At 45.2% G+C, this 288358-nt stretch overlaps 1 protein-coding gene across 1 annotated transcript; it reads right to left on the reverse strand.

The window, feature by feature from the left end:
- Positions 1–16096: 16096 nt before the first annotated feature.
- Positions 16097–222111, reverse strand: SLC22A18 (solute carrier family 22 member 18). Its single transcript, XM_030201121.1, has 8 exons — positions 222107–222111; positions 210204–210207; positions 207734–207849; positions 197164–197274; positions 146112–146212; positions 33699–33800; positions 17233–17353; positions 16097–16122 (listed from the first exon to the last, which is right to left on the reverse strand). Exons 3-8 carry the CDS (start codon positions 207834–207836, stop codon positions 16118–16120), a joined length of 543 nt encoding a protein of 180 aa, XP_030056981.1. The 5' UTR covers positions 207837–207849; positions 210204–210207; positions 222107–222111; the 3' UTR covers positions 16097–16117.
- Positions 222112–288358: the final 66247 nt, after the last annotated feature.

The following is a 288358-nucleotide window of genomic DNA, read 5'->3' on the forward strand; positions in this document are numbered from 1 at the left end:
GCCAGGTGCTAATGTTGCCTTATTGCTACCCATTTTGTAGGTGGTAAGGACTCATGTACTAATCACTTGTTAATCAGTTAGCCCATGGCAGAGTGGCTGCACTGATTAGCACAGACACACCCCCAGTCACGCCCCTTAGACAAAAAAGTAAAATTAAATCTTTAGTGCTTGGGTAGTGTGCACACAATGAGATGCTTCAGTATGCCCTGTGGTAAGCCCTTTTAAGCTGCAGTAAGCATGCGCTAGTACTTAACGTAGGTTGATAAAAGGACCCCTTAGAATTTATACTACTACTACTTATCATTTTTATAATGCTACTAGAAGTACACAGCCCTGTACACTAAACATGTAAGAGACGGTCTCTGTTTGACAAAGCTTATAAATTTAAAGATTTCCTGCCAATTTGGCCCTTAATTAGATTTTGAGCAGGCCTTTCTTTCTGAGCTATATGAAACATATATTTAATTAAAGTATTCATATAAAACATTTCCTGTTAAGATAAACATAGATGGCTGTAGGGTGGATTTATAGACCGGGCCAAAGCAGGAGAGATTTTATTGCATATTTTGAAAAGAGTGCATTCTCACTCCTGCAGCATTTTTAAATTATAAGTTTCCAGTGAAAACAATTGCAAGGAAAATCATAAAGTACTGTGGGAATTCAATCAGATGGTTTAAGTTCAGCCTTCAGTGCTTTTATACATGACTTTTGAAAAAGGATTTTTTTTCTCTTCTAGAAGTTAAAGCCTTGGCCCAAAGAATCACAATGTCAACAATGATGCAAACAGATGAACTTAGCTTTAATGCTGATATAGTTCATTTTGATAACAGAACTTAAGACTTCATATACAGTGGTGGAAATAAGTATTTGATCCCTTGCTGATTTTGTAAGTTTGCCCACTGACAAAGACATGAGCAGCCCATAATTGAAGGGTAGGTTATTGGTAACAGTGAGGGATAGCACATCACAAATTAAATCCGGAAAATCACATTGTGGAAAGTATATGAATTTATTTGCATTCTGCAGAGGGAAATAAGTATTTAATCCCTCTGGCAAACAAGACCTAATACTTGGTGGCAAAACCCTTGTTGGCAAGCACAGCGGTCAGACATCTTCTGTAGTTGATGATGAGGTTTGCACACATGTCAGGAGGAATTTTGGTCCACTCCTCTTTGCAGATCATCTCTAAATCATTAAGAGTTCTGGGCTGTCGCTTGGCAACTCGCAGCTTCAGCTCCCTCCATAAGTTTTCAATGGGATTAAGGTCTGGTGACTGGCTAGGCCACTCCATGACCCTAATGTGCTTCTTCCTGAGCCACTCCTTTGTTGCCTTGGCTGTATGTTTTGGGTCATTGTCGTGCTGGAAGACCCAGCCACGACCCATTTTTAAGGCCCTGGCGGAGGGAAGGAGGTTGTCACTCAGAATTGTACGGTACATGGCCCCATCCATTCTCCCATTGATGCGGTGAAGTAGTCCTGTGCCCTTAGCAGAGAAACACCCCCAAAACATAACATTTCCACCTCCATGCTTGACAGTGGGGACGGTGTTCTTTGGGTCATAGGCAGCATTTCTCTTCCTCCAAACACGGCGAGTTGAGTTCATGCCAAAGAGCTCAATTTTTGTCTCATCTGACCACAGCACCTTCTCCCAATCACTCTCGGCATCATCCAGGTGTTCACTGGCAAACTTCAGACGGGCCGTCACATGTGCCTTCCGGAGCAGGGGGACCTTGCGGGCACTGCAGGATTGCAATCCGTTATGTCGTAATGTGTTACCAATGGTTTTCGTGGTGACAGTGGTCCCAGCTGCCTTGAGATCATTGACAAGTTCCCCCCTTGTAGTTGTAGGCTGATTTCTAACCTTCCTCATGATCAAGGATACCCCACGAGGTGAGATTTTGCGTGGAGCCCCAGATCTTTGTCGATTGACAGTCATTTTGTACTTCTTCCATTTTCTTACTATGGCACCAACAGTTGTCTCCTTCTCGCCCAGCGTCTTACTGATGGTTTTGTAGCCCATTCCAGCCTTGTGCAGGTGTATGATCTTGTCCCTGACATCCTTAGACAGCTCCTTGCTCTTGGCCATTTTGTAGAGGTTAGAGTCTGACTGATTCACTGAGTCTGTGGACAGGTGTCTTTCATACAGGTGACCATTGCCGACTAGCTGTCTGTCATGCAGGTAACGAGTTGATTTGGAGCATCTACCTGGTCTGTAGGGGCCAGATCTCTTACTGGTTGGTGGGGGATCAAATACTTATTTCCCTCTGCAGAATGCAAATAAATTCATATACTTTCCACAATGTGATTTTCCGGATTTAATTTGTGATGTGCTATCTCTCACTGTTACCAATAACCTACCCTTCAATTATGGGCTGCTCATGTCTTTGTCAGTGGGCAAACTTACAAAATCAGCAAGGGATCAAATACTTATTTCCACCACTGTACATATGCATGCTCTGAATTTAGGTTCAGCGCTACCACTGTGTATTTTTGCCCCAAAGCATTCTGGATATTCATTACATTACAGCATGTCTTTTATTCCACTTTCAACTTCTCAGTTCTACACGAATTATACTTTAAAGAAACTGGACAATCACCAGGAACATACAGTAAAAGTAATAAAATAAGTATCATTTTTCAGCTTACTTGATAACCTGATATAACAATAGCTATAAACAATATAACACCACTACTTTGAAATATCATTCTCTAGCATTCAGGACATATTTCTTAAATAATTGTGTCTTAAGATTGCTTGTAAATTGCATATAGTCTGCTTCAGATAATATGAGGCCTAAAAACTATTTATCTAGTCTTGCTGCTTGAATTGAAAGAAGATTGTCAACAAGTCGGAGTCTCTTTTTGGAGTCTCTTTTTATTTTTCTAAGAGGGGTAAGCAAATAGTTTAGGATTGCTAATAGTTTTAGTGGACACCTGAAGTAGATAGTGATTTAATAGATATAATGGTGCATTGCCAAAGATAGTCTTAAAAGTTAAACAGAGAAATTTGAAAAGAACTCTAGCATATACTGGACTTCCAGTATATAATAAGATGATATGGAGGCATGTTTTCAAAGCACTTAGACTTACAAAGATATATAGAAACCTATGGAACTTTGTAAATCTACGTGCTTTGAAAATGATCCCCAAACTGTCACATTTCTTCAGATTAACCATAAAGCAGTATTTTGTATAATTTGAGGCGTTTTGAATATTTGCTTAGAGCAACCCAGAGCTACCTAAAAATAAGACTTAAGACTGAAGTATTTCTGATCAAAGTATTTTTGCACACGTTGGAGTTTTCACATAGTGAGAAAGGCCCTCTGATTTAGGGTATTAATCTGTGTTTGCAGTGTTATATAGAATCAAGAAAAACTCCCAGAATTCTAATGGTAGGGGAAAAAGTATAAGTTATCTGATTTATTATCACTTCATGTTCCTCTTTTGCTAGTGAGTTACTAATAAGCATAAATTTTGCTTTTTTGGCGTTAAGTTTCAATTTAAAACATAAGACTAGTCATACTGGGTCCATCTAACCCAGTTTCCTGTTTTCCAACCAGTGGTCACGACAGGTCACTAGTACCTGGCAGAAACCCAAGTTGTGGCAACACTCAATACTACAAATCCCAGGGCAAGTAGCTGCTTCCCATCTTTGCCTCAATAGCAGACTATGGACTTTTCCTCCAGGAATTTGTCCAAACCTTTTTTTAACTCAGATACGCTAACCGCTGTTACCACATCCTCTGGCAAAGAGTTCAACAGCTTAACTATTCGTTGAGTGAAAAATTATTTCCTCCTATTTTTTTTTAAAGTATTTCAATATGACTTCCTCGAGTGTCCCCTAGTCTTTGTACTTTTGGAATGAGTAAAAAACCAATTTACTTCTACACCACTCAGGATTTTGCAGACCTCAATCATATCTCCCCTTATCCGTCTCTTTTCCAAGCTGAAGAGCCCTAACCTCTTTAGCCTTTCCTCATATGAGAGGAGTTCCATCCCCTTTATCATTTTGGTCGCTCTTCTTTGAACCTTTTCTTATTCCGCTATATGTTTTTTGAGATACAGTGACCATAACTGAACGCAATATTCAAGATGCGGATGCACCATGCAGCAATACAAAGGCATTATAGTGTTTTTGGTCTTATTCACCATTCCTTTCCTAATAATTCCTAGCATCCTATTTGCTTTTTTGGCTGCTGCCGCTGCACACTGAGCAGAAGATTTCAGCATATTATCTACAACGACACCCAGATCTTTTTCTTCAGTGCTGACCCCCAAGGTGGACCCTAGCATCAGGTAACTATGATTCGGATTATTCTTTACAATGTGCATCACCTTGCATTTGTCCATATTAAATTTCATCTGCCCAGGATCCGATGCATGGCAGCACAACCCGAGGTTGTTGCCTCCTTCCCCAGGTCCTATCTCCAACCACTGACATAGCCTCAGTGACCCGGATAGCGCACCCGAACCCTGTCTACTCCTACCTCCAACCATGAACACAGCCCTCAGAATCACGGAGACTCACTGACCTGAGGCTACACTTCTAAACATCTAACTGTGAGTAAATCATCTACATTTTTTCAATAATTGAAACTTCCTACCTCTAACCATGAACACAGCTCTCAGAATCATGGAGACTCATTGCCCTGATGCAACACATCTAAACATCTAACTGTGAGTAAATCATCTACACTTATCCAACACCCTTAGACAAAAAAATAAACCGTCAAACTACTAGCAATCTACTCCTTAGCTCTGATCCACCTAACACTAACCACCCCACTTGCAGAAAGTAACATCATACTCATACTACATAATCATCACAGACTGATCAGATACACCACTTCTCATCAAACTGACAACAATCAAAACGAAGGAAGAACACCAACAGGCGGACAACCACAACAGAAGGGAACGAAAGGTCATAATAAACCCACACACATAAGGAAACAACAACTGACAAAAGTCCACACAACACCGAACACAGATAACCCATACCAAAAAATCCAAGTGGGTTACATTAACGCCAGATCCGTAGTAAACAAAACAACAATAATAACAGACTGGATCAAGTCAGAAAACCTTGATCTACTTACTCTTCATTAATGAAACCTGGATCCATGATCAAGAGGACCCTATAATCCTAAACCTAACCTCCACGATACAAAATCATTCACTGGACCAAAAAGGAAAAGAGAGGCGGAGGCATAGCACTCATCTATAGATCCCACTTTACTATCGAAACCACTGCCGAGTCTATAATAACCTAACTCAAAATTGCCTCAATTAGAATCCACCACAAAACCCTGCTTGATCACCTAAACTGTGCCCTGTTTTACAGACCACCATGCAACTGGAAAGAAAGTCAGTCAAACTTCATGGACTTCATTTCAAGCAATTGTGTAACCAGTTCCACCTAGAAGACCCAACCTCTACCAACACACGAGATTGCAAGGAATTCCTTAACTTATGGGATCTTAAGTGGCCACACTTGCAAGCAACTCATGTGAAAGGGCACACACTAGACTTCGTTTTACACAAACTGTCCACTGACAAGAACCTAACAATAACAGAAATTAAATGGACAGAAACACTATGGACCGACCACTACAAACTTAACCTATCCCTAAAATGGCGTAAAAAGGGTTCACACCGCATACATGAACACACAAGAGGCCAAATAGACTCGGAAACATTCTAGCTAACAGATATACAATAACGACTGGACAGCACAAACGGACTCCATATACTATCTCACAGAATGGGATAAAAGATGTAGAAGCATACTGGACGAAATAGCACCCGTACAAACAAGAACCTCACGCAGACATAACTCGATACCATGGTTCAACTAAGAACTGAAAAAAATAAAAACACAATCCAGGAAACTCGAACGCACATGGAAAAAAATAAAAGATGAACACACATTCAACGCATGGAAACAAATACAAAGAAAATACAAATACACAAAAAGACAGACTAAAAGATCATACTATAAAACTTAAATAGGGCCGGAATACAAAGACACTAAGAAATTATACCAACTCGTAAACAAACTACTAGACATCACCTCAGTCACCACAACCAATACAGACATCCCATCTGCAGACAATCTTGCTAAATACTTCAATGAAAAAATTGCTAACCTGCTTAAAACACCGATATCGAAAACTTCATCAACGGTCTGGACCCAACCCTGGCGAATACCCTACGGACCGAACCTGGTCAAACTTCGCTCTCCTCACCGCCGAAACAGTAACCCAGGTGATTAATAGGTTTTCAAACACTCGTTGTCAATTGGACATCTACCCCAGCTACCTAATAAAATCTGCCCCCCACCACTTCATAGCAGACATCCTTCTCATCCCACTTAAATTACCTGCTTCAACAAGGTCTCTTCCCCAAGGAAAATGGCAACATCCTACTCACCCCAATACTAAAAGACACCAAGAAAAAAACAAACGAAATCACTAATTACCGCCCAGTAGCATCTATCCCACTGGTAGTCAAATTGATGGAAAGCATAGTAACCAAACAACTTAATGATTACATAAACAAATTCACAATACTACATGAATCACAATCAGGATTTCACCCCCTACATAGCACTGAAACAGTACTAATTACTCTCCTAGCCAAATTCAAGCAGGAAATAGCAATAGGCAAAAGCATACTTCTCCAATTTGATATGTCTAGCGCGTTTGACATGGAAAAATACTACCAAGACTCCTAGATTACTTCAGGATTGGCGGAAACATACTTAAATGGATCAAGGGCTTCCTAACCACCAGAACATATCAAGTGAAATCAAGTTCAACTATATCATCACCGTGGAAAGCAGACTGCGGAGTACCTCAAGGATCACCACTATCACCGACCCTTTTCAACCTAATGATAACCCCACTAGCCAAGGCCTTATCCAACCAAGGCCTTAACCTTTTCATCTATGCAGACGATGTCACAAAAAACATTCCTTACAAACATGATCTGGCAGAAATCACCAGCGACTTATATTTGGAAAAACGCGATTTGACACTGCCAAACCCCTCCAAGAAAAACTACACTGGGTCCCAATCAAAGAACGTATTGCTTTCAAAATCTGCACCCTAACTCATAAAAGTGTCTACGGTGAAGCCCCGGGATACATGGCAGACCTCATAGACCTACCAACCAGAAACACAACAGGATCAACACGATCACACCTAAATCTCCACTACCCAAGCTGCAAAGGACTCAAATACAAATCAACTTATGCATCCAGTTTTTTCCTACATAAGCACACAACTATGGAACGCATTACCAACAGCCGTAAAAACAACGTATGACCACCTAAACTTCCGGAAATCACTAAAACCTAACCTGTTCAAAAAGGCATACCCTACCGACCCAACTTAAATGCCTGAACCCTACAACACAACGAAACCAATGCTCGTAATGGTCATAAAATAACTCTTCCTCTCTACGATTCCCTAACGCATCTGTCACACATGAACTTTATTCTATCACAAAATCGCTTTGTATTTGTTCATACCGGAATTGGTGAATGCCTTATGGTACTATGTAAGCCACACTGAGCCTACAAATAGGTGGGAAAATGTGGGATACAAATGTAACAAATAAATAAATTTGGACGCCCAGTCTTCCAATTTCCTAAGGACTTTCTGCAATATTTCACAGTCTGCATGTATTTTAACAACCTTGTATCATCTGCAAATCTGATCACCTCACTCGTCGTTCCGATTTCCATATCATTTATAAATATGTTAAATAGTACTGATCCCAGTACAGATCCTTGCAGCACTTCACTGTTCACCCTCCTTCATTGAGAGAAATGACCATTTAACCCTATATGATTGCATTCAGTGTTGCAGAGTATTTATCACAAAATTTTGCCCTGTTCCTCCTTCTGCCCTCGTCCTGCTCTCCGTGCCCCTTGCAACTTCCAAATACTAGAGCTGGTGAGGATCCCTCCATGCATGCTCAGTTTTCAAACATGCATGAAAATTGAGCATGTGCAGGGATGGGGGGGGGGGGGGGGGGGGAGGGGACTGCCATGGCAGCAGGCCATGGAAAGTGTCGTCAACGCCAGGCTGCAGGTGGAGGACCTGTTCAGCTGCCATACAACTATAAATATATTTATTTCAGAACCCTTTTACTAAGGTGCATTAAGCGCTTAACATGCACTTTATCATGTTGTAACTGCTAGTGCACATTTGTATTTTAGCAGTTAGTGTGTAGTAAACCACGCATTAACCCCTGGATTCTATATAGTTTGCTCAGATTTGAGCACACAGGGCAGATATACATGCAAATGAATTAGCTAACAAGCTGTTAATGATCAATTATTGGCATTAATTGGCCCTAATTTGGAGTTACATGTGCATCTGCCTATGTAATATTCTATAATACTACACCCCCCCCCAAAAAAAAATTATCTCTTACACAACCCAAAAGGGGGCATGGTCATGGGAGGCAAATGGGCGGGTCAATGGTATTTAAGAATTCCTGGGTTGCATGCCAGGATTTACACCAGGTTTCAGCAGGCATAAGTCCTTATGCCCAAGGATAGGCATGGGAATTGGTGCTAAGTGTTATTTTTATAAAGGGCGCTTGGCACAGAGCACCTTTTAGAATACAAGTTTATCACAATCTTTCTGGTGCCTAATTTTGGGTATCATTTACTGAAATCCACTCCTAAGTGCTTTTTGTGGGCAAAGAATGGGCATGGAAGCGTTATCCAGGTAGTGTGTTGCACTTACTGCTCACTAACTGGTTAATGAATAGATAACAAGGAACCAATTACTGTTTCCTAAATAGGAGACACTAACCCCTGGATTCTACATCCAAGCCAAAATCCAAGCATATTCTATAAAATTGGGCATAACTTATTTGGCTTAATAAGCCAATCAACATTTTTAACAGCACTTAACAAGCAATAATGAGCACTAATTAGCAATAATTAGAATTTACACACATAACTCACTAACACAGTGCCTAAATTGTAATGTGCAGAGCCAAAAGAGGGCATGGTTATAGGCAGGAAATGGGTGTTTCTTGGGCATTCCAAAATTTATGCACACTGTTATAGAATATGCCCCTCTATGCCTAAATCTATGTGCCGGTACTTACATCACCTTTCCCTTGGTGTAAATGGATGCGCTTAGTTCTAGGCACTGGGTTCATCCCAGCACCTAACTTTGATACAGTTGAAATTTGAGCCTGGAAACACAGTTTCCACAGAGCCATGTTTCCTACCAGAATATGCCCCTCTTTGCCTAAGCATATTCTATATACCGCTAAATCTAGGTACCACTTATAAAATAAGCTTAGGCAGAAATTCATTCCGTGCGGATTTTTCAGGCACCATATATAGAATCTAACCCTAACTGTTCCCGTGTTAACTGCTGGCAAGTACCATGTGCTAAAGGGAACATTAACGCAGGACCCAAATAGGAGTTCCCACTAACTATTACATTAAATTTGCAGCTGAGCTACTGTGAAGTAAAGGCCAAGTTAAGCCATGATAACTGTAAATTTGATCATGACTTAGTAAAAGGGCCCTTGAATTAGTGAAAAAAATATATAACTTTTACAATTGTTCTGGATAATATTAACCAAAGCAGATCCTGTCAAAAGCTTCTGGCATCAGAAGACATCCAAAAATAAAATTTACAAATTGACTCATTTGTGCAGCCCAAGACAGGCTCGAACTTCCTTTCCATTTTCTCAGGCTCAAGACCACAGTCTGTTTTTAGAAATGTTTTGTGTAAAAATAGGCTTCAGAGGAAGAGAAAATGAAGATGGTTTATTTTTAAACCTAGAAGCAAGGACATGAACAAAAGCTGTACTTGTCAGATTGAGTGTGTGTATGGGAGAAAGGCATTTGCTCCGTCACTGGCTGCTAGATACGCAGAAGCCTGCCCATCCAAAGTCTTGATATTGCTGCATAATGTAATCATAGCAGCATTCCTTGTATTTGAAACAAATGGGATGTTGGCGTCAGGGCTTGGTCTTTTTTGAAAGTCAAAATATTCTGTGTCTCAAAAATTGGAACAGCTCTTTTTTTGATAAGTAAATATAGTACAAGGATTATCATTTTATGAAACAAAAAATAATATTTTTCTTGGAGTCAGATGCTTCCATTTGCCTCACTGTGGAGGATTTTGCATAATTGCTAGACATTGACTAGTGCCCATGGTTTCTGGTAGGAAACATGGCTCTAATGTGCAACTGTGCTTCCAGGCTCAAATTTCAACCGTACCAAAGTTAGGTGCCGGGATGATCTTCACTAACCTGGTAAGGATGCTCTGTGCAGAGTGTTCTTTATAGAATACTAGCTTAGTGAGCATTTTGAGGCTGATATTTAGCCCATGAGAGGCAGGCCAGCTAAGCCCTGTGGTTGATGCTGAGCCATGGAGACTAGATGATCTTCACAGAAATCGAGACAGGGGATTTACCTTGGTATTATTTCTCAGCAGCTTCTGACAATGTGGATCATGATATCATGCTAGCACAACTGACAGAAATAGGTATCAATGGAACAGTACATACTTGGTTCAGATCCTATCTATCAGACAGGCAACAATCCATAATGTTTGGCAGCAACTCATCACCAGCATGGGCACTGACCTGTGGGGTACCACAAGGATCGATACTGTCACTTATTCTGTTCAATATCTACAGTACCTCAAGCCACTAGCTGAGCTGATTTGGTCAATGGACACTCAGTTCTACATCTACATGGATGATGTGCAGCTACTCATACCCACTGAACCTGACTTACCTAAAGCCCTGAATAAACTGATTACCTGTCTAACATCAATTCAAGAATGGGCTAAACACAACAAACTTTGCCTGAACCCAAGTAAAACAGCTTCTCTGGGTCCCATACATACCTGACATCAAAATCTCTTTTGGGAAGTACGAACTCCTCCTCTAATCACAAGTCAGGAACCTTGGAATACAGTTAGATTCAACATTTACTCTTCCCAAATCCAAGCAACCTTCAAGAGCTGCTTCTACTATTTGCGACAGCTGCGCTACCTCTCTCCTTACATTGAGAAGGTAAATCGTATCCAAGTTGTGCAGGCCATGATAACATCAAGACTGGATTACTGTTATGCACTCTACAATGGTATGACTACAAAGGGCCTGCAACAGCTCCAACTGATTCAGAATGCTGCAGCAAGACTCATAGAAGGTTGCAAGCAACCTGACCACATCACACCATTTTTGCAACAACTTCACTGGCTATCAGTACAATACAGGGCTAAATTTTAAAATCTATGTCTGATCTTCAAGGCCCTTAGAGGAAATGGCTCCAACTACCTGAAGAATAGGATGATCCTCTACACATCTCCAAGGACACTGAGGTCCTCCCAAGGAGTACTTCTCCAGAATAGCCCCCACATTCTGGAATGCACTCCCCGAAAGGTTCACTTAACACAAGACTATCTCTACTTCAGAAAGCAGGAGAAAAGTTGGCTCTTCAACCAGGCCTTTGTTATTCTCACAAACACACATACTTCAGCAGGACATATTTATCCACTCCTATCCTAGCTGAGATAATATTTAACCATCTCTCTGATCTCATGTAACCTTTCTTTAAATTAGTCACCTTATTTTCTAACTCCTCTTACTCTCTTACCTATCTATATGTTAACCATCTCTCTGACCTCATGTGCAACTTTCTTTAGTCACCTTACTTTCTTATACCCTACACTGTCAATTAAAATGTTATATTACGTATTGTGTTGGCATTGTAAGTTGTATACTACACCATATTTTGTATTGTTATTTGAATGTTTTTACTGCTGTAATTGTCTATTGTTCATGTTTGATTTATTCTTACTGTACACCACCTTGAGTGAATTCCTTCAAAAAGGCAGTAAATACATCCTAATAAAATAAATAAATAAATATATATTCAATGCCAGGGCCATTTCCAGTGACTGGCATTGAATATCCAGGTTTTTTTTTGGCTGCTATAAACTTAACCTGCTATTCAGCGCTGGCTGGTTAAGTTTATAGCAGCAAAAGACAGGCCTGCTATTTCAGCGACCCAATTTGGCCACTTAACTTGACTGGTGAAGTGCTGATTATTCGCAGATAGCTGGTTATATCACATGAAATAACCAGTTAGCTGCTATGAGCTGACTGCAAATATTCAGTGGGAGATAATCAGCTATCCCCCACTGAATATTAGCAGTTAGCCGAATAAATGCTATTTAACCCAGCCAAGAGCCATTCCTGGCCGGTTAAATAGCACTGAATATCGCCCAGTTCATGCCTAACTTTGGGCACCACAATTTACACCTGCCAAAAGCTGGTGTGAATGCTGGTGCCCAATATATGGTGGTTGGATACACAATTGGTAGTATTCACACCTAACTTCTGGGAACATCCCCTGATCTGCTCATGCTTCTCCCATGGCCTTTAGACAAGACAAAACTATAGCTCAGTACAGACCTGAGAACAGGGCTATTGGCTGTAATAAGGTAGTTCCAGTACAACTCGTACAATTCTATAAGAAGTAGAGTAAGAGGTGTCTGGATGTTTTGACAGCACATTCAGTTCTTTAGCACTATTGAGGATTAAAAACTGGTTAAAAGATAGAAAACAGAGAGTGGGTTAAATGGTCAGTATTCTCAATGGAGAAGGTTAGTTAGTGGGGTTCCCCAGGGGTCTGTTCTGGGACCGCTGCTTTTTAACTAGTGAGGTAATTAAATTTACTGACAACACAAAGTTCTTCAAAGTTGTTAAATCGCAAGAGGATTGTGAAAAAGTACAAGAGGACCGAGATTGGGAGACTGGGCTTCACAAGTGGACAGATTACTTAAGTAGTGCCATACTGGGACAGACCAAAGGTCCATCAAGCCCAGCATCCTGTTTCCAACAGTGGCCAATCCAGGTCACAAATACCTGGCAAGATCCTAAAAATCTTCAATGCATTTTATACTGCTTATCCCAGAAATAAGCAGTGGATTTTCCCCAAGTCATTTTAATAATGATCTATGGACTTTTCCTTTAGGAAGCCGTCCAAACCTTTTTTTAAACCCCGCTAAGCCACATTCTCTAGCAACGAATTCCAGATTTTATTTACACATTGCGTAAAGAAAAATGTTCTCTGATTCATTTTAAATTTAGTACTTTGTAGCTTCATTGCATGCCCCCTAGTCCTAGTCTACCCGTTCTATTCCACTCATTATTTTATAGACCTCTATCATCAGGCTTATTTTCGAAAGGGATCGCCGCTGATCTTCCGACACAAATCTGGAGATCGCCGGTGATCTCTCAATCCCGGCCAAATCGGTATTATCGAAAGCCGATTTTGGCCGGCCCCAATTGCTTTTTTGTTGCAGCGCCGACCAACCTTCAAGGGGGCATGTTGGTAGGGTAGCGAAGGCGGGGGGGGGGGGGGGGGGGTGGAGCGGGGCAGGGTTACGAGATGGCTGGCTTCACCTTATTATGAAAAAAAAACGCCAGCTCGAACGAGTATTTCGCTGGGCGGACTTGGTCCATGTATTTTTAGGACTAAGTCCTAAAAAAGAGCCCCAACTGACCAGATGACCACCAGAGGGAAGCGGGGATCACCTCCCCTTACTCCCCAAGTGGTCACCAACCCCCTCCCCTGTATGCCAGCCTCAAATGTCATCCCCAGCAGACAGCAGTATGCAGGTCCCCGGAGCAGTTTTTAGTGGGTGCACTGCACTTCAGGCAGGTGGACCCAGGCCCATCCCCCCCCCCCCACCTGTTACACTTGTGGTGGTTAATGTTGAGCCCTCCAAAACCCCCCAAAACCCACTGTACCCACATGTAGGTGCCCCCCTTCACCCCTTAGGGCTATGGTAATGGTATATACTTGTGGGCAGTGGGTTTTGGGGGGCTCAGCACACAAGGGAAGGGTGCTATACACCTGGATGCTAATTTTGTTTTTTTTTAAAGATTTTTTTAAGTGTCCCCTAGGGTGCCCGGTTGGTGTCCTGGCATGTCAGGGGGGCCAGTGCTGGCTCCTCCCACAGCCAAATGCCTTGCATTTCGCCGGGTTTGAGATGGCCGGGTCCGGTTTCCATGATGGCTGAAAATCGGACCCGGTCATCTCATCTAAACCCGGCGATCCTATTCTAAACCCGGCGCGTGATTTGGCCGGCGCCAAGCGTATTTCAAAAATACGCTTGGCTCCGCCCGCTTACGGCGCCGGCCCCTAAGATAGCCGGCCATCAATTTCGCTGGCGCAGTTTGATTATTCCCCTCCACATCTCCCCTTAGCCATCTTTTCTCCAAACTGAACAGCCCTAGATGCTTTAGCCCTTCCTCATAGGGAAGTCGTCCCATCCCCTTTATCATTTTTGTCACTCTTCTCTGTACCTTTTCTAATTACACTATCAGGCTTATTTTCGAAAGAGAAGGACACCCATCTTTTGACACAAATGGGAAGATGGGCGTCCTTCTCTCAGGGTTGTCCAAATCGGCATAATTGAAAGCCAATTTTGAGCGTCCTCAACTGCTTTCCATCGCGGAGACGATCAAAGTTCCCGGGGGCGTGTTGGAAGCGTAGTGAAGGCGGGACTGGGGCTTGCTTAACACATGGGTGTCCTCGGCCGATAACGGAAAAAAGAAGGGCATCCCTGACGAACACTTGGCCGACTTTACTTGGTCCATTTTTTCTTGTGACCAAGCCTCAAAAAGGTGCTCAAACTGACCTCCACTTACTCCCCCAGTGGTCACTAACCCCCTCCCACCCTAAAAAAAAAAAAACTTTAAAAATATTTTTTGCCAGCCTCTATGCCAGCCTCAAATGTCATACCCAGTTCCCTGACAGCAGTATGCAGGTCCCTGGAGCAGTTTTAGTGAGTACTACAGTGCACTTCAGGCAGGTGGACCCAAAACCCGCCAGAAACCCACTGTACCCACATGTAGGTGCCCCCCTTCACCCCTTAGGGCTATGGTAGTGTTGTACAGATGTGGGTAGTGGGTTTTTTTTTTTTTTTGGGGGGGGGGGGGGGGTAGGCTCAGCACACAAGGTAAGGAAGCTATGCACCTGGGAGCAATTTATGAAGTCCACTACAGTGCCCCCTAGGGTGCCTGGTTGGTGTCCTGGCATGTGAGGAGGACCAGTGCACTACGAATGCTGGCTCCTCCCATGACCAAATGGCTTGGATTTGGTCGTTTCTGAGATGGGCATCCTCGGTTTCCATTATTGATGAAAATCGGGGACGACCATCTCTAAGGACGACCATCATGTTGAGATTTGGGCGTCCACGACCATATTATCGAAATGAAAGATGGACGCCCATCTTGTTTCAATAATACGGGTTTCCCCGCCCCTTCGCGGGGACATCCTGCGAAGACGCTCTCAGGAAAACTTGGGCGCCCTGTTCGATTATGCCCCTCTATATCTTTTTTGAGATGCGTTGGCCAGAATTGAACACAATATTCAAGGTGCGGTCACATCATGGACCGATACAAAGGCATTATAAAGTCCTCACTTTTTTGTTTTCCATTCCTTTCCTAATAATACCTAACATTCTATTTGCTTTCTTAGCCACTGCAGCACACTGAGCAGAGGGTTTCAACGTACCATCAACAAAGATGCCTAGATCCCTTTCTTGGCTGGTGACTCCTAACGTGGAACCTTGCATGACGTAGCTATAATTCGGGTTCCTCTTTCCCACATGCATCACTTTGCACTTGCTCACATTAAACGTCATCTGCCATTTAGACGCACAGTCTCCCACTCTCGTAAGGTCCTCTTGTAATTTTTCACAATCCTCTAGTGATTCAACAACTTTGAATAACTTCGTGCCGTCAGCAAGTTTAATTACCTCACTAGTTACTCCCATCTCTAGATCATTTATAACTATGTTAAAAAGCAGCGGTCCCAGTACAGACCCCTGGGGAACCCCACTATCTACACTTCTCCATTGAGAATACTGACCATTTAACCCTACTCTCTGTTTTCTATCTTTTAACCAGTTTTTAATCCACAACAGGACACTACCTCCTATCCCATGACTCTCCAATTTCCTCTAGTCTTTCATGAGGTACTTTGTCAAATGTCTTTTGAAATCCAGATACACAATATCAACCGACTCACCTTTATCCACATGTTTGTTCATCCTGTCAAAGAAATGTAATAGATTGGTGAGGCAAGATTTCCCTTCACGAAATCCATGTTGGCTGTCTCATTAATCCATGCTTTTGAATATGCTCTGTAATTTTGTTCTTTATAATAGTCTCTACTATTTTGCCTGGCACCAACGTCAGGCTCACAGGTCTATAATTTCCCAGATCTCCTCTGGAACCTTTTAAAAAAATTGGTGTTACAATGGCCACCCTCCAATCTTCCGGTACCATTCTCAATTTTAAAGATAAATTACATATTACTAACAACAGTTCTGCAAGTTCATTTTTCAATTCTGTCTGGGATGAATACCATCCGGTCCAGGAGATTTGCTACTCTTCAATTTCTCAGATTGCCCCATTACATCCTCCAAGTTTCTAGAGACTTCATTCAGTTTCTCGAACTCGTCAGCTTTGAATACCATTTCTGGCACTGTTATCTCTCCCAAATCTTTCTCGGTGAAGACTGAAGCAAAGAATTAATTTAATCTCTCCACTGCGGCTTTGTCTTCCCTGATTGCCCCTTTTACCCTGTTGGTCATCTAGCAGTCCAACCAATTCTTTTGTCAGCTTCTTGCTTTTAATATAACTAAAAAAAATTTACTATGTTTTTTTGCCTCCAACACAATCTTTTTTTTCAAAGTCCTCTTTGCCTTCCTTATCGGCGCTTTGCATTTGACCCTTGCAGCTGCTCCTCCAAGTTTTTTTCCACCATTTTTCTCATTTTCTCAAAGTCTTCTTTTAGAAAGTTAAACACTAAAATTTTCAGGGTATAATTTAAAAAGGCTTCAAACATTGCAGAATTCAGCAATTAGATTACTGGGTAATAAACATAAATTTCATCATGTTACCCATTGTTATACATTACCATTGGTTGCCTATGAAATATAGAATCCATTTCAAGGTGTTAGTTTTGGTTCATAAGGCTTTTATGAAATGCAGCCACCATATTTAAATACTCTAATTCCCCAGGTAGGTGAAGGTTGTCTATGTCATTATACTTGTTAAACACCACCTTGGATAATTTTTTGTAAAGGCAGCTAATAAACCTTAACAAATAGGTAGACAAATGAGGCTGAACCAAGAAAAGCTATTCTAAAGTCTTACCTGTATCAGATGGAGGAACAGCCTTGGTTAGAATGCTGTCAGTGATGATCCCCAAGGTGCCAAGGGCAAATACCAATGGAGGAGCAATAATGCAGAAATGAAATATACTGGTCATCAGAGCCTGAACAAAATGATAAAGGCATGAATTTATAGCCCAGTGGTTTCATCTCATTGCTAAATTCCTACACACCCAATGGTACCGTTTCATAATATGGAAAAGGTGGATCTTTCAGTCTAGACCCCAAAAAGATCAGGATCTCCCTCTATACACCTTCAAGGTCACTAAGGTCACACCCTCTCCAAAGGAGATCACACGAAGCGATACCCACAAGTGAGCCTTCTCTGGAGTAGCCTCCACTCTCTGGAATGCACTCCCTGAAAGGCTCCGCTTAACACAAGACTATCTCTACTTCATGAAGCAGGTAAAAGCTTGGTTCTTCAACCAGGCCTTTAATGGAAGAAGTAAATGACACTGGCTGCACATACTAAATAGCATGACATGTGTATCCACTCCTACCCAAGCTAAAATAATGTTCAAGCACCTTTCTGACCTCATTTGCAACTTTCTTTAAACTAGTCCCTTATTTTCTTACTCCTGTTATCTATCTTTGTGTTCCATATTTGCTTTTACCCTATGCTGTCTATTAAAATGTTTTATTACATATTGTAATGTAATGTAAAGTAGCATACTATGCCATACTTTGTATTGTTGTTGAATATTTTTATTGCTCTAATTATCTACTGCTTAAGTTTGACTTATTCTTGATGTACAACGCCTTGAGTGAATTTCTTCAAAAAGGTGGTAAAAAAAATCCTAATAAGTAAGTAAAGGCCACATAAAGTATGCCACTGACTGGGTACGATCTGAATTTCTTCAGAATCAAAGGCTTGACATTTCCACCTGCAGAATGATAATCTGATGTTAGGATATATTGAGTATACAATAAGAATAAAAGTGAAGCAATAGATATGGGTGCAATAAAGCTTTACAAACGAGGCCTCTTTAAGGAAGCTGACAGTGCTTCGTGGTGGTGTATGGTTCAATTTTATTTGGATCTTGCACTTCATATCTACATGGTGTTCAGAAAAAGAGGACCCCCTTCCATAACTTCAAAATACTTTTTGATTTTTTAAACATTTAGGGGACCTTTTACTAAGTTGCGGTAAGCATGTGTTAAAATCCACTACTGCGGGGCATGATTGGGCATACCGCGGTAGATTTATGTTTGGCGTGCACAACCCATACACTAAAAAATAGATAATATTTTTAGCACTGGGGGTGTGTTTGGGGGTGGAGAGTAGGCGTGCCCAGTGCTAATTGGTTAGTGCAGCTGCATTGCTGTGCGCAAAATGATTAGTGCATGGTTAGCGCAGGAGCCCATATCGCCTAGTAAATAAGTGTTGGCAAGGGCTCATGCACTAATGGCCACATGCTAATTGAGAAAATTAGCATGTGGCCATTAATTGAGGATATGGGAAATGCAGCCATTTAGTAGCTGCACTAAAAGTGACTTCAGCACACAGAAAAGCCCCATATTAGTGATCTCGCAGGCCACTTTTCAGCACAGCTTAATAAAAAGGCCACTTAGTATGACCTTTGAAAATACATTAGTCCAACCTTTATTAGGAAACTCCCTTAGCAAACATTTTGCGCTGTATTTTATTTATTTATTAGGCTTTATTTACCACCCTTTTGAAGGAATTCACTCAAGGTGTACAGTAATAATAAATCAAACATAAGCAATAGAATTACAGCAGTAAAAATATTCTAACAATACAAAGTATAGCATAGTATACTACTTACAATGTCAACACAATACGTAATAAAACATTTTAATTGACAGTGTAGGGTATAAATGAAACATACAGATAGGTAAGAGAGTAAGAGGAATTAGAGATAAAGTCATTTCCACTTACATGCATAAGAAGAAAATCACTCTTGCTTGCCAATCTCTATTCCTGAAACCCTGCGTAACCGGTCCAGAACCCTCAAAGGAAGATGGCTACTGGAGAAAGGATTTCATTTTCTGAAGCAATTTTTTTCAGTCTATACTTTCAGTTATCCTACATGTTGAGAGGAGTAGAAGACCAGGGGATAGAGGGTTTGTGGTTGTGTTTAAAGGCAAACCTTACCTTGGTTTTGAAAGTATACTGACTAGAACAGACCTGAATCACTCAGACAGTGAGGATATTACCTGTTATGATTCTGTTAGAATTCTGCTAGTCAGACAGGGGAATGCTTGGAATCTCTCCTGATTGGTCTGTCAGGGGTTGAGCTGATGTCAGTCTGATCTACTTCAGCTTATCTTTCCATACAACCTCTGCTTTGGCGTTATTCCTATTCTGCTGAAGCCTTACCTGCGCTCTGTCTGAGCTATTAGCTCTGTGCTTTCATGGGGTTTGATTACTCCTTACCTTGCTTGCAGTTCTGTTCCTCTGTCTCTGTTTGCCGGCTGCTTCTAGCGTGTGTATAATTACCTCTCTACACTGCACCTGGGATTCTCTCTGTTTGACTGTGGTGCTGTTCCAGTTTGTTTGTTTTGGTTCCCCTTCCTTTGGAGTTACCCTTTGTTGCTGTTGTTTGTATTCAGATTTGTATGTCCTGCTCTTGTAGCAGGCTCGGGACCCCTTGTTTCTGCCTGTGGGGGTTGTTTGTTTGCTCTTTCCCTGTACTCTGATTAACCCGTTGTCTGCAGTGTTCCCTGCCTCTGGCAGCTGTGTGTTTGAGCTTGGTTTAACCCTTTGTCTGCAGAATTTCCCTGCTTCTGGCAGTTGTCTGCTTGGTGCAGTTTTCCCTTGTGACTGCTATAATTAATCCTTTCTTTGCTGTAATTATCTTCTGTTCCTTTCTGTGCTGGGGGTGTGTTAGGCACCGCACTCCGTTTTGCTGTCTTTTCCCTCTCCTGTCCACTGAAGGTCTTGTAGGAGTATTTCCCTGTGTGTCTCACCTTGCGGGCCTTGGCCTATATAATCCTATGACAGCAAAATGGAGGCTGTAAACTCTGACCCGCACATCTCTGTGTCAGCAAGAAACAGCTTTGCTGCTTGTGGAAAATTACAGCAGAAGCTCAACTCCAAGGACATGCTGTGGGCAAACCAGGCCCCCCTTATCTCCTGAGAGGCTGGTTCCAGCAAGGCGGGTGAGAAACAGAAAATGCATACCAAAATGTAACAACTTGAAGGTCAAGAACAATGGACTGTTCTTTCCATGCAGGGAGCCGAGAAAGATCCAGATTGGTTCCTGCAGCCACCGGACCAAGAGGTACTGGGAAGAGCGGGAACAAGAAAGGAGTTAGTCGGAAGCCTTGGAAGAAGGTGGAGGTGTAAAGAAGACCAGTGAGACCTAATAAGGTCCACCAACTGATGAACTGTGTATCTGGAGGAAAGTATTGTGGTTCAGCTGTACCTGCACTGAGTGACCTGTGCCCTCTTTGTCTGCTCTAGAGTTCTATTCCAGCTCTGACTAAGACTCGCTGCCATATCAGCTTGAGTCTGTGAGGTGTCCCGTGCATTCCCGGAAGACGACCCTGAGGTCAGCCTGGTGAGAAACACGGTGATTCATTTCCTACTAGTTGGGGGCTAGTTAGTGGTATTTACTTGAGCAGAAGGCTGGTGCCGTCATACTTGTGATCAGGAGAAGCTGCTAATAACTGTACTACCTCGTAACATAGTGTGACTGATCAGTGGTGTAATTTTATCTGGTAACCAGTAAGAATTAGTGTTTAGTAGTGTGACGTATGAGTGTAAGTTTTATCAGCCAGTAATTTTGTATTCAGCCAAAGCTTTGCAGAGTTCTATTTTGTATACCTTAGCTATATTTTCTTACCTGATATACCATAATAAATCTAATATATATATTCAGCTTGCTTTTCTAGTCGCATTCCTTTCTCTCGGAAGAACTGTATAGGCTCTAATCCAAGGTTCTCGCCCCCTAGACCGAGTGCTGAGCAGTCTGTGTGCAGATAGTTTTGTTTGGGAATCTTGGACGCAGATAATTTATTAGCTGTGATAACGATCCTACAGATATGGGGGCTCGTTCCTAAGGGATCTCTAAAAGTTGAGAAAAAAGTTTCCGGTTTGTTTTTCTTCTGTGAGAGAGATTTGCTTCTGTGCATATTTGTCTGTCTAATTTCACTGAACTCTGGTATTTCAAGCTGAAGTCATTCGCTGTGATTTTTTTTTCTCTTCCCTCTGTCTCACTGCAACTGTTCTCACAGACGTGCAGGAGGAGGGGGGGGGGGGGGGAGAAGCTGCGCTGAGTCAGATTTCTGAGTGAGAGAAGTCTGCCTGCTTGAAGCAGTGCAATAAATCTTGGCTGGATCAGGTTTCTGTGCGAAGTCTATCTGCTGAAGCTGAGCAGTAAATCTTAGAGTGTTTACGTTAGCTCACACAGCAGCTACCATGACAGCTCCTAAAGTTACGCTAAGTGAAGTTGAATTACAAGCTCTGGAAATTCTGGTTCCTTTGGTGAAAACTAAACCAAAACAAGACTTGACCATTACAGCATTATTTAATCTGTTCCATAAAGAGGACCAAAACAGTTCAGCAGTTTACTGGGCAGCAATTAATCGGGTCATAACAAATAAAGCCCGCCTCACTGTCCCAGAGCTAGCTGAATTAAGCTGCATCCTCCTGGCAATTAAAGAGTATGACTCACACCTCCGTCTATCCCTCCGTGCGAATTTAAAACAGTTGCAGGACTCGGTTGAGGGTCTGCAATGGGAGAAGGCTAAGTTAATTGCACAGGCAGCTGATAAGGATAAGCGAGGTGCCGAAGGCACCCAGGATCAGGCATGCGTCGAATGTGTTGTGCTCACAGAAAAATGCTCTGCTATTGAGATTGAAAAATTGAAATGGGAAGAACATGCCCTCTCCTTGTGTAAAGAACTTAAGCAGAAAGAGTCTTCTCTGTGCTCTCACGCTCAGCGGGTAGCTGATATGGGTCACGAGTTGGGCGTGAGGCAGGAAGAGATAGACTGGCTTCAGTTTCTTTACCAGGAAGAGACAGTAAACTCCCAGGAGTCTCTCGCTGCTCTGCGGCTAGAGTTGACGCAGGAAAGAGATAGCCTTAGCTCCGCCCAGTAGGAGAAGCACAAAGCTGGTCTAGAAGTGATTGATTTATGGGAGAAAAATAGGGAGCTCACACAGAGGCTACACCAAGCCCTGCAGGATAATGATGACTGTGTTAATGCCTTAGAATTGTACAAAGGAGAGTTGGATGCTATGAGTAAGGAGATAGATAGTCTGCACTATGAATCTACTGTAATGCCTACTGGGTTGTTAACAGTGATGATTCCCAGTTCCCCAGTCATGTGCTGGAACCGGCCAGACTGCCTGATCGGTACCCAAGATATGATCAGCAGCTGGACCCTCAGAGCTTCCAGTTAGGCTCCAGGGATCAGTCGAAGTCAGCCCCTCCCCGGTACAGTACCATAGTTCCTGAGACTTACGATGGCATGCAGGAGCCTAGACTCCGCCCAGTCCGGTCAAGGAACACTGTATCTCTTGGTGAGGCCCGCAGGGTGGAGACACCTATGCCCCGCCCAAGAGGGACACAGCTTAGTGCACTATCTGATGTAGACACCGGTACCATTACACACATGGTCCGCCCAGGAAGGGCACAGCTCTCTGCTCAATCCGATGCGGTCACCAGTAAGCGTGGGCCGGTGCCCCTCCCAAGGAGGTCACTGCCCCCGGCCATACTTGATGACATCAGCAGCACACCCGCATCCCTGTACTCTACCCCTACTGGTGAACAGCGGAATTCCACTCAGACTCCCAAAGTTACTCCTTTATCTAGAGATCAGCACAACCAAACAATGAGAACACTTCACTCTATGATTGTACCTTTTAAAGAGTCTTCAGGGGTAACCATACACGCTCACCTGGATAGCGTGCGTGACCTTTTTGACGAATTACAGGTTCATGCTGAATCAGATAAAAGAGCTCTACTGAAGTGGACGTTTGTGGCTGAGTGCCAAACATATTTAAAAGCTATTTTAGCCGAGCATAATGATCTATCCACAGTGGAACAGGCCCTGAAGAAGCGGTATGGACAGTTTGCGGATCCCACAGAGGCCAAGAGAGCAGCATATATTATGTGCCTTGGCCCAAATGAGAGTCCACATGAATGGGCCTATCGCCTGAAGGAGGTATTTTATGAAGGGGGCGGACCCAGAGACCAAAGACCTTGAATTTGGAGATTTTAGGACCCTTTTCGTGAAAGGCCTGCCCAACCACGTGAAAGTGTCTTTAGCAGGTTACCAGAAAGAACCTTTCACCGTTCTGTTGAAGCGGGCAGAGGAGGCTTTTGATATGTGTCGCACAACACCCGCGGAGGCGACACCCAGACCCGCATCAAAGAACCGCAGCCCGGGGGCCCAACCCAGTGTTTGTGCAGTTACCTCCACACTTTCTCTGGAAAACAAGGTGGCAAACCCAGTCCTGTGGCGGCAGTAACCAACCACACCAGCTGAGGGCACAGCGCCTCCTACTGCTCACGAGGATCAACCCCATTACCGGAGGAGGCGTCATAATCAGAGACAGTGGGCTCAGGAGAAGATCAGGAACTTGCAGGCACAGTTTGATCAAATGATAGCTAAGCATCGGAGTCCCGACCCTGAGGAGCAGATTAGGGCCCTAGAAGGCCAAATAAAAGCTCTGCGGGCTAAACAGCAGGGTTCAAATTCTGGAGCCTCGCAATATCCCTCATCTTCTCATAAGACAGGAAACCCTTACCCAGGGAACAAGGACCAGGTCCCCGGTCCAACCACTCAGACCGGGCCTAGTGTCAAGTCTGTTGAAATCTTGGAACACCCGGAGTCTGCAGAAGTAAAAACAGCATGACTAGGCTTGGCTCCGGCGTCACCTACCAACATGCCCACTGTTCATGTAGATGCTCTATCATCTGTCAGTGACGAGCCCTCGTTGCCCAATGCTGATGCCCAGCCCGCGGACCAGGAAAGGCCTCTGTTATGCGACTCAAGCCAGGAGACCAGGTACTTTTTGGGTAAACTGACTCCTAAAGGTTCCAGATATACCATGGATATATTACTTCAACAGACATTTTCTTGTCAGGGTCTACTGGATACGGCCTCAGAGGTGACTTTGATTACACAAGGCCTGTTTCAGAAATTTGCGGCATCTTTAGAGGAAGGTCATGATAGGCTGCGTGTCACCCCATGCAAATTCTCACTAGAGGCTTATGGCAAGCAGAACATTGGTACTGTGGGTCAGGTGTGGCTTTCCTTACAGCTCGGGGAAATGTACATCAAACACCCTGCTATAATTACTACCTGTCCTGGTGAAGAATTCTTAATTGGAATTGATCTGAGAAGATTGTGGGCTGATTTGGATTTGCGCCTTGAGGTAATCTGGGCCCAAGTTTCAGACCCCCTTCCATATGGAAAAGTAAGGCATATGAGCAGAGTCAGTGGTTCCAGTTCTGTGGGACTTAAGGATTCCCAAATTCGAATCCATTTACAGAATTCCGAAGACCCTCACACCTGGGAGCTTCAATTGTGTGGGGTGGGGTGGGGGAAACAACATGAAGAAGTAATTTGCGTCCAGACGGATCGGATAGCTGACATTGTTCTAAAGGATGACAACTTGGAGATTATTCTGAATGACTTGCCTACGGCAATTGACTCCCCAGAGGAAGCTACGGACCTACCTCAAGAGACCAAGACTTCCACTTCCAGTCCTGACCCACCACATCCGCGCTGGTTGACTGACATCCAACAGAAGGATGATGTGTACACCATTCTGGTCCAGATAGCTGATAGCCAAACATTTCAGTCCAGGTTGCTGGTGCCTAGTGACGTCTCCTTCATCAGTGACACCCTGTTTTACTGTCTCCGCAAGTCTATGCCACTTCCCTTCAGCAAGAGTTCCTCCACTTCGATAGAAATACCTGGACTAGGTGCCAGGCCGCTAGTGAGAAAGTGCAGTCTTCCTTTGACGGTGGGACAGAAGTCGTTCACAATAACACTGTGGAACTGAACTGGTATGTGGTCAAAGGCCTACAACAGCCCTTATGTCTGGGCTCCGATTGCCTTGTACGACTGGGAGTTTATGTGGACTTGGTGAATCTTGTCCTGTGGAGCAGACTGGATGGCAGCCCAGTGGAATCTGAGTCAACGCCTGTTAGTTTACAATCTGGATAGACCATACCCCAGGTCTGTGAAGTAGTCTGTGAAGAAGAGGTGATCATCCCGGCAAGAGTGAGGGACTTTTCCATCAAACTCCGCCTTGCACAGGGACAGCGCCTGTTGGATAAAATGGTGTTTTTCAACCCTCATTCCCATTTTCGTGACCTAGGATTGTCCACCGGTGTTATGCCATGTTTGGAGGAAACGGATGCTCCTTTTCACCTGTTGGTCACCAATTTGTAGTCAGAGGAAGTTGTGGTGTCCAAAGGAGACCCGTTTGGATTTTTGGTGGGAGCGTCTTTTCCGGATGTCGAGGTAAGTTTGCCTATTATTGGCAGGTTGCCCACCGTTTGGAACACCTGCCGGGGGGGGGGGGGGGGGGGGGGGGAGACAACTGACTGTCTGTATACCTCTCCCAGAGGCCTCATATCTCTGGAGTTCATGTGGCCATATGATGCAACGGATTCACAAGTGCAGTTGGAAGACGACTTCTTGATTTTGTCCAGACGGATGCCTTTACCCCAGAAGTCCAGACTGGTGAATTCTGTTGAAACTACATCTTTGGAGGAGGAGATAGAGGAGCAAGTGGAAATTCCATCCAACCAGCCTTGCTCAGAGTTTGATGCTATGGTGAAAGAGCAAGTTGAACAGGCTGATGCTTGTACTACTGACACAGAGAAGATGCAGTTGACTGAGTTGCTGTACAAATATAAGGAACTTTTTGCTGTAGACTCGTATGACTGTGGCCTTACAGACCTGCATGTCACCAGAGTGCCTACAGACCCAAATAGTAAGCCTGTCTTTGTGCGCCAGTACAAGATCCCATTAGCTTCCTATGAATCCGTGCAAGAGATTCTCAACACTTTGGAGGCCAGGGGCATCATTAGGCAATGCAACAGCACATACAACTCCCCTCTGTGGCCCATCCTGAAGAAGAACAACAGCTGGAGAATTGCACTGGACTACCGTCAGCTGAATAAGCGTGTGCCGTTGTCCAGGTGGCTGATGGCTCCGCTGGATCAGAGTCGTAAAGGGGTGAAATATTTCACCAGCTTAAACTTGGCATCAGGGTTTTGGACCGTACCTGTGCATCCTGATGATCAATATAAACTGGCTTTCACCTTTGGGAAGAAACAGTATACGTGGAACAGAAAGCCCTTTGGCTTTCTCAATTCACCTGCTGAATTCAATATCTTCCTCCATAAAGCACTTCCCGATGCTGAAGCTTGAGGAACTGTGGTCTACGTGGATGACATTCTGATCAAAATCCCCACCTTACAAGATCACGTGGCAGAGATTGAGCATGTTTTCAGTCAGCTGACAGATGCTGGAGCTAAACTCACTTTAGCCAAAGGACAATGGTGCAGGAAATCGCTGAATTACCTAGGGTATGAAATTTCAGCGGAGGGTCTGCGACCTCAGAAGAAGCAAGTTCAGGCCTTACAGCAGCTGAAACAACCCACCAATCTCACAGAACTTCGTTCCTTTCTGGGAATATGCAATTATTCCAGACAGTTCATAGCTGATTATGCGGAGATCACCCGACCCTTGGTCAAGCTATTGAAGAAAGATACACCCTGGGCGTGGGGTCCAGAGCAGGAATCTGTTATGCAGGAGCTGAAGGATCAGCTTAGCCACTTTCCATGCCTCGCGTACCCTGAGGAGGGTCGTGAGTTCTACGTCGACCTGGGATACTCCAATCACTCCATGAGTGCTGCCCTGTATCAGAAATATGACTCTGATAAGTGGGTTGTGGCCTATGCTAGCAAAGGCCTATCGGAAGTAGAAAAGAAGTATTCAGACTGTGAGAAATCCTTATTGACCACAGTGTGGGCTCTGCAACATTTCCGGAGTTACATCCAAGGGGAGAAGCTAATCGTGGAAACTTGTCATCAAATCATTAGTTTCCTGGGTAGCGACCGAATCAAATCTGGTCGGGTGTCCAACAGCAGGATAGTCTCCTCCTGGACACTGGCTCTCCAAGGATGGCCTTTAGAGGTAAGGTATGCTCAGAAACATCGTAATGTAGTAGCCCAAGGTATGGCTGAGCTGCATGACTGTGCAGGACATGATTCCCTTGCAGGTATTTCTGAAACAGATGTTCCCCCACAGGAGAGAGAACCCTATCTGCACCATCTGTATGATGAGAAGATCTGTGATACAATGCCCAAGGTCTATGTGGATGGTTGTGCTTACCGCCTGGACACAGACCATGAGTTGGTTGCAGGTGTGGGAGTGGTATGGAATCCATCCATTCCCGAAGAGACTTTGAAGCACAGCTTGGGTTCCCAGACAAACCAGTATGTTGAGATAGTTGCAGCCCTGGTGGCCGTACAGTCTGCAGTTCAGAGAGGAATTAGGGAACTAGTCATATGCACTGATTCAGATTATGTGAGACAGAACTTTGTCTCTCATCTGCCCATTTGGAAGCAGAACAACATGCTAAATTCTAAAGGAAAACCAGTACATCATGGAAATTTGATTCTGGCTCTGGATCAACTGGTACGAGACCATGACATGACCATCTATTGGAAGAAGGTCAAGGGTCATGCAAAAGTTGATAGTCCTGGGAACGATCTGGCAGACCTACTTGCGAAGGAAGGTGCGCTCACCGGAGAACTATGGCGGTTCTCAGAACCGGATGCATTGGCAGTTCAGGCTGTCACCAGATGGCAAACTAAACAGCTCTGTGAGACTCCCGTGTTACAGTGGAGCAGTGAAGTCCCATCCTTCGATCTTGTCACGGATCAGAAAATAGATCCAGTAGTTGGAAAATTTTATGAGTACATCCAGAACCCGCAAGAACATCCGTTGATGGAAGAGGAGTGTCAAACTGAAGAAATGAGGATACTCTATACATCCAAAGAGAAGTTTAAGATCCGACAGGACCTGCTTATTCGGACGAGTAAGCATGGCATTGAACAATGGGTCGTACCTCAAGCATTTCGTGGCCTCATGTTGCAACATGCTCATGATGAACCATGTGCAGGACATAGAGGTGAAGGCATCACCTATGAGACCTTGAAGCAAGTCGCGTATTGGCCCCACATGCGTCAGGATGTGCAGCTGTACACACGAGGTTGCCTGACCTGTTGTCGTTTCCAGCCTTCTTCACCATCCCATCGGGCACCCCTCAGGAAGAAGGGTATTGTTATGCCCTGGTCAGATATCCAGATTGATTGGGTTGTACCTGTGGTTCGATCCACCCAAGGCAACAAGTACATGCTTACTGTCACCTCCATGTTCACCAAGTGGGTGGAGTGCCTACCCGCACCCAATTGCACCGCTGAGACTACGGCTACCTTACTACTGAATCGTGTGTTCAGCTGGTGGGGTTTGCCAATGCGAGTGGATTCAGACCAAGGATCTCAGTTTACCGCAGAAGTGATCCAACACATGTGGAAGATGCTAGGAGTGAAGAGTAAACTACACATTGCCTACCGACCGCAGTCCTCAGGACAAGTGGAAAGAGCTAATCGCACCATCGTCACCATTCTGAAGAAGTATGTGTCATCTTCAGGTAAGGATTGGGACATGAAGTTACCATTGGTCCTCATGGCCATACGTACCACACCTCATCGGTCTACAGGAGTGTCACCTTTTGAGATGATGACAGGTAGGGAAATGATGTTATCAATTCATTTGCTTTACAGGACTAATGATGTGAACTTGTCCAGTGCTACTTCCACTCATGAGTACGTCACCCATTTGCGTCAGCATTTGCAAAGTGCCTTTGCCTTTGCCCAAAAGAACTTGGAAAGTAGTGCTAGAGGTAGAAAAGCCTACTATGATCAGGGGACTACCTCCAAAGAATACCAAATTGGCGACAAGGTATTCTATTTCAATTTTGGCAGAAACAAGGTTAAAGAGAAGAAATTTCTGCCCAGTTGGCATGGTCCTTTCCCTATAGTGGAAAAAGCTTCACCTGTGGCTTACCAAATTCGCCTCAGGAAAAATTCTCAAGGTGAAGATAACCTTAAATGGGTCTACATCAATCAGTTGAGACCATGTCATCCCAGTCATTTGGTTCCAGATACATGCATTGTTGAAATGACCCAAACTAACCATGAAGCACAATACCTTCGTTTTCTTTTGTTTTTCAGCTACAGAGAAAAAAACAAAACCTTGAAGATTCGGTGCAGTTGCCAAGCAGATTGATCCTGTTTCCGTTCCTGATGTCGTTCCTCAAGATGTTCCTGATGCCCTGCTTCCTAATCCATTGGTGGTTTTCAACATTCCTTCCCCTTGTTCCTCATGATTTCCATTGTTTAGTCATGACTGTTGGATTTTCTTTTCCCAAGAATTATTCTTTGTGTTGGGGGGGGGAATTTGTTTGGTTTTATTTTTATTTCAACCGATCCAGTGTTCCTGAAAGTGAAGTTTTGGATGTGTTTGTTTGTTTTTGGGACATTTCATTGACTTTCTTTTTGAACTGTGTCCAATGCTTATGTTTGAAGACTTTCTTCATCATCACCATTACGTGGACCATTATTGTTCCTGTATTGATGTCTTCTTGATGTGAGAAGTTGTCCATTTACACCTCATCATTCATCATGGTCCATCCTATTGACTTTGGTTTGGACATTATGTCGTTTTACAGTCTAAAGACTCTCATATTATTGACTTTGTTAGACTTTGTGGAGGTCAACCATGAGTAACTCTCCACTATGCAACATCTTAGTCATATTCTGTACTACTATTGCTAATGCTTTTGCCATGCATTTTATAGTATCATGATGATAATTTCATGTGTTAAGACATAGCTTCTAACACCCTAAGAGTGTTCTAGTATTAGTAGTTTGCTGTATTAGCATTTTGAAACTACGTTTGAACAATGCTTATGATTTATGAAGTATTTGCTTCTAGTTATCATTGACAGCGTGTTAGTATTGAGTTAATGACATTTACCGTTTTTATGTCTTCAGTCTTGACCATGAGTCTGACTTAACCAGTCTAGCTGTATTACTAGTTAGATTGGAGAAGGCTTTTACTCCTTTGTAGTAACTTCCATCTCCAAGGGGGGGAATATGTAGGAGTATTTCCCTGTGTCTCACCTTGTGGGCCTTGGCCTGTATAATCCTATGACAGCAAAATGGAGGCTGTAAACTCTGACCCGCACATCTCTGTGTCAGCAAGAAACAGCTTTGCTCCTTGTGGAAAATTACAGCAGAAGCTCAACTCCAAGGACATGCTGTGGGCAAACCAGGCCCCCCTTATCTCCTGAGAGGCTGGTTCCAGCAAGGCGGGTGAGAAACAGAAAATGCATACCAAAATGTAACAACTTGAAGGTCAAGAACAATGGACTGTTCTTTCCATGCAGGGAGCCGAGAAAGATCCAGATTGGTTCCTGCAGCCACCGGACCAAGAGGTACTGGGAAGAGCGGGAACAAGAAAGGAGTTAGTCGGAAGCCTTGGAAGAAGGTGGAGGTGTAAAGAAGACCAGTGAGACCTAATAAGGTCCACCAACTGATGAACTGTGTATCTGGAGGAAAGTATTGTGGTTCAGCTGTACCTGCACTGAGTGACCTGTGCCCTCTTTGTCTGCTCTAGAGTTCTATTCCAGCTCTGACTAAGACTCGCTGCCATATCAGCTTGAGTCTGTGAGGTGTCCCGTGCATTCCCGGAAGACGACCCTGAGGTCAGCCTGGTGAGAAACACGGTGATTCATTTCCTACTAGTTGGGGGCTAGTTAGTGGTATTTACTTGAGCAGAAGGCTGGTGCCGTCATACTTGTGATCAGGAGAAGCTGCTAATAACTGTACTACCTCGTAACATAGTGTGACTGATCAGTGGTGTAATTTCCTCTGGTAACCAGTAAGAATTAGTGTTTAGTAGTGTGACGTATGAGTGTAAGTTTTATCAGCCAGTAATTTTGTATTCAGCCAAAGCTTTGCAGAGTTCTATTTTGTATACCTTAGCTATATTTTCTTACCTGATATACCATAATAAATCTAATATATATATTCAGCTTGCTTTTCTAGTCGCATTCCTTTCTCTCGGAAGAACTGTATAGGCTCTAATCCAAGGTTCCCGCCCCCTAGACCGAGTGCTGAGCAGTCTGTGTGCAGATAGTTTTGTTTGGGAATCTTGGACGCAGATAATTTATTAGCTGTGATAACGATCCTACAGTCTCTGCTTACAATATCTTTATTTTGCAGTCCCTCATTTCCTTTGTGTGTCGTGGGGTACTTCCTTTTCTCCTTGATTGCCTAGGGCACTGCCTTGTGCTTCTTGTAGATATGCCTGTCAGTTCCTTTTCCTATGTTTTCCTGGTGCTCTAGTTCCCGTGGAGACCTCCTCGTATTTTCCTCTTTCTCCCCTCCCTACGTATGAGTCCTGCATGCTTGAATTCTGAGTAAATGGGTTCCCGATCGGTCGTGAGGCCCGCCTGAATGCCCTATCTTCCCTTTTCTGGAGGTGCAAGTTGGTTGCTACGTGTGTGTGCAGGACTTGGTAGCTGGGGTAGTGTGTAGCACTTGCTCAGTCCATCCCGGCCTTGGCCTAACACCTATTCTAGGCCTCGGCTTGGGCTCAAGGGCTCACAACCAGACTAACATTACCACTGGAAGGCTGTATTCTGTTTCAGTCTGCTGAATGGGGAGAAGCAATGTATAACAGTACTCAAGGAAGAAATCAACAGGCAAGAGCAAATCTCTCGGTCACCCAAATTCCATCACGCAAAGGCAGAATGAAGACAAGGCTGACTTCAGAGCTGCTACTCCAAAAGGTGGCATTTCCATCAAAAACTCCCCCTCCCAAAACAGGCTCAAAAACCAAACTTGTAATATTCTATAAAAGCAATGTTAAGATAATCAGGTAGCTGTCTCACGTCATCTGTTTGGGACGCGGTCTTACACGATTGTCTCTTGGAAGCAGGAAGGGGGCCGGAAGGATATAGGAAATTGTGGGAAGATGTGTGTGGGGGGGGGGGGGGGGAGGGGTGAGAAGGAGATGGAAAAAACCTGTAGACAGATGACAGTTAAAAAGAAGGAAACTAAGGACTAGTGGGTGACAGAAAGAGAGAATGAAGGTAAACTCAAATATGAGTGGATACAGAGGCAAAAAAGAAAAAAACGAAAATGAAAAGAAAGATTAGTATTAGACAGACATAGAGAAGAAAGGGCAGAAGAGGAGAGGGAAGAAATGGAAAGACAAAACTGCCACAAGAAATGTGAAAAGAGTGACAGGAACCAACATAACTAGAAAACTAAAATGCTCAGAAAACAAAGATAGAAAAGAAAAAAAGTTTAGTTTCAATTTTTAGGGATTGGAAAGTGTCAGCTTTGGGAAGTATGCATCTCTTTTCTTTTTGCATTTTGCAAAACACAATAGAAAATGCATTTCTGTTTCTCTTTTTCCAGTATTGTATTGCCTATTGTTACACTTTGTCCTAGGAGTTAAAGCTGTTAGTGGTGTTTGCTTAGGTTCTGTTTTTTTTACAGGGTTGTATATAACCCTGTCAGGTATATAAGTGACTTGTTCCTGAGAGTTTAGGTAAGTTGTAAGAGGAGAAGTCCTAGCTCCCTTGTTGGAGGAATGTAGAGCGTATGTTATAGGACTGAAAGAAAAAGGAAAGGGGATAAGGTTTGATCTACCACCTCTCTGTGGTTACAATTAAAGCGGTTTACATATTATATAACGACACTTATTTTGTACCTGGGGCTAAATTCTGTGCATGGTGCCGAAAAATCAGCACTGATTAAAAATTGGTGCACAGAGCTGGGTGTCATTTATAGAATTTTACTATGGCTAATTGCCATAGGAAATCTTTTCTGACCCTTGCACTCTTTGAATTCTTGTTGGCTGATACTGAGAGCTTGGGTGCAGCCTCATTAGTAGTTCTTAGACAGCCTGCATATGCATCACATTAATTGCTACAATGAACTTCTTTAAGACCAGCTTCCTTTTAAATTATTGACTTATTCAAAAAGGCTTTTTCTAATGCTGCACCTGTGGAAAGAAGTCTGCATTGAACAGGACCCTGGGTTGATATGGTATGCTGGCTGGTGAGAGGTAGTTAGGCATTGCTCTATTAACATTGCAATCTGTGCAGCAATAAAGTCACTCGGCTTATCTTTTCTGGTAGTACGAAGTCATAATGGCCATTATGAATTAAAGTCAGGTCTTTTGATCATAAAATGTGTAGCACACATTTTAAAACCCTCTGCTCATATTTCTTTTCTACAAAATCTACCGAAACACCCTTGGTAAGGGTGAAAAATTAACCTGACATAAAAGTAGCCTGTGTAAATGAGATACTTGGTCCTGTGTAAAATACAAGCTCACATACACTGTAAGAAAGGAACGTTGTCTTACCATAGCTATGCCTGTAGCACTGGCCATCATTACACTCCACAGCAGCAAAGTACCATCTGTATAATGGCTCGTTAACCACCTAGTCAGTACACCCTGGACAACCTGTAAAGCAATGTGTTCATTTACATGTCTTCAGATAATTTGCATTTATGATGTTCTTCATCAACATAGGATCCTTGTAAACTGCCCAATTAAACTCTTTTGAATATCGACCCCCAAGAGATATCGGCCCATAAATGATCTTATAGGAAATATTAACTCCATTTATTTTCTATTTACTCACTCACTCATAATAATAATAGTTTGCATTTGTATAGATTTCCTCTCTAGAATTTCCCTGTTCTATCTCCTCCCCAGTGGGGGAACTCCACTCACTGGAAGTTTTCTTTTCTTTCCTTCCTTCACCAGAGGAAGGCCTGTGAATCTTAAAAACATAAAAGTCAAAATGATTACAGTGACTGAGCCCTGCCACACAGGCATGATGATTCCAAGAGAAAAAAAACAAGTATTGAAGAAAAGCCTGCAGGCAGCTGGAGTCCCCACTTTAACAGAAAATATTAAATTCCTTTGGTTACCAAAATATTTTCCAAAAATGTCATGGGCATCATACAGGAAGCAGGTTTCTCACAAAGCAAAGGCTGTTTCAAGTTACATCAAAGATGCTGGTCCTGGGACTGTGATGGAAGGCAGGTCCTTGAGGCTGATGATACTCCTGACCCTGACATTTCTTGATTTTTCACCATTTTCTCAATCAACAAAGCTCTCAGAACTCTCTTATTTGTATTGTCTGTTTGTCTTCACAGAGCTCGGACTTTTTCTGGGCAGGCCAATTAAAAAAAAAATTTATCCAAGTAAATTTAGTTATCTTTAAAAATTGCCCATCCTTTCCCTGGGTAAAAGTACTCATGGGGATTAGTAACATAAGTGGTGGTAAGATTCAGCAGGCGGCACCATGGGCGTAGTTTGACTGTTTAATTTTGGGGGGCAAAGAGTGTGGTTTGGTACATTTGCATATCATTTGCATATATACATATAAATTATGGCTATTTAAAAAAACAACAAACACACACACGCACCAGACTAAAATGCTGAATATGAAGCCAGCATATCAAAAACAATAGGGCCAGACACTTTATGAAATAACACAAAACCCTACAAAAAGACACTCAAAACCTATACAGAAAACTTAACACACAACAGCTCTAACCCACCTATGAAAAGACAGTGCTATAAATATTACACTGGACCCTAGAGCACCAGTATACCTGCTACTGGAAAATGGAACAAGCTGGACTGTTACACATTCCTACACAAACACTTAAACACTACATACTAGCAGAACTCGTCACCTCAGTCACATATGCAGAACACAGATAGACCCTCATGTGATACAAAAAACATGCCCACAAAAACTGAAATATAGATCTCTTTAAGAAAGCCAGACTCTGTAAGCAGTGCAAATACTGGTAAAAGAGAAACAGAAATGTATTTTCTCCTGTACTCTGCAAATTACAACAATAGAAAAAAATGTACATTTCACAAAGCAGGCACATCTTAGTCCTTAAAAAGCATTAAATAAAAATAATGTTTTCTTTTCTACCTTTGTTGTCTGAGCATTCTATTTTTTATAGTTGGGCTGGTCCCACTCTCTTTTCCACTTTCCATGTGTCAGTCTTCTCCTAAATTCTTTTCCAGGTTGATTTTTCTATTTTTTTGCTCTTCTCTTGTCTTCTTCCTGTCCTTCTCTGCATCTGTCTGGCACTGACCTTTCATTTTACATCCCCCCCCCCCCCCCCCACTTTTCTTTCACTTTTAGTCCTTAGTATCCATTTACCACTTACCGCTTTGACCATCTCCCTCTCATTCCCTCTCCAGCACTCCTGTTTCCCCCTCTGTCTCTCCCTTACTCAGTCTCCTAAATTCCTCCCCCATCTTTCACCCACTTCATTAATCCCCCATTCCCATACTCTGTAGTACTCACCCTCTTTGCCCTCATCTATCCTCCACTGCATCTCATCACCCTATCAGTCCCAGCTCCATCCATGTCTCTCCTTGCTTCCCTTGCCTCCAAGGCCACTCTTCTGTCTGTTACCTTATACCCCATGCCCAATAGCTTCTCTTTCACCATCTTTTAAATCCCTTTCTACCCTAACTCAACCCCCTTCAGAGACTCATCCCCTTCTCCTATACCCCTCACCGGTACCCCAATCCCTTTTATTCTCTCTTCAGTCTTCCATGTCATTCACATTATGTCTCAACCTTTCCTTCTTCTCACATCCCTAATTTCACATCCTGCTTCTTCCCCTCTCCCACCTCCCAGTCCCATCCATTTCCTGCTCCTTCCCTCTGCTCACCACCCCTCCCAGTCCCATCCTTCTCCTTCTCTCTGTCCCACCTCTCCCAGTCCCATCCATGTTCTGCTTCTTTCCTCTGCTCACCACTCCTCCCAGTCCCATCCATCTTCTGCTCCTTCCCTTTGCCCCACCTCTCCCAATCTAACCTGAGAACAGGAGACAGGGTGAGCCTGTCTAGCGCACTCTAAGGGCTTAAGCCAACAGGCAAAGCTTGCCACCATTTTCTCTCACCCAAAACAATAGCAAATGCTATTGAAAACAATACCAAAAGATTATTAGAAATAAGGGACTGCCTATGCGTGGTTCATCTGTAAAAAGTCAAAAGCTGTTCCAGTTGGATAGGCAGTACCTTAAAAGATGGAGAACAAAAAATGTTTTCTTTTTTCACTTATTTGACAACTTTTGAATTTATTTGAAAGCAGAAATAAATATCCTATATAATAATTCTCACCACCAACATTCTAATGTGGGACTGCCTGTGTCCGTGGCTCCTGGAGTTGCTGAGCTAGGCTCCGTAGCCAGGATGACGTCACTAACAGCTGATTCCCAGATAGGGGGAGGAGTAGGGAAATACGCTCCTTTGGAGCAAGTGGCAGGGAGCGGTGAATCAAAAACTATAAGCGTGGCACCACAGAAACCACCCCCCCCCCTCGGTGCATCACACCGGCACATCAAACACCCCCCCCCCAAGCACTCCCCCCCCCATATCCAGCAAACCTCCCCTCCCCCCCTGGCACATCAAGCACCCCCTTCCACGTCACTGCCCCTGGAGTAAGACCCGGGAGGAACGCAGTGACGTGACAGGCGAGAGGAGGAGCGGCTGCAGAGATTGCGTTGTAAGACTCGGGCATTTGCGAATGATTTGGGCTGGGTTTAAAAACATTTATTGCTTCTTTTTGTAGCGGCCGCTGCTGCTCAACAGGAGAAGCAGCAGTGGCCGGACAGCGTTACTACTGGCATCTGCGGGAGGCGATGGGGTTTGATGCGCCGGAGAGGGCCTGTTGATGTGCTTTGGGTGGGGGAGGGGGTGTTTGATGTGCTTGGGGGGGAGCGGGTGTTTGATGTGCCGGGGGGGGGGGGGGAATTGGGTGATGCACCGGGGGGGAGGGGAGGGTTGCTGGACATGGGTAGTTGGAGGGGGGAGGGGAGGGTCGCTGGACATGGGTAGCTGTAGGGGGGGCAGGGGGAGAGGAAGGTCGCTGGACATGGATGGCTGGAGGCGGGCCAGGGGAGAGGGAGGTGGGGAGGGGGTCCTGAGACCAGAGGAGTGGGGAGGGGGCCCTGCGAGAGGGGGGTGGGGGCTCACACTCACTCACTGTCTCTCACATACACTCTCTCTGACACACTCCCTGTCTATCACACTCTATCTGTCACACACACACACAGTCTCACACACACAGACACTCTGTCTCTCACACACTCTCTCTCACACAAACACACACACACGCTGTCTCTGTCTCTCTCTCATTCTCTCTTCGAAACACACACTCCATCTCTCACACACACTCTCTCTCAAACATACACACTCCAAGGAAAACCTTGCTAGTGCCCGTTTCATTTGAGTCAGAAACGGGCCTTTTTTACTAGTCACGAAATAAAAGTGTTCAAAAAATTATTGTACCTGGTACAGCAGTTATAAACTGTTTCCTGGTGGGTTCATCGTAACTGTTGTTGTAATCTGCATTGGGAAGCCTGGTGTTATTAAGATGGAATAGACTGAAATTAAATGGAAGTAAAATTAAACTCTCCTTTCACTGAGGCACCCTGTCTCCTATTCAACCAACCTCCTTTGGTTCCATCTGTCTGTCTGTCTGTCTCTCTTTCCACCCTACCCCCTCCTGGTCACTCACAATTCAAACCTCTCCAGGCCACTTTCTTCTGCAGTCCACAGTGGCCTGGAGCTGAGGAACCGATTCCTGACCCTGCCTCTCCTTTGTTCACTCTCTGCCCCCCCCCCCCCCCCCAGTCCCCATGGCTGCCTGCAAAACAAAAATGAAACCGTGTGATTGCGACTACAGAGGCAGCAACCTAAAGGAACCCCAAACTTCCTGGCCCTGCCTTTCGCTCACTCTCACTCTCACCTGCACTGTCTCCTGCAAAATGTGAAAAATGAAACAGTGTGCAGAACCAAGGGAGATCCTGCATGCACAGCTGCCAGCTTCCCTCCTTCCTCCTTCTGAAACAGGATGTTACATCATGAGGGAGGAGGGAAGACTGCAGCCAACAATGTCATGTGCAAGACCTCCCTGGGCCCCATGCATGGTTTCATTTTTGACATTTTGCAGGGGACGGGGCAGGGGAGAGTGAGAGTAGGCGAGAGGCAGGGCCAGGAAGCTCGGGGTTCCTTTAGGCTGCTGCTGCTGCAGCCGCATTCACAGTCAGTCACGCCAGAAGTGCAGCTTGTTTGGGGGGGCAATGCCCCCCCTCACCCACCAAACTATGCCCATGGGCGGCACTCACCTATCTAGATATCAGAATTGAATATCTGGGCAGTCAGCAGCCTGCCAGGATTTACCCGGGTACTGCCAATATTCAGTGGTGGGACCTAGCTTTTTTGTTATCCTAAGTGAAGGAGAGTTATTTGGGTATGACCACTGAATATCGATGATGTCTCGGTAACTCTTGGCTCCACTCTGACTGCCCTCTGGACTACCTTAGCACTAACTGTACAGTGCTGTGGCAGTCTCCTGAATTTTCAGTTGTGCTACCCAGTTATCTCCTGCTGAATATCAGCCCAAATAATTTTAACTGGGCAAAATGTAGGTAGGATCAGGGATGGAGTTAGGTTGGGTAGCTGTGTATTTTTAGTGTATTCTTTTTCTAAGTAAATTGAACCCACATGAAAAACAGATGCTGAAATGGTACTTTTGCCTTAGGCTATTTTCAGAGGGAAAATTCGCTCACACTTTCCCTTTGAGAACTACTACAAAGTCCATGCACAAAAGTAGTGGGGGGCGGCTGCTATGCCCATGTAAAGGGCCATCAGCATGGGTGGGCAGTGGGAGCACCCGTACAATGATGATGTTGGCAGAGGAAGCAATGTCCTGCTAACCAACTGGAAGCTGTGCGGAGTTTTCTGCCGGCATTCTTGCCGGTGAGGGGTAGTGCTGAAACATCACTATTGGTTTTATTAGGAGTAAAGGAAGGAAGGAAGGAAAAAAAATCCCTTATTCAATTTGCAGCCCTGAAGGACTGTCAGTGGATACCACTACAATATGCTACAATATTATCCCATTTGGAAACACCAAAGCAACTAATCACTGTCAAGAAAACATGAATTAATAAAGTTTAGATTTCTCCATGCCTGAATTGAGCTTTGAGTCTTGGGCTTATGAATTCTGAATGCTCTGAACTGGTCTTTAGCTCTTTGTAATCTCTCTCTCTCTTTGAAGTACATACACTGAAGAAAGAACCAAAGGTGTAGAGGAATTTGTCACTGAAATAAACAGCCATCCATATTTGTGTACACATGCCAGGAGAAGACATGTGTACAGATAAGCCTTCTCTCTGCCTCAGGCAGACATGTATGACCAGAACAGAAAGTTCAAGAGCTTGTACATACTTCACTGGCACAGATGCAGAAAATCAGGAAAAAAAGATTAACCTGACAACATATTTCTGGGTATCGTGATCAAACTGAAGAATGTTATTGAACTAATTCTGTCCCTCCATTGATTTAGAGAGGATTATTTTACAATTTTTCGATCCTGAACATATCCTTGGGCTTATTGCTCGATCTTTGTGCATACATAGTAAAGATCTGCTTACTGGTTAAAGAGGATAGTGAATTAAGGGTCTAATGTCTTTTAATGCACGTCAAATGGCAAAAATAAGCATTATTTTACTGTAGCACAAGTTAATTTAAGGTACTACAGGCTACATAATAAAGAGATGAAAAGTATGCAAATGTATGTAAACACCTCATCTCTCAATATAAAACGCACTTCCAACGTTCTAATGAAGCCTCATACATAGTAACATACATAGTAGATGACGGCAGAAAAAGACCTGCACTGTCCACCCAGTCTGCCCAACAAGATAAATTCACGTGTCATTTTTTGTGTGTATACCTTATCTTGATTTGTACCTGTCTTTTTCAGGGCACAGACCGTACAAGTCTGCCCAGCACTATCCCCACCTTCCACCACCGGCTAAGCTTCTGGGGATCCCTTCCTTCTAAGGAGGATTCCTTTATGTTTATCCCACGCATGTTTGAATTCCGTTACCGTTTTCCTCTCCACCACCTCCCGCGGGAGGGCATTCCAAGCATCCACCACTCTCTCTGTGAAAAAATACTTCCTGACATTTTTCTTGAGTCTGCCCCCCTTCAATCTCATTTCATGTCCTCTCGTTCTACCACCTTCCCCTCTCCGGAAAAGGTTTGTTTTCAGATTAATACCTTTCAAATATTTGAACGTCTGTATCATATCACCCCTGTTTCTCCTTTCCTCCAGGATATACATGTTCAGGTCCGCAAGTCTCTCCTCATACGTCTTGTAACACAAATCCCATACCATTCTCGTAGCTTTTCTTTGCACCCCTTCCATTTTTTTCACATCCTTCACAAGATACCGCTTCCAAAACTGAACACAATACTCCAGGTGGGACCTCACCAACGTCTTATACAGGGGTATTAAAACCTCTTTTCTTCTGCTGGTCACACCTTTCTCTATACAGCCTAGCAATCTTCTAGCTACGGCCACCACCTTGTCACACTGTTTCGTCGCCTTCAGGTCCTCAGATACTATCACCCCAAGATCCCTCTCCCCATCCGTACCTATCAGACTCTCACCGCCTAACACATACGTCTCCCGTGGATTTCTACTCCCTAAGTGCATCACTTTGCATTTCTTCGCATTGAATTTTAATTGCCAAACGTTAGACCATTCTTCTAGCTTCCGCAGATCTTTTTTCATGCTTTCCACTCCCTCCGGGGTGTCCACTCTGTTGCAAATCGGTGTCATCCGCAAAAAGGCAAACTTTACCTTGTAAGCCTTCGGCAATATCACTCACAAATATATTGAATAGAATCGGCCCCAGCACCGATCCCTGAGGCACTCCACTACTCACCTTTCTCTACTCCGAGCGAACTCCATTTACCACCACCCTCTGGCGTCTGCCCATCAACCAGTTCCTAAGCCAGTTCACCACTTAGGGTCCTATCTTCAGCCCTTCTAGTTTATTCAAGAGCCTCCTGTGGGGAACCGTGTCAAAAGCTTTGCTGAAATCTAAGTAGATTATGTCCATAGCACGTCCTTGATTTAATTCTCACTTTCCCAACGTTCTAAAAGTGAAGTGGCTGAGCTCGCTTTTCCTCCATGAGTGTCTGCCCCGCCCACGCGTCAAACGTGATGACTTCGAGGGCAGAGCACTGACACTGAACGAATGGCATCACCAACCCGTTGCTACGCGACGAAACGTGACGACAGACGCACCAAGGACATATGAGAACAAACTACACAAATGAGGGGAGGACTACCAGCAGCTGACAAATAAGGGATTGCCGACCCGTTGCCACGCGACGAAACATGACGTAACAAGCATCGCAAAACAAACCAACCACAAACAACTGCATCGGAAGAGCAGCACAACCGATCACTTTCTGTGCAGCAGGGAGACAAGGAACATCAGTGAAGGGAGATTACTAGTCTGATGCCCGTGCTCCTGCTGCCTCCATAACAAACGCCCTCCCAGCAAACAACTAACTAGTGGTTAGGGTGGTGGACTTTGGTCCTGAGGAACTGAGTTCGATTCCCACTTCAGGCACAGGCAGCTCCTTGTGACTCTGGGCAAGTCACTTAACCCTCCATTGCCCCAGGTACAAATAAGTACCTGTATACAATATGTAAGCCGCATTGAGCCTGCCATGAGTGGGAAAGTGCGGGGTACAAATATAACAAAAAAAAAAAAGTGATGCAGAACGGGAAGCCTGTGTTGACTTTTTCCAAAACCTTTCCCATTGAGGTCACACAAGTTTAGCTTTTAGATTAGACTCCCAGACCTTTTATATCTGTGCAGTTTTGCTAGGCCGCTCCTAATTTAAAGTTTTGTATGGAAGTGAGGTATTAACATACAATGATACAGATGAAGAAAACATGCATGTGAGGTGCAAAGATCTAGATTATTTTTTTTAATGCATAGAATTTTATTATATTCACAGAAAACTTTGTACAGAAATATGCCAAATACAAAAGGAGATTAATCCAAGAAATTAAATAAAGGCTTTTAGTCCACTAATGACGAGTGAGCCCACAAAAACACAAAAGCTGTGTAACGAAGAAATTATTAAAATAAAATAATGGAGTAAGCACCACTTATATTGTACCTGGAGCAAATTTATGGTACATTACTTGAAGTTCTCTGATTTAAAAAATTTAAAAAAAAGCACATTTGAGAAGGCTCAAAGAAATAAGTAACATTATTCAACTTAAAAACACAGTTACAAGGGAAACTCAACTGAAATTTGGCCCCTAAGGACAAAACCTCTTGTTTCATGAGTAGGAATTTCTTCCATCTGTCCTGGATCGATTAAAATACATCAGGAAATATTTGTACTCTGTCACCAAGGAAAATAGCCTCACCAGCTCTAAGATAGCCTCAGTAGAACCTCTTTATCTTGCAGAAATACAAAACATACTAATAGTCATTTTATATAATACTTCTTCCTGAGATGTTTCAAGGAAGAAGTAGCCTTACATTTTCTACAGCCTAGAAGCTATTGGATGTCACCAACTTCTTTGAGGGACTTTATATCCTGTCCTTAGAGAACATCTGTTACAGGCATGCAACTTCATAGGGTTTTAATAGATATGATCTTCATTTTATTTATATACATACAAACATAAGGGATGTAGCCTGAAATTCTAACATCAGATTGGTTAAAGTCTAACAGGAAGTGACTGTTACCTCTAGAAATGTCACCCTCTAATTGAAAAAGAGAATTTGTCTTCTTTGTATGTTGGATTTCTTTTTTTTCTGTTTTTAATAAAATCCTCTTTATGGTTTGCTTGGTTGGACATGTGGGAGAGGAAGCAGTTCTCAAAATGTCAGCACTGGGGCAGGCCAGGGGTGCTGTATTTATGGTTGTACCTCACTTGTAAGGCTGTCCACTAAAGCACGGTAATCCATTTAATCTTAACCTGGATAAGCACATGTGGATTAGTGAACTGTCGCCAATTTAAAAAAAAAACAGTTCTGCTCTGATTTATAGTAGCATGTATATGGTCTCTTCTACAGCATTCAAGATATGAAATGTAACTTTGAAGATAGTGGATGTTGCCATGAATGGACCAAGGTTGTAATCATTTGGTCCTTACAGTATGACCTATGTTGGTGTTAGTGTGAACAGCCCTGTTTGTGCATCTTGGTGACTAAGCAAGAAATAAATTCAGTAAATACAACTTTAAAAAAAAAAAAGCAATTGACCTGTGAGGTTTGTTCTAAGTTTCAAAGTGAAAGTACATGTGCATTTTTGTGTTGAAAATTGCACCCGCTATTTTGAGGTACTTTTAATGCAGTGGACTTTACTACTTCTAATCAAAACCTGTCCCTTGGAACACCTTCTCTTATTGTGGTTAAAAGTACACCATTGTGGAACGATAAGCATACTTCTAGCTGCTTTGTGGATGTACAGCTTTTATATAAATGCATGGTTAAATGGTAGATTCCCCTTATTTGGGGCAATTTTGTAACATGGCACTTAAAACAGGCATCCATAGAGCGTGTGGTAGTAGCCCATTCTGTAAAAGACAGTAGACATTCACTTTCCTTTATAGAATATTATTGTGATTGATATATATACATCTGTAACATTTAAGTGCAATAGCTTATCCCATCCATAGAACTGAGTGGAGGAGTGGCCTAGTGGTTAGGGTGGTGGACTCTGGTCCTGGGGAACTGAGGAACTGAGTTCAATTCCCACTTCAGGCACAGGCAGCTCCTTGTAACTCTGGGCAAGTCACTTAACCCTCCATTGCCCCAGGTACAAATAAGTACCTGTATATAATATGTAAGCTGCATTGAGCCTGCCATGAGTGGGAAAGCGAGGGGTACAAATGTAATAAAAATAAAATGTGTGGCAGATACAGAATACTGTAAGTAACTTGGGTAAGTTTTGTGTGTGAGTGGGAGCCCTGCCTATGTCTCACTCTTGGTCTGCTCCTGCATACACCCTTTGCACTGTATAAGTTAAGCCAGTGGTGTAGGGGGTGGTGGGGGCGGTCCGCCCCAGGTGCACGCTGCTGGAGGGTGCAGAGAGCAGCCGCGCGCCTGTCGGCTCCGCTGGTTCCCTGCTCCCTCTGCCCCGGAACAGGTAACTTCCGTGGCAGGGGGAGCGGGGAGCCGGTGGAGCTGACGGGCGCATGGCTGCTCTCTGCACCATCCAGCAGCCAAGAATGGGGGGGGGCTTGATGCGGAGCAGGTGGGGGAAGAGAGGTTGGTAGTTGGGAGGCGAGGATAGTAGAGGGCAGACTTATACGGTCTGTGCCAGAGCCGGAGATGGGAGGCAGGAAATACTGCTGGGCAGACTTGTACGGTCTGTGCCCTGAAAAAGGCAGGTACAAATCAAGGTAAGGTATACACATATGAGTTTATCTTGTTGGGCAGACTGGATGGACCATGCAGGTCTTTTTCTGCCGTCATCTACTATGTTACTATGTTACTATGTTAACTGACAGAAGGCAGAGGAACGGAACACCAGAAGCAGACCCCTCCGAGCCACAACCCCGCCCCCCCCCCCCTTGCAAATGGAAACACACAATTTGCAAAAAAAAAAAAAAAAAAAAACATTTCTCCCGCCAACTACACGGTCCACATAGGCACCGCGATGTTATGCTAACACAAAACACATACAAAATTCAAAACAAGGTAAGGAGCTCAGGACAGGCGCAAAAAACAAAACAAAACACAATGGCGACACACACTCCCACCTCCGTGAAAGTAAAAAAGAATACCACCCGGTGGTGACACAGACTCCCACCTCCGTGAAAGAAAAAAGAATACCACCCTAGACGTACACATACTCTGTAAGGAAGTTCTCCCTCCCACCACATCAGCATACACACCACCAAGTAAATGACACACAGAACAGTCAATGCATTAACCTTCAAGTAAGCTGACCGGTGCAGGGAAATGGAAGGGGAGACTAACATGGATGGAAATGGCGGAAGGCTGATAAAAAAGAACAAATATTTATTTATTTATTTTATTGCATTTGTATCCCACATTTTCCCACCTCTTTGCGGGCTCAGTGTGGCTTACAATATATTGTGAATGATGGAAATACAATTTGTTACAGTACTGTTATGGTTACATAGTGAGGAGTTATGTGAAGACAAAGTCAAAATCAAAATATCATTTGGGAAAATAGAACAGTGGAATGTATCAATGGGGAAATGATAGGGCGATAGAATGTAATTTTGGAAGTAGAACAGTGGAATGTATCAATGGACAAAATATCATTTGTGGATAGAACAATGCAGTGTATCGATGGGGAAATGATAGGGCGATAGAACAATAGCAAGAGAGCATTAGGGTATAGCAATTTTATCTGAGGGTAGAGTTTTAAGTGTGGTGAAAGTACGGGGAAGAGAATTCAGAAGAGAGTGTATTGATGCATTTCTATTAGTGTGTATGGAATTCATGTGTTCTGATCCTTGCAATAGATTTTTTCGAAGAGATGAGTCTTCAGTAGTTTGCGGAAGTCGGTTAGTTCATAGGTCGTTTTCAGGTTGCGTGGTAGTGTATTCCAGAAGTGCGTGCTCTTATAAGGGAAAGTTGATGCATGCAGTACTTTGTATTTTATGTCTTTGCACTTCGGGAAGTGGAGATTGAGGAAAGTTCGGGATGATCTTTTAGCGTTTCTGGGTGGTAGGTCTATTAAGTCAGACATGTATGCAGGGGCTTCACCGTGAATGATTTTGTGAACCAAGGTGCACACTTTAAAGGTGATGCGTTCCTTGAGTGGGAGCCAGTGTAGTTTCTCACGTAAGGGTTTTGCACTTTCGTATTTTGGCTTTCCGAAGATGAGTCTGGCTGCTGTGTTCTGGGCAGTCTGAAGTTTCCTCAGTATTTGCTCTTTGCAGCCTGCGTATAGTGAATTGCAGTAGTCCAGGTGGCTGAGTACGAGTGATTGCACTAGGCTGCGGAAGACAGATCTTGGGAAGAATGGTCTTAGTCTTTTCAGTTTCCACATGGAGTAGAACATCTTTTTGGTTGTGTTGTTTGCATGAGTCTCAAGTGTTAGGTGGCGGTCAATAGTGACTCCAAGGATTTTTAAAGTTTCTGAGATTGGTAGATTTAGTTTAGGTGTGTTAATAGCGGTGAATTTATTCGTGTTGTATTGGGAGGTAAGTATGAGGCATTGAGTTTTTTCTGCATTCAGTTTCAATCGGAATGCATCTGCCCAGGTGTTCATGATGTGTAGACTTTGGTTGATTTCGTTGGAGATTTCATTAATGTCTTGTTTGAAAGGAATATATATTGTTACATCATCGGCATATATGTATGGGTTAAGGTTATGATTCGATAGAAGTTTTGCCAAGGGAATCATCATTAGGTTGAAAATGGTTGGTGAGAGGGGGGATCCCTGCGGTACTCCACATTCAGGTGTCCATGCAGCAGACGTAGTTGAGTTTGATGTGACCTGATATGAGCGCTGGGTTAGGAACCCCTTGAACCAGTTTAGGACATTGCCTCCGATGCCAAAATATTCAAATATGTGTAATAGGATTCTGTGATCAACCATATCAAAGGCACTTGACATGTCAAATTGTAAGAGGAGTATGTTGGAGCCGGTTGCAATCATTTGCTTAAATTTGGTCATTAGGGTAATTAGTACTGTTTCTGTGCTGTGGTTTGACCGGAATCCTGATTGGGCATCATACAGTATTGAGAACTTGTTGAGATAGTTTGTGAGTTGTTTGGTTACCATCCCTTCGGTTATTTTGGTTATTAGTGGTATGGATGCAACTGGTCTGTAGTTAGTTATTTCGCTTGCGTTTTTCTTTGTGTCTTTGGGTATTGGGGTGAGTAGAATTTTTCCTTTATCCTTTGGGAAAAGTCCGTTTTGTAGCATGAAGTTCACGTGGTTCGTTAGGTCTGTTATGAATTGTTGAGGAGCTGATTTCATGAGGTTGTTTGGGCAGATATCTAGTTTGCAGTGGGATTTGGCGAATCTTCTGAGCGTTTTGGAGAGAAGGTCCTCTGACAGTGATTCAAATTCGGTCCAGGTTCTGTCTGCTGGATATATTCCGTCTTCTGGGTCTAGACAGTTTAGGAGTGTGGCATATTCAGTGGGGCTGGTGGGTATTTTAAGTCGTAATTGTATAATTTTCTCCTTGAAGTATTTCGCGAGGTCGTCGACCCCTGGAGTATCTTTGCTGTTGTTTGTAACTGGTGTGGTGTCCAGCAGTTTATTTACAAGGTAGAAGAGTTTGTGTGTGTCTTTGTAGTTAGGTCCAATCATTGTTTTGTAGTGTAGTCTTTTGGTCTGTTTTATGGTATATTTGTATTTCCTCCAAAGTGATTTCCAGGCATTTAGTGTGTGTTCATCTTTCTTTTTGTTCCATGCGCGTTCTAGTTTTCTGACTTGTGTTTGGAGTTCTTTCAGCTCTTCGACTATTAAGCCTTACAAAACAACAGTGTAGCTGCCTGCAACGCTCTCTCACTCTTTCAAAAATACTCACACTCATGGAGATATGTTGGTGCTTGCCAGACTCTATCACTCTTACACTCACTGTCAGACATACTGTGTCAATGCCCCCCCCCCCCCCCACACACAATCAATGACTATGTCACAACACAAACACACACTCAAAACAGAACAATTACTATTGAATTCTTACAAAAATGCACTGTTGCTGCCTGCCACGCTCTCTCACTCTTTCAAACAAAAACCTTTACACTCAGTCACAGACATATGTTGGCACCTGCCAGACTCTCTAACTCTTTAAAAAAATACACAACTATACTCACTCTCAGACATACTGTGTCACTCCCCCCCCCCCCCACACTCATGCATGGTCATAGTTCCCCACCCCCGCCTGTGACTCTCACACCCATACACAATTACAAGAAACAATTACAATACAAATACAACTTTTTTTTTTTTGTTTATTTTTGTTACATTTGTACCCTGCGCTTTCCCACTCATGGCAGGCTCAATGCAGCTTATATGGGGCAATGGAGGGTTAAGTGACTTGCCCAGAGTCACAAGGAACTGCCTGTGCCTGAAGTGGGAATCGAACTCAGTTCCTCAGGACCAAAGTCCACCACCCTAACCACTAGGCCAATACAACTTAAAAAAAAAAAAAAACTCTTTGGCTTTTTTACAAACATTTATATCCTTTAATATCAAACAGAAAAAAAAACACATGCTAGCGCCCGTTTCATTTGTTTCGGAAACGGGCCTTTTTACTAGTTATTATATAAATCAAACAAACAGCTTATGTTGAACTTTGCATGCCACTAATATGTGGCCCAATGCTCCCAGGGAGTCCATCTTAAAAGGTTAGGCCCTGTAAAATGAGTGATCTGGGTTCCCCCCTACACATACACACAGCAAGGATCTTCCCCAAACATACCACCAACTCCCTCAGACACCTTCATGCCCCATAAGACATATTTGATAAGCGGTATTCAAGACCTGATCCCACCTTCCATGACAAAGACACCCCCCCCCCCCCCCACACACACACACACACAGAGTAGGGCTCTTCAACTCGGAGAAGAATGACTGAGAGGGGAAATGATAAAAGTTTATAAAATCATGAGTAGTAGGATGGAATAAATAGAGAACAGTTGTTCTACTTATGAAACACCACAAAAACAAGAGGACGCACCATGAAAGTAATGACCAACAAACTGTAAACACATTATAGAAAACGTTTTTCATACAGCGCAAAATTAAGCTGTGGAATCTGTTGAAGGAGGATGTAGTTAAGGTGACTAACATAGAGGGGTTCAAAAGATGTTTGAACAAGTTCTTGGAGGAAAAACCCATAAAAAATTATTAGCCAGGTAGACTTGGGAGAGCCTTTGTTCATCCCTAGAAATGAGCTATGGGAAACAGATCTACTTTTCACCATATGCTGTGTACTTAGGATCCAGACTGGTTACTACAAGGCTGTTAGGCTCAATGAGTTTTGCTCTGACTCAACATGGCTTTTTATATGGGCTCAACTTCCTTGAAGATCAATCAGTGCAATACTGCATTCAGTTTTATCAGGAAGAGAGGAACAAAGGCTGAAAGTGCAGAATACGGGAGCTCAGCTAGCTGAGAGCCTTAAAATACATTTCATTGTATTACAGGCATTGCTACCTATTGTGGCTCATGTCCTATATAAGAACATCTATGCAGTTTTCAGACGACCAGACACAGAATATTAAAAAAAAAAATCAATAATACCCTAAAAACCAAATAGATAATGAGGTCATTATAAAACTTCTATCTTTGTCTTCTTTCACTGAAAAAGATAAGACTCTTTCACTGGGTCTTTCCAATGTAACCCTTTATTGAAATCATTAAGTGACACTACAGTTTAAAAGAGTAATGAAGAAACGGTTCTTTCAGTTGTCTTGGAATAGAGTAGTTCTGTATTTAGCAGTTATTACTTATTGTTGCTTTCATTTTAATATTTTATGAGGTTTTTAATTTTATTTTGTTTAGAAAAACAAGACAGTCAGGACAGAGGGACAACACCAGCACAACACATGCCAAAGAAATGCAGTTGGCCACAAGAAGAAAAAATGAAGACAAGGTTTGTTATACACCTGACACGACCCATGTTTCAGCAAAGTACCAGCATCAGGGATCTAAAAAACACATAAATACACAAGTATATAAACACACTGTAAGCACACAAAAAACTATACACTGCTTTGAGCATATCTAAGGCAAAAGTATATTAATGTAAATAAATAAATTCATTGACACTATAAGAATTTTCTTATGCTGCTTACATCTACGAAGGTTACATGAAAAGTAATGCCTCTATCTCCACAACTTTTGTTTAAATGAAGATATTCTAATGAATAAAAATGAAAATAATGCTTGAAACTTGATATTTTATTACATGTATTTACTCTTCTTCATAGTTGTCACCATTCACTACATATTTCTGCCAATGATGGACAAGTTTTTGAAAGCCATCACAAAAGAACTGCACATCTTGGCTCTTCAACCAGCTGGTCACAGTCCTTTCCATTTCTTCATTTGAGACAAACAGATGCTCCCAAAGGAGCAAAAAGATGGAAATCACATGGTGCTACGTTTGGCCTGTAATGATGGATGGGGTAAGACTGTGAGACCCGTCTTTGCAATTGTCACTGTCAGGTTTCATGCTGTGTGTGTCATGTTGCAACAAAATTTCCTTCTTGTGCTTCCAAACTCTTCTTGATTGTTTGCTGCACGACTAATATTCCGCCAGTGTCGTTATGCTCATATCAGCCCTCTTCTCAAATCACTTCACTGGCTTCCTATCCGTTTCCGCATACAGTTCAAACTCCTCTTATTCACTTATAAGTGCATTCACTCTGCAGCTCCTCAGTATCTCTCCACTCTCATCTCTTCCTACATTCCTCCCGGGAACTCCGTTCGCTGGGTAAATCTCTCTTATTACTACTACTACTGTTGCAGGAATTGATGCATGAATTACCCCTATTGTTAGCAGAATCTGTGGTACTTCAGGAGTCAAACAGCACACACCAGAATGAGGGAGAAATCTTCTTTATTTGCCAGCAAACAAAGTAGGACATCAGTTCTAGCTCTCTTCTCTCTCTCTCAGCTCTCTGGATGTTATGGCTTCTGTCTCAGCTGCTTCTCTTCTTCTGCTGTCTGTCTTCCTTCAGCTCTCCTTCTTCTGTCTGTTCCCTCTGACGTAAGCTGCTTCTGCTCCCACCTATATACCGTTCTATCTCCCTCCTAGCCCCCCTTACTCTCCAGATGGTAAAGAATAGATTAATTACCTTGTCTCAACCAATCATCTCTATACATATGTTCAAAATATCAGTTACATAGGTTCCAGACATATCCTAAACTGACCTATGACCTGGGGCCTCTCACACTAGACATTGTGGCTCCCATCTCTTACATTTTCATTATGATTAATTTCTCAGCTATAGCTTAAACTGAGTTCATTTAGGGGCTAAGGGACATTCTCATATTCCTAGTCAACTTCATACTAACTGCTAACTGAACTCTGGCATTCATTAAGGGGTCAAGGGCCAGTCTTACTTAATAGCATACAGATATAGTCTGTTATTACTTTCAGGACCATTCCTATACTTAGCTAATCAATCAAGGAGAAGAGAGTTGACTTCTCTGACCTCTTTCACCTATTAGCTTCACACACTGAACTAGCTAGGACTGTGGCTAAGTCAAACCATATGCTGACCTTTTCACTGCAGTCCTACTCAGAACGTAAGGCAAAGAGTTGAACAGACATTAGATTTAAAAAGGTATTCTACATATTAACTACACAGAATAAACATATTCTAAAATAAGCATCCTTATAAGACATATTCTAAAATAACAGAAATCAGAATTCCTTATAACAAAATCTACATATCAAAAATATCTAGTATTATTTAAACAGCATTCAGCCTACTTTTAAACTACAGTATGTCTGGCTCATGCCTTGTTTATAATAGTATACATATGTGCTAGCATTAGCAATCCATCACTCACAAGGTGTCAAAGAAAGTTTCTGTCTCTGACCTTTCTAACCTTTAGCTTAGCCAAAGCTAGACTTTCTAAGTAATTAAATCCAGCTGGCATTCCTTCACTTGCAGGGTGAAAAAGTTGAATTCAAACACCAAGCTTTTAAACCCCAGATTTTTAAACAGAATTAACAATTAATATGATTTCTTATATATGTATAATTATGCCCATGCTGTCTCACTACTACTACTATTTAGCATTTCTATAGCGCTACAAAGCATACGCAGCGCTGCACCCTTCTCCTCCACCGCTAACTCCAGACTCCGTTCCTTTTATCTTGCTGCACCATATGCCTGGAATAGACTTCCTGAGCCAGTACGTCAAGCTCCATCTCTGGCCGTCTTCAAATCTAAGTGTAAATGGGGTATTTTTGGTGCGGAGCGTCGTGCACTGCTCTCATAATGGTTATTAAAATCCGACGATGGTGTCTGGAAGCGCGCATGTCACCTCACATATGTGGAAAGTTTTCGGAAATTCCATTAACTTTTAATGGGGTTTTTAGGTAAAAATAGTGTGAATGGTTCTTATTAATGGGTTTTTTAATATAAAACATGGATGGGATTCAGGAAAATGTGACCGGGATGATGGTATAATTTTTATTAAAGAGTAATGTAATTTACCTTGTATTTTGTATGGAAATCCATTTTCTCCATACACTTTAATGGGAAAATCTGATTTCAAAATGGAGTTTGTGAAAAGTTTACAAACTGTAAAAGTTGGTTCACCTGCCACAAGCTAGCGTCCTATTGGTGCTGCTAGGTCAGATGGCCAATCTGCAGTCCTGTTGCTAGGGGAGACAGAGCAGATGACAAGGGGAGAGGAACTGAAGAAGCCAGACCTGTGTGATAAGTGTCCTGGTCTGAGAGAGAGAAATTGACTGTAATTCAGTGAGAGAGTGTGAGAAAAAAAATTGTGTTGCATTGCAGGGCAGCTGATGACTGGAAGAGAGAAATGTCTCATTCCATAGGAAGATTGGTGAGTGCATGTGTATGGTGAATTCCAGACAGGACCCCTAAAAGAATAACCCAGTTTGGAGAACACTATTGTAAATAGCAGTGGCGTACCAAGGGGGGGCGGTCCACCCCGGGTGCACGCCGCTGGGGGGTGCCGCGGCGTGCGCCTGCTCCTCCCGAATTCACTAAAAGTAATTTGTTCGCTGCAGCTCCCTCTGCCCCGGAACAGGTTACTTCCTGTTCCGGGGCAGAGGGAGCTGCAGTGAACAAACAAAGTTTAGCGAACTCGGAGGAGCAGGCGCGCGCCCCCGGGGGGGGGGTGTCATCTAGCGGGGGGGGGGGGGGGGCACTGCACCCGGGGGGGGGGGGGGGCATCGGCGCTCTGTCCCGGGTGCCATCGACTCCAGGAACGCCACTGGTAAATAGTAATATTACACTTAGTGGAGGAAGAAATTATTTCCCTTTTAAGGAAATTTTGGGAGAGAGAGGGTGAAGAGAATAGCTGGTAGTTTCAGGCCTGAATTGGTTCTCAGCTGTACACAACCTATAGGGATTTGATATACCTGCTAAAGGTGTTTGCCTTTATCAGTGTCTCCTAAAGTTTTGGAGTAAAGGTTGTCTGAAGACACAGAGAAGGACAGACCTGTGTGAGAGTTGCTCTGCCAGTGTGTGTGTGAATATTTGGATGTGCACAGGGGAGAGAGCTTAAACTTAAAGGTTGTCTGACTATAGCAGAGGAACTGAAGACACAGAGAAGGACAGACCTGTGTGAAAGGTGCTGTGCCTGGGTGTGAGTGAGAATTGATTTATATGGGAGAGAAAACTTAAGTAAAGGGGTGCTTGATGAAAGCAGATGAACTAAAGACACAGGAGGAGACAGACCAGTGAAAAAGGAGCTCTGACTGTGTGCTAGAGAACCAGAGCTGCTGGTGAATTAGAGTGTGTGGGATTTTGTGGAGCAGAGGAGCTGAAGGTACAGGGGAGACAGACCTGTGAGAAAGGTGATCTGCCTGTGTATGTATAAGAAATTTAGTTTAAGCTCTCTCCCCTGTGCACATCCAAATATTCTCTATGGGTGAGGTTTATAAAGAGGGTGGTACAATAATATAATCATGGTGTAGGGTCCCACGCTAAACACTCACCACTTAGGGAAGGTACAAAGAAAGGTGGGGAAATTCTGTATTCTGTATATTATACAGTGTGCAATTCAAGATGTTACAAAATTATAATGATGACAATATTGCACACTAACTTTTGGATTTAAATAATTTATTGCACAAGATGGTTTTAAAATGCAATGAATGTTTCAGAATAATACACACACAATAACTTTCAACTCTTGTATAATTTCAGGAAAACATATGCTGTGAAGCGATCAATTTCTGTTCAAACCACAACTTAACACATCAGATAAGTACATTTATCAATTTTTCCTCTCTTTACCCAAACGTTCACCAGTTTTCATACACTTAAGCAAGGGAATTGATTCTTTGTGTTCAATTCTTTGTTTCAGAACCCAAATTTCTACTTAAAGTGACTCAGACGGTTTATGGACTACTCTCAGCAATCAGGTAAGTACCCATATTTATACATAGTCTCTTAAATTACTGAAAGAGATGGTGGCTGGAACACTTAGCTGCTCTGTAGACCTTTCTTGTATGATGGCAACTTTGGTCTTTCTTGGTAGTTGGTGCACGTGTTGCTCCTACGTTGATCCTCTTGCGTTGCCCAACAGCCCCTGTACCTGTACTCTAGTTAACTAAAAGAAATTGAAACCCTGTCTCCCTATCCTGAGGGAATTTGGTAAGGATTTTTGTTATTTTCAAAACTGTGGCCAACCTACCTAGATTAAATCAACAGATAATTAATGTTCCCTATTGCAGAACCTGCCTTGTTACTTTTCCCTGCCTAATGAGGAACACTCTTCTGTTTGTATAAACACCCCTTTATAGGCAATCACTTCTTTTAAACTTTTGAAACAAAATCATTCAGTAAGAGACTTCCACCTCACTGAAATTCGGTTTTTTATTTCTTACACCTCACTGATGTCAGGCTCACTTTCTCACTTTCTACACCTTTTACACCAATGCCCTATTAATCAGTGGTTCCGCCAAGGACAACAGTCTCGTTCAATCTCTTAATCAGCACAGATTCTCACTACAGTCAGGTGCACTGTGGTTACAACCCTGCTCCACAGCAGGCCAGTGGAAACACACCAGAGTTCATGCACACTCACTGCCACTTGCCACATTCACCAGTTATCAACAGGGTTCTACACAACCTGTTGCCTACTCCAAACTCAGGCAGACCCCTCAGTACATCCACCCATTAACACATATACACTCAAAGTGTCAGTCAAATGCACTGTGGCCACCACTTTGCTCTGTGACAGATCAGCAGAAACACAGCAGTTTTCCTGCACACTCACTGCCACTAGCCACCTTTACTTGTTACCAGCAGGTTATTATACAGCTTATAGTCTATTTCAACTCAGGCAAGTCTTTCCACTTTATGAACCAACACACACCCATTCAGCAAATTTATCAGGTATACTGTGATTTTCAGTCTGTCTATTCACACAAATTTCTTATACATACACAGGCAGATCACCTTTCTCACAGGTCTGTCTCCCCTATACCTTCAGCTCCTCTGCTCCACAAAATTCCACACACTCTAATTCACCAGCAGCTCTGGTTCTCTAGCACACAGTCAGAGCCCCTTTTTCACTGGTCTGTCTCCTCCTGTGTCTTTAGTTCATCTGCTTTCATCAAGCACCCCTTTACTTAAGTTTTCTCTCCCGTATAAATCAATTCTCACTCATACCCAGGCACAGCACCTTTCACACAGGTCTGTCCTTCTCTGTGTCTTCAGTTCCTCTGCTATAGTCAGACAACCTTTAGTTTAAGCTCTCTCCCCTGTGCACATCCAAATATTCTCACTCACACTCGCAGAGCAACTCTCACACAGGTCTGTCCTTCTCTGTGTCTTCAGTTCCTCTGATTATAGTCAGACAACCTTTACTCCAAAACTTTTGGAGATACTGATAAAGGCAAACACCTTTAGCAGGTATATCAAATCCCTATAGGTTGTGTACAGCTAAGAACCAATTCAGGCCTGAGACTACCAGCTATTCTCTTCACCCTCTCTCTCCCAAAATTTCCTTAAAAGGGAAATCATTTTTTCCTCCACTAAGTACAATATTACTATTTACAATAGTGTTCTCCAAACTGGGTTACTCTTTTAGGGGTCCTGTCTGGAATTCACCATACACATGCACTCACCAATCTTCCTATGGAATCAGACATTTCTCTCTTCCAGTCATCAGCTGCCCTGCAATGCAACATAATTTTTTTTCTCACACTCTCTCACTGAATTACAGTCAATTTCTCTCTCTCAGACCAGGACACTCATCACACAAGTCTGGCTCCTTCAGCTTCTTCAGTTCCTCTCCCCTTGTCATCTGCTCTGTCTCCCCTAGCAACAGGACTGCAGCTTGGCCATCTGACCAAGCAGCACCAATAGGACGCTAGCTTGTGGCAGGTGAACTAACTTTTACAGTTTGTAAACTTTTCACAAACTCCATTTTAAAATCAGATTTTCCCATTAAAGTGTATGGAGAAAATGGATTTCCATACAAAATACAAGGTAAATTACATTACTCTTTAATAAAAATTATACCATCATCCAGGTCACATTTTCCTGAATCCCATCCATGTTTTATATATAAAAAAACGAACCATTTCACACTATTTTTACCTAAAAACCCCATTAAAAGTTAATGGAATTTCCCAAAACTTTCCACATATGTGAGGCGACATGCGCGCTCCCAGACACCGTCGTCAGGATTTTTAATAAACGTTATGAGAGCAGCGCACGATGCTCCGCACCAAAAATACCCCATTTACATAAGCTAAAAGCCCACCTTTTTGATGCTGCTTTTAACTTCTAACCCTTATTCACTTGTTCAGAGCCCTTATTTTATCATACTCACTTTAATATTCCCTTATCTCTTGTTTGTCCTAATTAGATTGTAAGCTCTGTCAAGCAGGGACTGTCTCTTCATGTTCAAGTGTACAATGCTGCATACGTCTAGTAGCCCTTTATAAATAAGTAGTAGTAGTAAGATACTTTCAGAGTTTTTAGAGTTGCAATGTAATGTTCTGAGTGATCCTACAATTGTCCTCTACGGGTTTGTGAACTTTTCTCATGTATAATTCGTCTGTTGCTGTCATGGGTCGTCCACTTTATTTGTGATCACACAGGGCCGTGCCTAGGGTCTCTGGCGCCCCCCTGCAGACTATCAATTGGCGCCCCCCCCCCCGTGAAAATGATCACGCCCCCCCCCCCATGAAAATGATCGCTCACCACTTGCCACACTGAAAGGAATTGTCAGCAATATTCTTAGAAACAAATTGGTATACATTGCAAAATAAGATAGCAGATGTAAATTCTCAAAGTGGACATATTCCAAATGCTAAAATGAAAATAAAATGATTTTTTTTCTACCTTTGTTGTCTGGTGACTTTCTTTTTTCAATCATGCTGGTTCAGTATCTGATTCTGCTGCTATCTGTCCTCTTAACTCCATTTCCAGGGCTTCCTTTCCATTTATTTCTTTACTTTTCTCCTTTCTTCTTCACTTCTTGCTCTATATCCATTTCCAGCAATTTCTCCTCTCTCCCTGGGTCCTGCCCTCCCATCCATGTCCATTCTTGTCCCTCTCTGCCCTTCCCTCCTCCATCCATAGCCAGCAATCCTCCTCTCTCCCCTCCCCTCCATTTCCAGCAATTTGTCCTCTCCCTGGGCCCCCATGTCCATCCTTGTCCCTCTCTGCCCTTCCCTCCTCCATCCATAGCCAGCAATCCTCTCTCCCCTCCCCTTCCAGCAATTTGTCCTCTCCCTGGGCCCTGCCCTCCCATCGATGCCTCTCTGCCCTCCCATCCATGCCTCTCTGCCCTTCCCTCCGCGCCCTGGGGCCTTTAAATCTTTTACTTCCGGTCGCAGCAGCGTCAGTGAAAGCGGAGCGCTGCCGACGTCTCCCTTCCCTTTGCGCTCTTGGTTCCCTCAGTGTCCGCCTTCTTCTGACGTCAGAAGAAGGCGGGACACTGAGGGAACCAACGAGTGCAAGGGAAGGGAGACGTCGGCAGCAGTGGCGTAGCTAGGGTAGTTGACACCCGGGGCCGGTCATTTTTTTTAACACCCCCCCCCCCCCAAATCCAGTACTAGGCATACCGAGAATACAAAACACGACCTATAGAGCAATTTTACCATACCATAAGCAGTCGTTTCTATGAGTCACACAAGGAAAAGGAAAGCATCTTAAGCACTACAGTGAGCACTAGAACATCAATTCACCTATTGTAAAACGAAACCAGACAGAATAGTACAGATCGTCGATCCTGCACAGTCAATGCCAACTGAAAGCCATGTCTTTTTCACAAACACAGATACACCCTAATCCACTATAGAATAAGTAATCATAAACTTTCTATTTAGACAAAAATTAAACTGAACCCCCGATGCCAGACTCTGCATACAATGCAACGCCAAAGAAACAAAAAATGTCTCCTAGTACTGTGCAAAATATAAAGACAGCAGATGTAAATTTGAAAAAACTAACAAATACCAATCACCACTTTACAAATTAACAAATAGAAATAAAACAAATACAGAAAATAAAATAATACCATTTTATTGGACTAATACATTTAACTTCCAGAGGCCAAAATCTCCTTCCTCAGGTCAATACAGTATAGTGCTGTTACAGTATCCTATCCTGATCTGAGGAAGGGGGTTTTGTTCTCTGAAAGTTAAGTCAAAATGTATTAAAATTAGTCCAATAAAAAGATTACCTTATTTACATGTTCTATTTATAAACATTTATTAACACAGCTAAAATACTATATCCTAAAGCAAAATAATAAAAATATATATTTACAGTTTGTTGTCTTTGGTTTCTGCTTTCCTCATCTTCTTTTCACCGTCTTCCTTCCATCCAGCATCTGTCTTCGCTCTCTCTCTGCCATCCAGTGTCTGCCCTCTCTAATGTGCCTTCCATCCACATCTGCCCTCTATTTCTGCCCCTTCCATCCACCATCTGCCCCAGTCTGCCATCTCTCTCTCCCCCTTCCATCCACCATCTGCCCTCTCTCTCTCCTTTCCCTCCAGCATTTGCCCTCTATCTCTGCCCCTTCCATCCACTGTCTGCTCTTTCACTCCCTTCTATCCACTGTCTGCCCTTTCTCTCTGCGCCTTCGATTCACCATTTGCCCTCTCTCTTTCCCCCTCCCATCCATTCAGGGTCTGCCCTCCCTCTCACTCCCCATTCCATCCAGGATCTATCCCCCCTCTCTCAATGCCCCCTCTTTTCAGCTCCCAGTTCCCACCTGCGGCTGCCCCTAGTTCCAGATCCATTGATTCTCCCATCCACCCCTGCCCCAGGCATGACCCCATTCTCCCTCCTGCTCACTTTTCAGACCCCAGTTACAGATCCATGCCCCTTCTCCCATCTGTCTCCCACCCAGTCCCTTCTGCCCATCCAAGTCCCCCTCACCCCATCTGTCTCCCACCCAGTCCCTTCTGCCCATCCGAGTCCCCCTCACCCCATCTGTCTCCCACCCAGTCCCTTCTGCTATCCAAGTGCCCCCACCCTCACCCCATCTGTCTCCCACCCAGTCCCTTCTGCCCATCCGAGTCCCCCTCACCCCACCTGTCTCCCACCCAGTCCCTTCTGCTATCCAAGTGCCCCCACCCTCACCCCATTTGTCTCCCACCCAGTCCCTTCTGCTATCCATGTGCCCCCCCACCCTCACCCCATCTGTCTCCCACCCAGTCCCTTCTGCCCATCCGAGTCCCCCTCACCCCATCTGGCTCCCACCCAGTCCCTTCTGCTATCCAAGTGCCCCCCACCCTCACCCTGTCTCCCACCCAGTCCCTTCAGCCCATCCGAGTCCCCCTCACCTCATCTGTCTCCCACCCAGTCCCTTCTGCTATCCAAGTGCCCCCCACCCTCACCCCATCTGTCTCCCACCCAGTCCCTTCTGCCCATTCGAGTCCCCCTCACCCCATCTGTCTCCCACCCAGTCCCTTCTGCTATCCATGTGCCCCCCCACCCTCACCCCATCTGTCTCCCACCCAGTCCCTTCTGCCCATCCGAGTCCCCCTCACCCTATCTGGCTCCCACCCAGTCCCTTCTGCTATCCAAGTGCCCCCACCCTCACCCCATCTGTCTCCCACCCAGTCCCTTCTGCCCATCCGAGTCCCCCTCACCCCATCTGTCTCCCACCCAGTCCCTTCTGCCCATCCGAGTCCCCCTCACCCCATCTGTCTCCCACCCAGTCCCTTCTGCTATCCAAGTGCCCCCACCCTCACCCCATTTGTCTCCCACCCAGTCCCTTCTGCTATCCATGTGCCCCCCCACCCTCACCCCATCTGTCTCCCACCCAGTCCCTTCTGCCCATCCGAGTCCCCCTCACCCCATCTGGCTCCCACCCAGTCCCTTCTGCTATCCAAGTGCCCCCCACCCTCACCCTGTCTCCCACCCAGTCCCTTCTGCCCATCCGAGTCCCCCTCACCTGTCTCCCACCCAGTCCCTTCTGCTATCCAAGTGCCCCCCACCCTCACCCCATCTGTCTCCCACCCAGTCCCTTCTGCCCATCCGAGTCCCCCTCACCCCATCTGTCTCCCACCCAGTCCCTTCTGCTATCCATGTGCCCCCCCACCCTCACCCCATCTGTCTCCCACCCAGTCCCTTCTGCCCATCCGAGTCCCCCTCACCCCATCTGGCTCCCACCCAGTCCCTTCTGCTATCCAAGTGCCCCCCACCCTCACCCCATCTGTCTCCCACCCAGTCCCTTCTGCCCATCCTGAGTCCCCCTCACCCCATCTGTCTCCCACCCAGTCCCTTCTGCTATCCGAGTCCCCCCCACCTTCACCCCATCTGTCCCCCACCCTCACCCTGCCTCGTCTTCTCCCTGCCACCCGGTCTTTAAAAATAAATTGCCGACGCGATAGGGAGCGCAGCACCTCGTGTGCAAGTAAAAGAAACGGATCCGATCATCTCATTGGGCCTTCCTTCACTGTCCCGCCCTAGAGGAAATAGGAAGTTGCGTCAGAGGAGGGCGGGACAGTGAGGGAAGGCCCAATGAGATGATCGGATCCGCTTCTTTTACTTGCACACGAGGTGCTGCGCTTGCTATTCGCGTCGGCAATTTATTTTTAAAGGGCTGGTGCGGGGGAGGGGCTGCCAGGAAGAAGAGCAGCGGGAGCGGCGGCACCCCCCTTTCTGATGACACTCGGGGCGGACCGCCCCCACCGCCCCGCCCTTGCTGGTCGGCAGCGCTTTCACTGACGCTGCTGCGACCCAGGTAAAAGATTTAAAGGCCTTTGCGGTGCGGGGCGAGGGTAAGCACCGCGGCGGCGCCTTCCAGAGGTGGGCGCCCCCCTGCGGCGCTTACCTCGCTTACCGCATCGGCACGGCCCTGTGATCACACAAATCAGCCCTTCTCATTTACATTTTGTGGCCGTAGTACTCACATCAACACAGTCATCACCACAAACAACCTGTATGCGGCAGTGAATTTCAATTGGAGGGACTCCTTCAACAATCAGAAATTTTATCATGGTACATTGCTTAAATTGCATTGAGTGCTCACTGCATGCTTCCATTTCACAAGACTCTCAACACAAACACTTCTTGCCAACTGAGGTGAAGGAAGAGATTTCAAATAACAAGTGAACATGTGTAGCGTGTCAGTGTTTCCATCTGTTGATGAATTACGGAAGTGGAGGCCTTGCTTTTCATTTAACCCTCATAATATCCATTATGTGACCCTGTACAACCTTGCACAGAGCAGCTTGGTGCTATTCAAAGCATGGTAACACCAATAACAACAGGCACAGAAGAAAAGATCAGTAAATAAAAGAATAACAGGAGGTGATAAATTTTATTGAACTTTTGATGAATGGAGTGTAGATCTTCAAAAGCTAGTCAAAAATGTATTAAGTTATGAGGTAATTCAATAAAAAAGTATTATTTTACCATTTTTCGATCCTGAACATATCCTTGGGCTTATTGATCGATCTTTGTGCATGCATAGTAAAGATCTACTTACTGGTTAAAGAGGATAGTTACTAAAGTGAATTAAGGGTCTAATGTCTTTTAATGCATGTCAAATGGCAAAAATAAGCATTATTTTACTGTAGCACATGTTAATTTAAGGTACTGCAGGCTACATAATAAAGAGATGAAAAGTATGCAAATGTATGGAAACACCTCATTATGATATAAATCAAACAAACAGCTTATGTTGAACTTTGCATGCCATTAATACGTGGCCCAATGCTCTCAGGGAGTCCACTTACTGAACTTTATTTATAGCAGGGGTTGTCAACCAAATCTTCAGGACCCACCAAGCAGTGGCGTTCCTAGGGGGGCTGACACCCGGGGCGGATTGCTGATGCGCCCCGCCCCTCGGGTGCAGCGCCCTCCCCCCCGGCGAAAGGACACCCCTCCCGCGAAAGAGCCCCCCCCGGGTGCACGCCGCTGGGGGGGTGCCGTGCGTGCCTGTCCTTCGTTCGTTCCATGCTCCCTCTGCCCCGGAACAGGAAATAAATAACCTGTTCCGGGGCAGAGAGGGAGCATGGAACAAACGAAGGACAGGCGTGCGCGGCACCCCCCCAGCAGCATGCACCCGGGGCGGACCACCCTAGGAACACCACTGCCACTGCCACCAAGCCAGCCAGTTTGTTGGGAAATCTACAATGAATATTCATGAGATAAATTTGCATGGACTACCTCCTCTGTATGCAAATCTCTCATGCATATTCATTGTGGTTATCCTAAAACCCTGAATGGCTAGGTGTTTCCTTCGGACTAGTTTGAAAATCATCTATTACCAGGCATTCAGGTGAATTAGCACAGCAAACCACACTACTTCATACCACAAAACAAAACCTTACTTGTAAATCAACCAGGATGCATTACACCTAAAAAGAAGTACCTTCAAACAAATGAACTAGTCTCATACCCCGAGGTTCCTTATAGATCACCAAAATGTGGCACACAGGGCAGATGCACAGGCAAATTAATCATCTAACAAGGCGTTATTCAATAATTGGAATTAATTGGCATTGCCAATTTGGCAACAATTTGTGTTTGCATATGCATCTACCCTAGTCACTATCCTATATCAACAGCACCTAAATTTTCTAGTGTGCACTCAAAAGGGGGGGGGGGGGGGTATGGGTGAATTGTGTGTGTGTGTGTGGGGGGGGGGGGTTCCCAGAAGTTAGGTGCGATGTTATAGAATACAGTCATTTGCCCACAGAACTCCCCAAAATTAGGCACCAGCATTTACACCTGGTTTCAGCAGGTGCAAATACTGGCACCTAAAGCTGGACATGTGAGCGTCCTACATAGAATACCAGTTTAGTGTGGATCTTTCTGGCACCTGCTTACAAATCTGGACCATGACACTAAAGTCATTATTGACTTAGTTCCCTAGAATCTACAGAGTCATAACCTAATGAACTGGGCACAGCTCTTTTGAATATTGTGTTTTGTCTTTGTTGTGTTTTTGAATTTTGAATGTTATTCTTTAGCTGCTCAGATTTGTAGATGAGTGGGATATAAAAATTTTATAAATAAATACATAAAGCCAGAAGTCTATATTTAACACACTGTCCTGTTGTTTGAGGAGAGCGTGAGCTCTGATTTAGGGAAAGAGAACATGAAAATGAGAGATAGTCTGTCTATGAACATAAGATCATAAGCATTGCCATACTGGTACATACTGAAGGTCCTTCAAGTCCAGTATCCTGGCCAATCCAGGTCATAAGTACCTGGCAAGATCCCAGAACAGTAAAACAGATTTTATGAAGGATTAAAGATTTACAATTTCTCCAGCATGCTTTAGACATCTTTGACCTGTTCCTGATGAGTTACAGTACAATGAATTCTGTTTCTACATGTGAAAATTTATTTAGGACTAGATTCTATATATGGCGCCTAGGATCTAGGCGCATCTGATATAGGCATCTAGGCATATTCTATTAGATGTGCCTACATTTAGGCACAGTATATAGAATATGCCTTGGGCTACATAATTTAGGTGTGTCCATTTACGCCAGTGAAAAGCTGGTGTAAATGCATGTGCCTATGTTTACATGCGCTTGCCCAAATTTTATAACCACATGCGTAGATGTGATTGATAGGCCTGGCATACCCACACTCCTCTTATCACCATGCCCCCTTTTTGACTACATGCGTGAGAATTTATGCACACTGCTTTGTAGAATACGTCTAGCAAAGCATGTGTAAATTCAGCGCTGCGTACGCTTTGTAGCGCTATAGAAATGCTAAATAGTAGGAGTAGTAGTAAATTCCACTTAATCCAATTAGCGATGATAAGTGGTCATTATCGGCCACTTAGTATGACTAAGTGTCTCATTAAACAATTGAGTGCATGCGTAGATTAGGCACGAGCACAAATCTACGCATGCTCCTCAACATGCCATATATAGAATCTGGCAATTAAATGTCTACTGCCATTTACAGAATATCAAAAAGCGAATGAGGCTGGTATCGTATTAAGATATCAGTGCTCAACATACCAAAGGAGCCCTGCAGTAGTTACCATCCCTAGCATGTGCTATTTCTGGTGCTATGAAAATATGTTCTATTTATGTAACGCCAGAACAACTGGCGGTAATTGCTGCCCGGTTACCACCAAGTTAGCGTGGGAGCCCTTACTGTCACCTCAATGGGTGACAGCTGTCACGACTGTGGTAGCTTGGTCGTCGGCCTCACCACCCAGTATGGGTAGTGGTAGCCATATTAAGGTACCTACCCCACCACGTTTTTCTGGGGGCCCTACTGAGTGCAGAGGCTTCCTTAATCAATGTCAAATTGTTTTCTCTCTGCAGACGAGAGATTTTACTGATGATAGGACGAAGGTAACTTACATTTTGTCACTACTCTCTGGCACCGCGTTGGCTTGGGCATCCCCGTTGTGGGAACACGGGGATCCAATTTTGAATAACTTGCCTGAATTTTTGTCTGTGTTCAGATGGGCTTTTGGAGAACCTGGAGCAGCGTCCGAGGTGCTTAGGATATGACAGAGTGAATGCACCCAGAACATTTATGCCATCCAGTTTCGCACCTTGGCGACAGAGTTGCAATGGGACAGCCGTAGCCTGTCAGCCATCTTCTGGCGGGGTCTTGCCCCGCGCATCAAGGATGAGTTGGCCAGCAGGGATGGATGCTGGCCAATGAAGAGTTGGATGCCCTAATTGATCTGTGTGCCAAAGTGGACCATCGGTTTCGGGAGTGTGCTCATGAGAGACCATTTCCTCGGGCCTCTGGTCGCAAGAGTCCCTCCCTCAGACCACCTGCGAGTCCATCGCCCAGAAGGGAAATGGGAGAATCTATGCAGGTGGATTGGACAGTTGCACCTCCTCAGAAAAGGAGACGCTGGCGTCAGAAGAACCTCTGCCTGCGGTGTGGTGGCACTGGTCATTATTTAAAAGAGAGCCCAGTCCCCTGGAAACATGTATCCGTTCCAGTAAAGTTCCGGACATTGTGTGGCTTGGCTTCCACCACAGCATTTGTTGACTCTGGGTCTGCAGGGAATTTTATTGATGCCCAATTTGTTGCTGCCCACAAAATCCCCACTGGAGTCCTTGACCAGCCCATACCAATTACTTCCCTCTATGGTACTGTCCAAGGGGTGGTTAAAGAAGTAACGGAGGGGTTGTTAATGATCACAGGGGCTTCTCACCAAGAGAGCATCACCCTGCACATTTTATCCAAAGCCACCAATCCTGTAGTTCTAGGTCTGCCCTGGCTCCGCATCCATAATCCTCAGTTTGATTGGGGACAAGGCCAACTCATATCTTGGGGAACGGAGTGTAGAACCAGACATCTGGAACTGATGCAGCCTCTTCAATCACCACTAGGGCTGCCGGAGGAGTATGCGTCCTTTGTGGATGTCTTTTCTAAGAAGGAGAAGGAAGAAGACTGGAGAAATGCTGCACATGTTGGAGGGAATTCCTTTAGAAACTGTTCAAAAACTGTACAACAACATTACTTTTAAAGAGCCTGGGGCTTTGTTGGACATCCCTGCAGCTAAGGCTGGAAAAATAACGTCCTGTTCAGTAGAGGCCCAGCGCAAGAGTGGGCATAAATTGTGGAAGTCCACGAAGGAGCCCCCGAGCAATGCTACTAGGCAATATAAAGCCCTGGCGGACAGGAGGAGATGCTCAGTGCCAGAAGATCGTGTGTGGTTCTCTACACAGAATCTGAGGCTCAAAACTCTGTCTTCCTAATTTGCTCGTCAGTGCCCTATTCCACCTAGACCCATTAGTTTTACCTGCAGTTCTAGCTAGTGACCTGTGGGGTCACTGTAGAGTGGTGAAAGCTAAGCTGGTAATGTCATCAGTGCTGAGCCCTTCTTAAGCTGGCTGTTGTGTGCACTCAGTGTTCTGGCAATAATGGGAAAGGGAAGGGAAATGGGACTTGATATACCGCCTTTCTGAGGTTTTTGCAACTACATTGATTGAGCTTAGTTCTGGCTGAGGGTCTGCTGTTTCCTTGTCAGGCCATGGCTTGAAGCATTGTTGCAGCTTTCTCTTTCTTGCTCTGTTCCGGTGAAGCCTGCTTCCAAGCCTTGAAGTCCTGAGAGCTCTGTTCCAGTGAAGCCTGTTTCCTATCCTTGGAGTCCTGAGAGCTTCTTGCCCTTCAGCTAAGTCCCCAGTCATCCACAGTGAGTCCCTAGTTGCTGGCTGCAGTGAGTAGGCCCTGTGCTGTGTTTTGGACTGTGTGTGCTGGGACGAGAAGTATCCCTGGATGAAGTGGCTGTGCTCGGAGTGTGGAGGGATCCACGTGGGCTGTTCCTGTTCCTGTTTGCTGCGCTGTGCCTGTGTGTGTCTTTTGCCTTAGGAGCATTCAGCTCAGGCAGTTCAGAGACTGTTTGTTTCTACAAGAGACTATTTTGTATTCCTTTGCTTTGCTGATGCTCATCTCCTGCTTCTGAGAGAGCTTGCCGCTGAGATCCCGTGGTTTACATGAGAGTCCTGACAGAATGAACCTTTCCATATCATCAAGCTGATCAATCCATAGACTGGTGGGTTGTGTCCATCTACCAGCAGGTGGAGATAGAGAGCAAACTTTTGCCTCCCTATATGTGGTCATGTGCTGCCGGAAACTCCTCAGTATGTTCTCTATCTCAGCAGGTGGTGGTCACACACAGCAGCAGCTCTGGCTAGGCCTCCAAGCCTAATTTTTAGGTTTTGTTGAGTGCCTGGGGTTGAGGGCTCTTTTGAGCAAGTGCAAACCTGGTGGTGCCAGGTCCCTCCTTTTCTCCCCCCTCCCGCTGGCTCCGTTAAAAAAAAAAAAAAAAAAAAAAAATTTGAACGTCCTTAAAGACGTTTATTTAAGCGTCTATTGCAGCTACTCACTGGGACACCAGGTCGTTACAACTCGGAGCGGACAGCAGGTAATTTTTACCTTTTTATAGCGGGCAGGGGGTTCCCCGATTCTTCTCCTCGTGGCATATGGCGTCGGAGGGCGAGGGCGCAAAGGGTCGCTCCCCGGGTCGCTTGAGCGCTTCTAGAGGGGATGCGGGGGTCTTAAAGCCTGATTCGCCCTTGTTGGGTGACAGTTTCGTGACCGATGAATGTCCCGGTCCTTCCTCCGGCGTGGCGGTTTTTCCCGCCATAAATGCCCATCCCCCGCTCCTCGCCTCCGCCATCTTGGCCGGCCACGCGGCTCGGACGGCTTCTTCTTGGGCTGCCCTTGAGGTTGGAGACATTAATGCCATGAACGCCCTTAATTTGGGCGACGGCACAGAAGCGGCTAAAGTTAAGAGCCGTTCTTCCCGCGCGGCTCCTTCGCGGAGTTTCGCGCCAGACGCCATTTTGGATGCGCAGCATGTCTCTCCCCCGCTATTGCGAGCGCCGGTTGAGGGTGCGTCTAGGGCTGTTGCCCAGGCTGCGGAAGTGCACAGTCTGGGGGGGTTTCTCCCCCGAGTTTGTTTTGCTGCTGCATCAGGCCTTCCTCATGCACAACGCTGCCCCTGCTCCCTCGTCTGGTAAAGAGGTTGAGGTTCCCAGAGGTAAACGCCCTCGGGTTGATTCCCAGGCCTTGGAGGAATTTGTCTCCTCCGATGTAGATGAGGGCAGCGTGTCTGAGGTCTCCCAACGGTCCTTTGCGGATTCCTTGGAGGAGACGGATCCCCGCTCGGATGGAGCGGATGACCCCTCTGCAGCGCGGCTTTTTAGCCCAGAGGATTTGCCCAACCTGTTGTTACAGGCCATGGACACTTTGAAGATTTCCTCTCCGGAGGACGTCTCTCCCTCAGCCCCTGTTGGCTCTGCCATTATGCTGGGGACGAAGCGCCCGCCTAGAACCTTCCACGTGCATGATGCCATGCACACCTTAATTTCGGCTCAATGGGATGTCCCAGAAGCGAGCCTTAAAGTGGCTAGGGCTATGTCCCGCCTCTATCCTTTGGCTGTGAGTGAACGTGAGGCCTATCTGTGGCCTACCGTGGATTCTTTAATCACTGCGGTGACTAAGAAAACGGCGTTGCCGGTGGAAGGTGGCACGGCCCTAAAGGACGCCCAAGACAGAAGATTGGAGGCGGCCTTAAGGTCGTCCTTTGAGGCGGCTGCTTTAAGTTTGCAGGCCTCAGTTTGCGGCTCCTATGTGGCCAGGGCGTGCCTGACTATGGTGCAGCGGGCTTCTCCCTCGGATCATTCCTTGAGGGCTGATTGGCCGGCCCTGGAATCGGGCTTAGCCTATTTGGTAGACTTGCTGTATGATGTCTTGAGGGCCTCAGCGAAAGGCATGGCTCAGACAATCTTTGCGCGGCGGTGGCTTTGGCTGAAACATTGGTCTGCTGACCACGCCTCTAAATCCCGTCTGGCTAGGTTGCCTTTTAAAGGCAAGCTGCTCTTTGGGGTCGAGCTGGACAAAATCGTGACCGATCTCGGCACGTCTAAGGGCAAGAAATTACCAGAGGTCAGGGCTCGGGCTAGTACTCGTCCCGGTACCTCCAGAGGACGGTTGCAGGAAGCCCGTCGGTACCGCCCGGGCAAGTCGGGTTCCTCTGCCCCCTCTTCCTTCAAGAGGAATTTCTCCCCCAAGCAGCATTCCTTTCGCAGAGACCGCCGTCCCGGAGGTGCTCCCTCCGGTCCTCCCCCAGGGTCTCGTACCCAATGACGGGGTCTTGGTCCACGCCCCAGTGCAGATTGGAGGACGGCTGTCCTCGTTTCTGGGCGAGTGGACCACAATAACTTCAGACGCGTGGGTGCTGGAAGTCATCAGAGACGGCTACAAACTAGAGTTCTGCCGACCCTTAAAAGACGGGTTTGTACTCTCTCCCTGCAAGTCTCCGGTCAAAGCTGTGGCAGTGCAGCAGACCTTGGACAATCTGATCCGCCTGGGCGCGGTCGTTCCGGTGCCAGAAAGTCAGCTTGGCAAGGGACGTTACTCCATTTACTTTGTGGTACCAAAGAAAGGAGGTTCTGTCCGGCCTATCCTCGACCTCAAAGGGGTCAATCGGGCCTTGAAAGTGCGGCACTTTCGCATGGAGACTCTCCGCTCTGTTATAGCGGCAGTGAAGGCAGGAGAGTTCCTGGCATCCTTGGACATCAAGGAAGCGTACCTGCATATTCCCATCTGGCCTCCTCATCAACGCTTTCTGCGTTTTGCAGTCCTGGGACGACACTTCCAGTTCAGAGCCCTCCCTTTCGGGTTGGCTACTGCTCCGCGGACCTTTTCCAAAGTAATGGTGGTCATCGCGGCCTTCCTACGAAAGGAAGGGGTACAAGTCCATCCTTATCTGGACGACTGGTTGATCCGAGCCCCCTCTTATGCAGAGTGCGGCAAAGCTGTGGACCGGGTAGTTGCTCTTTTGAGCTCCCTGGGATGGATCATCAACTGGGAGAAGAGCCAGCTGCGCCCGACTCAGTCCCTGGAGTACCTGGGAGTTCGATTCGACACCCAAGTGGGCAGAGTGTTCCTGCCAGACAATCGGATTGTCAAACTTCAGGCTCAGGTGGACCAGTTCCTAGTAGCCTCTCCCCTTCAGGCTTGGGACTATGTGCAGCTGTTGGGCTCTATGACGGCCACGATGGAAGTTGTGCCCTGGGCCAGGGCTCATATGAGACCACTTCAACACTCTTTGCTGCAGCGCTGGACTCCGATGTCGGAGGATTATGCTGTGCGCCTTCCCTTGGACCCAGCAGTGCGCAAGGCGCTGAGCTGGTGGATGCAGACAGACAAGTTGTCTGCGGGAATGCCTCTGGTGACCCCAGAGTGGATTGTCGTCACGACGGACGCCTCGTTGTCGGGCTGGGGAGCCCACTGCTTCGGAAGGACAGCGCAGGGGCTCTGGTCTCCTGCAGAGGCAAAGTGGTCTATCAACCTCCTGGAACTCAGAGCCATTCGGTTGGCGCTTTTGGAGTTCATCCCGGTACTGGTGTTGAAGCCTGTACGGGTCCTGTCGGACAATGCCACGGCTGTGGCCTATGTCAACCGCCAGGGAGGTACCAAGAGCGCCCCTCTAGCCAAGGAGGCTATGAATCTTTGCCAGTGGGCGGAAGCGAACCTGGAGCAGCTTTCAGCGGCCCACATTGCTGGAGTCATGAATGTCAAGGCGGACTTTCTCAGTCGCCATACCTTGGAGCCCGGAGAGTGGCAGCTATCTGCTCAGGCGTTCTTGGACATCACGAAGCGCTGGGGCCAGCCGAGCCTAGATCTGATGGCGTCATCGGCCAATTGCCAAGTGCCGCGCTTTTTCAGCAGAGGACGGGACCCTCGATCCCTGGGAGTAGATGCTCTTCTCCAACAGTGGCCGACACAAGAGCTTCTCTATGTGTTCCCGCCCTGGCCCATGTTGGGCAGGGTGCTAGACCGGGTGGCAAAGCATCCCGGCAGGGTAATCCTGGTGGGTCCGGATTGGCCCAGGCGTCCCTGGTATGCGGACTTGATCAGGCTCTCAGTCGACGATCCTCTGCGTCTGCCAGTGGAGCAGGGCCTGTTACATCAGGGTCCCGTGGTGATGGAGGATCCCTCCCCCTTTGGTCTTACGGCCTGGCTATTGAGCGGCAGCGTCTGAGGAAGAAGGGCTTCTCAGACAAGGTCATCGCCACTATGCTGAGAGCGAGGAAGCGCTCTACTTCTACTGCTTACGCCAGGGTTTGGCGTATCTTTGCAGCGTGGTGTGAAGCAGGCTCACTTTCTCCCTTCACTGCTTCAATTTCTTCAGTGTTGGCGTTCCTGCAAGAAGGTCTGGAGAAAGGCCTGTCGCTCAGTTCCCTTAAAGTCCAGGTAGCGGCTCTGGCTTGCTTCAGGGGCCGCCTGAAGGGTGCTTCCCTGGCTTCGCAGCCAGATGTGGTGCGCTTTCTCAAGGGAGTTAATCACCTGCGCCCTCCTCTGCACTCAGTGGTGCCTGCGTGGAATCTCAACCTGGTACTAAGAGCATTGCAGAAGCCGCCTTTTGAACCCTTGTCGAGGGCATCTCTGAAAGACCTGACGTTGAAAGCAGTCTTTTTGGTGGCTATCACTTCAGCCAGAAGAGTTTCCGAGCTCCAGGCGCTCTCATGTCGAGAGCCTTTTCTGCAGTTCACTGAGGCAGGAGTGACTATTCGCACAGTGCCTTCCTTCCTGCCCAAGATTGTTTCTCGCTTCCATGTGAATCAGCAGCTCTGTCTCCCTTCCTTTCGTAGGGAGGACTACCCAGAGGAGTACTCTGCTCTTAAATATCTGGATGTGAGACGAGTCATCATCAGATACTTGGAAGTGACCAATGATTTCCGGAAATCGGATCATCTGTTTGTCCTGTTTGCAGGTCCTCGTAAGGGTCTGCAGGCTGCTAAGCCTACAGTGGCAAGATGGGTCAAGGAAGCCATTGCCGCGGCTTATGTGGCTGCGGGGAAGGTGCCGCCTATCCAGCTGAAGGCTCACTCCACGAGAGCTCAGGCGGCCTCGATGGCAGAGGCCGGATCCGTCTCCTTGGAAGAGATATGCAAGGCGGCAACTTGGGCTTCGGCTCATACATTCTCCAAGCATTACCGTTTGACGGTGGCTGCACGGGCGGAGGCCCGGTTTGGAGCTTCAGTGTTGAGGTCAGGGATTTCAATGTCCCGCCCTGGGTGAGTACTGCTTCGGTACATCCCACCAGTCTATGGATTGATCAGCTTGATGATATGGAAGGTAAAATTATGTATAATCATACCTGATAATTTTCTTTCCATTAATCATAGCTGATCAATCCATAGCCCCTCCCAGATATCTGTACTGTTTTTATTCTGGTTGCATTTCAGGTTCAAGTTTAGTCTTCAGTTACTTCAGAAAGACTTCGTGTTCAAGTTTTTTCACTTGGATTCTTCAAGAGTTAAGATGAGTTTGTGTTACAGTGAGCTGCTGCATTCCTCTCCCCTCCGTTTTACGGGGCTGGATTGAGACTTAAAATTCTGCCGGCACTCCCTCCCGCTTCGTGCGGCTGTAGGGCAGCTTTGTACCCCTCCCGCTTCGGCGGTGTTAGGGTCAGTCAGCTCCTCCCGCGGTTGCGGTTGCAGGATAAGCCAGATCCCCCTGCATCGGCGGGTGTGGTGTCCCTCCCCCGCTCCGCGGGGATGAGCTGGACGGATTCCCCTCCCCCACTTGTGTGGGGATGAGCTGGGTTAATTCCCCTCCCCCGTTTCGGCGGTGGTGAGCTGGGCAGAGTGTCCCTTCGTGGGTGTAATTCTCTAAGTGCTGAGTCCTGCGGATGGAGCTTTGATATCGACATACTGAGGAGTTTCCGGCAGCACATGACCACATATAGGGAGGCAAAAGTTTGCTCTCTATCTCCACCTGCTGGTAGATGGACACAACCCACCAGTCTATGGATTGATCAGCTATGATTAATGGAAAGAAAATTATCAGGTATGATTATACATAATTTTACCTTACTTGATTGTCAGCAGTCTCACCGCTTTCAGCTAAGTGCTATTGCTTTCCATTGCCCCTCCAGGGAGGGCCTTTGACTAGTCCCTCGTGCTTGCTTTTCTTGTACAGCTAGGCTGTCTTACTATTTGCCAATATTGTATGCTTAAGGTTTTGTTTTGCTTTAGCTAGTGTTAGGATGTGCAGCTAGGTTGCTTATTGTCCTTTCTTCTCTTACATTATTGCTGAGCCATTTGTTTGCCTTTTGGCCTATGCTCTTTTGCTGCCATTAAAGCTACCTTAGTTCACCTCCACTTGCAATCCAGTCCAGTTCTTTGGGATACTCTTGGGACTCTGTCTACCCAGAGGTGGTTGAGTGATCTTCATGCAGCCGCCTCTGGGCCAAGGGCTCACAAACGTCACAGCTTGTGTGGCACTTCTGCCTTGTTTCTGAGTTGTTTGCCTGTGTGCTAGGGTTAGCACTTCTGTCTTGGTTATTCCTGTTTGCCTGTGTGCTAGGGTTAGCACTTCTGTCTTGATTTTTGCTTGTTGTCTCTGTGCCTGGTTGGCACTTCTTGTTGGAATAATGTATTGTATTTTACATGCATTGCCTGTCACCAATTTTTTCTCTGTGATTACTCTGTGACCTCTGATGTGAATTACTTAGAGAGGTCACACAGCTATGCAACTTCCTGTGGGGGTCAGGCACAGCACATGGAGCTCATGATCTCTCCTAACCTGAGAGAATCTATGGTGGTGTGAGCATCCATTACCATCTAAGCACATGGAAAGAGCTGATAATACAAATGTATAGTATTATGTATATATAAGCCTGTCTGATTATAATCTAACTGCAAACTGTGAGTAAACAGATGTTTTGTTACTTCAACTTTAAAGTGACTCAGCAGTGAATTATTCTGGGGTGTATGAGAGAGATGAAGAAAAGAAATTAACATTTCTAAAGCTGAAGCTGTGTGTATAAAATCTGCTAATTATTTACTACAAATAATCCAACAAAAGGGTTATGGGCCCAGGGCCAGGAATTGAAAAAGAAGAGAAATATTACCAGGCAGTAAAAAAGCCACATTTTTCTCTTAAGTTTTAAAAGAAAGATTCAGTCTGTCTCTCTCTCCCCCCACACACCAAACAGCAGAAGGCTAAGAAAATGGCTGAGGGAGGAAATTCACCATTTTTCTACTCTCTCAAGGTGCCTAAATTAACTGAATTTAATTATCAGCAGTGGGAACTAAGATTCATATGTCTCCTTCAAGCAAAGAAATTAAATATATGCTTAGACCAAAACAGAACAGCTGAAAATATGGCTGAATGGGACAATGCAAACTATTATGTGAAGTGCATGTTTTTGGAAGCTCTCTCAGAGAAACAAGCCATATTAGTGGAGGGAAAAGATACACCAAAGGACATCTTATATAAACTGAGAACTATGTATGCAACTACATATGCAAAACAGCAACCAATTTGGTTGGCAGAGTTGAATGAAACCAAATTAAGGGATAAAAGTAAGTGTAATGATCACATTATGCATCTTATGTCTTCATTTCAAAAGTTAGAACTTTCTGGAATTCCCATGTGTGATGCATTGAAAAGAGCATTTCTTTTTACCTCACTATCAAAGAAGTTTGATGTTTTTAGGTCTGTAAATGAAGCCATTGAAGGGCAATCTTTTGAACAGGCAGCATCAAAACTGAGGCAGGAATGCATAATTAATGATTCTGAGGAGAAGTGTTCTCAAAGTCAGTCAGAGAGAAATGAAACAAATTTCTTGGCAAAGAACAGAGGAAGGCGGAGCTATGGGAAAACTCCACCCAAGGGCAAGCTGATTTGCTACTCATGTGGAAAGGAGGGACATGTATCTAAATGGTGTAAGGAAACACAAAACACTCCCTCTAGCTCACCTAAACCAATGGAACAAAAGAATTCTCCAACCAGGAAATGTATGAAAGACAATGATAAACATAAGAGCTTTCTAATGGTAGAAAAATCTTTGACTATGGTAAATAATAATTCAAATGAAAGTACTTGGATTTTGGATTCGGGGAGCACATGCCATTTAACCAATTGTAAGGATTTCTTTCAGGAAATGAGTCCAGAAGAAGGTATTCTTAAAACTGCAAACGCAGGGACTACTCAGATCCAAGCAAAAGGCATTGGATTCTTAAAATGCAAAGTGTCTAATGAAGTTAAAGAAATTCCTGTAAGTGATGTCTTGTATATTCCCCAAGCAGTTTGCAATATGCTTAGTGTATCTACATTAGATAAGAAGGGATTTGTGATTCATTTTGAAAACAGTAAGTGCACAATCTCTAAAAATGATGAAGTGTATGCTGAAGCTTTTATGCATAATGATATTTATAAACTGAGCATTTCAGGTGAAGCCTCACATCTGGCACAAGTAAGGAAGAATGATGGTAAATGTAGTCTGGAAATCTGGCATCGCCGCCTGGGACATCGTGATTTTAAGGTGATCCAGGATCTTTACAGTAGGCAACTAGCCACAGGCATTCAGATAAGTGCAAATACTGGTAAAATGGAGAAATGCATAGACTGTGTTACTCAAAAAGGTGTGAGACCCTCATTTCCTGCATACACAGGAAATAGGAGTAATAAAGTACTGGACTTAATACACAGTGACTTATGTGGACCGTTTAATATCCCATCATTGGGAAATAACAGATTTGTGCTAATATTCTTGGATGATTTCTCTAGATACTGTGTGGCCTATTTGCTGAAAGAAAAAAGTCAAGTCACAGACATGCTGAAGAAATACGTAGCCATGGTGAGCAATAAATTTGAAAGAAAACCAAAGGTTCTTCAGACCGACAATGGTGGTGAGTTCACTTCACAAAGCATGCGCACATTTCTAGAACAAGAAGGCATTCAGCATATCACAACAGTAGCTTATACACCAGAGCAAAATTCTGTTGCAGAGAGAAAATTTAGGTCACTTGTGGAAATGACCAGATGTATGCTGTCAGATAGCAATCTCCCTAAAAGACTATGGGGGGAAGCCATTCTCACAGCAGTGTACCTACAAAACAGAATGCCAACTAAAGGCGCTGAGCGCACACCACATGAGACATGGCATGGTAGGAAGCCAAACCTGACACACATAAGAACATTTGGAAGTACAGCATATGCTCATGTACCAAAGCAAAGAAGGCATAAGCTGGATTCCACAACAGAAAGGGGCATTTTAGTTGGCTATGCTCCAGGACACAAAGGATATAGAATTTTGAATCTGAAAACTGGCATTGTTGGCATAAGACATGTTACATATTTTGATGAAAACAAAAGGGTTGATAAAGGCTGGATTATCCCAGATGAGCCTTATCATCCAGAATATGAAACTAGAACCATAATAGACATGCCAGTGTATATAAATGCCATACCAAGGCAGATGTCTGAAAGCAACTCATCTGTATCTAACGAGGAACAGGCAGAGGAAGCAGACACAGAAAGGATCATCGCAGGAGACAGTACAGTTGGAGAAGGGGAATCAATTGGAGAAGGACTCTCAGATTTAGAGGATGCGGAAAGGTCAGACCAACCTGTTGTCAGACGCTCATCCAGGGAAAACAAAGGTGTTCCACCCCCAAGACTGTCTTACCTAACAAAGTCAGCAGAAGCTCAAGAGCCCTTAACATGGGATGAGATTGAGAAAATGCCAGCAGAAGAAGCTGCTGAATGGCATAAAGCAGCACAAGAAGAAATTGATGCATTGGATAAAAATAATACTTGGATTCTTACAAAATTACCTCCTGGCAAGAAAGCTATAGGATGCAAATGGGTATTCAAGTTAAAAAGGAATGCACAAGGAAAAGTGGAAAGGTATAAAGCCAGATTAGTCGCAAAGGGATATCTTCAAAAATATGGAGAAGATTTTGATGAAGTGTTTGCACCTGTAGTGAAACACACGACAATTAGAACACTTCTGAGCATTGCAGTCTCAAAAGGCATGCAAGTCAACCACATTGATGTGAAAACAGTGTTTCTTCATGGAGATATAACTGAAGACTTGTACATGGAACAGCCAACAGGTTTCATAAATACAAAACAAAGACAGCTAGTGTGTAAATTAAACAAAGGTCTTTATGGATTAAAGCAAAGTGCAAAATGTTGGAATGACAAATTGCATGAAATATTGACAAATTTAGGATTTAAGCAAGGTGAAGCAGATAAATGCTTGTACACTAGGTGCAGAAATGGACAATATGCATACATTTTAGCTTTTGTTGATGATCTGCTCATTGCAAGCGAAAGTGAGCAAGAGTACAAGGACATTGTAAAATATTTAAACCTGAATGTTGAGATAAAAGAACTTGGTAATGTGTCATACTATCTTGGTATAGAAATTGAGAAACAAAATGATGGTTCTTATCTTCTAAGCCAGAAGCAGAAAATAAATGAGCTTATTGAAAGTTTAGGTATGCAAGATGCCCAAGTTGTAAGCACTCCCATGATCACTGATTTTCTGAAGGATGAAACAGTAAGAGAACCTTTACCAGATAACATCCAATATAGATCAGCCATAGGTAAGCTTTTATATCTAACTACCACATACAGGGCTGATATAGTAAATGCAGTAGGAATTTTGAGCAGAAGGGTCAGCTCACCTACCAAATCAGATTGGACTGCAGTTAAAAGGATGGTAAGGTATTTAAAAGGTACCATTGATTGTAAATTAAAGATTTCAGCCAATAGTAATCCAAAACTAATATGTTACTGTGATTCAGATTGGGCAGGGGATCATTCTGATTATAAATCCACAAGTGGATATGTGTTTATGTATGGAAATGTACAAATTTCTTGGGCCAGTCATAAACAAAGTATTGTGAGTCTGTCTTCTACAGAAGCTGAATATGTGGCCGTATCAGAAGCATGCAGAGAACTGATGTGGATTGAAAAACTTTTGCTGGATTTTGGAATAGCTGAACAGAGACCAATCCAGATAATGGAAGATAATCAGAGCTGCATCCGACTATCACAGAATGACAAGGTTCAGTCACGCACCAAGCACATCGCAACGAAATACCACAACGTGCGAGAGTTGGCGAAAGAAGGGGTCATCAGTCTACACTATTGTCACACCAATGAGATGACAGCTGACATCATGACCAAACCGTTACCCAGAGAACGTTTTGAGAATCTGCGTATAAAGCTTGGACTTTGTGTGAATTAATAATTGCATGACAGTTATGCATGAGAAGGGGTTTGTTGGAATAATGTATTGTATTTTACATGCATTGCCTGTCACCAATTTTTTCTCTGTGATTACTCTGTGACCTCTGATGTGAATTACTTAGAGAGGTCACACAGCTATGCAACTTCCTGTGGGGGTCAGGCACAGCACATGGAGCTCATGATCTCTCCTAACCTGAGAGAATCTATGGTGGTGTGAGCATCCATTACCATCTAAGCACATGGAAAGAGCTGATAATACAAATGTATAGTATTATGTATATATAAGCCTGTCTGATTATAATCTAACTGCAAACTGTGAGTAAACAGATGTTTTGTTACTTCAACTTTAAAGTGACTCAGCAGTGAATTATTCTGGGGTGTATGAGAGAGATGAAGAAAAGAAATTAACATTTCTAAAGCTGAAGCTGTGTGTATAAAATCTGCTAATTATTTACTACAAATAATCCAACACTTCTGTCGTGTCCTTGCTTGTTTGCTGGTGTGCTGGTTTAGCTCTTCTGCCTTGTCTGCCTTGCCTTGTGTTCTGCCTAGTCTGCCTTTTCTAGTATTCTGCGTAGTCTGGCTTGCCTAGTGTTCTGCCTACTCTGCCTTGCCTTGTGTTCTGCTTCGTTTGTTCTGCCTTGAGTTCTGCCTAGGTCCTTGTTTATATGCTAGCCATTGTGTTTCTGTGGGCTCCAGTGCAGCTTTGCTGCTTGTGTGTGTTCAGCCTTCTTGTGTTTGCCTCTGCTTGTGTGTATGTGCCTTCTGCCTTTGTGCTTGGGTTCCAGTTCGGCCTTGTGGCCCATATGAGAGGGCTCTGGTGCAGTGGCGTACCAAGGGGGGGCGGTGGGGGCAGTCCGCCCCGGGTGCACGCCGCTGGGGGGGGTGCCGCGCGCCTGTCGGCTCTTTGTTTTCATACTCCCTCTGCCCCGGAACAGGTTACTTCCTGTTCCGAGGCAGAGGGAGCATGGAAACGAAGAGCCAACAGGCGCGCGGCACCACTCCCAGAGGCGTGCACCCGGGGGGGGAGGTTCTTTCGCCGGGGGATCGTGCTGCACCCGGGGGGTTATTTTGCCGGGGCGGGGTCGCGCTGTTCCGGCGGGGGGGGGGGGGGAGCTGCACCCGGGGGGCGGGGCGCATCAGCGATCCGCCCCGGGTGTCAGCGCCCCTAGGAACGCCACTGCTCTGGTGTGCACGGGTTCCAGTTCGGCCTTGCGGCCCATTCGACTGCCTTTCTTCTAGCTTTACTTAGCTCTGCTCCTGTGTACTCTGTTCTTGCCTAGCCAAGCTCAGTTCCTGTGTACTTTGTTCCTGCCTAGCCAAGTGCTGTTTCTTAGTATTGCCTGTGTGCTTACAGCACTTCTGGTCTGTTCCTGCCTGTGTGCTCATTGCACTTCTAGTCTGTTCCAGTCCAGTCCTGCCTGTTTAGTCCAGTCCTGGTTGGAAGGTTTGCCTGCTGCTGCTGTCGTTCGTTAGCAGCGGCCTAAGAGCTCACATTTTCCCTGAGTCCGTGACAGTTTGCCCCCGAGGTCGTGACAGCAGTAAGGGCTCCCCACCAAAATGGCTGTGTGGTAAGTGGTTCACTTACCACATGGCCATTTCTTTTTCCCCAAAATGGACAGCCTTTTACCCGCTGCGGTAAAAGGGGGCCTCAGCATGCGTCAAAAACACAAGCTGATGCTGACACAGGCCCCCTTTTACCGCAGCTTAGTAAAAGGAATCCTTATTGAAGTATAAACCTTTGAAGACAGGAGTCCATTTCATCTCATCATATGCAGCCAATGAAGCAGACTCTTCATCTTCCAAAACTTTTGCCTCAATAAATCATTTAGAGGATGACATTCAGCTACCACAATTTACACTTTTTTTTAGCCACCACTAGCATTATTCCTAGATCTTCAATGCTATCTCTTATGTGGTTAAGTGTGATATTCAGCACAACTGCATAAGTGATAGGACTGACTTTTATGTGCTTCCATTTAACGCTAAACTTAGTAAAGTGTAGAATATCAGCACTTAAGTGCATTAATGCCTATTCTACCCCTGGACCATCCACAAAGTAGTCAGCTTTGAGTTTAGCTGTCTCTGGTAATATTCATAGTAACATGGTAACATAGTAGATGACGGCAGATAAAGACCTGTATGGTCCATCCAGTCTGCCCAAGATATAGCATAAGGTATGATTTGATACATACGTATACTTGATTTGTCCTTGCCATTTTCAGGACTCAGAACATAGAAGACTGCCTTTTTCTCCAACTTCTGAAGTGGAATCTGTCCAGCCATGATTAGGGCACAAACCATAAAAGTCTACACGGCACTGGCCTTGCTGTCCAGCTATGATCAGAGCACAGGCTGTAGAAGTCTGCCTGGCACTGGCCTATCTGTCCAGCTATGATCAGGGCACAGGCTGTAGAAGTCTGCCCGGCACTGGTTTTGCTTCCCAATTACTGTGTTGCCACCTAATTACAGCAGTGGCACTAACTAGTTCAATGCTGCTGAATATCAGCAGATAGCCCCGAACAAGTGACTTAACCAGCCAGGAGCCATTTCTGGCCATTTAAATTGCTTTGACCCCTTTAGTCTATATTTAAATCTTTTTATTAGAAAATTGACAAGATATAACACAATTTAGTCAACAGATACAAAATATGTCCTATATATTATGCCATGCCCATCTGACGGTCAATTATCATGCATTTTTAGATGTCAATTCAGTTTCCTTTTCCTTTTTCTCCCCCCCTCTATTTACCTCCCCCCCCCCCAGCCTACTCCCCCTTTCCTTTCCCACCCGCCCGGGACCTTCTGAACGCAAGACTTTTCTGCCCTCCTCTCATCACCATCCCTATAAATTTAGCAGATGACTCCGCACTGCTGGCGTTAAAGTTTGCCAAAATGGGGCCTATCGTCGTTCAAATTGTTGTCCTCCTTTATTATCCAGCTGTGTTGTGTCAAATCTCTCCATTCGCATTAATGTTATCATCTGAGTTCTCCACTGTTGCAGAGTAGGGGCTTTCGATGACATCCATTCTAGCAGAATCACCTACCATGACTGCCCTGGTTGTAAATTCTGTAAATCCTTTAGGCCTGGGGGCTACTACCTTTATATGTCCAAATAAAAGTTTACAGTCCAAGGTCCAGGTTGTTCCCCACATGTGTGATACCTTTAACAACAGTTGTTTCCAAAATTGAGCGATGTGGGGACAAGTCCAAAACATGTGCTCCAGCGCCACTGTGTTGCATTTTGGGCATTCTCCCACTGGCGAAAGTCCCATGTGGAATGCCCGTCTAGGGGCCACATGCATTCTTACTGCAAACTTATATTGTAGTTCCCAACACCAAGCGTATCCCACCGACCTCTTCAATTTTAAAACATAGGCTTTGAAAATGTCTGCTGATAAAATTGTGCCCAATTCAGCTGTCCACTCTGTTGCCAGCCTTTCATAAGGTAACTCTGATGCAGTGTCCTGGGTGTGTCTATGGTAGAATGACAATGGAATCTTTTGCTGTGCTGACAAAGAATACGCTGCCGCAGGTTCCTCTTGTACATCTTCCAACAGATTTTGCCATGTCAAGCTAGCAGTATAGTGCTTCAGCTGATTATAATAGAAGAAATCCTTGTTGGGGATGGAATACTTGTTTTGTATATCTTCAAAGGGTAACAATCGTCCCTCTTCGGTCGGAATCTGATACACATACTTTATACCTTGTTGTTGCCATCGTTTAAATGCCGAGTACATGTCTCCTGGTAGGAAGGCCGGGTTTCTGCATATTGAAAGAAACAGGGTGGCCCTCGCTGAGAATTTGTGGAGTTTGTGGAGACTTTCTTAGCTGTGGGCATTATCATAGATTGGCCAAGTTCATGCGGCAATGGTCCCCCCTTTTCATGAATTAAACAGCTAAAATGTATCTTGCCCGTCAATGCTGTTTCGAGGGAGGTGGCCGAAAAGTCTTGCGTTTCCTTATACCAGTCTGTGATGTGTCTCATGCCACTCGCGACTGTCATTTGTCTGATACTTAACAGGCCAAGTCCCCCATACTCCACAGGCGTTTGCAGTGTTACCAGAGGGGTTCTTGGTTTCTTCCCTTTCCAGAGAAACTGCTGCAACTGCCTATTGAGTTGTTTTTCGTCTCTACCCCTTAAATATAGAGGGAGGACCTGAAAAACATATAACCAGCGCAGTATTATTGTCATATTATATAGGGCTATCCTACCCAGTAATGACAATGGATACCCCTGCCATGCTCTAAGTCTCTCTCTTGTGTCCCTTAACAGCTTTTTAACATTACTGTTATATAATTGCTTTAAGTTTTGCGTAATATACACTCCTAGATATTTCAATGGTTTCTCGTCCTGCAGCACTGGTATCTCCCCTCCCCCCCTTTAGGTGTTGTGCCATACACTGGAAGCGCTTGTGATTTCTGTTTATTTAATACAAATCCAGAGTGTGTCCCATATTGCTCTATCTCCCGCATCAACCCGGGTAGAGAGGTTTGGGTATTTCGGAGGAGCATTAATAGGTCATCAGCGAATGCAAGAGTTTTTACCATGTGGCCCTCCATTTCTACTCCCAGGATGTCCTCACTAGATCGCAATCTCCTTAGCAATGGTTCCAGTGACAAAATAAATAAGAGTGGGGAGAGAGGGCACCCTTGGCGTGTCCCCCTACCTATTGGGAATATGGGTGTCCTGACTCCATTAATTAGCAGCGCTGCTGCTGGGACCTTATATAGTAATTGGAGTGCTTCAATGTACCACCCTTTACATCCCATCATCTGGAGTACAGCAAATACATAGTCCCAATGCAGCTTATCAAAAGCCTTTTCTGCATCTAGGCTTATCGCTAGGGACTGTTGCTCATAACGTTGACACGCTGCCATACCTAGCAATAGCTGTCGGACATTTCTCACTGTTTGCCTTCCTTTGACGAAACCCACCTGTTCTGCACTAATTACCCTGGGCAGGATCTGAGCCAGACGATTCGCCATGATTTTGGATAGCAATTTTAAATCCACATTTATTAAGGATATCGGCCTGTATGAATCTGGCAACTCCTCTGTTCTGCTTGGTTTTTTCAGTAGGACAATCAGTGCTTCATTTTCATGTTCCGCAACCTTTCCTTTTTCCACTGCCTGTTCGTAATATGATATCAATGGGTCTATAAGCTTGGTATTTAGCAGTTTGTAAAACTCTCCCGACATCCCATCTGGGCCCGGGGCAGAATTCAATTTTAATGTCTTTATACATTCCTGTAGTTCCTTTCCTTGAATTGGACTATTCAGGGATTCTATCTCTTGTGCTGTTAATGGAGATAGATTAGCTTGCTGCAAGTATTGGTTTATGGCTACTACATCACCCTTAAGCGGGGCTGCATAAATCCCAGAGAAATGTTGTTGAAGGATTTCTGCTATCTTTTCATTTGTATGATGCAGTTTCCCTTGACTATATTTTAGCACTGTAATTACCTGCTTATCCCCCCATGTCTTCACCATCCCTGCCAACATTGGACCTACCCTATTTCCAAATCTCTGGAACCTATACTTATTATATAAAAGCCCCCTGGTGGCTCACTCGTGTAATAAGGCGTTAAGAGCCACTTGCACCGCCTGTAAATTTTCCTTGTTTGCTCCTGTCGGTGACTTTATAACTTTCCTCTTTGCCACCTGCAATTTATTTTCTAAGTCTATTATTGCCCCGGTAATTTTCTTGTTCCGAGTGTTGACATATGCAATCACCTCCCCTCTCATCACCGCTTTAGCGGTTGCCCAAAATAGCGTGGGGTTGTTCCTATATTGCCCATTAAACTGGTCATATTCCTCCCACTTTACCTTAAGGTATTTGACAAAATCCTGATTTTTATATAGATAGGCAGGGAATCTCCATCCCCTCCCCCTTGGGGGCCTTGGGGCCTCTAAATCCAGCCAGACCATGGCATGGTCCGAGATATCTGCCGTTCCTATATCTACTGAGAGCACACTTGGAAACAGGGAACGTGCCACCAGAGCATAATCTATCCGTGAGTATGTGCCATGAGCCCTTGATAGGTGGGTAAAATCTTTTTGCCCCGGTTGTAAGGCTCTCCAAGTATCAACCAGATCTAAACTGCGTATAAAAGATAGTAGTGTTCTGGCCCTTGGGCCCCCTCTGTGGGCTTTACTTGGGTTTGAGCAATCCTCCATAGGTTGTGCCACTAGGTTAAAGTCGCCCATGACCATCAGCTCTAGGGATCTATACGGCCTGCATAGTTGTACCAGGTCATAATAGAAATTTTTATCATATACATTTGGCCCATATAAGGCTAGCAGTAATATTTCTCTACCCTGTAGCCATAAATGTAACAATACAATTCTACCTTTTGAATCAGTCATTAAAAGTTCTGATTTAGATACCAGCCCTTTTCTTATAAGGACCGTTACACCTCCTTTACGTCCCACTGCTGGTGAGGCATGAACCTCTCCTACCCAGCTTCTTTTTAATTTTTGATTCTCTTCTTGGGACAAATGAGTTTCCTGAATGCACGCTATGTCTGTTTGCCTTCTACGTAGCACTGCCAGCACTTTAGTGTGTTTGATGGGGGATGTAATACCTCCCACATTCCAGGTGTTAAATCTAACTGACCTAGCCGCCATTGAAATTCTGAGTTGTTCTAGCACATAGGTGTCCCTCTAGGAAAGGGTCGAGCACCCAGCCTTGCTCTGACCCCTTTATATCCCCGTTTGCGCTCTGCTCTCGTGCCATCCGCTTGCTGCGTACATTAAGAATGAGATGCGGAAGACAGAATTGTGGTCCTTGCTCTATTCCTATCCCCAACCCTTCCACCCTTCTCCCTCCCTCCCTCCCTCTCTCCCTTCCTTTCCATACCTTTCCCTTCCCTCTAGTGACTCCCCTAATTCACCCCTAATCCCCACATCTCCCTTTTCATCCCCCTGCCAATTCAGAGGGATCATAGGTCACATTGATGGTCCTCCCCTGGTCCTCCCCCCAACCCCCCGTTTTCAATGCGCGTTTACACTCATGCATACATTTCCTTGCACTATTCCGCTTGATTAACAAGTTAACAGAATAACAAAATAACAAAACAATCATTATCTTTTTGCTCTAACATTAACCTCTAACATTTAGTATATCTTTTGTGGTGGTCTATTTGTAATATCATGTCTATTTGGCTCTCGACAGCCTTCCACTTACGTGGGCCCTGAGGCAGTTCTGACTTAACATTGAGCCCTTTATTAACACTGGTGTAAACCACTCACATACCTTCCTCTGTTTTGCGCTAGTAGCGCTTCCTTTTGTCCAGCATTTTATACTCTACCAAATTTTTTGTTCATCGCATCAGATTCCCAAATTCCTTTCTAGTCTTTTGTAGGTTCCATTTTCACTTTCATTGCTTTATGAATTTTTTTTTTTTTTGTTACATTTGTACCCCGCACTTTCCCACTCATGGCAGGCTCAATGCAGCTTACATGGGGCAATGGAGGGTTAAGTGACTTGCCCAGAGTCACAAGGAGCTGCCTGTGCCGGGAATCGAACTCAGTTCCTCAGTTCCCCAGGACCAAAGTCCACCACCCTAACCACTAGGCCACTCCTTCTGTTTCCTTGTATGTTGTAAAAACATGCCACTTTCCATTGTAGAATATCTTAAGTGTCGCTGGATACACCAACATGAACTTTTCCTTTTTGGCGAACAGCTCACGGCATATAGGGTTGAATTCACGGCGACGCTGCTGTAGTGCCCAGGAGTAGTCCTGAAATATCCGTACTGTATGGCCCTCGTAGCAGAGATGATCTTTTTGCTGTTGGGCTCCTCTCAGGATTTCCACCTTGTGAAGAAAATTATGAATTTTTGCAATAATCACTCTGGGGCGCGTCGCTCCTTCTTGTTTGCGGCCTAGCCTGTGGGCTCGTTCCAAACAGAGGTTCCCCATGCTATCTGATAGCGCCAGTTCCGTTTGGAGCCAGCGTTCTAATATCACTGGTAGATTTTGGTCTGGAACGGACTCTGGAAAGCCCACTAGTCTTATATTTGATCTTCTAGATCGATTTTCCAGCTCATCGATCAATTGCCCTTGTTCTTTTACTAGTTTTTGGAGGGCTTGTACCGATGTCGCCCTGGCCGTTTCCCGCTCTTCCGTCTCTGCCACGTGATTTTCTAGATCTCCTGTGCAGTGCACAGTGTCATCCAGTGTTCTCTCCATTACCGCCATTTGTTGCGATAACTGGGCGAACTGTGGGTCCGTCGCGTTTTTCACTGCGGTTGTTATTTGTTGCAGTTGCGATTCACTAAACAGTGGCGGCTCTGCCCCCGGGCTCCGCACCATCTTTGCATCCAGAGGCCCGCGTGATTTCACTTGATCCTTTTTTCCTGTCTTACTTGGCATGCCCATCTCCGTGCGAATAACAAAGGAATCCATATACTATCCGATTCTATATGCGCTGTTCCCTGTCCATTTATTCACCTTTCATGCGGTTTGGGTTGAAGGACCAGGAAGGGCCCAGGAGGAGAAGAAGCAACGTGCTGCCGCTCTCCTCTACTGCATCACGTGACCCCTTGACCCCTTTATTCTATAAGATGCTGCCAGACTCTGGGTCATTTTTAAATCACAACTTTTCGAGCGTACTATATTTTAAATAATTAGCAAAATATATAATCCACACCGACATCCTAAAGAGAACACTACTGACTGTGATTTTAACCCCACAATTCCCAGGAAAATCATTTTTAAAAGATTAGTTAGATGGGATTTCATTTTTATTATTATCTTTCCTTCCCCATGCTCATTCTTTTGAAAATTTATGTCCAATCCTTGTTTAAGTTTGCCTTTACAAAGTTCGTTTTGTCTGGCTCTTTTTTTTCACATGATGGTGTTCCTGTGCCAAGGTTTGCAGATAAGGAGGCTTTTAAAGCTGGGTCTTGGTCATTATTTGAGATTCATGTGGGTGGAAACACAAAGTCCACTTTATTCCTTGGAGACTGAGCCTTGGAAGCCTGTGTCATGTCATGCAGTATGTTTCCTGAAATGCGGCACTGTCTACTTCCTGGGCAATCTTCTAATTGCCCCTCCACGTGCAAAGTCTACAAGTAATTTTGAGCATTGGACTGCAGCAATTTTGAAAGCAAAAGCACAGACTTAAGACCAGAAGAGGAAGCCAGAGTTAAGACACAGGATTGTACTGCAAGGGGTGAGCTGCATGTATTCTGGGTGATTTCCATAGCAAGAAAAGTTCAAATAGTGCTTTTGAAAAATTCTTATATTGCTTTAACATTCTAAAATCAAGGTGAGTTCTGAAAATCTAAGGGCAAGTAAAAAAAAAACCACAAACCCCCAAACCTTTGTTTACAGTTGCTTTTCTATCATATCACATGCAGGAAATCAGTCACAATGCAATCATTGGAAAGATGCCTTCACTGCTTATCTTGTGAAGAAATGTCACCTCCTGAACAGCGCATTCCACTTGCAGCCAGAATAGTGGATAACTTGGACCCGGCCAAGAGGGAGAGGCCAGCAAATATTCAGAGAATGAATTAAACAAACCACCGGGACAACAAGCTCTTCTTATTTAAGGGCTAGCTCTAAATTGCGGTAAGAGTTTGCAGGTACCAGGTCTTAGTTGCGCAAATATCAGGCAATTCAATAAATGCTACTGAAAAAACTGATGAACAAACTGTTCAGAAGCAAACACGGGTGCTAGCAGCAGGTACCATGCATTAATCTGAATGTTAACACATGACCCTTTAGTTTTGAGTTTGTCATGCATTAAAATCCCACGTTATAGCACATTAAGATCAAAACATAACTTTTTTTGTAGAAGGGCCTTTTAGTGCACAAATTTGCATGCTTTGTCAAGCTGCTGTGTTGTAAAAGCACATTAATTCCTATGTTAGCTGCTTAGTGCACTGGAATAAATAAGACCCTTAATTTCTTATAATCTCCAGATTATGTCTGAGTGATGTCTCTTATTAGTAAAAGCAGTCTTCTATTTTTAGGTATTTATATTCTAAGAGCTCGATATTCTTTTTCAGAGACAAACAAGCTGTAGAACTAGAGAACATGAATGGAAGTTGTAAGGAGGTAAAGCTTAACAGTAACATGAGGAAATAATTTTTCTTGGAAAGAGTAGTGGATGCCTGGAATGTCCTCTTGGTGGAGGTAGTGGGGACAAAACCAGTGATGGAATTCCAAAGAGAGTGGGATAAACATAGAGGTGCCCTATATAGCAAGACTTAAATGACCTTCCCACTTGAAATAAGGCATAGGGGGCATAGGAGCCAACTTTTCAAAATTAATGGGGGTGCTAAGCCCAATGGAAATGACCCCTCCCTGGAGACATACAAGAAATTTTCTCAATGTTGGGGGTGCTCAAGCACCCACAGCACCCACAGAGTCGGCTCCAATGATAGGGGGATATAACCTGCAGAGTGGCAGGCACAATCCCAAAAAAGAGCATGGAGAAATGTAACTTGCACGGAGGGCAGAGAGCAGGGTTGTCCAACCTCAGTCCTCGAGGGCTGCAATCCAGTCTGGTTTTCAGGATTTCCTCAATGAATATGCATGAGATCTATTTGCATGCACTGCCTCCATGGTATGCAAATATATCTCATGTATATTTATTGGGGAAACCCTGAGAACCCGACCTGGTGAGGGCCGAGGTTGGACACTCCTGGCATAGAGGGATGTACCCTGCATGGAGTGGCACATATAACTCTAGCCACCTTACTGGGCAGACTAGATAGATCATGCTGGTCTTTATCTGCTGCCATTTACTATATATTACTATACTATACTATAAATATATTACAAACCCCTACCCACATGCAATACAGATAGGGACATATACACAGACAGGGGCAAGGGTTGGAGAGAATTTCATAGCCATGCTCCGCATTGTTTTTCCACTTCCTTTACGATAGTTATTTTTCCTGGCATTTATGTGATGTGAGAAACAACTAGTGTGGATGCTCTGTTAGTCCATCTTTTGCACTGAACTGATGAAGCTAGTCAAGGCATGCCTCATGAATTATTTTCACCCCCTGCTTGTGTATCTTGTGTACATGTGCAAGTGTATGCATTGGCTCTGTGTGTGTCTGTGACCAGGAGAGTACAGGAGAAAAGAAATGCAGTTTGAAAGAAGCAATTCCCTAGCCACTGTGTTTCCAATGTATTAGTGTTTCTATGCTGCAGCTGCTCTAACTGCCTCTCCCATAGGGAAATGATTTTGGATTTAGATCACACCTTTTTTCAGTTGTAGCTCAAGGCAAGTTACATTCAATTACATTAGGTATTTTCCTGTCCTCAGAGGGCTTACAATTCAGTATGGTTTAAGAAAGCCTCCTATCTACTTAAACCATGCTGAGCTGTCCAGCCAGGGGACAGCCCAAGGCAATCTGCCGTCCGAAAAACGGATGAGATGCCACCCGTGCCTGATTTAGCACCTCCCCCTTTTCCTCCTCAACCCTCTTCCCTGCATTTATCTTATTTTTTTCTTTTCCAAAATGCAGCAGTGGCAGCGATTCCCATAGGCTGCCCTGTCACGGTGCCACTGGCACTGGCCTCTTCACTCTACTGTGTCCCGCCACTGAGGAAACAGGAAGTTATGTCAAGAGGTGGGCCACAATAGGGAGAAGAGGTTGGTGCTGGCGGCAGGACAGCCTATGAGAATTGGCTGCCACTGCCACCTTTTGTAAATGAAAAAAATAAGGTAAACGTGTGGAAGAGGGTTGAGGAGGGAAGGGGATAATGCTGCTCCTGGAGAGTGTTGCCTGAAGCCCCCACCTCAGTTGACCTAATGGTAGGTCCGCCACTGTGTCCAGCTGCAATATTCAGGGGCACTGATGGGAGAGTTGGAATATATTGCACTAAACGAAAAATTGGATATAATAGGCATTACTGAGACCTGGTGGAAGGAGGATAACCAGTGGGACACTGTCATACCGGGGTACAAAGTATATCGTAGTGATAGGGTGGACCGGACTGGTGGAGGGGTAGCATTGTATATTAACGAGAGCCTTGACTCAGATAGATTACAAATTCAGCAGGACACAAATCACACCTTTGAATCATTGTGGGTTGAAATTCCATGTATAAAAGGGAAAAAAAACGGTGCTAGGAGTGTACTACCGTCCGCCTCGCCAGGATGAGCAGGTAGACACAGAAATGATAAAAGAAATCAGAGACGCGAACAAAATGGGCAATGTGATAATAATGGGTGACTTCAATTATCCAAATATAGACTGGGTAAATGTAACATCGGGACACGCTACAGAGATACAATTCCTTGATGAAATCAAGGACAGCTTTATGGAGCAACTGGTGCAGGAGCCGACGAGAGAAGGAAAAATTCTAGACTTGGTCCTTAGTGGAGCGCATGATCTGGTGAGGGACGTTATGGTACTGGGGCCGCTTGATAACAGTGACCATAATATGATCAGTTTTGATATCGACCTTGAAGTAACTGTACACAGAAAGTCAAATATGTTAGTGTTTAACTTTAAAAAAGGAGACTATGATAAAATGAGAAGAACGGTAAAAAAAAAACTTAGGGGGGCAACTGAGAGAGTAAAAACTGTACAACAGGCATGGACACTGTTCAAAAATACCATCCTGGAGGCCCAGGCCATACATATTCTGCGAATTAGAAAAGACAGCCGGCCTGGTTGAAAAGTGAGGTGAAGGAAGCTATTAGGGCTAAAAGAAACGCCTTCAGAAAATGGAAGAAGGAACCGTCTGAAAATAACAAGAAGCAGCATAAGGAGTGTCAAAGCAAATGCAAGGTGCAGATAAAGAAGGCCAAGAGGGATTACGAAAAAAAGATAGCATTAGAGGCAAAAAAACATAGTAAAAATTTTTTTCGGTATATTAAAAGCAGGAAGCCGGCAAAAGAATCGGTTGGCCCGCTGGATGACCGAGGGGTAAAAGGGGCGATCAAGGAAGACAAAGACGTAGCGGAGAGACTGAATGAATTCTTTGCTTCGGTCTTCACCAAGGAAGATTTGGGTGGGATACCGGTGTCGGAAATGGTATTTCAAGCGGACGAGTCGGAGAAACATACTGACTTCACGCTAAACCTGGAGGACGTAATGGGGCAGTTCGGCAAACTGAAGAGTAGCAAATCTCCTGGACTGGATGGTATTCATCCTAGAGTACTGATAGAACTGAAAAATGAGCTTGCGGAGCTACTGCTAGTGATATGCAACTTATCCTTAAAATCGAACGTGGTACCGGAAGATTGGAGGGTGGCCAATGTAACGCCCATTTTTAAAAAAGGCTCCAGGGGAGATCCGGGAAATTATAGACCGGTGAGTCTGACGTCGGTGCCGGGGAAAATGGTAGAGGCTATTATTAAAAACAAAATTACAGAGCACATCCGAGGACATGGATTACTGAGACCGAGTCAGCACGGCTTTTGTGTGGGGAAATCTTGCCTGACCAATTTACTTCAATTCTTTGAAGGAGTAAACAAACATGTGGACAAAGGGGAGCCGGTTGATATTGTGTATCTGGATTTTCAAAAGGCGTTTGACAAGGTACCTCATGAAAGGCTACAGAGGAAATTGGAGGGTCATGGGATAGGAGGAAATGTCCTATTGTGGATTAAAAACTGGTTGAAGGATAGGAAACAGAGAGTGGGGTTAAATGGGCAGTATTCACAATGGAGAAGGGTAGTTAGTGGGGTTCCTCAGGGGTCCGTGCTAGGACCGCTGCTTTTTAATATATTTATAAATGATTTAGAGATGGGAGTAACTAGCGAGGTAATTAAATTTGCTGATGACACAAAGTTATTCAAAGTTGTTAACTCGTGACAGGATTGTGAAAAATTACAAGAGGACCTTACGAGACTGGGAGACTGGGCGGCTAAATGGCAGATGACGTTTAATGTGAGCAAGTGCAAGGTGATGCATGTGGGAAAAAAGAACCCGAATTATAGCTACGTCATGCAAGGTTCCACGTTAGGAGTTACGGACCAAGAAAGGGATCTGGGTGTCGTCGTCGATAACACGCTGAAACCTTCTGCTCAGTGTGCTGCTGCGGCTAGGAAAGGGAATAGAATGTTGGGTATTATTAGGAAAGGTATGGAAAACAGGTGTGAGGATGTTATAATGCCGTGGTATCGCTCCATGGTGTGACCGCACCTTGAGTATTGTGTTCAATTCTGGTTGCCGCATCTCAAGAAAGATATAGTAGAATTGGAAAAGGTGCAGCGAAGGGCGACTAAAATGATAGCCGGGATGGGACGACTTCCCTATGAAGAAAGACTAAGGAGGCTAGGGCTATTCAGCTTGGAGAAGAGACGGCTGAGGGGAGACATGATAGAGGTATATAAAATAATGAGTGGAGTGGAACAGGTGGATGTGAAGCGTCTGTTCACGCTTTCCAAAAATATTAGGACTAGGGGGCATGCGATTAAACTACAGTGTAGTAAATTTAAAACAAATCGGAGAAAATTTTTCTTCACCCAACGTGTAATTAAACTCTGGAATTCATTGCCGGAAAATGTGGTGAAGGCGGTTAGCTTAGCAGAGTTTAAAAAGGGGTTGGACGGTTTCCTAAAGGACAAGTCCATAAACCGCTACTAAACGGGCTTGGAAAAAATCCAAAATCCCAGGAATTACATGTATAGAATGTTTGTACGTTTGGGAAGCTTGCCAGGTGCCCTTGGCCTGGATTGGCCGCTGTCGTGGACAAGATGCTGGGCTCGATGGACCCTTGGTCTTTTCCCAGTATGGCATTACTTATGTACTTATGTACCAGGCACTGACCAACACAGCACTGTCTGGGCAGTGCCAAGGCAGTACCAGAAGTTATATGGGTACCGGCAATATTCAGTGCCTAACTGGGCAAGGTGGATCATATAAATAAATAGCAGTCCTGGATAAAATGCTGACCACCCTTTGATTAATATTGACCTGTAAGTTTATACCTGAAGCAGTGGGCATTAATTAGCTGCCTCAGGTGACTAGGAGCCACAGTGGGATTTGAACCAAGCTTCCTTTTGTGTCAGCCTACTGCATAGGTTATGCCTCCAAGTTGGATTCACACAGCACTGGCTGTTGAACTGTGCATCTTCAATCAGGGTTCAGATACAACACTGTAACTATGCTTTCAGAGCAAAAGGGAAAGTTATTGGTCACATTGGACCATTTTTGGGAGGGGTGATGCTTTATTAAGGTAATATAATTTTTAAAAGGTCATTATTATTGCATATATAGGTACAAGAAATCGTTGCCTCTTAGATGATGTACTTAAAAGTAAGTAAAGAAATACAGTAGAGGAAGAAGTTCCACAGAAAAAAGAGCAGACCACGTAAAAAGTAAAATGATATTTATTTGTTGCATTTGTACCCCACATTTTCCCATCTATTTGTAGGCTCAATGTGGCTTACAAAGGCATTTGCCCAGTCGGTGGATAACAAATACAAAGTTGTATAGTAATCATATGAGGTATAAGTGGAGGGTCGAAATGGATGAAGATTGCGTTATGGCCTGTTCGATCATAGTCTTGCTGTGTTGGTAGGTGAAGAAGGTTATTTGGGGTCGTTGGGGTAGACCTTTTTGAAGAGGTAGGTTTTTAGTGATTTCCTGAAGTTCAAGTGGTCGTGGATTGTTTTCACAGCATTATTTCCAAGTCATTAAAACAGCAAACTATTTCCTTTAATCGCCCAATATGACCAAAGGCTGCGTCAGGGGCTAAACAAATAACCAGCAAGAAAGGGTGAAACATGGCCATGTTGGATGATTAAAGGAAATTGTTTGCTATTTTAATGACTTGGAACAAATATTTTACTTTTTACGTGGTCTGCTCTTTTTTCTATTGTTCTGGATCTGTTTGTTTTTTGAGAAAGAAGTTCCATACGGATGTAAATGGGTCTACTTTCTACTATGGAAATGTGTTTATAGCCTGTGCAAAGGTGTGGATCTGAAAAATCCACCACTGTCAAAGTCCTTGTGTGGATCAGGACACCAAGCACAAAAATTATTCAGGAAACACACACATACACGACAATCTCCTAAGCCTTCTGTTCATTCTAAAATAGGCTATCAATAGAAATAAAACATGGAAAAGAAAATAAGATGATACCTTTTTTATTGGACATAACTTAATACATTTCTTGATTAGCTTTCGAAGGTTGCAAGGGCAACCTTCGAAAGCTAATCAAGAAATGTATTAAGTTATGTCCAATAAAAAAGGTATCATCTTATTTTCTTTTCCATGTTTTATTTTGTTTGATTTCTATTGATAACCTTAAGAGTGGACTAACACGGCTACCACACTCCTCTACTTAAAATAGGCTAGAAATGTCCTGCCAGCTACTGCAATTCCTTTTCAAAGTTACTAGAGAGTCCTCTTACCCTTGGTCATGTGCAATTCTGTTATTGATCTAACATTATTAACTATGCTAAGACTCTTGCTAAAGGACTGATGGCTTCTAGGGACATATAAGTATAACCACTTTGGCTGAAACACAGAAAGGTGGTATATCAAATCTATGACCGTCTTTCTTAAAACTCGACAATTCTCTGACATTTCTTTCATATCTTTATTGGAAATCTTGGCCACAGCAAATGTCTTCTTTCATCTTCCAGGGCATCTTCTCTTTTTTTCCAAGAGATTCCTGTTGTACTAGAAGTGGTTTGATAATGACTAGTCATCCCAGGCCTTTTTTAAGTCTATCCCTGAGGGACATTTAAAGCCACTCAACATATCTTGTCAACGAAATAAAGCCTGCTGGCCAAGCTTTCCCTAATAAAACCTGTCCCTTTTGATCCTCAACTCTCATCACTGTCTCCACAGGGTTACCTCCTAAGGGTCTGGAGATATCATCACTGTTCCCTCACTCTAAACTAAGTGGGTGTCCTCCAACTGCATTGCTACCAGTAGGGGGTAATGCCTCAATATTGTGTTTTCAATTTCTAGGGACAGATTCCCTGGAGTTTTGCAGAATTTGCATGTCCCTCACTACTGAAAATGTGATAGTGAGACAGCACGTTCCACTGGCAGGGAACAGTAGATATGCATTCATATTTCCTGTGGTACGACTTTTCCCACATGTTGCACTGCTGATTTACAATTCTGAGTGCAGAAAAAGGTTATTAAATAAAAAGAAAAAGAAAACATGGACTAACAATACATTTTTGTCTAGCTTTTGGAAAGTAAAACTTCTTTCATTGGGTCAGGACAATAATTTGGTATAGTGTGCCACAATATAGGTGTCAATTAGGTATCTAACTTTAGGCACTCAAACGGAAGTTGGGCACCTAAACAGGGGTACATGGTAGTTAGGCTAATTACAACTGTACTTAGCTAATTAGACACTATTCTATGCTTTAGTGCGTAACTGGAAAGAGCCTTGGAGCTCGGAGGGAGCGGCCCGGGAGCTCGGAGGGAGGGGTGGCCGGCCCTGGAGCTAGGGTGGGGGTGGAGCTAGGATGGGGGTGGAGCTAGGTGGGCGGAGTTATGATGGGGGCAGGGCTAGGGTGGGGCCCCATCAAATTGGTCTGCATAAGGCCCCGCACTTGCTAAGACCGGCCCTGGATGTACTATCCTCTCGCACCGAGGATATATCTCCAATGGCTGACTGGGAGGAAAAGGTTAGAACAGCTGTCATACTTGGCGATTCAATCATTAGGAATGTAGATAGCTGGGTGGCTAGTGGACGGGAGGATCACCTGGTGACTTGCCTGCCTGGTGCGAAGGTGGCGGATCTCACGCAGCACCTGGACAGGATTTTTTGATAGTGCTGGGGAGGAGCTGGCTGTCTTGGTACATGCGGGTACCAATGACGTAGGAAAATGTGGGAGAGAGGTTCTGGAAGCCAAATTTAGGCTTTTAGGAAGAATGCTCAAATCCAGATCCTCTAGGGTGGCATTTTCTGAAATACTACCCGTTCCACGCGCAGGCCCCAAGAGGCAGGCAGAGCTCCGGAGTCTCAATGCATGGATGAGACCATGGTGCAGGGAGGAGGGTTTTAGAATTGTTAGGAACTGGGCAACATTCTGGGGTAGGGGGAGCCTATTCCGAAAGGATGGGTTCCATCTTAACCAGGGTGGGACCAGGCTGCTGGCGTCAGCATTCAAAAAAGAGATAGAGCAGCTTTAAAACTAGGTATGGGGGAAAGGCCGACAGTCACACAACAGCGCATGGTTCGGGATAAGGTATCTTGCAAGGATACCTCACAAACAGGCAGTGCTTTTTTTGTGCCGGTACGCAACGGTATGGCTTACCGGCACCTTTTTTCAGAGGTCCAGCAGCTCCCCCTGGTTCACGCAGTATTTACTAATGTCCCCTAGCCTATGTCCAGCGATTCTCCTCCCTCCCCTGCCCTCCCCTCTCCTGCGATTCTCCTCCCTCCCCTGCCCTCCCATGTCAAACTTCCACTCACTATAATGAAGTCGCAGCGGTGAACTGGTGGGCGGCGCTAGTAAAAGCAGCAAGCTTGACTCCATCGTCCTTCGCTTCCCTGCCTTCTCAGCATCCCGCCCACCCTCGCGGAAAGGAAATGACATCAGAGGAAGGTGGGACGCTGAGAGGGGGGATGGCAGGGGAGGGAGGAGAATCGCTGGCCATGGGAGAGGGGAGGGAGGAGAATCGCTGGCCATGGGAGAGGGGAGGGCAGGGGAGGGAGGAGAATCGCTGGACATGGGAGAAGGGAGGGAGGAGAATCGCTGGCCATGGGAGAGGGGAGGGAGGAGAATCGCTGGCCATGGGAGAGGGGAAGGCAGGGGAGGGAAGAGAATCGCTGGACATGGGTGGATGGCAGGGGGGATGGGGGGGGGGTCGCTGGACATGGGAGAGGGGAGGGCAGGGGAGGGAGGAGAATCGCGGGACATGGGTGGATGGCAGGGGGGATGGGGGGGTTGCTGGTCATGGGTGGATGGCAGGGGAGACAGGGGGGGTTGCTGGACATAGGTGGATGGCAGGGGGACAGGAGGTTGTCACATTCTCAACCTCTCACTTTCCACTGCAACTGTCCCCACTGCCTTTAAACATGCTGTGGTCACACCTCTCCTTAAGAAGCCTTCACTTGTCCCTCTAATTACTGACCCATCTCCCTCCTCCCTTTTCTCTCCAAATTACTTGAGCGTGCTGTTCACCACCGCTGCCTTGATTTTCTCTCCTCACATGCTATTCTTGACCCACTACAATCTGGTTTTCGCCCTCTCCACTCAACCGAAACTGCGCTTACTAAAGTCTCCAATGACCTATTACTGGCTAAATCCAGAGGTCTCTATTCCACCCTCATCCTTCTTGATCTTTCTGCTGCTTTTGACACTGTCGATCACAGCATACTCCTCGATATCCTGTCCTCACTTGGATTCCAGGGCTCTGTCCTTTCCTGGTTCTTTTCCTACCTCTCCCTCCGCACCTTCAGTGTTCACTCTGGTGGATCCTCTTCTACTTCTATCCCTCTGCCTGTCGGCATACCTCAGGGTTCTGTTCTTGGTTCCCCCCTCTTTTCTATCTACACTTCTTCCCTTGGTTCATTAATCTCATCCCATGGCTTTTCCTACCATCTCTATGCTGATGACTCCCAAATCTACCTTTCTACCCCTGATATCTCACCTTGCATCCAAACCAAAGTTTCAGCGTGCTTGTCTGACATTGCTGTCTGGATGTCTCAACGCCACCTGAAATTAAACATGACCTAAACCGAGCTTCTCATTTTTCCCCCAAAACCCACCTCCCCACTCCCCCCATTTTCTATTTCTGTTGATGGCTCTCTCATTCTCCCTGTCTCCTCAGCTCGAAACCTTGGGGTCATCTTTGACTCTTCTCTCTCCTTCTCTGCTCATATCCAGCAGATCGCCAAGACCTGTCGTTTCTTTCTTTACAACATCCGTAAAATCCGCCCCTTTCTTTCCGAGCACTCTACCAAAACCCTCGTCCACACGCTTGTCACCTCTCGTTTAGACTACTGCAATCTGCTTCTTGCTGGCCTCCCACTTAGTCACCTCTCCCCTCTCCAATCAGTTCAAAACTCTGCTGCCCGTCTCGTCTTCCGCCAGGGTCGCTTTACTCATACTACCCCTCTCCTCAAGTCGCTTCACTGGCTCCCTATCCGTTTTCGCATCCTGTTCAAACTTCTTCTACTAACCTATAAATGTACTCACTCTGCTGCTCCCCAGTATCTCTCCACACTCGTCCTTCCCTACACCCCTTCCCGTGCACTCCGCTCCATGGATAAATCTTCTTATCTGTTCCCTTCTCCACTTCTGCCAACTCCAGACTTCGCGCCTTCTGTCTCACTGCACCCTACGCCTGGAATAAACTTCCTGAGCCCTTACGTCTTGCCCCATCCTTGGCCACCTTTAAATCTAGACTGAAAGCCCACCTCTTTAACATTGCTTTTGACTCGTAACCACTTGTAACCACTCGCCTCCACCTACCCTCCTCTCCTCCTTCCTGTACACATTAATTGATTTGCTTACTTTATTTATTTTTTGTCTATTAGATTGTAAGCTCTTTGAGCAGGGACTGTCTTTCTTCTATGTTTGTGCAGCGCTGCATATGCCTGTAGCGCTATAGAAATGCTAAATAGTAGTAGTAGTAGGGTCGCTGGACATGGATGGATGGAGGGGAGGGCAGGGAAGAGGAGGGCTTCTAGACATGGGTGGATAGAAGAGAGGGAAGGGAGAGAGAAGAAATGCTGGACATGGATGGAGGCGAGGGAAGAGTGAGGAAGGAGATGAGATGAGGGAAAAGGAAGAGAGGAGAAAAACTGCACATGGATGTAGAAAATAGGCAGAAGCTGGATCCACTGGACAGTCAAGTCTGCGGAGGACCCAGCTTTTATTTACGGAGGTAGGGCAAGAAATGAAGAAGAAAGGTGGAAAGTAAAGAAATAAATGGAAAGGAAGCCCTGGAAACGGAGTTAAGAGGACAGAAAGCAGCAGAATCAGATACTGAGCCATCATGATCAGAAAAACAAAGTCACCAGACAACAAAGGTAGAAAAAAATCATTTTATTTTCATTTTAATGTCTGGAATATGTCCAATTTGAGAATTTACATCTGCTATCTTATTTTGCACTGGGTATACTGGAGCTGTAACAGCTTACAGAAATTATTTAGAGAGGTGTGGTAGCTGTGTTAGTCCACTCTTAAAGGTTATCAATAGAAATCAAACAAAATAAAACATGGAAAAGAAAATAAGATGATACCTTTTTTATTGGACATAACTTAATACATTTCTTGATTAGCTTTCGAAGGTTGCCCTTCTTCCTCAGATCGGAAATAAGCAAATGAGGTAGCAGATAGTATATATGAGAGAAACATCAAAGCATTACTTTGACTGTCTGACAGAGTGGGAGGGTGGGGGTATGCATGGGGACATCAAAGCATTTCATTGATATTCTAACAGAATGGGAGGGTAATAAACAGAGAAATACAGCTTATGTTTTATAATGAGTTAGAAAACCCAGATCCTTATTAAGTCCTGTTTGTTGGGTGTCAAAATATTCAATCATTCTTATTTCAAAGGTCTTACGTTCCTGTATTGTTTTAAAATTACCTTTCAGTATTCTTACTGTGAAATCACTGGTGCAGTGTTCTGGTCTAGTGAAGTGTTGGCCCACAGGGGTGGGGGCCTGACTGGCACCGGCTATTTTCATGTGATGTCTACCTCATTTGCTTATTTCCGATCTGAGGAAGAAGGGCAACCTTTGAAAGCTAATCAAGAAATGTATTAAGTTATGTCCAATAAAAAAAAAATTATTTATAATGAAAACAAATCACGTTATTTTTTTCGCCTATATTAGTATATTTTCAATGATGTCTGTTTATATGCGCTATGGCAGGTATAAGGGGTGTGGCTAATATGGGTGTGGCTATAATAGGGATGGAGTCATATGTGGTGACTCCTCCCACAATGAGTACCGGCACCTTTTTTCTACAAAAAAAAGCACTGCAAACGGGGAAGATAGGGTTTCTGGATGGTGAGGTTGCACAAGAGACCGTGGTAGGCCAGGTGCCCTTAAATACAACTAAAGATCAGAGAAAAGATGGCAAATCAATAGTGTCAAGCACTAAGCATCATGCAAATAGGAACAACAAACATACGCTGAAATGTCTATATGCAAATGCTAGGAGTCTAAGAAATAAGATGGGAGAGTTGGAATATATTGCACTAAATGAAAAATTGGACATAATAGGCATTACTGAGACCTGGTGGAAGGAGGATAACCAGTGGGACACTGTCATACCGGGGTACAAAGTATATCGTAGTGATAGGGTGGACCGGACTGGTGGAGGGGTAGCATTGTATATTAACGAGAGCCTTGACTCAGATAGATTACAAATTCAGCAGGACACAAATTACACCTTTGAATCATTGTGGGTTGAAATTCCATGTATAAAAGGGAAAAGGACGGTGATAGGAGTGTACTACCATCCGCCTCGCCAGGATGAGCAGGTAGACGCAGAAATGATAAAAGAAATCAGAGATGCAAACAAAATGGGCAATGTGATAATAATGGGTGACTTCAATTATCCAAATATAGACTGGGTAAATGTAACATCGGGACACACTAGAGAGGTACAATTCCTTGATAAAATCAAGGGCAGCTTTATGGAGCAGCTGGTGCAGGAGCCAATGAGAGATGGAAAATTTCTAGACTTGGTCCTTAGTGGAGCGCATGATCTAGTGAGGGACGTTATGGTACTGCGGCCGCTTGATAACTGTGATCATAATATGATCAGTTTTGATATCAACCTTGAAGTAACTATACATAGGAAGTCAAATACGTTAGCGTTTAACTTTCAAAAAGGAGACTATCCAGCTTATTTTCGAAAGTGATCGCCAGCCATCTTCCAACATAAATCGGAAGATGGCCAGCGATCTCGGAAAAGCGGTGAAATCGGTATAATCGAAAGCTGCTTTTTTGACAGCAGTGTCACTTTCCCGTCGCCTTGCCGGCGAAAGTTCAAAGGGGCGTGTCACCGGCGAAGCAAAGGAGGGACATGGGCGGGCATGGGCATGGCTACCAGATGGCTGGCTTTCGTGGATAATGGAAAAAAAAAACGTCGTTAAGCAGTATTTTGCCGGGTTTACTTGGACCTTTTATTTTCACAACCAAGCCTCAAAAAGGTGCCCCAACTGACCAGATGACCACTGGAGGGAATGGGGGATGACCTCCCCGTACTCCCCCAGTGGTCACCAAACCCCTCTCACACGAAAAAAAATAAAAATAAAGCACTTTTTTTGCCAGCCTGTATGCCAGTCTCAAATGTCATACCCAGGTCCCTGACAGCAGTATGCAAGTCCCTGGAGCAGTTTTTACTGGGGGCAGTGCACTTCAGGCAGGCAGACCCAGGTCCACCCCCACCTACCTGTTACACTTGTGGTGCTAAGTGTTGAGCCCTCCAAACCCCCCCAAAACCCACTGTACCCACATGTAAGTGCCCCCCTTCACCCATAAAGGCTATGGTAATGGAGTAGAGGTGTGGGGAGTGGGTTTGGGGAGGATTTGGGGGGCTCAGCACCCAAGGTAAGGGAGTTATGCACCTGGGAACTTTTTTTGTATTTTTTAAACATTTGTAGAAGTGCCCCCTAGGGTGCCCTGGCATGTGAGGGGGACCAGTGCACTAAAAATGCTGGCTCCTCCCACGACCAAATGCCTTGGATTTCGCCGGGTTTGAGATGGCCAGCATTTTTTTCTATTATCGCTGAAAAACAAAACCGGCGATCTCAAACCTGGCGAACTCTGGCATTTGGCCGGGCTAAACTGTATTATCGGAAAAAAAGATGGCCGGCCATTTTTTTTAATAATATGTTTCCGGCCAGCTGTTGTGCCGCCGCCAAAATAGATCGCTGGCCATCTATTTCGCCGGCGACGTTCGATTATGCCCCTCCACGATAGAATGAGAAGAAGGGTAAAAAAAAAACTTAGAGGGGCAACTGAGAGGGTAAAAACTGTACAACAGGCTTGGATGCTGTTCAAAAGTACCATCCTGGAGGCCCAGGCCAAACATAATCCGCAAATTAGAAAAGAAAGACGGAAGTCCAACAGACAGTCGGCGTGGTTGAAAAGTGAGGTGAAGGAAGCTATTAGGGCTAAAAGAAACACCTTCAGAAAATGGAAGAAGGAACCGTCTGAAAATAACAAGAAGCAGCATAAGGAGTGTCAAAGCAAATGCAAGGCGCAGATAAAGAAGGCCAAGAGGGATTACGAAAAAAAAGATAGCATTGGAGGCAAGAAAACATAGTAAAAATTTTTTTTCAGTATATCAAAAGCAGGAATCCGGCAAAAGAATCAGTTGGGCCACTGGATGACTGAGGGGTAAAAGGGGCGATCAAGGAAGACAAAGACGTAGCGGAGAGATTAAATGAATTCTTTGCTTCAGTCTTCACCGAGGAAGATTTGGGTGGGATACCGGTGTCGGTTATGGTATTTCAAGCGGACGAGTCGGAGAAACTTACTGAATTCACAGTAAACCTGGAGGACGTAATGGGGCAGTTCAGCAAACTGAAGAGTAGCAAATCTCCTGGACCGGATGGTATTCATCCTAGAGTACTGATAGAACTGAAAAATGAGCTTGCAGAGCTACTGTTAGTGATATGCAATTTATCCTTAAAATCGAGCGTGGTACCGGAAGATTGGAGGGTGGCCAATTTAACGCCAATTTTCAAAAAAGGTTCCAGGGGAGATCCGGGAAATTATAGACCGGTGAGTCTGACGTCGGTGCCAGGGAAAATGGTAGAGGCTATTATTAAAAACAAAATTACAGAGCACATCCAAGGACATGGATTACTGAGACCAAGTCAGCACAGCTTTAGTGTGGAGAAATCTTGTCTGACCAATTTACTTCAATTCTTTGAAGGCGTAAACAAACATGTGGACAAAGGGGAGCCGGTTGACACTGTGTATGTGGATTTTCAAAAGGCGTTTGACAAGATACCTCATGAAGGGCTACAGAGGAAATTGGAGGGTCATGGGATAGGAGGTAATGTGCTATTGTTGATTAAAAACTGGTTGAAGGATAGGAAACAGAGAGTGGTGTTAAATGGGCAGTATTCACAATGGAGAAGGGTAGTTAGTGGGGTTCCTCAGGGGTCTGTACTAGGACCGCTACTTTTTAATATATTTATAAACGATTTAGAGATGGGAGTAACCAGCGAGGTAATTACATTTGCTGATGACACAAAGTTATTCAAAGTCGTTAACTTGCGAGAGGATTGTGAAAAATTACAGAAAGACCTTACAAGACTGGGAGACTGGGCGGCTAAATGGCAGGTGAATTTTAATGTGAACAAGTGGAAGGTGATGCACGTGGGAAAAAAGAACCCGAATTATAGCTACGTCATGCAAGGTTCCACGTTAGGAGTTACGGACCAAGAAAGGGATCTGGGTGTCGTCGTTGATAATACACCGAAACCTTCTGCTCAGTGTGCTGCTGTGGCTAGGAAAGCGAATAGAATGTTGGGTATTATGGAGAACAGGTGTGAGGATGTTATAATGCCGTTGTATTGCTCCATGGTGCGACTGCACCTTGAGTATTGTGTTCAATTCTGGTCGCCGCATCTCAAGAAAGATATAGTAGAATTGGAAAAGGTGTAGTGAAGGGCGACGAAAATGATAGCGGGGATGGGATGAATTCCCTAGGAAGAAAGACTAAGGAGGCTAGGGCTTTTCAGCTTGGAGAAGAGACCGCTGAGGGGAGACATGATAGAGGTATATAAAATAATGAGTGGAGTGGAATAGGTAGATGTGAAGCATCTGTTCATACTTTCCAAAAATACTAGGACTAGGGGGCATGCGATGAAACTACAGTGTGGTAAATTTAAAACAAATAAGAGAAAAATTTTCTTCACCCAATGCGTAATTAAACTCTGGAATTTGTTGCCGGAGAACGTAGTGAAGGTGGTTAGCTTGGCAGAGTTTAAAAAGGGGTTGAATGGTTTCCTAAAGGACAAGTCCATAGACCGCTACTAAATGGACTTGGGAAAAATATACAATTTTGGGAATAACATGTATAAAATGTTTGTACGTTTGGGTAGCTTGCCAGGTGCCCTTGACCTGGATTGGCCGCTGTCGGGGACAGAATGCTGGGCTCGATGGACCTTTGGTCTTTTCCCAGTATGGCATTACTTATGTACTTATGTAATGATTAGTACATGCTAAACGCTAGCGACACCGGCATATCTAGTGTTTAGTGTGTGATAATCATTAGAGTGTGCCAAAAACACTACCGTGGCTTAGTAAAAGGCCCTATGAGTGAATAGTTGAAAATAAAGTCTGCTTCCTCCTATCCTTATGCCTCCAAGATTTTTACCTGCAGAATATGCAACTAAATCACAGTGGCTCCACCCTAAGACACCTCCCTGTATCACTCACTATTCAATTAAGAGGTTTTACACAAAGCAAATAGCCACAGGGCGATCTTATCGGTCCCTCCCCATTAGCTCTAACAGTCAACCTGTAGGATCTCAGGGCCCTAGTAAGGTTTGTTGATACAGGTGTGGCTTCTCTGACAAGATATGAAATAATTTAGGGCTTGCATTAACTCTGTCAGAGCCCCAGGACAAAAATGTCTTCATATTTCTTTCACTTACTCCTTGTCTCATTAGGAAGTCTGAATATTTTGTTTATTACGCAATAGTGTTTTAAGGTCACATATTGGTTGTGAAGATTTATATTAGCTGCAGGGGTATTTCATCAGTTGACTAGCTGACATTTAGAAGATAATTTTCAGCAGCTTTCAGGCTGGTGGGAGCTTTATACCTGAGAAAGCACCAATTTTCAAAGGAAAAATCCCTACAAAGGTTCTTTTTGAAAATCCCCTTACAATTCCATGATGCCGTGAGTATTGTTTCAAGCCACGTGCTTTGCAGATGCAAATTATGACAGTTAAATTGGTGAAAAACGAACATGGGAAACTCAGACCATGACAAAATTTAAATTGTTTTTGTTCTGGTCCAAGTTATTCTTGAGGCAGGAGGATAATACTGTGAAACACGATCGGAGGTCCTTCTTTAAATGAACCTTCCTTGGAACGCTTCAACACCAAACTGTGAATGCTGTATGTAAGACATTGCAAGTTAAGGTGCTCATTTTCAAAGCAGATAGACATCTTAAAATGCCTAAAAAAAACGTTCATCTGCTAAAAGCATCCAAATCATGATTTTGGAAAGTAAGAATTTGGACATTTCACACTGCAGTATATCCAGATAGCAAGGGAGTGTGTTTTGGGCTGGACTAGGGACTTCCAACAGAGATTTTTGAAGGGGAAGAAATATCCAAAAAGGACTTTTTTTTTTCTTTTTAATATAGATCTATTTCACTCACCTCCAAGTTTCAAAAAGGTGCTGTATTTGAGCAGCTGACCCCTGGAGGGATTATTAAAGCATGACCCCCTCCTTAATCCCTCAATGATTGTTATCCCCCTCCCTCTCCCCTGAAAGTGAAATTAAAAAGGAAAATCAGGCTTTATGTGAACTGCAGGTAATTATAGCCTTTCTGAACAAAGCAATCAATAGGTCAGAAAGATAGGCTAGAGGTTAGTGCAGGGGAGTGGGAACCAAGGAACCCAGGTTCAAGTCTTTCTTCAACTCTTTTTTTTTTTTTAATATAATTCTGAGCCTTCAGGAAACAGAAAAATTTATTTATTTATTTATTTTTATTTTTTATTTTTACTTTTTATTTATAGCATTTATACCCCGCTCTTTCCCGCTCGATAGCAGGTTCAGTGCGGCTTACAAGGTATGGTACAGAGTATCACAGAGATAAAACAAAGTATGGTACAACGTATCACAAAGGTAAACCAGTTATAGAGAGTAGGACAATAGGACGAGGCGTGGGGGAGAGGATTGGAGTATGGGTGGTGCTAGGATTAGGTTCGAGATTTAAGTTGGGTTGTTGGGGTAGGCTTGTTTAAAGAGGTAAGTTTTCAGCAGCTTTCGGAAAGGTAGATGTTCATTGGTTGTTCGGTTGTGCCGCGACCCCCTCGACCCCCCCTTCCCGACAAAAACACTCCCCCGCTGCCGTCGCGTACCTGTGCTGACGGGGGACCCCCAACCCCCAACAGCTGAAGTTCTGTTTTCGTCTGTGCCGGCGTGTTGCTTGCTGAATGATCATCTGTTCAAGTTTCTGTGCATGCGTCTGATGTCAGACGCACGCACAGAAACTTGAACAGGTGATCATTCATGAAGCAACGCCCCGGCACAGCCGAGAAGAGAACTTCGGCTGTCGGGGGTTGGGGTCCCCCGTCAGCACAGTTACGCGATGGCGGCGGGGGAGTGTTTTTGTCTGGAAGGGGGGTCAAGGGGGTCACGGCAGGGGGGTCCAGGGGTCCATAACACGGAGGGGGGGGTGTTGAAATCGGAGGGAGGGCGGAGTCTGGAACTCGGTAGGAGGGGCGTGAGGGGCACACGTCATGATGGTGCCTAGCAGACCACAGGAGCCACGGTCCCAGGCAGGACAGAACGTTGGAGGTGAGAATTATATATATAGAAGACTAGCAGACCATAGGAGCCACGGTCCCAGGCTCTCCCATTTCCCATCTTACTCCTCCCCATCCCTACTTTCTCTTTTATCTTTAATCTACTCCCCATTACCATATTTCTACCCTCTGTAATCACTATCTCTCATTCATTTCCTTGCCACCCCCTCCTCCCCCTCTTGGCCTCTCCCACAGAGTTCCACCATTCCCATCGTCTTCCTCCCTCCACCCTTCTAACCAGTATCTGATCCACTCCCCACCCCACCCTGGTAGCCTTATATTTTCCTGCCCCTTCTCTCTTCATTCCTGTCCTCTCCCCCATGGCCCAGCATTTTCCCCCTCTCCCTCCCTTTCATCCACCCCCATGTCTATCTCCCCCTCTCAGTCCCACTGTCCACCATCTCTCTCTCCCTCTCCCTTGTGTTCTGGTCCAACATCTCTCTCCCCTTCCCATGCAGCATCTCTCCGTTCCTCCCCTCTACCATCATGTCTAACATTTCTCCCTTCCCTCCACCCCTATGCCCACCATTTCTCCCTCCTCTCCACCCCTATGTTCAACATTTCTTCCCCTCTCACCACCTATCCCCTTTCTATGCAGCATGTCTCCCTCCCCTCCACCTCATATGCAGCCAAGACTTCTCCCTTCCTCACCCCTCCACCCCTTTGCTGCATCTCTCCCTTCTTCCCTGTGCAGCATCTCCCCCACCTACCATGCCTCATCTTTCCATCTTCCCTCCTCCCTGTGCAGCATCTTTCCTTCCACCTTCCCTCCCCACTGTGCAGCTGCTGTCCCCCGTCTTCCCTCCCCCGTGCAACATCTTTTCCCCATCATCCCTTCCCCTATGCAACATCTTTTCCCCATCATTACTTCCCCCGTGCAGCAACTTTCACCCTATCTTCCCTCACCCTCCTTGCAGGCCCGCCCAGCAGCGATTCCGGTCGCAGGCTTGGCTCGCAGTGATTCCCACAAGCTGCCTGCTGGCTGCCGCTCAACAATCTCCTTGCAGCTACTAAGTGCTAACCTGGAAGCCTTTTCTGCCCGGTTAATTCCTTTTAAATATTCACCCTAAAAGAATTTATCCAGTCTGCCCAGTTAGGTGTTTAGGAGTTGTAACTACCACTCTCTGTAGGCCACCCCTCCTTGCTTTTGACCTTATACTGGATTAGGTGGTATATCATGTCTGTACTAAACAATGAACAATAACACAGTCATTCCACTGTTATTTTGGGCTGAACCTCCACTCTATGCAGGTTACCCCACAGCTTTGTTTTCATCCCCTATTGGCAACAGGGTGATCTGCATAAAGTGGCAGTTCAGCCCTAAACAACAGTAAAATGTGGGGCTTCTCTGGCTGGAGGGGTAACCCGTCCTAGTATGTTTTTCAGAGGTTCTTCTCAAGATGGACACTTGATCACTTTGATCCAGTCTCTAAATTTAACACTATTTATCTATGCAGACAAAAATTTAGATCCTGTCCATTATCAATTCATTAACCTGTTCTGCCCCCATATTAATGGAGGCAGGTTGTTTATTGTTTATATGTATATTTAAGACACTAATATAGCTAAATTTGGTCCCTGTGCTTTGTAAGTAGGATTGGACTACAAAAGTGATGTAATTGTAGCTCTCTTGGGATAGGCACTTCCTGAGCACCTGTCTCTGTTCCCTGTGCCTTATGGGACTTTTCCTATTGAAAACTCATTTATTTTTTCAGGCTTTTGGTTCCTTTGATGTATAAATTATTTTAATACCATGTAAATTTTAATCTCCTGTATGTTTGAATTGCAGAGTTTTTTGTATAGTTTGTTGTGTAAAGAAATAATTTTTATTGCTTTGTTGTTTTATATTTTGTATGTGATTTGTTTCCCGCTTAGACTTTTAAAGATATAGTGGGTTATATAAATAAAGCTTTTTTAAAAATTATTATTATTGGCTGGCCCTTGTCCCTGTGTATGCTGGGCTGTAGCCCGCCCCTTCTCTCTCCATTTGGGGTTGAGAGTGTGTCTGCAGCATGGTTTTCTAAAAATTGTACATGTTGCATAATCCCCTTTCAAGCTACTGTAAAATAACCAAGTGCGGGGCAATAACACCCTTATTATCAAATTTATGTGCGCTATTTACTCTGATTATAGGGGTACTCCTGTGGGAGGATTGTGCCTGGGCATGTGCAGAAGGCACAATCCTCCCACAGAAGTTGTTTGACAGGTCTGGGCTGTCAAAAAAAGCCTGGACCCATCAAACATTCCAAGGGGCTGGAGGTCTGGTAGATCTCCAAACCCCTCCCCCAACAGAAGAGCCTGACATGACCCACTGTCCCCTGATAAAACAGTCTGACCTGCCCCCCACCCCAATAGATTACCTGCCCTCCCTCCACTAGAAGAGCCTGACAGAATAGAGGCTGGACCTCCAGCCCTCCCCTGGTGGTCTAGTGCCCCCTTCCTGTTAGTCTAGCACCCCCCCCCCAAACCCCCCATACTTCAATGATGGAGGAGGGAGTAGCACTTCCTCCTCCTTCCTGTGTTGCCTCCAAAATGATGGCGCCCTGCCCAGTGCATCCTGGGAGGTGATAAGCAGGGCAGGACTTCCCTACCATGTGCTACTCCCTCTTCCATCATTGAAGGTATGGGGAGTTCATGGGGTCACTAGATCACCTGGGAGGGGGTGCTAGACTGCCAGGGGAGGGCTGGGGGGAGGTGGGGGGTCCAGCTCTTCTGGTGGGGGGGTGGGGGTCAGTTCAGGCTCTTCTGGCAGCTGGGTGGTGGGGGTCATCTTCTGTTGGGGGTTGGTGGACTCTTCTGGTGGGGGGATGGGGGGGTCTGCTAGCATGCAGGTGCATGCTAGACAGGGCTCCCCATTCCTCTGTAAACAACCCTAATGCCAGCTCTGGTTTGGTGCACTGCCCACTGAGCATTTTGGAGGAATACAGATGTCCTTGTTTTGCATGGATTTGCATGCTATTACCATTCAGAGCCAGCAAGCTGGCTGGCTCTGATCCTGGGGCACAGGAAAATGCAGGCACTAATGGCCTCTAGTGCCCGCGTTTGCTTTTTGATCATCTACCCCCCCCCCCCCTCGAGTTCTGCAAGGCAGAGACTCTTGCCCAGCACATCTAACTACTACTACTACTACTGTACAGTTTGACAAAAAAGGACAGTCCCTGTAAGTTATTTCCTTTTGTTTGAATTTGCATTTAAGAAGATTTTGGTTCAAGAGTTCTGAGTCTTCACAGTAATGTTAATCTATACTCTGGTTAACTGCATGCTAATCTCCTGAATAGAGAGAGCCTATCAGGAAACAGAGCAGAACAAAACGCACAGGATTTGCTTGTATTTAAGGCAATCCTTGGTTGACATCTAACAGACTAAAATTAAACCCTAAGAAAACTTGAGCCTTGTTATTCGCTGAGAAGGATACTTGTAGGTATCTGGGTCCATTATGCTTGCTGATACCAAAATTTTGCTCAGTCCTTCTATGAAACTTCTTGGAGTAATTTTAGATCCTTGTCTGGATTTTCATCTTCATATTTTCACAGTGATCAGTAAATGCTTTTTCATATTAAGAATGATTTGATCAATTCAGAAACTTTTAGACTGGAAGGCCATTCATACCCTACTTCACGTACTAGTTTTGAGCAACCTAGGCTATTGTAATGCTCTGTTTCAAGGAATCTGCTTCTCACAGGTCTCCCACTAAGCCATCTCTCTGCCCTTCAATCTGTTCAAAATTCTGCTACACAATTTATATTCCACCAGTGTTGCTATGCTTTGGTCCCTGTGCTTTGTAAGTAGGATTGGACTACAAAAGTGATGTAATTGTAGCTCTCTTGGGATAGGCACTTCCTGAGCACCTGTCTCTGTTCCCTGTGCGTTATGGGACTTTTCCTATTGAAAACTCAAACACTTCATTGGCTCCCTGCATATAGTTCAAACTCCTCTTATTGACTTACTAGTGCATTCACTCTGCAGCTCCTCACTGTCTCTCCACTCTTATCTCTCCCTATACTCCTCCCTGGGAATTCCATTCATCTGGCAAATCTCTCTTATCTGTACCCTTCTCCTACACTGCCAACTCCAGACTCCATTCAATTTATCTTGCTGCACCATACACCTGGAATAGACTTCCTAAGTACATAAGTACATAAGTACATAAGTAATGCCATACTGGGAAAAGACCAAGGGTCCATCGAGCCCAGCATCTTGTCCACGACAGCGGCCAATCAAGGCCAAGGGCACCTGGCAAGCTTCCCAAACGTACAAACATTCTATACATGTTATTCCTGGGATTTTGGATTTTTCCAAGTCCGTTTAGTAGCGGTTTATGGACTTGTCCTTTAGGAAACCGTCCAACCCCTTTTAAAACTCTGCTAAGCTAACCGCCTTCACCACATTTTCTGGCAATGAATTCCAGAGTTTAATTACACGTTGGGTGAAGAAAAATTTTCTCCGATTTGTTTTAAATTTACTACACTGTAGTTTAATCGCATGCCCCCTAGTCCTAGTATTTTTGGAAAGCATGAACAGACGCTTCACATCCACCTGTTCCACTCCACTCATTATTTTATATACCTCTATCATGTCTCCCCTCAGTCGTCTCTTCTCCAAGCTGAATAGCCCTAGCCTCCTTAGTCTTTCTTCATAGGGAAGTCGTCCCATCCCCGCTATCATTTTAGTCGCCCTTCGCTGCACCTTTTCCAATTGTACTATATCTTTCTTGAGATGCGGCGACCAGAATTGAACACAATACTCAAAGTGCGGTCGCACCATGGAGCGATACAACGGCATTATAACATCCTCACACCTGTTTTCCATACCTTTCCTAATAATACCCAACATTCTATTCGCTTTCCTAGCCGCAGCAGCACACTGAGCAGAAGGTTTCAGCGTGTTATCGACAACGACACCCAGATCCCTTTCTTGGTCCGTAACTCCTAACGTGGAACCTTGCATGACGTAGCTATAATTCGGGTTCTTTTTTCCCACATGCATCACCTTGCACTTGCTCACATTAAACGTCATCTGCCATTTAGCCGCCCAGTCTCCCAGTCTCGTAAGGTCCTCTTGTAATGTTTCACAATCCTGTCGCGAGTTAATGACTTTGAATAACTTTGTGTCATCAGCAAATTTAATTACCTCGCTAGTTACTCCCATCTCTAAATCATTTATAAATATATTAAAAAGCAGCGGTCCTAGCACAGACCCCTGAGGAACCCCACTAAACTACCCTTCTCCATTGTGAATACTGCCCATTTAACCCCACTCTCTGTTTCCTATCCTTCAACCAGTTTTTAATCCACAATAGGACATTTCCTCCTATCCCATGACCCTCCAATTTCCTCTGTAACCTTGTCAAACGCCTTTTGAAAATCCAGATACACAATATCAACCGGCTCCCCTTTGTCCACATGTTTGTTTACTTCTTCAAAGAATTGAAGTAAATTGGTCAGTACATCGAGCTCTGTCTCTGGCTGTATTCAAATGTAGCCTAAAAGCCCACCTTTTGAGGCTGCTTTTAACTCCTTACCCCTATTCACTTGTTCGGTACCCATGCCTGTTTTATCATTCCCACCATAAGTAATTCCCTAATCCAGTGGTTCCCAAACCTTTTCAGTTCACGGCACCCTTCGTGTCTGAGCCATTTTTCACAGTACCCCCCCCCCCCCGCCACACCAGTCTCCGCCCCCCCAGTCACACAGGTGTCCGCCTCCCAGCCACATCGATCTCTGCCCCCCTGGCCACACAGGTCTCCCCCGGCCACACAGGTCTCCCCCTGCCATACAGGTCTCCATCTTTTTCTCTGCACAAATATAACAGTGCCTATAACCAGCCCCTCCAAATGACACACTGATTATGATTTATAACAAATTACTACTCTACGCTAATCAAGAAATGTATTAAGTTATGTCCAATAAAAAAGGTATCATCTTATTTTCTTTTCCATGTTTTATTTTGTTTGATTTCTGTTGATAACCTTTAAGAGTGGACTAACACGGCTACCACACCTCTCTACTCTACCTATGAAAATTATTCCTCTGTGTACATCTGTATGCTACACAAACTGGCATGTTTGAAAATACAAATGAGATTAAACAAAAATGCTAGCAGCAGTAAAGAACGACAAAGTGGATGCAGCAGCTCATAGGTTGGTTTGCTAGGTTTGCTTGCTTTGTTTTGAAAGGAAAGGGGAAACAGAGACTGACCTATTGGCTTCAACTTTTTGACTTCATTCTGTCTCCTGTTTTCATCCAACCTCCTTGGCAGCAAAAGCGAGTCCCGAAGGATGTCTGCTCTGTGTCCCCAGTGGCTGCGACAAAAAAAGAAAAAGCAAGTGCGGGGCTACAGCAGCCTTCAGGCATGTGCCGTTGGCTCTGCTGGTCCTCTGCCCCCGCTGACATCAACTTCCAGTTCCGGAGGCAGAGGACCTGCAGAACTGACAGCACATGCTTGAAGGCTGCTGCAGCCTCGCACTTGCTTTTTCTTTTTTTGTCGCAGCCACTGGGGACACAGAGCAGACATCCTTTGGGACTCGCTTTTGCTGCCAAGGAGGTTGGATGAAAACAGGAGACAGAATGAAGTCAAAAAGTTGAAGCCAATAGGTCAGTCTCTGTTTCCCCTTTCCTTTCAAAACAAAGCAAGCAAACCTAGCAAACCAACCTATGAGCTGCTGCATCCACTTTGTCGTTCTTTACTGCTGCTAGCATTTTTGTTTAATCTCATTTGTATTTTCAAACATGCCAGTTTGTGTAGCATACACAACATTTTGTTGTTGTTGTTTTGCCGCTGCTGCTGTCTGCAGTAGCAGTTCGGATGGTTGTGGGAGGGAGGTCGGGATTTGCCTTGGCACCCCAGAGAGTTCGCTGTGGTGCACCAGGGTGCCGCGGCATGGGAACTGCTGCCCTAATCCCTTATTTGTCCTGTTTGTCTGTTTTGATTAGATTGTAAGTTCTGGAACAGGAACGTCTCTGACTGTCTCTTACATGTTTAGTGTACAGCACTATAGCACTATAGAAATGTTAAGTAGTAGTAGTAGTAGATCTGCACTACCCACCTTAGGCTTCTTAAAATGTAGCTGCCAAATTAATCACCAGTGCTTATAAATTTGATCATGTTGTTCCTCTTTTAAAGGGCTATCAAATAAAGAGAGGGAAGCCAAAGCACACAACACAAAGCAGCAGAAAAAAGCACTAAGGGCATCCCGAATTTGGATAGCAAGTGAATCTTTATTATAAGACCCACACGGGTGGTGATTCAGCGTCAACGTCATGATTCACTTACTACAACACTATGCTCAATAAAAGTCCAAAAGATCTCTGTTCAGAATTGAAGACCATTTCTTTCAAACCTGCGTCAAAAGAGTGATCCTTAACAGTGTTGCTACAGTGGCTTACTGACAAACCAATCAGCCTCACAGGCTATATATATGCAGACAACATTCAAATTATGACACCTTTAGACCCTACCAACCCACAGGATATTCACTTTCTTAATGACAAACTTTCACAGATCACTTCCTGGTTAATAGATCATAAACTAAAATTAAATCTAGAAAAGTCCAAGGCTATTGTCACGTCCTCATACCTGGGGGCGCGTTGGGTGACACTGGTGAAGTGGTAAGGAGGCATGGGGTCCTTTGCTTATGGCAGCGTGCTCTGGCAGGGAGCATTGCAGCATAGCTTCCTTTCCCTTGTGTGCACATTTTTTTTGTTACATTTGTACCCCGCGCTTTCCCACTCATGGCAGGCTCAATGCGGCACATCTCTGTAGCGCTGGGAAGGGGCTCCGCCCCCTGCGTTTTTGATGGCGTCAGCCTGTTGGACAGTTTGTGACATTAGCTATGTGCTCCCTCTTCTGCCGGCTCTGCGATTTTCTTGGGACTTCAGCAACCACTTTTGGCTGCTTCTGCGGGTGCGCTTTCATTTGTTTGACTGCTTTGACTTTGCTGCATGCCTTGACCCTTGCTGACTTCTCACCACGCTGCCTGCCTTGACCTGAGCTGACTTCTGACCATGCCGTCTGCTGCCTGCCTTGACCTGAGTTGACTTCTGACCATGCTGCTTGCTGCCTGCCTTGACCTGAGCTGACTTCTGACCACGCTGCCTGTCTTGACCTAAGCTGACTACTGATCGCTACCTGCTGCCAGCCTTATTTCTTCCTAAACTGTGCCTGATTTCTGCCACCGACATTTCCTGGTTGTGGACTAGTCTCACTGGCTGCCTGAACTTGGGGGCTCAATCTCCGTGGAACGGCAGTTCATTGAGGTGAAGAACCCAGGGGTTTGTCGGCTGTCTTTGGTCCACTTGGACTAGGACTTAGGGCTCACTTTCTCCAGCTCCAGGGCTGATCAGTACAGACTGCCAAAGCCATGAGCTCCGCTGATAAACCTATTCTTTCAGACCTCGCCCAGATGCTACAACAAGAACAAAATCAGTTACAACACTAATTCTGCAAGATGTCTGTGCAAAGTTAACAGCTCTGTGCCTAGAGCTCAGCCTCCTGCACTTCCGTCAGCTGCTCCGATGCACATACCGGATCCTCCTCGCTTTGAACCAGTGTCAGATGCACTTTGAATTACAGCCTGGAAACTTTTCTTCTGATCGAACCAAGATCACTTATATTGTATCTCTCCTTTCAGGCCAAGCTTTGGCCTGGGCTTCTCCCCTTTGGGAAAAGCAGGACCCTATTCTCTCCAACCTATATGCCTTCCTGAAACATTTTCGGTTAGTGCTTGATGAACCAGGATGACCATCGTCCGCGGTCACTGACTTATTACACCTCCAGCAGGGTTCTCTTATGGCAGTGGCCTATGCCATTTGATTCTGGACACTGGCCACGGAGTTGAGGTGGAATCAGGAGGCCTTAGTGGCTGTTTTTTGGCAAGGCCTGGCAGGAAAATCAAAGATGAACTGGCTAGTCGAGAATTACCTACCACCTTAGATGAACTCATTACCATGTGTATCCGGATTGATGTCTGCCTTCAGGAAAGGAGACAAGAAAAGAGGTTGATTGCAGAACTCCACACCTCATGTCCCAGAGCCAATGGTCCACCTCTCTGGTTGGGCAATGGCTCCAGTGGCGAAAAAACAAATTATTTGTTTCCCTGCTTGTGTGGGCACTTGGTTACAAAGTGTCCTGCTTCACCACAATACAAACAGGCCTAGAGCTCTCCGGGGAAGTGACTTCAGGCCTTCTTCCATCTTCCTTGACTTCCCTTTTTGTTTTCCTGTGCTCTTGCAATGAGGAGCCTGTCAAATTACCATTCCTGCACTCATCGACTCAGGAGCTGTGGGGAACTTCCTCGATGGGAACCTAGTTCAACATTATTGGATTCCTACTGTTCCCCTAAAGATATCATCTATTCAGGGGGAACATTTACCAGATTGTGTAACCATCTCCTCAACACCTCTTTCACTGCAGATAGGCATACTACATCATGAGACAATCCAGTTCTATGTTCTGCCTAAATTTATCCATCCCATAGTTCTGGGTCTTCCCTGGTTACAACTTCATTCCCCGTGCATCGATTGGAAAAATAATGAAATTACAGCCTGGGGTTCCACATGTTTCCATTCATGCCTGACGCCTGTCCATCCCCTTAAGGATACCTTCCCTAATGATCAACGGCTATCGTCCGGTCTTCCCAGAATCTATGAAGATTTTACGTCTTCTGCAAGAAATAGGAAGAGAAACTTCCAACTCATTGTGTCTTTGATTGCAGTATAGATCTAATACTCGGGAAAATACCCCCCCCCCCCCCCCCCCAGAAACGTAGGCCATGATAGAATACATCAAAGAGAATTTACAAAGAGGCTTTATTTGGCCCTTTACATCTCCCGCTGGAGCTGGATTTTTCTTCGTTGGGAAAAAAGATGAGGGCATCCAACTATGTATTGACTATCGTGGCTTAAATGCCATCACTGTTAAGAGCTGGTATCCTCTACCACTCATCCCTGAACTCTTTGACCGATTGCAAGGAGCCATGGTCTTCACTAAGTTGGACTTACGGGGTGCATATAATCTGATCTGTATTAAAGAAGGGGATGAGTGGAAAATGGCGTTTAATACCCATAATGGCCAATACGAATATTTAGTTATGCCATTTGACTTATGCAATAGCCCAGCAGTATTCCAACATTTTGTTCATGAAATCTTTAGAGAGATGCTCTACACTTGTGTGTTTGTTTACCTAGATGATATTTTAATATTTTCCTCAACCTTTTCGGAACATTTCAATCATGTCCAACAAGTCTTCCAGCATCTTTGAGACAATGGTCTTTATGCCAAGTTGGAGACATGCGCATTTCAACAAGACTCTATTCCCTTTTTAGGTTATATCATCTCTGCTTCTGGATTACAGATGGATCCAACTAAACTCCAAGCTATTTGGAACTGGCCTCAGCCAGTTCGACTCCGAGAGCTTCAGTGCTTTCTTGGCCACTACTCTACGATTATCGCACTGCTTACAGCGCTCACTAAAAAGGGAGCCGATCCAAGAAACTGGTCAGTTGAAGAATGTCAGGCCTTCCAAAGGTTACGTGGAGTGGCATAATCGAACGTCGCCGGCCAAATAGATCACCGGCGATCTATGTTGGTGGCGGCGCTACAGCTGGCCGGAACCGTATTATCGAAAAAGATGGCCAGCCATCTTTTTTTTCGATAATACGGTTTAGCCCGGCCAAATGCCGTGGAGTTCGCCGGGTTTGAGATGGCCGGGTTTGTTTTTCAGCGATAATGGAAAGTTATGTCGGCCATCTCAAACCCCGGCCAAATTCAAAGCATTTGGCCGTGGGAGGAGCCAGCATTTTTAGTGCACTGGCCCCCCTGACATGCCAGGATACCAACCAGCCACCCTAGGGGTCACTGCAGTGGACTTCAGAAAAGCTCCCACCACGTGCATAGCTCCCTTACTTTGGGAGCTGAGCCCCCCAAACCCACTACCCACAAATGTACTGCACCCACTAAAATTGCTCCAGGGACCTGCTTACAGCCTCTAGGACTTATTGCTGCTGTATAACTTTGGCACACCAGTTCACACCTGAAGACTAATCTTTCTGAAAAAGTCCTTTTTTGAAATAACCACGTTTACTCACAGTTAACTGCAGATCAGAGGTTGTGCCCCACTGGCAAAGAGTCCCATGGTACTAAGATTAGCAGTAGGTCAGAGCTGGCACAATGGTGTACAATGCCCTCTTTCAGCACCACTCAAGGTAAGAACTACGTTCTCTAACGTGGGTAACACAGGAAAGGGAACTAAAACTGGCTTACAAAAATGGCCACTACTGCATGGACTACAACAGGAAACAAAACAGGGCACACTCTGACCCAGTTAGCAGGGGGGACAAGCACCATGGGAGTAGAACCCAGTACCCTACACCCACCACAATGCATTGCTAATGTGACTCTGCAAGGCACCTAACAGAAAAGGTGTCACACTCACCCGAGAGCCTCATCGCAACTAGGGAAAGGCTGTCGGAGGATACAACACATTCTGCTGTCATGGAGGTGGGTACGGCATTTGAGGCTGGCATACAGGCTGGAAAAAAGGTTTTTAGTTTTATGTTTTTAGTTTGGAAGGGGATTGGTGACCACTGGGGGAGTATGGGGAGGTCATCCCCCATTCCCTCCAGTGGTCATCTGGTTAGTTGGGGCACTTTTTTGAGGCTTGGTCGTGAAAATAAAAGGACCAAGTAAAGCCGGCGAAATACTGCTTAACGCCGCTTTTTTTTCCATTATCGGTGAAAGCCAGCCATCTGGTAGCCACGCCCATGCCCGCCCATGTCCCACCTTCGCTAATCTACCGACACGCCCCCTTGAATTTTCGCCGGCGAAGCGACGAGAAAGTGGCGATGCTGTCAAAAATGCCGTGTTCGATTATACCGATTTCGCCGCTTTTAAGAAATCACCGGCCATCTCCCGATTTGTGTCGGAAGATGGCCGGCGATCACTTTCGATTATAAGCTGGTGTAAAAAGATGTTCTACTTTACCTGTACTGTACTGCCTCCCATCCCCCCCTCTGTCTTTTCTGTACCTGGCTGCTAGTCACTGCTGGTAGCCATAGACAGGAATGCAGACATCCCTGGCTTCTGTTACTATGGCAGCCCAGTATCTGGAATACACATCTTTTCTTCAGTTACAAGATGGTAAGGTCAAATGTACCAATAGGGTGTTGGCAGGACACCTATGCTACCTTCGATTGGTGTAGGAGGGGGGAGAGGTGACAACATCACTTTTTCTATAAGAATACCTGCACACAAAGAAATCTTCAGAATTAGCCATATTTTGCAAGAGACTTTTCTCTGTCCTGATTCAGGGCATCATTGCTAATTGGCTATTCTCCAGGAAATATATTTTCCCTTCTTTATTTCTGCATTGCTTCTGGTAAGAACTATTTCTTTATAACAGAGAACTATCCTCTCCTTTCTTTATATTTTATCTCACCACTGATATATTTCCTGCTTGAACCCCTGATATATTTCCTGCTATTTCTCTCTCTCTCTCTCTCCATACTTTCAGATAACATGTGCTGATCTCTCCATGGTCTCAGATAACATGTGACCTATCTCTCTCTCCCTCTCTCTCTAAGAAAGCATGGTCTCAGGAAACACGCTGTGATCTCTCTCTCTCTCTCATTTTCTTTGTCCTCTTTACAACTGTTCCTTATCAAATTAGTCTGATTGCTTATTATTATTACCTAAACTATTGATATTAGATTCTGTACACGTGATATTTTTCCAACTGAGATTCTGTACATGTGATGATATTTTTCTAACTGAGATTCTGTACATGTGATATTTTCCCAAGACTTTCAAACTGATATCTGAAGCTGTGCTGGTAAGAATAAAAACCACTTCTCACTCTCTGATTCCTTTAAACTTATTCTATGATATTTTTCTTTATATTGGTACAAAGTGAATAGCATAAACGCAGCCAGTACAATTGGTAACCCCAACGTTTTTTGGGGCGCTATTTGCGCTTTCTCCCATCTGCTGGGTGAGCAGAGGGAAGATTATATATTTTTCTGTTTAAATTTTATATTTGATATCCTTTGTTTTAGAGTTGTTGAAAAGTTTTAATTTTGTTACATCCTAACTATCACAAGGTATGGATAGCTAGAGGTAATCTCCGGAGACGTCCAGAAGGAGAAGGGATCCCAGTCCATTTTGTCCCCTTATTGTCACAAAGATTTGTAAGTAAATAATTGCTATTCTGATAGAAAATATATTTTTATTTTATTTGAGCTCTTTATCACATTTCTGTTCTCACTGTTTTAATTTTCTATGTTCCTGACCATGCTTTCTTGTTCTGCTCTGAGTCCTTGCATTGCAGAAGCTACAATCCTTTATAATCAGAAAGAAAATAAAAAGGCATAGGATTGCTAAAGAGAATCCCTTCTATGTGGACACAGAAGGCTTTCTTTACATCCTTGTTTTTTTAAATTTTGATTTCAATTTAATTTTAGTTGTAGCCAGCATCTTTCTTTTAAAAACATTTCTTTCCTTCTGGAAGGGAATATCTCTGAGAGGAGCATAGATCAATTGTTTCCTTTGTGTTACACTGCATGGCTAGGCATAAATAATCATAGGTGTCTTTGTCATGTTTACTAACAATATTCCTCTGTAAATAGTTTTGCTTTCAGTGCTTAACTCTTTCTTTTGTGAGCATTCTAGCACTGCTGATAGGGATTGAATAGCCTTTTTGTCTACTGCCCCAAAAGCCATTAACTGCTGATCTGGCACTTTACTTTTTAAATGTCTTCTGGCTTAAATCTAATATTAGATACAAATTTTATTTCAATGCTTTCTTTTGTATACAATTCTTCAATGTTTTATTTTGTGTATATGATTTTTAAGATAACAATTTTGTTTTCATGATAAATTTGCTAAGAATTACAGTTTTATTTTTAGGATATTTAAAATATTAGGAATAATCTTTTGTTATATATGAAAATTTATCGTACTTTTCCCCTGCTTCTTTTGAGAAGCTATGAATGGAACATGTACATGTGCATCCTAATATGAAAAATGACATAGCTAGACCAGTGAAATAAACAAAATATTGTTTCTCTTTTAATTATTTTAATGCACTCCACCGAAATTTGATATCAACTGCAGAGATACCAAATCTACAAGGATCATTTAAACTTGTACATTTTTGTCTTATTTCTGGAATTGCTATCTCATATTAAGTTGTGCACATAAATTGATAAATTTATCATACATACTTTTACACTTTAAAGTTTCTGATGCAATTCTATTGTTCCCACGTTTACATTCTCTTCCTCCCTAATATGCCTAAGCAATCAACTGTACTTTGCAAGTGAGTTTCATCAACACAGATTTGCCACAATTCTGCTGAAACTTTTGTTTTGCTAATAATGCTAAGTAACATTTGTATCCTGATTTACTTAATCTGTTTAGTTCATCGCTCTTATGATAAATATATATATCTGTGTTACTGTACCTCAGTAGTTTGCCCCTAATTATCTTAAAATTACCTTCTCTTTCACCACATTATCTCAGAAACAAGAGGGATTTCTACATCATGATAATGCTAAACAGTTGTTTGTTTGTTTTGTTTTCTCCCATTTTCTATATTCTTTATGACCTTTGGTTACTATAAATGGAGAAACAGGGATATGTATATGACATGACATTCTTTTTGGTCAGACCAGTATGGCCATTGATTTTTATTATATCCTATATATACCTTGAACTGTGAAAAAGAATAAAATCTGAGAACACCCTTGAATTAATGCATTGTTACTAATGAACTGAATTATATGTACTTTTTATCCTGCTGAAAACCATGAAATGCTCTAAGTGCAAGTCTTCCAGATACAACATGATGATGCCTTCAATGTGAAAACCTGACTGCCTGTGTGAGCCTTCCAACAGTATACAGACTGCTATTCCACAATACCAGAACCTACACAGAACTATAAATTTCCCTGATGCCAAATCAACAAAATTTTAAGTGACTTTCAATACCCGGCTTTCTAATTGCTTATATTTTAAAACCACACATTATGGACTTTTCCAATGATTTTATTTTTCTTACTGAATTATCTCCTTACATCACAAGCTGTTTTATGTACTGTTGATGTTAATTGCTTATACCATGTTCACCACGCTATGGAAAACCTTGTTACTCTTACTACATGATAATTTTATACCTATTCTTCCTATTGTTGCTCCTTTCTAGTGCTCTCTTATCACTTTCTGTTTTTCTAATTTTCTTCCATTTCTTCAAGCTTTCTTTCTTGGACTCCTTGGTTTTCTAGCTTTTCACCTTATTCTCTTTTGCTGTCTACCCTGTTTTCTATCTCTATGTAAGAAATTGTTCTCTATACCTTTTAATAGCAACATTATAGTAACATAGTAGATGACGGCGGAAAAAGACTTGCACAGTCCATCCAGTCTGCCCAACAAGATAAATCATATGTGCTACTTTTTGTGTATACCCTACTTCGATTTGTACCTGTGCTCTTCAGGGCACAGACCATATAAGTCTTCCCAGCACTATCCCTGCCTCCCAACCACCGGCTCTGGCACAGACCGTATAAGTCTGCCCAGCACTATCCCCGCCTCCCAACCACCAGTCCCGCCTCCCACCACCGGCTCTGACACAGACCGTATAAGTCTGCCCAGCACTATCCCCGCCTCCCAACCACCAGTCCCGCCTCCCACCACCGGCTCTGGCACAGACCGTATAAGTCTGCCCAGCACTATCCCCGCCTCCCAACCACCAACCCCACCTCTCACCTCCTGCCACCCGATCTTGACTAAGCTCCTAAGGATCCATTCCTTCTGCACAGGATTCCTTTATGCTTATCCCACGCATGTTTGAATTCCGTTACCATTTTCATTTCCACCACCTCCCGCGGGAGGGCATTCCAAGCATCCACTACTCTCTCCATGAAAAAAGATGCTTTTGTCTCAGCACCTGTCCAGACCCGCCCAGACTCCTTACATCCATTCATCCTCGAGGTGGACGCTTCCTCAGTTGGAGCCGAGGCGTGTTCTCCCAGGCTGACTCTAAGGGCCGATTATATCCTTGTTTTTTTTTTTCCAAGAAATTCACTCCTAAAGTAAAGAATTATACAGTGGGAGACAAAGAACTTCTAGCGCTGAAACTAGCTTTAGAAGAATGAAGACATCTTCTAGAAGGGGCTGCCCATCCTTTCACTGTTATCTCTGATCACAAAAACCTTATCTATCTGCAGAAGGCCAGATGTCTGAACTCTCACCACGCCTGATGGTCCCTGTTCTTTGCTCGATTTGACTTTTGCCTCATCTGGCAGAGAAAAATATTAGGGCAGATGCTTTATCTAGATCTTTCAATCCAACTCAACTATAGGATGAACTACAGTACCTGATAGACCCAGCTAGGGTCGTGGGTCATTCGGATTAGGTGTATTTTTTTTTTTTTTGGGGGGGGGTGTTCTACCATATAAGGGAGTTTCTCCCTTATATGATATGGAAGCCCTGCACAGCACATCCCAGGATGCACTGGGCAGGGCAGTGCTGGATGAGGAAGGAGTGTGCTACCATCGGACAGGTACAGGGGGAGGGGGGAAGGCTCCGCTAGACCACCAGGAAGGATGGGGTTGGTGTGGCACCCACTTGGACAGCAGGGATTCTTTTTTGGGTGTGGGGGGGGGGGGGGTAAGGGGCTGGAGATCTACTGGACCTCCAACCCTTGTTGGAGCTTGGGGTCACATCTGTTGGGGGATGGGGGCTGCAAGCATGCAGATGCATTCTGGACAGGGATCCTCATTTCTCCCCAATGCTCGGTAAACCCTAGCACCATCTCCAAGCTGATGTAGGGTTTACAGCGGTAGCAGCACATTAATTTGGCATGCCCGGTATAAGAGGCTTGGGGAGGCTTTAAATTGTTGATTGCAGCAGCTGCAGTGAAAGCCCGTCTCTAGCCTTCCAGTTGTAGAAATTGGTGAAATTTGATTACCTTACTGCTGGGAGAGCAGGGGGGTTGTCTGGAGGTGTTCTGGGTTGCCAGGGAGATATTTAACTAGGATCATGAATTCCTGCACATGAGCAATTCACATCAAAGAGACTTGCACTGACCCCTGAAATTTTAAAAGTGCTAAAAATAAGTTTTTAAAGTATTTGCATTAAATCTAATTACAGAATTTAGGTGCTAGGAAGTGAGATTGGTATGCTATGTACTCAAATTTGCTCAAGCCATATGCAAATTAGTCCGTTTTTGGGAGGTTCTCATTTGCATATTTATGGGTAAAAATGGTTGGAAATGTTTACAGCTTTAATGTTAGGGCATGGCTCTGATCAAAAATGTGAAGTTTGATCCAAAAACGAAGGGTTTATCTAGTGGTTTTGACTAAAAATTCCCATTAGAGTGTATGTTAATCTGCATTCAAATAGAGCTCTCTGATTGGATGAGCAGCTCCTGTTAGAAAATCTGCCCGGTAATAGAGAGATTTGACTGAGACAGGATCTGCATGTTTGAGCTCCGTGTGTAAGAAAGGAAAGATAGAATTGTTGTTTGATCTTAGCTGAATGAAATTATAAAAGAGTGCCTGATTATGTGGTAAATGAGAAAATATGTGAAAAGAGATTGGTGGAAATTTACAAGTTTGAGGTTTCTCTATTGAGAAAAGGATCTGAATATTTCACTTGTAAGCCTTCTCTTCGTTCCCGTCAGTGTCCCGCCTTCTTCTGATGTCATTTTCTCTTTCCGCGAGGGTGGGACACTGACGGAAATGAAGGGAAGGCTTACAAGGCTAGAGACGGGCTTTCACTGCGGCTGCTGCGACGGAGGCAGGGGAGCGAGGAGAACTGTTGAGGGTGGGTATGGATGGCTGGAGGAGGGGCAGGGGAGCGAAGAGAATCGCTGGTTGGGTGTGGATGGCTGGAGGTGGGCAGGGGAGAGGAGAGAATCGTTGGGTGGGTGTGGATGGCTGGATGGGGGAAGGGGAGAGGAGAGAATTGCTGGGTGGGTGTGGATGGCTGGAGGGGGGCAGGGGAGAGGAGAGTTGCTGGACATGGATGGAGGAGAGGGAAGAGTGAGGAAGGAGATGAGATGAGGGAAAAGGAAGAGAGAAAAACTGCACATGAATGAAGAAAATAGGCAGAAGCTGGATCCACTGGACAGTCAAGTCTGTGGAGGACCCAGTTTTTACTTACGGATGTAGGACAAGAAATGAAGAAGAAAGGCAGAAAGTAAAGAAATAAATGGAAAGGAAGCCCTGGAAACGGAGTTAAGAGGACAGATAGCAGCAGAATCGGATACTGGGCCAGAAGGATCAGAAAAACAAAGTCACCAGACAACAAAGGTAGAAAAGATAATTTTAATTTCATTATAGTGTTTGGAATATGTCCACTTTGAGAATCAGGTGCTCAACATTAAAGGTTTATATTTATTTACTTATTTATGGCATTTAGCCCACATTAAACATGAATTAGGATGTTTTGTGGCTCTACATGAGAATTGTGATATTATGATCCCTTGTTTCATATTGTTGACGGTCTGCATTTTCCGTATGGGTGGTATATTAGGTTCTGCCCAGTGTAATATTTATGGTACCGTAAGGTTCTGAGTGTGTTTTTGCACAAAGTTGTGCATAGTGTTTTGCAGTTGAACGATTGTGGTTAGTATATGCTTTGAGCAACCACTTTATTCTTTGACATATGATACATATCTAATATCTAAATTTAATAAAAGGTATTAATTGTGACTTTTATTTTTATTTATTTTTTCTGTGTTATCAATTATGGATTTAAGCTCCACCCCTGACCCCACCCATAACCCCCCCCCCCCTTTAGCCTCCCCAAACAGTTGGGCCACTGACCGCCTTTGCTGCCCACTGAGTATTGGGGAGGAATAATAATGTCTCTGTTTAGCATTCATTTTCATGCTATTAGCATTCAGAGCCTGTGAGCGTGTTGTTATATGCACTTGCTGGCTCTGATCATGGGACGTAAGCAAACGCGGGCCACTAATGGCCTCTAGCGCCCGCATTTGTTTTTGATCATTTGGGTATGGGAGGGCACACCAAGGAAAGATGATTTCAGATTTTTCTATGGTGAAACTAGGAGTGCAGACATGCAGTGGGCTAAATCAAGGCTGTATGGAAAATCTGGACTCTGAATAGGAGATTTATGGCCATCTTGCCTTTCTCTCTCAAGGCATATCAATAGAAATCAAACAAAATAAAACATGGAAAAGAAAATAAGATGATACCTTTTTTATTGGACATAACTTAATACATTTCTTGATTAGCTTTCGAAGGTTGCCCTTCTTCGTCAGATCGGAAATAAGCAAATGTGCTAGCTGACAGTGTATATAAGTGATAACATTCAAGCATTACTATGACAGTCTGACAGGGTGGGAGGATGGGGGTGGGTAGGAAGTATGCATGGGGACATCAAAGCATATCATTGATATTCTAACAGGGTGGGTGTGGATAGGTGAGGGGAGGGTGATCAACAGAGACATACAGCTTTATGGTTTATAATGGGCTAGGAACCCCAGATCCTTGTTAAGTCCTTTCTGTTGGGTGTTAAAATATTCAATCATTCTGACTTCAAAGGTCTTACGTTCTTGTATGGTTTTAAAGTTACCTTTGAGGATTCTCACTGTGAAGTCACTGGTGCAGTGCCCTGGTCCTGTAAAATGTTGCCCAACAGGCGTGGGAACCCTGCTGGCACCAGTATTGTTTATATGATGTCTATGTAAATTGAATCTCTCAAGGCAGAACTGGATCTTTTTTCTTTGTTTCAAAAAACTCTTTTCTCTTCCTTCATCCCTGAGACATGGCTTTCTATCAGGGTGTTTCTTAAGAACCAGCTCTGTTCCTCCCCCCCCCCCCCCCCCCAAAAAAAATATGCCACTTCTAAAAAAGGGGGTCTAAAACAGCAAGAACCACCAGAGCTTTGTGCCCCTTTCAGACCCCACCCACCCTGAAGGGAAAGAGTTTGGGATCCCATGCAGTGCTTCCTTTGGCTCTTATTGTGTATTAATTGCTCTGGATTTCTCTGCTTTGTTTGCTGTTCAGCCTTTCTTTGTGCTCAGGTACACTATCAATGTTTTTCTTTGCCTGATGGGATCCGGATGTTTGACTGTTGTTTCTGAAACCTTCTTTGTGCTCCTGGCTCTTTTATCAGGGAGCCTTTGTATTTGTAATGTGAACAGAAGCAGTCTTTTCAAAGCAAATAGGGCACCTCTTGTCCTTTTTCCATTAATAAAGCATACACTCTCCCTCACTCCCCTCGGGGTATTTGCAGGATAATTTTGTCTGGTTACTAAAGATTGCATGCACCAGAAGTATAGGCTAAATTATTCATTTTTTTCAATTTCAGATTCTAGGCTTTATTGATTCCTCTGTGCCTGTTGTGCTAATATTTTGTGTCTATCCTTTCCTCTCACGTTTTTGGAATAAAAAGTGTGCCCCTCTAATTATGTTCATGCCTCACAATTGTCCTTCTCTGGGTTCACATTTCAGTGTTTTATCCTGCTCTTACACATAAATATCAAACTTTGATGCTCAGAAGCAAATGCAGGTGCTAGAGGCCATTAGTGCTAGACTAGCACTCGCATTTACCAGCGCACAATACTCAGAGGCCCTTACCGCCAGAAACTATGAGCTCACCCATCAGCAGTGCAAGTAGCATGCTAATGTAGTAAAAAGCTTGCAAATGGGTTCATTTTCTCAGTACACTTCACAAGAGTGCCCTTACTGCTGGAAACCCTATGCCAGCTCGAAGCTGTCATTAGGGTGTCTCCACAGGCTCTGTGACTTGGGTCTTCCTGTTCTTCAATCAAGCAGGGACCCGGGAAGAGGTACCGATATGAGTGCCATGCAACCAGTGGTGTACCAAGGGTGGGGGCGGTCCGCTCCAGGTGCACGCTGCTGGAGGGTGTAGAGAGCAGCTGTGCGCCTGTCGGCTCTGCTGGTTCCTTGCTCCCTCTGCCCCGGAACAGGTTACTTCCTGTTCCGGGGCAGAGGGAGCAGGGAGCCAGTGGAGCCGACAGGCGTGCGGCTGCTCTCTGCACCCTCCAGCAGCCAAGAATGCACCGAGAGGGGGGTGTCATTGCGTCGGGGGGGGGGGGGGTGTTGTGCTGCACCCTGGGGAGACGGACGCCGCTGCCCTGGGGGGGGGGGGGAGTGCGCAGCGGCGATCCGCCCCGGGTGGCAGCCGACCTAGGATCACCACTGCATGCAACATTTTGGAAAGAGGAGCCTGCTTGCCTCACCAGAGCCTGAGTACTTTTGCACGGCTGGACTTCTTATGGCTTGGGAAGAGGCAGCGACATGAGTGCTGTACAACATCTTTGGAAAGAGGAGCTCACTCACCTCACCAGCGCCTGAGCCAGTGGCGTAGGAAGGGGGGGCGGTGGGGCGGTCCGCCCCGGGTGCACGCGCTGGGGGGGGGGGGGTGTCGGCTCGCTGGTTCTCTGCTCTTTCTGCCCCGGAACATGTTACTTCCTGTTCCGGGGCAGAGAAAGCAGGGAAGCAGCAGAGCCGACGCAGCTCCCAGTGACGTGCACTGGGGGCGGATCGGCCCTCCCGCCTGCCCCCCGCTGCAAGGTAGGGTGCGTTTCGGGGGGGGGCGCTCCGGAGGGGGGGCGCCATGCCCTGCACCCGGGGGGGGGGGGTGCGCAGCGGCGACCCGCCCCGGGTGTCAGGCACCCTCGCTATGGCACTGGCCTGAACACTTCTGTACTTCTTCACGACTTCTACACTGCACATTCTTTAGCTGCTCCTTCTCTCCCTGCCCCTGCCTGATCTGTGGATCTTTCTCTTCTTGTGCGCATGCCCAGACACAATCCTTCCCTTTAACTTCCTAATGTTCAATGCTAACAGTGCACCTATATTTGCAGGGCCGGTCTTAGCAAGTGCGGGGCCCTGTGCAGACCAAGTTGGTGGGGCCGCATCTTAGCCCCGCCCCTAGCCTAGCACCCTACCTCCACCCCATTGATACGATTATTCAATTTTTAGAAAATGTTTTATTTATGAAATTTCAAATAAAGACAAATGAAGCTAAACTTGTACAGAAAAACTGATTGAAATAATGAGCACAATGCTATCATGAAACCTCCCCTCCCCAGAAATTATTCAGTTCAAGTCCACTACAATTAGTAGTTCCAATTCTCATAACAAAAGAGAATAAAGGAAAAATATTAAGAAAAGATCCAGTACTTTCAAATTCCCCTATTACTCTGTAACCCATCAAACCAGAGAGGCAACACAGAGATCCCCAACCCCAAGCAGCCAAAAAAGATGTAAGTGCATAGGTTCCCATTAAAGACAAAACCACAACACATTTACAGTACCAAATGTTTCCATAAATCAGTTATATTAGAGAGAGACTTTTCATTAAATTTAGATATGTATCATATGACAAAGAATAAAGTGGTTGCTCAAAGCATATACTAACCACAATCGCTCAACTGCAAAACACTATGCACAAATTTGTGCAAAAACACACTCAAAACCTTACTGTACCATAAATATTACACTGGGCAGACCCTAATACATCAATATACCACCCGTACGGAAAATGCAGACAGTCAACAATATGAAGCAAGGGATCATAATATCACAATTCTCATGTAGAGCCACAAAACACCCTTTTAGGTTGGATAGTGTTCACAATGAGTTCCTTTTATTAACGACCATATGTAGATCCTTCAAGAGGTAGTGTGTCATGATTTAGGCCTTACACCCTTTCTGATGTTTTGATGCCACCTCAGTAAGGCCAACACACAATCTCTCCACTGCAAAACACTATACACAAACTTGTACAAAAACACACTCATAACCTTACCAAACCATAACAGCACTAATTCCAAGGACAGGACGAGCTACAACCTTATGCGTGGAAAGGCAACTAATTCCTGGTTTTAAATTAACAGACCCAAAAGTTTATATAGAAACACCAGTTAATCACCATGCTTAGTGCAAATATACCTACAAAAAGATGGTAACCCCAGTGACAGAAGTGAGAGGGCATTGCTACTTCCTACCTACCAAGATGGGAAACGTTTGTCCAGACCCCATTTGGGCTGCTAGGGAATTAATGAAGGAACAGATGGGGGGGGGGGGGGGGGGGGGGATGGGGGGGGATGTGGGGTCCAGTTCAGCCATTAGATATATTTTTTTCTCCATGGACAGGGAGGACTTCTACAGCCACCCAGATGGTGATGTTATTGCATGACAGCATCATGTCAGATATATCTTCTAATGCTTAGGGAACTCCAAAGAGCTTTGTGAACCTGCGCAGGTGTTCTGTGCTGCTGCTAGTTACAGTAAACGTCAGTCTATTTAATCTGTGATAGCGTTCAGTTGGATTTACCTTCCTTTCATCAGTCAGTCAGAAATATATACAGTTTTAATCTTTGAGATGTTCTTCGGCTTGCCAAAATTCAGTTTAGTTTAGCTGACAGAGTTTTCATCCTGCCTGAGGTAAAACCAGAATTTAAACAATGACCTTCCTGTGACAGGAAAATGTTTGTGACAGATGCCTATGAATGGTATGTCTGTTGTATGGGAGAAAATCATCAGGTGCAGGACTGCTGTAAGTGCACAGAGATGTCGCCAAGAGCCAGGAAAATATGTCCTCCCAAGCAGGCTCCAGCAGTGCTGAGGAGGCAGAGCTTGGCACTAATGCTGCTTCATACTCTTTGCTGAAAAGGCACCAACAAGCCAATAAACAGAAATTGACAAGCTAAAAATGAATCATCTGCATGAGATTGTCAGCAGAACATGTCAAAGGGATTCTTTATCAGGAAGGAACGTGGCCAGTTATAAAAAGAGTGCATTGAGCTCATCTTCTCCTCTACTATCAACTCAGTTTCATGGCCAGGTCTCCACTGCAGTGGCGTAGCCACAGGTGGGCCTGGGTGGGCCGGGGCCCACCCAATTAGGGCTCAGGCCCACCCAACAGCAGCACACGTATTAGCGGTAGCAGGTGGGGATCCCAAGCTCCTTTAGCAGAAGACTTCCCCCTGATGGTAATGAAAACGCTATTCTCCAGGATACCAGCACCTGCGCCTGCTCAGTTTTCAGTGCGTGCCTGCTGCAGACTGCTAAGGTGGAAAGAAGCATTTTCCCACCAACTGAGATTTTTGTTTTGGTGGTGGGTGAAGGGGAGAACACTAGGTGCCCACCCACTTCTTGCCTAGGCCCACCCAAAATCTGTTGTCTGGCTACGCCCCTGCTCCACTGCAGCCTCATCTGATCATAATTGAGGTGTGGTGTGAATTCCTGAAGGAACACTATCCAGCTTATAATCGAAAGTGATCGCCAGCCATCTTTCGACATAAATCGTGAGATGGCCGACGATTTCTTAAAAGCGGCAAAATTGGTATAATCGAAAGCGGCATTTTTGACAGCATCGCCGCTTTCCCGTCGCTTCGCCGGCGAAAGTTCAAGGGGCGTGTCGGTAGATTAGTGAAGGCGGGACATGGGCGGGCATGGGCGTGGCTACCAGAGGGCCGGCTTTCGCCGATAATGAAAAAAAAAAGCGGCGTTAAGCAGTATTTCGCCGGCTTTACTTGGTCCTTTTATTTTCACGACCAAGCCTCAAAAAAGTGCCCCAACTGACCAGATGACCACTGGAGGGAATGGGGGATGACCTCCCCATACTCCCCCAGTGGTCACCAATCCTCTTCCAAACTAAAAAAATAAAACTAAAAACCTTTTTTCCAGCCTGTATGCCAGCCTCAAATGCCGTACCCACCTCCATGACAGCAGAATGTGTTGTATCCTCCGACAGCCTTTCCCTGGTTGCGATGAGGCTCTCGGGTGAGTGTGACACCTTTTCTGTTAGGTGGCTTGCAGAGTCACATTAGCAATGCATTGTGGTGGGTGTAGGGTACTGGGCTCTACTCCCATGGTGCTTGTCCCCACTGCTAACTGGGTCAGAGTGTGCCCTGTTTTGTTTCCTGTTGTAGTCCATGCAGTAGTGGCCATTTTTGTAAGCCAGTTTTAGTTCCCTTTCCTGTGTTACCCACGTTAGAGAACGTAGTTCTTACCTTGAATGGTGCTGAAAGAGGGCATTGTACACCATTGTGCCAGCTCTGACCTACTGCTAATCTTAGTACCATGGGACTGTTTGCCAGTGGGGCACAACCAGGGGTGTGCTGGTAAATTTTTAACAACAAGCTCTTTCTCCGGACGTAGCCAGCTCTGCAGTTGGAAGGGCCAGGGGTGGCCGGGGGGGGGGGGGGGGAGAAACACTTGCCTCTCTCTCCTCCCTCCCTTAATGTGGGCATACCTTTGCTGGCAGCCAATAAATGGACTGCCACCACTCCCAACGTCTTGCTCTGAGCAGCATGCTGGAACTTCTCTCACATGCTCGAGAAGTCTCAGCCTGCTGCCCAGAGCTGGAAACAAGGAGCAGGGAGCAGCAGTAGTCTATTTACTTGGCTTGCAGGGCTCAGCATCCCCACCAGCAAAGTAAAAGATAATTCAGCAGGGGGCCCAAGCCCACATTTTGGGAGCCAGTTGTTAAAGAAGCCATGGAGGGCCCTGCTTTAACAACCGGCTCCCAAAATTCTTAAAACTTAACAACCGGTTCTTGCGAGCCTGTGAGAGCCTGCTCCAGCACACCACTGGGCACCAGGGGCATAGCTACGGGTGGGCCTGGCTGGGCCCAGGCCCACCCAATTTCAGCCCAGGCCCGCCCAGCACCAGCGCCAGCACCCATTGCCGGCCACTGCTGCTTTCCCTGTTGAGCAGCAGGGCCGGCGCTACAAAAAGAAGAAGCGCTAACGGCGCTAAGGACGAGAAATGTTACAAAAAAAAGCGCGTGGCACCGGCAGGCACTGTCTCGTCTCGGCAGCCTTGAGGCATTGGCTGCTGGCTCGCAGGCTCCTCCCGTCTGCGGGAGGAGCCTGCGAGCCAGCAGCCAATGCCTCAGCAGCCAATGCCTCAAGGCTGCCGAGACAGTGCCTGCCGGTGCCGCGCTTTTTTTTTAAAAAACATTTCTCGTCCTACGGTCCTTAGCGCCGTTAGCACTTCTTCTTTTTGTAGTGCCGGCCCTGCTGCTCAACAGGAAAAGCAGCAGTGGCCGGCAATGGGAGCTGGCGCTGGCATGCAGGGCGGGCCTCGTCGAAGAAAAGAGGGTGGGGAGAAAAAGAGGGAAAACAGATGGAAGGATGGGGAGAAAGAGGGAAAACATGGAAGGATGGGGGAGAAAGAGGGAAACATGGAAGGATGGGGAGAATGAGGGAAAACATGGAAGGATGGGGAGAAAGAGGGAAAACAGATGGAAGGATGGCAGAGAATGAGGGAAAACATGGAAGGATGGGGAGAAAGAGGGAAAACATGGAAGGATGGGGAGAAAAGAGGGAAAACAGATGGAAGGATGGCAGAGAATGAGGGAAAACATGGAAGGATGGGGAGAAAGAGGGAAAACATGGAAGGATGGGGAGAAAAGAGGGAAAACAGATGGAAGGATGGCAGAGAATGAGGGAAAACATGGAAGGAGGGGGAGAAAGAGGGAAAACATGGAAGGATGGGGAGAAAAGAGGGAAAACAGATGGAAGGATGGCAGAGAATGAGGGAAAACATGGAAGGATGGGGAGAAAGAGGGAAAACATGGAAGGATGGGGAGAAAAGATAGAAAACAGATGGAAGGATGGGGAGAGAAAGAGGGAAAACGGATGGATGGGGAGAGAGACTCTGGATGGAAGGATGGGGAGAGAAAGGGGAGAGACTGGAAGGATGCAGAGAGAAAGGTGAGAGACTGGAAGGATGTGGAGAGAGAAGGGACACTGAACAGAAAAGGGTAGAGTGATACAGAGACACTGGTTAGAAAGAGGGAGAGAGACATTAGATGGAAGGATCAGGAGAGAGGATAGATGGATGGAAGGATGGGGAGAGAAAGAGGGAAGACGCTGGATGGAAGGGTAGGGAGAAAGAGGTGACACTGGACGGAAGGATGCAGAAAGAAAGAGGGGAGACTACTGGAAGGATGGGGAGAGAGAGGGGAGACTGGAAGGATGGGGAGAGAAAGAAGAGAGCTGCTGGATGGAAAAGGAGAGTAGTGAAAGACTGGAGAATAAGAGGAAGGGGCATGGGGAGAACAAGGGTGAGAAAAAGATGAAAAGCCATAAGTAGATGAAGGAAATTAAAGAATGGATAGTAAGAATGAATTAAATCAGGACAGAGAGAGAGGCAGAAAAATATTGAAGAAAGCAAAGAAAAAGGAGAGAAAAATGAGAAATGGCTAGGAAACCGTGGCAGAAGAGTTAAGCGAAAACGAAGGAAAGCAGAATCTAGAGACTGGGAGCGACACAATGAGAAAAAGTAAATGGCCATACAAGAAAGGTAAAGAAAATATTTTTATTTTTAATTTAGGATAAAGTAATATGGTACCTGTGTTAATGAAGTTTCAGAGACCAATACTTCCTTCCTTAGGTCAGGCGAGGATACCGTAACAGCATTATACTGACCTGAGGCAGGAGGTTTTGGCCTCTGAAAGCTCATTGAAAAGGGTGTTAGGCTATTAAATAAATTTTCTGAAATCTGATGCACTGAAAAGCAGCACTTTACCCTGTGTGACAAATTTAGCGTGACTAAATTTTGCTGGGGGAGGGGGGTAGAGAGAAAATTTTGTGCCCACCCACTTTGGGTTCAGGCCCATCCAAAATTGGCAGTCTGGCTACGCCACTGCTGGGCACAACCTCTGATCTGCAGTTAACTGTGAGTAAACGTGGTTATTTCAAGAAATGACTTTTTCAGAGAGATTAGTCTTCAGGTGTGAACTGGTGTGCCAAAGTTATACAGCAGGAATAAGTCCTAGAGGCTGTAAGCAGGTCCCTGGAGCAATTTTAGTGGGTGCAGTACATTTGTGGGTAGTGGGTTTGGGGGGCTCAGCTCCCAAAGTAAGGGAGCTATGCACGTGGTGGGAGCTTTTCTGAAGTCCACTGCAGTGACCCCTAGGGTGGCTGGTTGGTGTCCTGGCTTGTCAGGGGGGCCAGTGCACTAAAAATGCTGGCTCCTCCCACGGCCAAATGCTTTGAATTTGGCCGGGGTTTGAGATGGCCGACATAACTTTCCATTATCGCTGAGAAACAAACCCGGCCATCTCAAACCCGGCGAACTCCACGGCATTTGGCCAGGCTAAACCATATTATCGAAAAAAAAGATGGCCGGCCATCTTTTTCGATAATACGGTTCCGGCCAGCTGTAGCGCTGCCGCCAACATAGATCACCGGCGATCTATTTGGCCGACGACGTTCGATTATGCCCCTCTATGGCACAGATAAATCAAAACTATGCTTTCCAGCCCTTAAGTCTTCTACTCGCAAACAGAAACGTCCTCTCTTCCTCCTCAGTGCCATCTGGTGGGTTTTGGAGGGCTCACATTTACCACCACAAGTGTAACAGGTAGGGGGCATCGGGCATGGGCCTGGGTCCGCCTGCCTGAAGTGCACTGCACCCACTAAAACTGCTCAAGGGACCTGCATACTGCTGTGATGGACATTTGAGGCTGGCATAGAGGCTGGCACAAAATAGTTTTAAAGATGTTTTTTGAGGGTGGAGGGTTAGTGGCCACTGGGGGAGTAAGGGGAGGTGATCCCCAATTCTCTCTGGTGGTCATCTGGTCAGTTCGGGCACCTTTTTGTGCCTTGGTCTTAAGAAAATCAGGACCAGGTAAAGTCGTCCAAGTGCTCCTCAGGGACGCCCTTTTATTTCCATTATGGGTCGAGGACGCCCATGTGTTAGGCACGCCCAAGTCCTGCCTTCGCTACGCCTCCGACACGCCCCCGTGAACTTTGGTCATCCCAGCAATGGAAAGCAGTTGGGGACGCCCAAAATTGGCTTTCAATTATACCGATTTGGGCGACCCTGTGAGAAGGACGCCCATCTTCCGATTTGTGTCGAAAGATGGGCGTCCTTCTCTTTCAAAAATGAGCCTGTGTTCTTAAAAAAATAAATAACTCAAATGAGTACAAAATTATGTCTGAAAATCAGAAAAACTATGTTTTAAATAAGCAGGAACCAACTTTTCTTGGTCCTGCATGCCCCTATTTTGGAAGAAGTATTCAGAGCCCCAGTTAGAGTACTGTCAGTAGGGGTGTGAATAGAAACAATTTGTTGCTCATTTTTGGATATTTTGGCCATTCTTTCAGTTCGTTTCAGAAACTAATACATGTAAAATGTAATTAATATGTGGAAATCAACTTTACCTCCAATAATTTAAAGTCAATTTAGTGCACGTTCTTTCTGAAGATAACATTTTTCAAACTGAGTGCACATTCGTTTTGCCAGGTTAAGTGGCATTCTGGCTGGTCTGGAGGGGGTGAATGTCCCCCTCTGATGATGCAGTCCAGGCCCCAGACAATGTAGCAAGTGCTGAGGGAGCTGCTGGATTGACAGAAATAAATATGATGCATTGGCATTTCCTCTCCCCCCCCCATCTCCAGCCTCGTGCCCCAAGGAGGTGCACCAATCACAGTGGGGATAACCAACAAACTAGAGAAAGGGAAACACAGGCTGTGTTTTGGCACTACTGCCTGTATCAGGAGTCCATAAAAATTCTAAGAAAAGTAAAATTAAGGATTAAAAATTGAAAATTAAAAACCAGCATCACATCATGTGCTTGACAATCTGAGATTCATTTATTTTCATCTCAATAAAGGACACACTTTTGTGCCACAGGTTTCCCTTTCTTTATTTTGTTGGTCATCCCTACTTTGTTTGTTGCATCTTTGTGTATTGTGAGGCCCTTTAGTTCTTCTCTTTTGCTGTGCCCCAAGGAGGTGGCTATCTATCAGATCCTTCTGATAATCTTGGTCTCTGCCATCATCAGTTAACTTAGTTGCTTTAGTTATGGCCTCAGTGAGAAGATGTACTGTTTCTTACTTATTTCCTGGACAAGTTTTTATGTAAAACATCTATTCACCATAGGTCCTGGTTGTATTGGTGCCAGTTGGTGCTGAATACGTGCAATATTGAGCAAACTCCATTGTGTTCAGGGAAGGGCAATTCATATTGTTGTGGCAGGCCCCCCCAATCATTTTTAAATGTTGGCACCTATGAGGGCAATATAAAGATAAAGGTAAAGGTAGTTTATAGTTTACAGAAGCTATGGATTAAAACATCCCAAAATAAAAACCACCTAATCTAGTGGCATTAAAAAAGAAATCATAATTAAATATCTGATGGTTAATTGAAACATTTTACAAACAGCCTAGTATTTGTCAAAATCTTAAATCATCCTGCTCATTTCTCAATTATAAATGTAAGGAATTCCATAATAATGGAAATGCTTTACTAAGAAGCTTTTTTGTTTTGCATCAAAACAAGTTTAGTAAATATTGCAAATGGAAGTTCAAACTTATTTTGATTACATAGTAGATGACGGCAGCAAAAGACCTGCATGGTCCACCCAGTCTGCCCAACAAGATAAACTCACATGTGCCATTTTTTGTGTATACCTTACCTTGATTTGTACCTGTCTTTTTCAGGGCACAGACCGTATAAGTCTGCCCAGCACTATCCCCGCCTCCCAACCACCAGTCCCGCCTCCCACCACCAGTTCTGGCACAGACCGTATAAGTCTGCCTAGCACTATCCCCACCTCCCAACCACCAGCCCTGCCTCCCACCACCGGCTTTTCTTCTGCTGGTCACACCTCTCTCTATACAGCCTAGCAATCTTCTAGCTACGGTCACCGCCTTGTCACACTGTTTCGTCGCCTTCAGGTCCTCAGATACTATCACTCCAAGATCCCTCTCCCCGTCCGTACCTATCAGACTCTCACCGCCTAACACATACGTCTCCCATGGATTTCTACTCCCTAAGTGCATCACTTTGCATTTCTTCGCATTGAATTTTAATTGCCAAACGTTAGACCATTCTTCTAGCTTCCGCAGATCTTTTTTCATGCTTTCCACTCCCTCCGGGGTGTCCACTCTGTTGCAAATCGGTGTCATCCGCAAAAAGGCAAACTTTACCTTGTAAGCCTTCGGCAATATCACTCACAAATATATTGAATAGAATCGGCCCCAGCACCGATCCCTGAGGCACTCCACCACTCACCTTTCTCTCTTCCGAGCGAACTCCATTTACCACCACCCTCTGGCGTCTGCTCGTCAACCAGTTCCTAATCCAGTTCACCACTTCGGGTCCTATCTTCAGCCCGTCTAGTTTATTCAAGAGCCTCCTGTGGGGAACCGTGTCAAAAGCTTTGCTGAAATCTAAGTAGATTACGTCCATAGCACGTCCTTGATTTAATTCTCCGGTCACCCAGTCAAAGAATTCAATGAGATTCGTTTGGCACGATTTCCCTTTGGTAAAACCATGTTGTCTCGGATCTTGCAACTTATTTGCTTCCAGGAAATTCACTATCCTTTCCTTCAGCATCGCTTCCATTACTTTTCCAATAATTGAAGTGAGGCTTACCTGCCTGTAGTTTCCAGCTTCTTCCCTATCACCACTTTTGTGAAGAGAGACCACCTCCGCCATTCTCCAATCCCACGGAACCTCTCCCGTCTCCAAGGATTTATTAAAGAAATCTTTAAGAGGACCCGCCAGAACCTCTCTGAGCTCCCTCAATATCCTGGGGTGGATCCCATCCAGTCCCACTGCTTTGTCCACTTTTAGATTTTTAAGTTGTTCATACACACTCTCTTCCGTGAACGGTGCTATATCCACTCCATTCTCACATGTACTTTTGCCAGTCCATGTTCTCTTAATAAATCTAATATAACTCTCCTCATAGACATCAACTAGAGTGGACATAAAGGACTAAATTCAGTAAATGACACCCAAATTTGGGTGCCAAAAATGCGTGTTGAGTGCTATTCTATAATTAGTGTTCCGAGTTGGGATCCATGCCTATCTTTTAGGCAGTGCTTTTTTTGTAGAAAAAAAGGTGCCGGTACTCATTATGGGCGGGGTCACCACATATGGCTCCACCCCTATGATAGCCACACCCACATTAGCCACACCCCTTATACCAGCCATGGCGCATATAAACAGACATCATTGAAAATATAATAGTATAGGAGAAAAACAATAACTTGTGATTGTTTTTCATTATAAATAATTTCTGTAAGATGTTACAGCTCCAGTATACCCAGTGCAAAATAAGACAGCAGATGTAAATTCTTAAATTGGACAAATTCCAAACACTAAAATGAAAATAAAATGATTTTTTCTACCTTTGTTGTCTGGTGACTGTTTTCTTTCCATACTGGTCCAAGTTTCTGATTCTGCTTCTCTCTATCTGTTCTCTTAACTCTGCTTCCAGAGCTTCCTTTCCATTTATTTCTTTACTTTCCTCCTTTCTTCTTCCATGTCCAGCATTTTTCCTCTCTCCCCGGCAACCCCTCCATCCATCCATGCCCAGCAATTCTCCTCTATCTCTGCTATCCTCTCCATCCATTTCCAGCATTTCTCCTTCCTCTCCTGCCATCCCATCCATGTGCATCTCCTTCCTATCTTCCCTCCCCTCCATCCATGTCCAGCATGTCTCCTCTCCCCTCCCCTCCCATGTCCAGTGATTCTCCTCTCTCCCCGCCCTCCCATCCTATCCAAGTTCAGCAATTCTCTCTTCCCTGCCTTCCCCTCTCATCCATGTCCAGCAATTCTCCATTCTCTTCTCTCCCCTGCCCAGCAAATCTCCATTCTCCTCTCTCCCCTGCCCTCCCCTGCCATCCCATCCAATCCATGTCCAGAATGATTCTCCTCCCTCCCCTCCATGTCCAGCGATTCTCTTTTGCCCCCTATCCCTCCCCTCCCATGTCCAGTGACTCTCCCCAGCCTCCACCTGCCCCCGAGATCATTCAAACCCCAGCCCCATTTGCCCAGCCCCACTTGCCCACACACACCTCCAGCCCTACTTGCCCACACACCCCAGCCCCACTTGCCCACACACACACCTCCACTTGCCCACACACACACCCCCAGCCCTACTTGCCCACACCCCCCCCGCAGCCCCACTTGCCCACACACACACCCACAGCCCTACTTGCCCACACACACACCCAGCCCCACTTGCCCACACACCCAGCCCTACTTGCCCACACACACACCCCAGCACCACTTGCCCACACACACACACACACACACACACACACCCCAGCCCTACTTGCCCCCCCCCCCCCCACACACACACACACACACACGCACACACCCCAGCCCCACTTGCTCACACACACACACCCCAGCCCCACTTGCCCACCCTCCCCTGCCCCTGGCTGTGTTCCCTGCCTTGTAAAACTTTTATTTTTTACAGAAGACTAGAACTGGCAGACTGAAGACTGAAAGCAAACAGCAGGCAGGCTCACCTCCTGTTGCATCGCGTCGCTGCTTCGTTTCCCTCCCTGCCTGCATTCTCAGCACATCCCGCCCTCCTCTGATGTCATTTCCTTGAGGGCGGGACGATCTGAGAATGCAGGCAGGGAGGGAAACGAAGCAGCGACACGATGCAACAGGAGGTGAGCCTGCCTGCTGTTTGCTTTCAGTCTTCAGTCTGCTGGTTCGCGACTTCTGTAAAAAATAAAAGTTTTACAAGGCAGGGAACACAGCCAGGGGAGGGTGAGCAAGTGGGGCGGGGGTGTCTTCAGTCTGCCGGTTCATGACTTCGGTAGTTTTACAAGGCAGGGATCACGGCCGATGGAAACAGGGAGCGGGCAGGTGAACCCCCGGACCCAGAAAAAAGGTACTGGTACGCCGTACCGGCGCGTACCGGCACAAAAAAAGCACTGCTTTTAGGCATGAGGATTTTATGGCATAAATCCCCATACCTACATTAGGCACAAATCTCCAGAATTTGATAATAGAACATAAGAATAGCCATACTGGGTCAGACCTGGCTATCCATCTAGCCCAGAATCCTGCTTCCAACAGTGGCCAATCCAAATCACAAGTACCTGGCAGAATCCCAAAAGTGGAATCATTCCATGTAGAATATCAAACAGTAGCAACATTCCATAATGAATCTCAAATAGCAGCAATATTCCATGTAGAATATCAAATAGTAACAACATTCCATGAAGAATCTCAAATAGCAGCCTACCAATTCCAGGGCAAGAAGTCTCCCATGTCTGTCTCAATAGTAGACTATAGACTTTTCCTCCAGGAACTTGTCCAAACCTTTTTAAACCCAGATATGCTAACTGCTGTTACTACATCCTCCGGCAAAGAGTACCAGAACTTAACTATTTGGTGAATGAAAAATATTTCCTTCTATTTGTTTTATAAGTATTTCCATGTTACTGTAAGTGAATGTGGCTCTAGTGATCATCCCCAACCTGCCCATGACCCTCCCATGGCCATGCCTCCTTTTCAGTTGTGCGCTAAACGATTTACATGCACATCTTTATAGAATAAATATGATCCTAGCATCTGTATTCTGAGCAAACTAAAACCTATGTTTATCCTCATAAACTGAGTGATTTTATCCCATTGCATGCAAGGAGATGTAGATTCGACTTTTTTTAGTCAAATCAGGATTACATCTCCCTGCGTACAATCAACTATAAGCAGGACTGACTCAGCATATCTTCCTGGAGAGGAATCTGTCTAATAACCTAGAAATAACAACATGAATTGGAATACAAATAAAACACTTAAATTTGTTCTATCAATAACCAAAGATGTATATATTCTTTTAGATTTCCACCTTTTTTCGGACGACATCCATATGTTTTTCTTCACGATTTAGCTTTATTCATTTCTCTAGGTTTTCCAAAAAATATATAGCTGTAGCGCTTACCATCATCACCATTCATGTTTTTTGGCTTTTTTGTTTTTTGATTTGTGTACCTTTGTATTAAAATTGCTTGTTTGTTTCAGGCAAATTGATAATTCATGTTTTTATTATTCTTTCCCCGCCATCTTCTTTTTATTTGATAATTGAAATGTATTATATTTTTTTATTTTTTAGTTTTGCATCAGGAACATCAGGCATCAGGAACAGCCCTTGGTGGTCCTGTCTTTTCCCTTATTTTTTATTTTTCATCTTTTTTATATTTTCATACCACTATTATTATTTTAATTCATCCATTTCTTGTATTTTTTTGTTGCAATACTTTTCGTTTAGTCTTTCTTTTCCAGACAGCATCAACCGTCATTTTTTTACACAGTGGTGGTTTCGATTTCCCAGATTAATGCACTGTCATCCCCATTTTTCATTTCATTATTTTTTATTGTTTTCGCTTTTAGCGTCATCTTTTTAGTATTTTTTATTGGCATGACGCTTTTGTTTTCACCAGGTTTGTGTATTTCATACTTTCACCATTTACTGTTCCAGAATTACAAGTCCGTTCTTATAGCAGTCGTCATTTCCGGTCCAGCGCTGGTGCTTTGTTTTTCTTTGTTATTTATATTATTTTTTGCTCCACCACTATTATATATATTTTTTATAACACCCAATTCCTTTTCTTTGTGTTTTTGGTTCCTTTTCAATTATTTTCCTTAGCATTGTTGGCTTGTTTCTTTAGAGCACGTCACTTCCGGTTTAGTGCTTCTCTGTTCCGTGATCTTCGGCGGTTTTGCTTTTGACACCTTTTTTCGTTTATAGTGCAGCTTTTTTCAGGTACACAATTCTTTTAGCTGTATTACCAGCAGTATGTGCAGTGCTTCCGACGGATTTTTCCTCAACAGTCTTCTTAAAGGTTAGTATTGCAGTGCCATTTAATTTTTTCAACTTGCTGCATATTCTTTGATTCACTCCATTTCCCAGTGGATTGTGCACAAACAATCACACACAATTTTGTGTTTTTTAAAATTTATTCTCTTATTCCATTCATGCATCATTATGCTGCTATGCGGGCTGCTCTTTTTTATGCCCATAACTGCCCCTGCTTGATCACACCCTCATCCGTATTCGTGTTTTCTGGTTGCTTGCCTTTTGTTTTTCCATTTTTTTGCTACTTATTTTATTTTGTTTTTTCTGTTTTTATGGATATATTCATATTTGTTTATTCTCAACAGACTACCTATGTTTCTTTTGAAGAATCATCCCTTATGTTATCCAGTAATACTCTGCACAAGAGGTCAGTGCTCCTCACTATATCACACAGTTTTCACAACATTTCACCAAGCGTCAATTCACTTTCTCAATTTAAGCTTCATATTTTCTGTCAGATTGCTGTGAGATCTTCAAAGGACCTCCATCATTATTGCTCTGCAGCATTCTGCACGGCAGGTTTGTATCACCAATAAACACTACATCGAGGATTGTTTATCTACAGCCTTTTAAATTGTTTCATTCCACAGTCATCATTGCCCATCTAAATTTGCCATTTTTTATATTTCTATATCAGGTTATATACGTCAACATGTATCACATCACTGTGTATATGCATATGGCGTTCTATATATAATGCGTATATATACTATAGCACCAGATTATTTATCTATATTATCATGATTTTTGATTTATTTCTTGTCCTTTTTACAATTTGTATTCTCAAATGGTCATTGTCTACTGCTTATATGCATGTGCATTTTATATTTTTCTGCTTTTAATGTTTAAATTTACATGTGTAGACACAATTGTTTGTTTATAATTTTTATCCATACAAAATATGCACGAGCTTTTGCTTTCTCTAGCAAACTATATTATTGTATTACCATTTTATATATCCATACATTTTTTTTATATATTTTTTTGTCATAAGTTTATTATATGCGTCTTTTACTATTATGTTTAGACCATTTTATAGAATTGCCATACACATATTTTTAGTGTTTACAAGTTGATTAATTTATTGTTTTAAACCATTTGTGTGCATTATATCTGTTTTTTTGTCTTTTTATTATATATAAATGTATGTTTTTATAGACTCCTGATGCAGGCCTGATGGCCGAAACACGACGTTGTGTCGAGTCTTCAAAACTTTTAATACAATTCTTTTAGGCCCCCATGCTTACATTTTTGCTATTATCTGCAAAATTACTTTAGTTAGAATTTTGAAACTCAAGGTATTACTCAAGTATGTCATTGTTGATAATATCCAGTTGTTCATATAATTTTTTTTCATAGGCATTATGGTGTAACAATGCTTGTTTGGTGAAAACTACATCTGTACGAATTGGGGGCCTTTTAGGCCCCCGCTGTTTTTATCATGTTCTCAGAAGTGTTTGTGTCTCAAGTTACTTTATTTGTACTCAGTAATGCTGGTGGAGGGGCCAGGGTGTGGATAATAACATGTGAGGATGTCATGTGATTTTTGGAGGGAGTGATAAGGCCATGACATCACCTCAGGTCCTCTGAACACTGAGGACAGTATACACTGTGAGCTAATTGCTGAAGGACCTGTGATAAGATAAACTGTTGAGAGGAAATCTGTTTCATTTTCTAACATCTAGTCAGCAATGGCACAGTCTTCCTCCAAGTGTCTGACTGACCAAGAGATTGAAGCGACTATGTTTCAAAGCGATGATGAAAGTGAACTATCTTTGTCTGATGAAGAATATCTGCCACCAGCTAATCAAACATCCTCATCCAGTGATTCTTCTGATGATGAAGAAGTGAATCTAGTGGATCCTCAAGAAGTGATAAGTAGAACATCCAAAACGAATGTTTTTTGGGACAGTAATCCTACATTAGTCGGACGTACTCCAATACACAATATTGTGAGACAGGCTCAAGGAGCTGTGGGAAGTCCCAGTTACTTTACCCCTAAAAATGTATTCTGTACTTATTTTTCTGACAATATTGCAGAAGAGGTCCTATTATGTTCAAACCTAGAAGGAAGACGTATCGCTTCAGCAAAAAATAAGTCCTGGAAAAATATCTCAAAAGAGGAACTTTATGCATATATTGGACTTTTCCTGCTGGCAGGGAGTCAAAAATCGTATGATGTCCCAATACGAGAATTATTTCTGGACCCACTTTCTGATCCACACTATAAGGCGACAATGTCAGTGGGCAGATATGATGAAATTAGAAGGATCATTCGCTTTGATGATAAGCGAACTCGTGCAGCGAGGTTTGAAACAGACAAATTAGCCCCTATCAGTTATATCTGGAACATATTTATCAAAAATTGCACAAAACTTTACAATCCTAGTACTAATGTTACTGTAGATGAGCAACTTGTACCGTTCAGAGGACGCTGCAAATTCATACAATACATGCCCAGCAAGCCAGCCAAGTACGGTATAAAAATCTTCTGGATGTGTGATTCTGCAAATTATTATGGCATAAATGGCGTAATCTACTGTGGCAAAGAGGTTGGTGCACCAGTACAGAAGGATCTGGGGTCTGAAATAGTCAAAACTCTTGCTGTTCCAATATTCAATTCAGGTAGAAACATCACCAAGGACAATTATTTCACCAATGTTGAACTAGGCAATTTTCTGTTTGCAAAAGCTATTACACTTGTTGGTACTATAAAGCAAAACAGACGAGAAATTCCAGCAGCACTCAAACACAATCGTCAGCGAGCACTTTATGAGAGTGTCTTTGGATTCAATAACAAAGCGACTTTGGTATCTTACAAGGCAAAGAAGGAGAAATCTGTAATTTTACTCAGTACCATGCATCACGATTGCAGTGTTGACAGCAATAACCAAAAATTGAAACCAGAAATCATCCTGCATTACAATGCAACAAAAGGAGGTGTAGATAAAATGGATGAGATGGTGGGAGAATATTCGTGTAAGAGGCAAACAAAACGATGGCCTGTAGTACTATTTTCAAATATGCTTGATGTAGCAGCCCTAAATTCATTCATTATTTATACAGAAACTCATCCTGAATTTCATGCACAGAGGAAGGACAGGAGACGCTTATTCTTGAAGGACCTTTGTCATGAACTTGTAATACCTCACATGATAGAGCGAAGCGACTTGAAATGCTTGCCAAAGAAAACTAAAGAAGCAATGAAACGGTGTGGCGTACAGTTTCAGATTACTCCAGAGCCAGGAGAAAGAAAACGAAAGCGTTGTTTCATGTGTCCAAGAAACATAGAGAGGAAAACTGAGCGATATTGTTCCACTTGTAAGGAAACTGTTTGCAAAGAACACTCTTCTGAAAAAATAACATGTCAGAATTGTTTGGAAGACTAATATAATAGAAAAGAAAGTTAGAATAAAAATGTAGCTGCAGCTAGTTTGCTATAGATTTCTATGCATTTTTGTGTGTTTTCATGTCTTTGCGTGAAATTTGGGAAAAAAAAGATTTTTTGGTGTTTTCTGTGAAAAATTATAATTAAAATGTTGTCCACTATTCATATTTTATTGAGCAATTTTGAAATAAACTTGTGAAAGTTATTTAAGTGTGTTTTTCTACATTATGTGCATGGGGGCCTAAAAGGCCCCCATGACGTTAATATGTATATTTTTAACGTCATGCGTTCTAGGGTTAACGAACATCCTCCAGTTTCTGGCATCCTTGGTCGCTCTCCCACTCTTTGCATCTTTCTGTTTTTACCTTGGGGTGTTTGAGTTCTCCGCTTGCCGGCGGATCTCCTTCCAAGACTGAAAGCGGAACTCAAGCCAGGCAAAGTTCAGCATGATTTGAACAATGGGCTTTTTGTTTTTTTCCTCAGATCCACTGGAATATTGTCAGTGGAAGTACAAAAGAAATTTAACAAAACTGTTGCAGATCCAGAACCTGAAGAAACTCAAATTTAAATTTTTTGAAGATCCAAAGTGAATATTTCAAATACATTTGGATATCTGTCCAAATGGTTTGTTGAACCAACTTGAATCTTAAAATTGTTTTCAGATTTGTGGAATTGTTTAATGAATGTGATTTGAAGTCATTCACACATTTCTTTATTTTATGTTTATGTTAGGTTTATGTTTATGTTTATAATTCACAGACAATGGAACTGAATTTAACCAAGCCTACCAGTATTTCTTCCCTTTTCTTACCATTTGCAGGACACCACAATAAGACATTACATATCCGGCCTCTGCAGCTCCCAGGTCAAAGGAGTTGAAGGAAATAACAGCAAACATTACCATGAAGAATCCTAACAAGAGGAACAGAGATGAATAAACAGACTGTTCAATTAATCCCCAGTCCCCAGTGGACAACTACCAACAGTACATGCCTCCAACTCAAACAATCTAGACCATTTTACAGAAAAGCCTGTTAAATCCTATTATAGGGCTATAACTTTGTTTTCCTTGAGAACCAGAGCTGGTGCAAGGGCAATGGATGCCCTAGGTGAACCTTCAAATCCCCTCCCCCAATTAACTTTCAGGCTCCTAGTCTGCAGCCTCCATGACCATCACACAAATGCCCTGTAAAAATGTAGGTTAAATGCTGATGGCATTTTGAGTTTGTGTTTCTATTGTTTTGCTTAGATTGAAGTTGCTCTTGGTTTCCAAGAAGCTGCTGCCCTAGGTGACTTCCTGGTATTGCCTAATGTTGGGCCAGCCCTGTTGAAAACTGAAAGCTTCTTCACCAGATTTAAGCAGGTCTGACAACCCGATTCTTCCAGCAAGCATTTAGTACCTGTGCACTTCAGGCACTGCACTCATGTCTAGAAAATTCTGTATGCCAGGGTTCATAACATCCTAGGTACCAAGTTGCTATGGTGTCGAAAAATTGAATCCTGGCACTGGGATTTCATGTTAATGTAGCTGCTGAATAAAGTAGCTCTAGGTACACCTCCAGGTGTGGCTTTCATTAGGTTTAAGCTGAATGGTGCAGGAAATTTCAGTGGAAGTCTCACGAGATTTACGTCTGCAAAACTTGCAATAGAATTTATGCACCATGGGATAAATTCAAGATAGGGCACCTAACTGCTGTTTATAGAATATTAGTGTAAATGTTGATTTACATGTTTAACTTTAGGTGCAAGCACTTATTGCCATGCTACATGTGCCTAAGTGATGTCAGTTATGCCCATAAGTGCTAGTATACTATAACCTGCATGTGATAATCCTAGTCCCTGAACCACCCATTCCGCTCACATGTTGACACATCTGCAGAAGTTGCGCATAACAGATTTTGCATGCGTATCTTCTAGAATACCCACTAAGGGCAGTTGAGCATGTAACTGCTAATTGGCACAAATTAGCACTCATTTGTGGCCCATTATTGTTCTCTAACCCTAAGTAGCACTTGCTAATTTGCATAAATTTGTGTGCCCAACTTTATAAAATTTGGGGACATGTGCTTTAAATCTAATGAAAGGTGCAGGTGTACATAGAGCTCCTTCGGTGGCAGTGATATGACAGCAATGTGGTGTGAAAGAAATGGTAGGAGGAGTGGTGATGGATGGATTGGTGCCTCTCCTTTTCCCCTCACACCCTGTATAAAGATGTGGGATCGGCCCGTGATCCTATGAATGGGGAGAGAGTGAGTGATCATGAAAAGGCCAGCAATGGAGGTCCTGCCCTTCATCTACCACTTCTCTCTGCTGAATGGATGCTGAAAGGTTCTCAGGTGAACTCTGTGGCTCCATCTGCAGAGATCTTAGCATATCCAAGATGCTGGGGGTTTCCATGGGATGAGATGATGGTGTGAACTAGCTGCTCATAAGTTATAAAACAACAAAACCTTCCAGACTGGCCCTATTTTGTGATGATTTCATGCAGAATGCCTTTGTAAATTTGTTCTAGGAAAATTCTGGTAGCACACTCTGAAATAGTGTGGCTGGATGAAGACACAAAGTCACCAATGGGCTTAATTTCGAAAGTGATTGTCTTCCAACATAAATCGGGAGATGGCTGGCGAGCTCTCAAAAGCGGCGAAATCGGTATAATCGAAAGCTGCTTTTTTGACACCATCACCACTTTCCAAGCCGGCGAAAGTTCAAGGGGGCATGTCTGCGGCGTAGTGAAAGCGGGACATGGGCTGGCATGGGCGTGACTACCAGATGGCCGGCTTCAGCGCATAATGAAAAAAAAAGCGGCGTTAATCAGTATTTCGCCGGTTTTACTTGGTCCTTTTATTTTCACAACCAAGCCTCAAAAAGATGCCCCAACTCACCAGAAGACCACCGGAGGGAAAGGGATGACCTCCCCGTACTCCCCCAGTGGTCACCACCCCCTCCCACACTAAAAAAATAAAAATAAAAACCTTTTTTGCCAGCCTCAAATGTCATACCCAGCTCCCTGACAGCAGTATGCAGGTCCCTGGAACAGTTTTTGTTGGTTGCAGTGGACTTCAGGGAGGCGGACCCAGGCCCATCCCCTGTGCACTACCTATTACACTTGTGGTGGTAAGTGTTGAGCCCTCCAAACCCCCCCAAAACCCACTCTACCCACATGTAGGTGCCTCCCTTCACCCATAAGGGCTATGGTAGTGGTGTAGAGTTGTGGGGAATGGGTTTTGGGGGGGATTTGGGGGCCTCAGCACCTGGGAGGTATTTGTATATATTTTTTTTAATTTTTAGAAGTGCCCCCTAGGGTGCCTGGTTGGTCCTGGCATGTCAGGGGGACCAGTGCACTACAAATGCTGGCTCCTCCCATGAGCAAATGCCTTGGATTTAGCCGGGGTTGAGATGGCCACTTTTAGTTTCCATTATTGCTGAAAAACAAAACCGGCCATCTCAAACCCGGCGAACTCTGGTATTTGGCTGGGCCAAACCATATTATCGAAAGGAAAGATGGCCGGCTGTCTTTTTCGATAATACGGTTCGGCCAGCTGTTTGCGGTGCCGCCAAAATAGATTGCCGGCAATCTATTTTGCCAGCATCATCCGATTATTCCCCTCCAAGTTACTCAAATACATTGTTAGTGTTGCCAGCATGTGAAGTCTATAGTTGGGGACACAGGGAAATCTCACAGGCCTAAACTACAAATGAATTACTTTCTAGGAGATCCATTTCCTGCAGACTAGACCTGATCAATGTGTGCTATCATCAAATGACAGATTGAAATAATTTATTTTTCATTAATGCCCCATCTTCTCTATCGTAAAAACAGAATTATAAGCAGGAGGAAAAACACAGCCTTTGAATTTTTCCTACTTCCTGGCTTTCAGTGACTTGGTTTCCTTTCTTGCATGGTGTGTGATTAATCAAGTGACACCATGGTCCCTTTCCCAGGGCCAGGAGTATGGAATAGAACAGATATCTCTTTTGGTAAGTTCCTGGCCATATGTAACAGCTGCTCATATTTGATCCCTTGTCATGGAATCTATGCAGGACAGGCCAGTGTAAAGAGCCATTTTACCTGGAAGGGCAATTTGATCAAGTGCTACTAAGGCCAGGTCTGAAAATTATGTCAGATTGTTCTCTGATAGAGATGCCTGGGACATGGGGGGGGGGGGGGGGGGGGAGAGAAGGGAAGGGGTCTGGCTGAGGGACTACCTCAGAGGTGGTGAGAGATGACTCTTGAGGGTAAGGGATTGGGACTGCTGGGACATAGACTAGGTAAGGGAAAGAGAGAGAAAGACTAGTGGGAACATGGGTCATTATGAAATATGAAGCAAAAAGGCATTTGCCTCAGACGACGACAACCCCGGGCAGGAAATACATCTCATGTGAAACACACCCTAGTGCTTTCCCTCTTACTGCATTGCAGCAGCCAAGCAGGGGAGGCAATGGGCAGGGCACAATTTTGGTGCCCTCGCTTCCCTTGTGGCCTGTGCAGCTGAATACCCACATATAGCTTGCTATGGCCCTGCCTCAGACACAGCAGTTAGGGACACTGTTATGCTGCTGACAGCATGGGGGATGGCACTGTGCAGTGGTGCATTGCCTGGTTTACTTTTACTAAGCTGCAGTAAAAAGGGGCCTGCGCTAGCGTCAGTGTGTGTTTTTGATGCGTGCTGAGGCCGCCTTTTACCACAATGGGTAAAAGGCTGGCCATTTTTAGGGAAAAGAAATAGCCGTGCAGTAAGTGAACCACTTACCATATGGCCATTTCGGTGAGGAGCCCTTACTACCACCCATTGAGATGGCGGTAAGGGCTCCCGCACTAACTGGGCAGCGTGCAATTTTACCCAATTATTGCCAGTTAAGTTCCGGCACTACAAAAATCTTAAAAAATTCTGTAGCACCAGAAATGGCGTGCACTGGGGGTGGGAACTACCACTGGGCTCCTGAGGTAGTTCTGGATTGGCGCACACCAACCCTATATTAAAAGGGCCCTAAGCTTTTCCCCATTAACACAAAATGAGAAAAGACTTGATATGCAAAACTATGCCAGGGGAATGAGAGGCATTGTGGGAGGGGTCTAAGTGGCTGGTTCCTGGGTTTTCAGGCTGGCTTTTAAAAACAAAATGTGTCAAGGCCTGATATAAACTACACTAAACGACACAACTTAAAGCTTAGATTTCACTTATGTATCTATAGTTGCTGACTGGCTCCAGGTTTGCCCGGCAGGGTTGATCCAGTTCTGGATTTTCTCCACTGCATGCAGGAACTTGGGTAGTTATTTATCACTGATGAAGTAATATATAAGCACTTATAAGTAGACAAATAAATATTATATGCAGGCTTTCACTGGTGTCTTTGGGTTATTTTTTCCTCATTATTTACTTTTTCTACTCTATTGAGCATTTTCTTCGTCTGCATAGATTTTTAAAAAATCTTGTTTAGACCTTTTTATAAGGTGAGTTACATTCAGGTACTGTAGGGATTGCCCTGTCCCTGGAAGACTTACATTCTAAGGAGCCCTTTTAATTAAGGGTGTTAAGCCCTTAATGCAGAGTTATCACACGAGAACAGACTACTGCAAAACATTTTAAAGCATTCTGTGGTATTTAGCCTGTTAACACAGAGCAACCTGCATGTTACCTATTAAAAACAAATATTTTTGCAGGGGGTTTGTTATAGGCAGAGAGTGGGAGTTTCCTGCATTTTGCAACTAGGGCATTATGATTACTGTGTGCTAACGCAGAAACCCTAGCACCTCCTAAATAGGAGAAGTGCTCTCATGTTAACTGTATGCAGGTGCCATGCACTAATGACAACCTACATTAAAATATTTTTAAAAATTCCACCATAAGTGGAAATCTGGGCTTAGTGTGTGGGAAAGTCATGTGTTAAAGCACATTAAGCCCAGGTTTCACCTCATTTTAGAAACTAGGCTCCTAGTTTTGTACCTGAGGCAATGAAAGGCTAAATTTATTTGGATTTTGCTTACATCTTTTTTAGTAGTAGCTCAAGATGAGTTACATTCTGGTATTTCCCTGTCAGTCTCACAATCTAAGTTTGTACATGAGGCAATGGAGGGTTAAGTGACTTGTCCAAGATCACAGGAAGCAGCAGTGGGATTTGAACCTGGCATTTTCTGGATGTCAAGTCCAGTGCACTAACCACTAAATCACTCTTCCTCTCTGAAGTTGAAAGATCAGCAGTGGGATTGAAACCAGCTCCCCTAGTTGTTAGGCTACTGCTCTAACCATTAGGCTATGCTTCTATTTGAATGGCAGGCTTGATCGAGTTGCTTGATCCAATTATCCCCAAAGCATGCATAGACTTATTGCTTTAATTTTATAAATGCAAGATCCAAATCCAAACCACCATTAACCCCCACCTCCTTCCACCAGTCCAGACCTGATAAACACACATTCATGTGTGAGAGAGAAGACCTTTAACCAACAGGGACATGCATTTGGTTCTCTCCAAATTAATGCAAATTGAGGGTAATTTTATGACAGGGTACCTATTTCTAGGCGTTTATGGGACCATTTTATGAGGTCTTTATGAGTTTTTAGCTCGCGGTAGAAATCAGCTGGTGGTAAATGCTGAGACGCCCATTTCGGCATTTACCGCCAGCTGATTTCTAACATGGCTTAGTAAAAGACCCCCTTACTTACCTAATGTCTTCTGTGCTAAAAAAGCAGCTAACACGGTAAAAATCCCACATTAGCTGCTTGATGCTGGAGTGGGCCGGAGCTGGGCATGACATGGGTAGGCAGACATGGGTAGCTGTGACAGCTAGCACATAGGTTGGTACCATGCGCTAGCTGGTTGCGCAGCTGAACTTACTGTCACCTCAAGAGGAGATGATGTGAACCAGTAGTTCACTAGTACAGCTGCGTCTAGCTTAGGTGCTACAGCCATTTTGGATCCCGGCATAAGAACATAAGAGTAGCCATACAGGGTCAGACCAATGGTCCATCTAGCCCAGTATCCTGTTTTCCAAACAGTGGCCAAGCCAGGTCACAAGTACCTGGCAGAACCCAATTAGCAGCAACATTCCATGCTACCTATCCTGGGGCAAGCAGTTGCTTCCCCATGTCTGTCTCAATAGCAGACTATGGACTTTTCCTCCAGGAATTTGTCCAAACCTTTTTTAAACCCAGATACGCTAACCGCTGTTATCACAATGAGATCTAGAGCTTAACTATTTGTTGAGTGAAAAAATATTTCCTCCTATTTGTTTTAAAAGTATTTCCATGTAACTTCCTCGAGTGTCCCCTAGTCTTTATACTTTTGGAACGAGTAAAAAATCGATTTACTTCTACTCGTTCTACACAACTCAGGGTTTTGTAGACCTCAATCATATCTCCCCTCATCCTTCTCTTTTCCAAGCTGAAAAGCCCTAACCTCTTTAGTCTTTCCTCTTACGAGAGGAGTTCCATCCCCTTTATCATTTTGGTCGCTCTTTTTTGAACCTTTTCTAATTCCGATATATCTTTTTTGAGATACGGCTACCAGAACTGAACGTAATACTCAGGGTGTGGTCGCACCATGGAGCAATACACATATTGTTTTTTATCTTATTCACCATCGCTTTCCTAATAATTCCTAGCATCCTGTATGATTTTTTGGCCACTGTAGCACACTGAGCAGAAGATTTCAGCACATTATCTACAACGACACCTAGATCTTTTTCTTGAGTGCTGACCCCCAGGGTGGACCATAGCATCAGGTAACTATGATTCGGATTATTCTTTTAAACGTGCATCACTTTGCATTTGTCCACATTAAATTTCATCTGCCAGTCTGGCAGCCCCTGTGTTGCCTTGGTGGAGGGAGGCCTTCTAAATGGAGAGCATCACCCTGGTGAAGTGGGAAATAATCCTGTAGCCAGGACTAGCCCACCAGTGGATGCAATATCCTCTTGCACCGAGGAACCGTCTCCAGGAGCTTCTGCCCAGGAGGGAAGGGTTACGACAGCTGTTGTAGTTGGTGATTCAATTATTAGGCATGTAGGTAGCTGGGTGGATGGTGGACGTGAGGATTGCCTGGTGACTTGCCTGCCTGGTGTGAAGGTGGCGTACCTCACGCATTACCTAGATAGGATTTTAGATACTGGTGGGGAGGAGCTAGCTGTCTTGATACATATAGGTACCAATGACATAGGCAAATGTAGGAGGAAGGTTCTGGAAGCCAAATTTAGACTCCTAGGTGGCAAGCCGAAATCCAGATCCTCCAGGGTAGCATTTTCAGAAATGCTCCCCATTCCATGTTCAGGGCACCAGAGACAGGCAGAGCTCCGGAGTCTCAATGGATGAGACGATGGTTCATGGAGGAGGGTTTTATATTTGTTAGGAACTGGGCAACATTCTGGGAAAGGGGGAGCCTATTCCAAAAGGATTGGCTCCACCTTAACCAGGGTGGGACTAGGCTGCTAGCATCAGCATTTAAAAAGGAGATAGAGCAGCTTTTAAACTAGAAACTGGGGGAAGGCCGACAGTCATAGTAACATAGTAAATGACAGCTGATAAAGACCTGTACAGTCCATCCAGTCTGCCCAACAAGATAAACTCATTTTACATGGTATGTGATACTTTATATGTATACCCGAGTTTGATTTGTCCTTGCCATTCTCAGGGCACAGACCGTAGAAGTCTGCCCAGCACTCTTCTTGTACTAAAAGTTCTGAAGCTAATGTTGAAGCCCCTTAAAATTTACACTCAAGCCCATCTATATCTATTCAGTCACAATCAGGGCATAGACCGTAGAAGTCTGCCCAGCACCAGTTTTGCTTCCCAATTACCGGTGTCTCCACCCAATCTCCACTACGATTCTGTGGATCCATTCCTTCTAAACAGGAATCCTTTGTGTTTATCCCATGCATATATGAATTCCATTACCGTTTTCATCTCCACCACCTCCTGCGGGAAGGCATTCCATGTGTCCACCACCCTCTCTGTGAAAAAATACTTCCTGATATTACTCCTAAGCAGTGGCGTAGCTACGTGGGGCCTGAGGGGGCCGGGGCCCCTGCAGATTCACCCCAGGACCCCCCTCCCGGCGAACCCGCCCCCACCGCCGCCTACCTTTACTTTTGCTGGCGGGGGATCCCACTCCCCGCCAGCCGTCGTCTTCTCAGTCCTTCCTGCACTTCAATTTGTTTGCTGACGTCCTGCACGTAATTGTACGTGCAGGACGTCAGACTCAGAGAACAGTTCTGTTCTCAGTTCTGTTCTCTGAGTCTGACGTCCTGCACGTACAATTACGTGCAGGACGTCAGCAAACAAATTGAAGAGCAGGAAGCGACTGAGAAGAAGACGTCGGCTGGCGGGGAGTGGGATCCCCCGCCAGCAAAAGTAAAGGTAGGCTGCAGCGGCGGCGGGTTCGCGGCGGGAGGGGGGGCGGCAATGTCGGCGGTGGGGGGGCGGTGCCGGGGGGAGGGCTAAAATGTGCCCCCTCCCCCCGGGCTCTGGACCCCTCACCCACGGAAGGCTGGCTACGCCCCTGCTCCTGAGTCTGCCCCCCTTCAACCTCAATTCAGGTCCTCTAGTTCTACCACATTCCCATCTCCGGAAAAGGTTAATTTGCGGATTAATACCTTTCAAATATTTGAACGTCTGTATCATGTCACCCCTGTTTCTCCTTTCCTCCAAGGTATACGTGTTCAGGTTGGCAAGTCTCTCCTCACATGGTTTGCAACGCAAATCCCATACCATTTTTGTAGCTTTTCTTTGTACCGCTTCCAGTCTTTTTACATCTTTAGCAAGATATAGCCTCCAAAACTGAACACAATACTCCAAGTGGGGCCTCACCAACGACTTGTAGAGGGGCATCAACACCTCCTTTCTTCTGCTGGTTATACCCCTTTCTATGCAGCCTAGCATCCTCTGGTCATGGCTGTCGCCTTGTCACACTGTTTCTTCACCTTTAGATTCTCGGACACCAACACCCAAAGTCTCAGTCGAGTTTACTAATCTCTCCCCTCCTATCTGGTATCTCTCTTTTGGGTTTCTGCACCCCAAGTGCATCACTCTACACTTCTTGGCATTAAATTTTAACTATTTAAATACAGGGGATATACCAGAGCACTCCTATATAAATCACTTACTAAATGTGCTCCAGACCAACAATACTCATATCCAAATTCTGTTTATTGTAACAAAACACACATCAACATACTTACACACCCTTTCATGTTTGAACAAAGCTCAATCCTGCTTACATAATACTTGTAACAAATTGCTCACATTACACTATAAAACTTCATTAACAGGTGATAGTATTAGTGGTGGAGGGGCTTCCGTGTTTCAATGACTCAGAGGGCTATGCTGAAGGGTTACTCATATCAGACAGGCCTCTGAGGAGAAACCAGACAAAGAGTGTCCCAAACTAGGGAGAGTGGAAAGATGGTGACCTGAAGCTCGTACGCTCAACGGCCTAGCTGTCCTCTGAAGTTTTGTCTTTGTTTACTTGAAATTTCCTCTTTGCACCTGCAGTTACCTTAACTGAGAGGAAGGGGACAATGGGGGGTCAGCCGCCAATGGCCAGAGTTTTGTCCCCTGTGCAGCAAGTGTGGGACCGCTACGCAACGAGCTGCACACAGATGACTGGGTTGATGAGTCCATTGATTAGCGCTGGCAAAGGAGCGTCGATGCTCTTGGACCTGGAAACAACTTCATCGCTCTCAAATCATTTAACCACCATGTCCAAAGGAGTGGAGGAGTGAGTTAGGAGTGTATGCTGAAATGGAAGTCGTTTACAGCTGAACCCGTGTCGGCGGTGCCACTCCTAAAGCCATAAGAGCTATCAGCTTGGAGTTTTTGGCTCCCGTGGAGGTTACATTGAATATCATCTGGAAGGCACACCAGGACCTAACGGTGGTAGTAAATAATTTTGCTTCAGATATAATCTTATTAGTGAGCCACATGGATAATCTAATCGAATCCTTTGAGAATGAAAAATTGATACAGCAAATGAAGTTCTACAGGAATAGGAAACGGTTAAGATTTTGAAAATGAAATGATTCCTCTTAGTATATTAATTCAAAAGGAGTGAAGCCTGTGAAACTGGGATTACTTTAATCAGTGGGAATTGGATCAGAGATTCAAGTGCTTGTATTGTTAAATAATTTCTGGTTTTAAAAGGGGGAAAAATGAAATCAGGTGTATTGTTTCCACTAATATTGGACAATAAGTATGTTTCCAACAAAATTAATTGACTATACACCGTTTTGGGTTTGAGGAGGCCAACCAGATGATCAATGTGGAATAATGATTCAGATAAATAATAACTGGGGATAATCAGGTTAATAGCACGTTTTCTTGGTTTACTGTTGTTTAATTGATCTCCTTGTCTTGTTTCACTCTCCCTATTTATTTTGTGGTCTAAGAAAGAGAAAGATTGTATATAATTCATTTATCTAGTTGAGATTGTTTTCTTCTAATATTGTATTAATGTACAGTCATCTCTGTATTGCTGTTTGCAAGTGACCCTTGTAAAATGAAAAATTATAAATAAATGATTAAAAAAACAGGTGATAGTATTTAAGCTAAATTGTCCATTCATGTCATGCAAGTCATCATGTAACATTATAAAAATTTGTTTTTTCTTTGGTCAATATGCACGCATTTGATGTCAGTTGCATACAAATCAAAATTGCCTTTTGTAACACAGTTCCACACTTTCATACACCAAGAGGTGAGAGTTTATTGTGGCTATGGTATGTTTTGTTGGGCTTTTACAGAGTATATGGGAAGTAGTTCCTCCTGAAGAAGTACCACGAAATGCGGCCATTCATAGAGGAACTGAGGAACGTCTTGGAATATGTTTAAATTTGGATGCACTGAGTGATGCTCTTCTGCAATGTTTGAGCACTAATAGAACGGGAGCAAATTGTGCCATTTCATGGAAGAGTAAAAGTTTTCTACAATTGCTCTTAGTGTATGAAAGTGTGGAACTGTGTTACAAAAGGCAATTTTGATTTGCATGCAACTGACATCAAATGTGTGCATATTGACCAATGAAAAACACATTTTTTTCCTTCCGAGGACAGTTATGGTCAGACAATAGGAGGAACTGATATGTGGAGGGGCATTTTTGAAAGATACGTCCAAGTTGCGATTTAGGTCTTTACAAAACATCCAAATCCAGGGATGGGGAAAACCATATTTTCGAAAAAAGATGGATGTCCATCTTTCGTTTCGAAAATACCATCAGAGACATCCAAATCCTTAAATTTGGAAGTCCCTAGACATGGATGTTTCTGACTTTCAGCGATTTTCGAAACCAAAGACGTCCATGTCAAAAACGTCCAAATGCAAGCCATTTGGAGGTGGGAGGAGCCAGCATTTGTAGTGCACTGGTCCACCTGACATGCCAGGACACCAACTGGGCACCCTAGGGGGCACTGCAGTGGACTTCATAAAATGCTCCCAGGAACGTTGCTCCCTTACCTTGTGTGCTGAGCCCTCCAAAATCCACTACCCACAACTGTACACCACTACCCCTTACGGGTGAAAGGGGGCACCTATATTTGGGTACAGTGGGTTTGTGGTGGGTTTTGGAGAGCTCGGTGTTTCCTCCACAAATGTAACAGGTATAGCTCCCTGCTTCTCTTGTTTTTGTTTACTTTCCTCACATAAAGATCATTTGCCATATTTATAGCAGCCTTTAGTTTTGACCACTGATTTTCCACATCTCCTAAGCCTTCCCACGCCAACAGCTCCTTCTTCAGGAATTCCCCATTTTATCAAAATCAGTACGTCTGAAATCCAGTACTTTGAGTTTTGTGCGTCCGCACTTCGCCTTCGCCATATAGTTTGATGATCACCCACCTGTTTACTGGAAACACTTCCTCTATTCGTGAGCACTAGATCCAGCATCAACCCTTCCCTCATGGGTTCCGTCACCATTTCTTTGAGCAAGGCACTTTGACAGGCATCCACAATCTCCCTACTTCTTTCTGATTTTGCAGATGGGATGTTCCAATCCATGTCAGACAAATTGAAATCTCCCAACAGTAGCACCTCCCCTTTCATACCAATCTTTTGAATATCTTCTATCAGATCCTTGTCTAACTTCTCTGTTTTTGCTGAAGGTCTATAGATAACCCCCATGTGGATACAGGTTCCATCTTCTATTTCCAGGATGATCCATAAAGCTTCTTTCTTTCCCCAGGTTCCTCGCATTTCAGGCGCTCTGATATTGTGTCTCTCACATACAGCACTACTCCTCCACCTCTTCGGACCTCTCTATCCTTCCTAAAAAAGATTATAGTCCAGTATTGTCACATCCCATTCATGCGAATTGTTGAACCACGTCTCTGTAATAGCAACAATATCCAAGTTTTCTTCAAACATCGGGGCTTGCAAGTCTTGAACCTTTTTACTTAGACTACAAGCATTTGCACTCATTGCTTTACATGTGTTTAGTGAGTTTAGGTGGTTTTCTATATTTACATGACCTTTGCCTCTGCCATCATGTTTACTCTGGGGATGACTTTCTGAATTCCCTTGTTTCCTTTTGTCACCCCCACCACGCTCAAAAGCGCATGGTTCAGAATAAGGTATCTTTCAAAGATCTCACCAAAATAGGTTGCAAGAGAGACCATAATAGATCAGGTGTCCTTAAATAAAAATAAAAATCAGACAAAAGACTGCACGAGAATCCATAACTAACCACAACATACCACCACGACTCCTTGACTATGACTGTCTCCTGTCTGACTGTTTGATTATATTGACATGTGAACCTTGTTATTCTTAATATCTTTGTAACACCAATTGTATTTTGTACCCTGAAATGGCAATGCCATTACAGGTATTTGTAAGCCATGTTGAGCCTGCAAACAGGTGGGAAAATGTGGGATACAAGTGCAATAAATAATAATAATAATAACAATAATAATAATAATAAAAATAATAATAATAATACTGTCAAGTACTAAGCATCACGTAAATAGGAGCAACAAACATAGTTTCAAATGTCTATATGCGAATGCCAGAAGCCTAAGAAATAAGATGGTCAGAGTTAGAATATATTGCAGTAAATGAAAAATTAGATATAATAGGCATCTCTGAGACCTGGAGGATGGAGGATAACCAGTAGGACACTGTCATACTGGGGTACAAATTATATCGTAGTGATAGGGTGTATCGAATTGGTGGAGGGGTAGCACTGTATGTTAAGGAGGGCCTTGAATCAAACCGATTGAAAATTCTGCAGGAAACAAAACACATCTTGGAATCCCTATGGATTGAAATTCCATGTGTAAAGGGGAAAAGGATAGTGATAGGATTGTACTACCGTCCGCTTGGCCAGGATGAACAGACAGATGTAGAAACGTTATTGGAAATTAGGGAGGCTAACAAACTGGGCAACACGATAATAATGGGTGATTTCAATTACCCCGATATTGACTGGGTAAATGTAACCCAGGGCATGCTAGGAAGGTAAAATTCCTTGACGAAATCAAGGACTGCTTTATGGAGCAGCTGATACAGGAGCCACCAAGAGAAGGAAAAATTCTAGACCTAGTCCTTAGTGGAGCGCATGATCTGGTGCAAGAGGTAATGGTGATGAGGCCGCTTGGTAACAGTGATGATAATATGATCAGATTTGATATTAGCTTTTGAGTAAGTATACACAGGAAATCCAAAATGTTAGTGTTTAACTTTCAAAAAGGAGACTATGATAAAATGAGAAGAACAGTGAAAAGAAAAACTTAGAGGAGCAGCTGTGAGGGTCAAAAATTTATATCAGGTGTGGATCTGTTCAAAAATACCATCCTGGAAGCCCAGGCCAAATATATTCCATATATTAAAAAAGGAGGGAGGAAGACCAAATGACAGCTGGCAAGGTTAAAAAGTGAGGTGAAGGAAGCTTCAGAAAATGGAAGAAGAAATATTTGTTTCTTTTCCTAATATTTTCCAATTGCAAACCAATTTACTTTTCTGTACAAGTAGATTTTTGTTTGTGATTATATAGTAAATCTAATAAATAAAATTAAAAAAAAAAGGAAGAAGGAACCAACTGAAAATAATAAGAAGCAGCATAAGGAATGTCAAGTCAAATGCAAAGTGCTCATAAGGAAGGCAAAGAGGGACTTTGAAAAAAAGATTGTGTAGGAGGCAAAAACACATATTACAATTTTTTTAGGTATATTAAAATCAAGAAGCCGGCAAAAGAATTGGTTGGCCCGCTAGATGACCGAGGGGTAAAAGGGGCAATCAGGGAAGACAAAGCCATAGGAGAGAGATTAAATGAATTCTTTGCTTCAGTCTTTACTAAGGAAGATTTGAGAGAGATACCGATGCCAGAAATGATATTGAAGCCAACGAGTCGGAGAAACTGAATGAAATCTCTATAAACCTGGAGGATGTAATGGGACAATTTGACAAATTGAAGAGTAGCAAATCTCCTAGACCGGATAGTATTCATTCCAGAGTACTGATAGAATTGAAAAATGAACTTGCACAACTATTTTTAGTAATATGCAATTTATCTTTAAAATCGAGCATGGTACCTGAAGATTGGAGGGTGGTCAATGTAATGCCGATTTTTTAAAAAGGTTCCAGAAGAGATCTGGGAAATTATAGACCAGTGAGCCTGACGTCGGTGCCAGGCAAAATGGTAGAGATAAGTCTCCTACGAGATAGAGATTGGCAACCTCTGCCCTTTGTAAACAAGTTTCAAATATTGTACCTTGTACAGGTGTCCTAAACACTGGAGGTACCCTCGCACCCTTGCGTAATTCGGGAAATAATAGACTAAGGGAAAGACAAGATGCCTCATTAGTTTTGCTACCTTGAAGTAATTTTAGCATACATATAGTTCCATTATAATCATTCACAAAATTGAAAGGAAAGGGAACAGCCAAGGGCACGGGGCGAGAGGAGGAGCAGACATAACAATCAGATAAGTTCAAACTTTGAGTTGTAAACTGTATCCAATCCATCCACAAATTTGTGTCACCATAACCAGTTTCAAGAGCAAAAGTTTCCTTTAAGCTGGTTACGTTGAGAACCCTGATGGGGATTTTTGTTTCAGTGGTTTGGGGTACCAAGGGATTATTCAGGTTAGTATTGGATGGTGAAGGAGAGGTGACCATAATGCGAAAGCGGCCAATAGGATCCGTGTTATTTTTCGATAGGTTTGGTAAGTTCCTAACATTGGGACGTAAGGACCGAAAAGTCCTTACCAGTGGGGAATCTAGTTTGGATGGCAGTAAACAATCGCTGTTTAAAGTTAGAGAATTTATTACCATCCCATGTATCAACAGTAGCGGCTTGACTGATGCCAGCGGCTGCGAAAAGATCTACAACATTGGCTTGGGGAATGCGACCTAATAAAGCTTTAATATCACCTATGGCGAGTGTCATGCCCAGAGTTAATTCTTCAAATTTGCGTATCCACTTGTTACCCCCTTCAGAAAGATCACGTAGTTGTTGAGCTACACTATTTAATTCAACATTAGAATAAGGGGTATATTCAGTGTGTGGGACACCCGCAGATAATTTATTGAATAAGGGTAGGACTTTTAGCAACGAAGTGGGCTCTGAGATGGGAAAGTTTCAGGATTTACGTGAACTTAATAATGTGGTAAAACCAGTGGTGTACGAAGGGCATGTGCATGCTGCTGGAGGGGTACAGAGAGCAGCCGCGCACCTGTCAGCTCTGCTGCTTCCCTGCTCCCTCTGCCCCAGAACAGGTTACTTCCTGTTCCAGGGCAGAGGGAGCAGGGAGTCAGCGGAGCTGACAGCCGCGCGGCTGCTCCAAGCAGCTAAGAATGCACCCGGGGGGGGGGGGGGGGGGGGTCATTGCGCAGAGGGGGGTGTCGTGCTGCACCCTGGGGGGAAAGACGCCACTGCACCCGGGGGGGGGGGGAGGTGCACAGCGACGATCTGCCCCGGGTGGCAGCTGACCTAGGATCGTCACTGGGTAAAACAGACTGGGCGTCTAAATGACAGATGATGTTTAATATGAGCAAGTGCAAAGTGATGCATGTGAGAAAGAGGAAACTGAACTATAGCTACGTGATGCAAGGTTCTGTGTTAGGAGTCACCGACCAGGAAAAGGATCTAGGAGTCATCGTTTACGATATTTCGAAACCTTCTGCTCAGTGTGCTGCAGCTGCAAAGAAAGTCAATAGAATGTTAGGTATTATTAGGAAAGAAATGGGAAATAAAAATGAGTATGTTATAATACCTTTGCATCGCTCCATGGTGCGACCATACGTTGAATACTGTGTGCAATTCTGGTCACTGCATCTCAAAAAAGATATAGTGGAATTAGAAAGGGTACAGAGACGTGCAACAAAATGATAAAGGGGATGGGACAACTTCCCTATGAGGAAAGGTTGAAATGACGAGGGCTCTTCAGCTTGGAGAAAAGACGGCTGAGGAAAGATATGGTAGAGGTCTATAAAATGAGTGGAGTGGAACGGGTACACATGAATCACTTGTTTACTCTTTCTGGAAATGCTAGGCCTTGGGGGCACCCAATGAAGCTACAAAGTAGTAAATTTAAAACAAACTGGAGAAAATATTTCTTCACTTAATGTGTAATAAACTCTTGAATTCATTGCCAGAGAATGTGGTAAAAGCAGTTAGCTTAGAGGGGTTTAAAAAAGGTTTGGCTATTAGCCATTATGAAAATGGACTTGGGAAAAATCCACTGCTTATTTCTAGGATAAGCAGCATAAAATGTATTGTACTGTTTTGGGATCCTCTATTGACCTGGATTGGCCACTGTTGAAAACAGGATACTGGGCTTGCTGGACTTTTGGTCTGTCCCAGTATGGTAACACTTATGATGCCCAGTCTTCTAATTTCCTAAGGTCTTCCTGCAATATTTCACAGTCCACTCATGTTTTAACAACCTTGAATAGTTTTGTATCATCTGTAAATTTAATCATCTTGCTCATCGTTCCGATTTCCATATCATTTATAAATGTGTTAAATAGCACTGGTCTCAATACAGATCCCTGAGGCACTCCACTGTTCACCCTCCTCCATTGAGAGAAATGACCATTTAACCCTACCCTCTGTTTTTTATCCAATAACCAATTCCTAATCCACACCAGAACCTTGCCTCCTATCCCATGATTCTTTAATCTTCTCAGGATTCTCTCATGAGGAACTTTATCAAAAGCTTTCTGAAAATCTAGATACTCTACATCAACCGGCTCACCTTTATACACATGTTTATTCATGCCTTCAAAGAAATGAAGCAAATTGGTGAGGGAAGACTTCTGTTGGCTGAAGCCAACACCCACAGAGGGTGATCTCACCACAGGAGAAACCGAAAGTCAAATGTACAACAAGTGGATCCAAAACAAAAGGGGTCCTCGCACAAATGGTGTTTCCCAAACAAGGTCTTTATTAGAATAAATAAAATGACCCGACACGAATCGTGTTTCGGCTACAAGGGCTTGCCTCAGGGGTCTATAGACCTTTAGTGCAAACCAATGGTAAAACAAATAGCTCACGGTCAATTTGTCAAACAGGTGTCTTTGCTATTGTTTTGTTCTGACCAATATGGCGGCTAGCTCCGCCCATGGTCTTCAGGCCAGGCACTGGGCCAGATATGCTCTAATTTTCAGGTACTATGACCGATTTTAATGACAGCAGATCAGCAATTTCAAGTCTGAGTTCTTTGAGTACCCTTGGATGTATGCCATCTGGTCAAGGTGATTTACTATTCTTTAATTTGTCAAATTGGCTCAGTACATCTTCCAGGTTCACCGAGATTTCTTTCAGTTCCGCCGCATCATCACCCTTGAAAACCATTTCCAATACATGCAGATCTCTTATATCTTCTTCTGTAAAGACAGAAGCAAAGAATTCATTCAGTTTCTTTGTTATGGCCTTGTCCTCCCTGAGTGCCCCTTTTGCTCCTTCATGATCTAATAGTCCCATGGATTCCCTCGCTGGCTTTCTGCTTCTGGTGTACTTGAAAAAGTTGTTACTGTGAGTTTTAGCCTCTGCAGCAAGTTTCTCTTCATATTTTCTTTTAGCCTTCTTTATTAATGCTTTGCATCTGACTTATCAGTGCTTATGTTGCTTCTTATTTTCTTCATTTGGATCCTTTTTCCATTCTTTGGAGGAGAATCTTTTGACTGTAGTAGATTCTTTTACTTCACCTTTTACCTTATTCCCACCTTTGCAAATACGTGGAATGCATCTGGATTTGTCTTCCAAAATGGTATTTTTTTAGAATGATGTGGAGGGGCATTTTTGATATGACATCTAACTCCGACTTTAGATGTTTTGCAAAAAATGCCCAAAATCTGAATAAGAAAGAAGTTCATTTTCCAAAAAGAAAAACGTCTATCTTTTGTTTTAGAAAATACTGTTTCTAACAAGGTTTTGTGCTTTGGACGTTTTGTTTTTTTGGTCCATTTTCAAGACAAAAATGTCCAAGTGAAAAATGTAGAAAATCAAACCATTGGGATGTAGGAGGCAGGGCCGCTGAGAGACTGGGCCGGGTCCGGGGCAAGGCCACGCCTGGGGCCCCCCCGAGGTGGCCACCACCCAGTGGTGTGCTGGTAAATGTTTAACCTCTGCGCCCCCCCTGTCCATCTCTGTGCCCCCCCGTTCCACCTTTGCGCCCCTTGTCCACCTCTGCGCCCCCCCATCCACCTCTGCGCCTCTCGTCCACCTCTGCGCCCCCCCCCCAAATTGCAGAGCTGGCTATAGCCGGGGAGAGAGCCTGGGGGGGGGGCAATAATTCATGTTTAATGTGGGATAAAATGCCATAAATAAAAATAAACTCTTAATGTGAGCACCTGATTCTCAAAGTGGACATATTCCAAACACTATAATGAAAATAAAATGATTTTTTCTACCTTTGTTGTCTGGTGACTTTGTTTTTCTGATCATGCTGGCCCAGTATCCGATTCTGCTGCTATCTGTCCTCTTAACTCCATTTCCAGGGCTTCCTTTCCCTTTATTTCTTTCCTTTCCTCCTTTCTTCTACATTTCTGGTCCTCAGCTTCTGCCTATTTTCTTCATCCATGTGCAGTTTTTCTCCTCTCTTCCTTTTCCCTCTTCTCATCTCCTTCCTCACTCTTCCCTCCCCTCCATCCATGTCCAGCATTTCTTCTCTCTCCCTTCCCTCTCCTCCATCCATGTCCAGCAACCCTCCTCTCCCCCCTGCCCTCCATCCACCCATGTCCAGTGACCCTCCTCTCCCGCCCTGCACTCCATCCACCCATGTCCAGCAACCCTCCTCTCCCCCTGCCATCCACCCATGTCCAGCAACACTCCTCGCCCCTGCCCTCCATCCACCCATGTCCAGCCACCCTCCTCTCCCCTGCCCTGGCTCCATCCACCCATGTCCAGCAACCCTCCCTTCCCCTGCCCTCCATCCACCCACCCATGTCTAGCAACCCTCCTCTCCCCCTGCCATCCACCCATGTCCAGCAACCCTCCTCTCCCCTGCCCTGGCTCCATCCACCCATGTCCAGCAACCCTCCCTTCCCCTGCCCTCCATCCACCCACCCATGTCCAGCAACCCTCCTCTCCCCCTGCCCTGGCTCCATCCACCCATGTCCAGCAACCCTCCTCTCCCCTGCCCTCCATCCACCCATTTCCAGCAACTCTCCTCTCCCCTGTCCTCCATCCACCAATGTCCAGCAACCCTCCCTTCCCCTGCCCGCCATCCACACACCCATGTCCAGCAACCCTCCTCTCCCCCTGCCATCCCCCCATGTCCAGCAACCCTTGTCTCCCCCCTGCCATCCCCCCATGTCCAGCAACCCTCGTCTCCCCCCTGCCCTCCTCCCCTCCATCTGCCTTCTTCCAGCCCTCCTCGCTCCCCCGGTCATCCATCATCCGTCTGCCCTCTGCAGCTCTGCTCCCCGATGGCCTGCCTGTTTCCTCCCTGCGCCGCCGCCCTGCCTTTAAAAATTTTATTTTCTCTCGAGGCGCGCCGGCGTTGAAGCGAAGACAGCAGGCTCAGCTCGGTTCCAGCCTTCGTTCCGTTCCTTCGCATCATGGCTCCGCCCTCGCACAAACAGGAAATACGTCAGGCGAGGGCGGAGCCATGATGCGAAGGAACGGAACGAAGGCTGGCAGAGGGCAGACGGAAGATGGACGAGCGGGGGAGCAGAGGCGAGCCGGCTCGCACTGCCTAACAACCGGCTCGCAAGATGCCAATAAATGTAACAACCGGCTCTTGCGAGCCGGTGCGAGCCAGCTCCAGCACACCACTGCCGCCACCACTCCCTCCGAGGCCGCTGCCCTCCCTCCGTCCGCCACCAGGCCGGGCCCCCTGCATTGAAATCACAGCGCCTCTCATTTCCGTGTGAAAGCACTGCAGACAACAGCAGATCGCCTCTCTTTGGGCCTCCTTCCCTCCCTGTGTCCCGCCCTCGTCTGACGTAACTTCTGCGAGGGTGGGACACTGGGAGGGAAGGAGGCCCGAAGGGAGGCGATCTGCTGCTGCCTGCAGCGCTTTCACACGGAGGTGAGAGGCGCTGTGATTTCAATGTAGGGGGCCCGGCCCTGTGGCAGACGGTCGACGACGGAGCTGAGGGCAGGTGGGTGGAACTGCGGCACCAGGCCCCCATTGGAGGCCTGGGCCTGGGGAATTTTGTCCCCCCTACTCCCCCTTTCTGCAGCCCTGGTAGGAGGGGCCAGCATTTTTAGTAAACTAAACAGACATCCCAGGAGATAAATGGGGCACCCTAGTAGACTTCAAAAACATGCTCCCAGGTACACATCTCACCATTGCTCCTTTATCTTCTCTGCTGAGCCCCCCAAAACCCACTGCCCACAGCTGTATACAATAGCCCTTATGGGTGAAAGGGTGAAGAGGGTGATTATATGTGGCTACAGTGGGTTTTTGGTGAGTTTTGGAGGGCTCACAGTTTCCACCACAAATGTGACAGGTAGAGGAGATAGGGACCAGGGTCCCCCACTCCATGGTGCACTGCACTACACTGACCACTACACTACTCCAGGGACCTGCATGCTGCTCTAATAGGCCTGACTCTGAAGTTGTCATAGAGGTTGCTAAATCAGATTTGTATTCACATTTGTGGGGGGTGGTGGGGGGGGGGTCAGTGACCACTTGGGGGGCATTGGGGGGTCACCCCTGATTCCTTTCTGTGGTCATCTGGTCATTTAGGGCACCCTTTTGTGCTTTATTTGTTATAAAAACAGGTCTAGCTCAAAACATCTTAGTTTTAGTCCTGGATGGATTAAAAACTGGTTGAAGGATAGGAAATAGAGAGTGGGGTTAAATGGGCAGTATTTACAATGGAGAAGGGTAGTTAGTGGGGTTCCTCAGGGGTCTGTGCTAGGACCGCTGCTTTTTAATATATTTATAAATGATTTAGAGATGGGAGTAACTAGCGAGGTAATTAAATTTGCTGATGACACAAAGTTATTCAAAGTTGTTAACTTGCGAGAGGATTGTGAAAAATTACAGAAGGACCTTACGAAACTGGGAGACTGGGCGGCTAAATGGCAGATGACGTTTAATGTGAGCAAGTGCAAGGTGATGCATGTGGGAAAAAAGAACCCGAATTATAGCTACGTCATGCAAGGTTTCACGTTAGGAGTTACGGACCAAGAAAGGGATCTGGGTGTCATCGTTGATAATATACTGAAACCTTCTGCTCAGTGTGCTGCTGCGGCTCGGAAAGCGAATAGAATGTTGGGTATTATTAGGAAAGGTATGGAAAACAGGTGTGAGGATGTTATAATGCCGTTATATCGCTCCATGGTGCTACCACACCTTGAGTATTGTGTTCAATTCTGGTCGCCGCATCTCAAGAAAGATATAGTGGAATTGGAAAAGGTGCAGCGAAGGGCGGCTAAAATGATAGCGGGGATGGGACAACTTCCCTATGAAGAAAGACTAAGGAGGCTAGGGCTTTTCAGCTTGGAGAAGAGACGGCTGAGGGGAGACATGATAGAGGTATATAAAATAATGAGTGGAGTGGAACAGGTGGATATGAAGCGTCTGTTCACGCTTTCCAAAAATACTAGGACTAGGGGGCATGCGATGAAACTACAGTGTAGTAAATTTAAAACAAATCGGAGGAAATTTTTCTTCACCCAATGCGTAATTAAACTCTGGAATTCGTTGCCGGAGAACGTGGTGAAGGCAGTTAAGCTCGGCAGAGTTTAAAAAGGGGTTAGACGGTTTCCTAAAGAACAAGTCCTTAAACCTCTACTAAATGGACTTGGGAAAAATCCACAATTCCAGGAATAACATGTATAGAATGTTTGTATGTTTGGGAAGCTTGCCAGGTGCCCTTGGCCTGGATTGGCCACTGTCATGGACAGGATGCTGGGCTTGATGGACCCTTGGTATTTTCCCAGTGTGGCATTACTTATGTACTTATGTTTTGTTCCATTATGGCTGAAAAACGTCCAAGTGTTAGGAATGCCCAGATCCCGCCTTTAACACACCCCTGACATGCCCCCTTGTGATTTGAATGCACTTCTGATGGACTGCATAGAAAAACATCCAAAAAGTGGCATAAATCTGCATTTGGACGTTTTTCTCACAAAAACATCCACATTGGTATTTTCAAAACCAATTTTTAGATGCTTTTCTATGAAGTCCATCAGAAGTTTCTCTTTTGAAAATGAGCTCCTTAGTGTCCTAACCTTAGCAGTCGATCCTTTTAGCTTCTTTTTAACCATTTTCCTCATTTTATTATAGTTGTCCTTTCAAAAATTAAATGCAGCTACAGTAGATTTTCTTTGCGGTTTATCCCAGATAGTAGCTCAAACTTGATATTGTTATGATCAGTTTCCCAGGCATAGACCTCAGTAGCAGCAGAGGCGCTCAACTACTATCCGGCTACCACTGGACCACCATGGAGGGAATGTGGTCTAAGGGGATGGGGCTTGTTCTCAGGGAAGTGGAGCTTGGACAGGGGATCAGAAGGGAATTTTGAGTGTTGTGGGAGGGTGTTGGATGGAGGGACATTTAAAGATGATGTTGGGAAATTGATATTTTGGGATCATAGTGGGAGGGATCGGACATGTATGGAAGGGGTCAGACATGTTGGGGTCATCAGTCATGTTGGGGTGATGTGGGTGGGATCAGACATGGGATGATGTGTGGAGTAATGCTTGGGAGGGAGATGTGATGTGCAAGGGGGGGAGCAGTTACTGTGGCAATGACGCCTTTATAATTTTATTTTTCTGGGCTTGCACCAAGTTACATGCTGTGCCATTCAGTAAGTGTCTGCCCTGTGCAGTAAATGCTGGAAACATTCCCTGCATTCAAATATATTCCGCGTATTAGAAAAAGAGGAAAAAAGACCAAATGTCAGCCAGCGTAGCTAAATGGTAAGGTAAAGGAAGCTATTAGAGCCAAAAAACAATCCTTCAGAAAATGGAGAAGGGAACCGACTGAAGACAATAAGATAAAGCATAAGGAATGTCAAGCCAAATGCAAAAAGGAGATAAGGAGGGCTAAGAAGGACTTTGAAAAAAAGTTAGTGTTAGAAGCGAAAACACATAGCAAAATTTTTTTTTTAGGTATATTAAAAGCAGAAAGCCGGCTAAAGAATCAGTAGGGCCGCTGGACGACGGTGGTGATCAGGGAAGACAAAGCTGTAGTGGAGAAATTAAATGAATTCTTTGCTTCGGTCTTCACCGAGGAGGATTTGGGAGGGATACCGGTGCTGGAAAAGGTATTTGAAGCAGACAAGTCAGAAAGACTAAATGATTTCTCTGTAAACTTGGAGGATGTAACTTGGAGTTCTGCAAGCTAAAAAGTAGTAAATCACCGGGACCGGATGGTATTCATCCCAGATTATTAATAGAGCTTAAAAATGAACTTGTGGAGCTACTGTTAGTAACATGGAATTTATCCCTAAAATCAGGTGTGGTACCGGAAGATTGGAGGGTGGCCAATGTAATGCCGGTTTTTAAAAAGGGTTCCAGAGGAGATCCGGGAAATTATAGACTGGTGAGTCTGATGTTGGTGCCGGGAAAAATAGTGGAGGCTATTATTAAGAATAAAATTACAGAGCACATACAAAAGCATGGGCTACGTATTGCGACAAAGTCAGCACGGATTTAGTGACGGGAAGTCTTGCCTCACAAATCTACTGCATTTTTTCGAGGGGGTGAACAAACGTGTGGACAAAGGGGAGCCGGTTGATATTGTATATCTAGATTTTCAGAAGGCGTTTGACAAAGTGCCTCATGAAAGACTCCAAAGGAAACTGGAGAGTCATGGGATCGGAGGCAGTGTATTATTATGGATTAAGAACTGGTTAAAAGATAGGAAGCAGAGAGTAGGGTTGAATGGTCATTATTCTCGATGGAGAAGGGTAGTTAGTGCGGTCCCTTAGGGGTCTGTGCTGGGACCGCTGCTTTTTAACATATTTATAAATGACCTTGAGATGGGAGTAACTAGTGAGGTAATTAAATTCGCAGATGACACAAAGTTATCCAGGGTCATCTCGTCGCGGGAGGAGTGTGAAAGATTACAAGAGGACCTCGTGAGACTGGGGGATTGGGCGTCCAAATGGCAGATGAAGTTCAACGTTGACAAGTGCAAAGTGATGCACGTGGGAAGGAGGAACCTGAATTACGGCTATGTCATGCAAGGTTCCGCTTTAGGAGTTACGGACCGAGAAAGGGATCTGGGAGTCATTGTGGATAGGACGTTGAAATCTTCCGCTCAATGTGCTGCGGCGGCTAAGAAGGCGAACAGAATGTTGAGTATTATTAGAAAAGGGATGGAAAACAAGCATGAGGATGTTATAATGCTGTTATATCGCTCCATGGTGCGACCGCACCTGGAGTATTGTGTTCAGTTCTGGTTGCCTCATCTCAAAAAAGATATAAAGGAATTGGAGAAGGTGCAGAGAAGGGCGACGAAAATGATAAAAGGGATGGGACGACTACCTTATGAGGAGAGGTTAAGAAGGCTAGGACTCTTTAGCCTGGAGAAAAGGCGGCTCAGGGGTGATATGATAGAGGTGTACAAAATAATGAGTGGGGTAGAGCGGACAGATGTGAAGCGTTTGTTTACGCTTTCTAACAATAATAGAACCAGGGGACAAAAGATGAAATTAGAATGTGGTAGGTTTAAAACAAATTGGAGAAAGTTTTTCTTTACTCAGCGCGTGGTTAGACTCTGGAACTCATTACCGGAGAAGGTAGTGACGGCAGCTGGCCTTGCTGAGTTTAAAGGGGGTCTGGACAGATTCCTGAAGGAAAAGTCCATTGATCGTTGTTAAATTTTGGGGCTTTGCCAGGTTCTTGAGGCCTGGATTGGCCGCTGTCGGAGATGGAGTGCTGGGCTTGATGGACCTTTGGTCTTTTCCCAGCGTGGCAGTGCTTATGTACTTATGTACCAGAAAGACTTTTGCAGTTACCGCACCGTATCCTTTGCAGTTAAAATATGTTACGTACAAAAATTTATCCCACTTTAGCAAAGGAGCCCCTATTTGCCTTTATAAAATGCTAGCACAAATCCAGCAGATACAGCAGCTAGATCACAGGCCCTGCTCAGGAGCAGGCCTAAATGTTAGTGTGTACAGTATGCATGTATTCTACAAAGATAGCAAAACAGAAGAACAAATCCTCTCAAACCAACACAGATGAACAAACACAGCGAAGATGACAATGAAATCATATGAAGTCTGTAATGGTGCTGTCACAACTTTTATTCAAGGCATGATGACACAGGCCTGTGTTTTGGCCAATGAACCTGCATCAGGAGTCTTAAAAAGCATCAATACCATATAAGAACTGTGTGTTGACAAGCATAAAAAACATTATTAGCTACTACTGAGAAGGTGTGAGCAATATCTAAATAAATAAATAAATTACTGTACAAAAACTGTGGGTCAACAAGCATAAAAACATGTATGATGTATGAACAAACGTACACCCTTATGTTCCGACAGACAACTGAGGGGAGTGTGCCTTTAGCAAGTTCGCCATCAATGCTTGATACATAACTTGTATGGTGCAAAAGACATACAGTCTAACAACTCTAGTGGCATTAGGTATGTAACTCTTCTCTCTTACCTCCATGGTTCTCTTCTATGGGATTCTTCTAGCGGTGGATGTTATTTGATTAGTGTTTTGTAGATAGACAAAAATATAGCATTGTTTTTATATAGATATTGATGATATTGTGTATCGCTTCACTTCCTACAGTTTGATAACTACTCTATTAAAGGTTGTTGCATTTAGAATGCAATATGTATTCTCTAATCTTGTTGTCTTAGTGACATGTGTTAATTGTAATGAATAATAAGTTAATATTGGGACCATGTTTATTATATTTTACTACACATTTTTTACTACACCTTTTGATTATGCGGTCACTTCTTTTTAACAATAGGATGTGAGTGTACATTTTAACTTTTGAGTTCAAAACACATGCTATATAGATGATCTCGCATTATCAAACATGTTGACCATTTATTTGACCATTAATATAACTTAAGGTCTCATGCACTGAAACCAATGTTTTAAGTATTAGTTTTACATCTTCTCATATATGTATTTTATGTGAAAATGCTTTTATATATTCTTTTGTAAGTTTGGCACTTCTTCAGATTGTCTTTCTCCTGGCGCTGATTCAATATGGCTGCCGAGAGTTCAAGCAGTGACCTTGCAAGACTTCTGCAGAAGTCTCACGAGCCCACTGCTTGAACTCTTGGCAGCCATTTTGAATCGTGCTGGGAGAAAGACAGTCTGCAGACGCGCCGGGCAGAAAAGAGGGGGCTCTTTCCTGCCCCAAAGAGGTCACTAGACCACAAGGGCACCACACTAAGGTAGATGAGGGGAGGGGAGGATAGGATGCCCTCTTGCCCGTCCGCCCACCAGCCTGCCTGGTTGCCCGGCCATGTCCTCAAATAGAGGTAACCCTAGTTGACACACAGTTCTTATATGGTATTTATGTTTTTTCAGTCTCCTGATGCAGGCCCATTGGTCAAAACAAAAGGTCCGTGTCGAGTAATGCCTTGTTTTGAATAAAAGTTGTGACAGCACCATTACAGACTTTTTGTGATTTCGTCATCTTCGCTGTGTTTGTTCATTGGTATTCTACAAAATACATGCATAAAGCTTGACTCTGCCCACACTCCTCCCCTGTACCAACTTGCATCATGCATACTTTAGGACTGACCTAATTTCATAAGAGATCTTTTACATGTGTACTTTTAGACAAGAGAAAGGTTCATAAAATTACCTTCCACAAGTTGATTTACACCTATTATGGCGTGAGATGAACACAGAGGATCTCTAATTAGAAAATGGATGGTATAATGTTAAATGGCTTCATGAGTGTGGATGTGTCGAGTAACGCTTAGATCATGACTCCAGCTGTGATGAACTAGGGCTGGTGCCGGGCAAACTTGTACAATCTGTGTTCCATATATGACAACCCAGTTTAGGATGGGCTGGAAAGGGCTTTGACAGCAACTTCAGTGGCTGGAACCTGAGGACAGTGCTGGGCAGACTTTTATGGTCTGTGTCCCGCAAATAACAAGACAGATAGGCTGGAGTGGGCTTCAATAGTTGGAACATAAGGACAGTGCTGGGCAGACTTCTATGGTCTATGTGATAAGTAGTAGTACTACTACTACTATTTAACATTTCTAAAGCGCTACTAGGGTTACGCAGCGCTGTACAATTTAACATAGAAGGACAGTCCCTGCTCAAGAGCTTACAATCTAATGGACAAATGTACAGTCAGTCAAGTAGGGGCAGTCAAATTGGGGCAGTCTAGATTTCCTGAAAGGTATAAAGGTTAGGTGCCGAAAGCAACATTGAAGAGGTGGGCTTTGAGCAAGGACTTGAAGATGGGTAGGGAGGAGGCTTGGCGTAGAGGCTCAGGAAGTTTGTTCCATGCATAGGGTGAGGCGAGGCAGAATGGGCGGAGCCTGGAGTTGGCGGTGGTGGAGAAGGGTACTGAGAGGAGGGATTTGTCCTGTGAGCGGACAAATTAATATGCATGATTATACAACTTAGTTAACAGGCCATTTTATAGCAAGTTACTTCCTCTGGGATAGTGAGTATTAACGAAGTGTTAAACCAATTCTTCCTTTATTCTTTCCAAGGACTACTTGGTTCTCTTTGTTTGGGATCCATATAGAACTTTACGGTATTTGTGGAATGTAAGAGCACTTGTAATGTAATGAGTATTAGAATAATTTTACTGTATCTGTCACCTTCTTATCACTCTGACACATTGAATTCCTTTCCCTCTTCACACTGCTATTGTAATGCATTTTACTACTACTAATCATTTCTATAGCACTACTAGATGCATGCAGTGCTGTACACATTATACGCAGGTACTTTCTCGGTTCCTACAGGACACACAATCTAAGTTTTTGTACCTGGGGCAATGGAGGGTTAAGTCCAAGGTCACAAGGAGCTACAGTGGGAACTGAACCCAGGCTGTCAGGATCAAAGCCCACCGCACTAACCATTAGGCTACTCCTCCTCTAATTGTGATTCACTTGTATTTTCTGGCAGAATATTCTGTTTGGACCTGAAGAAGGGCTGTTAATCCCAAAAGCTGGTCAAGAAATGTCTTCAATAAAAAGCTGTTACCTTATAATATTATTTTTGCTCGTTTGTTGACCTTTAATTTCTGTGAATTAAAGTGGAATAGCATGGCATCTGCATGTTATTTATAAAAATGGCCTGCAAAGAATTTTGGCTTTTGGAAAATGTATTTCCTTTAAGCTTGGTAAGATCTTCCTTCTCTATCATAAGCTTCACACCATACATTGTACAGATAAGTAAAGGCAGCTGATCTTTAGATGTAGCCAACGAGCCGCACGCTGCTAGGGAAGGCTTTCCGCAAGTCCATGTAGTAGTAGTATGTCCCAGAAACGCCAAAAAGACCATGATCAAGTATTTTACATCATATTCATTACAGATTTAATCATGAATTGATAATGAATGTGACAGTTCAGACTGGATGGACCGTTCAGGTCTATATCTTACTATGTCACTTACTATGATACTAAGGGCCCCTTTTACCAAGCTGCGGACAAAGGGGGTCTTTGCTGGTGTCGACATTTGTTTTTGATGCATTTATGCAGTAGCCTGTTCTCACATGCTAACTGCACATTAAGAACCCCATTAGTAAAAGGGCCCCTTTTGGGCTCATGTTCGAAAGAGAAGGATGCCCATCTTTTGACATAAATCGGAAGATGGGCGTCCTTCTCACAGGGTTGTCCAAATCGGTATAATCGAAAGCTGATTTTGGACATCTCCAACTGCTTTCCATCGCAAGGATGGCCAAAGTTCAATGGGGCTTATTGGAGGCGTAGCCAAGGCGGGACTTGGGCGTGCCTAACACTAGGACGTCCTCTACCCATAATCGAAAGAAACAAGGATGTCCCTGACAAACACTTGGACGACTTTACCTGGTCGTGCTTTTCTTACGACCAAGGCACAAAAAGGTGCCCAAAATGACCAGATGACCACCGGAGAGAATCGGGGATGACCTCCCCTTAGTACATAAGTACATAAGTACATAAGTAGTGCCATACTGGGAAAGACCAAAGGTCCATCTAGCCCAGCATCCTGTCACCGACAGTGGCCAATCCAGGTCAAGGGCACCTGGCACGCTCCCCAAACGTAAAAACATTCCAGACAAGTTATACCTAAAAATGCGGAATTTTTCCAAGTCCATTTAATAGCGGTCTATGGACTTGTCCTTTAGGAATCTATCTAACCCCTTTTTAAACTCCGTCAAGCTAACCGCCCTTACCACGTTCTCCGGCAACGAATTCCAGAGTCTAATTACACGTTGGGTGAAGAAAAATTTTCTCCGATTCGTTTTAAATTTACCACACTGTAGCTTCAACTCATGCCCTCTAGTCCTAGTATTTTTGGATAGCGTGAACAGTCGCTTCACATCCACCCGATCCATTCCACTCATTATTTTATACACTTCTATCATATCTCCCCTCAGCCGTCTCTTCTCCAAGCTGAAAAGCCCTAGCCTTCTCAGCCTCTCTTCGTAGGAAAGTCGTCCCATCCCCACTATCATTTTCGTCGCCCTTCGCTGTACCTTTTCCAATTCTACTATATCTTTTTTGAGATACGGAGACCAGTACTGAACACAATACTCCAGGTGCGGTCGCACCATGGAGCGATACAACGGCATTATAACATCTGCACACCTGGACTCCATACCCTTCCTAATAACACCCAACATTCTATTCGCTTTCCTAGCCGCAGCAGCACACTGAGCAGAAGGTTTCAGCGTATCATCGACGACGACACCCAGATCCCTTTCTTGATCCGTAACTCCTAACGCGGAACCTTGCAAGACGTAGCTATAATTCGGGTTCCTCTTACCCACATGCATCACTTTGCACTTGTCAACATTGAACTTCATCTGCCACTTGCACGCCCATTCTCCCAGTCTCGCAAGGTCCTCCTGTAATCGTTCACATTCCTCCTGCGACTTGACGACCCTGAATAATTTTGTGTCATCGGCGAATTTAATTACCTCACTAGTTATTCCCATCTCTAGGTCATTTATAAATACATTAAAAAGCAACGGACCCAGCACAGACCCCTGCGGGACCCCACTAACTACCCTCCTCCACTGAGAATACTGGCCACGCAATCCTACTCTCTGTTCCTATCTTTCAACCAGTTCTTAATCCATAATAATACTCTACCTCCGATTCCATGACTCTGCAATTTCTTCAGGAGTCTTTCGTGCGGCACTTTGTCAAACGCCTTCTGAAAATCCAGATATACAATATCAACCGGCTCCCCATTGTCCACATGTTTGCTTACCCCCTCAAAAAAATGCATTAGATTGGTGAGGCAAGACTTCCCTTCACTAAATCCGTGCTGACTTTGTCTCATCAGTCCATGTTTTTGTATATGCTCTGCAATTTTATTCTTAATAATAGCCTCCACCATCTTTCCCGGCACCGACGTCAGACTCACCGGTCTATAATTTCCCGGATCTCCTCTGGAACCCTTCTTAAAAATCGGAGTAACATTGGCTACCCTCCAGTCTTCCGGTACTACACTCGATTTTAGGGACAGATTGCATATTTCTAACAGTAGCTCCGCAAGTTCATTTTTTAGTTCTATTAATACTCTGGGATGAATACCATCAGGTCCCGGTGATTTACTACTCTTCAGCTTGCTGAACTGACCCATTACATCCTCCAAGGTTACAGAGAATTTGTTTAGTTTCTCCGACTCCCCCGCTTCAAATATTCTTTCCGGCACCGGTGTCCCCCCCAAATCCTCCTCAGTGAAGACCGAAGCAAAGAATTCATTTAATTTCTCCGCTACGGCTTTGTCCTCCTTGATCGCCCCTTTAACACCATTTTCGTCCAGCGGCCCAACCGACTCTTTGGCCGGTTTCCTGCTTTTAATGTATCTAAAAAAATTTTTACTATGTATTTTTGCTTCCAACGCTAATTTCTTCTCAAAGTCCTTTTTTGCCCTCCTTATCTCCGCTTTGCATTTGGCTTGGCATTCCTTATGATCTATCCTGTTACTTTCAGTTGGTTCTCTTCTCCACTTTCTGAAGGATTGTTTTTTGGCTCTAATGATTTCCTTTATCTTACTGTTTAGCCACGCCGGCTGACGTTTAGTCATTTTTCCCTTTTTTCTAATACGTGGAATATATTTGTCCTGAACCTCCAGGATGGTGTTTTTAAACAGCATCCACGCCTGATGCAAGTTTTTTACTCTGCGAGCTGCTCCTTTCAGTCTTTTTTTCACCATTTTTCTCATTTTGTCGTAATCACCTTTTCTATAGTTAAACGCTAGCGTACTTGATTTCCTAGTTTCACTTCCTTCAATGCCAATATCAAAACCGATCATATTATGATCACTGTTATCAAGCGGCCCTCGTATCGTTACCCCCTGCACTAGATCATGAGCACCACTAAGGACTAAGTCTAGTATTTTTCCTTCTCTTGTCGGCTCCTGAACTAGCTGTTCCATGAAGCTGTCCTTGATTTCATCAAGAAATCTTATGTCCCTTGCGTGTACAGATGTTACATTAACCCAGTCTATATGCGGGTAATTGAAATCCCCCATTATTATTGTGTTGCCCAGTTTGTTTGCGTCCCTGATTTCCTTTAACATTTCCGCATCCGTCTGTTCGTCCTGGCCAGGTGGACGGTAGTACACTCCTATCACTATCCTTTTCCCCTTTGCACATGGAATTTCAATCCACAGTGATTCCAAGGAGTGTTTTGTTTCCTGCAGAATTTTCAATCTATTTGATTCAAGGCTCTCGTTAATATACAATGCTACCCCTCCACCAATCCGATTCACCCTATCACTACGATATAATTTGTACCCCGGTATGACAGTGTCCCACTGGTTATCCTCCTTCCACCAGGTCTCAGAGATGCCTATTATATCTAATTTTTCATTTAGTGCAATATATTCCAACTCCCCCATCTTATTTCTTAGGCTCCTGGCATTCGCATATAGACATTTCAAACTATGTTTGTTGTTCCTAAGTACATCATGCTTAGTACTTGACAGTATTAATTGGCAATCTTTTGTCTGATTTTTATTGTTATTTAAAGATACCCGATCTACTACAATCTCTTTTGCAACCTCACTATCAGGATACTCTATCTTCCCTGTTATGGTGATATCTTTGAAAGATACCTTATCCCGAACCATGCTCTTTTGAGCGACTGTCGGCCTTCCCCCCATTTCTAGTTTAAAAGCTGCTCTATCTCCTTCTTAAACGCCGATGCCAGCAGCCTGGTCCCACTCTGGTTAAGATGGAGCCCATCCTTTCGGAATAGGCTCCCCCTTCCCCAGAATGTTGCCCAGTTCCTAACAAATCTAAAGCCCTCCTCCCTGCACCATCGTCTCATCCACGCATTGAGACTCTGGAGCTCTGCCTGTCTCTTGGGCCCTGCGCGTGGCACAGGTAGCATTTCAGAGAATGCTACCCTGGAGGATCTGGATTTCAGCCTTCTACCTAAGAGCCTAAATTTTGCTTCCAGAACCTCTCTCCCACATTTTCCTTACTCCCCCAATGGTCACTAATCCCCTCCCACCCTCAAAAAACATCTTTAAAAATATTTTGTGCCAGCCTCAGATGTCATACTCAGCTCCATCACAGCAGTATGCAGGTCCCTTGAGCAGTTTTAGTGGGTGCAACACACCACACACCTTAAAAAAATTTAAATGGAGAAGTTAACAATGGTGAAATGGCAGCAAAATCACAATTTAAACTTTGGAAATGTCTTACTTACCGATGGAAAATTGCAAGCAGAAAAACCAATGGAAAATCAAGCTGGAGGCAGTACTCGCCAGTAGCCTGTGATCGAAAAAACAAACAGAGCAGCAACGCGATTCTTACACGCCATGGACACACGCCTATGAGGTCACATGCGCACATGTGCATATTAGCCACACCGATACCGTGTGCTTTGCGAATGAATCTGTGTGCATGCGTTTCCTACTCTGCTACCGGGGATTGCAGCAGATTAGCGAAACTTTCATGCATCCGACTTTTGAATACCGCACCGAACATTTCTGAGGTGTTTTTTAGTGCATTCTTCGTTTTTTCAAATTCGGTAAGTTTTCAACGTGACTTTTATGTTTTCGATTTTTTAACGTTTGGTTGATGCATCTTGCTCAGAGTGAGATTACACCCTAGGAGTCCAGAAAGAAGCTCTTTTTTGTACATTGCAAGTGTTTTGATAAGTATGAGCAGGCTGAGATCACATTCATAATATTTATTTTATTTTATTTATTTAAAAATTTCTAATCCACATCATTTACAATTCTGAGCAGAGTACAAAAAACATAGATAAGCAATTTTCTTCAAATACCAATAAAAACCAACATACAACTTAAAAGTCACATTCAGTAATGTAAAACAAACTCATAAAAGTGAAAATTCTATATCACAGTGTAATGTCATTAAAATAACAATTTATCATTCTCACTATCTTACTCAACCAGGTCTTTAAGGCCTTTTTAAAATTGATCAAGTTAAAGTTGATCAACTTTCTGAGAAGTTCTGAGAGAAGAGGACATTTCTCTGGTAAGTAAACGCTACTTTGCTTTGTGCTTTGGGAACTTAAAGATTGGGGTTTAAAGGAGGAATTGTAGGTTAGTGTTAGGCAAAATTAAAAAGCAAATTTCAACAGCTAACAGAAAACAGCTAATCTCCATAGTCTTTTCCACTTAGTTTTAAAAGCTTTGTACCACAGCATTAACAGATAGAATCTAACAGCCACTGCAGGATCTAATTTAGTATTAAGGGTAAATAAAAAGAGAGAGAGAGAGGGAAAAGCAAGCAGGGCCTAGTTTAGTATTAAGGGAGGAATAAAAAGAGAGAAAAGCAAGCATCATTAACTAGTTGCCATAGAGGGGCATAATGGAAAGATCGTCCAAGTACGAATTAGGACGTTCTTACGAAAACGCCCCAAAATAGACCTGTATAATGGAAAAATAGTGTGGGCGTTTTTCGATAATCGATTATCCCTGTAAGAAAACAATCAAATGACGAGCGCATAAGCGTGACTAAATTGGGCGCCCTAAGATGGTCGATTATTGCAGGTGCAAACGACCAAATCACGTGGTGTGTAAAATAATGTACAAAGGTGTATCGCAAGTACAGTACATGTTGTTCATGCCATCCGGGTACGGAAATATATGAGGAACGCATATATGTGTCAACTACAGACATATCATGCTGCTCCACCCATACTTTCATCATATGTGCCCATCTGAATGTCCGGATCTGCATGCACTGTACACCTACTGAACATGCAGTAAATGCATATTGTGTATATGTGAAAAGGGTCGGGTGGGGTGCGTCATACTCATCTATATAAGGCACGTTTCACACTCCTGCAGGCATGTGCACGTCAAAGACGTCTATGCTTACGAGGGCGTCCACGTGCTGATAGGGGCCATATATGGAATGGTCATCCATATATGGAGCTGTGCATGAAACGACGTCCCTCACGCAAGGTCGTCTATATAAGGCACTTCTTTTCCAACACGTGGAAAAATGGCACAACGGCGAGAGCCGAATTTTGGAGAGGAGGAGAGTTTGCTGCTCGTCAGGCTGTGCCTAAGGCACCGGCACACCCTCTTCATACAGCACCACCACCTGCCCCCCAGGCTGCAGGCCATGCGAGCCTGGTCCCGCATCCGGGAAAGGTTACAAAGGTAAGGTTATGGCCCAACCCCCCTCCCCTCCTGTACCTACACATATAACAGCTCCGTCATCAATGTTACCAGCAGTAACTGGAGTGTCCATGCAAGGATCATGAGTAATATAGGAACATGCACAATCACTAATAATTTGTATGTTATTTAAACGACCACCATTCCCACATCCCTACACGAATGTATTTCGTTAGGTTAGTATCGTGACTATGCTATTAGTGTTATGTGAAAATTTCGTTAGTTATGTGAAGGCCACATTTTCCAACCCCTCTTTGCAGCCAGTGGGTTACAACGCCTCCGAATAGTGGAAGCATGAGACCAATGAAACCTATACCATACTTTATAACATGGTCATGATAACACATATAAAGTAGTTTAACAAGCATACATTATAATGTATACAAACGGTACTGTCTGGCATCATCTGCATAGGAACCAACTCGGTGGCTGCTGTGGGTGCTTGACCACCCCACCCCCAATATCAAATATGTATGGAGGGAGGGGTCATCTCCACTGGGGGTTCCACCCCCCAAAATGGTAAAAAGGTGGCTCCTATGATTCACTACCAATGGAGGTGCCCCCCCCCAACACTGTAGACCCTCTCTCTCTGGTATGTGAATAGCAAATGAATGTGTGCAGAGGACAAAAAGGACCAACACCCCTGACCCCTGCTCTACAAACTTATATCTTACAGACGCTTTGGAGTCCACCGGGACCTCGAGTCCCTAAGGAGGCGGTTCCGCCGGGTGAGGCGGGAGAGGCCCGACCTCATCCGGGCGGTGCGAAGGCACCTCAGGGCTCGCCGTAAGTATTCAAAAACAGGACACCTGTACACATTACTACATACATTTCATGAATAAAGCAAATGTGTTGTACAATATCACTTCCCATGTGCCTAATAGCCACCTAGTAATACCATATCTGTCCCAGATCAAGGATGCAGGTTGCAGGGGTTCTCCCATGAGCGTGCTTGCAACGTCCGACCATCCCCCCGAGATGAATGAGATGATATGCCACACTTTACTATTCCCCTTATTGTGGTGGCTGATTACTGTGTCCTGGTACAGCTGCCTGAGGCCCTACTTTTACTGCATGTTATGGCCTAAATCACATAAAAGAATTGTGCTCAACACCCTTCCCACTGCCCCCCCCCCCCCAATAACTCCTACAACAACTGCCCATCAACCCCTCGTTGCATCTCACAATGCAAACATGCTGGTCAGCAATGAATTTGGTATGGCCACATGTCCTGTGTGGTGTGTGTCAGAGGAGGGTCCAGGGTTCTGTTTCATGTCATCTGATGCAGCTCATTCCCCATGGGCATAGGCTACGCCTTACCATACCCTGCCCCATCCCCTGCCTCATGCCACCCAGCTACTGCACTATGCAAGCCATGGTGTATGCACTGATCTCAATCACACTCCTTTTACATACACAGGGCTCCACCAGCAGGAAGCTGAGCGGCAGGATGAGGAGGGCCACCACCTCCAGGAGGAGGAGGAGGAGGAGGAGGAGCAGGAGGAGGAGGAGGAGGAGCAGGAGGAGCAGGAGAAGGGGCACATGGAGGAGGAGGAGGAGCAGCAGCCAGGCCAGGAGGCGGGCCACCAGGAAGAAGAGGAGGAGGAGGACTCGGAGGAGAGAGTCCTCATCATAGATGAGGATCTGGACATTCATGAGGATCCCTCCCCACCTGCAGCTCCGTATCAGGCCTCTCCCTCCCCACATGCAGCGCCATCGCCTGGCCCACCTCCATCCCCTGGGCCAGCTTCTGTGTCCCCTGGCCCACCTCCATCCCCTGGGCCAGCTTCTGTGTCCCCTGGCCCACCTCCATCCCCTGGGCCATCTTCCGTGTCCCCTGGCCCACCTCCAGCCTTTGGCCCGGCTACTGTAGTGCGCCTCCTGCAGCAGCTGGTAGATGGCCAGCACCAGCTTATAGTTGGCCAGCAACAGCTGCTGCAGGAGGTGACAGCCCTACGGCAGGGCAATGAGCAGCTCCAGGGCCCACTAAGGGTACTGCTGGGGCTGCTCATTGCCCTGCTACAGAGGGCCTTACTAAGAGGGCGTGGCCGCCCTTAATTTAAATAGGGGGGGCCTGTTGGGGGTGTGGGGAGTGGGTGGGGGAGGGAATTGTTGGGGTTGTGTGTGTGGGGGGAGGGAAATGTTGGGGTTGTGTGTGTGGGGGGAGGGAAATGTTGGGGGTTCTGTGGGGGGTGGGGGAGGGAATTGTTGGGGTTGTGTGTGTGGGGGGAGGGAAATGTTGGGGGTTCTGTGGGGGGTGGGGGAGGGAATTGTTGGGGTTGTGTGGGGAGTTGTGGGGGGGGAGGAGGGCATTGTTGGGGTTTATTTTGTAGGGGTGGGGGTGGGGGGAAATACATGTTTTGTTACAATATAACTATCAGTGTGTGTGTGTGTGTTTGTCTCCCTTGTGCATTACATATCACCAAATGGTGCTGTTGAGTTGAGAGGAAGGAGGCAGCAATATGCATAGCATTAAATGTGCTGTGTGAATGAGAAGGTGATGTATGTCTGAGAATGTTGGCCATACAGAACGCCACCTGTTCATTCCAACCTGCATGGCCATATGTGCAGGGGGGTTGGGCCGGGGAGGCTGGATGGATATTTGTGTTCATGAATAAAAATGGCCAGCCAGCATCTCTCTCTCCCTTCCTCCCTCCCCTCCACCATACTGACCCACAATACAGAGTGCCATCAATAAGAGATTAATAGTGTACCACGTGTGATCTGCTAGGTACACACTTCCACATAACTCCAGGTACCACATACAAAGTGTTTGCTGTCTGATGGACACATATCCTTACCCACAAGCCACATTGGTGGGGGGGGGGGGGGGGGGGGGCGGCCAAGAAGGACCTACAAACAGCTGGCTCATATTTTCACATTGAATACATCAGCTATGGTATATAATGCTGAGGAGCAAAAGGGAAACAATGGGAAACCCAATAGATGGATGGTTACTTCATCACAGTTGCAATGTAATACTTGTGTTAGGGAAGGGCACAAATAAAAATGGTGCTCATTATTTGCAGCTGTGATGACACTTTCTCCAGTAGTTGATCAAGGTGTGTTACATTCAAGTATTCTGGGTTTGTGTCAAACTTTGTCTCTGAAGTGACTTGCCTTAGGTGGGATTTGAACCAGCAACCTTATGATTATAAGGCTGGTGCTCTAACCACTAGGCCACAGCAGCCACCAGGTTTTAGCCACCACCAGTTACTTTGGGTTGGTACCTGTACACACACCCCTCTCCCTCACCACCACGTCATAGGCCTCAGTGGCACTACCTGTAGCCACCTCGATCATTTTGTCCAGGCTACCGATTAAAAACAATGTAATGTGCATGTTCCCTACCCTACTACCTATGGAGCAATTTAGGAAGGTGTTCCATAATGTGCTATACACATCCATTGCATTAATCATTCTCCCCTCCCCCGCCTATGGACCTTGAGAATGGGTGGCCACTTCATAAATGGGGACTGGGGTACACCACATAAACAAGGAAGATGGAAGCTACCGGGAACCAATACAGCACCTCCAACTGCTGGCCCACACCACTGAGGACCTGCCAACCCCACAGTACAGTGCACAGGAACCTGGTGAAAAGAGAGCTACCTAACATCTGACTCCAGACTACATACATACAGTGAATGCACACTCCTTGACTATGAGCACAAAGAGAAGAGGTGGCAGACAAACGAGAGCTTACCATGAACGTCTGTTTCAAGACTGTGTAGTGCGCCTTTTATCTTCGGGAACATTAGCTGCACATCTCCCTGATTGAAATGACCCTTACCGAGGGGTGCTTGATTTGGGGTGAGTGTAGCAAATTCGTGGCCCCCACACACTGCCTGCTACAACCAGGCAGAGAGAATGGGAGAAAGGAAGGGAGCATCAGGGGATGTGGAAGAGAGGAAACGGAAGGCGTGGTGGCTGAGGGCCAACAATAATCCCCCCCCCCCTAAATACACAGGTGTACCCAAGCATACATTGCTAAACACATACCTTCATATAAGTGAGGGTAAAACCCTGTAAATGATTATTACGAACAACCGGCAAGGTCTAAGTGCAGGGAATGGCAGGTAAAATGGCAATGAAGAAAGGGAAGGCAGGTGGAGACGCCCATACTTATCTACTCATAATCGAAACCATGTGTTCCTAATCGCTATCTGAGCTGGGCACGCTTAGGAATTATGTGTATAATTGAAAAACAAACGCCCATATCAGAATCGCCTATTCCCCCGTCTCAATGGGCGTTCTTGGCGCCTATATAAACGCCCACTCCGTATTTTCGAAAACCCCATTGGTACAATGCCACCACGCATGCCGCCGACCCGGAAGGGTAATTTTGTCGATGCAGAGGTGGAGCTCCTGGTGCATGAAATTGTACAGCGGCACCGGAGTCTGTTTGCTCCCACAGGGCAGAGGCTGGCAGCAACAGTAAAGCAGCGCGAATGGGAGGCAGTACGGGACAGCCTGAATGCTGTCTTCCATGCTGGAAGAGACGTGGAGGACTGCAAGAGGAAGTGGCGGAAGCTGAGGAGGGATGTTCGGAGGAAGGCGGGGGCCAATCCCCCAGGCAATGACACTGCCAACCTTACACCCATGGAGCTGATGGTGTACTCCCTCCTACCCCAGGAGGGCATCCACGGGATTGGCTCCCTGGACACCTCGGGCCAGGCTGAGGACTCAGGTAGGTGTTTCATTATGCAGTTGGGGTATCTGTTGTGCTGCAGTACACTTGTGTTATAGAAGTTGGGGTCAGGGGGAGGGAGGTGAGGAGTGGGGGGGCAGGAGGAGGGAGGTAGGTGGGGGGGGGAGTATCTCTGGCTGTCTTTATGTATATTAACAGGCCACCTTTATGATGCTGTTGTGACCTGGTAACCCCTACTCACTAGCTCTCTACCCTTACTCCCTATCCCTACCGTTGTCATTGGGTTTCCTCTTACTTGTCCTGTGTGCCCATATTTATAGAATTAATTGTAAGCTCTATTTGAGTAGTGGTAGTGGTCATGTGTGTTATAGGAGCAAGCAGACAGGGTGGGTGCTGTGTGTGTGTGTGAGCACCCCCAATATTGAGGAAAGATCATGTAGCTGTGCAGGGAGGAGTGTTGGTCACTGGGCTTAGCACCCCCAATACTACTTTCCAGTTGGCTCCTATGGGTGTGTGTAGGTTACTACTGTGGCAGAACTCTGGGGGCCGTCCTTCCCTACTACTCCCTCCTATTTTCCCATTACCAAACTGTGCCTAGTTCCTCCTGTGACCTCTGTGCTCTACTGAGTGTGGGCCACATGCATTCAACTGAAGGAGCCTGTAATGGGGGTCATAAAGCAGTTCTATGCAGTTTAGCAAGTCAGTAGTAACACAACACATGCTGCAATGTTGTTCATTTTAACAATTATACAACTAACAGCTTGAGCACAACGTTGTGAGTGGTGTCCTTCTCTTGGTTGCTCATCCACCACCTCTACCCAGCTGCCTGCGGGCCTCTCTCTTTCGTACCCGTGTCAATTCCATTCCTCCTCACCATCTCTTTGCTGGGTCATCAGGTTGGGGGACATACCAATGTATATGAATGCTGAAAGACAAAAGTGGGTTATTTGCACCAACACTATTCCTCACTCTTGTGCTATACAGGTGAAGACTCAGAGGAGGCTGGCCCTAGTGGCCTGCAAGGCCAACGCCCTACACCATCCGTCCAGCCTCAACCTCCACAGCCTGCAGCACCAGCAGTCCAGCCTCCACCACCTGCACCAGCTGTGCATCCTCCGCGTCCACCACCACCTGCACCAGCTGTCCAGCCTCTACCACCACCAGCTGTCCAGCCTCTGCCACCACCACCACCACCACCTGCACCAGCTGTCCAGCCTCTGCCACCACCACCACCACCACCTGCACCAGCTGTCCAGCCTCTGCCACCACCACCACCAGCTGCACAGCCTCTGCCACCACCACCACCACCACCACCACCTGCACCAGCAGAGGCTGCACCTCCAGCACCGGAGGACTTTGGTGAGGAGGAGGAGGGCCCAGCTCCCCGCCAGAGGCCATCCGGCCAAAGGAGGCAACTCCTGCGGCTGGCCACGGAACTACTCCGCCACAACGTGCGCTTGGAGGAGTACCGCCAGCAGAAACTGGAGCTGCAGCGCCAAGCACTGGAGGCACAGCAGCGAGCACACCAGGAACTCCTCCAGGCGCAACGTGAAGGCCACCAGGAGGTGCTCCAGCAACTGAGATGGCTGGAGCAGAGCATCCAACACCTGCGCCCTCAGGGCACCGTGCCTACTCCAGCCCCCGTGCTGCTGGAGCAGCCCCTGCCATCAACATCCTCCTCCTCCACTGACCACCAGCAACCACCAGCTAAGAGGTGGGCATTGCGATCCTCAGCCTCTGCACCCACTCCTGCAGCACCCGCCAAATCTGCTGCTCCCATTCTGGGTCCTGTGGCCAGACCACTAGAACCAAGAAGGTGGCCCGATTTCCACGGTGCAGCCGAAGCCGCAGGCTGCCGTGGGGATAGGGAAGAGGACACTGGGAGCAGCAGCTCAGAAGAGACTTCCCATGCAGCACCAGCTGCAAAGGAAGGGCGTGGGAGGGGTAGGAGGGGACGGGGGAAGGGAAGGGGAAAATGATGGGACATGCTGTAGGGTGAGGGTTGGTGGGAGGGGGGTGGGTGTGGGAGGGGGGTGGTGGGGTGGTGGTGGTGGGCTTGAACAAACACATATGCACTGTATGTAAAAAATAAATGTTCACTTACATTCACCTAAAACTTGTTTCAATGAGTCTTTGTCTTGCTCTTACGCCAAGCTGGTAGGCATTGAGCTCTGCTCTGTGGGCTGGGGGTGGAGGGGGCTCCTCTTCCAGCTCATCTGGGGCCTCTTCTGGTGGTGGCTGTGGCTCCTCTGGGAGAGGCTGTCCTCTGCGCTGGGCCAAATTGTGTAACATACAGCACGCCACAAAGATCTTGACCACCTTTTCTGGACTGTAGAGCAGCTCTCCTCCAGACCGGTCCAGACAGCGGAAGCGGTTTTTCAATAAACCAAAGGTGCGCTCAATGATCTCCCGGGTGCTGCGATGTTTCCTGTTGTAGGTTTCTTCTGGCCATGGTTGTGGGTGGATCAGGGGGGGTCATAAGCCATGTCCTCTGCGGGTAGCCTCGGTCACCTTTGCAGAAAAGCAGAATGAGATAGATGAGTGTGTATCGCTTGGAGCAGGTACAGGGCGGGCGGGGGGATTTGGATAGTGGGTTGTGGTGGAGGAAGCCAGGGCGGAGGGTTGCCCAGTGGAGGAGGTCTAGTATGGGTGGTACATGCATGTTGCACTTACCTAGTAGCCATCCACCAATGAACTCCCCTCGCTGGAACCTGCGGAAGATGCCCGAGTGCTGTAGGATGTAGGCATCGTGGCTGGAGCCGGGGTACCTGGCACACACGTCTAATATCTCCCCCTGGGCATCACATACAACTTGCATGTTCATAGAATGAAATGCCTTCCTATTTCTGTAGGTGGCTTCGTGTGCCCGGGGGGGTCTGAGGGCTACGTGTGTGCAGTCTATCACACCGATGACCGAGGGGAATCTAGCAACAGCATAGAAGGCGGCCATGTTGTTGTGCAGGGCCTGGGGGGTGGTGGGGAAAGTGATGTAGTGTGAGGTGTGAGTTATGAAGGCATCCAGGAACTGGGTGAGACAGTGTGAAATAGAAGCCTGGGTGAGGCCTGTGTTAGCAGCTAATACGGATTGAAAACTGCCAGTGGCCAGGACAGAGAGAGCGGAAGTGATTTTGAGGTGGGCAGGGATGGGGTTATTCCTACGTGTCTGGGGCTGAAGGAGGGGTGTCAGCTGCTCACACAGCTGACGAATAGTGGCCCTATCAAACCTGAACCTTGTTAGACACTGCTGGTCAGTGAGTTGTAGGAAGGTGGTGCGGGGCCTAAACACTCGGGGCCGTGAATACCTCCTGCGGTGGGTGGCCTCTTCGTGTAGCATGTATGCCACAAGTGCATTAAGTGCATCCATATACCCACCACCAGTGCAAGTATTAGGACTAGTAGTCAAACAGCAACACACACAGATCTGTCACTGCCAGCCACCACGCCCTCTGGCCACTCACTCGCCAAACAGTACAGGCACACAGAGACAAACGGAGGTCAGAGAATAGAGTATACACGTGGGAAGAGTGAATGGGGAGGGATAGAGGGATGGGAAGGGGGCGATGGAGCAAAGGAGTAGGAGTAAGGAACGGTGAAAGGGTATGACACAAAAAGAGGCAGGGCACACAGACGACCGTCACAGGTACTCAACACGCTCGGCTTTCTCTCTGCAACCACCACTTCAGCTCTTCCACCAACAATATCGCCACTCTCCAACTACACACAATCGCTAATGGGTCTAAAGACGCTTTCCCCCTTGCTCTGGTCGCTTTTATTTCGGGTCCATCATATTACGCCCATCTTCCCGCTCAACCAGAGCCATTTCGCTATTCGTTATACGTTGTACCCGTCCACGTCGTATCACCGCCCCTAACACGCCCCCGACACGCCTCTTATTTGGGCGTTTTTATGTCCACGTACGAGCGACACGGACGCACTGAAACATTGCTTTCGATTATATGGATTTACTCGTTTTTGTGAGATTAACGTCCATCTCCCGATTTAGGTCGGAACTTGGGCGTTTTTCTCGTTCGATTATAAGCAGGATAGTGTATAAACCCTTTCCCCACAGTTTTAAACTGAACTTTTCTCTAGAAATAGGCATTTTCCCCATAGTTTTAAAATGAAACCTTTTCTAGAGGTAGGAACTCCTTTGTTCTAAACGGCAGTTATTTTTCTTTTCCTTGGCTGCTGGAGAGTTAGCTCATCCAGTGACCTAGTTTTAAACTGAAACCTTTTCTAGAGGTAGGAATTCCTTTGTTCTAAATGGCAGTTATTTTTCTTTTCCTTGGCTGCTGAAGAGTTAGCTCATCCAGTGACCTAGTTTTAAACTGAAACCTTTTCTAGAGGTAGGAACTCCTTTGTTCTAAATGGCAGTTATTTTTCTTTTCCTTGGCTGCTGAAGAGTTAGCTCATCCAGTGACCTAGTTTTAAACTGAAACCTTTTCTAGAGGTAGGAACTCCTTTGTTCTAAACGGCAGTTATTTTTCTTTTCCTTGGCTGCTGGAGAGTTAGCTCATCCAGTGACCTCAATTAAGTGATAATTAAGGGTGGGGGAAGTAGAATACTTGCATAGGTTGCTGAATGAGCTTAAAAGAGCCTGTTCAAAAGAGGCCCCTTAGATTCAAAAGTATATAAAGAGGAAAGGTCCCACTGAACTTTCTTTCTGAGAAGTTCTGAGAGAAGAGGACATTTCTCTGGTAAGTGAACGCTACTTTGCTTTGTGCTTTGGGAACTTAAAGATTGGGGTTTAAAGGAGGAATTGTAGGTTAGTGTTAGGCAAAATTAAAAAGCAAATTTCAACAGCTAACAGCTAATCTCCATAGTCTTTTCCACTTAGTTTTAAAAGCTTTGTACCACAGCATTAACAGATAGAATCTAACAGCCACTGCAGGATCTAATTTAGTATTCCCCCCCCACCCCTAGGACAACTCCTCATTTATAGTCAGTTATTGTAATTAGGGTAACAAGCAAGGAGTGCTCTTATAGAGTTTTAAATACATTTCATCACCATCTAAGAAGGAAATACTAAATAAATCATACAATATACTATATAAAGTAAAAGACACTTTTATATTAGGCTAATATCCTTAATACTGTAGCAAGTTTTAAATTATTGAAAAACTCAAAAACACTAATATGGAGTCAGCAGTCCAGCAGCGAGAGGGGTGCTATCCAGTCTTTTGCATTGAGTGTCACATTTATGATTATCTCCCAGTTGGTGAGATGTCATATGTTTGCGCCCGATGCAAAGAGCTCCTAGCTCTTAGAGAACGTGTCCGTTCTCTTGAGGCTAGAGTAGCCGACTTGGTGGAGCTGAGGGAGACAGAGAGGTACATAGAGGAGACCTACAGGGATGTTGTAGAGAAGTCCCACCTCCAGTCTAGTAGCCCTTGTGCTACCTTGGAGGAGGCAGGTCTCCTAGAAGGAGAGCATCACCCTGGTGAAATAGGAAGTACTCCTGTAGCCAGGACCTGCCCACCAGGGGATGTACTATCCTCTCGCACCGAGGATATGTCTCCAAGTGCTGCCCGGGAGGGAAAGGTTAGGACAGCTGTTGTAGTTGGTGATTCGATCATTAGGCATATAGATAGCTGGGTGGCTGGTGGACGTGAGGATCGCCTGGTGCGAAGGTGGAGGACCTCTCGCGTCACCTAGATAGGATTTTAGATAGTGCTGGGGAGGAGTCCGCTGTCTTGGTACATGTGGGTACCAATGACCTAGGAAAATGTGGGAGAGAGGTTCTGGAAGCCAAATTTAGGCTCTTAGGTAGAAAGCTCAAATCCAGATCCTCTAGGGTAGCATTTTCTGAAATGCTACCTGTTCCACGTGCAGGGCCCAAGAGACAGGCAGAGCTCCAGAGTCTCAATGCGTGGATGAGACGATGGTGCAGGGAGGAGGGTTTTAGATTTGTTAGGAACTGGGCAACATTCTGGGGAAGGGGGAGCCTATTCCGAAAGGATGGGCTCCACCTTAACCAGGGTGGGACCAGGCTGCTGGCGTCAGCATTTAAAAAGGAGATAGAGCATCTTTTAAACTAGAAATGGGGGGAAGGCCGACAGTCGCTCTTTTGAGCGCATGGTTCGGGAAAAGATATCTTGCAAAGATACCTCACAAACAGGGAAGATAGGGTTTCTGGATAGTGAGGTTGCACAACAGACCGTGGTAGACCAGGTGCCCTTAAATACAACTAAAGATCAGACAAAAGATGTCAAATCAATAGTGTCAGGTACTAAGCATCATGCAAATAAGAACAACAAACATACTCTGAAATGTCTATATGCAAATGCTAGGAGTCTAAGAAATAAGATGGGAGAGTTGGAATATATTGCACTAAACAAAAAATTGGATATAATAGGCATTACTGAGACCTGGTGGAAGGAGGATAACCAGTGGGACAGTGTCATACCGGGGTACAAAGTATATCGTAGTGATAGGGTGGACCGGACTGGTGGAGGGGTAGCATTGTATATTAACGAGAGCCTTGACTCAGAAAGATTACAAATTCAGCAGGACACAAATCACACCTTTGAAACATTGTGGGTTGAAATTCCATGTATAAAAGGGAAAAAAAACGGTGATAGGAGTGTACTACCGTCCGCCTCGCCAGGATGAACAGGTAGACACAGAAATGATAAAAGAAATCAGAGATGCAAACAAAATGGGCAATGTGATAATAATGGGTGACTTCAATTATCCAAATATAGACTGGGTAAATGTAACATCGGGACACACTACAGAGATACAATTCCTTGATGAAATCAAGGACAGCTTTATGGAGCAACTGGTGCAGGAGCCGACGAGAGAAGGAAAAATTCTAGACTTGGTCCTTAGAGGAGCGCATGATCTGGTGAGGGACGTTATGGTACTGGGGCCACTTGATAACAGTGACCATAATATGATCAGTTTAGATATCGACCTTGAAGTAACTGTACACAGAAAGTCAAATACGTTAGCGTTTAACTTTAAAAAAGGAGACTATGATAAAATGAGAAGAACGGTAAAAAAAAAACTTAGGGGGGCAACTGAGAGAGTAAAAACTGTACAACAGGCGTAGACGCTGTTCAAAAATACCATCCTGGAGGCCCAGGCCATACATATTCTGCGAATTAGAAAAGAAAGACGGAACTCCAAAAGACAGCCGGCCTGGTTGAAAAGTGAGGTGAAGGAAGCTATTAGGGCTAAAAGAAACGCCTTCAGAAAATGGAAGAAGGAACCGTCTGAAAATAACAAGAAGCAGCATAAGGAGTGTCAAAGCAAATGCAAGGCGCAGATAAAGAAGGCCAAGAGGGATTACGAAAAAAAGATAGCATTAGAGGCAAAAGAACATAGTAAAACATTTTTTCGGTATATTAAAAGCAGGAAGCCAGCAAAAGAATCGGTTGGGCCGCTGGATGACCGAGGGGTAAAAGGGGCGATCAAGGAAGACAAAGACGTAGCGGAGAGACTGAATGAATTCTTTGCTTCGGTCTTCACCGAGGAAGATTTGGGGGGATACCGGTGTCGGAAATGGTATTTCAAGCGGATGAGTCGGAGAAACTTACTGACTTCACGGTAAACCTTAAGGACATAATGGGGCAGTTCGGCAAACTGAAGAGTAGCAAATCTCCTGGACCGGATGGTATTCATCCTAGAGTACTGATAGAACTGAAAAATGAGCTTGTGGAGCTACTGCTAGTGATATGCAACTTATCCTTAAAATCGAGCGTGGTACCGGAAGATTGGAGGGTGGCCAATGTAACGCCCATTTTTAAAAAAGGCTCCAGGGGAGATCCGGGAAATTATAGACCGGTGAGTCTGACGTCGGTGCCGGGGAAAATGGTAGAGGCTATTATTAAAAACAAAATTACAGAGCACATCCGAGGACATGGATTACTGAGACCGAGTCAGCACGGCTTTTGTGTGGGGAAATCTTGCCTGACCAATTTACTTCAATTCTTTGAAACAGTAAACAAACATGTGGACAAAGGGGAGCCGGTTGATATTGTGTATCTGGATTTTCAAAAGGCGTTTGACAAGGTACCTCATGAAAGGCTACAGAGGAAATTGGAGGGTCATGGGATAGGAGGAAATGTCCTATTGTGGATTAAAAACTGGTTGAAGGATAGGAAACAGAGAGTGGGGTTAAATGGGCAGTATTCACAATGGAGAAGGGTAGTTAGTGGGGTTCCTCAGGGGTCTGTGCTAGGACCGCTGCTTTTTAATATATTTATAAATGATTTAGAGATGGGAGTAACTAGCGAGGTAATTAAATTTGCTGATGACACAAAGTTATTCAAAGTCGTTAACTCGCGACAGGATTGTGAAAAATTACAAGAGGACCTTACGAGACTGGGAGACTGGGTGGCTAAATGGCAGATGACGTTTAATGTGAGCAAGTGCAAGGTGATGCATGTGGGAAAAAAGAACCTGAATTATAGCTACGTCATGCAAGGTTCCACGTTAGGAGTTACGGACCAAGAAAGGGATCTGGGTGTCGTCGTCGATAACACACTGAAACCTTCTGCTCAGTGTGCTGCTGCGGCTCGGAAAGCGAATAGAATGTTGGGTATTATTAGGAAAGGTATGGAAAACAGGTGTGAGGATGTTATAATGCCGTTGTATCGCTCCATGGTGCGACCGCACCTTGAGTATTGTGTTCAATTCTGGTCGCCGCATCTCAAGAAAGATATAGTACAATTGGAAAAGGTGCAGCGAAGGGCGACTAAAATGATAGCGGGGATGGGACGACTTCCCTATGAAGAAAGACTAAGGAGGCTAGGGCTATTCAGCTTGGAGAAGAGACGGCTGAGGGGAGACATGATAGAGGTATATAAAATAATGAGTGGAGTGGAACAGGTGGATGTGAAGCGTCTGTTCACGCTTTCCAAAAATACTAGGACTAGGGGGCATGTGATTAAATTACAGTGTAGTAAATTTAAAACAAATCGGAGAAAATTTTTCTTCACCCAACGTGTAATTAAACTCTGGAATTCATTGCCGGAAAATGTGGTGAAGGTGGTTAGCTTAGCAGAGTTTAAAAAGGGGTTGGACGGTTTCCTAAAGGACAAGTCCATAAACCGCTACTAAACGGACTTGGAAAAATCCAAAATCCCAGGAATAACATGTATAGAATGTTTGTACGTTTGGGAAGCTTGCCAGGTGCCCTTGGCCTGGATTGGCCGCTGTCGTGGACAAGATGCTGGGCTCGATGGACCCTTGGTCTTTTCCCAGTATGGCATTACTTATGTACTTATATTGGGGCCTGATTTCTAGCTGTGGTAAAAGGGGCCCTATGCTGTTATATTGGGGCCTGATTTCTAGCTGCGGTAAAAGGGGCCCTACGTTAGCGGCAGTGGTGGATTTTGCTACGTACCAGGGCCTCTTTTACCGCAGCTGGTAAAAAGGAAAAAAAAAAAAAGAAATGGCCATGCAGTAAGATCGTACTTTTCGTGCAACCATTTTGGGGTGGCGATAAGGGCTCCTGCGCTAACCTGGTGGTAACTGGGTAGCACGTGATACTGCCCGATTACGCTGTGCTTCAAAATCGGGTCTGATTTTCTGTAGCACTGGAATGGCACACACTGGTAGGAGAACTACTGCCAGCACCCGAATTGGGCAGACAGTAGTTCTGGGTTGCTGCGTGGCATTCCCTTTTCCACATGGCAACCCTTTAGTAAAAGAGCTACTTAATGATCTGATCTCTCGAGGCAATGCATTCCACAAGTTTGGTCCTACAAGAATGCACCAAATCAGAACCAAATAGGAGACATCAAGTCTAGGAAAATAAGTTATAAAAATACCACTTTTACTACTGGCACAGTTAAAACATCACCGTCAGCACTTTAATTCGTATTTGACCTTTCTAATGATTGTTTTTAAGGAAGTTTTTGGGCCTCATTGCTCATCGTTGGCATTACAAATGACCATTACTCAGTAGCAAAGATATGAAGAGTGATAAACAAATACAGAGAATTTAAGAATAGCATCAAATATATCTTATGATCAACTCCCCTTTGTATTTATATTTTATTTGCCCTAATATGAACTCTTTGAAATCCCATTCCAACTAACAGCCTGTAATTTGATTATTCTCTTGTCCAGGTTTTTGTGTTTGCATGTTAGGGGCTTCATAGTTCATTGTAAAGTCTTCAGACAGCAACAAGTCATAAAGGACAGGTTGAACCAGTCCTGATTTTACATCCATTCTCTTTCTCCCCATTACATCTCTGCACTTGTAGGTAGAATTTCCCAGGATGAACAAGATTAAGTCCATCAATGCAGTGGGAAATACAATCACCTATCTTTTATGGTATAGAGCTAGCTGCTCACTGTGTCTTACATATGTATAATTTACTGGAATACTGTATCTGGGGTCTTCCTTTGCAGAGCAACCAGTGATACCATTAATGAGCATCCCTTGGGAGTTTGTGCAGGATGCAGGCCTTGTGTACCCAGAACTAGCAGCTTTTTGAAGATCTGGTGCTATCAGGGCCAGCCCAATGATGTCTGATTATCTAGATGAACTTTCACCATGCACCCCACCACCAGGGTGGCTCAAGGCCCTTCCCCCTCATGTTCAACATCTCCTCTTCCCATCCCTACCCCCTTGTGTCTAGCATTTCATTTTCTCTACCCTTTACCCATGTCCAGCATCTCCCCTTTCCTTCTCCTACCTGTGTACAGTATCTCCCTTTCCCATCCTCAACCCTTCATGTCCAACATCTTTCTTCCCTACCTCTACCTGTGTCCAGCATCTCCCCTTCTCTATCCCTCTATAGTTCAATATTTCCATTATCTTCCCTTTCCAATATCTTCCCTTCTCTTCTCTCCCCCCTCCCTTCCAGTCAGGTGCTAGAATCACTTATTCAGAGTGGGTGGGCCATGGCAGGCCTTGAATGTATGCATCTGCTCACGATCTTGTGCCCTCCAATCTCACTTTGTTTTAGCGCTGCTGATGACTGCTGTACTGGCACTGGCAGTGCTCCCAGATTTGCATAGCGCTGCACAGATGCTTAGTCCACCTAGTGGTAGGACCGGTCCTGCTAGAATCATAAGAAAGAGAGAGGTACCTGTAGGAAGTCCAGAAATGACTTTGATTGTGAAAACCGGCATCACGCCTGGAAACTTCATCAGACGCACAATTTCATTTACGTTAAACACACTTTTGGGCTTTGATGTGCCTGGAGGATGGAAAGGCTCACAGCTTTAAGTCTGTTTACATTCCATTACTGCAGATTAAGGTTTGCACATTCTTGTGATACTTAGCAAATAATTTTATAAGGGACTTCAAGTTTTACATATTCTTGGCATCTGATTTTACAAGATATACACATAGGTATTCTTGGAGTGAAGAGTAGATGGAATGGAAACAGGATTATTGTATGTATTATTTATGTATTAGAATTTATCTTCTGCCTTTTTGAAGAAATTCACCCATGGCAGTGTACAACAAGATCAATCTGGACATAGGCAATAATTGATATCAACAGAACAAAATATTCAAATAACAGTACATATTGAGGTTATTTCTATAAATGGCGCCAAACTTTAGGCACTGGGATGATGCGCTCTGAGCGCATTATAGAATACTAGCATAAATTTGCACTTTCATGCCTAACTATAGGTGCACGAACTTATGCCATGTCAAAGGTGCTTATCTATTGGCAGTTTGTCATATAACATGCGCGAATAACTCATAGGCATACCCTCCCTGTCCATGCCCTTCCCATAGCCATGGTCCCCCTACATGATACTTTTAAAATAGTGACTAAGGTCAGTTGTGTGTGCAGCTGCCAATTGTTGCCAATGAATGCCAGTTAACACCAATTTAAGACAATAATTGTCCAATTAACAGCCAACTTTGCATGTTATGGGCCAGATTCTATATATGGTGCCTAAAACATCAACTAAGCATGTTCTATAAATGATGCCTAGATTTAGGTGCAATATAAAAAATACACTTAGTCGCTATCCCAGCGCCTAAAACTATGCGCCTCCATTTACACCAATGAAAATGTGGTGTAAATCCCTTCGTGCTGGACCATATTATATAACTACAAGCAAAAAAGCCCGTTTTGGAACAAATGAAATGGGCCCTAGGAAGGCTGTCACCTAAGTGTTTTCTCTTCTCTCTCCCCTGCCCTCCCCTCCATGCCGAGCGATTCACCCCTGCCCTCCTCTGCCCTCCCATCCCATCTCATCCATGTCCAGCGATCCTCCCCTCCCCTCCACTCCATACCTGAGATTGCAGCGGCGGCAGGCTTGACTCGACTCCCGTCGCCTCCAGCCTTCCCTTGCCTTCCCTCTCAGTGTCCCGACCTCCTCTGATGTCATTTTTATCTTTCCGTGAGGGCGGGACACAGAGGGAAGGGAATGCTGGAGGCCAGCTGACGTAAGCTCATTAGCATACGGTTACGAACCCAGCCAGCCAGCCATCCAGGGACGCAGATTGACCAATTATATAGAGAGATGTGTGTAAATTTTGGCATGCCCATGAAACGCCCATTTCCCTGCCCACTGCCATGCCCCTTTTGAACTCCACACATTAGAATTTAGGCACAGTTCATTATAGAATTTATGGGCATAAATTCTAATTATTGCCAATTAATGCTCATTATTGCTTGTTAAGTGATGTTATCAACACTGATTAGCTTGTTAAGCCAATTAAGTTATGTATGTTGTTATAGAATATGCTTAGATTTCAGCATGGAACACTAGGGGGGGTCTTTTACTAAGGCGCACTCACGTTTTTGGCATGTACTAAAACTGAGCGTGTGCTAAACATTAGAGATGCCAATGCATTCCTATCGGCATCTCTAACGTTTAGCGCGCACCCAATTTTAGCACGCACCAAAAACGTAAGTGCATCTTAGTAAAAGACCCCCTAGGCACACCATATAGAATCTGGCAGATTATGCTACTTACAATGTCATAACAATACACAATAAAACATCTTAATAGCATAGAGGGGCATAATCTAACGCGAACGCCTATCTCCATGGGCATCTATGTTCGAAAACGGGTACGTGAAGAGGTGGGACAGACCCTATTTTCGAAAAAATGGACGTTTTTCAGCTGGGCATTTGTTTTTTTAGCGATAATGGAAACTAAAAATGCCCAGCTAAAAAACGTCCTAATCCAAGCCATTTGGTCATGGGAGAGGCCACGATTCATAGTACACTCGCCCCCCTGACATGCCAGGACACCAACTGGGCACCCTAGAGGTCAGTGCGGTGGACTTCAGACAACGCTCCCACATGCATAGCTCCCTTACCACGGGTGCTGAGCACCCAACCCCCCTCCCCCAAAACCCACTACCCACAAATGTACAACACTACCATAGCTCTTAGGGGTGAAGGGGGCACCTACATGTGGGTACAGTGGGTTTTGGAGACCTCCCATTTACCAGCACAAGTGTTACAGGTAGGGGGGATGGGCCTGGGTCCACCTGCCTGAAGTGCACTGCGGTACCCACTAAAAGTGCTCCAGGGACCTGCATACACGCAGGCCTCTAGGACTCGTTGCTGCTATATAACATTGGCACGCCCGTTGACACCTGAAGACTAATCTCTCCGAAAACGTCTTTTATTGGAATAAGCACGCTTACTCACAGTTAACTGCAGATCAGAGGTTGTGCCCCACTGGCGAGTCTCCCTGGTACTGAGATTAGCAGTAGGTCAGAGCTGGCAGAATGGTGTACAATGCCCTCTTTCAGCCACATTCAAGGTAAGAACTAAGTTCTATAACGTGGCTAACACGTGAAAGGGATCTAAAACTGGCTTACAAAAATGGCCACTACCTCATGGACTACCGGAAACAAGACAGGGCACACTCTGACCTAGTACGCAGGGGGAAAAGCACCATGGGAGTAGAGCCTACCAACTACCAACATCGTGAGCATTTGCCACAAGCTAGTGGAATCACAGAGACCAATACCCTACACCCACCACAATGCATTGCTGATGTGACTCTGCAGTGCCCTTAACAGAAAAGGTATCACACTCACCCGAGAGCCACATCAGAACCAGGGAAAGGCTGTCAGAGGATAGAACACATTCTGCTGTCATGGAGGTGGGTACGGCATTTGAGGCTGGCATACAGGCTGGAAAAAAAGTTTGTAAAGTGGGGTTTTTTTGGTGGGAGGGGGTTAGTGACCACTGGGGGAGTCCGGGGAGGTCATCGCTGATTCCCTCCAGTGGTCATCTGGTCAGTTGGGGCACTTTTTTTGGACTTGTTCGTGAAAAAAAAGGGTCCACAAAAAGTGACCAAAAATTGTGGTAAAAACGCCTTTTTTTTCGATTATCAGCTAAAGACGCCCATCTCTCCTCAGCCGATAACCACGCCCCAGTTCTGCCTTCACCACGCCTCTGATACGCTCCCATCAACTTTACCCGTTTCTGCGACAGATTGCAGTTGGAAACGCCCAAAATCAGCTTTCGATTATACCGATTTGGGCGCCGACGGGAAAAAGATGTCCATCTCCCAATTTGGGTCGCAATATAGGCGTTTTTCTCTTTCAATTATAAGCAGGATAGGGTGTAAGTGAAGTGGAGCATATAGACAAATAAGATAGAGGAGTTAGACAGAGAATAAAAAGACTAACTTAAAGAAAGTTGCATGGAAATGGGTAGGAGTGGATAAGCAAACACTTTAAAAATGTATACACATGTACGTAATTACATCTGCCTCACAGCAAATGGAAATGTGAATGTAACTCAGTAGCAGCTCTGTGCTATCAACAGGTTAGCCGTATGTCTGCTTACTTTCCTTGGGTTAATTAATAAAGGTACGTATGTTGCCTTTATTAAATAGAAACAAAACACAATCATAAATAGGGATAGTATCACAATATATACTCATTCCAGTCTTCAGAAAAATATTTATTGAAGGACCATCATAAATGAAGTAATATAGATTTAACCAAATAATGCTTCTCTGATATAATCATCAATCCAAAGTTTTAAAAAAATGATTTGATGAGCTTAATTTTGTGGAGGGGCATTTTCAATATGATGTTTAAGTCTGATTTGTGATGTTTTGTGAAAACACCCAAAACTTGAGTGCCAAAAAGATTTTTGATCCAGAAAACGTCTATTTTTATGTTTTGAAAATTGCCATTTTCTAGACATTTTTGTGATATGTGCATCTTTCTTTAGGTACCACTTCTGGAAAAAAAAGTCCTAGAGAAAAATGCACAAAAACAAACAACTGATATGTCTGGGGTCTAACATTTTTAGTAGACTGGCCAAACAGACATCCCAGCAGAGCAGTAGGGCAGAATAGGGGGTACTGCAGTGCACTTCACATAAAAGATCCCAGGTACAACTTTCACCGTAACCACCTTATACTGTATTGTGACCCCTAAGGAACAGAAAAGAAAACCCAACTGGTCAGTGGCCCAACTGTTTGGGGAGGCTAAAGGGGGCGGGGTTGGGGTGGGGCCAGGGGTGGAGCTTAAATCCATAATTGTCTGATAACAGACAGAAAAAAAATAAAAATAAAAGTCACAATTAATACCTTTTATTAAATTTAGATATTAGATATATATCATATGTCAACGAATAAAGTGGTTGCTCAAAGCATACACTAACCACAATTGCTCAACTGCAAAACACTATGCACAACTTTGCGCAAAAACACACTCAGAACCTTACTGTGCCATAAATATTACACTGGGCAGAACCTAATACACCAATATACCACCCATACAGAAAATGCAGACCGTCAACAATATGAAACAAGGGATCATATCACAATTCTCATGTACAGCCACAAAACACCCTAATTCATGTTTAATGTGGGATAAAATGCCATAAATAAGTAAATAAATATAAACTTTTAATGTTGAGCACCTGATTCTCAAAGTGGACATATTCCAAACATTATAATGAAAATAAAATTATCTTTTCTACCTTTGTTGTCTGGTGACTTTGTTTTTCTGATCATGCTGGCCCAGTATCCAATTCTGCTGCTATCTGTCCTCTTAACTCCGTTTCCAGGGCTTCCTTTCCATTTATTTCTTTACTTTCCGCCTTTCTTCTTCATTTCTTGTCCTACATCCGTAAGTAAAAGCTGGGTCCTCCGCAGACTTGACTGTGCAGTGGATCCAGCTTCTGTCTATTTTCTCCATCCATGTGCAGTTTTTCTCCTCTTTTCCTTTCCCCTCATCTCATCTCCTTCCTCTCTCTTCCCTCCCCTCTATGTCCAGCAATTTCTCCTCTCTCCCTGGGCCCAGTCCTTCCATCCATGCTCCTCTCTCCCCTGCCCCCTCCAGTCATCCATATCCAGCAATTCCCCTCTCTCCCTGGGCCCTGCTCTCCCATCCATGCTCCTCTCTCCCCTACCCCCCCCTCCATTCACCCATATCCAGAAATTCCCCTCTGTCCCTGAGCCCTGCCCTCCATCCATGTCCCTCTCTCCCCTGTCCCCTCCATTCACCCATATTCAGCAATTCCCCTCTCTCCCTGGGCCCTCCATGGATAGCTACGTCATGCAAGGTTCCACGTTAGGAGTTATGGACCCGGAAAGGGATCTGGGTGTCGTCGTCGATATCACACTGAAACCTTCTGCTCAGTGTGCTGCTGCGGCTAGGAAAGCGAATAGAATGTTGGGTATTATTAGGAAAGGTATGGAAAACAGGTGTGAGGATGTTATAATGCCGTTGTATCGCTCCATGGTGCGACCGCACCTTGAGTATTGTGTTCAATTCTGGTCACCGCATCTCAAGAAAGATATAGTAGAATTGGAAAAGGTGCAGCGAAGGGCGACTAAAATGATAGCGGGGATGGGACGACTTCCCTATGAAGAAAGACTAAGGAGGCTTGGGCTATTCAGCTTGGAGAAGAGACGGCTGAGGGGAGACATGATAGAGGTATATAAAATAATGAGTGGAGTGGAACAGGTGGATGTGAAGCGTCTGTTCACGCTTTCCAAAAATACTAGGACTAGGGGGCATGCGATTAAACTACAGTGTAGTAAATTTAAAACAAATCGGAGAAAATTTTTCTTCACCCAACGTGTAATTAAACTCTGGAATTCATTGCTGGAAAATGTGGTGAAGGCGGTTAGCTTAGCAGAGTTTAAAAAGGGGTTGGACGGTTTCCTAAAGGACAAGTCCATAAACCGCTACTAAACAGACTTGGAAAAATCCAAAATCCCAGGAATAACATGTATAGAATGTTTGTACATTTGGGAAGCTTGCCAGGTGCCCTTGGCCTGGATTGGCCACTGTCGTGGACAAGATGCTGGGCTCGATGGACCCTTGGTCTTTTCCCAGTATGGCATTACTTATGTACTCCCCTACCCCCTCCATTCACCCATATCCAGAAATTCCCCTCTCTCCCTGAGCCCTGCCCTCCATCCATGTCCCTCTCTCCCCTGTCCCCTCCATTCACCCATATCCAGCAATTCCCCTCTCTCCCTGGGCCCTACTCCATCCATGTCCATCCATGCTCCTCTCTCCCCTACCCCCCTCCATTCACCCATATCCAGGAATTCCCCTCTCTCCCTGAGCCCTGCCCTCCATCCATGTCCCTCTCTCCCCTACCCCCCTCCATTCACCCATATCCAGCAATCCCCCTCTCTCCCTGGGCCCTGCCATCCCATCCATGTCCCTCTCTCCTCTGTCCCCTCCATTCACCCATATCCAGCAATTCCCCCCTCTCCCTGAGCCCTACCATCCCATCCATGTCCCTCTCTCCCCTGCCCCAACTGCCCGACCTGTTCTCTCTCCCAAGAAAGATCCCTTTCCTTTTTTTGTTCTTTTAAATTTACCTCCAGTAGTCCGGCAGCGCAGCGACACCGTCAGTGAAAGCGCTTTCACTGGGAGTGCTTTCACTGATGGTGTCTCTGCGCTGCCGGACTACTGGAGGTAAATTTAAAAGAACAAAAAAAGGAAAGGGATCTTTCTTGGGAGAGAGAACAGGTCGGGCAGTTGGGACGAGCCCTGGGCGGGCGGAACTGAATCATGTGGGCGTCGTCGCGTGAGCGTCGTCGCGTGAAACCGGTGACATCAGGATCCGATCCTGCGGCTGGGGAGGCTTAGCCTCCCCAAGCCTCTGATACCGGGTGCCTATGTCTCACTGTGTTCCACTGCAATAGCCCCCAAGCCTGTAGGTGTCACCTATATGTAGGTACAGCAGGTATTTAGTGTTTTTTGGAGGGCTTACACTTTCCATCACAAGTGTACCAGTTAGAGTGAGATATAGTCCTGGTTCCCCTTCTCTACAGTCCACTGCACTGACCACTAGCCTAATCTTGGGACCAGCTTGCTGTTTTAAAAGGAATGACCATCATATCTGAAGTTGTCATATATCCTGGTATGTGCTGTCACTGCCACATCTTTGAGGAGTGGGAGGGGGTCAGTGACCACTAGGTTACTACAGGGAAGGGGGGTAATGCCTTAACCTCTACAGAGGTCATCTGGAGGCATATTTTCAAAGCAGTTTGGGAGGCTAAGTTCCATAGGTTTCTATGGAACTTTGGGAGGCTAACCAGCTTATAATCGAACGAGAAAAACGCCCAAGTTCCGACCTAAATCGGGAGATGGGCGTTTATCTCACAAAAACGAATAACGCGGTATAATCAAAAGCCGAATTTGGGACGCTTTCAACTGCACTCCGTCGCGGATGCGGACAAAGTGGACGGGGGCGTGTCGAAGGCGTGTCGAAGGCGGAACTGGGGCGTGGTTATCACCCGAACAGAGATGGGCGCCCTTCGCCGATAATGGATGCGTTTGTAGCTAGAATTTAGGGCACTTTTCCTGGACCCTGTTTTTTCACGAATAAGGCCCCAAAAAGTGCCCTAAATGACCAGATTACCCCCAGAGGGAATCGGGGATGACCTCCCCTGACTCCCCCAGTGGTCACTAACCCCCTCCCACCACAAAAAAATGATGTTTCACAACTTTTTATTTTCACCCTCAAATGTCATACCCTCCTCCCTGGAGCAGTTGTTAGGGGGTGCAGTGGACGTCAGGCAGGTGGACCCAGGCCCATCCCCCCTACCTGTTACAATTGTGCTGCTTAATGCTTATTAGTCGTCCAACCCCCCCAAACCCACTGTACCCACATGTAGGTGCCCCTCTTCACCCCTTAGGGCTATAGTAATGGTGTAGACTTGTGGGCAGTGGGTTTTGAGGGGGATTTGGGGGGCTCAACACACAATGGAAGGGTGCTATGCACCTGGGAGCTCTTTTACCTGTTTATTTGTTTTTGTAAAAGTGCCCCCTAGGGTGCCCGGTTGGTGTCCTGGCATGTGAGGGGGACCAGTGCACTACGAATCCTGGCCCCTCCCACGAACAAATGCCTTGGATTTATTCGTTTTTGAGCTGGGCACTTTCCCTTTCCATTATCGCTGAAAAGCAAAAACGCCCAGCTCACACATTGGCGAATAAAACATGGGCGTCTATTTTTTATCGATAATACGGTTCGGTCCGCCCCTTCACGGACCCGTTCTCGGAGATTAACGCCCATGGAGATAGGCGTTTCTGTTCCATTATGCCCCTCCAGGTGCTTTGAAAATATGCCTCCTGGTCATTTAGGGCACCTTTTGTATCTTAGTCATGCTTGAAACAGGTCTATACAAAACACTCTCAATTTTTTCCTGAGACATTTTGGTTTTGTTTCATTACGGCAAAAAAACATCTAACTTTTGGGAATGACCAAGTTCCACCCAAAACACGTTCCTTTGAAATTTGGACAAACTGCAGAGAAAAACATCCTTCTGCTGCTTTATGATGTTTTCAGAATTTTTTTTTCTTTTGAAATGAGTTACCACTCATTTCAAAAGAAAAAAAATTAGCTTCTAATACAGGCTACTTTGAATTTTTTTTTATCATATTAACTTCATCCAAAAACATACTTCAAATAAAATTGTACTTAACTGCAGGCAGCAGAGTTTCAATGTACAGTAATGCTGATATTAATACTCATTCAGAAACAAGATTTTGGGTGAAGATAATATGATAAAAACAATTTTCAAAGCAGTCTGTATTAGAAACTTCCATTGGCTTATATTATTAAGCTCACAAATCATTGTTGTTTTTATTTTTGTATGGTATGTTATTTAAACAGTATGGGCCTCTTTTATCAAGTTGCACTAGCGGTTCCCGTGTGGCAATGCCATTGAAGCCCATTCAAAGTGAGTGGGCTTTGTCGGCAATACTGTACTGGGAACCACTAGCATGGCTTGATATAAGAGGCCCTATATAGGTTTGATTTTGTAATTCACTTAGAATGTTTAGATAAAGGGTAATATACATTTAAAAAATAACTAATGGGCCCTTTTACTAAGCTGTGTTAATTGTTTTCTCTGTGGAGGGAAGTGTCATGGGTGGTGGAGAGTGGGCGTTACTGTGCTGATCAGTTAGCGCATTACTGTGTGCTAACTTATTAATGCAGGATTAGCGCATGAGCCCTTCTCAAATATGAAATGGGTAAGTGAGCGGGAAGTGCTCACATGCTGATATTTGTTAATGGCTGAACGCTAATGACGTTAGCGCATGGCCATTAATTGAGTAAATAGAAAATCAGTCAATTTCCAGCTGTGGGAAAAATGGCTTTAGCGCACAGAAAAAACCTACATAAGGGCACGCTAAGGCCAATGTTTCCCATAGCTTGTTAAAAGGATCCCTAAATAAATAAATTTACTAGGACTGAACTGGGGATCTTTGATCTAAAGCAGGTATTCTCAACCTCAGGACACATCTAGTCAGTCAGATTTTCAGCATTCCTACAATGAAAAATCATGAGATAGATTTGCATACACTGGTTGGGTGTGTCCGAGGACTGGGATGAGATCCTTTATTCTAGATCAGGGGGTCTCAACCCAATCCTCGGGACACACCTAGCCAGTCATGTTTTCAAGATACCCACAATGAATATGCAAGTGATAAATTTGCATTCATTTGAGGTAGGGCATGCAAATCGATCTTATGCATAGTCATTGTGGGTACCCTGAAAACCTGACTGGCTAGGTGTGTCCCGAGGACTGGGATGAGAACCCTGATCTACAGAAAGGGATCTCATCCCAGTCCTGGATCACACCAAACCAGTGTATGCAAATCTATCTCATGCATTTTCATTGTTGGAATGCTGAAAACCTGATTTGTTGGGTGTGTCCTGAGAACCACTGTTCTAGAATATTCAACATGGAAAATAAGTATCTCTTGTGAACTTGTTAGTAGCAGTGAGTTGAACTAGGTCTACAACTACAGAATTCACAGTAGCTCCCCTAAGAGTTAATATCCTCTGAGAATGACCTGATCAATGTACATCAAGTGACTTCTTTGTACCAGAAGGTCCGCTTAACTATCCAGCAAATGAGTGCACCACGGGATCTCAAAAACCTGCCAGAAGGTCTTGGAAGTTGGGTTTGCAGCCTGCCTGCAATGGTAACATGATCAAATATGATGGAAAAAAAAAAGGTGTTTTCATTAAAAAGCGACTCCCAGGCTTAACAGACTTCATGCTTATTTTAATACTTACTGTACTACCTGGGACCATTCAGTCATTATATACTGGAGCAGATTTTTGAGAGAACCAGACATTTTTCCTACAGGATCATTTTAATCAGTGTGATAGCAATACAGCAGTTTGAAAGAAGCTTCCCATTGTGACAAAAATGGCCTGAACCACTCACCATGTGTAGGGCTGAGACCTCCTGACTTTGGCTTGGTTTGTGAGGGTATACAAGCCCTGGTGAGCACACAGCCAAGGAGATTTCCCACTAATGCAGCATACATTGGACAGTATAGCCTGTGAGAGGAAAGAATCATTATGGAAAGGCAAAACACTGATTCAAAAACGCTCTGAAAAAAGGAACCATAGAAGGGTATATGTCTTCAGCACAGGAGGAATCTGTAAGATCCATAGGAGGGATGCTGAAATGATTTCAGTGTTATAAAAATACACAAAGATATTGCAACCAGATCTTGTCGTGTTGTGGTATTTGTTGCCAAAAGACAGACAAAAGAGCGACACAGAGCAGCTAACTTTCGACATAGGCAAAAATCAATCTTTCTCTTCACTGTCAACCTAGAAAACTGGCAATTGTACAACATAGTAACATAGTAAATGACAGCACATAAAGACCTGAATGGTCCATCTAATCTGCCCAACATACCCCAAGATCCGGGAGGCTCATGACTCCTTTGTTTTTACTCAGTGTCAGTTTAAGATAACTCAATCTAAGATTTTTCCCATGTCACAAGAAACATTGCACTATATTACTGACTATTAGAACAATTTGGTAGTTTTTCTGGTCTAAAAATTAATTTTGGTAAGATTGAAATTTTACATGCCAACATTCTGCTCCTGGGTCAAGCAGCTAATTTATCTTTTAAAAGGGATCAGGATAGTTTGAAGTATTTGGGGATATGATTGAGTACTGACTCAGAGTTGATGTACCAGTTAAATATACAAGAGAAGCTTAAAGACCTGAAATGCCTTTATAATAAATGGAAAGACTTGCCCTTATCCCTTTGGGAGTGTAGTTGAAAATACTAGGTCAAAGTAATTAATTAAAAGTAAAAATAAATGTATATCTTAATACTTAAGTAAAATTAAAAAGTATAACGAAGAACACATAAAAATATTACTTAAGTGAAAGTAAAAAAGTTGTTGCCTAATATAACACTCTGTCTAAAAAGTAACAGGACAGCAGCTTTTCAATTTTTGGTGCCTTGGCTTTAGAAAAACCTGCGCCTGGACTTAAGATCAGAACTTTCATTTTTGTATTTTAAAACTCTTTTAAAAACTCATTTTTTCAATCTAGCTTTCAACGATTCTTCGGGTTGAGCAGTTGTTACTGTTCTTTGTGAAATGGTGTAGGGTTGGCTTGCTTAAATGACAAATTTTATTTGTTTTATAGTATGATTGAGATTCTTGCTGAATGTGTCTTTCCTGTCATATAATGGAGTTCTTTTCCAACTATTTATTTTTTATTTTAATTTGGAAACTGCTTTGACCTCCTTAGGAAAGGCAATATATCAAGTATCAATTAAACATAAAAGTACTGCAACTATTGTTAATGTTTTTATCCAAATAACTTTATTGCTCTACAATTCAATCCACTTTGCATTTAGTAAAACTAAATTTTGAAAATGATTGCCACTCATGTGAGTGCGCTTGTGAGTCATTAATCCAGCACAGCTAAAAAGGTGTTCAACAACTGCACGGACAGGAAGTGGACTGTTCAGTCTAACAAAAAGTTCCTTCAAATCAGACCAGGCTGAAAAACTACTGAGGTATTCTGAAAGATTCTGCAGGTGTTGATCAAAGGAATCTATGTCTGAAACACTTGACTTCTGAGGCACTCTTTCGGGAGCAGCATCTCCCCCCTTACTTCCTCCACCCCGTTCCCCAATTTTACTGTCTTTTTATGTTTTTTTAATGCTAGCAGCAGCAGCGATTCCCATACGCTGCCCTGCTGCCGGCACCCGCCTTTTCCCTTTAGTGCGGCCGCCTCTCTGGTGTAATTTCCTGTTTCCTCAGAGGCGGCCGCAGTAGAGAAGAGGCCAGTGCCACTGGCAGGGCAGTGTATGGGAATCACTGCCACTGCTGGCTTAAAAAAAACATAAAAAGAAGGTAAAATTGGAGTACAAGGTGGAGGAAGGAAGGGGGGATATGCCAGAACTTTGCCCGAAGGGGTGTGTGTGTGTGTGTGTGTGGGGGGGGGGGGGGTGACATTTGAACCCTGGTGGCATCTTGCCGTGGGTCGCCCCTGGTAAAGAATGCTTTGTTATCATCATTGTCATTATCACTTAAATCTTCATCTTTATCTTTGTTATCATCATCATGCTGTCCAATTACAGAGAAGGCTTTCATAAAGTTGGAATCATTGTCTGATGTTGTTCTAACAATTTTTTCATCTGATGGCAAACTCTAAATATCTTCGAGAATTGATGCAAGAACATTAAATGTGTTAGAACCTTTCAATTTTAAGGCCAGAAAAGCAGACTTCCTCTCTAAAGACTCTTTATCAATCCAGTGGACAGTCACCCCAACGTAAAATTTTCCATGTGATGATCACTGGTCTATTGTGGTAGAGACATATATCTGTTCACCAAGAATTGCAACTAACTTCAGCTTCATCTCTGCTTCAAAGTGACCCAACTCATCACTGTTCAGTTTGGATGGAGACCAGTAACCAATTCAAAACACACAGGCAACTCCAATATTCTCAAAGGCTTCTGTTTGCATGACAAGGTCTGCAATACCAAAATCCTGTTCCAGATTTTGCTGTTTCATTTGGTTTACCAAGGAATCATCATTTAGGTCTTAGGTCTTGCATCCGCTTTACCTTATACTTTTAACTGCAAGCATCAGATGTAACTGAATAAAAGTAGTAAAAATTGGTGACATTATTACTTTGGTAAAAATAAAGGTAACAAATGTTTCCCGTACTTCTTTACAAGTAAATGAGAAAAAACTTTTACTTAAGTACAGTAACTAATTACATTTACTTAGTTATTATACAGCACTGCTCTGAGGAGCTCAAGAACAAAAGCCTATCATCTGCAAACAAGTGTATCTTGTTCTCATTGCCCTTCATCTTGATATCTGTCACCTCTGCCAGTGCTCTAATTTTCATCACAAAGGGCTCTAGAGTTAAAACGAGCAAGAGGGGAGACAAAAAGGGCACCCTTTATGAAGTTCTAAGGAAGGAGTCAACTGCCCATAATATTCAACTGTAGCTGTGGTATGGTGTGATCTCAGATTATATTGACCAGTCCATATATACCCAGGCTACCTAATTGAAAGCCTTTTCAGCAACAAGGCTTACTAGGGCTTCTGATCCCTGCCCCTTTGCTACAGCACCATAACTGCTCAGATAATATATACTGAGGAGTATCGCCCCCAGGACAAACCCCGTTTGGTAAGGGTAGATCAGGGTGGGAAAAATAGTATTCAGCCTAGTAGACCCTAACTCCAGATCTTTGCCCGGTTTAGGAAGGAAAAATTATGTTCTTACCTGATAATTTTCTTTCCTTTAATCATACCAGACCAGTCCAGACTAATGGATTGTGTCCATCTACCAGCGGAAGGAGACAGAGAAAATAGTTTCAAGTGAACTGCCCCTTAAGGGTATCGTGCAGCCTGGAAAGTTCAGTATTTCAAATAGCCAAGCAATGGTGCTCTGAAGTCTAGAAGAAAACACAGTTAATACCAAACAGGCAAACTCTTGGAGCCAATATGCAGAACCTCACTGTTCCTGCTTGGCCGAAGGCAACTGCAACCTCCCCTCACAGTAAAGTAAGCGGGAGGGAATGGTCCATACCGAGCTTGCCCAAGCACATAGAGATCTACCCCTGAATTCAGGGAAAGAACTCCGTGATCCCAAGTAACAGGAGTCATACAGAGCTGGCACAACAAGTGGCAGGAGATTGAATAGAGAAGATGAAGTAGGCAGTGCTGTAGGACATCCCACCATATTGAAGCGTCGTGGAACAGCCAGGGATACCTAAACGAAACAACACTCTGACAGACATTAGCCAGGGAGGGCATCTGGACTGGTCTGGTATGATTAAAGGAAAGAAAATTATCAGGTAAGAACATAATTTTTCCTTCCTTGTCATTTATACCAGACCAGTCCAGACTAATGGGATGTAGCAAAGCAGTTTCCCAAAGAGGGGGGGGGGGGGGGGGGAATAAAAGAAGAATGCAGAAGGTTGAAAAATCAACAAAGCTGTACACACAGCAAAAATTGATCAGCAAAAAAGGATTTGAATATCCGAACCACCAGACTACCAATATGGAACAGAGTTAGACACTAGAAATGGAACTGAAGCTGTAGGGTGTAAAACAAACGTCCTGAGCAAAAGAAAAACTATGTACCCCGAGAGTAGCAAAAGAAGCAGCAAAGATACTCATGCCAAAGGACCCCCCTTGGAAGAGAGGCAACAGTCATATCCGAGCAACAAGGAGAAGAACTGTCTCTCCTAGACCAGGATCCACTTCTCTGAACCCTGGCAGGACAAAGGCTAACTCCCAAACCTGCCGGTCTGCCTTGAGTACAAGATGGTCGGAGGAAGCGACCCTAACAAGTACTAGGAGTACGCAACCCCAAACAGTGTGCCACACTTCATAAAAGGAAGCAAGGCCCAGGAACCACCCAGACCCATGCCTAGTGAGAGAATCAAACTCCACAGAAGAAGAAGAGACTCCAGAGAACCAACTAAGTGGAACACTAGTCTCTCCAGGAGAACCATGAAGAAAAAGGCAGCAGCATACCAAGGTACAACCGTAGAAAGAGAGTACTCCTAAACCAGCTCGCTCTGGACTTAGGGATGAAAGAACAGAGCCAAGAGAACAAAAGGAGACAAAAAGAAAGAGAGTCGAGAGTCACACCCCAAGGTGCCAAGATGACACAAAAGGAACAGAGACAAATTCAAACTCCCGCAATGGAGAAGTTTCTCGCCAGCCACCAAGAGGCTATGGCAAGAAAAGATGCCACAGGAATGGCAGCTAACAGGAGACGTCAGCCGTATCTAGCAATCTAACTGTGGTAAGCCACAGCTGCCGAGAAGTTACTATATCCAACCTGCAGAAAAGAGCTGGGGTTGACCGACAAGGTGAAACAGTGCCCAACAGGCAAAGGAAAATACACTCCACAGTCAGAGACTGAACTGTGCTCAAGGGACAGAAATGAAGCTGAGCTCATCAGGCAAAGTAGGATCCATGCTCAACGAGATCAAACGGATTTGCACTCAAAGCACACAAACTGAGCCATGCACCGTGGGCAGAGAAGGAATTGCACACCTCTGACAAAGATAGAAATGTACTGAACAAGCAGAGAAGAAGCTGAGAGTAACAGACAGAGGATGAGCAGTGCCCCACTGAAAGAGCTGGATGTTAGAGGAACCTGCAGAACTGAAGTTGCAGTAGCGATGGAACCGTGTATAAAACGCAGACAAGGAGCTGCTCTCCACACGCAAACAAGGAGCTGCGATCCAGACACCGGCAAGGAGCTGCGCTCCCTACGTAGACATGAAGCTGTGCAGCATCTGCAGTCACATAGCTGTGCTCAGCATACCGCCCTGGAACTGCACCCAATCTGCAGAAAGGAGTTGTGCTAAACACACAGAGATGAAGCTACACTTAACAGGGGGTGGAGCTGCGCACTGCACGCAGACATGGAGCTGCGTTCCATACGCAGAGAGAGAGCTGCATGCCACACACAGACAAGGAGCTGTGTTCCATACGCAGAGAGAGAGAGAGAGAGCTGCATGCCACACACAGACAAGGAGCTGCGTTCCATAGGTAGACGCAGAGCAAACACAGGACTGTGCCCCACACTGAGACCTGCAGAGAAAGAACTACATTCAATATGCAACAATGGAGCTGCGTTCAACATGCAGAGATGAAAGGTTGCAGAATATGCAGCGAAGGAACTTCACTCAACATGCCATGATAGAGCTGTCCTCAACATACAGCAATGGAGCTAAAGCCAACCTTGAACCATGGAGCAGCGCTAAACATGCAGCGATGGAGCAGCGCTCAACATGCAGCGATGGAGCTGTGCTCAACATGCAGCGATGGAGCTGTGCTCAAATGCAGCAATGGAGCTGTGCTCAACATGGAGCGATGGAGCTGTGCTCAACAAGCAAAATGCACAGATGGAGCCCCAGGGAACAGCCAGAGAAGAAGGTGCTGCCAGGAGGCCAAGAAGAAAGGAGCTCAACTTGTGGAAATGCAGACCTTGCGCTGCATTCTCCTGGCCCAGAGGGACTAAAACTACAAGAAGAGAAGGCCCCATGCCCCAAGAGACACTCTCAGCCCCCAAGTGGTCTCTGAGCCACAATGACCACCCTCCTGGGTAACTGAGATGGAGCAGCAGTCAACGTAGAGAAAGAACTCCCGCCAAGAGGGAGGTAAGCACCACAGGTCTGGAATCCTCAGACCATAGGGAGCAAAATGCAGCCGTAAGGCAGTGAGCAAGAAACAAGTCTCACCAGGCCAGGAACAAAGAGGAAGCTGGCCACTAACACCAAACCGAGGAAAAACCAGCTAAGGGAGAGTCAAACTCCAGATCCTGAACACAGCCACTTCCCTGCAGAAAAGTAGAGAAAAGCACAGAGCTAAGAGGTGATAATCCAGATGCACAGCAATAGATCTGCTCAGCAGGAAAGAACTGCGCCCCTTACACAAAATTGAAGGAGTGTCAAATGTGCGGCACCTGAAAATAGAAAAGGCAAAATCCGCCTGTGCCAGGCTAAAATTCCCGCCCGAAAACAAGGGAAAGCAAGGAACAGCTGTGGCAAACTAGTCCTAAAAAAGCACATTCCCATAAAGAGACACTGAACTGAGTCCAAGCAAAAGATTAGCACAATCTTCAACTGTGCTCCACTGCCCCCACTCACCAGAATGGCCACTGTCTTGATCTTATCCTCTTCTCAAACTGCTCACTCTCCAGTTTCTGTGCCTCAACTCTTCCCCTCTCTGACCATCATCTGATAACTTTCACACTTAAACACCCTCCTCCCCAGTCCCGTCCATCTTAAACAATACATTTAGGAATCTTCAGGCTATTGACCCTTCTACTCTGTCCTCCAATGTTTCAAATCTCTTCTCTACCAAGTCTGTCAATGAGGCTGTCTCTTCCTATAATACTATTCTCTCCTCTGCTCTGGATACTCTCGCTCCTCCCATTCCCCATTTTGTAAAATGTACCAAACCCCAGCCTTGGCTGACCTCTAGAATCTGCTACCTACGTTCCTGTGCCCGCTCTGCTGAACGCCTTTGGCTGAAATCCCGTGCCCATGCTGGCTTCATACATTTCAAATTCTTGCTGACCTCCTTCTAGTCTGCTCTTTTACTTGCCAAACAGGACTATTACATCCAGTTGACAAATTCTCTTGGGTCAAACCCTCGACGTCTCTTTGCCACACTGCACTTTCTCCTCAAAGTGCCTTCACCTCCAACCCCCCCCTTCACTTTCTCCCCAGACTCTGGCTGAGTTCTTTCATGATAAGGTTCACAAGATTAAACTTGAATTCTCAACCAGGTCACCTCCACCTCTCCTTCCCTTAGTCCATTCTCTCAACCCTCCAACCCCTGCCTCCTTTTCTTCCTTTTCTGAAATCACTGAAGAGGAAACTACACATCTTATTTTCTCCTCAAAACTAACTACCTGTTTCTCTGATCCTATTCCCACCCATCAACTTAACACTATCTCTCCTACTGTCATCCCTTTTATCTGTCATATCCTCAATCTTTCACTGTCCACTGCGACTGTTCCTGATGCCTTCAAACATGCCGTAGTCACACCACTCCTTAAAAAGCCTTCATTGGACCCTACCTGTCCTTCCAACTATCGCCCCATCTCTCTCCTCCCTTTCCTATCCAAAATACTTGAACGTGCTGTTCACTGCCATTGCCTTGACTTTCTTTCATCTCAAGCTATTCTTGATCCACTTCAATCTGGCTTTCGCCCTCTACATTCAACTGAAACAGCGCTTGCTAAAGTCTCCAATGATCTGTTCCTGGCCAGATCCAAAGGCCTCTATTCTATCCTCATCCTTCTCGATCTATCTGCTGCTTTTGACACTGTTGATCACAGCCTACTCCTTGATACACTGTCCTCACTTGGATTTCAGGGCTCTGTTCTTTCCTGGTTTTCTTCTTATCTCTCCCAGCGTACCTTTAGTGTATACTCTAGCGGATCCTCCTCTATTCTATCCCACTGTCAGTTAGTGTACCTCAGGGATCTGTCCTGGGACCTCTTCTTTTCTCCATCTATACTTCTTCCCTTGGTTCTCTGATCTCATCCCATGGTTTTCAGTATCATCTTTACGCTGATGACTCCCAGATCTACCTCTCCACACCAGAAATCTCGGCCGAAATCCAGGCCAAAGTATCAGCCTGCCTGTCTGACATTGCTGCCTGGATGTCTCAGCGCCATCTGAAACTAAACATGACCAAGACTGAGCTTCTTATCTTTCCCCATAAACCAACCTCTCCTCCTCCCCCAGTCTCTATTTCTGTGGCTAACACTCTCATCTTTCCTGTCTCATCAGCTCGTAACCTTGGGGTCATCTTCGACTCCTCCCTCTCCTTCTCTGCACATATTCAGCACACTGCTAAAACCTGTCGTTTCTTTCTCTATAATATCACCAAAATTCACCCTTTCCTTTCTGAGCACACTACCAGAACCCTCATCCACACTTTTATCACCTCTCGCTTAGACTATTGCAACTTGCTTCTCACAGGTCTCCCACTTAGCCATCTCTCTCCTCTTCAATCTGTTCAAAATTCTGTTGCACGACTAATATTCCGCCAGTGTTGTTATGCTCATATTTGCCCTCTCCTCAAGTCACTTCACTGGCTTCCTATCCATTTCTGCATAAAGTTCAAATTCCTCTTATTGACCTTTAAGTGCATTCACTCTGCAGATCCTCAGTACCTCTCCACTCTCATCTCTCCCTACATTCCTCCCCTGGAACTCCGTTAACTGGGTAAATCTCTCTTATCTGCATCCTTCTCCTCCACTGCTAACTCCAGACTCCGTTCCTTTTATCTTGCTGCACCATATGCCTGGAATAGACTTCCTGAGCCGGTACGTCAAGCTCCACCTATGGCCGTCTTCAAATCTGAGCTAAAAGCCCACCTTTTTGATGCTGCTTTTAACTCCTAACCCTTATTCACTTGTTCAGAACCCTTATTTTATCATCCTCACTTTAATATTCCCTTATCTCTTGATTGCCCTGTTTGTTTGTCCTAATTAGATTGCAAGCTCTGTCGAGCAGGGACTGTCTCTTCGTGTTCAAGTGCACAGCACTGCGTATGTCTAGTAATGCTTTAGAAATGATAAGTAGTAGTAGTAGTAAGAATGGCACTCCCGAGTGTCACCTACCCTGCTTGTGAACTTCACACAGTTCAGTTCTTCTTGTTTGTAGTCGTGAAACCAAGGTGCACTGGGTTTGGTTCACAAGGGACAAAATGAACATAAACAAAACATCATCCAGAGAAAGATGTTACCGGATGAATACATTAAAGATAAGTATTAATTTCTGTAAATAGAAGTACTATTACACGCACTATGTTCTGGTGAGTCCTAAACTTGCATCTGTCTAGCACTTTCCAAACCATCAATTGTAGGGGCTGAACTACCAAATCTTCCACAAATTTGTAAAACTTCCTCCACACTAAGGTACTCTCAAGGACTATTACTAACCACACCCTCTCCAAAAGATATTAGATGATGTGATACCCGCAAGCAAGCATTCTCCAGAGTAGCCCCCACACTGAAAGGCTCCGCTTAACACAAGACTATCTTTACTTCAGGAAACAGGTGAAAGCTTGGCTCTTCAACCAGGCCTTTAATGGAAGCAGTGGCGTACCAAGGGGGGGGGGGGGTGGTCCGCCCGGGTGCATGCCGCTTGGGGGGGGGGGGGGTGCCGTGCGCCGGTCAGCTTCGTTCGTTTCCATGCTCCCTCTGCCCCGGAACAGGAAGTAACACGGTACCCCCCCCCCCCCCCAGCATCGTGCACCCGGGGGGTGGGTTCTTTTGCCGGGGTGGGGGGTGTCCTTTCGCCAAGGGGGGGGGGGGCGCGCTACGCTGGGGGGGGCACTGCACCCGGGGGGCAGGGCACATCGGCGATCCGCCCCGGGTGTCAGCCCCCCCAGGAATGCCACTGAATGGAAGAAGTAACTAACTTGTTAGTCTCACTCACACACACAAGGAGTGACACGAGCTGCACATACTGCAGCAGGACATGTTTATCCACTCGTACACTAACTGAGATAATATTTAGCCATCTCTCTGACCTCATGTGCACCTTTCTTTAAATTAGTCACCTTATTCTGTAACTCCTCTTACTCTCTTACCTATCTATATGTTCCATCTTTGCTTATACCCTACACTGTCAATTAAAATGTTCTATTACATATTGTGTTGACGTGGAGGGGCATTTTCGAATGGGGACGCCCATCTCTAAGGGCGGCCATCTCCGAGGAAGGCACCGCGAAGGGGCAGGGCCAACCATATTTTCGAAATGAGATGGCTGGCCATCTTTCATTTTGATAATACGGTTGAGGCCACCCAAATGTCAGAGATGGCCGGCCTCGGTTTTCGCCCATAATGGAAACCGAGGCTGGCGATCTGAAACCCGGCCAAATCCAGGGCATTTGGTCATGGGAGGGGCCAGCATTTGTAGTGCACTGGTCCCCCTCACATGCCAGGACACCAACCGGGCACCCTAGGGGGCACTACAATGGACTTCGCAAATTGGTCCCAGGTGCATAGCTCCCTTACCTTAGGTGCTGAGCCCCCCAACCCCCCCAAAACCCACTCCCCACAACTATACACCACTACCATAGCCCTAAGGGGTGAAGGGGGGGCAACTACATGTGGATACAGTGGGTTTCAGGTGGGTTTTGAAGGGCTTCCATTTTCCACCACAAGTGTAACAGGTATGGGGGGATGGGCCTGGGTCCGCCTGCCTGAAGTGCACTGCACCCTCTAAAACTGCTCCAGGGAGCTGTATACTGCTGTGATGGACCTGAGTATGACATTTGAGGCTGGCATAGAGGCTGGCAAAAATATTTTTAAAGTTTTTTTTAGGGTAGGAGGGGGTTAGTGACCACTGGGGGAGTCAGGGGAGGTGATCTCCAATTCCCTCTGGTCAGTTCAGGCACTTTTTTGGGACTTGGACCTGAAAAAAAAGGGACCAAATAAAGTGGCCCAAATTCTCACCAGGGATGCCCTTTTTTTTCCATTATCGGGTGAAGCCGGCCATCTCAAAGCACACCCCCGTCCCGCCCCCTCCTGCCTTTGCTACCCTACCGAAATGCCCCCTTGAAGTTTAGCCGGCTCCGCGACGGAAAGCAGTTGGCGCCGGCCAAAATTGGCTTTCAATTATACCGATTTGGCCGGCTTTAGGAGATCGCCGGCCATCTCCCGATTTGTGTCGAATGATGACCAGCGATCTCCTTCGAAAATAAGCTGGATTATATCCTACACTGTCAATTACAATGTTCTATTATGTACTGTGTTGACATTGTATGTAATATAGTATGCCATACTTTGTATCGTTATTTGAATATTTGTACTGCTGTAATTGTCTATTGTTCATGTTTGATTTATTCTTACTGTACACCTCCTTGAGTGAATTCCCTCAAAAAGGCGGTAAATAAATCCTAATAAATAAATAAAAATAAAAAATATCCATCAGGGCCAGGAGTCTTTGCCAATTTCAGCTGACATGTTGAGGGGCATAATCGAATGGGGTGCCCAAGTTTTCCTGAAGGCGTCCTCGGGGCCCTGTGAAGGGGCGGGGCGGGGAAGGGGCGGGGAAACAAGATGGGCGTCCATCTTTTGTTTTGATATTATGGTCGGGGAATCCCAAATCTCAACATTTAGGTCGACCTTAGAGATGGTCGTCCTTAGAGATGGTCGTCCCCGATTTTCGGCAATAATGGAAACCGAGGACGCCCATCTCAAAAATGACCAAATCCAAGCCATTTGGTCATGGGAGGAGCCACCATTCATAGTGCACTGGTCCCCCTCACATACCAGGACACCAACCTGGCACCCTAGGGGGCACTGCAGTGGACTTCATAAATTGCTTCCAAGTGCATAGCTCCCTTACCTTGGGTGCTGAGCCCCCCAACCCACTCCCCACAACTGTACACCACTACCATAGCTCTAAGGGGTGAAGGGGGGCACCTAGATGTAGGTACCGTGGGTTTCAGGTGGGTTTTGAAGGGCTCACATTTACCACCACAAGTGTAACAGGTGGGGGGGGGGGGGGTATGACATTTGAGGCTGGCATAGAGGCTGGCAAAAATATTTTTAAAGTTTTTTTTTAGGGTGGGAGGGGGTTAGTGACCACTGGGGGAGTAAGGGGGGGGTCATTCCCAATTCCCTCTTGTGGGCACCTTTTTGAGGCTTGGTCGCAAGAAAAAATGGACCAAGTAAAGTCAGCCAAGTTTTCGTCAGGGACACCCTTCTTTTTTCCATTATCGGCTGAGGACGTCCATGTGTTAAGCACGCCCCAGTCCCGCCTTTGCTATGCTTCCGACACGCCCCAGGGAACTTTGGTCGTCCCTGCGATGGAAAGCAGTTGGGGATGCCCAAAATCAGCTTTCGATTATGCCGATTTGGGTGACCCTGGGAGAAGGACGCCCATCTTCCGATTTGTGTCGAAAGATGGGTGTCCTTCTCTTTCAAAAAGAAGCATGACAGCCATGCAAATCAACTCCAACTGGGGCTCTGAAGCATACAGCCTCATCATCCGTCAACTGGGAGAGACAAAGATCCCCCCCTCCAAAAAATAATATCTCTTTTCTACAATCTGGGGGGCACCAGCATAGAGTTCATTGTAGAATTGCATACTGAAGGGCATTATCTTGTCTTGCTTAATCATAATTTCCTGTGGATACTGTATCTTTGTGATATAGTTCCTCCCTTTACTAGGACAAATTAAAAGTCACCCAGTTTTTTGTCCCCATCTATGTAGTTTCTACTTGTATAGAAAAATGTCCACCTCTGCACACTGTGTTAAAAAGTCTTTCACCCTGCGTTGTCTGAAGCATCTCCAGCTGCTGTGACTTTGTCAGAGTTCTAATATGCATACTTCTGCATTAGTTGGGTAGTTAATTCTAAGAGTTCCTTGTCTCATTCTTTCCTTTTGTTATGAACATAAGCATTTATGTGGCCCCAAAGGACTATTATGTAGTTGCATTTACCTGTCCATTATCACTAGCATCTATGTATTCCTGCCATACCTTTCAGATATGGATGCAATTTCCAGATAGGTCTCGCTTATTTATTTATTTATTTATTGATATACTGCAATATACTGCAATGGCCCACATTTTGCGTGTAAATTGGATGAGGAGGAGTTAAATTTTGATAGATTTACCTAAATATATTATTTAAATTTCTATGTGGTTCACAAAATAAATAAATTGGGGAGGGGAGAGAAAAGCAGGGAAAAGAGGGAAGAGAAAGGGCAATTAAAAAAACAACAAGGAAGTGGTAGCTCAGAAGGCACTGGGTAAACCATGGCACAGCATGTTAAACTTCTGGGAAGGGTAAAGTTTTGAGGGCAGTCTTAAACCTGGGATAGGAAGGTTCCATTCAAAGTTGCTGCGGGAGAGTGTTCCAAAGTTTAGGGCCAATGTAACTACTACTACTACTATTTAGCATTTCTATAGCGCTACAAGGCGTACGCAGCGCTGCACAAACATAGAAGAAAGACAGTCCCTGCTCAAAGAGCTTACAATCTAATAGACAAAAAATAAATAAAGTAAACAAATCAAATCAATTAATGTGAACGGGAAGGAAGAGAGGAGGGTAGGTGGAGGCGAGTGGTTACAAGTGGTTACGAGTCAAAAGCAATGTTAAAGAGGTGTTGAGTGAGATGGCCTGAGTCAGTGGAATGGAGAGTTCTGGATGGAGCATAAGAATGAGGAGATGAGTGATATAATCAGGGGCAGAGGGGAGTTGTCCTTTGAAAATGAGGGTCAGAATTTTAAATTTATGTGTGAGGCAACTGGAAGGTAGTGCTCTATGTGCAAGAGTGGGATGATAAAATCAAAAGGATTGTGGGGTGAAATGATCAAAAGGATTATCCTTGATTTTGGTCACCTGTGTTCCCAAAGTGTATCTCAATTTTTGTAAGGTAGAATTCAGTGGGCTCATTTTCGAAAGAGAAGGACGTCCATCTTTTGATATAAATCGGAAGATAGATGTCCTTCTCCCAGAGACGTCCAAATCAGTATAATCGAAACCCGATTTTCCAACTCAAGGAGGCATGTTGGAGGTGTAGCAAAGGCGGGACTTGTGCATGCCTAACACTTGGACGTCTTTGACCCATAATCGAAAAAAACAAGGACGTCCCTGACGAACACTTGGACATTTTCACCTGGACGTGTTTTTATTACGAATAAGGCACAAAAAGGTGCCCGAAATGACCAGATGACCACTAGAGGGAATCGGGGATGACCTCCCATTACTCCCCCAGTGGTCACTAACCTCCTCCCACCCTCAAAAAACATCTTTAAAAACATTTTGTGCCAGCCTTAGATGTCATACTCAGGTCCATGACAGTGCATGCAGGTCCCAGGAGCAGTTTCAGTGGGTACTGCAGTGCACTTCAGACAGGCAGACCCAGGCCTATATCCCCCTACCTGTTACATTTGTAGAGGAAACAGCGAGCCCTCCAAAACCCACCACAAACACACTGTACCCACATCTAGGTGCCTCCCTTCACCCGTATGGGCTATGGTAGCGGTGTACAGTTGTGGGTATTGGTTTTTTTTTTGGGGGGGGGGGGTTGGGGGGCTCAGCACACAAGGTAAGGGAGCTATGTTCCTAGAAGCATTTTATGAAGTCCACTGCAGTGCCCCCTAGGGTGCCGGTTGGTGTCCTGGCATGTCAGGGGGACCAGTACACTACAAATGCTGGCTTCTCTCACATCCAAATGGCTTGCATTAGGACGTTTTTGACATGGACATCTTTGGTTTTGAAAATCGGCGAAAGTCAGAAACATCCATGTCTAGGAACGTCCAAATCTACGGACGTCCAAATGTAAGGATTTAGCCGTCTCTGACGGTATTTTCAAAACGAAAGATGGATGTCCATCTTTTTTCGAAAATACAGGTTTCCCTGCCCCTTGATTTTGCCGTTTTGCAAGGACTTCCAAATCCCAACTTGGACGTTTCTTTCGAAAATGCCCCTCCTGGTCTCCTAAGACAAATTTAACACACTGGGTAAGATGCTTGGTGACTTCCTCAGTCATCATAAGTACATAAGTACATAAGTAGTGCCATACTGGGAAAGACCAAAGGTCCATCTAGCCCAGCATCCTGTCACCGACAGTGGCCAATCCAGGTCAAGGGCACCTGGCACGCTCCCCAAACGTAAAAACATTCCAGACAAGTTATACCTAAAAATGAGGAATTTTTCCAGTCCATTTAATAGCGGTCTATGGACTTGTCCTTTAGGAATCTATCTAACCCCTTTTTAAACTCCGTCAAGCTAACCGCCCGTACCACGTTCTCCGGCAATGAATTCCAGAGTCTAATTACACGTTGGGTGAAGAAAAATTTTCTCCGATTCGTTTTAAATTTACCACACTGTAGCTTCAACTCATGCCCTCTAGTCCTAGTATTTTTGGATAGCGTGAACAGTCGCTTCACATCCACCCGATCCATTCCACTCATTATTTTATACACTTCTATCATATCTCCCCTCATAAGCATGGGTTGCTGTTCGGTTGGTGTCATCATCTTTATTTTGGCCATCTTCACTTTGCCAGAGTTTGTTTTCCTCTGGCATTGCTCATACATCTCTGTGGCCTCAAAAATCAAGTTTGTTCCATGTCCACAGGTACTGGCACCAAACCCATCTTTAATTATTGAAACTTGACTCTTCTACCTGTTCAAAACAGGTTGATTGGGGGAGAGGGGAGCTGGAGCCACAAAGGGTGAGTCCGTTTGCTAGCTGGTCATCATGTGACTTGCATTTGGACATTCCAACGAAGACTCAGATCCTGGTAGATTTGACTAAATATGGTAAATTATCATACTTATATTTTGCAATAGTTGCTTTTATTTAGTGTTCGTATTTTAGTGTATGTAGATTTCATTGACTTCTCATAATTTCAGCATGTATTTCTGATGATTCTCCAATTTTGCGTGTAAATTGGATGAGAAGGAGTAAAATTTTGATAGATTTACCTAAATATATTATTTAAATTTTACAACAGTTGTTCTTGCTTTTTCTAATAATTTCAAGATATATTTCACATGAATCCTCAGATTTTAACTTTGACTTATGCATGAGTTGATGCAGTTCTATGTGGAGTTTTTTGAGTTCATAATCGCCTATTGACTTATGCACGAGATCAACTTATCCACGAGCATATATTACAACTTACAGCTAGGCCAGATCTGAGTTACAAAGGGGGTTTTCAACTACTTCACCAACTGAGGAAAGTGCTTGCAAAACTGTGCAAAGGAACTAAACTAACCCCCATCTCTCTCTTTAACCATGTTTATTTTTATTTATTTATTTATTTGTTACATTTGTATCCCACTTTTACTCACTTATTAGTAGGCTCAAAGTGGCTTACATAGTTCCAGAGAGGTGGTTACAGACTCCGGTGAAAAACAAATACAGTGCAGGGGTACAATTACACTGACAAATACAGTAAAGAAGTATTGTTAAATAGGTTGGGGTGTTTCAGACAAAATGACATGGTGATCATGCATTGGGGTTGAGTTACTGTCAGTTCCTGATAACTTGCCATATTTCAATATTAGGTAATTATGTCAGTTCTGTGGGGTATGCCTTCTTGAACAGGTGAGTTTTTAGGTTTTTTCGAAATTCTAGATGATTATTCTTAGATGTTCAGCTGCTTGGAGTCATTCCACAGTTTTGGTCCACTCTTTTGCCATGCCCTCAGTTCAGTGAAAACTGTGCTACCACTGTAAGTTGAGACTAGTCCCAACTGATGGGCATTCTATGTGTAAGAAATGCAACTATGTGAATACAATTTCAGATTCTGTTAGCTTCACTGACAGTACTTCTACATGACTCATATTGCAGTGAAAGAATGAGACTGTTTCACACGCCCTGATCGATGCCAGGGAAAATGAAGGATTCTGAATCACTTCCCCTCATTCTTAAATGAAACTTATGTAGGTGGAATTTCAGAATGAGCAAATCTTCAAACAGCGGTGTCTTCCTCAGCTAGTGAGCCATGGTATAGCCAGGGGCGTAGCCAGACAGACAATTTTGGGTGGGCCTGAGTCCATGGAATTCATGCCCCCTTCTGCTCTGCTTTGCTTTGCTCACTGCTCCATCTGCAAGTCCAAAATATTAAATACCTGAGCAGGAGGGGATCTACAAACCCCACCAGCTGAAGATTTCCTCTTGCTCAGGCAGTCAACGCGCTTCCAAACAGCAGCCAGGAGCACTTTCCTCGAGCTGATGCCACAGCCAGCAGGCTGTGCATGCATGAAAACTAAGCATGCGCAGAGGGGCTGGTGTTGGTTTCAGCTCGAGGCAAGTGCTGCCAGCTGCCATTTAGAAGAGCACTGGCCGCCGGTAGAGGAGGAAATCTTCAGCTGGTGGGGTTTGAGGATCTCTGCCAGCCGTAGCAAGAGTACCACAATTTTGGGTGGGCCTGAGTCCAAATAGGGTGGGCCCTGGTCTACCCAGGCCCACCCATGGCTACGCCACTGGGTATAGCTGAATGGACTGATTTGGCCAAGCAATGAAGTAATATACATAGCAAGTCATTTGTTTTATCTAAAACACCCTGCTTATTTACAAATTATGTTCCAGAGTAAAATAAAACTACATTTTTTTGGAGCTACCTTTGGGGAGATACATAGCTAATGGCAAAGGAAGGTCAAGTGACTTGCCAAAGGTCACAAGGAGCATCAGTGACAATATCTGGGAGATAAGACTTCACAGTTTTCAGTGTGTCATGGAGCTGGGGGGAGGGGGTTGTCTTATATCTAAATTCTTGATTTTTGGTGCCCTCACAGCATAGCCACTGACTCTTGCTAAGGATCACACTAATATTTTTATCCAACAAAACTTTTCCATTGTTCCACCCTCACATCTCTCCTGGTGCATATCGTAAAAGAACATAGTCTGGGTGGTGTTTGGTTGGGATAAAGCAGGGCCAAAAATACATGTGTAGTCATAGGAGCCAACTTTTCGAAATAATTGGGGGTGCTGAAATTATATATTTTTTACAGGTGATGCATTCCCCCCTCCCTCTCCCCCTCCCCTCCGAGTTCCAGGCCCCTCCTCCCTCTGAGTTCCAGGCCCCCCTCCCTCCCTCCATCCCTTCGAGTTCCAGGCCCCCCCTCCCTCCCTTTGAGTTCCAGGGCCCCCCTCCCACTGAGTTCCAGGGTCATCCTCCCCCCTCCCTCCTACTTCCAGGGTTCTCCCTCCTCCATCTGAGTTCCAGGGTCCTCCTCTCCCTCCCTCCGAGTTCCAGGGTCCTCCCCCCTCCCTTCAAGTTCCAGGGTCCTCCCCTCCCTCTCCCTCCGAGTTCCAAGGCCCTCTCCCCCCTCCCTCCGAGTTCCAGGGTCCTCCCCCTCCCTCCCTCCGAGTTCCATGGTCCTCCCCCCTCCCTCCAAGTTCCAGAGTCTTCTCCCTTGAACTACCCCTCCCTTTGAGTTCCAGGGTCCTCTCCCCCTCCGAGTTCCAGGGTCCTCCTCCCTCCCTCCGAGTTCCAGGGTCCCCCTCCCTCCGAATTTTAAAAGTCATCTTACCTCGTTGGGGTTACGCTGCCAGCAGCAGTGAAAAGCGTGCAGGCTCTGCGCTTCAGCCCTTCCCTTCTCTCAGCTCTGGTCCCGCCCTTGTGGAAACAGGAAACGAAGGCGGGACCAGAGCTGAGAGAGGGGAAGGGCAGAAGCGCCGAGCCTGCACACTTTTCACTGCTGCTGCCGGCATAACCCCGATGAGGTAAGATGACTTTTAAAATTCGGAGGGAGGGGGGACCCTGGAACTGGGAGGGAGGACCCTGGAACTCGGATGGAGGGGGAAGGAGGACCTCTGAACTCAGAGGGAGGACCCTGGAACTCGGAGGGAGGGAGGACCCTAGAACTCGGAGGGAGGGACTTTTAAAATTCTGGGCTGGCTGGTGAAATATTGGGGGTGCTCTAGCACCCACAGCACCCACGGAGTCAGCGCCTATGTGTGTAGTTCTCAATTCACAATGGGAACACACATGTATGATCTCCAAGATCAATGATGGGATTCATATCTTACCCAGTTATCAGCTGCTCCCAGGTTCGTATAGGCTTGGCAAAAGTGCTCATTTTGGGCAGCACTCTATGGGAGGGATATGGGGAGGTCACCCCCTTAATTCTTCAATGATTTCCTCCCCCACCAAATTGATAATGACAAATTATTACAAGCTCTGTACTTAACTGGCAGAATGTAGGTTTCCAAAATGGCAAGTTTCAAGTAAGCCACCCAGACATCTTTCAAAAGATGTCTAGGTGGCTTATGATCTAAGATAGAATGGAGACTATCAACAAATCAAAAGAAACAAAAGGGGTGAGGGGAGAACTACAATATTGATAGAAAAGGTTGGGGGAGGGAAAACACATAAGGGTAGCTGTGCAATCCTGACACACATGCTTGTCTATGTTTTGGCCCTTATACATCTAGGTTCTGAAATACCAAATTACATATATAAGTGCTGACACCGAGACATATATGTTGCCATGTCACCCTACTGATGTTATAGACATTGATAAATGTAAAATGTTTGCCCTTACAGCACGTGGCTAGTACATACATTGTCAGCAGATCTTTTTCTAAAATACTATCAGAATTTGACACAGCCCAACCTGGATGTCTTAATTCTGATTTCTATGTATGAACATGAGAACATAAGCATTGCCATACTGGGATAGACCGAAGGTTCATCAAGCCCAGTATCCTGTTTCCAACAGTGGCCAGTCCAGGTCACAAGTACCTGGCAAGATCCCAGAATAGCAAAACAAATTTTATGCTGCTTATCATAGAATATGCAATGGATTTTCCAAAGTCAATCTTGATAATGGCTTATGGACTTTTCTTTTAGGAAATTATCCAAACCTTATTTAAACTCTGCAAAGCTAACTACTTTTACCACTTTCTCTGGCAACAAATTCCAGAGTTTAACTACTTGTTGAGTGAAGAAATATTTTCTCTGATTTGCTTTAAATTTACTACTTCTTTGAGTGTCCCCTAGTCCTAGTATTTTTGGAAAGAGTAAACAAGCGATTCAGTATTTTATAAACCTCTATTATATCTCCCCTCAACCATCTCTTCTCCAAGCTGAATAGCCCTAGCCACTTTAGCTCTCCTCATAGGGAAGTTGTCCCATCCCCATTATCATTTTCGTCACCTTTCTCTGTACATTTTCCAATTCTACTATATCTGTTTTGAGATGCGGTTACCAGAATTGCACACAGTATTCGAGGCATTATAACATTCTCTGTTTTGTTTTCCATTCCTTTTCTATTTATTCCTAAAATTTTATTTGCTTTCTTTGCCGCTGCTGCACATTGAGCAGAGGGTTTCAACATATCATCAACATCTAGATCCTTTTCCTGGGCGGTGACTTCTAATGTGGAACCTTGCATCATGTACTTATAGTTTGGGTTACTCTTTCCCACATGCATCACTTTGCACTTGCTCACATTAAATGTCATCTGCCATTTGGGTGCCCAATCTTCCAGTCTCATAAGGTCCTCTTTCAATTTTTCACAATCCTCTTACAATTTAACAACTTTGAATAACTTTGTGTCATCAGTAAAATTAATTACCTCACTAGTTATTCCCATCTCTAGATCATTTATAAATATGTTAAAAAGCAGTGGTCCAAGGACATATCCCATTATCTATGATGTGCTTTCACATATATAAAAACATGTTAAAAATCTTTTTTTTAAAAAAAGGAAAAACAATAAGAAAAAGGGAAAGGGAAAGAGACTTGATATATCTCCTTTCTGTGGTTTTTGCAACTACATTCAAAGCGGTTTACATAGTATATGCAGGTACTTATTTGTACCTGGGGCAATGGAGGGTTAAATAACTTGCCCAGAGTCACCAGGAGCTGCAGTGGAAATTGAACCCAGTTCCCCAGAATCAAAGTCTGCTACACTAACCATTAGGCTACTCCTCCACAAAAAAGACTAGGCCCAAATCAGAGAGTCAGCACATATCAAAATAACCCATCGCTCCATCCCTGGACTTGCCAAAATGTTAGATGACAGCATATCCATTCACATCCTAACCCCCCCCCCCCCCCCCCCCCCAACAGAGCTGACCCATCTTTTTAACTCCTCCCAAATAATTTTTAGGTATTTACAAAAATTCATGTAATTCTCCTCCAACTTCATCTCCAGAGCATAGTAATCTACAGCTTAGGGCCCGCACATTGACCAGGCCCTTCCATGGGGAGATTTCCTCATTTCTTTCTACATGGGAATCAGCAACAAAGCCTACTGAGCTGACTTGGATGATTTCAGTAGTGGCTACCATTGAATTCAGTGTTGTGGTTTTACACTACCAATTTGTGCTATCAGAATGGATGAAGAGAAACTAGCGGAACAGCCAAAAATAGGACACTTCCCCCCATGATCTCAGAAAAGCCTTGTCAGGTAGTGTGTGTTATGGAAGTTCAAAACCTGACATTGATCATTCATACAAAACACTGATAGACCTTTGCCAAATACAAAATAAGTGACCACAGACTAGAAATAGAAATATGCAGACAAAAAGGGAACTGGAAACCTCAAGAAGGCAAACTTTGAATGTAATGCTAGACTGGAGAAATAGAAATGCATTTCCTCCTGGATTGTGCAAAAATAAATATGTTGAAATCTTTTTATTAAGCGACAAGCAAATGTGACAAACAAGCTAAAAGCTGAGTCTGTCAACTTAAAGAAGCATTTAAATACAGAATCAAATTGCAATAACAAAATACACTATTGTGCATGAATTAACAATACTCAGAAATATGAATCAGTAAGCAACTTCCTCAGTCACCACATCCCCCCCCAACCACCCATATGCATGGGCACACCAGCAGTGGAATATATCCCCTCTAAACTTTTAAGTTTAATATCCTATTGCATACAACTGGAGTAAGGATATTCCAAAAATATTCCCAGATTCTTTGGAAGGCAATCACTTTGACAGAAGACATGTCCTGAATCTCCAATTGTTCCATTGTTAATAAAAGTATCATAAGCGAACGTCATTGCAAAACATGTGGAGTATCTCTGTGCAACCAGTTAGTAAGCATGGACATTCTCTTCAAGAACTTTTTATATGCAGTGATATAGGAAATGAGATATTAAATTTATCACATAAAATATCTAGTAACATTCTAATTCATTTGAGACCACATTCTAACCACCCCTGTTATAATTTGTTGCCTAGTGGTTAGGGTGGTGGACTTTGGTCCTGGGGAACTGAGGAACTGAGTTTGATTCCCACTTCAGGCACAGGCAGCTCCTTGTGACTCTGGGCAAGTCACTTAACCCTCCATTGCCCCATGTAAGCCGCATTGAGCCTGCCATGAGTGGGAAAGCGCGGGGTACAAATGTTACAAAAAAAAAAAAAAAAAATACTGCAGGACAGAACCAAAACATATGAGATAATGTGGCTTTTCTTTGTTGACACTTGGGACAGTCATTGGACTGCTGTAAAGTAGCCCTAAAAGCCCTTTTTGGAGATATGCATAAATGGATTTCAAATTTATATTGCAATTTTCACAGAGAAATATTTGCAGCAATTGACCTTAACCTGCCATACAAGATTTAATGATCCCACCCCCCCACCCAGTAGTTCACAATGCAATTCATGTCCCCAAGTCTTGTGCAAAAATAAACTTGAGAGATACACATTTCTCAATATAAAAATCAAAGGGGCTCTTTTACTAAATTGTGGTAAGCACTAACTCGTGCTTACCACAGGTTAAAATGAACTACCACGGGGCGCGCTTAGGCATCCTACAGTAGTTTTTGCATGTGTGCGAGCTACCCAGATCTATTTTTTAGCACTGGGGGCAGAGAGTGGGCACAGCTATGCCAATTGGTTAGCACGTGGGCATTGCAGTGCACTAATCCGCTCTTTTACAAAGCCGCGCAGCAATGTTGACAAAGCACATTCACTTTGGATGGGATGTGTCGGCATTACCATGCTCTTTGATTAACCAGGATTAACACGCGAGCCCTTACCTCCTACAAAATATGTGTCGGTAAGTGCTCACATGGTAATGGCCATGTGCTAATGGGAAAATTTGTGCATGGGCATTACTGCAGAAATAGGAAATTTGGTCATTTATCAGTCTAACTAAAAGTGGCCTTAGCATGTGGGAAAGACTCGTGCTGGGGATAGCACACGCCATTTTTTAGTGCTACTTAGTATAAAGTCCCAAAGTCTTCCCACAAAAGAAAAAATAATCTCTCTAAGGTGCTGGGGGAAAGAGGAGCACAGGAGCTGCAGGATATATTCCAGCCGATATTCAGCCTGTGGGAGGCAAGTTGGCTAAGTCCCACGATCAACACTAAGCCTAGATATTCAATGCCGGGCCATTTCCGGTGACTGGCATTGAATATCTGAGTTGGCCAGTTTAAACTTAACCAGCCAACTTAATATTCAGTGCTATTTAGGTGGACATATTTGACCGCTAAAGTTAGCTGGTGATGTGCTAAATAGTCGCAGCTAGCCGGTTATATCATGCAATATAGCTGGTTAGCCACAATCTGCCAGATTCTATATAGCATGCCTGGAGATCCACGCTGATTCTGTAACAATATACGTAACTTAACAAGATGATAACAAAACTTAACAAGCAATAATGAGCACTAATTGACACTGATTAGAATTTCCGTGCACAACTCTCTAAGGGGTCCTTTTACTAAGATGCAAAAAAGAACTCTTTTTTTGGCCGAAAAAGGATTTGCAGCAAAACGAAAATTGGTGTGTGTCCATTTTAGGCCTGAGACCTTACCATCATCCATTGACTTAGCGGTAAGGTCTCACGCGTTAACTAGGTGGTAATCATCAGCATGCCCGGTTAGTGCTGTGTGCTGGAAAATTTCTGGCGCGCCTACTGGATGCACGTACAAAATGAAATTACTGCCTGGGCTATGCGGTAGACGGGTGGTAGTTCCAAATTGGCACACGTTGGGAGCACATAGGTGCCTATCAGGCTTATTTTCAAAAGAGAAGGGCGCCCATCTTCTGACACAAATCGGGAGATGGGCGCCCTTCTCTCAGGATTGCCCAAATTGTCATAATCAAAAGCCGATTTTGGGCGTACTCAACTGCTTCCCGTCGCCGGGACAACCAAAGTTCATGGGGGCGTGTTGGCACCGTAGCGAAGGCGGGGCTGGGGCGTGATTAAGAAATGGGCGTCCTTGGCCGATAATGGATAAAAGAAGGGCATCCCTGATGAGCACTTGGACGACTTTACTTGGTCCATTATTTCTTGCGACCAAACCATGAAAAGGTGCCCGAACTGACCAGATGACCACCGGAGGGAATCGGGGATGAACCCCCATTACTCCCCCAGTGGTCACCAACCCCCTCCCACCCTAAAAAAAAAACTTAAAACATTTTTTGGCCAGCCTCTATGCCAGCCTCAAATGTCATACCCAGCTCCATCACAGCTGTAAGAAGGTCCCTGGAACAGTTTTAGTGGGTGCAGTGCACTTCAGGCAGGCGGACCCAGGCCCATCCCCCCTACCTGTTACACTTGTTGTGGTAAATGTGAGCCCTCCAAAACCCACCCGAAACCCACTGTACCCACATGTAGGTGCCCCCCTTCACTCCTTAGGGCTATGGTAGTGGTGTACAGTTGTGGGGAGTGAGTTTTGTTTTTTTTTGGGGGGGCTCAGCACCCAAGGTAAGGGAGCTATGCATCTGGGAGCAATTTGTGAAGTCCACTGCAGTGCCCCCTAGGGTGCCCGGATGGTGTCCTGGCATGTGAGGGGGACCAGTGCACTACTAATTCTGGCTCCTCCCATGACCAAAGGGCTTGGATTTGGTCGTTTTTGAGATGGGCGTCCTTGGTTTCCATTATGGCCGAAAACCGGGGACGACCATCTCTAAGGTCGATCATCTCAACATTTAGGTAGACCTAAATGTTGAGATTTGGCTGTCCCCGAGCGTATTATCAAAACGAAAGATGGACGTCCATCTTGTTTCGATAATACGGGTTTCCCCACCCCTTCACGGTGCCGTCCTGCGAGGACGCCCTCATGAAAACTTCGGTGCCCCGTTCGATTATGCCCCTCCACAAAGGGCCCCTAAGCATGGAGTTCAAAAGGGGCATGGTTATGGGCAAGGAAATGGGCATTTTGTGGGCATTCTGAAATTTACACACATAGTTATAGAATATGGCCCAGTGCACCTAAACTTATATGCTGGGATTTCACCACATTTTCATGGGTGTAAATGGATTTAGGTGTAAATTTAGGCTCTTAGGTAGAAAGCTCAAATCCAGATCCTCTAGGGTAGCATTTTCTGAAATGCTACCCATTCCACGCGCAGGGCCCAAAAGACAGGGAGAGCTCCGGAGTCTCAATGCGTGGATAAGACGATGGTGCAGGGAGGAGGGTTTTAGAATTGTTAGGAACTGGGCAACATTCTGGGGAAGGGGGAGCCTATTCCAAAAGGATGGGCTCCACCTTAACCAGAGTGGGAGCAGGCTGCTGGCATCGGCATTTAAAAAGGAGAGAGAGCAGCTTTTAAACTAGAAACGGGGGGGGGGGGGGGGGGGGGGGGGGGGAAGGCTGACAGTCACTCAACAGCATATGGTTCGGGATAAGGTATCTTTCAAAGATATCACCAAAACAGGGAAGATAGGGTATCCTGATAGTGAGGTTGCAAAAGAGACCGTAGTAGATCAGGTGTCCTTAAATAAAAATAAAAATCAAACAAAAGATTGCAAATTAATACTGTCAAGTACTAAGCATCATGTAAATAGGAACAACAAACATACTTTGAAATGTCTATATGCGAATGCCAGGAGCCTAAGAAATAAGATGGGAGAGTTAGAATATATTGCACTAAATGAAAAATTAGATATAATAGGCATCTCTGAGACCTGGTGGAAGGAGGATAACCAGTGGGACACTGTCATACCGGGGTACAAATTATATCGTAGTGATAGGGTGGATCGAATTGGTGGAGGGGTAGCGTTATATATTAACAAGAGCCTTGAATCAAATAGATTGAAAATTCTGCAGGAAACAAAACACTTCTTGGAATCACTGTGAATTGAAATTCCATATGTAAAGGGGAAAAGGATAGTGACAGGAGTGTACTACCGTCCGCCTGGCCAGGATGAACAGATGGATACAGAAATGTTAAAGGAAATTAGGGATGCAAACAAACTGGGCAACACAATATGGGTGATTTCAATTACCCCGATATTGACTGGGTAAATGTAACATTGGGGCACGCTAGGGAGATAAATTTCCTTGATGAAATCAAGGACAGCTTTATGGAGCAGCTGGTACAGGAGCTGACAAGAGAAGGAAAAATTCTAGACCTAGTCCTTAGTGGAGCGCGTGATCTGGTGCGGGAGGTAATGGTGCTGTGGCCGCTTGATAACAGTGATCATAATATGATTGGATTTGATATTAACTTTGAAGTAAGTATACATGGGAAATCAAATACGTTAGCATTTAACTTTAAAAAAGGAGGAAATGATAAAATGAGAAGAACAGTGAAAAAAAATTCAGAGGAGCGACTGCGAGGGTCAAAAATTTACATCAGGCGTGGATGCTGTTCAAAAACACCATCCTGGAAGCCCAGGCCAAATATATTCTGTGTATTAAAAAAGGAGGACGGAAGACCAAACGACAGCCGGTGTGGTTAAAAAGTGAGGTGAAGGAAGCTATTAGAGCTAAAAGAAAATCCTTCAGAAAATGGAAGAAGGAACCGACTGAAAATAATAAGAAACAGCATAAGGAATGTTAAATCAAAGCGCTGATAAGGAAGGCTAAGAGGGACTTTGAAAAAAAAAAAGATTGCGTTGGAGGCAAAAACACACAGTAAAATTTTTTTTAGGTATATTAAAAGCAGGAAGCCAGCAAAAGAATCGGTTGGACCGCTAGATGACTGAGGAATAAAAGGGGCGATCAGTGTCACGGTGGTGCCCAGTTTCCTTGCTTTCAGTCACCTCGCCCCCCGGTGGTTAGACCTGGTGGCTGCTTTGAACTGATGTTCCCCATGTTCCAGAAGATTTGCTGGTCCGGTCCAGATCTTCCAGCCTTCCAGATTGTTTGGGGAGTTTTTTGGAACTAAGCAGTATCCGTACCTGGTGAACTCTCTTGTATGCTGCCTTTATTAACCACCTGGGAATGTCTCTAGTTTGCCTTGCAACAGAGGTCCTCAGAGGAGTTTCCTTTGGTGAGAGTTTGTTGCAGTGCTGCTGTGCTATTTCATGATTGTGGCTTTGACCCTGCTTGTCTCCTGGTTTATTCTTCTGTCTGCTGCCTGCCCAGATCCGGCTTGTTTTCTGGTTTTGTCTGCTGCTTGCTGCCTGCCTGGAACCCCGATGTGTTTTCTGGAAGTACCTGCTGTTCGCCAGCCAGCTGCTGTTCCTACAGTTCTGCCTTCTTGCCCTGTCCGGTAAGTCCTGTCGGCTGCCTGCACCCAGGGGCTCAACTCCTGAGGAACGGCGGTTAAGTGCAGGTGAAGTTTGGGCTGAATTCCTGTCCTGCTTGCTCCAGCTTGCGTTGCCTCGGCTGCAGTCCTTGCCTGGTAGTTCCTGTCCTGAAGTTGCTGGTACGTCTGTTCTGCCTTGTCTGTGTTTGGGTGATTTCTCCTGCCGCTGCCGCCCTTCGGCAGTGGCCCAAGGGCTCACTAACCCCGAGGCTCCACGAGAAGCGTGACAGATTGCAAGGCCATGAGCTCGGAGGGATCATGCAGGCGCTGCAGGAGCATACTAATGCCCTCCACACCCTGGGGGCACAGATGGATCAGCTCGAGAGACTTATGTCAGCATCCCTAAAGGCAACAGCGGATGCTTCAAGTTCAGGTCCAGCATCAGCAAGAGCTCCGGCCACGCCAGGGATCCGTCTGAAATCACCACCTAGATATGACGGCAATCCCAAAGATTGTAGAAGTTTTCTCAACCAGTGTGAAATAATCTTTGAGCTCCAGGCCCAAGATTTCCCCACTGAGAGAACCTGGATAGCTTACATTATGTCTCTGTTGTCCGGTCAAGCATTGGCTTGGGCGTCCCCTCTTTGGGAGAAGGACGATCCGGTGCTTCATGATCGCCAGGGGTTCCTGGATCAATATAAATGAGTTTTTGGAAGGTTACTTCCGCAACTTCTGCACTCTTGAGACTCAAGCAAGGAACACAGACCCTGGGTGACTATGCGATCAGGTTCCGCACCTAGGCTTCTGAATTAGCCTGGAACAATGAAAGTCTGATCGAGACCTTTTAGCAGGGATTGGCACCACAAATTAAGGATGAGCTGGCTGGACATGAACTTCCCACCAGGTTGAATGAACTAATCAAGATTTGTAATATGATTGATATTCGATTCCAGGAGCGTGGCCGAGAACGGCGTTCCATAGAAAAGATAGGTATTAAGACACCTAGCCATCAAGTTTTACCACAGACTCCTCGTCCACAGGAGGTTCCCCCCAACCACCAGTAGAACCCATGCAACTAGGTCATACTCCTCTCACGATTCAAGAGAAACAGAGGCGTTGGACCCTCAATCTTTGCCTATATTGTGGTGATATGGGACACTACGGGGTCAACTGTCCACAGAAACCCGGATCCTTGGGACCAGGTCTGACTGCAGGCACAGTAAGTCAATCAATCTTCTGACCTTCTGCGTACCCAGTTCTTAATGTCAGCAGTGCTCGACCTAGGTCACAGACAGGAGCATACTGAGGTCTTTCTGGACTCTGGGGCGGGTGGAAGCTTTATAGCCGTGTCTCTAGTCCATCGACTTAACATTCTGACACAAGAATTGCCTAAGACCATCCCGCTCTTTTCAGTGTATGGAAGCATTCAAGGATATGTAAACACTCAAATGGTTCCCGTGAGCTTACGGATTGGTGATCACAGGGAGGACATCTCTCTATATGTCCTTCCCTCAGCAGTGCAGCCCATTGTATTGGGTCTTCCATGGCTACAGAGACACAATCCAGTCCTGGACTGGGGAAAGGGTGAGATATTGGACTGGGGCGAGTCTTGCAGAAATCTTTGTTTTATCCCTGACACCGATAGTGTGGTTGGTGAACAGCCGGACCAAGACTCAGATGCGTGGACGGATATTAGTGACTCGCAGGACTCTAAGACTTTTACGAGGGGGCTGACCTGCGCATGTGCGTTACCCCAGATCGACCAGTGCCAAGCGGAATCCGGTAATGTGCCCAAGCCCCAGAGTCCAGCCAACAGAAGTTCTATGACAACTCCTTGGGGCCGGGGGTCCCGCACCTTATGTAAGAAGCCGACCGCAGGCCCTAAGCTTCAGGACAATCCTGAGATCCGGAGATCTAAGAATCGGAAGTCTAGCTCACAGCAAACCATGGCCCGTAGCTCTTCTCCAGCGCCGGGCACTCAACCCAGCTCTGTAGACAAAGCCCAGTCTCGCCTTCAACCAGCCATTTCATGTCCCGCGCCTAATGATCTGGATGTTAGTGACACACCTAAACTTGTCAGCCGATTCCACCAAGAAGATCCAGGGAAATCCAGACCTCTGGGAAGGCCTTAAGGGGGAGGTACTGTCACGGTGGTGCCCAGGTTCCTTGCTCTCAGTCACCTCGCCCCCCAGTGGTTAGACCGGGTGGCTGCTTTGAACTGATGGCTTACCATTTCCCATGTTCCAGAAGATATGCTGGTCCGGTCCGGATCTTCCAGACTTCCAGATTGTTTTGGGAGTTTTTTGGAACTAAGCAGTACCCATACCTGGTGAACTCCCTTGTATGCTGCCTTTATTAACCACCTGGGAAGGTCTCTAGTTTGCCTTGCAACAGATGTCCTCAGAGGAGTTTCCTTTGGTGAGAGTTTGTTGCAGTGCTGCTGTGCTATTTCATGATTGTGGCTTTGACCCTGCTTGTCTCCTGGTTTATTCTTCTGTCTGCTGCCTGCCCAGATCCGGCTTGTTTTCTGGTTTTGTCTGCTGCTTGCTGTCTGCCTGGAACCCCGGTGTGTTTTCTGGAAGTACCTGCTGTTCGCCAACCGGCTGCTGTTCCTGCAGTTCTGCCTTCTTGCCCTGTCCGGTAAGTCCTGTCGGTTGCCTGCACCCAGGGGCTCAACTCCTGAGGAACGGCGGTTAAGTGCAGGTGAAGTTTGGGCTGAATTCCTGTCCTGCTTGCTCCAGCTTGCGTTGCCTCGGCTGCAGTGCTCGCCTGGTAGTTCCTGTCCTGAAGTTGCTGGTACATCTGTTCTGCCTTGTCTGTGTTTGGGTGATTCCTCCTGCCGCTGCCGGCCTGCGGCAGTGGCCCAAGGGCTCACTAACCCCGAGGTTCCACGAGAAACATGACAATCAGGGAAGACAAAGCCGTTTGTGGAGAGATTAAATTAATTCTTTGCATCAGTCTTCACCGAGGAAGATTTGGGTGGGATACCGGTGCCGGAAATGGTATTCGAAGCTGATGAGTCAGAGAAACTTAATTAATTCCCTGTAAACCTGGAGGATGAAATGGGGCAGTTCTACAAACTGAAGAGTAGCAAATCTCCTGAACCAGATGGTATTCATCCCAGAGTACTGATAGAACTGAAAAATGAGCTTGCGGAGCTATTGTTAGTAAAATCGAGCATGGTACCGGAAGATTGGAGGGTGGCCAATGTAACGCCGATTTTTAAAAAAGATTCCAGAGGAGATCCGGGAAATTATAGACCGGTGAGTCTGATGTCGGTGTCGGGCAAAATGGTAGAGACTATTATTAAGAACAAAATTACAGAGCATATTCAAAATCCAAAGTGCAAAACAGGAAAAATCCTCTATGATGACGAATCAATGCAGATAAAAGTAGAGGCTGAACAAAGATGATTCACCACTGGAGGATTGAATCCAACAGTCTTTATTGATAGGGTCATCTTTTCAGTTTCTATCAATAAAGACTGTTGGATTCAAGTCTCCAGGGTGAATCGTCTTTGTTCAGCCTTTACTTTTATCTGCTTAGAGCATATTCAAAAGCATGGATTAATGAGACAAAATCAACATGGATTTAGTGAAGGGAAATCTTGCCTCACCAATCTACTACATTTCCTTGAAGGGGTGAACAAACTGAGCCGGTTGATATTGTGTATCTGGATTTTCAGAAGACGTTTGACAAAGTACCTCATGAAAGACTCCAGAGGAAATTGTAGAGTCATGGGATAGGAGGTAGTGTTCTATTGTGGATTAAAAACTGGTTAAAAGATAGAAAACAGAGAGTAGGGTTAAATGGTCAGTATTCTCAATGGAGAAGGGTAGTTAGTGGGGTTCCCCAGGGGTCTGTGCTGGGACTGCTGCTTTTTAACATATTTACAAATGACCTAGAGACGGGAGTAACTAGTGAGGTAATTAAATTTGCTGATGACACAAAGTTATTCAAAGTCGTTAAATCGCGGGAGGATTGTGAAAAATTACAAGAGGAGCTTACGAGACTGGGCATCTAAATGGCAGATAACGTTTAATGTGAGTAAGTGCAAAGTGATGCATGTGGGAAAGAGGAACCCAAATTATAGCTACGTCATGCAAGGTTCCACATTAGGAGTCACGGACCAAGAAAGGGATGTAGGTGTCATCGTTGATGATACTTTGAAACCTTCTGCTCAGTGTGCTGCTGTGGCTAAGAAAGCAAATAAGATGTTAGGTATTACTAGGAAAGGAATGTAAAACAAAAATGAGGACGTTATAATGCCTTTGTATCGCTCCATGGTGCGACTGCACCTCAAATATTGTGTTCAATTCTGGTCGCCGCATCTCAAAAAAGATATACAGGCTTATTTTTGAAAGAGAAGGGTGCCAGTCTTTTGACACAAATTGGGAGATGGGCGTCCTTCTCTCAGGGTCGCCCTAATCAGCATAATCGAAAGCTGATTTTGGGTGTCCCCAACTGCTTCCCGTCGCGGGGATGACCAAAGTTCCCGGGGGCGTGTCAGAGGTGTAGTGAAGGGGCGTGCCTAACAGATGGGCGTCCTCAAGCGATAATGGAAAAAAGAAGGGCATCCCTGACGAACACTTGGCCAACTTTACTTAGTCCTTTTTTTTATGGCCAAGCCACAAAAATGTGCCCTAAATGACCAGATGACCACCTCCAGTGGTCACTAACCACCTCCCACCTTGAAAAAAAACAACTTTAAAAATTTTTGTCTTTTTTTTAGAGTATGGTTGAAAGATGTCCTTTGCTATGTCTCTATCCCTGCAATGGCAGTTGAGGATGTTTCTGTGAGAAGGATGTCCATGCCTTTACTATGCCTCTGACACCCCCTTTATTTATTTATTTGGATTTTGGATCATAAGTAGCAGTAGTGGGATTTGAGCTGGCCACCTCTGGGTTGGAAGACCAGTGTTCTAACCACTGGGCCACTCCTCCACTCCACTCCCTTGAAATTTGGCCGTCCCTGTGGGGGGGGGCAGTATGCCGGTCCCCGGGGGGGGGGGGTGGTATGTGTGTGTCAGTGGAGGCATAAAGAAGGCGTGGACATCCTTCTTTCAAACATTTTGGATGTTCTCAACTGTCCCCCCCCCCCCCCCCCACAGGGACAGCCAAATTTCAAGGGTGTGGAGTGGAGGAGTGGCCTAGTAGTTAGAGCACTGGTCTTGCAATCCAGAGGTGGCCAGTTTAAATCCCACTGCTGCTACTTGTGATCCAAAATCCAAATAAATAAATAAAGGGGTGTGTCAGAGGCATAGCAAAGGCATGGACGACCTTCTCACAGAAACATCCACATTTTGGACATCCTCAACTGCCCGTCGCAGGGACGGAGGCATAGTGAAGGCGCCTAACACTTGGATGCCCTTCACCCATACTAAAAAAAAAAAGGCATCTCCAAAATCCAAATAAATAAATAAAGGGAGTGTTGGAGGCATAGCAAAGGGATGGACATCCTTCTCACAAAAACATCCAGGCATGGACGTCCTTCTCACAGAAACATTCACATTTTGGACGTCCTCAACTGCCATCGCAGGAACGGAGGCAAAAAAAAAGACAAAAGCTTTTAAAGTTGTTTTTTTCGGGGTGGGAGGTGGTTAGTGACCACTGCATGCCTTTTTCCGTTCAGTTAGTGCATCAGTTAGTAGTCCACTGCACTGCCCCCTAGGGTGCCTGGTTGGTGTCCTGGCATGTCAGGGGGACCAGTGCACTACGAGTGCTGGCTCCTCCCATGACCAAAGGGCTTGGATTTGGTTGTTTCTGAGATGGGCATCCTCGGTTTCCATTAGCGCTGAAAACTGGGGACGACCATCTCTAAGGTCGACCTAAATGTTGAGATTTGGGCGTCCCCGACCGTATTATTGAAACGAAAGATAGGCGCCCCTTCGCCTCAGGAAAACTTGGGCGCCCCGTTCGATTATGCCCCTCAAAGTGGAATTAGAAAAGGTGCAGAGAAGGGCGATGAAAATGATAAAGGGGATGGAACGACTTCCCTATGAGGAAAGGCTAAAGCGGCTAGGGCTCTTCAGCTTGGAGAAAAGGCAGCTGAGAGGAGCTATGATAGAGGTCTATAAAATAATGAGTGGAGTTGATCAGGTAGATGTGAAGCGTCTGTTTACGCTTTCCAAAAATACTAGGACTAGGGGGCATGAGATGAAGCCACAATGTAGTGAATTTAAAACGAATCGGAGAAAATTTTTCTTCACTTAACGTGTAATTAAACTCTGGAATTCGTTGCCAGAGAATGTGGTAAAGGCAGTTAGCTTAGCGGAGTTTTAAAAAGGTTTAAATGGCTTCCTAAAGGAAAAGTCCATAGACCATTATTAAATAGACTTGGGGAAAATCCAGTATTTCTGGGATAAGCAGTATAAAATGTTTTGTGCTTTTTTGGGATCTTGCCAGGTATTTGTGACCTGGATTGGCCACTGTTGGAAACAGAATGCTGGGGGCTTGATGGACCTTTGGTCTTTCCCAGTATGGCAATACTTATGTACTTATTACGTACTTATGATGTGCGTAGTTTTAGGCACTGAGATATCAACTAAGCATATTCTATAATCAGTGCCTAAATCTAGGTGCTGATTATTGAATATGCTTAGTAGGCACTGATTTCAGCGCCGATTTTTTAGGCACCATATATATAGAATCTCCTCCAATGGACCTTATTCTATAAAGGTTATGCTCCTAAATTTACATTTCTAAAATTTATGCTACTAAATTTAGGAGCATAATTTATGCTCCTAAATTGTGTGTATAATCTATGCTCCAAAATAGATCATGTTTATAATTTAGAAGCATAAATTTAGGCGTGTAAATTAAGGAGCATAAATTATGCTCATACATTTAGGAACATAAATTTTAGGAGCGTAAATTTAAGAGCATAACCTTTATAGAATAAGGCCCAATGTGCTTAGTGGTAATATTCAGCAGAGATTACTGGCTATCTCCTGCTGAATATTAGCACTAAGTTAGTTAAATAGTTCTGAATATCGGCTGGACTGTATTCTGCCACCAGTCCAGAAATGTAAACTGATAAATGAAAGGGGAAGTGGGATTTGATATAACACCTTTCTGTGTTACAATCAGTGGCGTAGCCAGACCTGAGATTTTAGGTGGGCCCAGAGCTAATATGGGTGGGCACGCACTGTCTATATAAGTATGAGTAGTGTCTCTTGGGATCCTACAAAAATAATGCCTTAGAATTCACTTGATGCCTAACAGCTGACCTGCATCAGTATAACCACATACATACTTAATGGAAAAATTGATATTTTTAAATATAATTACATTATCCCACAATCTCTCCACTGTAAAATGCTATACACAAACTTGTGCAAAAACACACTCATATCCTTACTAAACCATAACAACACTAATTCCAAGGACAGGACGAGCTACAACCTTATGCTTGAAAAGGCAGAACTGTAATTACACTAGGCTCTAAAACACCAATACACTACCTCGTGAAAAAAAAAAGCAAAACAAAAAGGGCTGCAAATACTACACGCTAGCAGAATACTGCACCTTGATCACACATGAAAAACACATGACACAACAGACATGACACAAGGAACTAGAAATCAAAAAATATGAAGGCAAAATACTGAACTGGAAAGTTAACTCAAGAAGTCAGACTCAGCATGCAGCAATACCAGAAAAATTGAAACTTACATGCAAAATATCACAGATTCACATTTCCAAAAGCTGACATATTCCAATTAATAAATTCTGAATAAAATACTTTTTTCTACCTTTGTTGTCTGATCTATTCGCTTTGGTCCCAGTGTCTTCTGTTTTATGCAGTGTCTTCTTTCCATCTGATATTTTTTCTCTCACCATGTCCACCATCCTCCTGTGTACTTATGTGTCTTGTCTACCATCTGTAGCCCTGTCCCTATCCTTCCTCGAGTTTCAGTATCTGCCCTCAACGTGCTCCAAACCAGCCCTTAAACTCAGCAGTTTTCCCTCCATCCATATCCAGCATTTCTCCTCACTCCCCTCCATCCATGTGCTTCTACTTCCTCTGTCTTCCCTCCCCTCCATCCTTGTCCAACATTTTTCCTTCTCTTCCCTGCCCTCCACTCCATCCATGTCCAGCATTTCTCCTCTCTTCCCTCCCCTCCATCCATGCGCATCTCCTCCCTGACTTCTCTCCCCTCCCTCCATCCATCCATCCAGCAACTCTCCATTCTCCCCTGCCCTCTCCTCCATCCTTCCATATCCAGCAAATGTCCTCTGTCCCTTGCATTCATCCATCCATGTTCAGCAATTCTCCTCTCTCCCCTGCCCTCCCCTCCATCCATCCATGTCCAGCAACTCTCCATTCTCCCCTGCCCTCTCCTCCATCCATCCATACCCAGCAAATTTCCTCTTTCCCCTCCATCCATGTCCAGCAATTTTCCTCCTTCCCCTGCTCTCCGCTCCATGTCCAGCAATTTCTATTCTCTCCCCTGCCCTCCTTTCCATCCATCCATGTCCAGCAATTCTCCATTCTCCCCTGCCCTCTCCTCCATCCATCCATACCCAGCACATTTCCTCTCTCCCCTTTCTCCTCCATCCATCCATGTCCAACAATTTTCCTCCTTCCCCTGCCCTCCACTCCATGTCCAGCAATTTCTATTCTCTCCCCTGCCCTTCTCTCCATCCATCCATGTCCAGCAAATTTCCTCTCTCCCCTGCCCCCTCCATCAATCCCTGTTGTCCGGCAATTCTCCTCTCTCCCCTGCCCATCCTGTTTCTTTCAATCCCCTTCCCCCGCCCCTCCCCTTCAAAAGAATGACAACGTGGATGCAGCAGCTCACAGGTTTGCTTGCCCTGTGTTTTGAGTGAACAGCGACGGCTGCGCGGGGGAGTGGAAACCAAATCGTTTCCTTCCTTGCAATGGATTAGATGGGCGGATGGGCGAGCGGGCTCACTTACACACACTCCACTCCCGAAGTTGCAGCGTAAAAGCAGCAAGCAGCGAGCCAGTCTCGATTCCGTCCTTCACTTCCTGCCCTCTCTCTGCGCCTTCCCGCCTTCCTCTGATGTCATTTCCTTTTGGGCGGGACGCTGAGAGGGCAGGAAGCGAAGGACGGAGTCCAGACTGGCTCGCTGCTTGCTGCTTTTACGCCCACTCACCGCTGCGGGCAAAAAACTAAGTCGTTGTCGTTGTCATGGAAGGTGAGGGTCGAAAAAGACTGGGCGGGCCTGGGCCGAGATTGGGCGGGCCTGGGCCCACCCAGGCCCACCCGTAGCTATGCCCCTGGTTACAATCAAGGCAGGTTACATGTTATAAAGGTACTTTTTCTGTCCTTAGTGGGTTTACAATCTAAGGGCATCAAATTCTCTGTTTGAGCATGTTTATAAAACAGGCGCCTGCATTCATCCCCAGTAGTACAAAAATGCTCTCACTAGGACTAGGGGCACGCAATGAAGCTACAAAGTAGTACATTTAAATCAAACCGGAGAAAATATTTCTTCATTCAACATGCAATTAAACTCTGGAATTCATTGCCAGAGAATGTGGTAATAGCAGTTAGCTTAACAGGATTTTAAAAAGGTTTGGATCACTTCCTAAAAGAAAAATTCATAAGGCATTATTAAGATGGACTTGGGGAAAATCCACTGCTTATTTCTAGGATAAGAAGCATAAAATGTATTGTACTGTTTTAGAATCTTGCCAGGTATTTGTAACCTGGATTGTTCACTGTTGGAAACAGGATGCTGGACTTGATGTACCTTCTGTCTGTCCCAGTATGGCAACACTTATGTTCCACTGAGGCAGATGCAAAGTTGTGTACTAGGAAAGCGTGTATTTTTGCTGCTACAATGTCTGTCTCTGAATGTATGTTATCTGTCTGGGTTCAAGACTGTGGCATTTGAATGCCTCCTGGCAACACTAGGGGGAGGGGGAATCATATTTAGTGACTCTTGCCAGTGGGCTGCTAGAACCTACTGTTCAATATTTCTCAGCAGCTTAACTCTCCCATTGCTTTCCAAACTCTCTGCATATTTCAGATTTCTCAGCTGAATCAATGTCCTCCTTGTCCTTTGAGAAAGCAAGGAAGTGGACTGTAATATAATATCCTTTGTGGTGTTGAGTCTGTGAATTAAGATAAGACAGGAAGGCTCATTGCCCCCAAGGCTTCTGTTATAACAGGGCAGAAAAGGCTGAAATAATAGAAAACAGAAAGCTAAGAGAGTTAGTAGAATCAATGAAGGATATTTCCGGGAGCATGAAACTCCAAAACATAAAGTTTGGGCCTGATCAAAAATTGTGTCAAGTAGTTTAATCATAATCTACAGCACATTGGACACGTTCTGGCTGTTATTCAAAGTGATTTAGCTGGCCGCTAACTGATTAAATCACTTGGGCGGGGTTAGCCACTAATTTTCGCTAACTGCCGCTGAAATTTGTGGAAGTGCCTAACTCAAAGCCAGCTATGTTGGGGGCATTCCGGGGCAGAGTCAGCACTTGGCTGCTTACAGGCTGATATTCAATCCTTAAGGGGCCAAGTTTAGCACATAAAAGTCTGTCCTATTTTTATGCGCTAACCCATGGCCACTTAAGTGCTGAATATCAACTTAAGTGGCTATATGTTAGCTGGCTCAAAAATAACCGAATATTCAAAGCCGAAGCCCAGACAGGGCCTGACTTTGATTGTCCGGGAATAACTCCATCAGCAGTAAGCAAAGCACTCACTGCCATCCGCTGAATACCAGGCCATCGATGCCTTTTGCACAAGTACACAATGTTTCTCTTATGTAACTGATGAAGATGCTTTCATGCACAAGTATATTTTTCCTCAAAAGTGATATTTTGTCTATTTAAACATATTCTCAGATCCAGAACAGCCTCTGAAAAGACAGCTGTTACTTAGACTGGAGTTTCTGATGCACATCTGTGAATAACCACATAGAGCCCAGTAATCTGCTTGAATCAACAGTGGCCAATCCAGGTCAGAAGTACCTGGCAGAAAACCAAATAGTAGCAATATTCCATGCTACCAATCCCAGTGCAAGCAGTGGCTTCCTCATGTCTATCTCAATAGTAGACTATGGACTTTTCCTCCAGGAACTTGTCCAAACCTTTAAAAAAAAACAGATATACTAACCGCAGTAACCACATTCTTCAGCAATGAGTTTCAGAGCTTAACTATTTGTTGAGTGAAAAAATATTTCCTCCTATTTGTTTTAAAGGGCCCTGATATTCAGACCGCAAGAGAGAGCCAGGCTGTCTCCCGTGGTCCGTGCGCAAACCAGTTTAAAAATCTGTGGATAACTGGTTATATCACGTGATATAACTAGTTATCTACTAGCCGCTAACTGAGAATATTCATCAGAGGATATCCATTTATCCCCCACTGAATATCAGTGGATAGCCAGTTAAGCGCTATTTAACTAGTCAGCATCCATTCCAACCGGTTAAATAGCACTAAATATCGGGCAGACAGTGTTTCCATGTAACTTCATGGAGTGTCCCCTAGTCTTTGTACACTATAAGGCTGATTTATGCATACATTGTCTAGGTTGGAAGAGGGTTGCATGGTCATAGCGAAGTATGTGTAGCTGCACTGGGCATAAGGGAGGTGGGGGCATCAACATTGTGCCCCATCCATTGGCTTCCCTTGTTAGGCTGCTGTACAGTGGGTGAGGTAGGTGTGTTGGAGACTGTGCCACTTGAGGGTACATTTCTGGCTTGGGACACTCCTGAATGATTGACTAAATCAGGACTTACCTGATTTGTGAATATTTGCTTTACAAATGGAGCCTTTTGTAAAATATCCATAAGGACACCTGGAATAGACATAGGGCCAGATTCTATATACTGCACCAAAAAACCCCACCTCACCTAAAGTGTGGCACGGTTTATGGAACACATATAACGGCCATTCCACGACTAAAATTTAGGTGCAGCCATTTAAGCGAACTAAAACCTGGTGTAAATACCCACATCTTATTTAGGCGTGGATCGGGTATATTCTGTAACAGTGCCCAGGCAGAAGCAGGAAGCTGCATCAGAGGTGGGGCAGACCACGGCAGAGAGAAATAGTGCCAAGGAGGATGAAGGCAGCATGTTTGAATCGTTCCTGCGATGGAAACCCGCTGCTTATTAAAAAAGATTTTTAAATTAGACCGGGTAGGTGAAGAAGATGCAATAGAACATCTGCTAACTGGTGCAGGTAATAGCACTTTGTAACCCTAGGGGAGAACGGTGGAAGAAGAAGAGAGAACAGAGATACTGGAACAGGGTGGGGCACCAACTGATAGTTTGCAGGGGGGCACCAGAGTCCATAGCATCGGCCCTGTTTTTAAGTCAGCATCTATGACTATTAGGCATGCCCACTTGCACCATGTCAATAGCAGACATAAATGTACATATCTAAATGAGGCATTTAAGCGTTACATGCATAAATGTTGGATACACCCGTATCCCACCCAGGAGCCTCCCCTTGTGTATACTGACACTGTTGATCACAACCTACTCCTTGGCACGCTGTCCTCACTTGGATTTCAGAACTCTGCTCTTTCCTGGTTTTCTTCTTATCTCTCTCAGCGTACTTTTAGTGTTTACTCTGGTGGATCCTCCTCTTCCTCTATCCCGCTCTCAGTGGGTGTACCTCAGGGATCTGTCCTAGGACCTCTCCTTTTCTCCATCTATACTTCCTCCCTTGGTGCTCTGATTTCAGCCCACGGTTTTTAATACCACCTTTACGCTGATGACTCCCATATCTACCTCTCCACACCAGAAATCTCGGCAGAAATCCAGGCCAAGATATCTGCCTGCCTATCTGACATTGCCGCCTGGATGTCTCACCGCCACCTGAAGCTCAATATATCCAAAACTGAGCTCCTTATCTTCCCACCTAAACTAACCTCTCTCCTTCCTCCACTCTCTATTTCTGTCAACAACACGCTCATTCTTTCTGTCTCATCTGCTCGTAACCTTGGGATCATCTTCGACTCCTCCCTCTCCTTCTCTGCACATATTCAACAGATTGCTAAAACCTGTCGTTTCTTCCTGTATAATATCGCCAAAATTCGCCCTCTCCTTTCTGAGCACGCTACCAGAACCCTCATCCACACTCTCATCACCTCTCGCTTGGACTACTGCAACTTGCTTCTCACCGGTCTTCCACTCAGCCATCTCTTTCCTCTTCAATCTGTTCAAAATGCTGCTGCACGATTAATATTTTGCCAAAGTCACTATGCCCATATTAGCCCTCTTCTGAAGTCACTTCACTGGCTCCCTATCCGTTTCCTAGATGCTTGTCCTAGTCACCTTTTGAAAGTGGCCCAACAGCGCTTCATTGCCGACTCGATTTGCTATCTTAATCACATGTTGAACCATGGCATCTTCCCCCCAGAGCACGGCAGAATTCTTCTCACACCCATTCCTAAGAATCCAAATATCAAAGCCGACGTCATCTCTAACTATCGACCAGTGGTGTCCATTCCACTGATTGTCAAAGTGATGGAAAGCTTGGTGAACACTCAATTAAATATATTCCTAGAGACCTTTGATATTCTGCACTACTCTCAGTCAGGTTTCCACGCTCAGTTTAGTACTGAAACGGTTCTGGTTGCGGCCCTGTCTGATTTTAAATGGGAAATTTCTACTGAAAAAAAAGTATTACTGATGCAGGTCGATATGTCCAGTGCGTTCAACATGGTGGACCACAACATCTTACTACATCTACTGGACACCTTAGGCATCGGAGGGAACGTGTTGCATTGGTTTCAGGGCTTTCTGTCAACAAGAACATACCAGGTCAAAGGCACTCCAGATCATTCTGCACCCTGGAAAGCTACTTGTGGGGTCCCCCAAGGTTCACCTCTTTCACCAACGCTATTCAACTTCATGCTGTTTCCCCTTGCAACAGCACATGCAAAACTAGGCTTGAATCCATTTATCTACGCAGATGATATAACCATCTCTATTCCCTTCCATTCCTCATTAGATGAAATCAAAGATCTGATTGAAGCGAATTTTTCCATCATGGATCATTGGGCTGAGGTATTTCGGTTTAAGTTAAATAAAGATAAAACTGTGTCTGGTGTTCTCGTCCATCCATACCAAATTTTCATCAAGCTTGCTTTTCATTAAAGACCAGACTCTCCCTATTTCAAAGAGCCTAAGACTTCTAGGTGTTGAGCTGGACCCTTACCTGCAACTGGATTTGCAAGTGCAAGCGGTCACCAAGCGGATGTTCTACCAATGTGGAGACTGCGGCGCATTAGGTTTTGTCTCACCAGAGAGCTCTTCCGCACACTCGTTCACTGGTTAGTTCTATCTCACCTTGACTACTGCAGCGGGATTTATGCAGGCTGCCAGGAGCAACTACTGAGAAAGTTCCAGACTGCCCAGAACACTGCTGCAAGACTCATCCTGGGCAAATCGCGCATGGTTCCCGCACAGCCTCTACGTCTCAATCTACACTGGCTCCCTGTAAGAGAGCGAATCGCTTTCAAGCTCTGCACCTTAACGCATAAAATAATTTACGGTCTAGCTCCGGAATACGTGATTCCTTTAATAGACCTCCCACCTAGAAATGCCATCAACACAGCTCGCACCTATCTCCAACTTCATTATCCGCCTTGCCGGGGTGTCAAATACAAGCTTCTTTTTGACTCTACTTTTCACTACTCCAGCCCGAAGACTTGGAATGCTTTACCTCTGAACCTAAAATCTCAATCTGACCATCACCTTTTCAAGACGATGTTGAAAATGTTCCTTTTTGAAAAAACTTACTCCATTAGTAATTCTGCTGTTTAGTCACCCTAATTGTTGTTAATGTTCTCTCCTTATTCTGCTGTAAAATTCATGTGTTGTACCTCTCTACTTTTGTAATTCATGTAAGCCACATTGTGCCTGCATTTGTGGGAAAATGTGGGGTATAAATGAACCATAAATAAATAAATAAATAAATAAATAATAATAATAAATAATTCACTCTGCTGCCCCTCACTACCTCTCCACCCTCATCTCTCCCTACACTCCTTCCCAGGAACTCCGTTCACTAGGCAAATCTCTCCTAATTGTACCCTTCTCCCCCATCGCTAACTCCAGACTCCGTTCCTTTTATCTTGCCGCACCTTATGCCTGGAATAGACTCCCTGAGCCATTGCATCAAGCTCCATCCCTGGCCGCCTTCAAATCTGGGCTAAAGGCCTACCTGTTTGATGCTGCTTTTAATTCCTAACTTGTCACCTGCTCGTAACCTTTATCTTGTCTTCCTCTCTTCATTAGTCCCTTCCCATATGTCCTATCTGTCTGTCCTACCCTTATCCCTTATTTGTCCTGTCTGTCTGTCTTGATTTAGATTGTAAGCTCTTTGGAGCAAGGACTGTCTTTTCTTCATGTTAAATTGTGAAGCTCTGCGTACGACTGGTAGCGCTATAGAAATGATTTATAGTAGTAGTAGTAGTATACCCCCTTGTATTTACACAAGCTGCTTGCTAAAGTTATTCAATACCACTTAGTGCCCAACTAGCACGTGAATTTGATATATTGCCTAATTTGACGAAGCAGGTCAAGGCAGTGTACATAACTCTAAAGGTAAAATATACAAGAAAGGAATGCCAATTCAAAGACAGAATAGGTTGCAAACATACAGAGAGAAATGTTTTGCATCTTCATCATCTGGTTGAACAATCAGTCTGGTACTTGAACACCAAAAGCTTGTTGAAGAAAATATGTTTGAAGTAAGACCTTAAATTCTTTAAAAGATTATTCAGAGTGAATAAAATCTGGGAGCTAAAAAATAAAAAGCCAAATGTCTTCTGGATTCATGATGAGCTAGTTTTGGACCCGGAAGAGCCAAACAATGAGAATCCAATGATCTTATATACTACTAGTAAATAAGGCCCGCTTCTGACACAAATGAAACAGGCGCTAGCAAGGTTTTCCTCAGAGTGTGTATGTTTGAGAAAGTGTGTGTGAGAGTGACTGTGTGTGTGAGAGAGAGAGAGAGAGAGAGAGAGAGAGTGAATGTGCAAGTGTGTGTGTGTGACAGAGAGAGAGTGAGTCTGGGTGCGAGTGTGTCTGTGAGAGAGAGTGTGTGTGTTTGAATGAGAGTGTGTGCGAGTGCGATTGTGAGATACAGTGACTGAGAGAGAGAGTGTGTTTCACACAGAAACACTGTGTGTGAGAGAGTGTGTGAGACAGAGTGTGAGAGAGTACCTTTGTTGTCTGGCTGTTTACTTTTTTCTAATTGTGTTGGTCCCACTCTCTTGTTTCTTCTTTCCTTGATCTCTTCTTAACTCTCGCCAGCGTCTATCCCTCTCTCTCTTTCCCCTTTCCGTCCAGCATCTGCCCCCTCTCCTCCCCCCTTTTCATCCAGCATCTGCCTCCTCTCTCCCCCCTTTCCACCCAGTATCTGGTCCCCCTCTTTGCCCTTTCCATCCAGCATCTGACCCTTCTCTCTCCTCACTTCCATCCAGAGTCTTTCCTCCATCCAGCATCTGGCCCCTCTCTCTCCTCACTTCCATCCACTCAGGCCCCTCTATCTCCCCAGTTCCATCCAACATCTGCATCCTCTCCCCTCTTCCATCCCCTCTCTCCCCTTCATCCAGTGTCTGTCCCTCCTCTCCCCATTTCCATCTGGCATATGTCCCTTTTCTCTCCCTCATCCAGTGTCTGTCCCTCCTCTCCTTCTTTCCATCTGACATCGGTCCCCTGGCCTCATCCAGCATCTGTCCCATCTCTTCTCCCTTCCGTCCAGCATCTGTTCCCGCCTCCCCACTCTATTCTCCATCCATCATCTGTCCTTCCCCATCACCCAGTCACCCTGTACCTGGGGTCCCCCTGCTTAATTTATATGTCCCCACTATCACCCCACCTAATCCCCATATCCCCACTCTTCCACCCTACCCTCACTTACAATCACACTCTCCCCCCTCCATGCAGTGTTGCAGTCTTTTTTTCCCAGCCCCACCCAACACCCAAACCCTCTCTCCCCCTCCCCACAGGACACCCCCACTACCACTGGCTATCCCCACTCCCACTCAGTGGCGTACTTAGGGTATTTGACACCTGGGGCCTGTAATTTTTTAACACCCCCCTCCAAAATCCAGTACTAGGCATACTGAGAATACAAAACACTCGGGACCTATAGAGCAATTCTACCATACCATAAGCAGTAATTTCTACAAGTCACACAAGGAAAAGGAAAGCATCTTATACACTACAGTGAACACTAGAACATCAAGAGGGGAATAATCGAAAGGTCGTCCAAGTACGCCAAGTACGAATTAGGACGTCCTTACGAAATCGTCCAAAATCAGCCAGGTATAATCGAAAAATACTATGGACGTTCTTCGACATTCAATTATCCCTGTTCCAAACGACTAAATGAGGGGCGCATAAAGGTTAGTAAACAGGGCGCCCTTATACATTATCGAAGGTGAAAACGACCAAATCAGAAAGTATAGTAAAAGAATATACATAGTTGTTCCGCAAGAACAGTGCATGCTGCTCTGGACATCCAGGTACGGGAAATATGAGGAACGTTCATAAGCGTAAAATACAGGAGGATCATGCTGCTCCACCAAATTGTCCTCATATGTGCCATATCTGGATGTCTGGAACTACATGCACTGTACCTACGAAACATGTAGTGTTACCACCCCTCTCGGCTGGACTGTAGTGATGTGCTCCCAGATACCTGCTGTTTGTAGTCGTGGCGAATATCCAGGGAACAAATACTCACAGCCGAGGAGTGGAACAAATAAACTAACCTCGTCCTTTACTCTCAAAGAATAAAGGAGGAAAAGAATCTAAGTTTAGGATTTGTTCCTGAACTGGAAGAACCGCAACTTCAGATTTACAAATTATCTTTTTCTTTATTATTCAATAAAGAAAAAGATAATGAAAATGCAAGCAAATTTTCATTCAAATAAACTCACAATTAGTGTGAGGCTTAATAGAACTGCAATAACATATTCAACATTCAAATATAGAACTACATGTATACCCTTAACTTTGTCTGTTTCACCTAAAAAGGCAGAAAAGAACCTTTTCAGATAAGTATTTAAATTGTCTTTTATCAAAATCAGATATTTGTGGTTATTCTCTTTCCAGATGTAAAAATTGGTCTCTTTGTGTGCACTATTGGTGTTTTTGCAGGGATCTCATGGATTTTTAATATCTGATGGTCTGTTCCTTTGTTTTCCCTTAAAATGTTGCGAAAAAATTAATATATTCTGTTCAACACCCTTGGCAATGTCACTTAGCTGTAGTTGAATTTACTTAGATGATGTCTTTCTTGCGTTAGAGCTCATCTGAAAATCCTTCAGCGGATGATCTACAGAATTCTTCTTCCTAAAACCTCACTTATAAAGAAAATAAATGGAGGCAAGCCCTTAAAACTCCCTGCTTGTCCAGGAACGGACTCCACTCTGGTGACAATTAATCAGTTCTCAATACTGTGGCCAAACTTTCTAATTGAAATAAAATAAGTTAAAGGTTTTCTCACTATAAAACCTATTTCTCACTGTTAATTCCCTATTATAAACTGTTGCAGAAGGTAAAATTATGTATCATACCTGATAATTTTCTTTCCATTAATCATAGCTGATCAATCCATAGACTGGTGGGTTGTGTCCATCTACCAGCAGGTGGAGATAGAGAGCAATCCTTTTGCCTCCCTATATGTGGTCATGTGCTGCCGGAAACTCCTCAGTATGTCGATATCAAAGCTCCATCCGCAGGACTCAGCACTTAGAGAATTACACCCACAAAGGGACACTCTGCCCAGCTCACCACCGCCGAAACAGGGGAGGGGAATTAACCCAGCTCATCCCCACACAAGTGGGGGAGGGGAATCCATCCAGCTCATCCCCGCGGAGTGGGGGAGGGACACCACACCCGCCGATGCGGGGGGATCTGGCTTATCCTGCAACTGCAACCACGGGAGGAGCTGACTGACCCTAACACCGCCATAGCGGGAGGGGTACAAAGCTGCCCTACAGCCGCACGAAGCGGGAGGGAGCGCCGGCAGAATTTAGGTCTCAATCCAGCCCCGTAAAACGGAGGGGAGAGGAATGCAGCAGCTCACTGTAACACAAAATCGTCTCAACTCCTGAAGAATCCAATTGAAAAAACTTGAACACGAAGTTCTCCTGAACAGGAACTGAAGACTAAACTTGAACCTGAAATGCAACCAGAATATAAACAGTACAGATATCTGGGAGGGGCTATGGATTGATCAGCTATGATTAATGGAAAGAAAATTATCAGGTATGATACATAATTTTACCTTCCATATCATCATGCTGATCAATCCATAGACTGGTGGGATGTAACGAAGCAGTACTCACCCAGGGCGGGACATAGGAATCCCTGACCGTAACACTGAAGCTCCAAACCGGGCCTCCGCCCGAGCAGCCACAGTCAAGCAGTAATGCCTGGAGAAGGTATGAGCCGATGCCCAAGTTGCCGCCTTGCAAATCTCTTCCAAGGAGACAGACCCGGCCTCTGCCATCGAGGCCACCTGCACTCTAGTGGAGTGAGCCTTCAGCTGGATAGGCGGCATCTTCCCCACGGCCACATAAGCCGCTGCAATGGTTTCCTTGACCCATCGTGCTACTGTAGGCTTGGCAGCCTACAGACCCTTACAAGGACCTGCGAACAGCACAAACAGATGATCCGACTTCCAGAAATCATTGGTCACTTCCAAGTATCTGATGATGACTCGCCTCACATCTAGATATTTGAGAGCAGAGTACTCCTCTGGGTAGTCCTCCCTACAAAAGGAGGGTAGGCAGAGCTGCTGATTCACATGGAAGCGAGAAACAATCTTGGGCAGGAAGAAAGGCACCGTGCAAATAGACACTCCTGCCTCAGTGAACTGCAGGAAGGGTTCCTGACATGATAGCGCCTGGATCTCGGAAACCCGTCTGGCTGAAGTGATAGCCACCAAAAAGACTGCTTTCAACGTCAGGTCTTTCAGAGATGCCCTCGACAAGGGTTCAAAAGGCGGCTTCTGCAAGGCTCTTAGCACCAAATTGAGATTCCACGCAGGCACCACCAAGCGCAGAGGAGGGCGTAGGTGATTCACTCCCTTGAGAAAGCACACCACATCTGGCTGCGAGGCCAGGGAAGCACCCTTCAGGCGACCCCTGAAGCAAGCCAGAGCCGCAACCTGGACTTTAAGGGAACTGAGCGCCAGGCCTTTCTCCAGACCTTCTTGCAGGAATGCCAACACTGAAGAAATTGGAGCAGTGATTGGAGAAAGAGAGCCTGCCTCACACCACGATGCAAAGGTACGCCAAACCCTGGCATAAGCAGTAGAAGTAGAGCGCTTCCTCGCTCTCAGCATAGTGGCGATGACCTTGTCTGAGAAGCCCTTCTTCCTCAGACGCTGCCGCTCAATAGCCAGGCCGTAAGACCAAAGGGGGAGGGATCCTCCATCACCACGGGACCCTGATGCAACAGGCCCTGCTCCACTGGCAGCCGCAGAGGGCCGTCCACTGAGAGCCTGATCAAGTCCGCATACCAGGGATGTCTGGGCCAGTCCGGACCCACCAGGATTATCCGGCCCGGATGCTTTGCCACCCGGTGTAGCACCCTGCCCAACATGGGCCAGGGCGGGAACACATAGAGAAGCTCCTGTGTCGGCCACTGTTGGAGAAGAGCATCTACTCCCAGAGATCGAGGGTCCCATCCTCTGCTGAAAAAGCGCGGCACTTGGCAATTGGCCGATGACGCCATCAGATCTAGGCTCGGCTGGCCCCAGCACTTCGTGATTTCCAAGAACGCCTGAGCCGATAACTGCCACTCTCCAGGATCCAAGGTATGGCGACTGAGAAAGTCCGCCTTGACATTCATGACTCCGGCAATGTGGGCCGCCGACAGCTGTTCCAGGTTCGCTTCCGCCCACTGGCATAGATTCATGGCCTCCTTGGCTAGAGGGGCGCTCTTGGTACCTCCCTGGTGATTGACATAGGCCACAGCCATGGCATTGTCCGACAGGACCCGTACTGGCTTCAACGCCAGTACCGGGAGAAACTCCAAAAGCGCCAACCGAATGGCTCTGAGTTCCAGGAGGTTGATAGACCACTTTGCCTCTGCAGGAGACCAGAGCCCCTGCGCTGTCCTTCCCAAGCAGTGGACTCTCCAGCCCGTCAAAGAGGCGTCCGTCGTGATGACAATCCACTCCGGGGTCAAAAGAGGCATTCCTGCGGACAACTTGTCTGTCCTCAGCCACCAGCTCAGCGCCTTGCGCACCGCTGGGTCCGAGGGAAGGCGCACAGCGTAATCCTCCGACACTGGAGTCCAGCGCTGCAGCAGAGAGAGTTGTAGTGGTCTCATATGAGCCCTGGCCCAGGGCATTACTTCCATCGTGGCCGTCATAGAGCCCAACAGCTGCACATAGTCCCAAGCCCGAAGAGGAGAGGCTACTAGGAACTGGTCCACCTGAGCCTGAAGCTTGACAATCCGATTGTCTGGCAGGAACACTCCGCCCACTTGGGTGTCGAAACGAACTCCCAGATACTCCAGGGACTGAGTCGGGTGCAGCTGGCTTTTCTCCCAGTTGATGATCCACCCCAGGGAGCTCAGAAGAGCAATCACCCGGTCTACAGCTTCACCGCACTCTGCATAAGAGGGGGCTCGGATCAACCAGTCATCCAGATAAGGATGGACTTGTACGCCTTCCTTTCGTAGGAAGGCCGCGATGACCACCATTACTTTGGAGAAGGTCCGCGGAGCAGTAGCCAACCCGAACGGGAGGGCTCTGAACTAGAAATGTCGGCCCAGGACTGCAAAACGCAGAAAGCGTTGATGAGGAGGCCAGATGGGAATATGCAAGTAAGCTTCCTTGATGTCCAAGGATGCCAGGAACTCCCCTGCCTTCACTGCTGCTATAACAGAGCAGAGAGTCTCCATTCGGAAGTGCCGAACTTTCAAGGCCCGATTGACCCCTTTGAGGTCGAGGATAGGCCGTACAGAACCTCCTTTCTTTGGTACCACAAAGTAAATGGAGTAACGTCCCTTGCCAAGCTGATCTTCTGGCACCAGAACGACCGCACCCAGGCGGATCAGATTGTCCAAAGTCTGCTGCACTGCCACAGCTTTGACCGGAGACTTGCAGGGAGAGTGCACAAACCCGTCTCTTAAGGGTCGGCAGAACTCTAGCTTGTAGCCGTCTCTGATGACTTCCAGCACCCAAGCGTCTGAAGTTACCCTGGTCCACTCGCCCAGAAACGAGGACAGGCGTCCTCCAATCTGCACTGGGCCATGGACCAGGGCCCCGTCATTGGGTATGAGACCCTGGGGGAGGACCGGAGGACGCACCTCCGGGACGGCAGTATCTGCGAAAGGAATGCTGCTTGGGGGAGAAGTTCCTCTTGAAGGAAGAGGGGGCAGAGGAGCCCGACTTGCCCGGGTGATACCGACGGGCCTCCTGAAACCGTCCTTTGGAGGAACCGGGGCGAGCACCACTGGCCCGAGCCCTGACCTCTGGTAACCTCTTGCCCTTAGACGTGCCGAGATCGGTCACAATTTTGTCCAGCTCGACCCCAAAGAGCAGCTTGCCTTTAAAAGGCAACTTAGCCAGGCGAGACTTAGAGGCGTGGTCAGCAGACCAATGCTTCAGCCAAAGCCAACGCCGTGCAGAGACTGTCTGAGCCATACCTTTAGCCGAGGCTCTCAAGACATCATACAGCAAGTCTGCCAAATAAGCCAAGCCCGATTCCAGGGCCAGCCAATCAGCCCTCAAGGAAGGATCCGAGGGGGAAGCCCGCTGCACAATCGTCAGGCACGCCCTGGCCACATAGGAGTCGCAAACTGAGGCCTGCAAACTTAAAGCAGCCGCCTCAAAGGACGACCTTAAAGCCGCCTCCAATCTTCTATCTTGGGCGTCCTTTAGGGCCGTGCCACCTTCCACCGGCAACGCTGTTTTCTTAGTCACCGCAGTAATTAAAGAATCCACGGTAGGCCACAGAAAGGCCTCCCGTTCACCTTCAGGCAGAGGATAGAGGCGGGACATAGCCCTAGCCACATTGAGGCTCGCTTCCGGGACATCCCATTGAGCCGAAATCAAGGTGTGCATGGCATCATGCACGTGGAAGGTTCTAGGCGGGCGCTTCGTCCCCAGCATAATGGCGGAGCCAACAGAGGCTGTGGGAGAGATGTCCTCCAGAGAGGAAATCTTCAAAATGCTCATGGCCTGCACTAACAGGTTGGGCAAATCCTCTGAGCGAAAGATCCGCTCTGCAGAGGGGTCATCCGCTCCATCCGAGTGGGAATCCGTCTCCTCCAAGGAATCCCCAAAGGACCGTTGGGAGAACTCAGATACGCTGCCCTCATCTACATCAGAGGAGACAGAGTCCTCTAGGGCCTGGAAATCCACCCGAGGGCGTTTGCTTCCGGAGGCCTCAACCCCTTTATCGGACAAGGGAGCAGGGGCAGCGTTTTGCATAAGGAAATCCTGATGCAGCAGCAAAATGAACTCAGGGGAGAACCCCTCCAGACTGTGCACGTCTGTAGCCTGGGCCACGGCCCTAGATGCACCCTCAACCGGCGCTCGCAAGAGCGGGGGAGGAACATGCTGCGCATCCAGAATGGCATCCGGCGTGAAACTCCGAGAAGGAGCCGCGCGGGAAGAACGGCGCTTAACTTTGGCCGCTTTTTTGCCGTCGCCCGAATCAAGGCCAACCATAGCATTAACGTCTCCCACCTCGAGGGTGGCCCAAGAAGAAGCCGTCCGAGCAGAGTGGCCGGCCAAACTGGTGGGGGCGAGCAGCGGGGGATGGGCGTTTATGGCAGGAAAAACCGCCGCACCGGAGGAAGAACCGAGACACTGACCGGCCTCCAAACTGACGCCCAAAAAGGACGATTCAGGTTTTAAAACCCCCGCTAGATGCGCACACGCGGTCCAGGGAGCGATTCTTTGCGCCCTCGCCCTCCGACGCCATAGGCCACGTGGAGACCGCTACAAAAGGTAAAAATTACCTGCTTCTCGCTCCGAGCTGTAACGAACTGGTGTCCCAGTGAGCAGCTGCAATAAACGCTGATATAAACGTTGAAATAAACGCTCTTAAAGGACGTCCAAAAATTTTTTTTTTTTTTTTAACGGAGCCAGCGGGAGGGGGGAGAAAAGGAGGGACCTGGCACCACCAGGTTTGCACTTGCTCAAGAAGAGCCCTCAACCCCAGGTACTCAACAAAACCTAAAGATTAGGCTTGGAGACCTAGCCAGAGCTGCTGCTGTGTGTGACCACCACCTGCTGAGATACAGAACATACTGGGGAGTTTCCGGCAGCACATGACCACATATAGGGAGGCAAAAGGATTGCTCTCTATCTCCACCTGCTGGTAGATGGACACAACCCACCAGTCTATGGATTGATCAGCATGATGATATGGAAGAAGACTTTTGCACTGCCTTCAGATTTCACACAGTAACCCATTCCATATTCAAATGGTGATACAACATTCCATCTCACAGACTTCACATAAAAACATAACATTTCCCTTCACAGCTATCAGATCTATCTGAAAAATACAGCACTCTCATCCAAAAGCAGGGCTTAATCTGCCACCTCAAACCTTGTACTGCAATCAGAATATGAGCACAAAACACACCTGCCATAGAGACACTAAGCACAGCCTCTCTGTCTTACCAGGGTAGACTGCCATGTGTGTCCACTTAGTATCTGTGCATAGATTCTCATTCCACCTTCCATGACCTTAATTCCCTATAACTTAACCATTCCATTCACTGCACGCAGAAACATACCTTTCCTCCACTCAAAACCAAATTAAATATGGTTTAAACTTTCTCACAGCTTTCTATTAGTACTGCTTTCTCACCCAGAATATCAGTTTACCTCACATGTATTCAGAAACACAACCATGGAAAAGGCAGTGTGGTTCATTTAAGTACTCAGCTCAAATCATCTCATTTTCACTCACTTTTACTATCCAAGTACCCTTTTCCATTTCACATTTCACTTTAAACTCATAAAATCCATTCCTTAATTCTTACATTTCACACACTCAGCATACGTTTCTCTGTCTCACTCTCCATGTTCAGCCAGCTATTTTTTCTGCTCACCCAGTCTCCAGTGTTGCCATATAAAAAAAAAAAATTCCCACCCAAAACAGCCCAAAACCCGCCCAAAAACCGCACACACCCCACCCCCGACGTCATCACCCCCGCCCCTTCCGTCATCACCCCCACCTCCGCCGTCATCAACCCCGCCCCTTCCGTCATCACCCCCGCCCCCACCGTCATCAGCCCCACCCCTTCCATCATCACCCCCGTCCCCGCCGTCATCGCCCCGCCCAATACGTCACCAAACCCCGCCTCTGTCGCCGTTAGCCCCACCCCCCGCCGGCCGAAAAACCGCCCAAAATCCGCGCGAAAAAAAAAACAAGCCCAAAAAAACGCAACCCGCCGCGGGCAAAAGTTTCCCGCGGCGGGTTGCGGAAAACCGCCCATCTGGCAACCCTGCCAGTCTCCCTAGCAGCTCACCCCCCTAGAGGAACACCTGACATCACTCAACCAATCAGCTTGTCAGCTAAAGACTGGCTTTTTTTTTCTCTGATCTGTTTAGGATCTCCCTCCCCCATAGAAGTAAATGCAAAACTTCCTATAGAGAATTTTAAAGTCAATTTTAACCTGACCATTACCTAAAACAGTAAGGAACATTTTATAGTACAATCCCCACTTAATCATGGTTTATTTCTTGAAAAATAAAACCATATTTAAGAAACATCTCACACGTTCTTCAGCTAACTCTATTAACAATTCCTAAACTAAACTTTAAACCTTTTCCAACCAGCAACATCCGCCAAAACCCTGGAACAGCCCCCCCAGAGCCCCAGGAAAAAAAACATTTAATATATGTTACCATATATTACAGTAGCTATATGCATATTGTGTATTTGTGAAAAGGTTCGCATGCTTCATTCTCATCTATATAAGGCAAGCTACGCACGCATCAAGGGCCCGCACGCATAACAACCATTCATGCACGTTAGGGATGCCTATGATTACGACGGCGTCCACGTGCTGATAGGGCCATATATGGGATGGTAATCCATATATGGTGCTGTGCACAAAACGACGTCCGTCACGCAAGGGCGTCCATATAAGGCGCTTGTTTTCCAACGCGTATTTACTGAGAATATGGAGCACCTCCGATGAGAGCCCAATTTTAGTGAGGCCAAGAGCTTGCTGCTGGTGCAGCTGTGCCTGAGGCACTGGCACCAGCTGTTTATCCACCACCCCAGGATACAGGCAATGAGAGCCTGGTCCCGCATAAGGAACAGGCTGGAAAGGTAAGTGTTTGGCCCCCCCCCCAATCAGATCCCCCTCCTGTACCTAAACATATAACAGCTTCGTCATCAATGTAAGCAGTAACTGGAATGTGCATGCAAGGGTACATGCACAATCAGTAATAAAATGTATGTACAACAAAGGAAATCCATTCCCACATCCCTACCATAATGCATACAAACGGTACTTCCTGGCCTCATGGCCACCTCTATGACATCATCTGCATAGGAGCTGACTCTGTGGGTGCTTGAGCACCCCCAATATTGATAACATTCCTTGTATGTGTCCAGGGAGGGGTTATTTCCACTGGGGTTAGCACCCCCAATAATGTAAAAAAGGTGGCTCCTATGATCATCTGTACCAATGGAATATTCACCCCCCCCCCCCCCCCAACAGTGTTGAGCCTCTCTGCTATTTGATTTACAAATGAATGTGTGTGCAGAAGGCAAGAAGGACCATCCCCTGACTCCTGCTGTACAAACTTATATCTTACAGACGATTCGGGATTCACAGGGACCTTGAGTCCCTGCGCAGGAGGTTCAGGCGCGTATGCCGCGAGAGCCCTGACATCATCAGGGCAGTGTGACGGCACCTGAGGGCTCGACGTAAGTATTACAAACAGGACACCTGTACTCATTTGTATATGTATTTATTGGATAATGCAAATGTACTGTACAATATCAGGTTCCATGTGCATAATAGGCAACTAGTAAGTCATAACACCTATGTCCCAGATCAAGGCCTCAGGTTGCAGGTGCCCTCCCATGAGTGTGGCTGCAACTTCCAACGACCCTCCCCCCAAGATGAATGAGATGACATGCCTCACTTTAGTATCCCCCTTTCTGGGGTGGCTGGATACTGTTTCCTGGTAGTCCTGCCTGAGGTCCTACTTTAAGTGGATGTCATTGCCTCATATAAAAGTTATGTGCTAAACCCCCTTCCCCCCCCCCCCAAACAATACAAAGAACAAAAACAGGTCAGCAAACCGTCGTCACATATCAGAATGCAAACATGCTGGTCACCAATGAGTGTGGTCTGCCAACATGTCCTGTGTGTTCTGTGTCAGAGCAGCTTCCAGGGTTCCCTGTCATGTCAGCTGACGCATCTCAGTCCCCATGGGTATAGGTCACGCCTCACCACACCTTTCCCCATCCCCCGCCTCAGGCCACCCAGCTACTGCACTATGCAAGCCATGTTGCATGTGCTGATCTCAACCACAATCCTTTTATACACAGGGCTCCAGCAGCAGCAGGAGGAGGAGGCGGACGAGGAGGGGCAGCTGGAGGAGGCAGCCGAGGAGGGGCAGCTGGAGGAGGAGATGGCGGCCGAGGAGGCCCACGAGGAGGAGGGGGTCCTCATCATCGATGAGGACATTATGGAGGACCCCTCCCCACCTGCAGCTCCATCCCCTGAGCCATCTCCATCTCCTGGGCCATCTCCATCCCCTGGGCCATTTCCAGGCCGTGGGCCATCTCCAGCCCCTGAGCCAGCTCCATCCCCTGGGCCAGCTCCATCCCCTGGCCCAGCTCCATCCCCTGAGCCAGCTCCATCCCCTGGGCCAGCTCCAGCCCCTGAGCCAGCTCCAGCCCTTAGACTAGCTCCAGCCCTGCGCCTCCTACAGCAGCTGGTAGATGGGCAGAACCAGGTGCTGCAGGAGCTGGCAGCCATAAGGCATGGTAATGAGCAGCTCCACGGCCCACTGAGAGTGCTGCTGTTGCTGCTCATTACCCTGCTACAGAGGGCTTTATTAAGAGGGCATGGCCACCCTTGACAGACTCTGGGGGTTTGGGGGGGATTTGTAGGGTTGGTGGGGGTTTGTAGGGTTGGGGGGGATTTGTAGGGGTGGGGGTAGGGGGGAAATGTGTGGGCATATGTAAAAAAATATATTTTTTTATATTTCATATAACAGGGTGTGTGTGTCTGTACCTTGTGCATTACAGCCTATCAAATGCTGGTGTTGATGTGAGAGGAGGCAGCAATATGCATTGCATGAAATGTGAAGTGTGAATGAGAAATGTGATGTGTGTCTCTGATAATTGTGGCCATATAGAAGGTCACCTGTTCCTTCCGACCTACATGGCTGTATGTGCAGGGGGGGGGGGGGGGGGGTTGGGGAGCCTGTATGGCCATTACTGTTGAGGAACACCAATGGCCATCCAGCCACTCTCCTTTCCCCTTACCATACAGCACCACAGCACAGAGTGGTGTCAATAATAGATTTGTTGTCTAGCACTTGTGATCTGCCAAGTTGAAACTTCCACATAACCCTAGGTAGCGCATACACGATGTTTGCTCTGTGATCACCACACACCCTTACCCACAACCATAGCGCCTTGGTGGGGGCACACAAAGGAGCTACAAACAGCTGGCTCACCTTTTCACATTCCATGCATCAGCAATAGTGCTGAGTAGAAAAGGCAAAACAATGGGAAAACCATTAGATGGATGCTTACTGCATCACAATTGCAATATAATACAAGAGTTACAGAAGGGTACAGGCTAGGGGACATAAATATGTGTTTAATTATTTGGATTTTGCTCACACTCTTTTCTGTAGTAGCTCACAGTGAGTTACATTCATGTATTCTGGGTATTTCTCTGTCCCAGGATGACTCTAAGTTTGTAGCTGAGGCAATGGAGGGTTAAGTGACTTGGCCAAGATCACAAGGAGTAGCAGTGGGAATTGAACAGGCAACCTTTGGATTACAAGGGTGGTGCTTGAACCACTAGGCCACTGCAGCCACCAGGCTGTAGCCACCTGCAAGTAATGTGGGTTGGGACTTGTAACCACAAACCCTCTCCCTCACCATGACTTCAGGGCTCAGTAGGCTGTACCTGTGGCCACTCTGAAACTAGTGTGCAATCTACATGTTTGAAATGTTCTTGTTGCATAACTATGGAGGATTGTAGGACTGTGTTTGATAATGTGGTGAAGACAATCATTGCATATATTATCCCCACCTCCCCCTCCCCCTCCCAGCAAACTTGAGAATGAGTGGGCACTTCATAAATGGGGACTGGGGTTCAACACATAAAGAAGGATGGAACCTACCGGGAAGCAATACAGCAGCTCCAAGAGCTGCCCAACAGCATAGCGCTGATGGGCTCCAACCAGTGCACAGGAACCTGGTGAAAATAGAGGTAAGAGTTGAATGCAGAGTACATACAGTGAATGGACAGTCCTTGATCATGAGCAGAAAGAGAAGAGGTGGCTGAGAAGTATGCGCTTACTATGAACTTGTGTTTCAAGAATGTGTAGTGCGGCTTCTATCTTCTGGACCATTAGCTCAATGTCTGCCTCAGTGAAATGACCCTTACCGATGGGTGTTTGATTTGATGGCATTCTACCAATCTCTTCGCTCCCACAGACTGCCTGCTACAGGCAGAGAGAATGGGAGACAGTAAGGGAGGGTCAAAGGATGTGGTACACTGGAAACGGAAGCGTTGTTAACTGAGGGCAACCACAAATAACAACCCCCCAAAATACACAGGTGTACCGAAGCATACATTGCCAAACACAAAGGTTAATATAAGTGAGGGTAAAACACTGTGAACTAATGTTAATCAAAACCGCAAAAGTCCCAGCACAGAAACTCGCAGTTTAAATGGCAATCAAGAACGGGAAGGCAGGTGGGGACGCCCATAGTTATCTACCCATAATCGAATTCACGCGCCCCAAATCGCTACCTCAGCTGGAGACGTTTAGGAGTATGTATAATTGAAATTAATGCGTACATATCCGGCACGCCTATCCAGTTCCAACATGGGCGTTCCTGGCGACTATTTAGACGCCCACTCCGTATTTTCGAAACCCCATTGGTACAATGCCGCCATGTCAGCCCCTAACCCGGAAGGGTAATTTCAGCAACGGAGAAGTGGAGCTCCTGGTCCAGGAGATCAAGCAACGACACGCCAATCTGTTTGCTCCCACAGGGCAGAGGCTGGCTGCAACGACAAAGCAGCGGGAATGGGAGGCGGTACGTGATTGGCTGAATGCAGTCTTCCATTGTGCAAGGGACGTGGAGGACTGCAAGCGCAAGTGGCGCAAGCTGAGGCGGGATGTGAGGAGGAAGGCCAATCCCGCAGCACATGACACCACCAACTTCACCCCCATGGAGCGCATGGTTCACGCCCTCCTACCCCAGGAGGACATCCACTGGATCGGGTCCCTTGACACCTTGGCACAGCCTGAGGGCTCAGGTAGGTTGACCATTATGAAGCTGGGGTATCTGTTGTGCTGCACTACACTGTGTTACACAAGTTGGGGGCAGGAGGAGGGAGGTGGGGAGTGGGGGGCAGGAGGAGGGAAGTGGGGGGAGGAGTTTCAGCAGTGTGTGTCTCTGGCTGTCTTCATATGTAGACTAATAGGCCACCTTTATGATGATGTCTTGACCTCCTAACCCCTACTCACTTGATCAGTATCCTTATTCACTATCCCTACCTTAGTCATTCGCTTTCCTCTTACTTGTCCTGCCTGTGCATCTTAATTACATTGTAAGCTCTATTTGATTAGTGGCAGTAGTCATGTGTGTCATAGGAGCAGACTCTGTGGGTGCTGTGGGTGTTTGAGCACCCCCAATATTAAGGACATATCATGTAGGTGTCCGGGGAGGGGTTATTTGCACTGGGCTTAGCACCCCCAATAATAGTTTACATTTGGCTCCTATGGGTGTGTGTAGGTTACTACTGTGGGACACCTTTGGGGCCCTTCCCTACTCCCTCCTATTTTCCTATCACCAAACTGTGCATATTTCCTTCTGTCTCTAGTCAGTGTGGGCCACATGCATGAAACTTAAGGAGCCTGTAATCTGGGCCATAAAGCAGTTCTAGGCAGTCTAGCAAGTCAGTAGTAACACAAGACATTGCTCAAATGTCCTTCACTTTAACAAACATACAACAAACAGCTTGTCCACAAATCTGTGAGCGGTGTCTTTCTCTTGGCTGTCCGTCCACCACCGTCCCCAGCTGCCTGTGGAGCTCTCTTTCACATTGGTGTCAAACCCATTCCTCCTCACTATCTCTTTGCTGGGTCATCAAGTGTGAGGCAATGTATATGAATGCTGAAAGACAAAAGTGGGTAATTTTCACCAATACGCTTCCTCACCCTTGTGCTATACAGGTGATGACTCTGATGAGGCTGGCCTTAATGGCCTTCAGTCCCAACAAACGAGTACACCAGCAGGACAGCCTCAACCTCCACCGCCTGCAGCAGCAGTACAGCCTCTACCTCCACCACCTGCAGCAGCAGAACTAGCAGTAGAGGCTCAACCTCCACCAGCAACACCAGCAGAGCCTGTACCTCCAGCACCGGCAGACGTTGCTGATGAGGAGGATGCACATAGGGGGGCAGCTCCTCACCAGAGGCCATCCAGCCAGAGGAGGCAACTACTGCGGATGGCCACTGAGTTGCTGCGGCACAATGTGCACTTGGAGGAGTACCGGCAGCAAAAATTACAGCTGCAGAGGGAAGCACTGGAGACGCAGCGCCAAGCCCACCAGGACCTGCTCCAGGCTCAGAGGGAAACCCACCAGGAGGTGCTCCAGGCCCAACATGCTATGCTCCAGCAACTCCAATGCCTGGAGCATAGCATTGAGGGCCTACTCCCTCAGGTCACAGCACCTACTCCAGTCGTGCTGCTGCAGCAAGACCTGCCATCCACTTCTTCCAGTGGGCAGCAACCACCAGCTAAGAGGTGGGCATTGAGATCATCCGCCTCCGCAGCCACTACTGCAGCACCCACCACACCAGCTCCCCTTCTGGGTCCTGTGCCCAGGCTACAGCCAACAAGGTGGCCAGACTTCCATAGGGCAGCTGAAGCAGCAGGCTGCTGTGTGGATACGGAGGACAGTGGGAGCAGCCCATCAGAGGAGTCTGAACAGACTTCCCCTGCAGAACCAGCTGCAAAGGAACTCCGTGGGAGGGGTAAGAGGGGACGGGGGAGGGGACGGAGAAAGTGATGGGACAAGCTGGAGGGTGAGGGTTGGTGGGAGGGGGTGGTGGTGGTGGTGGGTGTTATGTTAATACTTATGTCATTAATAGAAATAAATGTGCACTTACTTTCAGAGAAAACTTGTTTCGATGAGTCTTTGTCTGGCTCTGACGCCAAGCTGGTAAGCAATGAGCTCTGCTCTGTGGGCTGGGGGTGGAGGGGGCTCCTCTTCCTGCTCATCTGGGGCCACCTCCTCTGGTGGCTGTGGCTCCACTGGGAGGGCCTGTCCTCTGCGCTGGGCCAAATTGTGCAGCATGCAGCAGGCAACAAACATCTTGGCCACCTTTTGGGGGCTGTAGAGGAGCTCCCCTCCAGACCGGTCCAGACAGCGGAAACGGTTTTTCAACAAGCCAAAGGTCCGCTCAATGATCCCACGGGAGCTCTGATGTCTCCTGTTGTATGTTTCTTCTGGCCCTGGTTGTGGGTGCACCATGGGGGTCATGAGCCACGTCCTCTGCAGGTAGCCTCGGTCACCTTTGGGGAAAAGCAGAATGAGATAGATGAGTGTGTATTGCTTGGAGCTGGTACATTGGGGGGGGGGGGGGGTTAGGATAGTGGGTTGTGGAGTGAGCTGGAGGAAGACAGTGCGGAGGGTTGCCCAGTGGAGGAGGTATAGTTTGGGTACATCCATGTTGCACTTACCTAGCAGCCATCCACCAGTGAACTCCCCTCGCTCAAACCTCTGGAAGATGCCCGAGTGCTGCAGGATATACGCATCATGCGTGGAGCCAGGGTAGCGGGCACACACATCTATGATCTTCCCCTGGGCGTCACACACCACTTGCATGTTCATGGAGTGATATGCTTTGCGGTTTCTGTGACCGAGGGTACCCGCAGAGGACGTGGCTCATGACCCCCATGGTGCATCCACAACCAGGGACAGAAGATGCCCCTGCGGAAGATGCCCGAGTGCTGTAGGATGTAGGCATCGTGGGTGGAACCGGGGTACCTGGCACACACGTCTAATATCTCCCCCTGGGCATCACACACAACTTGCATGTTCATCGAATGAAATGCCTTCCTGTTTCTGTAGGTGGCTTCGTGTGGCCGGGGGGGGGGGGGGGGGGGGGGGGGGGTCTGAGTGGGACGTGTGTGCAGTCAATCACACCTATGACCGAGGGGAATCTAGCAACAGCATAGAAGGCAGCAATGTTGTTGTGCAGGGCCTGGGGGGGGGGGGGGGGGGGGGGGCAAAGTGATGTAGTGAGAGGTGTGAGTTAGAAAAGCATCCAGGAACTGGATGAGGCAGTTTGAAATAGAAGCCTGGGTGAGACCTGTGTTAACAGCTAATACAGATTAGAAACTCCCAGTGGCCAGGACAGAGAGAGAGGCAGTGACTTTGAGGTGGGCAGGGATGGGGTTATTCCTACGGGTCCGGGGCTGAAGGAGGGGTTGCAGCTGCTCACAAAGCTGCTGAATGGTCGCCCTATCAAATCTGTACCTTGTGAGACACTGCTGGTCAGTGAGGTCTAGGAAGGTGGTGCGGGCCCTGAACACTCGGGGCCGTGAATACCTCCTGTGGTGTGTGGCCTCTTCCTCTAACATGCAAGCCGCCAGTGAATTTAGTGCATCCATTTCCCCACCAGTGCAAGTATTAGTAGTAGTAATGAAACAACAGCAGCACACAGAATCTCACTCCCACCACCAGGGCCGGACTTAGGCCGAGGCGACTGAGGCGGCCGCATAGGGCCTCGCGCTTAGGGGGGCCCAGCGCGGCACGCCTCGGCTCTGCCTCCTCCACTCCATCCTGCTCTGCTCCCGCACTGGCGCCGCCCACCCCTCGCTGAGCCCACCCTACGTCCTTTGCGTTCCTGCTGTGGCTCAGGGTTGCTGCTGCTTTCGGTTTTGAAAATTGGAGTGCGACCAGGGCAGGGCAGGCCCCCAGTTGAAATGCTTTGTCGTTTTCCTTCTAGTCCCGCCTCCTCTGACGCGCCCCACCGCCTGCTATTCTCTTAAAGCAGCCGCGGCAGTCAAAACACAGCCGGCGCCTTGCCTTTCTATTACTACTATTACTACTAACGATGGCTCACCTCTGCTCCAGCCTTTCCATTTTCGCTCAGTGTCCCGCCTTCCTGATGAGGTATTTCCTGTTTCCTCGAGGGTGGGACACTGAGCGAGAAGCGAGAAGGGAAAGGCTGTACACAGGTAGGAAGGAAGGAGCAGAAGAAGAGAGAGCGCAGTGATGGGGTCCGGGGTAGACACGACGAGTCGCGAGTTCTTTGGGCTCCTGATCTTGGTGTGTGGTGAGTTCAGCCTTGACTATTCCCATACCTCTATCTCTGGCTGCATATGTGGGTATGTAGTTGTGCCTGAAAGGAGAAGGGTTCTGTATCTGTGGCTCGAAAATAGGGGGAGGGGGGTCTTTGACTTAGAAAACTGAGTGAGAGGGGACTGTAGTGTTAATTTTAAGTTGGGGGGGGGGGGGGGATGCTTTGATTAAGTGAAATGGACTGGTAGGGAATAAGTGCTACTTTTCATTCTAGGTAGTGACTCATAGGCCAACACCTAGGCTGCCTATAGGTTTTTCTACTAGGGAGGTGGGGGTCATCATGTTTATCACCCAATGCTGTAAAAGAAACAGAAAACAGACATCCATGTGGTAAAGACTGGGTGCTATCTTGGTTGTCAGCTAGTAAAGCTATCCACTTGATGTTATTAGTGGTGTTGAAAAATGGGTTAAAGGAAATTCATATTTCTTATAAGATTACTGATTTCATAGATTGTTTGAATAACAGTGGGATGCAGGGATTGTATAAAATGACGGTGCTATATAGGATATATAGATGATGTTTAAAAAACCAGCATGATCAGTTGTTGAGACACAAAGTGCTGTTCAAACCTTTATTGCAGGCATCCACAGGTGCTGTTATTGGCAATACATATTTGTACTTGCTGGAATTGGCATGGCTTGGTGAGGGAGAGACAGACAGGAAGAGGTGCTGGAGGGATATATAGATGCTGGATCAGCTTGGAGGGTGGGGGGCAAGGGAAAGACTGATTGACTAGGTAAAAAAAGGGGGGAAAGACCCTGGAGACCTAGGGTGGAGACATACTGCTGTGGGGGAGGGGAGGGGGATGAAAGAGGGAGACATCCTGGCCTCAGGTTGGGGGAAGAAGGGAAGAGAGAGGAGAGTGACAGAGAAACAAGAGATGTGAGATATGGAGGGAAAGGGATAAGAACACAAAGGTGCACCACTTGATGGGGGGGGGGGGGGGTTAGTGACACAGAGAGGGGCAATACTGATCACAGCAGGGGATAGGGAAATGCAGGCCAAGACAAAGATATAGATGGGAAACTGCTGAATTTAAGGGCTGGATCGGAACATTTTAAGAGCAGATGCTGAAACTGGAGGAAGGATAGGGACAGGGCTACAAGTGGTAGACAGGACGCATAAGGACACAAGAGGATGGTGGACATGGTGAGAGATAAATATCAAATGGAAAGAAAACACTGCATAAAACAGAAGACGCTGGGACCAAAGCGAATAGAATAAATGCTCAGACAACAAAGGTAGAAAAAAGTATTTTATTCAGAATTTATTAATTGGAATATGTCAGCTTTTGGAAATGTGTATCTGATATTTTGCATGTGAGTCTCAATTTTTCTAGAATTGCTGCATGCTGAGTCTGACTTCTTGAGGTAACTTTCCAGTTCAGTATTTTGCCTTCATATCTGTTGTGTCATGTGTTTTTCATGTGTGATCATGTGTAGTATTTGCAGCCCTTTTTGTTTTGGTTTTTTTTTTTGCTTTACTAGGTTGTGTACTGGTGTTTTAAAGCCCGGTGTAATTACAGTGCTGCCTTTCCACGCATAAGGTTGTAGCTCGTCCTGTCCTTGGAATTAGTGCTGTTATGGTTTGGTAAGGTTATGAGTGTGTTTTTGCACAAGTTTGTGTATAGTGTTTTGCAGTGGAGAGATTGTGTGTTGGCCTTACTAAGGTGGCACCAAAACATCAGAAAGGGTGTAGAGCCTAAATCATGACACACTACCTCTTGAAGGATCTACATATGGTCGTTAATAAAAGGAGCTCATTGTGAACACTATCCACCCTAAAAGGGTGTTTTGTGGCTCTACATGAGACTTGTGATATTATGATCCCTTGCTTCATATTGTTGACGGTCTGCATTTTCCGTATGGGTGGTATATTGGTGTATTAGGGTCTGCCCAGTGTAATATTTATGGTACAGTAAGGTTCTGAGTGTGTTTTTGCACAAATTTGTGCATAGTGTTTGTGGTTAGTATATACTTTGAGCAACCACTTTATTCTTTGTCATATGATACATATCTAATATCTAAATTTAATTAAAAGTCTATCTCTAATATAGCTGATTTATGGAAACATTTGGTACTGTAAATGTGTTGTGGTTGTTTTTTTTTTAATGGGAACCTATGCACTTACACCTTTTTTGGCTACTTGAGGTTGGGGATCTCTGTGTTGCCTCTCTGGTTTGATGGGTTACAGAGTAATAGGGGAATTTGAAAGTACTGAATCTTTTCTTAATATTTTTCCTTTATTCTCCTTTGTTATGAGAATTGGAACTACTAATTGTAGTGGACTTGAACTGAATAATTTCTGAGGGGGGGGGGCGGTTTCATGATAGCATTGTGCTCAATATTTCAATCAGTTTTTCTGTACAAGTTTAGCTTCATTTGTCTTTATTTGAAATTTCATAAATAAAAATTTTCTAAAAATTGAATAATCTTATCAATGGAGTGGAGCTAGGGTGGGGGTGGGGCTAGGGGCGGGGCTAGGATGGGGCCTCACCAACTTGGTCTGCACAGGGCCCCGCACTTGCTAAGACCGGCCCTGCCCACCACACCCTCTGGCCACTCACTCGCCAAACAGTTTAGGGAACACAGAGACAAACGGAGGTCAAGGAATACAATATATACGTGGGAACAGTGAATGGAGAGGGATAGGGGGAGGGGAAGGGGCCGATAGAGCAAGGAGTAGGAGTAGGGAAAGGTCAAAAGGTAAGACACAAAAGAGGCAGGAGAGGGTGAAAACGATTAGACTAGGGCACACAGACGAACGTAACAGGTACTCAACACACTCAGCTTTCTCTGCAACCAACAATTCAGCTCTCCCAACAACGATCTCGCCACTCTCCAACTCCACACAATCACTAAGGGGTCTAAAGACGACTTCCCCCTTGCTCTGGTCGCTTTTATTTTGGGTCTAAGCAATGACGCCCATGTTCCCGCTCAACCAAAATCATTTCGCTATCTGTTATACGTTGTACACGACCACCTCGTAACACTGCCCCTAACACGCCCCCGACACGCCCCTTGAGCGATAAGGACGCACTGAAAGTTTTGTTTCGATTAAACCGATTTATTCATTTTTGAGAGATAAACATCTATCTCCCAATTTGGGTCGCAATATAGGCGTTTTTCTCTTTCGAAAATAAGCAAGCAATTCACCTATTGTAAAACGAAACCAGACAGATTAGTACAACAGATCGTCGATCCTGCACAGTCAATGCCAACTGAAAGCAATCTCTTTTTCACAGACACAGATACACCCTAATCTACTATAGAATAAGAAACCATCAACTTTCTATTTAGACAAAAATTAAACTGAACCCCCGAGATGCCAGATTTTGCATACAATGCAACACACCACAGAAACAGAAAATGTCCCCTAGTACTGTGCAAAACATAAAGACAACAGATGTAAATTTGAAAAAACTAACAAATACCAATCACCACTTAACAAATTAACAAATAGAAATAAAACAAATATAGACAATAAAATAATGCCATTTTATTGGACTAATACATTTAGCTTTCAGATGCCAAAACCCCCTTCCTCAGGTCAATACAGTATACTATTACAGTATCCTTTCCTGACCTGAGGAAGGGGGATTTGGTCTCTGAACGTTAGTCAAAATGTATTAAAATTAGTCCAATGAAAAGATTACCTTATTTTCCATGTTCTATTATAAACATTATACCACCTGCCCCCAGTTCCAGCCCACTTCTTTTTTTAATTTGTGCCCGGTGCTTTCCCACTCATGGCAGGCTCAATGTGGCTTAGGTACTTTGTACCTAGGGCAATGGAGGGTTAAGTGATTTGCCCAGAGTCACAAGGAGCTGCCTGTGCCTGCAGTGGGAATTGAACCCAGTTCCCCAGGACCAAAGTCCACCTACTCTAACCACTAGGCCACTCCTCCACTCCCACCTGCCCTCCTTTTCAGCCCCCCAGTTTCAGCCCCAGACCTTTTCTCCCACCAGTCCCGAGCTTCAGCCCCAGCCACTTTCTCCCTGTCCCCACAGTTTCAGCCCCTAGTCCCCACAGTTTCAGCCCCTGCCCTTTTCAGCCCCCAGTTCTAGTACTAGCCCCCTTATCCCAGTTACCCTCTTTTTCAGCCCCCTTTTCCAGTCCCCTTCATCCACCAGCCTTGCATTATGGCCCCTCTTTTCAGCCCCAGTCCATTCTCTCATCTGCCCCCCCTTTTCAGCCCCAGACCCACCTGCCCCTGCCTTGAGTGATTTCTCAACTCATACAATGTACAGTTCTTGTGGTCTTAAAATGTGATACTATCATGGTTTCTAAAGAAGGTATGTGACTGGGAGGAGGTCTAGATCTTTAGTACCTGGGTCATGATTGAGCACCGACATTGAATATCCAGGGCCATGCTGGCACGTGCTAACTGCTGGGTCTTATGCGGAGGATCTTGGCCAATATTCAGCTGGGACCGGTGTTCTGTCCTCCGACAGCCTCGCACTAGTTTATAACGTGATCCTAAAATGTGTGTAATGCCTTTACTGTTATTCTCAGCCCCAAGGACTATCATTGCTGCAGTTTCCCACTGGAAAATACATGAGCAATGCACTGTGGGTAATGTAGTTCACAGGCAGTGCAACCACACTTGTTTGGCTGTGTAAGAACTGCTATCACTGGTTGTGAGGCTGCTCAGACCTTCTCTCTCTCTCTCTCTCTCTCTGCTAAGCTTGGCTCTTTTGTCTTCCTGATCAGTCTTACTATCTGTCCTCAGAGGTCAGCCAGGTATGACCTTTCCCTCTTATCTCTAGGACTACCCCTTGCTATCCGATGGCAGGCTCTGTCCCCATTGGTCTCTATCTGCTTCTCCCTGTGTGAAGCCCCACCACTTCTTTGTCCTTTCAGCCACGTGGGGCTTCTTCCTCCATTATAGCCAGGGACATGGAGCCAACACCATCTCGCTCCAGACAGCTCTGTCCTGCTGAAAATCCCTGTAACGAACCTGGATTTTTTACCCTGTAAATACCTTCTTCCAAATGAGATGTCGCACATTGCAGTCACCCAGCTTTGGACTATTTCTACCTGTTCAACTACCTTCCCCTCCCCCTGCAATACAACTACCTCTCTTCAGATCTCCACCTCCCACAGCCTCCAGATTAAGAAGTCTCTGCATCCTGAACATCTATCTGTGAGTAAATTATCTGTGATTTATTCAATAAAAGAGACTTCATAAAATAATAGAGACTTCAGGTGATTGCTGTGCCAGGGTTATGCTCCATGATATTGGGGCTTCTAATTACTAAGCTCCAAGAGTCATGACACCCGTGTAAGATACTTATGCAGACCCCGGCTGAATATTGGCCAGGACCTGCATAAGGAAAGCAGGTGTCCTCATCACCTCTGAGTCCTCTTTCCTTCCTCTGTGATCTGGATACCCCCTCCCTCCCATGTTTGATGACTGGAAGGCCCCAACCAAACCCTCCCCAATCCTTGCAGGCCCCCCTGGGCATACCCTGTATATCCTTGGTGGTCTACAGATAGGAGCGATGGCTACTCACTTTTGCCTGTCTCATCTCTGATCACAAAATGGCCACCACAGTCTCTAGTGGCAGCCTTGTGGAACTAGTGAGTACCACAAGGCAGTCACTAGAGGTTGTGGTGGCCATTTTGTGACCAGAACCACGACAGACAGGAGTGGGCACCACCAGGGATATATGAGGTAGGCCTGGGGGGTGGCTATGGGGGTGAGTGGGGGATCGATTAGGCCTTCCTGTAGTTGGGGGTTAGAGGGAGGGGGAGATCTGGATCACAGGAAAGGGGGACACCAAAAAACTTGATGCCCCTATCTGGAAATTAACTGGGCACTGGCCAATATTTAGACCTGTGCCCAGTTACCTTGGTGGCTAAAGTTAGGATATCCTTTATACTATCCTATCTTTAGCCACTTAACCAGTTAGTGGTCTGAATATCATCATGAACCAGTTAAGTACCAGCTCTGTCCAAGCTCCATCCAGAGACTGGACACTGGAGGGACAATTAGTGTCAATATTCAGTAGCACTGTCTGGTTAAGTGCCGCTGAATATCAGCTGTGAGGTAGGCACAAGCAATTTAACTGGGCAGTAGAGAGTGGAGTTAGGAGAGATGATATATAGGGGAAGCAATAGACACATGTATGCAGAATATGGACTATGGAGAAAAGGCAAAGAATAGAGGACAGAGATTACAGGCCTTCAGAGTGAATTGTTAGCGAATCATAAAATCAGATATGTAATGCACTTCTGAGGCATCTGCAGAGCTGTTGTACATCAATCTTATGCACATACATGCCATTTGTCCATGCAATAACGTTACTAAAGTCTGTATTTCATAAACTACAGAGAATTGCAAAAGGGTTGGATTTTTGGATTTTGGATTTAATTGCGAATATACTCGAAGGGATGTGAAAGAGATGAGCAGGAGGTGCCGGCAGCACTAAAGTTGATTGGAAGAGCAATGATGATGCATGCAAAGTATTTTGTTTATATAATTTGCATAAACCATGGCAATGAAAGCAGCTCAGTGTAAACATCTGTGTAATGAAATGCTCTGCCTAATCCTATAGAAAGAAAAACAGCTTGCCTGACTAAGAATGACCTATCTTCTGTGAAGACATGAGCAATGACAGCTAAAGAGTAGGATGAGGCTGTGGGAGGGGGATTCTTACATTTAAATATAGGGAAATTGAAAAGAATTTACTACTGCCACAGGCAAATCAGGCAAGACTGAATCTTTTTCTTGTGGTATATCACCAATAGAAGCTGTAAACTGCTGACAGTAACCCCACCCCCCCCCCCCCCCCCCCCCGAAGACATCATGCTTCATGTAGCAATGATATTGACACATGTCATGCCCAAAAGAGATACAAAAAGATTCACACAGAGCAAGTGGCTCCTTCTGACCCTTCTACTGTTTGGAAATGTGTAAAATACAAGAGAGATCAATGACTATAGCTGCAAAAATTGTATGGTGTGGGTTAAATTTGGGTGAAGTTGTTCCATTATGAGTATAACGGGCTACCACAATGCTCTTTCCTGTGCATTAGCAGGAAGAACAAATCCATATAGGAGGAGGTCTATTCTGAAAAAAAACGTCCAATACCATTTGAGCTTAACCTTTTGGAGGGAAGTATAAAGCGCCCTAAGTGCAAGGGAGAAGCCAGCCCCCCTCCCCCGAGAGGACCAAAGAAAGGAATATATAGAACAGCAGTGAGAAGGTTACTCCACCCAGGGGCCCACTGATATACTACCTTTACTGGCACACTGATCAAATAAGCAGGAAATTAAAAAAAAATTCAAAAAAAGAACTATAGGACAGGAACAGTACAAGTACAACAAGCAAAACTAAATATAGATATAGGAAACAAAGAATATGTAAAAGCCAAGGTATGCAGATGGCCAATTCAACCACCCTACTCAAGAGGCTTGTGAAGAAACAGTGTGTTTTAAGCAAGAGTATTGGATATTTTCCTGCATTATGTTCTGAAGTGTATTTTTCCTGTTTGGCCAGCAAATGGTGCATGTATGCTTAAAGCTGTTACAGAGGACTGACTTCTCTTTATTTCGCACACAGATAATAGGAAGTGTCTGTAGTGATGTAACCAGTTTTTATTTGAAACTTGACTGTTCTGGGCTCTGATTGGTCTGGAGTTTTGAAAATTACCCAGCAGATGCTGACTGTTGCTTCAGTCTTAGCCAGAAAGAAAGAGATCCAGATCTCTTGCTGTGGCTCAATGAATTAATATGTCCTGATCTTTCCAGGTACTGTTTAGAAAGTATATAGATGTTTAGTTAGTGTTATAATTGATCCATATTTCAGTTACCTGTTATTGTTTGCCAATTGCACATTTTTGTCCTCTGTTCCAAGTTCTGAGAATAAACAAATTGCTCTCTCTGTCTGGACTGATAAAAAATCCTGGTGTTTTGTGTGTTGTGTCTGTGAGTGCTTTCTGGAACTGTGGACCACTAGGAGTGTGGCCCCAATAATCTAGAAATCACTGGGGATAATTCTTGTTTTTTCTTTCTCCCTTCCCTGAGTTTGAATCGGTTCCGGTTAGGCCGTGAGGCCCATATGACTGTATTCTGAGTAAGTGGGTTCCAGATAGACCATGAGGCCCGCCTGAATGCCCTATCTCCCCCTTTCTGGAAGTGCAAGTTGGTTGCATGTGTGTGTGCAAGGCTTGGTAGCTGGGATAGCGTATAGTACCTGTTCGGTCCATCCTAGGCCTTGGCCTAAAAGCTAGGCTCAAGGGCTCACGACCAGCCTGACACCGGCCAAAAGAAGTTCTGGGTCAATCTAGTGCATGTCGCCCCTTGATGTCCTGCTAGTGGAATATCAAGTGCAATCTGTAGAAGTTGTTAGGATCAGCAGGTTCAGTATCTCTGTACAACAAACCCCCTTTCCATAGGATACGATCTTTACCAGTCTCATTGGTTGGCTGACCGGCCTCAGGGCTACCAGGTCGGATCAGAGTGCTGTGCTTCCTGATAAGTATGTCTCTGTCCTATATAAGTGTCCATATCTGGAAGGGTTTCTGCTGGTGACTCTGACAAATCTGGGTCAACAGTCTGATCAATAGGTGTGTGAGCTATGTCAGGCTGTTGCATACACACAGCCCTGGTCACATCTGGAACTGGTGCTGCTGGAAGCCCTGGAGCGCCTCTTCCTGTTGCTTGGTCAGCTGGTCCCACCTGGACTGGTTCAGAATCTGGAACTGGACAGGTGATCTCTGCTGCTTCTGCTTGCTGGGCCACCCTGGTCTGACTATGGGTCACCATGGTGGAAATGCTGACTCTGCTATCAATGGTAATGTTCATTGAACCCATGTCGGTCCCACACAGCATTGATACTGGCATATTTTTCATTATGCCTACATCTTTGTATCCAGGCTTGGTACCCCAATCCAGGAATACTCGAGCAATGGGTACAGTCTCCCTGGATCCATTGGCTAGCACTACCTCTGCAGTTCCATATAAGGTTTGAGTTAGGATCAAATTTATGTGTGACAATGTCTAGTGTGTGTCCTTTGATGTGAGTTGGCTGCATGTTTGTTCTGTGAAGATCCCATAGTTGTAGGAACTCTTCGCATTCTTGGGTACTTGTTGAGTTGAGATCTTCAAGGTGCAGGTTGATATCTCCTTTGAGGTAAAGACACAAGTATTCAAGAAGTGTGTTTGGGAGTCTTGCCAGTTGCCTGGCGGTCTGTAGAGCAAGACTGCATTAAGGTGTTCCTGCAATTTAGGGTGATTAATTCTTACCGAGGCGATTTCAAGTTGTGGCAGAATGGATTCGGCTGTGGTTGTGATGGTGAACTCGGATTTGTATATTATGGCTATTCCTCCTCCTCTTTTGCCGTTTCTTGTCCAGTGGGTAATTTTGTATCCTGGTGGGCATAAATCTAAGATTATGGGGTCTTTAAGGTCATGAATCCGGGTTTCAGTGATGAATAGGAGGTCAAGATTGTCTGTAGTGATCCAATCTGTTATAATCTCTGTTTTGTTTACTACTGATCTGGCATTTACGTATCCCATTTGGATTGGTCGGTAAGGTTCAGTTTGGGACATGGTTGTGTTATTTTTATTATTTGCCTGTTTTCTTGGTATCTGGTTCTGTTGTGTCCTTTCTTCCTTTCTGTTGGTTATTTCCGAATGTATTTGTTTTTCCTTTAGTTGGTTGTTATTCTTTTGGGCTAGTGAGCTGTAATTGGGTTGTCTGTAGGGTTTATGTGCTGTGGGTAGATTGTTGTTTATATTGGGAGTGGTCCATGCGTGGTAGATCAGGGGGAGGAAGTAGATTATAATGAGCAATTTGTTGATATTCAAGTTGGCTGTATTTGTGTATTTGGTGATGGTTGGTAATGCCTGGTGGTGTTAGTGAATGAATTTTTGTGTGGGCATCAAGCAGTATCAACGTTAAGCATATATTTTATTTTTGTTACATTTGTACCCCGCGCTTTCCCACTCGTGGCAGGCTCAATGCGGCTTACATGGGGCAATGGAGGGTTAAGTGACTTGCCCAGAGTCACAAGGAGCTGTCTGTGCCTGAAGTGGGAATCGAACTCAGTTCCTCAGTTCCCCAGGACCAAAGTCCACCACCCTAACCACTAGGCCACTCCTCCACATATATGAGCAATTTTGTGTGAACATTAAGCAGTATCACATAAGCATGTATAAGCTTGCTCAATGGATGGCCAGTAAACTTTTTGTGCTGCGGCAACTGTATGGGTCTCCTTCATGGTACTGGAGCCACTCACGAAAGCCACCAGCCTTGGTACAAGAACTGGAATGCTCTTTGGTGCAGGCTTGGGATTATCTGGGCAATCCGCTTTGAAATGTCCTGTGTGCCCACATTGGTAACAAGGACATTCATGCCTAAAGTCTTTAGGTTTTTGGGGAATGCTGGAGGGTTTGCTGACAGTCTCTGGGATTGCAGGGATATTTGGCTTAGGACCCTGGCTGACCTTAGATCCCGGCTGCTGCAGATCAGGACGGCATCTCTTTGCCAACCAGGGATGATTAGCCATAAAGATGTCAGCCGCTTTCTCTTGAGTATGGGGCTGGTGATCTTGAACTTGTTCCCTCGCCTCTGGACGACAGCGGTGCAGAAACTGCTCCAGGACCATCAGGTTCTGGCAGTCCTCCAGGTTTTTAACCTCAGCTCCACTGAGCCACCGCTGATGCTGGTATCTTAGCTGAATTACAAACTCACTGTGAGTATCATCCGTCCCCTTTTGCAAAGTCCAGAACTTTAGTCTTTATGTCTCGGGGTAATGGCATAATGGTTCAACAAAGCTCTATGCACCTCCTCAAACTGGGAACACGTCTCCATGGGCAGTCCTTGAAACGCCTCACGTGCTCTACCAGTGAGCTTTCCTCCCAGATAGCACACCCAGTCTTTCTGTGGAATCTCATCGAGGCTGCACATTCTTTTTAAAAGCAGTTAGATAGCTGTCTATCTCACCTCTGGTATCATCAAACTGCGAAACAAGTTGGGCCTGATCCAAGCTGTGGATCCTGCCTCAGGCCTTGGTGCAGGGGTTGAGCTGGAGCTTTGGATACGAGTCATTTCCATCTCCAACTTCATTTTCTGCAGATGGAATTCCTATTCACGCTCCTCACATTGCCGCTGGAATTCACACTCCACACCACCGTTGGTCTTCCTCTTGTTGCAGCTGCTATTTCTCTCGCCACTGGTGGTCTTCGCATTTCTCACGCTGCAGCTGGTCTAGCTACTGTTGCTCTAACATGTAGATCTGCCAGATCTCAGCTGGTGTGGCATCTGGCCCTGCCAATTCACAGGCCTCTGCCCACAAGGGGTCTGCTCTCCCTGCAGAAAATCTGTGCAGGCCCGGTCCTGCAGCTGCTCACCACTGAGGTTATCCAGTTGCTCTTGTGGTTATGACAGGTATTTCCAGTGTCTGCTGGCAGCTGCCAGTTGCCATCAGCACACTGCTAATCCCCTAACACTCCCAAAAGAAAAAAAACTTAATAGGAAAGGGATCCTGTCACTGCTGCACTTGTTCACTGTGCTCTGTGTTTGGAGGTTACAGATAAAAAGACTCTGAACCACTTAGTGGATGGTGACCCTCACTCCACACACTGAGCCTGACAATCCCATTTCTGCACAAAAAAAGAAGGACAAAGGGCTGTCACAAAATGCCTAGCCCACCCACCTGAGGTTACCCTGCGGCTACTTAGAGGGACTATTCCCAGCACAGCTCAGGTCCACCTGCCGCTTGTACTCTACACAAAATGTCCAAAGTCAGACTTAGACATCATATCGAAAATTCCCCTCCATGTCACTTTGATGTCATTAACAGTAAGCTGGTACCTTGAGTTTTTTTTTCAAATAACATAGTAACATAGTAGATGACGGGTAGAAAAAGACCTACACTGTCCATCTAGTCTGCCCAACAATTTAAAACTCATGTGCTACTTTATGTGTATACCTGACCTTGATTTGTTTCTGCCATTTTCAGGGCACAGACCGTAGAAGTCTACCCAAAAACAAGGCCCACCTCCCAACCACCAGCCCCGCCTCCCCCCACCGGCTCGCCACCCAATCTCGGCTAAGCTTCTCAGGATCCATTCCATGGATTTAGGTGGTGACAGAAGTGGATTAAGGGCGGGAAAAAACGTGTTTCAGTCATGTTTGCAACAGTGCTAAGGACTTTTGAAATGCCTGTATTCACCAAACAGTTACCAAACAAATCATCCTCTTGCCTTATCAAATTCAGCTAATTTAAAAACTAAGAAAACGTAACCTTTGTCTGACTTTATCAACTTTCAGACTATCAGAAAAAAAATGTGTTTTCACTCCTGAATCTGTACACCCTTGTGAAGTTTTAATTGCTTCCTTCAGTGATGCCATAAGGTAGAGGGAAGTCCTAGATGCTAAACGTTGCCACAAATAAAACAATTCCAAACATTCCCACCTCTCAGTTAACTGTTTCTACTTTACTTTATTTTTTTCAACACTTGCTATACCACAAGTGATCCTTGAGGTGACTAATAATGGTAGTTTTACAGTGCACTACCTTTAAATGACAGGTATGTTGTCTATTTGTACTGGAAATTATTGATTAAATTCTAATATTGATAAATGGAGGAAAAGACTTCAGTAAGGAATCAATGCCTTTTAATCAGTTGACAGATTAAAGGCAGTTTGATTTATTTATTTATTTATTTAGATTTTGCTCACACCTTTTTTCAGTAGTAGCTCAATTGAGTATGAATAGGGACCCCTAAAAGAAGATGGAATAATTTAGTACTGGCAGTAAAGCAAAGTTTTGGCGGCTCCTGACAAAGTATTTATGTGAAACATAGAGGCTTGGTGGAACCATGCTGAGGAAATAAAACCGATGGAGTATAAAGCCAATGGGACAGCTTTTTGCCATATCCATCATTTTTAGATATACTATCTACACACATATATTTGAAGAATGAGAAAGGATATTGTTAGGTGTAGAAATATGAGCACAGTCATGCACTATGGAATAGGTCATAAAGGCCAGAGCCTGATAAGTCTGTGTGACACAGGAATCTATCAGAGATTGATGAGCCTGCATGATCTCTGGTATTTATGATACCCTTACGAGCAAGGGAGGCCTTGGAAAAGAGGATAGTGTAAACAGCAGAAGAATGTTGTCCAAGCATCCTAAGAGAACCAGATGCTGGGAATCAGATAACAATCTGTGAGAAGGACAGTTTGCAGAAAAAGAGTCTTGTAAATCATTGTCTGAAACAAACGATATAAGCAGCTGAATTAGAATAATATTCCGGAGATGCAGACAGAAAACAACTTGTTGTGTAACTGTGTTGATCTCTCATGAGAAACTATTGTATTTGGTAAGTGAATAAAATTGACTTTCTCATATGCATGTAGCTTTGGTTTCTTTTACCCCTCCCAGTTGAGAATGGCTGGTTCATGCTAATTTGGGAAGGGATACAAGCAGCCTAAAAACATAGGTAAAATTAACAAATTAAAAAATATATATTCAAAAGGATTAATAATAAAGAAAAGGAGGAGGAGGTTTTTGACGCATGATGGTTATAAAACAAACTGCTTTAATCTGTCAACTGACTAAAAAGGCATTGATTGCATACTGAAGTCTTTTCCTTCATTTATCAATATTACTACTACTACTACTTGACATTTCTATAGCGCTACTAGGGTTACGCAGCGCTGTACAATTTAACAAAAAAGGGGGGGCAGTCCCTGCTCAAAGGAGCTTACAATCTAAAGGATGAAATGACAAGTTGGGGTAGTCTGGATTTCTTGAATAGTGGTTAGGTGCGAAGGCAACATTGAAGAGATGGGCTTTTAGCAGGGATTTGAAGATGGGCAGGGAAAGGGCCTGGCGTATGGGCTCAGGGAGGTTATTCCAAGCATGGGGTGAGGCGAGGCAGAAAGGGCGGAGCCTGGAGTTGGCGGTGGTGGAGAAGGGTACTGAAAGGAGGGATTTGCGTTGAGAGCGGAGTTTACAGGTAGGAACGTAAGGGGAGATGAGGGTAGAGAGGTAGGGAGGGGCTGCAGATCGAGTGCATTTGTAGGTTAGGAGGAGAAGCTTGAACTGTATGCGGTACCTGATCGGAAGCCAGTGAAGTGATTTGAGGAGAGGGGAGATGTGAGTATATTGGTCCAGGTGGAAGATAAGACGTGCAGCAGAGTTCTGAATGGACTGAAGGGGGGATAGGTGGCAAAATGGGAGGCCAGTGAGGAGTAGGTTGCAGTAGTTGAGGCGAGAGGTAATGAGAGAGTGGATGAGAGTTCGGGTGGTGTGCTCAGAGAGGAAAGGGCGAATTTTGCTAATGTTGTAAAGGAAGAAGCGACAGGTCTTGGCTATCTGCTGGATATGCGCAGAGAAGGAGAGGGAGGAGTCGAAGATGACACCAAGGTTGCGGGCAGATGAGACGGGGACGATGAGGGTGTTGTCAACTGAGATAGAGAGTGGAGGGAGAGGAGAAGAGGGTTTGGGTGGGAAGACAATAAGTTCGGTCTTGGCCATGTTCAGCTTCAGGTGGCGGTTGGACATCCAGGCAGCAATGTCAGACAAGCAGGCTGATACTTTGGCCTGGGTTTCTGCAGTGATGTCAGGTGTGGAGAGGTAAAGCTGGGTGTCATCAGCATAAAGATGGTACTGGAAACCATGAGATGAGATCAGTGAGCCCAGGAAGAGGTGTAGATTGAAAAAAGAAGGGGTCCAAGTACAGATCCTTGAGGAACTCCAACAGAGAGCGGGATGGGGGTGGAGGAAGAGCCATGAGAGTGTACTCTGAAGGTGCAGTGGGAGAGATAAGAGGAGAACCAGGAGAGGACAGAACCCTGGAACCCAAAAGACGACAGTGTGGCGAGAAGTAAGTTGTGATTGACAGTGTCAAAAGCGGCAGATAGGTCGAGGAGGATGAGGATGGAGTAGTGACCTTTGGATTTGGCAAGGAACAGGTCATTGCAGACCTTAGATAGTGCCGTTTCTGTCGAGTGTAGGGGGCGAAAGCCGGATTGAAGCAGATCGAGGATGGCATGAGAGGAGAGAAAATCAAGGCAACGGCTGTGAACGGCGCGTTCAAGTATCTTGGAAAGGAAGGGTAGGAGGGAAATGGGGCGGTAGTTGGAGGGACAGGTAGGGTCAATTGATGGTTTTTTGAGCAGAGGTGTGACTACAGCGTGCTTGAAGGTGTCAGGGACAGTTGCAGTGGAGAGAGAGAGAGATTGAGGATATGACAGATGGGGGGGGGGGGTGACAGTAGGAGAGATGGTGTTAAGTAAGTAGGTGGGGATGGGATCCGAGGAGCAGGTGGTGCATTTCAGGAGGAAAGAAGATGGGCAGTTTCCTCTTCGGTGATCTCAGGAAAGGAGGAGAAGGAGGCATGGGTAGGTTGGTTGAGGGAGTGGGTTATAGGGTGAAGAGGAGGAGATGGTTTGGTGGTGAATTCGAGGTTGATCTTCTGCACCTTGTTGCGGAAGTAGTCAGCCAGTGATTGAGGAGAGAGTGAGGGGGTGGGGTGGGAGCGGAGGGCACTTTGAGGAGGGAGTTGAGGGTGGCGAAGAGACAACGAGGGTTAGAGCTGAGGGAATTAGTCAATTGAGTGTAATAGTCCTGTTTGGCGAGGAATATTAGAATTTAATCAACAATTTCCAGTAGAAATAGACAACATAGCCTGTCATTGAAGGTAGTGCTTTATTATATGAAGCAAGCTATCAGCCATTAGAAGTAGTAGTTTTACAGTGCAAACATTCTTGAACGTGAGTGGTCACGCTAAAAAATTCTGTAACGTTGCCATATTTAAAGATAATCTCATTCTACTCCACATAAACATAGATAGTAACAACAAACAAAGCTATATAATATCACATTGAAATTCCAAGTGGTTGCTGAGAAAACAGCAAAAACCTCTAGGGGGTTACTTTTTTTTTGCCTCACCCAGTATGTATCCCTATTTTGCATGAGTTCACAATTTATCAAAACATTTGTTTGCACCAGTATCTTGAAGGATATCGTTTGATTGATTGGTCTTTGTGCTTCACAAAGAGTATGTGTCCACTGTTTAGGACCAATGCATCTCGTTAAGACCTGTCTCCACTGTGATCTCATGAGTGGAGTATGCACTATTTATAAATAGAGAGTATATGGAAAAATGCACCCTAGCCAGGAGACAACCGCTAGTGGTAATTGGTACCATTTTGTTTGACGGTGCCAACCGGGACCCTCTGAACTACCTGAACTACCAATGAAGTCTGTGGGTAAGTCCTAGAGGGTAGAGTTGAGGAGCAACAGGATGTGCTTTTAGGGAGCCAATCTTGAGGTCAAGGAAGAGTTTGGGTGGGAGTCTGGCTGTCAGGGAAGGGTTCAGGTGGGAATCTGATGGTCAGGGAGGGATTTCCAAATCTAGCAGTCAGGAAGACTTCAGGTGAGTTGGCTGTAAATCTAGCAGTCGGAAGAGTTCAGGTGGGGGGTCCTGGCTGTCGAGGAATGATTGGGGTGAGGAATATGCAGTTCCTGAATCAGAAGTGCTGGGAGCTGTGCTGCCACTTCACTTGTCTACAGCTATGCTAATTGACTGCTGATAGCACAGCTGCACTTACTGCCTCCTCTTGAGGTGGCGATAACTGTGACTGTGCTATTGGAATTCCTGACAGTAGGTAACATAGTATCATAGTAAATGACGGCAGAAAAAGACCTGCATGGTCCATCCAGTCAGCCCTACAAGATAAACTCATATGTGCTACTTTTTGTGTATACCTTACCTTGATTTGTACCTGTCCTTTTCATGGCACAGACCGTGTAAGTCTGCCCAGCACTATCCCCGCCTCCCAACCACCAGCCCCGCCTCCCACCACCGGCTCTGGCACAGACCGTATAAGTCTGCCCAGCACTATCCCCGCCTCCCGCCACCAGCTCTGCCACCCAATCTCGGCTAAGCTCCTAGGATCGATTCCTTCTGAACAGGATTCCTTTATGTTTATCCCACGCGGGTTTGAATTCTGTTACCGTTTTCATTTTCCACCACCTCCCGCGGGAGGGCATTCCAAGCATCCACTACTCTCTCCGTGAAAAAATACTTCCTGACATTTTTCTTGAGTCTGCCCCCCTTCAATCTCATTTCATGTCCTCTCGTTCTACCACGCCTTCCGCACCTCCGTAAAAGGTTAGTTTGCGGATTAATACTTTCAAATATTTGAACGTCTGTATCATATCACCCCCTGTGCTCTAGTTGTCACAGCCAGTCACTCCTCCTCCTACCCATGTCCTGCCCTTTACAATGAGCAGCTAACACAGGGATTTTACCACAGTAGCTGCCCTTTTAATGTATGAAGAATCACACTTTAACACAGTCAAAAAATAGTGCATACTCTGTGCAGAATGCACACTATTAATGACATCCTACCTCCCCAAGACAAAATTTAAATAAATGAAATTTCCCATTTATATCCCATTAAACATGACCTAACAGAAATCACTAAAGAAATCGATAGCTTCCATATTATGAACTTATGGGCGGATGCTTTTCAACTAAAACTTAATGCAGACAAAACACTTCTCTCATCACAGTACAAGTACAAACCCACTAATCTAAATATCCCTAACTTTAACCCTTCCTGTCTCAGAAACTTTGAAAAATTTTAGGACTTACAATTGATCAAAACCTTACATTAGAAAACCATGCGAAAAACACAACAAAGAAAATGTTTCATTCAATGTTGGAAACTCAAAAGAATTAAACCTTTCTTCCCAAGAGAAGCATTCTGCAGACTGGTTCAATCATTGGTATTATGCCAGCTAGACTATTGCAATGCTATCTATGCTGGGTGTAGAGAACAAATTATCAAAAAACTCCAAACTGCACAAAACACGGCAGCTAGACTCATATTTGACAAAATGAAATATGAAAACGCCAGTCCCCTACGAGAAAAACTACATTGGCTTCCATTAAGAGAGCGCATTGCTTTCAAGGTTTGCACCATGGTTCATAGGATTATACACAGTGAAGCTCCGGGGTATATGTCAGACCTTATTGACCTACCAACCAGGAACTCTGACAGCTCATCTCGTACGTTCCTGAATCTCCACTATCCCAAATGTAAGGGATTGAAATATAAATTAACATATGCATCTACCTTCTCCTATATACGCACGCAAATGTGGAATGAATTACCAAAATCCATAAAAATAACCCACAACTTAGTGAATTTCCGTAAATTATTGAAAACCTATTTATTTAAGAAAGCATACAATAATAATTCATCCTAAATGCCAATTAACAATTGTACCTATGCAAATGTATTCATTTGGTTGAAGGATAGGGAACAGAGAGTGGGGTTAAATGGGCAGTATTCACAATGGAGAAGGGTAGTTAGTGGGGTTCCTCAGGGGTCTGTGCTAGGACCCGCTGCTTTTAATATATTTATAAATGATTTAGAGATGGGAGTAACTAGCGAGGTAATTAAATTTGCTGATAACACAAAGTTATTCAAAGTTGTTAAATCGCGACAGGATTGTGAAAAATTACAAGAGGACCTTACGAGACTGGGAGACTGGGCGGCTAAATGGCAGATGACGTTTAATGTGAGCAAGTGCAAGGTGATGCATGTGGGAAAAAAGAACCCGAATTATAGCTACGTCATGCAAGGTTCCACGTTAGG

Source organism: Microcaecilia unicolor, chromosome 4 (assembly GCF_901765095.1).
Source record: "Microcaecilia unicolor chromosome 4, aMicUni1.1, whole genome shotgun sequence".
In the NCBI taxonomy this organism is placed as follows: domain Eukaryota; kingdom Metazoa; phylum Chordata; class Amphibia; order Gymnophiona; family Siphonopidae; genus Microcaecilia; species Microcaecilia unicolor.

Bases quoted from the DNA above. Each gene is read 5' to 3' on its own strand.
- SLC22A18 (XM_030201121.1), bottom strand. From the start codon at position 207,836: ATGTATGCTGCATTAGTGGGAAATCTCCTTGGCTGTGTGCTCACCAGG. The intron at 33,801-146,111 runs GTAAGAAAAGGG...ATTGCTTTACAG, and splicing joins ATTGTGGTGTCCTGCAAATG to GTTGTCCAGGGTGTACTGAC. The intron at 17,354-33,698 runs GTAAGACAACGT...CATTTTGTTCAG, and splicing joins GTGCTACAGGCATAGCTATG to GCTCTGATGACCAGTATATT.